The sequence below is a fragment of the Lissotriton vulgaris genome, chromosome 9 (assembly GCF_964263255.1).
Source record: "Lissotriton vulgaris chromosome 9, aLisVul1.2, whole genome shotgun sequence".
Classification (NCBI taxonomy): Eukaryota; Metazoa; Chordata; class Amphibia; order Caudata; family Salamandridae; genus Lissotriton; species Lissotriton vulgaris.
In genome coordinates, this window is record NC_141697.1 from 729,835,682 (window position 1) to 730,124,039 (window position 288,358).

The 288,358-nt window shown below is 46.5% G+C and overlaps 1 protein-coding gene across 2 annotated transcripts; it reads left to right on the plus strand.

Annotated features, from left to right (window-relative positions):
- Positions 1-64,835: 64,835 nt before the first annotated feature.
- On the plus strand, positions 64,836-223,371 carry POLR2I (RNA polymerase II subunit I). Of its 2 annotated transcripts, XM_086938470.1 has the most exons (6): positions 64,846-64,958; positions 76,166-76,220; positions 136,533-136,606; positions 142,208-142,282; positions 219,295-219,346; positions 223,088-223,371. In XM_086938470.1, the coding sequence occupies exons 1-6, from the start codon at positions 64,900-64,902 to the stop codon at positions 223,148-223,150; spliced, it is 378 nt and encodes a 125-aa protein (XP_086794596.1). In that variant the 5' UTR covers positions 64,846-64,899; the 3' UTR covers positions 223,151-223,371. The 2 variants fall into 2 exon arrangements, with proteins under 2 accessions (XP_086794597.1, XP_086794596.1); XM_086938471.1 differs by lacking the exon at positions 76,166-76,220 and having other exon boundaries at positions 64,836-64,958.
- Positions 223,372-288,358: the final 64,987 nt, after the last annotated feature.

A 288,358-nucleotide genomic window follows, 5' to 3' on the forward strand; every position in this document is an offset into this window, starting at 1 on the left:
AGGTGCAGCTGGGGAGGGCTATGTCAGCTGAGGCGAAGGATGCCTCTTCAAGAGGATATGGGGGGTTTGCGCGGGTCAAGCAGAAGGGTTGCTTTTCATAGCAGGGTCGCGCAGAGGGAGAGGGTTTCATGGTCTATGCATGAGAGAGGGGGTTTAAGATACGCGCAGGAGGGAAGCCGGGGATTCCAATGGGTAAAAGACCATGGTGCCTAGAATGGCTGTCATGTACATATGGGTACGGGCTCTTACTGGCAGAGTGATGCGGTCAATAATTTACGGTATTCATGGTGCTTACAGGGAGAGGAGTGGGAAAAAGGGAAATGAACGCTGTTTATGTACATCAATTTCTTCAATTTCCACACATGGACCTATTCTCTTCTTTCTGTATTGGGGCTAGGTCCCTATATCCCCAAATCCCAGCCCCGTATCTAGCCAGGGCCAGGGTTTTGGCTCTATACAGGGTGAGTATGGCTTCAGTAGGTTTCCCTCCCAATCTCTTAGCGAAGCACAATATGGCTGCAAATGACCTTCGTATAGACAACGCTTTATTTACAATCTGTGGGGTCCAAGTGCCCAAATCATCAAAAATAACACCAAGGTATGTAAATGTTTTAACTTTGGACAATATCACTCCATTACATCGCAGGGTTTTTGTAGTTTTCTTTCCTTTCCCAAGAGACATAACGTGCGACTTTTCCATATTTACAACCAGGTCTAGTTTTTGCATAAAAGCCCCAAAAGAGTCAAGGAGCAACTGTAGACCATTAGGGGTTCTGGCAATGAGGACCGTGTCATCGGCATACATCAGTATGGGCAGAGGGGACCCCCCCATGTTAGGTATATCTGGGGTAGCTGTTGATAAAACTGAATACAGAGAGTTGATATACAATGAAAATAACATGGGGGCCAAAATGCACCCCTGTCTAACCCCTCTCGCTGATCTAAACCCAGCGGTGCATTTACCATCCATTGTCATACGTACTGATGCAGTCAAGTCACTGTGCAGGTAGGCTAGAAAGTTTACCAATGCAGGGTCCAAGCCCAACTCTAAAAGAATCGTCCACAGCTTCGACCTATTTACTAGGTCGAACGCTGTGGACAAGTCCATAAAAGCCAGATGGACCGACCCCCTAGCAGCAACAGAATATTTACAAATAGTCATGTATAAATTAAGACACTGTTCCTCAGTACCCCTCCCCGTTCTGAACCCATATTGGGTATTGCATAAAATTTCATTTTCCTTTTCCCACTTGCTAATTTTATTTAGAATGACCTTGCCAAGAATCTTAAATGACGAATCAAGTAACGATATCGGTCTATAACACCTAGGATCACCCCTTTGCCCCTTCTTAAAAATTGGGATGATGACAGAGTGTGACCAAGAGATCGGTATGTCAGACGTATTCATACATGCTAGATTAAAAACATTTGCAAGTACTATGGACCACACATAGGGGTGTGCTTTATACATATCAGCGGGAACCCCATCCGGGCCGGGGGCTTTCCCGCCAGCTGTATTTTCTATGGCATTTAGTACTTCTTTCACCGTTATTCTTAGTGGAGTGTCTGTGATTAAGGAATCTATGGGGGTGAAAGGAGTAGTGGTGATCTTACTTCCATAGATGGTTTCAAAGTGGTCTAACCATTGTTTCTCGGTGATATTCACCTCTAGTGCTTCATTTTCTCTACCATTAAACAAAGGAGAGTTCACTATAGACCAGAACTTGGCACTATCCCTTAATGTTAGATTATCATATAATGCTTCCCAGGCCTTATCTTTTATTTCTCTTTTGCGAGCCTCGGTCGTTCTTTTATATTCTTTCCTTAATTTGGACAGTTCTGCTATATTACGCGGCTTGCATTTCAGGGCTTCTAGAAGGTTTTTATGTGCCTTGGTACATTCGGCATTGAACCATCCCTGTACTTTGCATAACTTATTAGTGGATTTGCACGTAAGTGTCAGTGCGACATTTTTACATATAGCTTCAAAGGCTTTAATGACATTCCCTCCTGTGGTCAATGGGTCCCTGCATATATTTAATTCAACACTTACTTTATCACACAAATCATTAAAAAAGTCATCGGCGATAATCCTAGACCATTTAATTCGTCTACCTTGGTCATGAGCCCGGATTGCAGTGGGGTAGATTGACTGCTGTCCACTATTTATTATGGTAGGATTAATATTAATTAATTCCATAATAACCGGATTATGGTCACTGAATGCCGTCAAAATAGCGTTATAAGAGATGACATCAGACAAAGATATCATTTAGGTATGCTGATCAAGATCGAGGACAGGGTGGTGCAATACCATACAAAACTTGGAAAACAGGGCCAAACTATGGGAGCATTTATCACTTTACAGTCACGGCTGCGCTTTAGTCAAAACAGGCATTGGCAAAGTCAATAGGTCTTGTTTCTTGGTACCTGATTGCTTGGTCACTGGCTTTTAGCGACGCTTTACAGTGTTGAAGAAGGAAGGAGAATGGGAAAAAGAATCCTTTTCCCAACTCAATGCTGTGCAACATTGGTTAAAGAAAGAAAGATAAGTAAACAGACAGATAGATAGATAGACAGAACAAGCATTGAAAATGCAATAGGTCTCGCATTAGAAAAGTTGGAGCTATTGGTCTTGTAAATTACAAATATTTTATTTATGTGTTGGTTTTTAAAATAGCTAAATGGATAGCTTTGTCATTTACAATGCCAATAGTTATAACTTTCGCGAATGTGACACCTATAGCATTTGGAATGCAACATGTTTTGTATTTAAGTGACTTAGATGGCAGCTCTGGTCGTTAGGCCACATCTCTAGAGAGCACGAGAGTGCAGCAGGGGAGAGAAGCACAGAGAGGGAGCAGAGAGTGCAGTAAGGAAAAGAAGCACGGAGAGGGAGCCCAAGAGTGAAGCAAGGGTGAGATGCACGGACAGGGAGCCTAAGAGTGCAGCAGGGGACAGAAGCATGGAGAGGGACACAGAGTGTATCAGAGGCGAGAAGTACGGACAGGGAGCCAAAGAGCGAAGCAAGAGAGAGAAGCAGGAGAGGGAGTCTGAGACTATAGAAAGCGAGAGAGATGAGTATAGAAAGGGAGAAGATGAGTTTGGGAGAGAGGCATGAGAGGTGGAAGGCAGAGCAATGGAGATAGACCTGGGAAAGGAGTAACCATGGGGGAGATGAAGATGAGAACAACAGGGAAAAACTAGTGGTGTTGACTAATGACAAAATGGTATAAATGATGCTGTGTTAGTGCTTATTGACAATCGTGTGTACCTTGAGGAGAGATGGGAAAGGGGAGGGAAGAGAAGGGAGAGTGAGGAAAGAGGGGAGAAAGGGAGGAGAGTGTGGAGAGAGAGGAGAGAGGGTAGAGGAGAGAGAAGGAAGAGTGTGGAGAGAGATGGTAGAGGGGAGGGGAGAGGAGAGTGAAGAGAGGGGGGAGAGAGAGAGGAGAGAGAGGAGACAGGAGAGAGGAGAGTTGTGAGAGGGGAGAGTGGTGAGAGTGAAGGACTGGGTTATTTAAGACCCAGCGGTGCCAGGGGACAACACCTGAAACCTTCGTGGGTAACCTGCTCCGGCGTACGAATGACAGAGACACGGGACACTTCCTTCGGCGTCAAAGATTCAAGGTTTATTTACTGCAGGGAACACAGAAGTCACAGGAAGTACAACGAATGTAGGTTCGAGGAGACTGCTTCAAATTGCTACTGTGGATCGCTCCTTTTATACAAATTTCTCCCATAAGGTTGCATGGTACACAAAGGTTTACAACTCGGTTCCCATAATTATCCCCGAGAGGGGTCACTTTGGTCGCTTTGATACATCCAAAGTCCGGGGCATAAGTGCGGAAACATTTGGCGGTTCCCAACTGTAAAAACCCATCTTCCCACCATTAGCACATTCCAATCGGCAGTAAAACAGATCGAAGAAGGAACAAGAACAGGTGCAGAGGAAGATGAAAACAGTGGGGAGATCGAAAAGGGTGTAAAAGGGGAGGTATCAGGAAACACGAGCTACAGGCATCAAGGGGACGTGCCTAATGAGATGCACGGCTGAGACAATAGACCAGCACGGCAAGATGAGCCTCGAGCGGGGCCATCTGCCTTACAGCATCATCCCCCTCGTCATAAAGACACTTTCAAAGAACACGTGTCTTCCGCGGATGTCTTGGGAATCCCAGGGTCGCGAAACGGACAACGTCCGTTCGCTGGCTACTTGAGGGCAAGAGACAAAATGGATGCCGTATCTAAGATGGAACCCGTGGGTACAGATGAATAACCCACGTAACAAACAAACGGTTTAAGTTAGCACAGCGAAACTGCGCACACTTACTAAACTCGTCATTTGCGGTTCGTAGATACCAGACTCGACCATATTCGTGCGAGTCGAAAACACCACTTACAATTGTCACGGAACCTCAGACGCTCCTTTTGCCCTCATGTAGGCAAGCACTAGTCGGAATCATACTCGATATTCATCAGACCATCTAGATGTTGCTGTAACATAGCTCTGTCCAACCGAGTCCCCTTGGTAACAGGTGGCTGTCTTATACACGTTGTAGCGCAAAGGCCACATAAGGCAGGACCACACTGCACACAAAGGCAACACGTGAACAGGAATGCCACAACAACTCCGATGATCATCAGAATCTTCCAACCCCAAGTCGACATCAGGCCCCAAAACCACCCAAGTAGCGTCCAATCCCCTACATCCACGTGTATGGATTCGGAGATCTTATGCAACTTTGAGATGGCTTGATAGACGGTCGGAGCATTATCTGGAATGAAAATACAGCAGCTCGAATGGATCACCTTACATACCCCACCTCGATCTGCTAAGATCACGTCTAAAACCATACGGTTTTGTAACGTCATAAGTCTATCCGCCTGAAGTTCTGTGGTGATATTACCAAGGGCACTGGCAGTAATATTAGCTGTCGATTCTACCACTCGAGTCAACTTTCTCAGGTTCCTACTATTAACCATAGGCCCCCAAAACGGGAGGAAACCCTTGAAAAAGTCTCCTGCCTCTTGACCGGCAGTATCCTCTTCGCTAATTACGCCTCTCACAACTCTAGTTTTGTGATAGTCTGCGTCTACAGTGAACGTCGGAGGCAACAAATTTGCAATAAAACATGAGCCCATAAAGTCAGAGGGCAACCATGCATACGCACGATCATGGCAGACAAAGTATGTACCCTTGGCAGCCAGAAACACAGGGGACGAGACCATCGGCAGAATGTAATTCTCAGTGCAAGCACTCTCTCCAAGTCGGGCTTTCGATCTTCGGCCACGACCCATTAGACAAAAATTACCAATGTGGGGTACGACCCATATCGGAGGCGAGCTTTTAAGCTGTTTTTTACTCGTGAGCGCACTGTACTCGACCTTACTCAGGACCCTATAGGCTTGTACCTCTTCCTCTGGGATGAGCGACGGCTCATAGATATCTCTATCTAAATCTTCTATCGCTATGGACAAAGGCTTATGATACGAGCCAAGGCCAAAGTAGGGAGAACGTGGCTCTCGACTGGGGTAAGAATCTAGTGCGCTTCGAAACATTGTTTGGAATGCTCGAGCTGAACCCTGGGAACTATACGGTAAAACCAGATATGGAATTCCCTTATCCGTGGTATGTGGCATCAGTCCACACACCCAACAATTAGTAGTATTAACCACTAACTGGTGCTGATGAAGGAGCTGAATAAAGGAATTATTTCGAAATTCTGCACGTCTAGCCTGCTCGTGTTCAGGTAGGATATGAAAAGAGTGAGGGGATGCAGTGGAGGTAAGTTTAGGGTCAGAAGTAGGAGTAGGTATGGCAGAAGGTAAGAAGTACGACATCATGTAATACACCCCACCGCCAATAGTGCAGAAACAATCAAGAGCAATACAAACATTTGAAACATAAAACATTTGGTACGAGTAAGTTGTTGTAGCTTGAACCTTTGCGCCTGAGCTTCTTCCAAGTCCATCAGCTTTGAAAACGCCATCCCCTATGACCGTCCGCAACGTTTCTTGACGCACTTCGTTCTGTGTAGCAGTAGTCAATCCCTAGGAGTTCCCAGGAACCGACGGTCTTTAACCTAGCGTCAAGACCTGCTAACCAGAAGGAAGTACACGCGCGGCCCTACGGCCTTTATTTATAATGTATACGTAAAATGTCTTTCAGCTGTGGAAGCAAAAATACATATGGATCGAAACTCAATATATACAAAATAATTACAATGATACGGGTGTTCAGACTGATCGTGGAAAACGGGATAATGCAATTGTCAAGGGACAGAACAGAATCTTTTATTTGTCCTTAGTGCTGGAACGCAAAAAGTATCGAGTTTTCCCAGGACGTGTATGTTCATCAAACAAAGGATCCGATGAGGGAACAGAATCCTGTTGATCAGTCGAATGTTCTGGTCTCGAATCTTTTGATGACAAATGTTCAACAGTGTCTTTCTGCTGCACTGAGGATTCTCCAACAGGTTGTGCGTCGCTAAAAGGTACAAACGCCGGCAATCCTTCGGATTCAGCTGAAGCAATGCCCCTCCTCACCCACGAGTCTGCCGGTAAAGGAATAGGAACTTTCTTCGTATGGGTGGCATGCACCCAATTTTTTCGGCCCTCTAAACGGACGGCAGTTCTCGTGGCAAGGAGGACCTGGTAGGGTACAGTAAACCGGGGTTCCAAGTTCTTCTTGCGGGCAAAATTTCTGGTTACCACCCAGTCTCCGGGCTGGAGCTGGTGGCCTGGACCCTCCGTCTGCTTCGGCAATGCTTCGTAAACCTGTTGGTGAATTAACCTCAGTTTAGCAGTCAGATCATGAAGATAGTCAATCAACATTGGGTATTCAAGACTGGAGAACACACCCGGTCTAGGGACCCCCCACACATTCGCAGGACGACCGAACACTATTTCATAGGGACTAAGCCCTACTCGGGAGTGTACGGTTGCCCTAGTTGACAATAAAGCTAAGGGTAAAGCATCAGGCCACGAAAGACCAGTCGTAGCCTGAATCTTTGCTAGTTTCAGTTTAAGGGTGCCATTATACCCTTCAACCAAACCAGCTGACTGGGGATGATTGGCGCTATGGAATTTTTGATTAATTCCAAGGCCCTTACACACACTCTTCATCACACTCCCCACAAACTCACTTCCGTTATCCGACCATACAATCCGAGGCATTCCGTACCGAGGAAAATATTCCTTCAGTAGGATTTTCGCAGTCGACAGGGCAGTATTGTCTTTAAGAGGGTAGGCTTCGATCCATCGGGAGAACGCGCAAACCACAACTAAAACGTATTTCAGGTTGTTGCATCTCTCCATATGGATGAAGTCTAATTGGATCACCTCAAAAGGACATGAAGGGGGAGCAAAGTGTCCAGGAGGAGTTGGGGTTCCCTTACCAGGATTGTACAACATACATACCATACAATTCTTAACCAATCGTTCAGCACATTTCGGGATACCATCATTCTTCCACACATGGGACAGCAACTTACAAATACCTTTCACACTAATATGTGCTAGCCCATGCGCCATGGTCACAACAGCTAGCACATACGCATCCGGTAACATCCATCTCTTATGTTCCGACAAATCAACCCAACAACCATTCGCATCCAACTTTCCCGTACTTTCTTTCCACTTCGTCTTTTCAGTCTCGGTGGCCTCATCTTGAATCGCTTTCACACTCTCGATAGTTTCCTCACACATACTAGTCTCCGTAGGCCACCTAACCAAACTCGTCACATACATCCTAGTGCTAAGGTTCCAGGCAGTCTCCTTAGCAATCTCATCTGCAAATGCATTACCACGACCAACATCATCCGTCACCTTACGATGTGCACTACATTTAACAATCGCTACCTGCTTAGGCAACGTAAGTGCATCCAAAAGATCATTCACAAGTTGTCCATGCTGAATCTTCGTACCATGCGACGTCATAAAACCTCTCTCTCTCCACAACCGTCCAAAGTTATGAGCGACGCCAAACGCATATTGGCTGTCGGTAAACACATTCACACGTTTCCCTTTCGCCAACACACACGCTCTAGTTAGAGCGATCAGCTCTGCAGCCTGGGCAGAGTTCTGATTCAATCTCGCAGTTTCCACAACAGTATTCAAAGTCACGACAGCATACGCAGTAGTCACATCACCATTCGGCAATTTAAAACATGAACCATCCACATACAAAGTTCCATCTGGATTTTCCAAAGGAGTGTTTTTAAGGTCCACTCGACCTTTTGTTTCCTCTTCAGTCCTCAGATAGCAGTCATGGGCTGCTATTTCATCTGACTCTGTGCTGATTGGTAACAAAGTCTCCGGATTCAGAACATTACAACGTTTTATCTGAATGTGACTTTCAACAACGTCAACTCATACCCAGACAACCTCGCACTCGTCAAGTGCTGAGTTTTCGTACGATTCAAAAGAGTATCGACTGCATGCGGAACCATCACCGTAAGCATATTATCCATGACCAATCCTGCTGATTGTCGGATGGACACCGCAGCTGCCTCTGTTGCTCTCAAGCAACTCGGCAATGCTCTAGCTACCGGGTCCAAGGTCGAGGAAAAATATGCACATGGACGTTGCTTACCACCAAAAGGTTGCGTTAAGACACTCAAAGCACAACCTTCCCTCTCGTGAACATATAGTGTAAATGGCTTACTGTAGTCAGGGGTACCTAACACAGGAGCCGAACACAATGAGTCACGTAATTCAGAAAAACTTTTCTGACAGTCTTCCGTCCATGGTAAAGGAGTTGAAACATCCTTGCACGTAAGAGCCACCAATGGTTTCGCTAGCAATGAAAAATTTGGAATCCATTGCCTGCAATACGACGTGATACCTAGAAAGGCACGCACATCTCGTTGGGTTGTTGGCACAGTCATTCGCGCAATTGCTGCAATTCTCTCTGGGGGCAACCGTCTTCCCTCCTTTGACAATAAGTGACCTAGATAGGTTACTTCTTGACAACAATATTGGAGTTTAGAAGGTGACACCTTGTGATGTAAGTCACAGAGATGTTGCAGCAATGACACTGTAGCAATTTTGCAAATGTCCTGAGTATCTGCAGCCACCAATAAGTCATCGACATATTGGATTAAGGCCGCACCAGCCGGCAACGAAAACGCATCCAGTTGACCCTTCAAGGCTTGACTGTAAATCGATGGACTCTCACAGTAGCCCTGAGGAGCGCGCTTAAACCGGAAGCTGCGACCACCAAGAGAGAAACCGAAAAGGTCTCTGCTTTCCTCGGCAATCGGAATGCTAAAGAAAGCATTCTTCAAATCGATCACCGAGAACCATGATGCAGAAGCTGGAATCAGAGTCAGTAGCGCCGTGATGTCAGGCACAACAGGGAACTGAGGAATCACAATTTTATTTACCTCCCGTAAATCGATAACAAAACGATAAACAGGTGGTTTTGAAGGATCAGTACGTTTTAAAATAGGCAGTACAGGGCTGTTGCACACGTTTCCCCGCGTCTCTTCAATAACGTCTTTCTCAATCAGATCATAAATGATCGCTAACAGTGCTCGTTCACCATCAAGGGATATGCGATACTGGGGAATACGTGGCAACCGTACATTAGATTTCAGCTGAACAACATAAGGGGAGATGTCAAGCAGGCCCACGTCGTTGGGACCTGTTGCCCACAAAGATGCAGGAAGAGAACTCAATTCCGGTGGAAGCTTATCGAGAGACAAGTACATAGGAGAGACAACCCTCTCTCCTAACGTAAGCTTTACACCCGCAGGAGAACAGTACAAAGTTGCATACAAACGTTTTAGCAAATCCAGGCCCAAAAGATTTTCACCACAACCAGTAGTTAAAATCAACGGAGCTTTCAGCTCACAAGGCCCAATTGTAAGGGGCAAAGGGCGTGAGACTGGATTGCTAACAGGGGCACCAGAGAATCCAACGGAAACATTAGTTAAGCCAGACAAAGGTGCGCCAGGGAGTTTCGAATGCATTATGGAACTTTTCGCTGCACCAGTGTCCAACAGAAAAGGCTCAACGACGCCGGATGTAGCAACTGCGACGTAAGGCCCTCTCTGATCAACCGGAACTGATACCACTCCCTCTCCTTGTCTATGGCTGTCCTAGTAATTACTGTCGTCAGCATCCTGATCGACGTAATAATCGTCCACATTGTACTGCGCAGATCGTCCTTGCGATGATCCACGTTGATCAAAACAGTTATTGGAATTGGATGAGTTATTTGAATGATCATTTTGAGCACCACGACCCCTACCACGTGATGTCTGCTGAGAACCACCACGACCTCCTCTAGACGAGTTACCACTGTTACGATCGTTTAGAATGGGACAGTTGAATTTTAGATGACCCTCCTGTCTACAATAGGCACACTGATTGTACCCTAACGAAGATCTTTGGGAAGAGGAGTCATTTCGAGGTTGTGACCTATTCGATTGCGACTGCGGTCTATTTTGCTGAGGAGCGTTCTGATTGGAACGCGGAGGATAGGCCTGCTGCAACAACACTTTAGTTTTAAGTTCTTTCGTCTTTTTATCAGCGCAATCGTTCTCCTCTTTTTCTCTGTTCTCATAATACTGTGCCGTAGCCAATATTTGAACAGAGGTAGAAACGGCCCACGCACTCTCAGAATTTTTTAATTTATTGCTCAAGTCGGGCAATAAGTTAGAGACAAATTTGTCCACGAACAACCGTTGACCACCCTCAGTGCCCATATCCTGACCACTATGATCGATGAATGCCTCCTCAAATCTCGTAAAGAAATCAGAGACACTCTCGTCTTTCTTCTGTCTACAAGCAGACAATTTGTCCCAGTTCACCCTCATAGCTGGCATAAGAGTTTTCATTAGCGTAATTATTCTCTGAGGGAGAGCAGCAATCAACTGTTCGGGTTTAGCACCACCAGTTTGCAACCCATCCGCCGCTACAATGGCAGCCCAATCACCACCTAATTCATTTGCGTGATTTTCCTGACGAATCTTAGCCCATACCGGTTGAGGTACGACATTGCCGAACAGCATGTCGATATCGGCAAGATTCATTATCGTAGCGTCTACGAGCTGCGGCAATTCTTTATAATACCCTGCAGGATTTTTGCGAGGGTCAGGCAAAGATTGCTTCACCTGTAACACTTCAGAGCGTTTCCATGGGAGATGTATCCATACTCTCTGGAAATGCGGCACGGTCGGTGGAGCAGTAGTAGCGTCGCCTGGCATCCACACTGGTGGAACTTCACGCATGGGAAACTGACCGGACGCATCTAACTGACTTTCAACATCCTCAACGAACAAGGCTTGAGGTATAGGAGTGGGACGGAAAGATAACAACCGCTCAACAGCACGTCGAACGTTAGTATCCACTATCAGTCTGTTCGAGAACTGAAGCTGTAGATCAGACAAAGCGGTCAACACATCATCAGGTGCATCGGCCGATATCTGATCGCGCAGAACCTTGCACATTTCCTCGAACACGTACCTTTGTGTCGGTACATTGAATTGACAGAACGTATTAAGTACAGCACGTGGAGGATTTCTAAGAGGGTGCGTCATCCAACCCATCGCCATATTATATAGCGCAGCACGTTCCCTGTTACCGGAAAGCTGACTACGTCTTTGAGGACCGTCCTAACCAGCAGACCCAAAAACAGGACCAAGAAAATGGAAAAAACTAGCCGCAACCGAAGGAGTACGACTTCGAGTAGACGGAGAAGTATAGCACAAAGGACTAACAAGAGAAGGGGTAGAAACAGAGGAAGCAACAGGAGTAAGTAAAGCAGGAGCAGTAGCGGGAGCAGGAGTATGTGGAAGCGGAGGAGCAGTAGGAATAGCAATAGGCAAAGGAGCGGGAACAGTCGGAAGAACGGGTGCAGGTTGAGGAACAGGATGAGGAACAGGTACAGGGGGAGCCACAGGAAGCGCGGTACCCTGTACATACGGAGGTGGCGACTTCATAAGATAAGACATTAGGGGATCCTCAACTGATTCTTCCTTCTTATCCGACTCCGTTGGCAAAGCAGGATAGCATTTGTCTATGGACATACGTTGTAACCTATCAAACACTTCCTTTTCCTTATCCTCCTTATCACGCTGAAACTGCTCTGCTTTCTTTACAATGGTAGCAACACCATCTCTCTGATTACGTTTAGTCTGTCTGATCTCTTTCTGTCGGGCTTCTTTACGCCACAACCGAAAGGCATCAAACATGGCCGGCCTTGACTTTTTCTCGAACAATTTAGCCTCAAGATTATCTAAAATCGTTGTCTCAAAACTACCATGAGGTGGCCAACTAAGGGCACCATCTTTTTTAGTATAACGAATCCAGTAATCGTTAAAAGTAATCGGGCCTAGCCCGTGTTTGCTGTAGAGCTCATAAGTGGGAGTTCCAACCGGAGGTATCGGACACGAGTCCTCCAGTCGGGAATCCGTACCACAACGTCTGAAACAACTAAACAAAGTACTGCGACCAGGCATCTTGCACACTAGCCGAGTTTCACAAACGTCAAGGGTTACGGGATTTACCAAGTCCCTGCAAAGAGCAACAACCCTCGGTCTTTGGCGGCTGCAGTCGTCAAATACCACAACAAAGTACCAAGAACCACAAATGCAATGGAACCATGCAACAACTAAGCAACCACAACCAAGAACTCTGGGAGCGACCCACAAATACTTAACTCAAAGATCGATGGCGTCACCAGGAAGGCCCGTCAGTCGTCTCACTATACCAAGGTCTACGCCAGGCGCCAAAACAGGTCTACAGTCAGGGCAGCAGTCCGTCGCAGCCGTCAGGAGGCGGGAATCTTCGCGGGAAAAGTCTTCGGGCCACTTGTTTCGACAACAGGATCGATGAAGCGGAGTGCACCTTCCCTCGGAGATTTCACACGAAGTTCCTCACGATCGTCGGGCTTGGACCGGTACCACTGATGCAGCCCCATGTTGGGCGCCAAATGAAGGACTGGGTTATTTAAGACCCAGCGGTGCCAGGGGACAACACCTGAAACCTTCGTGGGTAACCTGCTCCGGCGTACGAATGACAGAGACACGGGACACTTCCTTCGGCGTCAAAGATTCAAGGTTTATTTACTGCAGGGAACACAGAAGTCACAGGAAGTACAACGAATGTAGGTTCGAGGAGACTGCTTCAAATTGCTACTGTGGATCGCTCCTTTTATACAAATTTCTCCCATAAGGTTGCATGGTACACAAAGGTTTACAACTCGGTTCCCATAATTATCCCCGAGAGGGGTCACTTTGGTCGCTTTGATACATCCAAAGTCCGGGGCATAAGTGCGGAAACATTTGGCGGTTCCCAACTGTAAAAACCCATCTTCCCACCATTAGCACATTCCAATCTGCAGTAAAACAGATCGAAGAAGGAACAAGAACAGGTGCAGAGGAAGATGAAAACAGTGGGGAGATCGAAAAGGGTGTAAAAGGGGAGGTATCAGGAAACACGAGCTACAGGCATCAAGGGGACGTGCCTAATGAGATGCACGGCTGAGACAATAGATCAGCACGGCAAGATGAGCCTCGAGCGGGGCCATCTGCCTTACAGCATCATCCCCCTCGTCATAAAGACACTTTCAAAGAACACGTATCTTCTGCGGATGTCTTGGGAATCCCAGGGTCGCGAAACGGACAACGTCCGTTCGCTGGCTACTTGAGGGCAAGAGACAAAATGGATGCCGTATATAAGATGGAACCCGTGGGTACAGATGAATAACCCACGTAACAAACAAACGGTTTAAGTTAGCACAGCGAAACTGCGCACACTTACTAAACTCGTCATTTGCGGTTCGTAGATACCAGACTCGACCATATTCGTGCGAGTCGAAAACACCACTTACAATTGTCACGGAACCTCAAGAGGGTGGAGAGTGGTGAGAGGGAGGAGAGTGGTGAGAGGGAGGATAGAGGGTGAGGGGAAAGTGATGGGAGAGTGAGGAGTGAGGGGAAAAAGAGAAGGGAGGGGAGAGTGATGGTGACTAACAACGATTGACAAAGCCAATAGTCCTGACTTGATGTTACTTGTTGCATCATGTATCTGGATGTAATGACAGAAACTGCAAAATACAAGTCGGGCGGCACACTATGCTAAGCACAGATTTGTAGCTTACTTAATTACATTGCCCACGCCCCTTTGAGAGACACCTGCCCCCCCAGTTTTTACATCCCACTTAAAGCCCTGAGTGAGCTGGTAGCTTTGAGCAACTGGTGTAGTAGGGGTTCAGTGATTTGTAGCAGCAGCTATTTTTCTTGTATTCCTTAACCTTAAAATAACAACAACAAAAATGGAGTCGTAAAGTGGAGCTACTCTGACTCTCTGAGCATACGTTAGATAACGCTGCTCCTAGTTTGCTTGACAACACGCAGGTTGCATTGACCAATAGCAGAGTGCGGCACATCAAAGAGGCTCTCGGCCTCCTGAGCAGTAATTAGGGATGCAATGTTAACGAGCGCCGCTCAGATTCCAGGCAGCCTACGGGAGCCCGGGAGGTCTTGGGGGTCCGTGAAGACATGCCTACTGAGCGGGAGCTAATCGAACACAAGCTGGGCTGCTAATTGGCAGGTTTAGAGGGGTCAGCAGCAACGCTCGTTCATTTATCTCTGACAATGCGAGTAGTTTTTAAAAGAACAGCGAGCCAACACGGAGGGCATTGCTGTGGGGAGGGGGGAGGAGAAATTAAGCTTACACATGTATTGTAGTATTGTACCGAGTTTGAGGTGTCCAGTAAGGAGGGAACTGGTAAGCATCCATTTCCTGGTGGGCATGTGTAATACTACTGGTGTATGATGACGATGCATTCATATTACAAGATGTTCTGATCAGCACTGAAGTGCTACTTGTTGCCAGGACTGCTCCTGGTGGGACATCTATGAAACCTATATTTGAAGAAAGGAGTTTTCAGCTAATGAATGTTGGCACGTGCTGGCACTCAAATGTAAACACATGTCTTGCAATTTAAAAAGATAGAGCTTTGTACGTAAATATCACATATGATTTTATTCTTTTCATCAATTTTCCTTATGAGTAGTCATAAATCCTAAGACAGCCATGTGTTTCCCGTGTCCCTACATTATCGCTTTTTCAAGCCTAACACAGTTCTGTGAAAACGTCTCGGTATTCGGTTTCAGGCGTTAGACTGTATAAGTCTCCCCAGGTGATTTTATATTTCCCATAAAGTTGATCAGTTATGAAGTAGTCTTCACATTGACAAGATTTCAGATTGCTTGCTGTAGGTAAAGCATGATGTGGCATCATATTGATGATTTGATATTTATAGACTACACTTTGGAACTGCTCTCTGCTCACAAGATTGTTACAGGTGAGGGCCTCCAATACTGAATCTCTGCAAACGGAGATATCTGGCAATTTCCAGGATTGTACCAGTCCTTCCAATGACAATGCGAGTAGTTTTTAAAAGAACAGCGAGCCAAGACGGAGGGCATTGCTGTGGGGAGGGGGGAGGAGAAATGCGACACGGCAGGCAGGGGAGGGGGCGGAGCGGGGGTGTGGGAGGAGGGAGAGCGGATTAAGGAGTTTTTAAAAGAACAGCTAGCCAAGACGGAGGGCATTGCTGTGGGGAGGGGGGAGGAGAAATGCGACACCGCAGGCAGGGGAGGGGGCGGAGCGGGGGTGTGGGAGGAGGGAGAGCGGATTAAGGAATTTTTAAAAGAACAGCGAGCCAAGACGGAGGGCATTGCTGTGGGGAGGGGGAGGAGAAATGCGACACGGCAGGCAGGGGAGGGGGCGGAGCAGGGGTGTGGGAGGAGGGAGAGCGGATTAAGGAGTTTTTAAAAGAACAGCTCGCCAAGACGGAGGGCATTGCTGTGGGGAGGGGGGAGGAGAAATGCGACACAGCAGGCAGGGGAGGGGGCGGAGCGGGGGTGTGGGAGGAGGGAGAGCGGATTAAGGAGTTTTTAAAAGAACAGCGAGCCAAGACGGAGGGCATTGCTGTGGGGAGGGGGGAGGAGAAATGCGACACGGCAGGCAGGGGAGGGGCGGAGCAGGGGTGTGGGAGGAGTGCGGCTGAGGGAACAGATGGCGATTTGATGATGAGCACGCGCATTTTAGGTCAATGCGCTTGCGCATTGACCTAAAACCGCACGGGCACAGCACCAAATCGCCAGTTGGGTAAAGTCTGTTTAAAGCCCTATAGTCTCGCTTTGCTCAATGTGCATGCGCATTGAGAGGCGAGACCTAAAATAGGCGCAATGATGTGACATACCCAGTTGAAGCCTTCCGCTGACACGCGCATGTATCACAATGCATGCATGCACCAGCAGAATGACACTATTTTCTAACTTTTTTTTATTTACCATACCAACATGGCAGATGCCACTTGGATCTGTAAATAACAACAAGCATTACAAATCCTGAAGAAGTCAATTTGTTATTGGGAGTGTGACATGCACCGAGCTGCGACGTGTCTCCCAGCATGTGTCGATTGTCGATTTGCCTGAAGTGACAACAGCTTTCTAAGTACCTGCTTGCTATCCAGCATCTCTCCTGTAACCTGAGAACCTGGCACTCAGCTGTAGACAAAGGAGTCATCATTACAGTCGCTAGTGGACCAAGACCTCCACCCCCCACACACCCAGCAGGCTGCTATTTCCGAAGTTGGATGAACACTTAACCAGCCCGGTCATGCAGTTTTCTTCAGCAATGAGATCCAAGTGGTGGACCTCTGCCACAACTCTGCTCACACTAGTACGACTGCGAAAGGCACACAACACCCACCCACAACTTTGCTGAGGCATATTCGCACAGGCTTTCCAGAGTATCTTACGCTAGTACTGCACGTTGAAGGGAGTCAGAGTTTACTTTATCAGTGCTTTCACTTTAAAAGAAGTATTGGGTGCCGACAAGAACTCTATTGCAAGACACAAACTGACCTGACATGAGTTTACCTGCATAAACCGGGTAATAAACTCTCACCTTGCCAATTCTAGCCCTAGGTTTTCCTGCAGTAGGTTGGTAGCTGCAGCCACAGAGATAGATTGATGTAGAACTGCTAAGAAATACATTTGAAGCATGAAAATTAGGACACTTGCCTCAAATTTGAATAACGGCACTTTGGTAAATCTACCAAAGGTAGTGACAAGAGCCTGTGTTTTGGGGTGGGGAGCAAAGAGAAGATGCATGGTGAGTGCTACAACAATCTGACTCGGAAAACCGCTGTCGTCATATTGGAATAGATTGTATAGAGGCATTGGGCGCTCACCAACTCATGTGTTGGTAGACTGTGAGCTGCAATGTTAAAATCACATAGTGCACCAGACGTAGTGGCTGCAGTACTAGCTGGAAAAAACTCCTGTACAGTGAGGAGGTATTGTTGCAACAAAAGGGGAAGGATGGGACGGGGAGCAACATACAATAAAATATGGACAGGAAAGAAATATTCCTTCCTAGTTGTAGATTTGCTGTGAAACTGCAGCAGCCCATAATTGTGAAGCACACGCTCGAGGGAAACAAAGTGTCTACATTGTGAAGAAACCAAATATTCACAGCTTCATGTTGTTAAATAACTAAAAAAACTAAGATATCTGTGTTTGTTGTAGGAAAAATGGCCACATAAAATGCTGCAAAATTGCCGCTAAATTTCCATATTTGTGCCGCTAAAGTTCCATTTTTGTGCCGCTAAATTTGCTAATCCATGCCGCTGTATCCTGGGGGGTCTGTTTAAGGTCTTGTTTAATCTCTCAACTAGACCATTGCAATGCGGATGGAAGGGTGTGGTGAACTTGTAGTTCACTCCACACTCTTTCCACATAGCAGTCAAAGATCCAGACATAAAGTTTGCACCTCTGTCTGAGACAACCTCCTTTGGAAAACCCACTCTTGAGAAAACTCCCAGGAGTGTTCTTGCCACAACAGGTGCTGTTGTGGTCCTTAGGGGAATAGCTTCTGGGTATCTGGTGGCATGATCCACTACCACCAGAATAAACCTGTGCCCAGGGGCTGTTTGAGGATCCATTGGTCCAACAATGTCAATCCCTACACGTTCAAAGGGAACCCCCACCACAGGTAGTGGTATTAGGGGGGCCTTTGTGGTGCCACCTGATTTGCCACTGGCTTGGCAGGTGACACAGGAGCGACAAAACTCCTTGGTATCCTCTGAGATATGAGACCAGTGAAAGTGAGGGACAAGCCTGTCCCAAGTCTTGTTCTGGTCAAGATGTCCTGCAAGGGGAATATCATGGGCTAGTGTGAGAAGGAAGCCCATGAATGCCAAAGGTGTGACCACCCTCCTGGAAGCACCAGGCTTGGGGTCTCTAGCCTCTGAATACAGGAGCCCATCATCCCAATAGTCAAGTCAAGTCAATGCAAGCTTTATTCGATTAATTAAAATCATAAAAGCAATTCCATCACATATATATAAAACGACAATTCATGTGTTAAAAACAATTCATGTATAAAAACAGTTTTACATTTAAAAAGAGCATTTAGGAGAACAATTTTATATATTTACATAGGATAGAGCATTTCATCGGTAGAACTAATGGATAGTAATTATTAACACATATCAAAGAGCATTTAGCTTCAGTTTTTTAGACTAAATACGCATAGCAGCAACCCAAAAACTTGCGACCCCAAATATTACTCTGATGCTACTCAAGAGCTGTAGGTAACAGAGAGCGGGACGGACTTGTGTAAACCCTGCTTCTCTCAAAATAGGTAATAAAAACAGTTTCCTACATTCCTCATAATGGCCACAAAACATAATAAAGTGCATCAGTGTCTGTTCGGAGAAGTTATCACAGCTACAGGGGATAGATGGATCTGATTTTCTCCATGCTGGATAATTCCCCAAGGAATAGTGGATGATATTAAGTCTAAATCTCACAAGGAGGTTACGATGGAAGGGCCGGGTCACAATAATCAGGTAGGGTTCCAGTTTAGGGGTAGTCTGAAGTATGTAATTAGCTTTAACTCCCGGTTTTTGGACCTCTACTTCCTCCGGTTCCATCTCCACACGTCCCAAAAAGCTGTTCTTAATCCACAGTACGTCACCCTTCTTGATGGTACTCGGGGCGAAGTATAGTTCTGGCCTCCCCAGTTTACAAAAAGTGTTTTTAATGTAAACCAACCATGGGATATTGTTGACTTTATCCAGTGCCATACAGTCTTTGAGGATAGAATGGTTTAGACTAATTTCGGAATTCAGCCAGGTCTTGGCCCAACAGGTCAAAGGTGCCAGCTGTAATTGGTCAATGATAGAGCCAAGGCCCAGCTCTGTATGGACTGAGAGTACTGGGGTTGAGTGGGGGACCACTAGCAGGGATCTAAGGTACTTATTTTCCGCCACTTGGAGTTTGCCTTGTGGTAGATAACCCCATAGGGAAGCACCATACTTTGCTATTGAAAGGCTTTTTGACTTGTAAACTGTCAACAGTGCTTCTACTGGGCGCGATCCCAATCGTTTCGCAAAGCTCAGTAGAGCAGAAGTTGATCTGGTGACGGCTAAGCCTTTAGCATTTAATTGTGGCCTCCAAGTGCCCCTTTCATCAAATAAGACGCCCAAGTAGGTAAAAACCGGGACCCTGGAGATTTCTTCGCCGGTGCATAGAAACTTCTTAGGTTTACAGTTTTTGGGCGTTTCCCTGCAACCATGACGTGCGATTTTTTTGTTATTTATCTGTAGATCCAGGGAGGACATAAATACCCCAAAATCGTCCGAGAGTCTCTGCAGCCCTACCCCGGTGCGGGCCAGCAGTACTGCGTCATCCGCGTAGAGGAGTACCGGCACCGTGTACTCCCCCACGCGTGGGACGTCAGATGTGGGCCCCTTCAAGGTTGATTCAAGGGAATTTATATATAAGGTAAATAGGAGGGGTGCCAAGATGCACCCCTGCCTTACGCCTCGTTTTGATCTAAAAAAGCTAGTAGTTCCACCCTCTCTGTTGGTTCTAATAGAGGCACGCAGATCTTGATGCAGTGCCGCTAAATAGTTTACCAAAGGCGGGACTATCCCTATGTTGATTAAAATCGCCCAGAGTTTGGTGCGATTGACCAAATCAAAGGCCAATGATAAGTCCATAAAGGCCATATATAACAGACCCTCCTTAGCCAAGGTATATTTACTAATTAACATGTGGAGGTTGAGGCATTGGTCGAGAGTACCCCTTTTGGCCCTGAACCCGTATTGTAATTCAGAAAGGACCCTCCTCTCTTCCAGGTGTTCACCGAGTCTCTGCAGGATGACTCTGCCCACGATTTTGATGGCAGAGTCAATCAGAGAGATCGGCCTGTAGCAGGCAGGGTCAGTTCTTGAGCCTTTTTTAAAAACGGGTATTATAGATGATGTGGCCCAAGACGAAGGGAACCCCGAAGTAATTGTGGAGTTGAAGACATTTGTAAGTGTCTTAGTCCAAAACTCCAAGGGGGTCCTATAAAGGTCTGTGGGCACACCATCGTGGCCCGGAGCCTTATTTTTCATCATCTCTACAATAGCCCTTTGTACCTCCACCTCATTAAAACGCAAAACGGGGGCTACGCCATTTTCTGTGGGATCCACCATTGAAATATAACCCTCCGCACTATTGTATATTTTGCTGAAGTGGGCGACCCATGTCTCATCGGGGATCACAGAGTCCAACACCATGTTATTTGTACCGGAAAAATAGGGGTGGTTAATTACAGCCCAGAATTTAGAACTATCTCTAAGTACATCAGTTGACATAAGGTTTTCCCATGCCTCGTTTTTTATGCATTTTTTGTGATTAGCCATGGCAAGTTTGTAATTTTTTCTAAGTACAGCCACTAGCTCCCGATTTCTTGATTTTTGTTTTAGTGCATACATTAGTTCTTTATGGGCTTTTGAACACGTCTCATCGAACCACCTTGGTTGGTCTGGACCATCCCTCTTCTTGATACACATCAGGTCAAGTCTGACTTGAGCGCAGATATTGGTGAAGGAATTTATGACCTCTTTCCCATCCGCCAAGTTATCTAGGCATATTACCATGTCCTCTTTTACTTTGTGCTCTAGCTCCTGCATAAAAGTGTCTGGGACCACCTTGGCCCAATTAAGCCTCCTCCCCTGGTCTTTAGGAATAATTTTGTCAAAATTACATTCCTCATTTTCCTTCTGGTTATCTGCAACCCCCCCTTGTGTAAGGACAGAATCAGAGGGTTGTGGTCGCTGAAGGCCGAGATTGCGACCTCAAAGGAGGAACCCACATGAACTATGCCAGGGGAGACGAAAATATAATCAATTATAGTCTATGCCTCTCTACCTATAAAAGTCGGAGCCCTTTCCTCCCCTCCCTTCCCTCAGCTTCATATAAGTTAATATTTGCAAGAGTTCTTCCAGCAACTCACCTTGAGGCGAGTGTTCGAAGTGAGTGGAGATTGAGCCAGGTGGGCCTATGTGGTGTTTAACCAGACAATCCCAGGCACAGGGGTGTATGTTAAAGTCTCCCATTAGGATTATATCGAATAAAGCATTTTGTGTTGACTTATAATCTTCTAAAAAAGAAGCCAGTGTGTTCAGGTGTATATTTTGTGTATCCTTCTCTGGCGCGTTGTAAAAGTTCAAATTTAAAATCTTTGGATATTTAGGACGACTCCATTCTAATCCTTGTAAATTTGCTGAAGTAATCCCCAATTTGGTAAATGAGCCTGGGAGTCTAAGTGAAGTTAGAATACATAAGCCACCTTTAGGTCTCCCTCCCAGGCCAGGGTAGCCTTAACTTGGAAACTACAATAACCATCTAAATAAAAGAGATCACTTGTGTCCCAGGTCTCTTGTAGAGCAATAATCTCATGTTATGCCACAAAGTGCAACCATCTATCATCTTTTACCTTCTTACCCAGCCCCGCCACGTTCCAGCTAATTATTTTGTACGCGGAGTGGGATTGCAGTTGCTTATTCTGGACAATATTGGGCGTGTTAGCAATTTCAATGGGTAGTTGTCAATCATTAATGTCCAGACTCAATAAGGCAGAAAATCTATTTGTTAGTGTTAGTTCTGAATTGGATCCTACACCAATCTTGTCGGTTGTGACCGTTTTTACTGCCCTCAAGGAGGCCTGTTGAAATTGGTACGAGTAGCGTTTTGTGTTGTTAACATTCAGGGTAGAACAATGAGTCAGAGGAACTATAGGCAGACGTGCTATGGGTTGTGGGAAAGAGGGTGGAGGATAGAAGTAACTCAGAGGAAGTGGCCTAATGCCGTGACCATCAAGCTCTGAGCCATCCCATAACAAAGTGTCCACAATATTTGCTCTATTAAAATTAACAACCACACAATCTCCTGGAATGGTCTTTTTCCGTTTCCCCACCCACTCAACCCTTCTAGCCATAATAATACTCGAGGCAATATCAATACTCCCACTGCTAAACTGTGAACACCACCTTTTAGTTCTGTCCAGAATTTCATTCTCATTTTCCACGACACCATTTTTTAGGGATGGAATTCCAGACAGAATAACCCCTAAAGGAGCAGCTTGCGGGGGAAGATGTAATGTGGGTAATTTTGAGGTACGGAGATCAGGAGTGTGTCGATCTTTGCCTGGGGACCTTGATTGTATAACCTCAATGGGTAAGAGATGTCGTTGAACCCCCAGGGTTGAATTCATCCTCTTTTCTTGATGTCTAGATCTTCCTGAGTTAGTCTACATGTCCTCACCCAAGGGGGACTCCGTATCTATATCCTGACTAGACACCCTAGTTTGGTTTACACATATGGCGCTACCTTCATTGGGACCTGAAAGATGAGCCCTTAGATCCTTCAAGAATTTGTCAATGTTTTCGCATTTCTTAACAATGTTTGTGACACAAAGATTCAAAGAGTCCACTTTATCCTTGCCAATGTTCACAAGTACAGGCTCCAAATGAGATTCAATTAGTTCCTCCTTCAACTCCAAAACATTAGTTGGGAGGCCAAGGTTCGATGTTGTAGCCACACCCCCTTTGGTCTGATTAAGGGGTTTCTTCCTTTTGGTACCTTTACTATTTGTTTTGGCGTTTTCATTGTGTATCATTGTCACCCCCGAGCTGGCTCTCTGAGAAGTGTCTACAGAGACCGGGTTATCCTGGGCACCCTGAAGCGGGTTAACTACAATAATGTCAGGTTCAAGGGGAATGAGGGGTGCAATACTTGGAGATGTCTCAACATTCTGAGTGGACACTGCGTCTGTAAGTAAATCAAGTCCCAATTCCTTCTCTACGTTAGCAATTTGATTGTTTAATGCCCCCACAGCCGGAGTTAAATATGAAATAATAGTCTCCGATTTTCGGGGCACCTTGGCCTTCTTACCTTCCCCTGTCCAGCTGTGAGCCCCCAGAGCGCTCGGCGCGCCCTTCTCTTAATGCGCCGTCGGGCATGTTATTGACGTTGCTCCCGCTGCGCACGGCACGGTGCGCGATGATGGTGGATTCGCCGTTGCCCTCACGGCAGGGGAAGAAAGGAGAGTGCAGGTATGGCAGCCGTTCCCCTCACGGCGCAATGCAATGTCCAGCTGTGAGCCCCCAGAGCGCTCGGCGCCCCCTTCTCTTAATGCGCCGCCGGGCGCGTTGTTGACGTTGCTCCCGCTGCGCCTGACCCGGGGCTGCTGGGAGTTGTGGTTCGGCCCGTTAGTGGGACCGGTGTGTTTGTCTCTGGGCCGTTTCCCTCACGGCACAGTGCGCGATGATGGTGGATACGCCGTTGCCCTCACGGCAGGGGAGGAAAGGAGAGTGCAGGTATGGCAGCCGTTCCCCTCATGGCGTGATGCAATGTCCAGCTGTGAGCCCCCAGAGCGCGCCCTTCTCTTAATGTGCCGCCGGGCACGTTGTTGACGTTGCTCCTGCTGCGCCTGACCCGGGGCTGCTGGGAGTTGTGGTTCGGCCCGTTAGTGGGACCGGCGTGTTTGTCTCTGGGCCGTTTCCCTCACGGCACGGTGCGCGATGATGGTGGATACGCCGTTGCCCTCACAGCAGGGGAGGAAAGGAGAGTGTAGGTATGGCAGCCGTTCCCCTCACGGTGCGATGCAATGTCCAGCTGTGAGCCCCCAGAGAGCTCGGGGCGCCCTTCTCTTAATGCGCCGCCGGGCACGTTGTTGACGTTGCTCCCGCTGCGCCTGACCCGGGGCTGCTGGGAGTTGTGGTTCGGCCCGTTAGTGGGACCGGTGTGTTTGTCTCTGGGCCGTTTCCCTCACGGCACAGTGCGCGATGATGGTGGATACGCCGTTGCCCTCACGGCAGGGGAGGAAAGGAGAGTGCAGGTATGGCAGCCGTTCCCCTCATGGCGTGATGCAATGTCCAGCTGTGAGCCCCCAGAGCGCGCCCTTCTCTTAATGTGCCGCCGGGCACGTTGTTGACGTTGCTCCTGCTGCGCCTGACCCGGGGCTGCTGGGAGTTGTGGTTCGGCCCGTTAGTGGGACCGGCGTGTTTGTCTCTGGGCCGTTTCCCTCACGGCACGGTGCGCGATGATGGTGGATACGCCGTTGCCCTCACAGCAGGGGAGGAAAGGAGAGTGTAGGTATGGCAGCCGTTCCCCTCACGGTGCGATGCAATGTCCAGCTGTGAGCCCCCAGAGAGCTCGGGGCGCCCTTCTCTTAATGCGCCGCCGGGCACGTTGTTGACGTTGCTCCCGCTGCGCCTGACCCGGGGCTGTTGGGAGTTGTGGTTCGGCCCGTTAGTGGGACCGGCGTGTTTGTCTCTGGGCAGTTTCCCTCCCGGCACAGTGCGCGATGATGGTGGATACGCCGTTGCCCTCACGGCAGGGGAGGAAAGGAGAGTGCAGGTATGGCAGCCGTTCCCCTCACGGCGCGATGCAATGTCCAGCTGCATCCAAATAGACTTTGTGGGTCCCACTAGCATTCCCTGCAGCCTTATCAGCAGCTTGCTGTCTGAGGGGTTCAAGAGAAGGGCAGTCCAACTGCGCCTGCCTCAGATCTGCCCTGGTGGGTCCCCCTGTCCCAAGAAACTCAACCTGATCAGGCTCAAGCTCTTCCAGGACAGTTTCTTCCTGGGTCTCACAATCATCTTCCTGAGAAGTCTGATCCTCATTTTGAGGCAAGGGGGAAGGCACTTCCTCAACCCAACTGCTTCTCCTCCTGGTAGGCAACTAGTCCATTGTTCCAGAATCCAGTGCCTGTTCAGTGTTGCTATTTCTGACCTGTGACCTGGTCACAGCAAGGACATGTGCTGATATTCCTAACATTTCTGCATGGGTCCTATACTCCACTTCAGCCCAAGCTGAAGTCTCCAGGTCATTGCCAAGCAAACATTCAGCAGGGAGGTCTGAGCTAACCACAACCTTTTTAAGGCCAGTTACCCCTCCCCGAGAGAAATTAACAATTGCCATACTGTGAGTGGTAGTGACATTTCTAGCATTGGTCACTAGGTAATTTTATCCTGGTATGATCTGTCCAGGGCCCACAAAGCCAGGCGGCACCATTGTGACACTAGCACATGTGTCCCTGTAGGCCTGAGCCATTTTGTCATTATTTAAAGGAGTCTGTCTGCACTTGGCCAAGTTACTGGGACTCACAATAGAGGACATAGCTATGTACACATCACAGACAAGAACAGCTTGAGTTGGTATTCTGACTAGGTCAGAATCCATATCAGTTCCCAGGGTTAACCCTACTACACCCTTCTGTTGAGAACCACCACTATTAGCTGTACTATGGGGAACAGTTGCCTTAGGGGCAATGGTGGCTGGAGCTGCCTCCTTCTTGGTGCAATCACTGGTCCAGTGAGTATTTACCTTACATACTTTGCACCATGGTTTCTTAGGACCTTCTTTCTTTTTTGATTATTGGGGACCCCCACCATTGGAAGCTTTTTGGGGACCTTGAGAAGACTTCTGGTCTTTTGCTTTCTCCCCACCCTTTTGGTCTTGCTTCTTCTGATCACCACCTTGGTTCTGTACCTTCTGCTTCACCCTGGTTCTGACCCATTTGTCTGCCTTCATTCCCAATTCTTGGGGAGAGATCAGATCAGAGTCAACCAGGTGCTGATGCAATAACTGGTTCTGACAGTTGTTAAGAATTTGTTCTCGCATAATCAAATTATACAATCCTGTATAGTCATTGACCTTACTGCCCAGTAACCAGCCTTCCAGAGCCTTAGTAGCACAATCTACAAAGTCAGTCCAGTCCTGAGTATGTGTCTTCTGGATATCTCTGAACAGCAACCTGTACTGCTCAGTGGTTAAGCCAAACCCATCTATCAGAGCACTCTTCAGGACATTGTAGTTGTCAGCATCCTGTTCACTAACTGTCAGGCGCTTATCTCTGCCTTTGTCTGCAAAGGAGAGCCACAAAATTGCTGCCCACTGACTCTGGGGTACCTGCTGTACTTTGCAGGCCCTCTCCAAAGTAGGTATCCACTTGGGGATGTCACCCCCACACTTGTAGGGAGGGACAATTTCCGTTCAGGTTTTTATGCTCGTAAGACCTTTCCCTATCTCTAGGAATTATGCTGCCACAAGTGGGTTCTAACTCACTCAACTTTTTCTCTCTCTCAAGAGCTAGGGTCTCCTTTGCAAGGGCAACTTCTTGCCTATTGATCCTAAGCTTGGCTTCTCTCATCCTAGCTTTATGCTCCCTTCTCTGAGGTGAAGGCATTCTCCTCAGAGCAGAGGCATTGGACCCCACTGATGAATCAGAATGGTCAGATATACTGGAAAGTGATCTGGGTCTTCTGTACTCACCATTAGGCCTACTTGGGGGCATGAACCGGTCGCAGTATATGGCCATGCCGAGTGTGAGAGGTTAGCCTGGCATATGATGTCCACTAGTTCTAGTGGGCACCTTGCACTAGTCTAATCAACCCTTATTGATCGTGGTTGTAAAGTCAACCTTAAAGAAAGCTATCCTAGTGGTAGCACGGACCAGCAGCCAATAGGCTAAGACTTCAGAGAGCATGTGAAGCCAGTTGTTTTACCAATTATAATCCCTGGAATACCAAATGAAAGGACACCACACATGCTATATATCAAATATATATGTATTTATTCTAAACACAATCCCTCTGCACTCTTTATGAGGTCAGAGGTAAAAGTATATCACAAGTTACTCAATTAGCATACGATAAGTTGCACATATACAGTTATGCCCTAGGGGCCTCACGAACCATATACTAAGAAAGTGGTATAAGGACCACGTGAGAGTTAGAAAGCAGGCCTAGAGCATGTAGAATCGCTGGGGCTACACTAAGCAACCAAAGGTTAGGAAGGAGGAGACACGATCAAAAAGGTTGTCTATGCCGTTCTTCTTGTGGTGGAGTCACAAGAATAGCGAAGGCTGCTTCCTGCTACGTTCTGTTGAGTTTATAGTGGGAAATCCATTTGATGGATTGTAATGCCCTCACACACCCTTTCAGGTGTCATGCTTCATCATATGGGCTGCTCCTTGATGGGTCGGCGGTGCAATACCCAACGGGCTCACCTCAAAGAGGGGCACTTTATCGGAGATCTTTTTCCAACAGCCGTAAGGTGAAGTGCGGGTGTGTGGCCAGAACTGTGTAGATGTGTGGTGGTGAGTTTAAAATAGGATTGGGAGTACCTAGCAGGGGGCTCACTAGCCAGCAGGCAAGGAACTGGGAAGACTCGTCGAGCACAAATGTAAAGGGGGGGGCCACGGGACACTCGCGGAGTGTGGGGGCCTGAGCTTCAGTTCAAATGATGCTTGGGGCTGGGGCTTCTCGTACCCCAATGCACAACTTACTGAGGCTTCTGAAAAGGTGTGCAGGTAGCAAAATGCAGGATGTCCAAGATGTCCGGTCCCACGTCTCTAGTGTCTGCCACAGGTCTCAGCTTTGCTGTGGATGTGGGTCGGGTCAGAGAAGTCTGGAAGTCCAGTTTTTGAGTCGCCGAGTCTTTGGTTTCCGCGGGAGCCTTGAAACGGCAGATGGCAAAGTTGCTGATGGTGTGTGTTTGCACAGGGTGGTCACTCCTTGACCACAAGGGAGATGTCTTCTGTCTTCAAGTCAGAATAGAATGTCGAAGGTCCAAGAGTTCTGTATCAAAGTTTCTTTCCAGGATAATCTGAAGTCCTGGAGACACAGCTCCTATACTTATACTGAGGATGGGGGTTGGATTACCTGACTAGGTCCCTCCTATGGGTGGCCCTGAGAAGGTGGTGGTTACACCCCTTTCCCTTTGTCCAGTTTCACGCCAGAGCTGGGGCTGGAGTGCCCCAGCAACTGGTTAGAACGGGGTTATGCATGGAGCACCTTGTGTGCCCCATGCAGTGTCTAGATGCATTCACTGAATGCAGCCCTCCCTGCCCCAATACTTAAAACCCCTGTCTGGGAAGGAGCTGGCACCTCCCTGGACAGGAAACCTATTGCCCAGGCCGCCCTTGCTGGAGTTTCCCCCAGCAACAGGAGGTCAGACTTGTGTCTGTGGCAGCAGCATCCATTTTGTGATGCTGTGGCTCTGTTTAACTTTAACCGGGTAAAGCAGTAACATACATGTCTTCTCCCTCTAGAAGGGTGGAATGCTACCCCCGCCGCCAGAATTGGCGGGGGTAGTATTCCAAAGAGTTTGACACCTTACACGACATGTTTTGATAATGCCAAACCAAAGTTAGCATTAACTGCGAGCATAATAATGCACTTAAGAGCATATGGTATGGCTATATCATAGAACAGCTATAAGGAGATGGTTCCGAAAGCTGCAGAGTGGCTCAGCTCATGCCAGGGCACCCTCTCACATAAAACCTGGCACTCTGCCTCCAGGCTTGTCGAGGCCTACCATATGAGTGGCTTATAGGTGTATATATGTCTATATATAAAGTTAGATATAGGTATACTATATCTAAGTAAGGGGTGATTACACAACATTACCCAGGCTGTGTGAACAGACCTGTGGTGTCAGTATGGAAGGCAAACCAGGGGTGGCACAATACATGCTGCAGCCCCTGGTAGGCCTAGGGTGCATCTATGCCCTGGGTACCTAGTGTACACTATACAGGGGCTCACAAGGGTGACCCAGTAACCAATCTGGTATGTACCTAAAGTACATGGCCTCAATTTAGAGAGAGAACAGCTGGGCTATGGGTCTTATTAGCAGGCCCACAGCCACACTAAAGTCGAAAAACCAGAGAATCACAGCAAAAAGTGGGGGTGACCATAGGAAGCAGACCCTACTCTCCTACAACCGCAATACCTTGCACCTACGCCCGTTTGTCGGTGTAGATCTACAGTCACATGACCATCATTTGAGGTTCTGTCCGGCTCCACTAAATCAACTTCAAGTTCCTGAATGTTCACTGCGCCTGCATAATTATTTTTATCGTAATTTTAATTTGGCCAATCATTGTCAGGGGACTCTCACAACTTTGACAGGTAGGTTGAGAGCTCTGTCCCCGAAAACTCTGGCGGTACTATAGTGTGTTTATGATTCCAAAGAATGACACCGCTAGTGCGCAAGTGAAAACTTTGCACTGAACAAAAGTCAACACCACTGACTTATTAGTGTTTGGTGCTGGGCAAAACCCCACCCCACTTTCACTTCATACGGGTCGGTGCATTGAAGTAATCCTCAATATGGCTAGTAGGGCCCAACACTTCACACTGACATTTCAATTCCTACAATGCATTAGTTTTAAGGCAAGTTTACAAAATAGGTTGTTTAGAAGTGGGCTATAAAAGAAGCAGCGATATGTTAGGGCAAGAAAAGAGGAGTGCCATGTGGAGAGCAGGGAGACACCTTCTTTATAGAGAGGAACGGGGTCTACTGAAAAGGTACCCTGTGAACATGGACCTTTCTATGCTATTTGGATATGATCTTTTCGAGTCCTAGCCTTTTCTTTACAACTCATTGTAAATTACGTCATTAGCTCACTTTACCTGACCGAAGACTATAACTCACAAGGCCTTGACTAGTTTAACAGACGCACACAACTGGTGATGTTGAGTTACATGAAACCTTACACATTCCAACATATGATGTTCTCTTGTAGGTAGCAGGGTTGGCCTTCATGAACATAGGGCAGGGGAAGGCAGAGATCATAACAGATCAGTGTCTCCAAACGACTAGTGGAGAGTGTTGGAGAGCGTAACATATACTTCAGGTGCACTCTATACACATCGCTTGTGTTAGGGCCCTGTATTAATGGCACTAGGACCTTTTTGGGATAATGCCAAAAGCAGCAATTTTCAGAAATGTAACATTCCAGTTGCAGACAAGCACATGAAAAGGTTCCAGTTTATAGAGCACTAGCAGCCCGCCCCAGCGTTACCCGGGGCAGAAGGGGGCTGGGGGCAGCATTTCAGGCTTGCATGCACTCCCGCCCCGGTCCCCACCCTCCACAACATTGTCTGTGTCCCGGACAATGTGGTGGAGGTCGGGGGCCGGGGCGGGAGTGCACACAGCCTGAAATGCTGCCCCCAGACCCTGAGCCTTACCGCAGTTGTTCCGGGCCAACCTACCGCACTGGCTCCCTCCAGTCCCGTGTCCCAGAGCCTTACCTGAGCTGCCGCTCCTCCCCGAGCTCCTCACTTCACCGCCGCTCCTCCTCGTCATCACGTACGTTGCGGCCAGCGCTACGTCGTGGCCGTCAGCGTCGCGGCCGGCGCTACTTTCAGGGAACTACTTTTTTTTTTAAGTTATATTTTAAATTTACGTTTTTTAAAAATTTTCTACAGCCTATGTCCATCTGTTTTGTGTTCTCTCTTTATAATAGTAGTATAGATAACCAAAGACATGCCTAGTGGGAGGAGGCACCCTGCCAGGTCGGTGAGGACTATGTCCCCTTTAAAGGGTGCTGGCTTATATATACAAGCCATGGCGAGTGGGGCCCACCTTAACTCTGGCAGAATGGCTTCAGCTGAGCTGGTGAGAGCACGTCAGAAGGCAGGTGCACATTTGATTATAATTTACTTTATTGTACATTACTAGCACGCTGTACTTTTCAGGAGCCCTGCGCTTTGCGACATAGTTAAAGTTACACTTACAAACTCACCGGCGGCGGTTGGGTAACTCTGGTCAGTGGTGATGGAAATAGTGTCACGCATAGTCATTGAAATATCACTCATAATTGTAGTGACTGTGCCACCCGGCCTGCCCTTTACATTGTAGCACACAGGCACTCACCCAGAGGGCGGGCTCTCTCGAAGGCTTAAATAAATGAGCGCAAGACCGCTCGGGGTCTTTGGCTCACACTTATACTACTGTGTGTGTGTGTTTCCCTCAGTTGCTGCTGCTGCGATAACACCAGAGGCCTAGCCTCAGCACAGCACGTGTCCAGCCAGGCCTGGACACCACATTGGCATTGAGGTGGGTTTAACCCACGCCTCTGCCGCGCCTCACCTGTTCCAGGTGCTCACCCGCCGTCGAGGTGTGCAGTGTGGGCCTCCGCTGTTGGTTCTGCAGCTCTGTCGCACACGAAACGTGAAGCACAGGCACGTGCCACCCCGCTCTGAAGAACTGCTGAGAGGCATGTGCTGTCGAGCGGGTGCTCACCCCACACTGCGGAGGCCGCCAGAAGTTGCGTGCCGCCCAGCAGGTGCACATCCCGCACTGTGAGGCCGTCGCTGGACTTTGTCGGCTGTCGGGCCCTGCAGTACATGGAAGCGTCCGAGCAGCCTTGCCGACAGAGCAGTGTGACGCAGGTGAGACCTGGCCTGCTCAGCACGCGCAAGCACGCGCTTGCTGAAGGCATCCCTCCCACTGCCACGTGGTCGAGCCTATAGCCCCTGGGACAGGGCTCAAGTACACCCTCGTGCCCCGTGCGCAGAAGTAAAAGTGCACTGCGGTCAGGACGCCCTGGGGGGGGGGTAAAGCATCTGCAAAAGCAAGCGCATCGACTGACTTGACACCCTGCACTCTGCAGCTCACTCCCTCACCACCAGTAACAAGCCCTGGAAAGTGCAACTGGCCACCAGTCTGCTCCTGCTCACAACTGGAATAAGCAAAGTGCATTGATTGAATTGGACCAGCGCTCTGCAGCTTACTCCCTCACCACCAATAACAAGCACTGGCATGTGCAATTGGTCCCCTGCCAGTCCCTGCTCACAACCCACAACAGTCAAGACCCGAGCCCAGCCATCCACCACTACTGGAGGAGTGGTTTTGAAGGACTCACCAGGAGAGCATTACACTGGGTAATTGCCCAGCGAGCGCACTCGCAAGCGGACATGAGCGTGTCTAAAGCAGATGGAGCTGGTGCTCCTGAGGCGCAGCCGCCAGTCCCACAGCAGGCGCCCCTGTATGCACCACCAGTGCCACACCCAGGACATGCCATGGCGGCACCCCTGCCCCCTTTAAGTCAACTCACAGATTCGGCAACTGTGGCAGTATGATGGAAATCCTGGATTGGCCGCCTAGACCACTATTTTGTGAGCATGAGAGAGACAGACAGGAAGGTGAAAAGGTCGCTCCTCGTGTACTACAGAGGGGGAGAACTGTATGATTTGTTCAAAATGATGCCTAACAAAGGGGCAGATGACAACTATGACGAGGCAGTGGCGGCTTTAAACAGGCACTTTGACCCACAAATAAACCCTGAGTTTGAACGATTCAAGCTCCGCCAAGCAAGACAAGGGGAGGCCGAAACCATAGACATGTTCTATGCCCGTCTGAGAACGCTGGCTAGCTCCTGCATGCTGCATGACCAGAGGGAGGAAATCAGGGCGCAAGTCATACAAGGGTGCCTTTTTAGTGACGCTGCGACGCCTAATACTCAGGAAACCAGGCATCACCCTGGATGAGATCCTCGTGCTCGCCAGGTCACACAAGCTGTCCAGCGCTTGTGCGGACTAGATGGAGGCAGCTCTCAACCGGCCCGCTACGCAATCAGGGACCTCCCGACCTCCAGTGATAAAATAGGAGAGAGTGGACAGGATTCAGAGACGAATAGTGGCACCAAGAGGATCCGGAAGGCCACCACAGAAGAGTGCATGTGGTAACTGCGGTTTGGATCACTCGCCGGCTGGTAGATGCTTCGCAAGGGGGAAGATCTGCTCCCAATGCGGAAAGCTCAACTACATCGCAAAAGTTTGCTGAGGGGGTAGAGCGAGAATGAACACTGTGGGGCAGCGTGGACGTCAATGGCAGTGAGACAACTGACGCTAGAAGACCCGTTGGATCAAGTGGAAGCCACCCCGCCACGTTTTGGCTTAGGCGCAGATGATTGTAGTGTAGTTCCTATATTCCCAATAGGCTCTGCACATTGGAATAACATAAACAGCAGTGTAGACGCAGGACTGAGGTCATCTAGGTCTCTACTGACTATGTTAGACTTAATTAGTTTTGCCAGCCAGCTCAGTGGTCACTAGACACTTTCTCGAATGTTCATGAGAGGGTTACCCGTCCTGATTTAGACAAGAAGGGATTAGCTTCTGACAACCATATAAACATGACAACTTTGCTCCCCCAGAATAAAAAGTGTATCTCTAGAGTTGTATGAAACAATAGAAAGCTATTTCACTCAGTCAGTCGTGCATGCTTAGTTCCACCAGAGTGCAGAGAAATAGAGAGGCGGGCGTTTTCAATAAAAGGTGTTATTTTATTGAGCAGTCTTCTTTCTCATGCAAAAGAAATGAATTGCCACAATTGCAATACTTATTATGAAGTAAAGTGCGTACAGTAAAAGTAGTATTATGAAATAATACTGTAAAAGCATTGATATGGTTTCTTAGCCATATGATACTTTAAAATGGATAAAATATATACATACATAAAAACATTGACTAACGAACTCAACTGGTGCTTCTAAGATACGCCTACCCCAGTGTACCTGACCTTAGCCTAATACGTGGGAAGGAGGAAGGAAGTTGGAGTTTTAAGTTAAGTTAAGTTTTGCCAAGTATCGGAATCAAGAATTCTCTCTAAGGTTTCAATCAGCTCCATACCTTGGTTAAAGAATGAAGGAGGTCTTGTAACTCGCTTCTCAGGACTTGATCTCCCAGCAACCCACGAGGGTGACTTGGGAACACCGGAGCTGGATTTTCTCGGCTGGAGAAAAAGACAGATTATCTCTCAGTGCGTCAAGGGGAGGGGCGGTTTCTGTCGGCTCTCATTACAGCTGGGCTCCCGGGCAAATAGAACGTCGCTCTGCTCCCAACCACCGTGTGTTTGCTTAAGGCAACGATGGTATATTTATACCTGAAAGGTGCCCTGTTTGACGTAAGGTTGGACATAAGACGTCACTAAGAACTAACAGTTCTTTCTGGATGCTAGGAGTTCTTGTGCAAATCAAAACAAGAGCCGGGGGGTTTCCCGGGCTGCTGGAGGCTTGGTTTGTTTAAAGAACGCGTTGTGCATTCTAGGAGTCTATGGGAGTAGCCTTGCCGTGCTTTGGACTGCATGGGCTATTACTAAATATGGATATGATTCTTATGCCTTTATAAGGATATTATTAATTATAACCACATAAGGGCATGAATCGGGAATATCGAATTAGGGTCCTAGATAGAAATACAACATGATGATGACGTCTTCATAGTGTCGTTCGAGAGATTAGAGAAGGTCTGAGGCGTCAACCTCCACCCACGTGCACCATCACAGTGGCAGACTCCTCCGTAAAAGCGCTCATAGACATGGGGGCGTTAGTGAACGTGATGGACAGCCATCAATATGAGCAGCTATCACTGCGAACCCTGCTTGCACCCTTTAGGCCAAGAATATACACCTACGGTGGGACGGAGCCACTTCCCCTATGAGGAGTCATGGAGGTTGAAGTCACCAATGAAGGGCACTGACATCACATGTGGTTTCACGTTACTGAGGGAAAGTGAGGGATCCTCAGTTGCCACACAGCGGAAGACCTGGAGCTAGTCTTTTTCGCCAACCAGGTGCATGACCTGCACGCCTGAGATATCCTGAGAGACTTTCCATGTTATTTGAGGGGCTGGGATGCTTGAAAGGAAGCTATTCAAACTACACATTGATCCAACGGTCGAGCCCATGGCCCTGAGGCACAGGAGGGTGCCGTTCCAGCTACACCCTCAAGTGGAGGAGGAGCTACAAAAGTTGGAGCAGTTGGGGGTGAATGAGAAGGTGTCAGGCCCCACCCATGGGTATCGCCTTTGGTCATTGACCCCTAGCCAAAGCAGCCTAGAGCCATTCGACTATGCATCAACATGCGCCTTCCGGACAAAGCCGTGAAGCGGGAACAACATCTCACGCCCACCATGGATGACATAGTGGCCGACCTCAATGGTGTCAAGTGCTTTACAAAACTTGACCTCAACGCCGCTTACCACCGGCTGGAGCTTCATCCAGACAGCAGGAACTGATGTCTCCACCCATGTGGGGCTATGTCCTTACAAGTGACTGAACTTCGGGGTGTCCTCCGCAGTGGAAGTGTTTCAGAACACAATAAGGGAGACACTCACATCACGCTTCGACGGCTTGCAGAAAGTGGGCTCACCCTCCACCGAGCGAAGTGCTCGTTATACCAAGAGTCGGTGGAGTTCTTCGGTTACATCTTTTCCAGAGATAGCCTACGGGTCGATCCGAAGAAGGCCGCGGCCATATGCGCTGCCCGAGCCCTACGTCACCAACGGAAGTCTGCAGTTTCCTCGGTGTAGGAGAGTAGGGTCTGCTTCCTATGGTCGCCCCCATTTTTTGCTGTGATTCTCTTGTTTTTCGACTTTAGTGTGGCTGTGGGCCTGCTAATCAGACCCACAGCCCAGCTGTTCTCTCCCTAAATTGATACCATGCACTTTAGATACATACCAGATTGCTTACTGGGTCACCCTTGTGAGCCCCTGCATAGTGTACCCTAGGTGCACTAGGGTGCCCCCTAGGCCTACTAGGGACTGCAGCATGTATTGTGCCACCCCTGGTTTGCCTTCCATACTGACACCACAGGTCTGTTCACACAGCCTGGGTAAGGTGGTCTAATCACCCCTTACTTAAATATAGTATACCTATATCTACCTTATATATAGACACATATGCACCTATAAGTCACTCCTATGGTAGGCCTCGACAATCCTGGAAGCAGAGTGCTTGGTTTTGTGTGAGTGGGTGCTCTGGCATGAGCTGAGCCCTTCTGCAACAATCTCCTTATAGCTGTTCTATGATAAAGCCATACCATATACTCTTAAGTGCATTATAATCCTCGCGGTTAATGCTAACTTTGGTTTGGCTTTATCAAAACATATCGTGTAAGGTGTCAAACACTTTGGAATACTTCCCCCCGCCAACTCTGGCAGCAGGAGTAGCATTCCACCCTTCTAGAGGGAGAAGACATGTATGTTACTGCTTTACCTGATTGCAGTTAAACAGAGCCTCAGCATCACAAAATGGATGCTGCTGCCAAAGACACGAGTCTGACCTCCTGTTGCAGGGGGAAACTTCAGCAAGGGCAGCCTGGACAATACATTTCCTGACCAGGGAGGTGCCAGCACCTCCCCAGACAGGGGTTTTGTGACAAAGGGAATGGGGTGTAACCACCCCCTTCTCAGGTCCACCCATAGGAGGGACCTAGTCAGGTAATCCAGCCCCCATCCTTAGTATACATATAGGAGCTGTGTCCCCAGGACTTCAGATTATCCTGGAAAGAAACTTTGATACAGAACTCTTGGACCTTCGACATTCTATTCTGACTAGAAGACGGAAGACATCTTCGTTGTGGTCAAGGAGTGACCACCCTGTTCAAACAGGCACCATCAGCAACTTTGCCGGTCTGCAGTTTCAAGGCTCCCACCAGAACCCGAAGACTCTGCGACTCAAGAACTGGACTTCTAGACTTCATTGAACCCGACCCACATCCACAGCCAAGCTGAGACCCGTGGCGGACACGGAGATGGGGGACCGGACATCTTGGACACCTGCATTTTGCTACCTGCACTCCTTTTCTGAAGCCTCAGTAAGTTGTGCATTGGGGTACGAGAAGCCCCAGCCCTGAGCATCATTTGAACCAAAGATCAGGTCCCCACAATCCGCGAGTGTCCCGTGGGCCCCGCCATTACATTTGTGCTTCATGCGTCTTCCCAGTTCCTTGCCAGTTGGCTAGTGAGCCCCCTGAAGATGTCATCTTGAATCTAACTTGCAATCCTGGTTGCTTAAGGGTTGCTCCAGCTTTCCCACAAAGGAGAAGCTAGACAGACCTTGCTGTTCTGCAACAGAGCCAATCTTGACATCCTGCGTGGGTTGCGGTTGCCAAGGCTTGTTGGGTCCAATCTGGATACTGACATGGCAGTCGACTAGATCCTTCATGGGACAGCTCGAATCCAGTGCCTGGTCATCGTCGATGCCTCCTGGACCTCGTGGCTGAAGAGACAATCTCACCTTCTTCACCTTCAAGCACGCGACATCGCCTGGTTCCTTCCTGGTCACTGGCTAGTGACCCAGACTCTGTCCCCTCTGCTTTCAGGTTCTTTACATCACCGATCAACCCTAGGATCCACCCGGACACTTTTCCTCTGGTCGCCTGCAGCGCTTATTTGCAGATCTCCATAGAAAACGACGACGAAACCCGACACGAAAAGACACCTATGCACCCGGCTTCCCTGGGTGAGGTAACACGAGTACTCCGGTGCTCCCGTGGGTCTTAACTCTCAAAGTGTACTAGTTGAAAAGGGTTCCATCACAGTCCATCCGGAAGTGTCCTTAAACAGTAACTTTCTAACTTCTTCGTTTCCCATTATATGTCAATGGTAACTCGCAACTGTGTTTAGACACTGCACGCGTCTCCCGTGGGCCTCCTACTTCCTAACCTTTGCTTGTTTATTGTAGCCACAACAATTCTACAGGCCCTAGGCCTGCTTCCTAACTTTCATGTGGTTCTTATACCACTTTCTTAGTATATGGTTCGTGGGGCTCCTAGGGCATAACTGTATATGTGCAACTTATTGTATGCTAATTGAGTAACTTGTGATGTACTTTTACCTCTGACCTCATAAAGAGTGCAGAGGGGTTGTGTTTAGAATAAATACATATATATTTGATATATCCCTTGTGTGGTGTCCTTTCATTTGGTGTTCAAGGGATTATAATTGGTAAAACAACTGGCTTCACATGCTCTCTGAAGTCCTAGCCTATTGACTGCTGGTCCGTGCTACTACTAGGATAGCTTTCTTTAAGGTTGACTTTACAACCACGATCAAGAAGGGTTGATTAGACTGGTGCAAGGTGCCCACTAGAACTAGTGGACATCATATGCCAGGCTAACTTCTCACACTCGGCATAGCCATATACTGCGGCCGGTTCATGCCAAATTTGGCGTCCCTGTCAGAAACTCTTTGCAACATTATGAAGTCAGGACAGCAATGGGTGTGGACTGCGAAGGAAGACACGGCATTCCAGGCTGTGAAGGAGGCCCTCATCGACGACAAAGTCATGGCATACTTTCAACCCAACAGAAGCACTGAGGTGGTGGTGGATGCTAGCACCATGGGACTAGGAGCTGTTCTCATGCAGGAAACGGAAGCAAAGGAGTGGGTCCCAACTGTTTATGTTAGCAGAGCGTTAACAGGGACAGAGATGCGGTATGCCCAAAAAGAGCGTGTAGCCCTGGCAATCCAATGGGTTGGCCAACATTTTCACCTCTATTTCTACGGGCAGGAATTTTGTGTAGTCACCGACCACAAGCCTCTTGTTCCCCTCTTTGCAGGTTGGCTCCAACAAGGATCAAGAGATGGGCAGTTAAACTAAAAGTCTACCACTTTGATGTGACCTTTTGGCCTAGGGTCAACAACTTTCTGTTGCGTCACCCTGGCACGTCTGCTTCACCTGGGCAACTGGCTGATAAAGACAACATGGAGGAGTTTGTCCAAATGATCTCTCAAGAGGCCTGCCCAATTGCGCTCACACTTGAGGACATCAGAAGAGCCACTGAATCCGACAAATGTCTGGCCAAGGTCAAAGCAACGTTGGTGGACCGGAGCTGGCATCACTTTCTTGATGGAGTCAGTGCTTTGACAGAGGAAAAAAGACTGTTCCGTCAATGGCTTTGAAGGGCCCAAAGCGAACTCAGCGAAGGTCTTCATGGGATTGTCCTGCGCGGCACCACCCTAGTAATCCCCAGGAGCCTTCAAGAAAGTGGTCTGTCTGGCGCATCAAGGACACCAAGCGATAGCTAAAACTAAAGCCCATCTCAGAAGTAAGGTATGGTTCCCCGACATGGACACTATGGTCGAGGAAGCCATTGCACATGCCACGCATGCAACATCACCGGAAGTGACCCGGCACCGCATCCGGTCATCAGTGAAGCGCCATGTCCTGAGCCATGGACTCAAGTTAGCATTGACTTTAGGTCGTTCCCCGACGGGCCGAGTACTTTGGTCTTCATTGACTCCCACTCAAAATTCCCTGTGATAGAGTTAGTGTCATCAACGACTTTTCCCCAGGTCAAGGCTGCACTCGCCAGCGTCTTTGCAATGATGGGACTTTCGGAAGAAATCAAGTCTGATAATGGTCCACCCTTCCAAATGAGAGAGTTCCAGGAGTATCTGTCATCCTGAGTCCACCCTTCCAAAGGAGAGAGTTCCAGGAGTATCTATCATCCTGAGCCATTCGGCATCACAAGATCACTACACAGTGGCCGCAGGCGAATGGCGAGGTTGAACGCTTCATGCAAGCTCTTAACAGGGCTCTCAGGATTGGCGTTGAAAAATGCCTCCAGCAATTCTTAAGTGCATACCGTCAGACACCGCACTGTACAACACAGTGTGCCCGGCGCACCTGCTGTTCCAGAAAATGCCTTGGGACAGCATTCCTGCTGATGCGTCCTGGAGTCCACCTGAGCTGGATCAAGATGCTACACAAGCCAGAAGACGAGCCACCTACGACAAGGCAAGCCAAGCGCGCCGGGCGCAAATGGTGGACATTCAAGTTGGGGACAGGGTCATTGTGAAGGACCGATACCCGGAATGGAAGTATCGCACCCCATACAAGCCAGAGGTGTAGGAGGTCATCAATGTACAAGGAACCATGGTGTCGGCCAAGCACAGGACTCGAGTGGTCAGAAGGAACGTGTCCTAGTTTAAGAAAGTGAGAGTCAGACTCACAACGACAGGTGAGGAGACTGGAGTAGAAGACGGGGAAGAAGAAATGGTACCACAGAGCACCCCGCGAAGCAGTCAGGCAAAGGCGCTGTAACGTCCAGAAGGAGAGTCACCAGCTGGTGTAGAATAGATAGACCCAAGCGAAAGCTCACCGTCATCGTAGGGGGACGCTGGAGGGACAGGAGTGGAAAAACAACTCCTGGAGCCAGAGGTATGGTCTTCGGCAAAATCCTGCCCCCAACCAAAGACTAAGAGACTTTGTGTGCTGCATGTACAAAGACTAATATGTAATATTGAAAGATCTTAGCATCTAAAAGATTAGAGGGATGTAGTGATGGTGCCACCCGCCCGCTCTTTACATTGTAGCACACAGGCATGCTCCCGGGGGGCAGGCTCGCCCGAAGGCATAAATAAATGAGCACAAGACCCCTCGGGGTCTTTGGCTCACACTTATACTACTGTTTGTGTGTGTGTCTCTCAATTGCTGCTGCGATAACGCCAGAGGCTTAGCCTTAGTGCAACGCGTGTCCAGACAGTCCTGGACACCACAATAATTACACTGAAATTATGAAAATGTCACACATAGCAATCTGATACCTTGGCAGCTATGCATATGCATGCCTGCCAAGTATCATGCATCGTGTAAGACACTAACGCATTTCAGTGTGGTGTTACTTTCTTGGACTCCTGCCCAATTGAAACTTTTCTTAAAGCACTTTACTACAAGACTAAGATTTGACCTTGACTCTCAACATTGTCTTAAACTGTCTTTACATAAAAATATTACTGAAATAGTTGAATATAAGAAACCTCAACAATGTATAAATTTTAACCTGTATCATGGGGTTAGGAGATCGATTGTTCTGCTCCGACTCGGAATACTCCCTGTAAAAACCCTTACATCTAGATGGTATTTAGAAGAAAATCCTATTTGTAATCTATGTAATGGTGGAGAGCAGGACTTGAAACATTTATTGTCTACTTGCACAAATCTGTCAGTGGTAAAGGCAAGGAAAAGATTTTTACAACCAGTTTACTCAAAATGCAGAATTAACTCAATACAAGAATTGATTACTTTATGTAAAGTTACGCCAAACGAATTGGTATGTTACAATTTTTTCAAATTTTTAAAACCATTTTTAATCTTGTATTAGTATGAAAATTTTAACAAAACTGTTTAAATTATTATATTGTGTATTTAATATTTGTGGTTCTCAGTGGAGAACCAAATCAAATACAATAAACTTGAAGTGTGGTGTTCTGCATCACCGCACTGAAATGCATTGTCACGCATTGTTAATCATGCCAGTCAGAAACTGGGCGCCTGTAGTACCTTCTGTGCCCCATCTCTGCTGCTTCCCACAGGCGTGCGTTGCCAGCAACATTCTTGCTCAGTAAGTTAATAGTTAAAGAACTGTCTGCTCAGCTCTAAAGTCGCAGTGCTACAATGTTACAATCTGCCTCCCCTGCTACCTGGCTGCGTTTCTTGTCCTGCCCCGGTGTGGCTTTCAGACGCCACTGACTCGCACTCTCATCAGACCTGGGGGCAGCCGGGGCCTGGCCTCAGCAGTGGTTGCTACTGGCAGCTGTGTAGCACCGTGGGGGTGGAGGGCGATATTGGGACCTTGTGCCTCGTCACGTCCTGAAGGAGCCAAGTGAAAGTGAGGTAGGTGGTTGGCAGGTCATAGAAACGGCGGGGGATTCAAGAGTCGGCGAGTCCTGGTAGTGGTTGGCTGCTGTCTCCCCTATAAAACCTGCGTTGGACCGGCGGGAGACGGCCAGCATTGAGTGACTTTAGTAGTCACTCACTTGAGTTGAGTCTTTCATGACCGCCATCAACATCGGTAGTGATGATCGCCGCGGCGCAAACTAAGAAGTGCGGGCGGCTACAGTTCAATTAAACTCGTGGTAGGCTGTATGCAATGGCAGCGCTGCTCGCAGAATGACAAAGTTGTGCAATGGTTATTTATGAAACAGGCAACAGACCCGATCAGCAGCTCAGCAAAGACCCCCGGACAGACCGCCGGGCAACCATTGGAGTTACTGAGTCACTAGGGTGTGTGAGGGTAACTAAAAACAACTAGTGTTGCCCCCTCCCATTACATAGATATGGTTAGCATATCATACACATCCCTAGTGAGTTGGTGTTTAATCTCATCCCATCCATAGTTTTTTTTCCTAGTTGCGCTACCTACATTGATCTAGTGGGTCTCATAGTAGGTCTCCTAATGTTGTTATAAAGTTACTGAGTCACACCATCATGCCCTGGCCGGTGTTTGCTGTGGCAGGAGTTGTTAGGCAAGGTGCGGCCCGTATGAGGAATGATCATGTCCCAAAGTTAGTGAGTAGTGCCTTGTGATGTATCTCTCTATGCTGCAAATTGTTTTATTAATGGCACGCCGCCGTGCTGCTGGTCGACTAAATGCTTTTGCTTTAATGATTGAGCATGGATACAGGAAAAACTAGGCCAGTTTAAACTTGATCAACTGCAGAGTAGGGGCGGCACTGTAAGAGTGGCCGTTCGCCTTCTGCCTCCAGAATGCAGCAGTAGGGGGGTGCACGAAGGTCTGCATTGAGCAGGGCTTGCTGAAGTCAGACAGCAGCAGAGAAGGTATTGAATATACTGATGATCAGATGAACGGAATGTACACTTCCTGACGTTCAGTGAATGGTGGAATTTTTGAAATGGAGATTTTTTTCTGTTTAAACCATGTAGGGCCAGATGCATCAAAGTGTTTTGCCCATTCAGTATCTATGGAAAAATATGTTCATGCATATGGCCCGTAATCTTTTGTGAAGGGACTAAGCACAGGTGTAATAAAGCCCAAACATAACTGATGTGGGAGGGTGCAGCACTGATAAATGGTTGGTACCTGCCCTTCATGAAGACAAAGGAGAACCACATGGTTGGAGAGGATATATATATATATCCCATGATACTTCTGAAAACAAATGTGTGTAGGGGCCTGAGCCTCTCTGTTCATCTGGGCAGCTTGCAGGCTCTGTATTCACATCACGTTATGCTAGAATTGCAAGTTATCTCATAACGTGTTGCAGAGGCATCATAGGGACTTGTTGAGCAACTCGTTTTCTGAGAAGTTTTCAAGGAATGCAAGTTTCAGCTTTGCGCCAAATTAAACTGCTCATTTTTATTTTTCTTGGTTTTGTTCATGTGCGCAGGCCTGCTTGGCAATACCCCTGATAGTTAATTTTTTTTCTTGTGCCACAGCCATGATTTTCTTCTGAGCTGGCACCTGTCTGCCCTTTTACAGCTGGGAACTGACTGTACATCAAATAGCAGTCTGTCTTCTCACTGACTGTAAGCTGTGTTAGTAGTCACTCGCACCTGAGTCGGGTGATTGTGAGAGCCACTGGTGCTTTCCAATGTAACTTCTCAGTGCGCCAAGCATCACTGAGTCAGCAGAGCCTGTAGTGTAGCTCTGCGTGACAAACTGCGAGTGGGGTGATGGTGCCACCAGCAGAGTTTGGCAGGTAGTGGCCGGCATGCAGGTCGAGGACGCACTGCTCAGTAATAAAGCTTGTGGATTATGATGTGACTCGTCTTAGAGTTCCTTGTTGCTCAAATGGGTGTAATTTCTGAAATGTATATGTTTCTCTTGTCTTCATTGTTAGATTTTGCTCGCGGGAAAGTGTCCCTCATAGCCGGTGAAATGTCACTCATAATTACACTGAAATTAAGAAAATGTCACACATAGCAATCTGAAACGTTGGCAGCTATGCATGCGGCACCAAGAGGGGTAATGTCTAATCTTTATCTTTACAGGCATTTTTTGCATAGTTTTAATCGCAACTAGGTTTCACACATAAAGCATGGAATGTCTCACATAAACAATGGTAACATAGGGTGACCAGACGTCCCCGTTTTCTCAGGACAATCCCCGTTTTTGGAGAAATGTCCCCATGTCCCGACATTTTTCTCCAAGTGACTCAAATGTCACTGTTTTCAAACAGTGTCCTGGTTAAACACAGAAATGTCCCTGTATTTCATTGTTCCAGTTGAGCTTGCACACGCATCCTCTCTTTGCACTGTTTACGGTGTGTGTCGTCACCTAGGTGAGCGCTGTAGCAGGAAGGGACATCCTTTGAAGAGAGACATTTTCTCTGAGGATTTCCCTTCTCTTTTTACACTCTGCGCCACCTACGTCATCATGCCAACCATATTTGAACAATTGCATATCATCAAAACTGAATCTTCGCTAGAGGAGGAAATAGTGATATTAAGGTGCAACCCCAGTTTATGAACTTTCTGAACTTCTAGGATCTGTTAAGGCTGTGTGTTTGCTGCTTCCCCGATGTCCCACCTAGAAGTACAAAAAACAGAAACTTTAAAGTATTTCTTGAATGTTAGGATGAGTGTCCGTTAACACATGCGGTGATGACATCCCCAACGTCCTTCTCAAGCTCCAACCATTCATTTCTACCAGTTCCAAGATCAGAACAGAAATTCTGTGTTCTCCGTATCAAAGCTTTCACTTTTTTTTTTCAAGTCAAAACAGCTTTATTCGATTAATTAAAATCATAAAAGCAATCACATGACATTTTAGATAAAATCAAACAATTCATATATAAAAAATTGAAGCTATGACTTGACCTTTTGACTGACCTTTCAGATCACGGCAAACTGTTTAGCTGGAAAGGACTTAAAGGAGCAGTATTAACGCCTGTGGAAGAGGTGAGCAGCGCTGCTCGAGCTTTTTGCTCAGGTCTTCACACTATTGCGCTATGAGATTATACCAATGGCTAGAGTGCACTATACATACCCCAATAAGGTAACACGACATCCCAGCTGTGACCACGCAAATGTGGGAGGACGGTGTGGTCGGCCAGCCTTTGCGTCCCTTAAGATCTTAAGGCAGTAGTACCTGGAGAAAAGTGTTTTTCTTACATTGGTCCATGGCTGCCCTTTGGTAATTTAGCATTCTGCAGTTTACCTCCCATGCTTTTCTGTTATGAGCAACAAAACAACATTAGTGAGTTGTACTTTACGTGGTGCTGATGCGCAGCTATAGAAACAAGCATTGATAAAGCTAGTAAATCTGGCGTTTGCTCGCCTGTGATGTTTTCTTGATTTTTGGCAAATATATGCTACAGTCCTTAAAAGTGTAAATGTATTAAAAAGTACTAATGCTTCTGCGTAAAGGAGAGGGGTGCCAATTCAAAATTTGCAAACATACGTGACAAGAATTTTCCAATTCTATTACGGACAAGGAGGCGAGGATTATGCTTTTTTCTCATTTCTTTAATGAAATGCTCAGCAGCCAATATAAAAACAAAAACTACATTTCCCATGAACACTAGGGAATAACCATAGAGTATGCAGTATAAAAGGGCACAACACTAGTCCTTCTTCCTCTTTCTTTGTTTAGGAAACAGTTCAAGTTCAAAAGGCAATCCAATGTAGACCAAAAGGAACAAGGCCAAGCACGCCGCAGAAATCCAAAGGAACTGGACGCAGGCAGTAGAAGAACGGAGAGACGGATGAGACCGGCAAACTCTACTTCTGGTCGGAACCTGAAAAGAGACATAGAGCCGTAATACCCAAATAGTGCAAGTAAGAATGCAAAATCGGGGGGGTAAAAAACAAGAGGAGAGACAATTGTGCAACATCATCAATACATATTACAGCAAATAACAATGCAAATCAATAACAATGGGTGGGATAATCCTCGCCTCCTTGTCCTTAATAGAATTGAAAATTCTTGGCACGTATGTTTGCAAATTTTGAATTCTATGTCATGACAGGAGGCTCCGATTATGCTTGTTCAAAGCTGATCCACCACCACAGAAGCAATATAATCAATGGGTTTATAATAAAACGTTTTAAAAACTGAGTCAGATGACCAATCCGCTGCTTTCATAATGTCAAGAAGAGTGACACCCATGTTACCGGTCCCCGGCTTGTGCGTATGGGCTTCTCGCCTGATGGCCTTTGTCGTCGTGGCTGCGGAGCCCTTGCTACTTTCATGCATATACTGTGGGAGTGCCCCGTTATTGCCCCTTATTGGGAGAGAGTGCATCGAGTGATGAGGGAGGTGACTGGGGTTGAGTTGGCAGCAGAGGCGCGTAGGTGCCTCCTCAATGTTTGGGAGCCGAATGACTACAGCACGGCACAGACTCGTTGGGCTACATTGGGCAACATGGTCGCTCAGAGGGATATAGCGCAGAAATGGGGATCCAATATGGCCCCCCTGGTGGTACAATGGAAGGCCAACATGGATTGGTGTATGCTACGTGAGAAGACTGTGTATACTGCCAGGGGGCGGCCGCAGACATGGAATAAGGTGTGGGGGGAATGGAATGCATACAGAGGTGACCTGTGCCTGCCATCAGAGCCGATTCCCCGCGACGAACACTTGTCGCCATAGCCGATGACACCAGCTACGCTACTCGTGTTGTAATTCTCCTGTTCCTTCCTCCCCCCCCTTCATACATCCTACTTACGTTCTTTTCTAAATCTTACCTGACCTCTGACGCCTCCTACTGACTCATCGACCTTTCTCCTTCTCCATTGCCTTTCTTCTGCGCCCTAGGGCGCCTCTGTTTAGGTTCTTATTTGTATATAAAATAAAAAACAAACCTGCATTGTCCTGATGTGAATCGCTTTGCACACTACTTCTTCTGACACCATGCTGCCTTGCCTCCGGGATGTTAGGCTGAATAGCTGTGTACTTTATTACAATAAAGGTTTTAAAAAATTTAAAAAAAAAAAAAAAAGAAGAGTGACACCCAAGGAGAAAGCTTTAGAAGCCATCGCCCCACGAGCAGAATGTGCACCAAACACAGACACATCAATGCCAGCCTCTGACATGAGCCATCTTACCCAGCGTGCCAAAGTAGCTGGAGTTACAGGGCAAAAAGGTTTCTGTAAAGCAATCAACAATTGACCCTGCATATCTGAACGTAAAGAAGCAGTACTTACTTCATAATCCTTGAGACACTGCACAACGCAAAGGTTGGGATGAGCGGGAAAAGAGGGATACGTAATCACCTCAGTGTTAGATTTTGTACGCCTGGAAAGACGAAATGTAACGCCTTCCGGCGTAAAACAGCAACCCTCAAGGTCCAACACACGGACATCCGACACACGTTTACAAGAGACAAGACACAACAACATGGTCAACTTTGCAGACAACTGCTTACGGGATAACAACGGGTTAGAAGGCCATGCCTCCAAGAACCTCAAAACGATGGAAACATCCCATAAAGAGACATCCTTAGGAGTTGGTGGTTTCGAGAGACGAATACCCTTAAGTAATTTGGAAATGAAAGGGTGTTCACCAGCAGGCTTTCCATCAATCTGGATATGGCCAGCCGAGATAGCGGAACAAAAATTGTTGACTGTCCTATAAGCTAGACCTGAAGAGGCTAGGGATGCCAGAAAGTTAATTATCAAAGAGACATCTGCTGAAACAGGATCAACTTCCCGTTGAACACACCAATGACACCAGCGCTTCCAAGCACCCTTGTATCGTTTGTGAGTATTGGGAGACCAGGCCTCACTAATGAACTTGGAAGTGTCGCTAGAAATGCCTGGAATCATCCAGCGGTCCCCGAGATCCGCCACGCCAGCAACTGGAGGGATCCGGACAGAATCAGGGGATGCGGACCTTCTAGAGGATTCAGCAAAAGATTCCACTTCTGGGGAAGAAGGAGAGGAGCCTCGCAACACATTTCCAGGAGAACCGGGAACCATGCTTGAGCCCTCCAGAGCGGAGTAATCAGAATCAGATCCGCTCGAAATCGTGTGCCGTAAGCTAGAACCCTGGGGATCATCATGAATGGGGGAAACGCATAGCACAGAGTCGAGGGCCAAGCTTGGAGAAAGGCATCCGTGGCTAGGGCTAGCAGATCCGGTCTCCAACTGTAAAATAGCGGAAGCTGTGTGTTGAGGCGAGAAGCAAACAGGTCTATGTGACACTGGCCCCAACGCCGAAGAAGAGAGCGGAACACGCGAGGGTGAAGCCTCCAGTCGCTGAAGTCCCGAAGATGCCTTGAATGCCAATCCACAATTTGATTCTGGTGACCCGGAAGATACTCTGCTATAACAGTGATCTTCCGCTGCAGGCAAGAATGCCAAAAGTCCTTGGCGATCTCCGCAAGTACTTTGGACCGAGTCCCGCCCAGCTTGTTGACATAACGGACTGCAGACACGTTGTCCATCCGGAGAAGAATGCAGCAGTTGGACTGATGGGGAGTAAAGCACTTGATCGCAAAAGAACCCGCCAGGAGTTCCAGACAGTTTATGTGGAGAGATAACTCGTGAGGAGACCTGCGACCCCCGTCGATACTGGGCCGCAGCGGGCTCCCCAACCCCAGCGACTGGCATCGGATTCGATCACTAGTTCCGGCGATGACCATTCCAGGCCTCCATGTGGTCCAGGCACCATTGCATCTCCCACCTCACCTCCTCCGACAGAGGAATCTGATCCGAGTACCTGAGGCCTTTGCGGAGATGTTGGATTTTGAGACGCTGCATTGCTCGGTAATGCAGCGGTCCGGGAAGATCACCTGAATGGAAGATGCTAACAGACCTACTACACGTGCCAACGATCTCAATGACACAGTCTGTCTGGAAATAACAGACGTCAACTCCCTCTTGATGTAACGAATTTTCTGAGCGGGTAAGAGAAGCTGACAGGCAACTGAATCTATCTTGAAACCCAGAAAATCTATCGATTGCGTTGGAGTCAAAATCGATTTCGGAACGCTGATCAGAAAACCGAGAGATTGCAAAAGATCGATGGACCACTCCAGATGAATCAGGAGCCTGAGTGGGTAATCTGCCATTAGGAGAATATCGTCCAAGTAAATAATCAGACGTATACCTCGAGCGCGGAGATGTTCCACAACCGGCTTCAGAAGTTTCGTGAAGCACCACAGTGCTGAGGAAAGGCCGAACGGGAGAACCTGATATTCGTACCAAACCCCCTTCCATTGAAAATGGAGGAACCGACGATGAGGCTTGAAGATGGGAATCGACAGATACGCGTCTTTGAGATCCAGACGGACCATCCAGTCTCCTTCGCGAAGGAGATCCCGCAAGAGATGGATTCCCTCCATCTTGAAGTGCCGGTACACAACCCCTCCGTTGAATTCTTTCAGGTTAATAACCAGGCGAGACCCACCTCCTTTCTTCACGACCAGAAAGACTGAGCTGGCAAAATCCTTCGGATGACGGGCGGTTGGAAGAATCGCCCCCTTTTGTAGTAGCATGTTGATTTCCTCTGAAAGGCAAGCTTGATCTTGAAGGGAAAAACTTAAAGGAAGGGGAGGACGGGTCTGATGCAGAGGGTGATAGAACTCTATCTTGAACCCTTGAACAGTTTCTAGCACCCATGCATCGTTGGAGATCATGCGCCAGTTGTCTGCAACTCTGCCCCCCAAAATCACATCGCAAGCATGAATCAGGCTCACCTGCAGAGTTGGAATCCTGGTAATGACCTTGCTGTCCTCCGGAACGGCCTTTTCCATATTGTCCTTACCCCTTGCGGGAGGGATAGAAGTTCGCTCTGGTGGAGTATCCGGAGTTGTGTCCCCCACCACATTGAGAGGAGGTACCTCGCTGGGACTGTTGGTGTGACCCTCAGCTGAACGAGTGTCCACGATGTCGTCCGGCCTTGGCAAAAACCGGACACATAGCCCGGTGCAAGGAAGCCTGCGCTTTGTCGATGCCACTGAAGGTGGAGACAAATTTGTTAAGCTCCTTCAAGAAAGGCTGCCCAAACAAAAGGCCTTGCGCTTCCGGACCCGACTCAGAGGTCGACAGCTCCGCTAGTTTCGGGTCCAACTTCAACAGAATTGACCGGCGCCGCTCAGAGGAAATAGCACAATTGGTGTTACCCAAATGACAGACAGCCCTCTGTGCCCATTCTATCAGTTCATCAGGGTCCACAAGAGCCGAGGCGTCCTTTGCTTGAAATCCAAGATCCAGAATCTTGGTCAGAGGACCAAGTATATCAAGTAATTTGTCTTGGCAAGACCTCCAAGACCGGTCAAGGCCCTTTTTTGGGTCCTTAGCATACTTTTTCAAATAGGTGACCATCATGGGGTCTACCTCTGGCGGATCCGCTAGATGATCCGCGAGATCAGGTCTCGGGTATTCAGAACGGAGTCTGGCTCCAACAGAGGCATCAAATGGTTGACGAATGTGAGCCTGAACATAAGCTGCAACTGCTGGTGAGGGCAACCAAGAGGAAGAATTAGGATAGACGATATCTGCGGGTTCAAAGTTCAACACCGATGGACGCTCAGGAGCGCCAACAAAATGTTCCTTGCGGACACGCTTTCTGGGCGGGGTCGAATCATGTTCAGAAGCTGAAGTATGAACATTATCAGAGTCGTCTGTGTCCTGAGGCGCAGAAGACTTGGAAGCCTCAGCCGCCAAAGTTTTAGCCAGTTTCTGGAAATCAGACTTGTGGGGATTGACAGGAGACTGGAGGACTTTTTAGACGTAGGCAACCAACCCTGTTGCTGCGCATATTGATTTAAATGACGCTTAAGAGGATTAATGGGTTGTACGAGTGCCTTATTGACAGACTGCTGGACACCTTTATCCAGTTCCTCCACCAAATTATGTTCCAGAGAATCATCATCCTCATCCCCATAATAATAGTCATCTTCTGCGTCATAATAATCCGCCATGATACACTAGTGTAACAATTCAAAGCCCACAAGATGACTGTAATAAATTTGGAGTATCAAAGATACAATTCAGGGGGAGTGTGAAAAACCCCACAGCAGGCCAAAAAGAGCAGGCACAAACCTGACTCTAAATTCAGTTAAAGCGTGGAGGGAGATAAGCCTGCCGACTAAAGCACACTCTAGGCAGAGCCTACGCAACAAAATAACAACTGAAGTCCTTTCCTGAACTCCAGCGTCGAACGGGGTAAAAATTCCACAGGCTGTGGGCATGGGCGTTCGAGTAAACGACCTTTCACTCAACCGGCGCTGTGAGGAAGCACAGAAGCCGGAAATATGGCAATGCGCGTGCGCGACACCGCCGCCCGTGGAAACACAGCTCGAGAGCGCTCGCGCTCTCTGCGCGAGCTGGCAACCCCTTCTCCCGCTCCACAATAGCAACAGGGCAACACACCGGCGCCCAGGCACAGGGAGGTGAACTCATGCTCCCAATCGAACACGCCGCCAAACGGGTGAAAATACGAATGAAAGCGGTAGCAATGGCAACCGGAGCCGGAGCGCTCCAAGAAAGCGCAAACACAGTGTGCTGAAAACGCCAAAGCAGTAATACAAAGTAAGTGACACAGTCAATAATGAAGCATATAAACAGCAAAGAAGCATGTAAATACAGATAAAGTCACTTAACTGGCTGCGGAGCAGCAAAGAAAGAGGAAGAAGGACTAGTGTTGTACGCTTTTATACTGCATACTCTATAGTTATTCCCTTGTGTTCATGGGAAATGTAGTTTTTAGGTCTCGCCTTTACCATTCCGCAGGAATGGGAAATGGGGAGAATTCAAGTCGGCTATTTTCTCTTCAAACTAAGGGCTTTCAGCCGCGGTTTTCTTTCAGTTCACGTGAATCACGTGAGCAAACATGCACGAGCATTCACGGCCAGGGCTTCTTCTCCCCTAGCAGCACTCCTCCCACACCAGCAACTCCCCCCTCCCACACCAGCACCTCCCCTCTCTCTCCACACAATCACAGCCTTTCCCTAGCAGCACTCCTCCCACACCAGCACCTCCCCCTCCCACACCAGCACCTCCCCTCTCTCTCCACGCAATCACAGCCTTGCCCTAGCAGCACTCCTCCCCCCTCCCACACCAGCACCTCCCCTCTCTCTCCACGCAATCACAGCCTTGCCGTCTGGTATCTGCCTCATTCTTGTCCTCTAGTTCCAACTCTCCATTGAGGTGCGGAGGTTCTTCAAGCAGCGATTGATGCTGTTTCACTGCCGCCATGTTCAAGAGAGAGAGCATAGGTCTGACCGGAACACTGTGGATCCTAAAACAACTCTGATTCAGGGGGCCCGGGTTTCCGCTCTAACATCACTCTATGATTCAGCCATCACCAGTCAAAGGGGATGCCGGGACAGCTGCACACAACATTACGGAGCGCTCATCTGTAAACATACAAAACGGACTTCACCACTTTTTTGCCACCGAGGGCTCCTTATAGAAACACGTTAAAAATACCCAATTAAAAACAAATGACATCATATTTTTAACTGCAGCTCGTGAGAACCCATTTCAAAATGAGCTTTAAGTTTTCACGAGCAGCTGAGCTATACTATTTTCGATATGACAATCACATTGGAATATAGAGGCAAAATAGCTCAGATCGTAATAACCATGCACGTATTCTGACGCTTTTAGCTAGTTAGGAATAAATTTTCACAAACACTTGGAAAGCTCAGAGTATTCGGTTCTCACAAACACATTCGGTTCACATTTTCAAAATGGCCGACAGATTCGAAGACGGGATTGTCAAGAAGGCTGGTTCTTACTGTGCCTGGATTCTAGATCAAAGATGTAAACAAATTTAACCTCTTGATTGCTAGGGCTTATTTCAACAAAATGTATCCATACCAAATATATGTCCTTGTTTGTTGAGGCGTTGACTCTATCGGATGCACCTATGCGGCCTGATTCTGGACCCGGTTGGCTTTTACATGGCGTTCGCTTGGCACTGAAATCCAGTGTCGTCAAGACGGGAGAGCTTTCCTGCCTCGCCATCCTTAGCGAGTTCTGTGTTTTTCGATCCGTTCCGGATCCTGTATGCAGAATCCATTCCAGATTTTGTTTGCGACCACCCTCTTACCTTATTATCTGGTCGATGCGCTGATATGTTGCAGAGCTATTTCGAGACCTTTAAATGAATCTGAAACTGTTAGGACTCCCTCGTCTGCGCTTGGCTGTGCGGACACCCGGCCGGGTATGTTCTCCTAGAGCTTCACTCAGTATCTCTTTCTTTCTATACTCCTGCACTTTATTTTTTTTTTTTATTCAACCCTGGATCTGTTCTGCCCCGTTTGCACTCTCACCGTCAGTGCATGGGTGTAGCCGTTTGTTCGCATTAGTTTTCACCTTTAACCTTGTGAGAGGAGTTTTATATGACCTGATTTCCCTCCACTCGTGGTGTTTGTTTTTCGTCACCCTAACCTCCGAAGACACCTGGTCCCCCGACTTTAGATCCCCTAACCGTCATACTAGTCTCGGTTATTTGCTATTTGGATATATATTTTTTTGTATTTACAGCCTCCTGAATTAATACCGAATCCTTTCGCTGATTCTACAAATCCGATTGCCTGGTGTGGGTGGCGCTAAACCATTGAGGTAATTAGATTGCGGCAAGGCATAAAACCTCAATTATAATTGTTTGCTCTAAATGTAATGACATGAAACTATGGTCATGACTGCTTCAGGTTGGCATACTTCAGACCCCGTGCTCCATTTTAGGACTATCCGATAATATGACTGAGACTACGGCCGAATATATTTCAGGTTTCAAAACCCAGGGATTACGAGAACCGTCGCCCCCCCCAACCCCCCTTCTGCCGGATAGCTCCTTATCTGAGGTCTTTGCTTGTGATTATCCCCACAGAACCCGAGTGTACAATGCGCTTGAAATGGGTCCGTGATCCTTGACGACACGCTTTCCCCATGCACGGAGATATTTCCTACTCCTGAATTGCTTGCAATCAGCATACGTGAGTATACAGTCTCTCCGATGATTTCCCCCCGACGTGATAGGGATACCAAAAACAAGCACTGGTTTGTTGTTTCCAAGTGCCCCATGCGGTTCAGACAAAAAACACAGACCGAAAGTCTGCAAGAGTGTGAAACATCACTTTTTTTCACCAGTTGGAAACGAAACAAGAACAGGATACTTTAGTGCTTTAAGCTGCGTCATAAAGATTGTAATCTGTTGCCTGGCAGCATCTGTGAGATGCAAATCAACTAACAGCAGGAAGCTAAGCTCCGGAAAAAAATAGAAGTCACTGCTGAAGTAAGGGGTAAAAACACAATTCCCCCTTCGCATACGTTTAAATGCACGGAAAATGCTATTACTTTGTAGTCGTCAAGATAAATAAAAATGTCATCTTTGCCTATATTTTACAAAGAGAACGGACCCAGGAAACTCTGTCAAAAGCCGTAAATTACATCACCAAGAAAAGATATAAATTAAAACATTAGCTTTACTTAAAATACTGTTGGCCAAGCCCCTTGCCCCTATGCGTCTTAGTGTCACTGCGCCTGCAGCACCACTAATGCATACATGTAAATCGTCAGTGTGAACTATGCCCATGCTATTAATAGGATCTCTGCTAATATTACAAGGAACAATTTAATAACAGCCCCAGCAACACTAACAATACATATTAAGTCCAGTAAACTCAGCTGTCAAACAGCAAGTATTACATCGTAATTAAAGCACTAGTCCGGCCCATTACTACAGTTTCTGTGTTAAATATTAAGGGACACCACCACATCACTCAGGGACACCATCACACCACTCAGCAACACCACTACACCACTCAGGGACATCACCACACCACTCGGGGACACCACCACACCACTCAGGGACACCACCACACCACTCAGGGACACCACCACACCACTCAGGGACACCACCACACCACTCAGCGACACCACCACACCACTCAGGGACACAACCACATCACTCAGGGACACCACCACATCACTCAGGGACACCACCACATCACTCAGGGACACCACCACACTACTCAGGGACACCACCACACTACTCAGGGACACCACCACACCACTCGGGGACACCACCACACCACTCAGGGACACCACCACACCACTCAGGGACACCACCACACCACTCAGGGACACCACCACACCACTCAGGGACACCACCACACCACTCAGGGACACCTTCACACCACTCAGGGACACCACCACATAACTCAGGGACACCACCACATCACTCAGGGACACCACCACATCACTCAGGGACACCACCACACCACTCGGGGACACCACCACACCACTCGGGGACATCACCACACCACTCGGGGACACCACCACACCACTCAGGGACACCACCACACCACTCAGGGACACCACCACACCACTCAGGGACACCATCACACCACTCAGCGACACCACCACACCACTCAGGGACACCACCACATCACTCAGGGACACCACCACATCACTCAGGGACACCACCACATCACTCAGGGACACCACCACACTACTCAGGGACACCACCACACTACTCGGGGACACCACCACACCACTCGGGGACACCACCACACCACTCGGGGACACCACCACACCACTCGGGGACACCACCACACCACTCAGGGACACCACCACACCACTCAGGGACACCACTCAGGGACACCACCACAGCCCTCAGGGACACCACCACAGCCCTCAGGGACACCACCACAGCCCTCAGGGACACCAACACAGCACTCAGGGACACCACCACAGCCCTTAGGGACACCAACACAGCACTCAGGGACACCACCACATCACTGATGTACACCACAAAATCAATCAGGGACACCACCACACCACTCTGGGACACCACCACATCACTCTGGGACACCACCACATCACTCTGGGACACCACCACATCACTCTGGGACACCACCACATCACTCTGGGACACCACCACATCACTCTGGGACTCCACCACATCACTCTGGGACTCCACCACATCACTTTAATACACCACCACATCATTGAGCACCATAACAGCATCACTCAGCACCACAACAGCACTGTCATTGCTGGCTAACAACAAGCATTCCCATAGCCAATAGGACTCGCATTAGGAAAGTGTAAGCTATTGGCTTTGTAAATAACAATGCTATTAATTTATATATTTTAAATGCCAACACATATTAAAAAATAATTGTCATTTACAATACCAATAGCTCACACTTTCCTAATGCGAGACCTATTGGCAATGCCAGTGCTTGTTGTTTTTATATTGGCTGCTGAGCATTTCATTAAAGAAATGAGAAAAAAGCATAATCGGAGCCTCCTGTCCTGACATAGAATAAAAGACCTCAGATCTGTTGTCTGTTGAGGGAGCTGCCATTGTAGTCCTTTTTCTATGTCTATGACAGCTGTCAAATAGTCCTACTTTTATTTCGATGGTTACTGCAAACCTTAGTCCTTTTTTTGGAGAATCTGGTCACCCTATGGCAGAGTTCTTCAAACTGTGGGGCCCGCCCCCCCAGGGGAACGCGACACCATCCCAGGGGGGGCACGCACTCGACCCTAGCATCTTACTTTTGTTGTCCCTAACACTGATCTCCGCGTGGCAAGTATTTACCCATTTCAAATGGGAATTTCTTTTCATTAACGAACTCCGGTGACCGAGGGTGTGGAAGGGGAGGGAGGGGAAATCACTGGGCGCGCTGTGCCGTGCTTTTGTCTGCTAAGTGCTAAGAGTTCACCTCCCAGGAGGGGGTTAATTGCTGGAGCTGAAATGCTTCAGCTGCAGTGGGAGGCAGGAAGTCTCCTCTGGTAACAAGCACTGGCAAAGCCAGCAGGTTACACCTTTATAAAATCTATTGGCTTTCAATTGTTTTACATATTACACAGCACTAGAGCTGCTGCACAACATAGCTTATGATTAAAAAAAACACTATGACACAGTCAATGGTGCATATATGTGAAGTAACAACCTAGGCAATCAACAGTTTTAAATGTATGCTTGATAAGGAATAATAAACAGGTAACTACAGCTGGCTAAAAAGACATAACATTTTATTCATTTAATTAAAACAGAAAACATTTCGTTTAGTATGACACAAGGTTAAAAATCATGCAGTATTGTTTTGCAGGTGAATACAATTTTTTAAAACAATACAATGAACAATAAATTCATAAATTAAACAAGACGAGTGGCGAAATTATTTGACTCTACGCGCGTTTCGGCGGCCAGCGCCTTCTTCCTGGAGTAGCCACGTGATATCTACAAATATAAAAACGTACATCAAACTCATATAATCATGTATACATAAAAATTACAGTCTGACATTTATCAGTTTGTCTTTTAGCAGCCGTTTTTAAGACAATGCTACAATTTAAAAATACATCATTCTATTCAACATATAAGTATATATATTTCCTCAAATGTTGTCATTTCCTTACGGTTATTTTTCTCAATAGAGAGACTGAATGATTAGAGATGTGATAGTTGGGGAAGATAGTGTGGATGTCTATCACGTAAGTTAGAAAAATTGAGAATATCTCGGTTCATGCGCATGATTTAAATGTATACTCAGATATGTTGATCCAACCCAAGAAATATATTTATATATTTCTTCTTACCTTCATTTGCTATTTAATAAAGAATAACTTTACTCCTTTTAGTTACATAAAGCTTATTGTATTTTGCAGTGTTTGTACTACCCATTCTCTTGATGGAGGGTACTTACTCTTAAATACAAATCCCTTTTCAAAAAGCAATCAAATGCAGTATAGTTGTCTGCTTCTTTTTGATAGTTATTAGCTGTCAAGATTCACCTAAATTTTCAGAGAAAAAAGCGGAGAAGAAGGGTGCTATTTAATAATTTGTTTTAGACTTAGTTCCGCTATCTTTAATGATTTAAATATTTCATTCCTTGTATATTACCTAAATAGGGATGACAGAGGATATTAAGCATCCGCCACCGGAGCCCTTGGTTTGATTTCGTGGTCTGTAGTTTCCAACTTTGCTATTTTCACACAATTTCCTGGGATGCGACTTTTTCTAGGATATGTCTGAAGAGGAAAGATAAAACGATATTCCTTTTCAGAAGGAGATAGAGCGCCAATTATTACTGGGTATTAGGCGTCTGGGCTTCTGTAGTTGAACTTCGTTTCACTCTTACCTATTTGTTAAAGTACTGTTCTTAAAAGCTCGAATTGATCTTCATTGTTTGGCTTGGTGATCAATCAGCAGGATTTTGTGTTTTTGATTATATCTTCCTTGCCTAACAAAAAAGGGGGCAATGTGGTAGTTAATTATTTAATTTTCTTGGCTCTAAAAGTCTAAGTTTCCCATTTTAATATTCAGTCATCTTACCTATAGCGGTGGATTCCTCTATTTCTGAAGCTTCAATGAGTTAATATAGAGGTGCTGGATTAGATGATGAAAGTTAAAAGATCTCCCTGTCTGGAAGACAAATATAGAGACAATAGGGTAGAATAATATACTATCTAAATAGTGGTTTAATTTTTGGTGAGATTTGTCTCGGACGTTTTACTCTATTTTAGAAACTTACCTGATGATAGTCAGCAGGGCTCGATATGTCCGGTGGCGAGATGATTCGAAAAACGGCAGCTGCAAACGCGGGAAAATGATGAACCTGCGTTTGTTTTAAGTACTGGTATATATACCTAACTTGATTGGTTCTAATTGTCCACACCTGATCTGTTTGTTGTTTAGGGGGTGGCGATGTCTTCGCGGAGTTCGCGTAGTGCTAGCGGAGTTTTCTATTGGCCTCGTTGATTGGTTGGATATATCTCCACAGTTTCATATGAGGTTGGGCAATTGGTTTTTGAAACGTAGTGCTAGCGGAGTTTTCTATTTGCCTCATTGATTGGTTGGATATATCTCCACGGTTTCCTATGTGGTTGGACGATTGGTTTTTAAAGCTGCCAATATTTTCTTACTATTGGATGGATCGTCTTTCTATTAATTTTCAATGTATTACTCTCTGTAAATGTCGGGTGTAAAACAAAAATATGTTTTTTTGTTTAAACGATTCATACGCCCTTTAACTGACATTATTCGCCGGGTTTTTTCAGACATAATAATATGCGCCTTTTTTGAAAATTACATGCGATTATTTTTCAATCGCGTAGTGTTATGGTTATTTATAATTGCGGGCGTTCTAATATATTTTATAAGGCAACAATTAACTTTTTTTTACGTGTTTGGCAATGGGATTGCTGGATTGTGCGTAGACCTTCTTGAGTGGTTGCTTTCATATGTACTGTCAAGTAAACGATACATGATTGGATGGAACTTTTACATTCAATATTATGTGAATCTTAATGTAGAGGTAGTATTTCTAGTATATAAGGTTAAATATTTTATTCCACTGATGTTATTTAAATAAATTAAAAGACCTTTGAGAATGCATATGGGTAGCATCACACCCCCTTTTCATCCGACAAGTGTTTAATCATCAACCATTAGAGAGTTTGATATGCTCTAATAAATAAATAAATAAATACCCTCACTCTGAGAACTTGTTCCACATCTCAACCTTTATAATATAAAACATCAGTGGAATAAAATATTTAACCTTATATACTAGAAATACTACCTCTACATTAAGATTCACATAATATTGAATGTAAAAGTTCCATCCAATCATGTATCGTTTACTTAACAGTACATATGAAAGCAACCACTCAAGAAGGTCTACGCACAATCCAGCAATCCCATTGCCAAACACGTAAAAAAAAGTTAATTGTTGCCTTATAAAATATATTAGAACGCCCGCAATTATAAATAACCATAACACTACGCGATTGAAAAATAATCGCATGTAATTTTCAAAAAAGGCGCATATTATTATGTCTGAAAAAACCCGGCGAATAATGTCAGTTAAAGGGCGTATGAATCGTTTAAACAAAAAAACATATTTTTGTTTTACACCCGACATTTACAGAGAGTAATACATTGAATATTAATAGAAAGACGATCCATCCAATAGTAAGAAAATATTGGCAGCTTTAAAAACCAATCGTCCAACCACATAGGAAACCGTGGAGATATATCCAACCAATCAATGAGGCAAATAGAAAACTCCGCTAGCACTACGCTTCAAAAACCAATTGCCCAACCTCATATGAAACTGTGGAGATATATCCAACCAATCAACGAGGCCAATAGAAAACTCCGCTAGCACTACGCGAACTCCGCGAAGACATCGCCACCCCCTAAACAACAAACAGATCAGGTGTGGACAATTAGAACCAATCAAGTTAGGTATATATACCAGTACTTAAAACAAACGCAGGTTCATCATTTTCCCGCGTTTGCAGCTGCCGTTTTTCGAATCATCTCGCCACCGGACATATCGAGCCCTGCTGACTATCATCAGGTAAGTTTCTAAAATAGAGTAAAACATCCGAGACAAATCTCTCCAAAAATTAAACCACTATTTAGATAGTATATTATTCTACCCTATTGTCTCTATATTTGTCTTCCAGACAGGGAGATCTTTTAACTTTCATCATCTAATCCAGCACCTCTATATTAACTCATTGAAGCTTCAGAAATAGAGGAATCCACCGCTATAGGTAAGATGACTGAATATTAAAATGGGAAACTTAGACTTTTAGAGCCAAGAAAATTAAATAATTAACTACCACATTGCCCCCTTTTTGTTAGGCAAGGAAGATATAATCAAAAACACAAAATCCTGCTGATTGATCACCAAGCCAAACAATGAAGATCAATTCGAGCTTTTAAGAACAGTACTTTAACAAATAGGTAAGAGTGAAACGAAGTTCAACTACAGAAGCCCAGACGCCTAATACCCAGTAATAATTGGCGCTCTATCTCCTTCTGAAAAGGAATATCGTTTTATCTTTCCTCTTCAGACATATCCTAGAAAAAGTCGCATCCCAGGAAATTGTGTGAAAATAGCAAAGTTGGAAACTACAGACCACGAAATCAAACCAAGGGCTCCGGTGGCGGATGCTTAATATCCTCTGTCATCCCTATTTAGGTAATATACAAGGAATGAAATATTTAAATCATTAAAGATAGCGGAACTAAGTCTAAAACAAATTATTAAATAGCACCCTTCTTCTCCGCTTTTTTCTCTGAAAATTTAGGTGAATCTTGACAGCTAATAACTATCAAAAAGAAGCAGACAACTATACTGCATTTGATTGCTTTTTGAAAAGGGATTTGTATTTAAGAGTAAGTACCCTCCATCAAGAGAATGGGTAGTACAAACACTGCAAAATACAATAAGCTTTATGTAACTAAAAGGAGTAAAGTTATTCTTTATTAAATAGCAAATGAAGGTAAGAAGAAATATATAAATATATTTCTTGGGTTGGATCAACATATCTGAGTATACATTTAAATCATGCGCATGAACCGAGATATTCTCAATTTTTCTAACTTACGTGATAGACATCCACACTATCTTCCCCAACTATCACATCTCTAATCATTCAGTCTCTCTATTGAGAAAAATAACCGTAAGGAAATGACAACATTTGAGGAAATATATATACTTATATGTTGAATAGAATGATGTATTTTTAAATTGTAGCATTGTCTTAAAAACGGCTGCTAAAAGACAAACTGATAAATGTCAGACTGTAATTTTTATGTATACATGATTATATGAGTTTGATGTACGTTTTTATATTTGTAGATATCACGTGGCTACTCCAGGAAGAAGGCGCTGGCCGCCGAAACGCGCGTAGAGTCAAATAATTTCGCCACTCGTCTTGTTTAATTTATGAATTTATTGTTCATTGTATTGTTTTAAAAAATTGTATTCACCTGCAAAACAATACTGCATGATTTTTAACCTTGTGTCATACTAAACGAAATGTTTTCTGTTTTAATTAAATGAATAAAATGTTATGTCTTTTTAGCCAGCTGTAGTTACCTGTTTATTATTCCTTATCAAGCATACATTTAAAACTGTTGATTGCCTAGGTTGTTACTTCACATATATATTGTTTTCCCTGACCTAGGAATCAGATGATTCAAATTCTCAGGGGGTCCTTGATAAATATACACAAAACAGTCAATGGTGCACGCATCATAGCACTTTTTTTTTATATTAAGCCAGGTTTCACAGAAGCTCGACTGCTATGCAATATGTAAATAAAAAAAATTGCCAAACCCAATAGATTTCATATAGTCGAAACCTATTGCCTTTTGCCGATGCAGGTTGTTCACGTTGGCAGTTATGATGGCCTGAGTGAACTTGTTCTCCCTGTTCAGCAGGAAGTCACCATACCGGAGGACGGGCTTTAAGTCGAATGAAAAAACTTGTGGGGGCTCCCAGAGGGGCATGGTCGATGTAATGAAGGGCGTGACTTAAAACCCCTAACTGAAAATCCATGCCCGGTATAGTGTGTCGCCCCACTGGTATTTTGCTGCTTCATCATTCCATCCATATACATGTAACATTACATCTACTACAAGCCAGGACTATTGTCTTTGTCAATGGTTGTTAGTTGCATAAGATAAATATGCATCAGCGATGGCTTTGAAGCTTGAGAGGGGTGCTGCTAAGGGTGAGAGTGCGCTGCGAGGGGTGAGAGCACTGTAGCTGGTGTGAGAGCGGCGCTGCGATGGTCTGATGGGCGCTGCGAGGGTGTGAGGGGCGCTGGAAGGGTGTGAGGAGCGCTTCGGGGAGTGAAAGGGCACTGTGAGGGGTGCTGCTGGGGATGAAAGTGGCGCTTCTAAAGGGTGAGAGGGGCTCTACTGGAGGTGAGAAAGAACTTCAGGTGGTGTGAAAGCTGCACTGCTATAGCGAGAGAGGCCTTGGTGGGGGTAACAGATGTGCTGAAGAGGGAGCGAAAGGGCACTGTAGTAGACAAGCAGTATTTAGGGGTGAGAAGGGTACTAAGGGGTTCGGAGACGGAGGATGCAGGGGGCAAGGGATGCGCTGCAAGGGTGGAGAGAGGACATTGCTGGAGTGAGAAGGGCACTGACGTGTGTCTGGGAGCTGTGCACGACAGGTGATCGCTGCAGACTTCATCGAGGGCATTGATGAGGGTGAGGCTGGGGGCACACCCAGAGTGAGAAGTGCCATGGCAGTGGCTAACAACAAAAGGAGTGTGATAAGTGTGTAAACGGGGGCACGTTGAGTGTGAGATTGGATGCCCCACGGAGGGAGGCCGGGCAGCGTGCAACTGTTTGAAGATGTAACTTGGGGAGTGATAAGAGGTGCGCATCTGGTAGTGAGCCGTCACAGTGAGATCTTGAAAGGAGTGAGTTTGTATGGGAGGAAGTCCCTATCTACCGGGTCTGTGTGTGCGCGCATGCGGCTGAGGTGTGAATAGGGCGCACACTGCAACAAGTCACTGTGGGGTGAGTGGATGTGTGCATCGGTGATAGTGAGTGTATGGAATCACAGTGTAAAGAAGGTTGCATCCGTGCAGGTGGTGGGGAAGCAAAGAGAGGGTGAACCAGTGTTGTAATGACTGTCTGCTGGCGGACTGTGTGCAGCGATGAGGGGCTGCTCGGTGAAGGTGTGTGCAGCGTGATTGTGAGTGAACAGTGAGTGCAGGTAGTGTCTGAGAACAACTGTCTGCCAGCAGTGCATGATACGTCACCGGGGGCCCTGAAAACGCGCTAGCGGTACATATAGCGCTGTGACACCCCCTCATGGAAAGTGCGTGTAAGGCGCGTGTCTTCAGAGAAATATGTGCACCGGGAACCATTGTGCAGACGTTGTATCAGAGGGAGTGTGTCAGTGAGATTGTGCATAGAGAGGCTTCTTGCAGAAAGTCACTGCAACAATGTGTGTGCAGGGGGAGTGCGTGTATTGGGGTCACCAGCTAGGAAGTTGATGTAAAGGAAGTTAGGAGGCCAATGAAGAGTTATAAGGCATTTATTATGCACTACAGAGAAAAGCTGGTGATCCCATCAGGAAGCAGAGAGCTAACTGACTGGGCAGAGCACAGTGGAAAATGACATCAGGAAAATGGAATGTTAAGCTTAAAGAGATAGGGCAAAACATAAGTGGAGAGAATACAACAGAAGTCACCACAGCCGATTAGGAAGTCACTGCAAGAAAAGTTTGTGCAGACGGGGTCACCAACTAAGTACCGTAGCCACAAACCACTGCAGGGGTGGTGTGTGCAGGGTGAGTGCGTGCATGGTGAATACCAGCTAGGAAGTCACCACAAGGAAAGTGTGTGCAGGGTAAATTCGTGCATGGGGGGTCACTGGCTACGTGTGTCAGCCCGGCCTGGAAGTGTGTCTAACTTGAATACTACAATTACATTGTAGCAGAACTAACGCGCAAGCCTCAGAGCTGCAAACAGATTTAGCAACATTATTTGTCGGATATGACCCGTGATATGCACATGGCGGTCGATTCCAGAAATTTCTGTCAGGTCGTGGGGATGGCCCAACATCTAAAAAAATTGAGATGGTGGGGCTCAACCTACAAAAGTTTGAAGACCTCTGCCCTATGGTAACGTCACATATTAATTAGTGATCTGAAACTTGGCAGCTACGTGTAGTATAGTTACTAATGCAGTCAGAACAAGTTTACAGAGAAATCAGCTTTTCAGAAAATTACATTTTACCATTTCTGTGTGAATTTGTCATCACTCTGTTCTTATGAAAACACTTGTAAATATGGCGACCAACTCGGTAAAGTTTCCTGTCTTTAAAAGAAACTAACTTTTTTTGTTCTCCAAAAAAGCATCACTGCAACAACTTTGCGAAATGAATGGCCAAAGTAAAACAAGAAATCATGTCTACTCGCTATTTTGTTAAATACATACAACGCATCCTTTTACTGTCATAAATGTTACACGACCAATTAAAGCATCGCCCTTCCAATATGTCTGTCGCAATTGAGCTTATATCTCTAGTTAAAAGGGAAAAAGGACTACGGATGTAAACTAAACACGGAAGTCTCAAACTGAGAAAACATTTTAGAGTGGTCTTTTTAATATTTACTAACGGTACTCGTACAAAAGTTCGGCGTTGAACATTGTTCTTTATATTTTGAAACACAATCATGAAAACGTGGATAGTTTGTACAAGAGTAGTACAGTCCAGTTTTCACAATGTGTTACTAAATTGCAAACCGTGCTTAACTATTTTAAATTGGATAGGCGTGCTAAATGAAATTCTTAAAAACAAGTCGGATTTTGTGAATCTCCTTGTACCAGGAACATAAATTGCGCATCTCCAAGATGGCCGCTTTGCTATAGTCTCTCGGGCGAATCTCATGAAACGCCTGCTTCCCGAAACCTCTATTACGAATGCAGTTTCTAGTTGCTAACTTCCGGTGCTCTGTAAAAACTCGAAAAGATGGAAGTCGAAGGTACTTACGAACCTGGCTTCGTGGGCATCCGCTTCTGTCAGGAGTGGTGAGTGTTACTGGTGTGCTCATGCCCTCCGATTTTAAATCTGAAACACAGTTTTAATATTGGTGGGTTTCTACAGCTGTACTCGCAAATTGTTTTATGTCAGGCGTGAAAATATATCCTTCGTTCCATTCCTGTCCCTACGGTTCGCCTTTTACGCATTTAAGAAGCTGACTTCAAATCTGTTCTGGCAGACTTTGTGGATAATAGACATGCTGCATTTATAATATATTTTGGACTTAGGGAAGCTGCTGTGGAGATCTTTGATTACGCAGCAATTTCCAGAGTATGGTAACCTAAAGAGAACCATGGTGGAGACTGCACTTGATTGAGACCTCTGCAAGCTTTCTTTCTTATGACGGGTGTGACTCCTGAAATAGCATAGCGGACTTAGCGGTGATAGCATAACGTGTAACCTGCAAATCACTTATGTGTATTCTATATTGGGTTTAGTGGGTTACATACTGCTTTTGTCACAGAGACACCATGATACCTGCAGCTCATACATTGTAACACTTGTTGTCATAACACAGCGTGTTATAAACCGCTATCTAACAACTGCCTGCAAATTTATAATACAACATAGCCGTTCAGCATTTCAAAACAGCGTCTCTGTAGTTGAACAATTGGACATCGCGTGTTTCAAGTATCAACCAACCTCCGTACCCCATGAGTATTTTTTTAAGACGAATAAAAAAAATGTAATCTTGAAAACATGAGTCTTTTGGTCGTTTGTAGTATGGACCTATCTGGTAGCATCCAACAACAAGCAATGGCTGAGCCAATGTATATCACCTTTGGGACATTATAAGTGTTTAGCCAGAGTAGCGTGCAGCATGTTGTAGAGAAGCGTGGCTGCTGTGCAGCATGTTTGAAAGTTATAATAAAAAATTGTCAGAAGTATTTTTGTTACTATATATATATATATATATATATATATATATATAGTAACAGAGAAGACATTCTGTTCAACTGAATAACCCTATTCATTTAAAAAAAAAAATGTAATCCTATTTTGGCAACTTCTTCCTGCCTGTTCTAATGCTTGTTTGTTATAACTTTTTTTATGTGGGGGGGGGGGGGATATAAACAATTCAAAATTTGCAAACATTTGTGACAAGAATTTTCAATTCTATTAAGGACTAGGAGGCGAGGATTATGCTATCTCATTTCTTTAATGAAATGCCCAGCAGCCATAGAAACAAATAAACTACAATACCCAGAAACACATGGGTAATCCTCGCCTCCTAGTCCTTAATAGAATTGAAAATTCTTGTCACGAATGTTTGCAAATTTTGAATTCTATTGCAGGATAGGAGGGTCCGATTATGCTTGTTTAAAGCTGATCCGCCACCACAGAAGCAACAGTAGCAATAGGTTTAAAATAAAACGTCTTGAAAACAGAGTCAGAGAACCAATCGGCGGCCTTCATAATGTCAAACAAAGTGACCCCCATAGAGTAAGCCTTAGAAGCCATGGCTCCACGAGCTGTGTGCCCCAAACACAGAAACATCAATCCCAGCCTCAGCCATGAGCCAACGAACCCATCTAGCCAGAGTAGCAGGGGTGACAGGGCGGAAAGGCTTTTGTAAAGCAATTAACAATTGACCCTGCATATCTGTACGAAAAGAAGCATTACTTACTTCATAATCCTTGAGGCATTGGACGACACACAGATTAGGACGAGCAGGGAAAGCGGGGTAAGAAATATCTGTAGTGTTTGTCTTAGTACGCCTGGTAAGGTGAAAGGTAACGCCATCCGGCATGAACCGGCGGCCGGCCAGATCTAAAGCACGGACATCAGACACTCGCTTGCAAGAGATCAGACACAGCAACATAGTCAATTTGGCCGACAGTTGCTTACGGGACAGCAAAGAATTCACAGGCCAGGCCTCCAGAAAACGGAGCACAACCGACACGTCCCATAATGAGACGTATTTAGGCCGCGGAGTGTTCGCAAGACGAATACCCTTGAGCAGCTTAGAAACCAGCGGGTGTTCACCTGCAGGCTTACCGTCCACTGGGAGGTGGCCCGCTGAGATGGCAGAACGAAAATTGCTCACTATGCGATACGCCAAACCAGAGGAAGCCAGGGAAGCCAAAAAATGTACTATGACAGAGACATCCGCTGAAGCGGGATCAACTTGCCGTTGAACACACCAGTCACACCAACGCTTCCAGGATCCCCTGTAACGTTTGTGGGTGCTGGAAGACCAGGCGTCAGTAATGAATCTGGAAGCGTCTGCAGAAAGGCCTGGGACCGACCAGCGTTCCCCGAAATCCGCCACGCTAGCAGGAGGAGAGAGCCTGAGAGAATCAGGGGATGCGGATTCCGAAGAGGATCTAACATGAGATTCCACTTCTGGGGAAGAAGGAGCGGCACTGCACAACTCATCTACAAGAGAACCGGGAACCACGGTTGAGCCCGCCACAGAGGAGCAATCAAAATGATCTCCGACTGGAACCGTTTCGTGTAAGCCAGAACCCTGGGTATCATCATGAAAGGGGGAAAGGCATAATACAGAGTCGACAGCCACTGCTGTAGAAAAGCATCCATGGCCAGGGCCTCCGGATCCGGTCTCCAACTGAAAAACAGAGGGAGTTGAGTATTGAGCCGAGAGGCAAACAGATCCATGTGACACGGACCCCAAGTCCGGAGAAGAGCGCGAAAGGCGCGGGGATGCAACCTTCAGTCGCTGAAGTCTTTCAGGTGTCTGGAGTGCCAATCCGCAAATCTGATTGTCGCTGCCGGGAAGATATTCCGCATTAACTGTGATCCTGTGTTGCAGACAAAAATGCCAAAAGTCCTTGGCAATATCCGCCAGAAGCTTCGAGCGAGTACCGCCAAGCTTGTTGATGTAATGGACTGCTGACACGTTGTCCATGCGGAGAAGGATGCAGCATTGGGACTGAAGGGGTGAGAAACACTTGATCGCAAAGGACCCCGCCCGGAGTTCCAGACAATTGATGTGCAGAGAAAGCTCCTGAGGAGACCAATGACCCCCCCCCCCCCCCTGTCGAGACTGAACCGCACCGGGCTCCCCAGCCCCACTGACTGGCATCTGACTCGATCACTAACTCCGGAGAGGCACCGAAGAGGGCTCGATCATTCCAGGCCTCCATGTGATCCAACCACCACTGCATCTCCCATTTCGCTTCCTCTGAAAGAGGAATTTGGTCCGAGTAACGAAGACCTTTCCGGAGATGACAGATCTTCAGGCGTTGCAATGCCCTGTCATGCAGAGGCGCCGGGAAGATCGCCTGAATGGAGGAGGCCAACAGACCGACAACACGTGCTAACGACCTCAACGACACAGTCGGTTTGGAAATAACAGTAGTCAGCTCTCTCTCTTGATATAATGTACTTTCTGAGCGGGTAAGAGAAGTTGACGGGTAAGAGAATTGACCTGGAAACCCAAAAAGTCCAACACCTGAGTCGGGACCAAAACAGACTTCTGGACGTTCACAAGGAATCCCAGAGACTGCAAGAGATCTATGGCTCAGTTCAGATGGGTCATCACTCGAAACGGAGAGTCCGCCAGAATGAGGATATAGTCTAGATAAATTATTAGACGTACACCCCTCGTACGGAGAGACTCCACCACCGGCCTCAGAAGCTTCGTAAAGCACCAGGGTGCCGACGATAGGCGGAACGGGAGAACCCTGTACTCGTACCATTTCCCCAGCCATTGAAACTGAAGGAGGCGCCGATGAGGGGGAAAGATCGGGACCGACAAGTAAGCGTCTTTGAGGTCCAGACGAACCATCCAATCCTTCTCCCGCAGAAGATCCCTCAACAGATGGATGCCCTCTGCCCTCTATCCTGAAATGCCTGTAAACCACTCCCCCGTTGAAATCCTTTAGGTTGAGAACCAAGCGGGATCCCCCGCCTTTCTTTTCCACCAGGAAAACCGTGCTGGCGAACCCTTGAGGATGACACACGGTCGGAACTATGGCTTCTTTCAACAGAAGAGCTTTCAAGTTCAGCGGAAATGAATTTCTGGTCCTGCGTTGAAAAGGAAAGAGGAGAGGGAGGGAGGGACTGATGCTGGCGATGATAGAATTGTATTCGGAAACCCTTACAGTCTCCAGAACCCAAGCATCGTTGGAGATTAATCGCCAATTGTCTAGGAAATACTGTGTCCTGCCCCCAAGAATCACACTGCATGCAGGAATTAGGCTCACCTGATGTGTTGGAATCCTGGTATCCACCATAGGATCCTCCAGAACGGCCTTTCTGGTACTGGCCCGTCCTGTCTTTGAAGGGTAGAACTTAGATCTGTTTGAATAACTGGAATCCTGCTGATTGCCTCTGTGGGACTGGGTTCCCCTTTGGGTGGTCTGACCATGGCCGGACGGACGTCCCCTACTACGTCCGGCCATGCCGAAAACCGAACGAAAGGCCCGGCGTAAAGAGGCTTGAGCCTTGTCCAAGCCACTAAAGGTGTTGACAAATTTTGTGAGTTCTTTTAAGAACGGTTGGCCAAAGAGCAAACCTGGAGCCTCCGGACCTGCCTCTGAAGTGCAAAGCTCAGCAAGCTTGGGATCAAGTTTCAACAGTATCGAATGACGACGTTTGCTAGAAATGGCACAATTTGCATTGCCGAGTTGGCAAATGGCCCTCTGAGCCCATTCGTTTAAGTCGTCAGGATCCACCATGGTGGAGGACTCTTTCGCCACAAAGCCAAGGTCAAGGATCTTAGTTAGGAGACCTATAAGGTCTAACACCTTATCCTGGCAAGAGCGCCAAGAACGGTCCAGTCCTTTCTTAGGGTCTTTCGCAAATTTGCGAAGGTAGGTAAGCATTGTGGGATCCACTTCAGGAGTATCTGCAAGGTGATCCGCTAGGTCTGGACGTGGACACTCAGAACGGAGAGGAGCTCTCACATCTTTATCAAAAGGCTGGCGTATGTGAGCCTGCACGTATTCCGCCACTGCAGGGGATGGAATCCAGGCAGAAGAGTTAGGGTGGACAATGTCCGAAGGCTCAAAAGACAGGACAGGAGGGTGCGTGGGCGCATCCACAAAATGTTCCTTACAGACCTTCTTTTTGGGAGGTGGACCTGCATGGTCAGAGGAGAAGGAAGAATCCTGATCATCTGTATCCGCAGGAGAAGCAGCCGTAGATGCCTCAACTCTGGGCACTGGTTTGGCAGTTTGTAGTGCCTTAGCTAACTTCTTAAAGTCCGAAGAATGAGGGTTGTTAGGGGAGGTAGCAGACTTGCGCGAAGCAGGAACCCATCCCTGCTATTGCGCAAACTGGGTCAAATGCCGCTTTAAAGGCGTAATGGCTCTCACCAAGGCTTTATTGACCGAATGCTGGACCCCTTGGTCAAGCACCTCTACCAAATCGTACTCCAAGGAATCAGAGACGTCGTCCTCCTCATAATAGTCATCCCCATAAGAAGCACTCATTGTCCCACTGAGTGAGAAAGTAATTACAGCCCACTGGATGACAAGAATCCTGTATGCCAAAGGCAAAATGCAGGGGGAGTGCAAAAACCCCAACGGCAAGCCAATAAGCAGGAAAAATACTGCCAATTTCGAATTTTTTACGTGGAGGGAGGGCTTGCTGTGCACCAAAAAATACACTATTCAAAACAGATGCACAAAGTTCCCTAAGGGGGTAGTATTGGTATAGAGGAGTGGTCTTCCTTCCTCTCTCCAGGTGTGGTTGTATGTGGAAGTCAGGGGCAAGTGTCCCTTGTCAGAATTAGGGAAACCTCACACAACAGGCTGGTTTTACGGCTGCTGTCATATCACCAACCGATTGTTTCGTGTCATCATCGGCTTCCTGCTCCTGCGTCAAGCCGGCGCTGCAATGCCTGACGGGTAGCACAGGGTGCTACACTTTTGTGGAGATCTTTTATTCCTGTCCGATGATTGAGTGAGTGTGAGGGGCCCAAGTGATAAAGTAGTGGGCGTGGAGTGTGGTGAATTTAAAAAAGGTTAGTGTAGTCTACTCTGGGCATTTTATTCCTGTAGCTAACTACCTTGTTAAAAATGGGAGGGGTATGGGGATTCAACCAGGCTATGTGTGGGAGACCCGTTCAACCCTCATTAGTGATCAGGTCAACATGTTTCATGCCATCACGGCAATTCGTCAGGACCTAAAGTGCTCATAAACTTGAATAAGAGCCCAAGGTGGGCTGGGGATTTTAACTAATACAACCTGAGGGGTCAGGAACTGGAACAGGAGGAGTTCCTGTGTCGTAGTCCGCCCTATGGGAAGATGAGAGAAAAACATATAGTAATGACTGTTCTCCAAGGGGTTATCATACAATCCTAGATTCAAATTAAGAACCGCTGTTTTAGCGTTCACCCGGAATGTGAATAACTAGAAAAGTGGAGAGAGGTGGAACTTTGTTTAAAAATTTAGTGAGTTTTGATCGGGTATAGTATACCATGTGGGATTGCCAACACACATAATCCCAAAATACCCTCTAGGCAGAGCCTATGCCAATTTTACAACCCAAAGCGTCTAGGCAACAATGGGCGTCTGAGGGGTTAACACACCGGCCGTGGGCGTCGACGCTGACAAGAGGCGTCTCTCAGGAGGCTCCGTGAGTCGGAAGAGCCAAGGAACCAGGAAATAACTACCGCGCATGCGCGGGGTTCCAGGAAGCCAGACGTGTGTTTGAAAAGAGCTTGCGAGGCTCTCAAAACCCCGGTCTCCCGCTCCACAAACAAACACGCAGGCGCCGAGCGCCAGAGTCACCAGGACGGCGAACAGGCGCTTCCAGACAAAAACGCCGAGAAATGGGCAAAACCGAAGCGCCGGTAGAACGGGCAATTACACAACAAGCGCGTGCAGCATAAACAACAAAGCGCTAAGTAGCACAAAGAACAAGCATGCGATAGCGATTAACAGTATGGCAATACCAGCAAAAGCGATAAGGTAAGTCAAAATGCTCTTAACTGGCTGCGGAGCAGCAAAGAAAGAGGAAGAGTGAATCTCTCTATGACCTTTTATACCACATACTCTATGGTTGTTACCCATGTGTTTCTTGGTATTGTAGTTTATTTGTTTCTATGGCTGCTGGGCATTTCATTAAATAAATGAGATAGCATAATCGGAGCCTCCTGTCCTGCAATAGAATTGGAGGGTGGGGATTGGTAAATAGTACCTGAATTACAACATGAGCAGCTAGGGGAGAAACAACAGATGCCCGATTCCGAGGGCAGGCTGAGGTGGACCTAAGTGATTCTGAGGTAGTGGTGTGCTGGTGATGCTGAGTGATACTGAGGTGGTGCTGTGCTAGTGCAGAGGTGATGCTCAGTAATACTGAGGCAGTGCTGAGTGATGCTGTGGTGCTGCTGAGCTGGTGCTGTGGTGGTACTGAGTTGCTGAGGTGGGGCTGCGCTGATGCAGTGTGTGGTGCTGTGCTTTATGTAGAGGTGATGCTGAGGTGGTTCTGTACTGGTGGTGGTGCCCTTATGTGGAGGTGGTGCTGTGCTGATGCTGAGGTGGTTGTGCTGCGCTGATGCTGAGGTGGTGGTGCTGCGCTGATGCTGAGGTGGTGGTGCTGCGCTGATGCTGAGGTGGTGGTGCTGCGCTGAGTTGATGCTGCAGTTGTGCGGATTGGCAATGAGGTGGTACTGAGGTGGTAGTGTGCTTGTGCGGAGATGGTGCTGAGTGATACTGAGTTGCTGCTGAGGGGCTGCTGAGTGATGTTTTGGTGGTGCTGTGCTTGTGCTCAGCTGGTGTTGAGTGGGGATGTGCTGGTGCAGAGGTGATGCACTGGTGCTGGGCTAATGCTGAAGTGGTGCTTCCCTGATGCTATGGTGGGGCTGCGCTGGTGTGGGCACACTTATGAGGAGGTGGTGCTGTTCTGATATTGAGATGGTGCTGTGCTGTGCTGTGGGAGGGACTGGGCCAACACAGAGGGATGGAGGGTAGTAGTATGATTGAAATACTAAAACTGTAGCAGTGGGAAATCGGTTTTAGATTACATGTACTTTACAGTAAAATATATGAAATTCCACGATCTAAAATAAAATATGACACAATCCCACACTTTGATTTTCAATGCACATCTAACCCAGCAATTCATGTGCTTTTTCCTTCCTTGTGACTTTAATGATTAGATGTGTGACCAAACAATCTCATTCTTTTAAGATTTTTCACAGAAATAATCCTTCCTCACCTCCCGCCCTCCACTGCCCTCTCTCGTGTCTTAAAATTACAGACCGCTAAACAAATGTTACTCAGCCTTCATAATTACTTATCAAAAACTCTGATGTATAGCATCCTGGGTTAAATTGACTAATACAAAGTTAGCAAGGAGTATGTTATTACATGGGTAAAGTACAGAGAGTGCTTATATTTATATCATCAGAAGCATGTGTACAAAATTTCGATTCAGCCAAAAGGCAAACTGTTCGTGGCGACATTCAGAGTCTATAAAAATATCCCTGCTCTAAAACTATGGGAAGGAAATGGCTAGAATTCTTTAAAAATGCAGCAGTTTCTCAAGACAAAAAAGAAAAGAACAGAAATAGCTATTCCTGTAATCGTCTTTAAGTAGCAGAGAACAGCATAGAGGAGAAATCAGCAGCTAATGACAGTGAGTAAAGTTGAGAGATACACGAGTTGCATCTAGTGGTGTGACTCTGGGGGGGAACATTTCCACCCACACTAATGTCCATGTGTGTACTTGATTACACTCTGAGCAATATGACAGTGCTCACAACTTACGGAGTCTGAGGGGCTTCATCATTTAGATACCTGTTTACTCTATGGCTGGGGCTCCATGCGAGCGGCAGGGTACCTGGGGCCGGATGTAGGTCGGTCGGTAACGGCCAAAAATCGGTATTTTCGGCCGTTACCGACCGAGATTCACAAAATGGTATGTAGGGCCACATATTTTACAGATTCGGTAAATTTACCGATCGGTAAATTTACTGAATCTGTAAAATACCGAATCAGTATTTTTACCGATTCGGTAACAATGAGATGTAGGTGGGACTCTTCTGAGTCCCACAAGCCTTACAGAATCGGTATTTTACCATGAAATCCAACTTCATGGTAAAATACCGATTCCGGTGTGCATGCACATGTGTGCATGCACACCTGTGCCATATGACAGGCAGACCTGCCCTTAGGGCAGGTATGCCTGCCACATGGCCCCCAAATCTTTTTTGGGGGTGCTAGGGGGTGTCAAAGTGACACCCCCTGCACCCTTGTCAAAATCGGTATTTACCGATTCGGTAAATACCGACCGGTAATGCCCCATTCATTCCTATGGGCTTCAAAGCCCATAGGAATGAATGGGGCATTACCGGTCGGTATTTACCGAATCGGTAAATGCAGATATTTACCGATTCGGTAAAAGGAACATCTGGATGTTCCTACATATCCACCCCTTAGATTTACCGATTTTTAATTACCGAATCGGTAGAATTCGGTAATTAAAAATCGGTAAATCTATTTTACCTACATCTGGGCCCTGGAGGCGCTGTACTCTTTGCCTACCTACGTTGGGAAGTTGCGGCCTAGAAGGGGAGTCAACACTGGGTGAACCCCCAACCCCTAAGCTCACAGCATCTAACGATGGACTGATGTCGGAGCAGGGACGAGTAGCGGGAGCAATAAAAACAAGCACAATACAGGACTCTCCATCTCGAATCGGGAAAGGAAACTCCAGGGAATATAGTTAACACACACGCTAAGTGAGCTTTTGCGAGAACACACGCTTGTTTTACAAATGATTCACATTTTGCTGCAGTTTAATTCAAAAGATTCTCTGACAGGGCTTGAAACTAAAAGTTTCATTTCCTTCTGTTAATGAGAACATTTCCAACGACAATGTACTATTCGGTTCCAGAAATATTTGTATACAATGTAAGAAACCGACACTAAAACTCGGACCACACCGCTTATTTGCAGGGCCAAAATTAATAGGCAGGTCACATAATGTTTGTGCACAAGTGTCGGGGACATCCCTTTTAGAGAGGGGGAGGTGGGGGCTGTTCAGTGACGTGTGTTAATGAACACCCCAAGAAACAACCCCTAAAAGGAACGTGTAATTTTGATTGTCTCGGGCCTGAGCTTCAGTACGACACGAAATTGGAAAGTTCATAAAAAGGAGGTGGAGTGGCTGACAGCGCTTGAAACACGCGTTGGGGCAGCAACACGAAGAATGCCACGGGTGTGATCCCTGTAGAGTGTGGCAGGGATTGCCAGATGGCATGTCCGTAAATCTCCACTCCAGGGTTACTGTACACGCCCCCCAAAATAAACAATACTATGGCCATCGAGTGAAAAGCGGGGCGGGATACTAAAACAACAATAATAAAAATGGGACAGGCGCATCAGGCACAAGGGTGGGGCATGCAGTGTTATGGAATGAGTTGGGAGGGACAACTGCAGCTGAATAACACGACAGCTGAGGCAAAAGAATCAAATAGTCCTCCAAAACAAACATAGATGGACAGAGGTGAAAGCCTACAAGTAATAGGGCCAATAGCCATGTGCATCAACAACATACCAAGAGGTGGGACAAATGTAAACTATGCACCTTGGAAAACCAAGGAGTTCCAAATGGCACATAAAAGAACCAATGACAGACGGTGGGTGTGCTTGAACTGCATAGAGCACATTCAGCATGACTCGTAAGAGAGCGCATGCGCTGCCTATGCTCGACCTAAAAAGGAGAGAAAATACGTGTTCCCAGTCTGAAGTTAAATTGGTATTCGCAATGAAAATGTAATTCGCCTGAACGTTGAACCACCCCCTTTTCTGAATCGTTTTTGGCCACTATAGGTGTGGCAGGGTATACTCAGACATGAGTCCCTTTCTCACTGCACCATCAGGATTCAAGCAAGCCGGGCCGAAGACGGCTGAAATGCCAGAAACCGGTCCCCGGTAGCTTGTCTCCTTTCTGGTGAAGAATTGGCTTGGTAGTTTAGTCTGCCCTGTTCCCATGATGCACTGGGCCAGGGACAGACTGATTTGCATATAGCCAGGTTCTGAGCTGGGATGGTGCAGTGAGATAAATAACGGTGATGGATCAAGCCCTGATCTTTGGACTGGGTAAGAGTGGTCTGCTTAATTCAGACACTCTGTTCATCACCACCCCCTTTTCTGAATCGGGTTTTCCAGTATGGCGTGCCACTTTTCACAGACTCATGTTTGATCGTTTATTCTCTTTTAACCTGTGTATTGGCTTAACCAGTAGCATATTAATAAACTTCACTTTTAATTTCAGTAACAACATGTTGTATCCTAAAGAAGATAAAGAAAACCGAATTCTACTTTATGCAGTAAGTAGTTCCTCTATTTCTTCGTACAGTTTTCAGTGTTTTAGATTGGAAAGCCTCTGAAACAAAACGTTCTGCTGATACCACATTTAACAAAAACTGTTCAAAGAGAATATTTGATTAATACTTTAAAAAAAAAAGTATTTTTGCTTTTGTAATCTTAACACGGTTAAATGACCAGATCAAAAAGAAATTTTGTAATTTGTGAAAATGCAGTTAACATCTTTATTATATTTTATTGCTTTGAATATTTAAACCAAGGATAGTAGTCTTTTCTGCTCTTTTTTCATTACATGTGCACCGAAAGTTATAGGTGGTTTAAAAATGATTACATTGTTTGCCTTTATAGTGCCTCCAGTGTTAAGGCTTTAACTGCACATTTAATTTCATAGTTTCATGTTTAATTAAATTAATCAACATGCAAAGAACACCAACAAAGGACACAAGAATTAACTCTTTTTTTATACTATTTTTCATTTAAAAAAATGAAGTCATGTCCATAAGCCAATGTCATATACGTAAACACAAAGAATATTAATATATCCATGCATCACACACATTTCACAGGGCGATATATACAACCTACCAGAAGTACAGGGAAAGGAAACATGTAGCACATCATAGCGATGACATCCCATTATGGTGTTCCCGTCTGCTGGAGTGATGGCTCCTCCCTTGTTTGCCCATCCGGGTCGGGGTCTAACATGAGAAGATAGGATTGTAGTGGCTGCCAGATATCTCAGGGTCTAGAAGTGGGAGTTGTAGAGCTGGGTATATCTCGCTATTGGTGTTAAAGTGGATCAGGCTTTTGACCCATGTTTGTTTGTTGGGTGGGTGCTTACTGCCCCAGTGTATGGCACTTCCCTTAATGCCAGGAGCATTCCTACTTATCTGCGGGAGGTTTTTGGGGATAGTCTGAACATAGCCCAAGAGTGCCTGCAGTGGGGATGGTTCAACAGTGAGTTGTCATACGGGATATGGTTGTGAATATGTCCGCTAGTACAATGCTATTTTATTGAATGTTCAGGTCAAATGGGCAAAATCTGCCATGGGCGCATGGCATCTGGGACGGGCGGCTGGGGTAGTGCCGATTTAGTTTATTGGGGGTGGCATATGCGTGCCAGAGAACTTAAAGTGTAGTAATTTATGTTGGTGGTTCAAGGACACTAGTTTCATTTGCGCACATTATGCATACCATTTCTGGTCTGGCAGAGGGTATCCCAAATCCTACTAACATCCGTACCTTGGTATTGTGGGTGGGGGTAATGCTAGGCTTGCATGATGTAGTTTAGAGATGAGATGGTTCCAACTTGTGTCAGTTATAAGCATGGTCAATGGTGGGAACGCTTCTGGTTCTAATGGGTACGTTTGCATCTGACCCCTGATCGCTTCTTGTAGTCTTCTGAGGACGAAATGGTCTATTGGGGGGTGGAGAAGGCATTTTGGAAGTGCGCGTCTTCAACACACGAGAATATATATCTTTCTGAAAAAAGGTCCCCAAACATTTTCAAGGAGTACGGTACGTTAGACCAATGCTTCCTGTGCAATGGGCACTCGGGGGTTGACTGCTAGTGGAAGTGCCAGGGAGTACCGCAGGTGTGCTCCAATCATGCGCCACAGTCTCATCCATGCCAAGCTACTTGTAGATACTGTTTGGATATCTTGTGAGTCATGTCACAGGCCCGCCAGCAGTATAGCATCCAGCGCTAAGGCGAAGCTAGATCTCCCTCCGTTTTGGTGTAAGGTATACGAATATCCGGGTGCTACCAGTGTCTCGCGAAGCAGCACTGGGCCACTAAGTAACAAAGTTGCAAGTTTGGCACGTTGCAGCCTCTATAATCATATGGGAGGGTCAGAGTGGCCCATCCTATGCGTGGCTGCTTGTCTCCACCACCCCCCCCTATACCTGTCTCGTGAGAGTAGTACAAAGCGTTGCGAAGAATATGTTTGTTAATAGTATGGGAATATTGTGCCAAAGGTATAGAAATTGGGGCAAATCCACCAGTTTGATAATGGCTATGCAGCCTGCCATCAACCGGGGGGGGGGGGGGGGGGGGGGGGATGTCTGATCCAACGTTCTACTTGTTCCACCAGCTTATCCATCGGGACATAGTTAAGCCGCAGTATCTGCTCTTTCTTCGTAGAGCGTGTTTTCTTCCGCAGTATTGGTGCCAAGTTACCTTTTGGGTGTCTGATATAAAAGATTACATCATCTGCGTTTAATGTGATCAGTTGTGGGCTGGGCTTGAATTGCAGTCCCCTGTGTATAGGTTTCATCTGCAATTGTCGTATTAATGGATCTAGCGCTATGATGAATAACAGGGGCAACAATGGACACATTTGCCTGGTTCCCTGCAACAGAGGAAATGGTGGTGTAATCGTGCCATTTTGCCGGATTTGAGAAGCTGGTCAGGTATTTAATTATCAGATAAGTAAGGAGAATCCTAGGGGGGAGTCCCAATTTATTTTGATGTGGCATGTAGAAAGGGCCGCTCTAGCAAGTCCGATGCCTTTTTGGCATCTAAAAGCGCTGAAACCGCATGCACTGAGGGGTCCCCTTTGTGCAGCACCGCAAAAAGGGAGCACAGATTCAGAGCTGTAGAGGTGTGTGGGATGAACCCGAATTGGCCAGGCAATATTATTTGCTCCATGAGGAGCGCGTGGCGGGTGGCCAGCATTTTCTGCTGAGATTTTGTTATCAAGATTAGGCAGTGAGCCACACCATTGCAGTCTCCTCCAAGTATTGGGTCCAGTTCTCCGCATCTGGGGATATCTTGGACATATAAAGATCGGTCTAATATGCAAGCACTGCAGACTGGATTCCGATTATGTCAGTGATAACTTTACCATCAGGACGCCTAATAGCGGAGGTGTAGGATTGCCCTCAAGGGGGGCGTAGCAGTTTAGCCAGTGTGCATCCAGGTCTCTCCCCCTCCCCATATCGTCTAGCTTCTCAAAAATCAGCAAGCAGAGCCGCATGTGACTGTGGATAGTTAGTTTGGAATCAGGTGGCTGCGTTGCTCGCAGTCCAGTCCAGTTCAGTCAGTTCATCCTCAATCCCGGCTAAGGTGTTATGTAGGTCATGTGTTTGTTTAGAGATGCAGCCCCCTCTGGTGTACGCCTTAAAGGCTTCCCATAGTGTAGCCCACGATTGTACAGTTCCCTCATTAATTTCAAGGTATTCCACTATTGCGGTTCGGAGTTCCGAGCGGACCACCGCATCCTGTAGGGCCATACCTAGGAATCTCCATGGCCTCTCGAACGCCTCCGCCCTGGGGACATTACAGGGGAGTGGTCCGATAACGTACACAGGAGGTATGCTATGGAGGATAGGCATGGAAGAAGGACAGGGGTTAGCGGCCAGTAATCAAGACGGGTCCATGTGTCTAACTGTGCTGAGTGGTATCTGAATGCTGTTTGGAGGGGGTTATGCTGACGCTAGGCGCCCACCAGTGTGAATGTATCACAGAGCTCCTGGAGTGGTTGTCTCACGCGGAGCTTAGTTGAGGGGCCACGTGCAGTCCTATTGAGATCGGGTACAAGTAATATGTTACGGTCCCCTCCCATGCAAATGTATTCTGCTTCAAACTTGGACATTTGTGTCTGTAGATAAGTATAGAATTCAGGGCTATCCATGCTCAGAGAGTATACATTCAGTAGTAGGACACAGTGGCTTGGAGATGTCCCAGTACTAGTAAGTACTGTCCTTCAGCATCTGTGTGGTGCTCCAGCAGCTGTAAGGGTAGTCGTTTACGAATCCGTATAGAAATCCCTCTGGCATATGAGCTATAATTAGAGAAGAAGCGGTGTTGGCCCCATGCTGAAGCAAATGTGTGCGATGATCTTAGGGGGTAAGTGTGCCTCCTGTTGGAATACTGTGTCAACCTGGTGGCGTTGCAAATAGCGCATCACCTGTTTGTCGTTAAGTTGGTAATTAAGCTCCTGAATAACCCAGGTTGCCAGTGTGATGTCTGCAAATCTGGTTGTGTTATCGCTCCTCGACATGGTGTAATAAGTGGTGTGAGAGATGTAGTTGTGGCTGAAGACTCTGCTCCAGTAACATTAATGTAATTGAAAAAGGGTTCCAACAAAGGACAACAACCCATTACCCCATCCCATCCCCAGATTCCGTATTCCGAGGACAACACCCCCAAAATAGAAGCAATACAAACATGGTCATTCATAATAAAGCAAACGTTTCCACTCTGGTTCTGTATGTAACTACACTTAGGGGTGGCAACATCGTGCCGGCCCCCCTCCATGTGATGGAGTTGTGTTCTAAGGAGAAGCATCTTGTTACGCTACATCCTGAGTCCATTACTGTGTTCCTTAGTATTTTCACGACTCCTGCATGGTACCCCAGGTATCCAGGCATCTGACCTGGTTCGTTCTCTCTGCAGGGCAGTCCATTATGTAATTTAGACAAAGTCAACACCAGCATCAGACTGAGCAGCTGGTAGCGTGCCCCTAGGTGATCTACACCCCGGCAGGGGACGTTCCAAAGAATACAAGCAGCAGAATTCCGTCATCTCTGTGGAGTTGTCAAAGATGGGTGGTTTGCCATTCACATCCAGCCGGGCCGGGTATATCATGCCGTCTCTTAGCCCCAGGTTCCGAAGCGTAGCCTTAACTCCTGTGTGTATACGTCGGGCCTCCTGGACCAATGCCGTGACGTCAAGGAAGATGGTTTGTGTGAAACCCTGTCAGTTGAGTGGTCCCTTTTCTTGCGCCTGGCTTAAGGCTGTGTCCTTGTGCTGAAGTTCAGTAGGCAGGTGATGAGTGCTCTCTGTGGGCAACTGGGGTTTATTCTCGGTCCTAAAAAGCAGTGGGCCATCTCCACCACAAATGTAAATGTGAAGGATTCTCTTCCGAAGGGGTCTGCCAGCAGATTCTCAGTGAACTGGTCCAGCCAGTGTTTGTAGTCTCGGGGAATCCAAGAATTTGGGTATTATTCCGTCTGTCCCTTGCTTCTAAGTCTTCGTTTAGAGCCATTGTTTTTAAGACTTTTTCTAGACTTTCCGTATTCATCATGGCTTGTGTTACCTCGTCCTCCAGATATGTTATCCTGCCCTCAGCAGTGTCCAGTCTGTACACATGGTGGTCTATGTGCTCACCCTTTGCATCTATTCTCCTGTCTAAGATGTGGAAGTAGCCCTCCATTGCTCGGAATCCTGATCGCAGTTCATCCCTATGGGTATCAGGTCCATTCGGCTGCACCATGGAGGCCTCTGGCTCCCACCCTCCTACAGCCATTGTGGGTGGCAGTATGGTACTTGAGGCTTTAATTTTATCGAAGGTCAGGCAACGTTGTTTGTGGCCTTTGTGCACAGTAGTTAGAGCCCATGGGGGTGTGGGGGGCGGCAATGGGGGCAGTATTTTGTAAGGCAGTTTATGCAGCTCAGATACACAGAGATGATATTTGCAGCGCCACCAATACCCTAGTCTCTTTCCAGTGCGACCACAGTAGGTTTCCCCCTTGTATCCCAGCAAGTCAGATTCCCTGATATCACTTTTCCCAGGGGGTATTTTCGTCAACATCCTGTGCAGTGATCTCTCCGCCTGTCTGCCACTAATAGTTATTTGTCACCAGTCTACGCCTCACTGTCTGGCTGCACCATCGATCATTAGGCAAAATGACAGGGTAATGATCCCAAGCGGGCAGAGGGTATGTGGGCCAGTAGTCCAAGGTATGTGTGTCTTGATTGCTTGGGGGGGTGGGTGCCCATTAAAGTGCACACCAACGCTTCAGTAAATGTGGTGGATGGCACAGGTGCATTAAGTAAAGGAGATATCACAGGGCTAGGGGTATCACAGTCTAGCCGATGTGCTCTATCAAGGCAGCACCGGTTCACGGCGCCACAGGCCCAGGGCATTCCTCTGTGGAGAATACCGGCCTGACTCTTCTCTGTCCTCGGCAGTCTTCAATAGTTTTGTGCTGCTGGCAGATTTCGCAGCTCCCTCCTTTCGGCAGCAGGCCCTCTGTAAACCCAACCTCCATCTCCTCACTGCCTGCAGCCCTCAGCCACTGCAGGGCACTGAGCCCACTTCCTCTCCCTCGGCGGGGCTCCGATGAGGCCCAGCATCCCGGCCCCTCGTAGAGTGCACTTCCCCACAGCACTGCCTTAGGTGGGCCCGCTCAACAGCACCTCAGCAGCAGGCCCCAGGCACACCTTGTCGGGTTTCCGAGGGTGCACCGCATGATGGCGGTGCAGGGGCTGTAAAGATGGCTTTTTGGTCTCATCCGCCTCAGCAGTCTGCTTCCTGCTAGGGTCAGCAATACTCTTCGGGACTATATATCGTGAGGATAATAGACATGTGAGAGCTCAGGAGGGGTTAGGAATACGGGGGATGCCGGCGGAGCTGCAAGCCTACGTGGCCATTTTGGTTGACCGCTTGGCCAGGCCCCCAACTCTTAAATCCTTAATAGAGAAAGCGTTATGAAAATGTGCCCAACATAGCATCTTTGGGGGAAATATAGCACCCATGTAGTGATGATGAGCAATTATTATTTGCAACTAAAGATTTATAAACATCTGATGTAGCAAGTTAAGCATATGGCATAATCAGTGATGGCACTGATTCCCGAAAAGAGAGCGACATTTTTTGAAGAATTCTTTTCTCCTGAAAAATTCCCATTACATTTTGCTGTTTAGAAGGTGCGCCCTAAACTCACCCCTTCTAGATAGAGATTTGGTATGTACTCTAAAACACAAATTGAGATTCAGTAATGTGCTACCGAATCGCGATAGGGGTTTTGTACATGCAAAAAGGCTGTTTTGTGGTCACAAAGGCACATTCTTTGACATTATGAGCCATTGCAATTGCAAAACCCCTTTGTACTTCTGTCCCCAGGTATGGCCAGGTCAATTGGGTAGCTAGATCTTGTGCTGCGTTTGCCGCCCACCAGCCGCAAGGAAGAGGGTGGGGTACTGGTGATTCCCGCAACGATCGCAGGTGAGAGCGGGGGGAAGGAAGCCACAAGCAAAACTCTGGGCCGGGTAGCCGAGTTTGTTCTCAAAGCTTTGACCAGTGATCTTCAGCATTTGATTGATAACACTGGGTTGCAACACATTGTCTTCAAACATTTCACTGCCAAGAGAGAAATCCTGATCTGTGGTAACATGCAGCTTTATGCTGTGATTTCTGGCCCAAATTTTTGAGGCCCTGTCCTGTTCCATCAAGACTTTTGAGTAATTTTGTAATTCCTATCACTGATGATGTGTGTTAGGCCAAACAAATGGGGCCATTGTTAAAACCGGTGACTTTCAGCTGCTGATTGTGTGCAGAGATTTTCCTTTTTTAACAGTCTCAAAGAGCTATTTCAGTGCAGGAGATATTACTGCCTCCCGGTGGATTGGTGTAATGTCTCCTCTACAGAGCTTACAGAATACATTAGCCCTCTCACCACCAACACTTGCCATGTTTAACACATTCCCTTATTTGTGTTGGATCCCGTATGGCCCTTGCATCATAATCAAGATGCATTGATTGTGCAGGCCTTATTTAGTAGTTGTAAGGAAGTGCCTCTTTTTGTTGCATGGTTACTCCTAACTTGACTTGAGTGTGTGCTGGGACCCTGCTAACTAAGCCACAGCTACTGCATTCCTTTCCAAAAAATGTACCTTTGTTTCCACAATTGGCACACCTCTGGGCATCATGTAAGTCCCTTGTAAAAGTTACCCTGGTACCAAGGGCATTGTAACCACAAAGGGCCTCTGATGGCTGCAGCATGATTATGCCACCCTCTGTGACCCCCTCACCTTAACACACACAAACTGCCACTGCAGTCTGAGTGTTTTGGTGCAGACCAATGTGAAGAGTCGACATGGCACACGTGTGCCATGCTCACCAACACTGCCTATGGCTTGAGTAAGTCACCCCTCTAGCAGGCCTCACAGCCCTAAGGCAGGGTGCACCATACCACAGGTGAGGGCATAGCTGCATGAGCAATATGCCCCCTACAGTGTCTGAGCCATTCACAGAAATTGTAAGTGCAGTGAAGTCATTTTGAGTACATGGCTTGGGAGTTTGTCAACCCAAACTCCACAGCTCCATGATGGCTTTACCGAAGACTGAGAAGTTTGATATCTAACTTCTCAGCATATGAAACCCACCCTCGCCCTGAAACCACCCACCGACCCAGACACCGCCGCAATCAACCTCAAACGGTGGATCAATGACTGCGCCGACACCCTCGCACCCCTCAAGCCCTCCACAACCAACCACACCAACAAGAAAGCCGCTTGGTTCACCGAAGACCTCCGGATCTCCAGGCGCACATGTCGGAGGCTGGAGAAGAAATGGCTCTACGACCGAACATCTGACAACCGGACCGCCCACAAAAACGCCACCCGCAGACACCACCAACTCATCAGGACCGCCAAGAGGACCACCTTCAAGGACCGCTTAGACAACAACGCGCACAACACCAAAGAGCTCTTCAGCATCGTAAAAGAACTCTCCAACCCCAGCTCGAACACCAACGACATCCCACCATCACAAGACCTGTGCGACTCCCTGGCCGCCTTCTTCCACCGCAAGATCGCTGACATCCACGACAGCTTCAACTCCGAAACCCCTGTACCCACCACCGAACTCACCACCCCTACGACCACAAGCCGGCTGACCGCCTGGTCCAACATCAGCGACGAAGACACCATCAAAATCATGAACTCCATCCACTCCGGATCCCCATCCGACCCATGCCCTCACCACATCTTCAATAAAGCCAGCACAACCAAACGCACCCCACCTCCGAAAAACAATCAACAGCTCCTTCGAGTCAGCAACCTTCCCGTAAAGCTGGAAACACGCAGAGATCAACGCCCCTCTGAAGAAACCCAAGGCAGACCCCAAGGACCTCCAGAACGTCCGACCCATCTCCCTGCTCCCATTCCCTGCAAAAGTGACAGAGAAAATTGTCAACCAACAACTAACCAGCTACTTCGAAGACAACATCATCCTGGACCCCTCCCAATCCGGTTTTCGCAGCAACCACAGCACCGAGACCGCCCTCATCGCCGCCACCGACGACATCAGGATCCTGATTGACAAAAGAGAAACAGCCGCCCTCATCCTCCTGGACCTCTCAGCAGCCTTTGATACAGTCTGCCACCGCACCCTATCAACACGCCTCCATGACGCCGAAATCCAAGAGAAGGCCCTGGCCTGGACGACATCCTTCCTCTCCGGCAGAACCCAGAGCGTCCGCCTCCCACCCTTCCGCTCGAAATCCACCAAGATCATCTGTGGCGTCCCACAGGGGTCCTCCCTCAGCCCGACGCTGTTCAATATCTACATGGCACCGCTCGCCCACGTCGCTCGACAACATAACCTCAACATCATCTCCTATGCCGACGACATCCAGCTGATCATATCCCTCACCGAAGACCCCCACACCGCCAAAGCCAACCTCCACAGAGGAATGAAGGCCGTAGCCTACTGGATGAAGGACCATTACATGTAATGGGGTGACCCTGTAACCTACAGAACCTGGGTGGGTAATAAAATAAATAATAATGGTTCTGTCGCACAGAAATAAACAATAATATAGTATTCCAATTGTATTATTTGTATACTTCGTCCCTAATCAGGATACAAAGACAGTGGTACATATACCAGTACAATCAACCACACTGACCACAAAGCAAAAATGAAAGTGAATTTTTACTCATGCACTTTCATATTTTCTGAATTTGAATCAAAAGTATTCAAGTTGCTGTCCATAAAACACACATAAAACATACAAAACACATACATTCTGTGCAAGACTGGTACACAATTAAAACAACAAGTAAAATTGTCAATTCATATACTTATTGGCAACAACAACTATATTTACAATAATCCAGTAGGTACATCAATTAATTCTTGGGTCCTAAAAGATTTTTGATAGTTGGTTCGTGCAAGAAGGGAATGCGTCGACATTTCGACCCTGGGGAGCGATGCGTTGATTTGGCGCATCAAAGACGGGTCTTCATCAGGACTGTATATATGTAGGACAGCCTATTAGATATAATAGACATGCATCAGGGATTGGCCAGTGGTATAATGTATAGGAAGTGAGGACATAGTCATTGCTCACCTTTTGCAGACCTTGCTCTACTCGGAGTCCTGGTCTTTTTTCTGAAATGTACGGCTGGTCAGCCGACTCAGACAATATATTGAAGTTTCTTAGACCTACAATTGAGGATGTGATGATTATTCCAACCCCTAGCCAATAATCTCTTTAAGACTAAGTAGATGCACAAGATTTCTTGCTATAATACATACCTCTGTAATAATTAATTATACAGGAGGTGGAAAGAGGCGTTGTTTCCTTGATCTGAAATGAAGGGAGTGATGTATTCCATTAGTCAAGGGTTTTAATGTAGAAGGTGGCTACATTCTACTATAAGTGACCCTAACACCCCTTGTGTGGTCGGACATATTGTGGCCGTGACTTTAACGTGATTTAACTGGCGTTGATATGTGGGTACATTAGTGCCTAACCTCCAACCTCGTGAATCATGCCAAGTGAAAGTGGCGTAATTTCCTAGTTACTGTCCCAACACGGGTGTCTCCTAAGTAAACCTCATAGTTACTTGGTAAAGAGCGGTTTTACCGCGTTCTCATGCATTACTTCTACAGTCATCCTGTCTCATACAGCTATTTCAATCCGGGAGTTCTGGCCGTGTGTTTAAAATCAAACCAGAATGGGCATGGTGCTACACCATAAACTTTCGCTCCGTTTACACTTACTTTTTTCAAAGTCGTTATCCGTGTCCGCCACCTTCTTACTCTCACTGGGGAATGCCAATTTCCTCCGTCTACTCTTTAGCCTACGTTTCAAACGTACATCACATGTGTACGTATCCCTAAGTCTGCACTCTACTGCTAATACTGCTAGGTACCTATCGCCATCTAGTGGTGGACTGCTGTAGTCTTATTTTTGGACAACTTAAAGTTGATATAATGAACTTGATATCACGTTTGCTCCCTGCAAAGTATTACATCATTCTTTTGTCGATTTTATCATTTACAAATGGCGATTAACCTTACTGCATGGCAGATAGTTCATAATATATTCAGAAAAACGATTTCACCAAACATATCATTTCATCCCTGTGGTGATGTGTCACTCTTTAGATGATTCTATCATTAACAATTGGAAAATATGATAAATCTCTGGCAATTAGTTCACCAGTATGTTTCACAAGTAATTTCAGCAAATCTACAATCGTTTCCATATGTATACCTGTATTACATTTTTCTAGATATTAATCATGTATTAGTACCTAATGTATACGCAAATTTATACATAGGCTAGCAACGTTCTACGATCAACAGAGATAATTTAGTCCTTCATGCATACATGCTTTTTAAAAAGAATGCTCCTCTACGTATTCTTCAGAAGTGGTTACATTATCAGTTAATGCACCTCTTACTTCATTAACAAAAACAAGTTTATACATAAATGTTGCGATTCTTGTTATCAAACAGCCAATTAGATTTGTTTGTAATTCTACCCTATGTAATGTCTTTTTGGATACAACCAAATCTAGGATATTACACTAATGTATGGTATCGGACTGATGTATGACGTTTCTCAGTCTAGATTGTACCCATACATTCAGTGAAACTCTAAGGGTGTGTTTATAGGCGGCTCATTTGTACATAAGTCTCTTCCTGTTCATTCAGGCCCTGAGTTGTTGCTTCCATAGTATGTATCCATCTACATTCTTTGTACCCCTAGGGTGTAAGACCATCTTTTCGAGTACTGTCCACTCTATCTCCTCAGGTGTATGTCCCAGTAGTTAATAGTGCTCCACAAGTGGTGCTCCCACCACTTTACATTTAATTTTTCTTTGATGTTGGAGAATACGACTTTTCACCTTTTGTGTTGTTTGACCTATATATATCAGCTGATATGGACATCTAATAGCGTACACCACATTTCGGCTATTGCAATTAGTGAACTGATTCAAGCTATAGGTCTTTCCTTGATGTACAATTTTAGTACCAGTTATGGAGTATTTACAAGCCTTACAGGCACCACATCTTTGATGTCCTGTGATGGGTTGCAGGCCAAGTTGCGCCCGAATGTCTGCTGGTGGAGTAGTTTCTCGAAAGGAAGACACCACATGATCTTTAATGTTTTTAGCTCTTTTAAAAGCAAACATTGGTACTTCAGGAGTGCCAATTTCTGGGCCAACCAAATCCCAGTATTTTCGTATAATGTTATTTATTTCGTGGCTCTTCGTGTTGAATGTTGCGACACATATCAGGCGGTCACTTTTCACGTCCCTTTGTTGGATTTCCAATAGCGTCTCCCTAGGTCTATACCATGCACGTTTTCTCGAACGGTTAAGGAGTCCTTTTGGGTATCCTCTCTCTCTTAGTTTGCTGATAAGTTGATTGCTCTTACTGAAATAATCCCTCCTTCTAGTGCAGTTCCTGCGTATTCTTAAAAACTGGCCAAAAGGTAGGTTATCCCTTAGATTCCTGGGATGGTGTGAGTTGTATTTGAGCAGAGTATTCCTATCAGTCGTTTTTTTTAATAGGATTGTGAAGATTCTACCCTCTTCTACTTCCAACTTCAGGTCAAGGAATGAAATAGATTTGTTGTTATTCGTCATGGTGAACTATATATCTTCTGAAAGTACGTTAAGCCATCCAAAAACAGAGTTAGTTGGCAGAACTAACTTTGTTTTTTGGATGGCTTAAGTTGGAAGTAGAATAGGGTAGAATCGTCACAAACCTATTCAAAAAACCGACTGATAGGAATACTCTGCTCAAATACAACTCACACCATCCCAGGAATCGAAGGCCCAGAAATTGGCACTCCTGAAGTACCAATGTTTGCTTTTAAAAGAGCTAAATACATTAAAGATCATGTGGTGTCTTCCTTTCTATAAACTACTCCAATAGCGGACATTCGGGCGCAACTTGGCCTGCAACCCATCACAGGACATCAAAGATGTGGTGCCTGTAACGCTTGTAAATACTCCATAACTGGTACTAAAATTGTACATCAAGGAAAGACCTATAGTTTGAATCAGTTCACTAATTGCAATAGCCGAAATGTGGTGTACGCTATTAGATGTCCATGTCCGCTGATATATATAGGTCAAACAACACGAAAGGTGAAAAGTCGTATTCTCCAACATCAGAGTTCTGGTTCTGACGGGCGGGGTCGCAAATCCATGGTCACCTCTTTTTTGGCCCCCATCCTTAGGCACCCCTCCCATTCCTTCCCCTTCAGTTAAAACGCTGGGCATTACTCTTAATCACCAACTCACCTTACATTCACATATTAGTTCAGTTGTCTCCTCTTGTTTCTTTTCCCTACGGACTATTAGGAAAATTTCCTGTTTTTTTTCTGTGTCAGCACTTAAACTGATCGTCATGGCCATGGTACTGTCAAAAATTGATTATGGGAACATCGTCTTCAATGGTGCCCCCGCATATGCCCTTCACCGTTTACAGCTGGTCCAGAACCAGGCAGCCCGCCTGGTTTATGGCCTGGCTAAGTCACACCATTCCACCCCCCTTTTAAAAAACCTTCACTGGCTCCCTATCAAGCAACGGGCTCTGTTCAAATTAGGATGCCTTACATTTCAAGCCCGAGCGGGCACAGCTCCGGCATTTATCAACTCTGCCGTTACAAACTATTGCCCGCCGAGAGCCCTTCGTTCCTCTTCTTTGGGCCTGCTAGTAGTACCCCGTTTTAAAAAGAAAAGAGCCGGTGGTCAGAAATTCACAGTTCTGGCCCCCACTTTTTGGAACGCCCTTCCCCCTTCAATTAGACTCCTACCATCCTATATGGAATATCGTAGGGCCTTAAAAACCCTCTTGTTCCAGCAAGCATTTACTGGTTAGCCGCGTCCCCCGTTTGTTTGTTTTTACCACTGTAGCTCCCAGCGCCAAGAAACTGCTTTAGTATACGAGCGCTCTATAATTTTTTTAAATTCCAAATTCCAAATTCCAGAGCAGATTTAAATGTAAAGTGGTGGGAGCACCACTTGTGGAGCACTATTCACTACTGGAACATACACCTGAGGAGATAGTGGACAGTACTCGAAAAGATTGTCTTACACCCTAGGGGTGAAGACATTTCCAACCAATTAAACTACAAAGAATGTAGATGGATACATACTATGGAAGCAACAACTCAGGGGCTGAATGAACTGGAAGAGACTTATGTACAAATGAGCCGCCTATAAACACACCCTTAGAGTTTCACTGAATGTATGAGTACAATCTAGACTGAGAAACGTCATACATCAGTCGGATACCATACATTAGTGTAATATCCTAGATTTGGTTGTATCCAGAAAGACATTACATAGGGTAGAATTACAAACACAAATCTAATTGGCTGTTTGATAACAAGGATCGCAACATTTATGTATAAACTTGTTTTTGTTAATGAAGTAAGAGGTGCATTAACTGATAATGTAACCACTTCTGAAGAATAAGTAGAGGAGCATTCTTTTCAAAAAGCATGTATGCATGAAGGACTAAATTATCTGTTAATCATAGAACGTTGCTAGCCTATGTATAAATTTGCGTATACATTAGGTACTAATAGATGATTAATATCTAGAAAAATTAAATATACGGGTATTCATATGGAAACGATTGTAGATTTCCTGAAATTACTTGTTAAACATACTGGTGAACTAATTGCCAGAGATTTATCATATTTTCCAATTGTTAATAATAGAATCATCTAAAGAGTGAGACATCCCCACAGGGATGAAATGATTATATGTTTGGTTAAATCGTTTTTTTGAATATATTATGAACTATCTGCCATGCAGTAAGGTTAATCGCTATTTGTAAATGATAAAATCGTCAAAAGAATGATGTAATACTTTGCAGGGAGCAAACGTGATATCAAGTTCATTATATCAACTTTAAGTTGTCCAAAAATAAGACTACAGCAGTCCACCACTAGATGGCGATAGGTACCTAGCAGTATTAGCAGTAGAGTGCAGACTTAGGGATACGTACACATGTGATGTACGTTTGAAACGTAGGCTAAAGAGTAGACGGAGGAAATCGGCATTCCCCAGTGAGAGTAAGAAGGTGACGGACACGGATAACGACTTTTAAAAAAGTAAGTGTAAACGGAGCGGAAGTTTATGGTGTAGCACCATGCCCATTCTGGTTTGATTTTAAACACACGGCCAGAACTCCCGGATTGAAATAGCTGTATGAGACAGGATGACTGTAGAAGTAATGCATGAGAACGCGGTAAAACCGCTCTTTACCATGTAACTATGAGGTTTACTTAGGAGACACCCGTGTTGGGACAGTAACTATGAAATTACGCCACTTTCACTTGGCATGATTCACGAGGTTGGAGGTTAGGCACTAATGTACCCACATATCAACGCCAGTTAAGTCACGTTAAAGTCACGGCCACAATATGTCCGACCACACAAGGGGTGTTAGGGTCACTTATAGTAGAATGTAGCCACCTTCTACATTAAAACCCTTGACTAATGGAATACATCACTCCCTTCATTTCAGATCAAGGAAACAACGCCTCTTTCCACCTCCTGTATAATTAATTATTACAGAGGTATGTATTATAGCAAGAAATCTTGCACATCTACTTAGTCTTAAAGAGATTATTGGCTAGGGGTTGGAATAATCATCACATCCTTAATTGTAGGTCTAAGGAACTTCAATATATTGTCTGAGTTGGCTGACCAGCAGTACATTTCAGAAAAAGACCAGGACTCCGAGTGGAGCAAGGTCTGCAAAAGGTGAGCAATGACTGTCCTCACTTCCTATAAATTATACCACTGACCAATCCCTGATACATGTCTATTATATCTAATAGGCTGTCCTACATGTATACAGTCCTGATGAAGACCCGTCTTTGATGCGCCAAATCAACGCATCGCTCCCCAGGGTCGAAATGTCGACGCATTCCCTTCTTGCACGAACCAACTATCAAAAATCTTTTAGGACCCAATAATTAATTGATGTACCTATTGGATTATTGTATATATAGTTGTCGTTGCCAATAAGTAAATAAATTGACAACTTTACTTGCTGTTTTAATTGTGTACCAGTCTTGCACAGAATTTGTGTTTTGTATGTTCTATGTGTGTTTTATGCACAGCAACTTGAATACTTTTGATTCAAATTCAGAGAATATGAAAGTGTATGAGTAAAAATTCACTTTCATTTTTGCTTTGTGATCAGTGTGGTTGATTGTACTGGTATATATACCACTGTCTTTGTATCCTGATTAGGGACGAAGTATACAAATAAAACAATTGGCATACTATATCATTGTGTATTTCTGTCCGACAGAACCATTATTATTTATTTTTTTACTGGATGAAGGACAGCAGACTGAAGCTGAACTCGGACAAGACGTAAGTCCTCATTCTCGGACCCACCCCATCAGCCTGGGACGACTCCTTGTGGCCCACATCGCTAGGCGCAGCGCCGGAGCCCACAGACCACGCACGCAACCTGGGGTCATCCTCTACTCCACCCTCTCCATGACCAGGCAAGTCAACGCCGTCTCCGCGTCCTGTTTTAACACCCTCTGCACGCTCTGCAAGATCTTCAAATGGATCCCTCCCGACACAAGGAAAACCGTCACCCATGCCCTCATCACCAGCAGACTCGACTACGGGAACGCCCTCTACTCAGGAACAACAATCAAACTCCTTAGATGTCTTCAACGAATCCAGAACGCCGCGGCACGCTGATCCTCAACATCCCCCGACGCAGCCACATCACACTCCACCTGAGAGGCCTGCACTGGCTCCCCGTCAACAAGAGGATCACCTTCAAACTCCTGATCCACGCACACAAAGCCCTACACAACACCAGACCCACTTACCTCAACAACCGCCTCAGCTTCCACACCCCCACCCGAAACCTCCGCTCAGCCAACCTCGCCCTCGCAACAGTTCCTCACATACGGAAAACCACAGCCGGCGGCAGATCCTTCTCCCACCTCGCCGCCAAGACCTGGAACACCCTCCCCACCAGCCTACGACAAACTCAGGACCTACCGGCCTTCAGAAGACTCCTCAAGACCTGGCTCTTCGACCAGTAGCGCCCCCCCCCCCCCCCCCGCGCCTATAGACCCTCACAGGTGGGTAAGGCGCTCTATAAATGTACTGATTGATTGATTGACACTGATGTCAGTATTGGATTTACTATAAAACGCACTGCGTGGTCATCTAAGAGATACCCCCTGAAAAACGACTGACCTCTAGTGTATTGGCTGATTGGTTCCCTGCAGCCAGCCACCACCAGTAAGGTTTCTCACGTCATGGAGTGAGAGCCATTGTGCTCTCGGAGGTCAGAAATACACCCTGCTCTGGGTGGAGGTGCTTCACACTTCCCTCTGGCAGGAACAGCAATACTTAGCGCTGAGCCTTAAAGGCTCTCACCTTGTGATGTACTGATTTGGGCAGCTCCAACTAGTGCCTGCCCCCCTGTCCAGACCACTCTTTGTTGGAAGGACATGTGGCAACATTAGTAGGCAGATTAGGAGTGTCCATATTAGCCTGGCAAACCCCTAGGGTTGCCAGGAGTTGAGGTGAACCCCTCTTAGAAATTCTCCCTATTGAATTGGAGAATTACGCCCAATAGGAACAGGGATGTGCCCCTCTCCCTAAAAGGAGGGGGCACCCAAAGGATGTAGTCCCCCTGGGGATGGTAGCCATTGGCTACTGCCTCTGACCTCAGTAACGCCCTTAAATATAGTATTTAAGGGCTCTCCTGAACCTTGTTCCTCAGATTTGACGACCTAAGAGAAGGACTGAAGAGCCATGCAGGAGTGGAGTGTGAGAAGTTGGCTTATTATGTGAAGTTTCACTATTCTAGTGGGCACCCTGTATCAGTCCAAACAACCCTTATGGTGATGGTTGTAAAGTCAACCTTATAGACCAGCTATCCTAGTGGTAGCATGGACAAAGCAGTCTTAGGCTAATACTTCAGAGAGCATGTGAAGCCAATAGTTTTTATTTGTATTTATTTATTATTGCTATTTATTAAGCGTGAACGAATGCCCGTAGGCGTCTCGGCGCTGAACTGACTACGTAATTCTCCAGATGTATCGCTTTGAAATTATTGGTTAAACATGCCAGGTCTTCAGCCGTTTGCGGAAGAGAAGGAGTGAAGGGCTTGTCTTAATTGATTGTGGCAGAGTATTCCATAGCTTGGGAGCAGAGACCAAGAATCGACGATCACCCCAGGAAACTATTTTTGTCCGCGGGACCACTAGTTGATTCAGAGTGGTGGAACGGAGTTGTCTAGCGGGAGAGTATGGAATTAGTTGGTCCTTAAGGAACTAAGGACCTTGATTGTGAAGTACTTTATAGACTATACATAAAGTCTTGAACTTGATTTGATTACGATAATAACCCCTTGAATACCAAATGAAAGGACACCACACAAGGTATATATCAAATATATATGTATTTATTACTAACACAACCCCTCTGCACTCTTTATGAGGTCAGAGTTCGAGATACAGCACAAGTGACTCAATAAGCATACTATAAGTTGCACAAATACAATTCTGCCCTAGGGGCCTCACGAACCATATACTAAATAAGTGGTATAAGAACCACTTCAGGAAAAGTGAATAGGCCTAGGGCCTAGGGAATCGCTGGAACTACACTGAGTAACCAAAGGTTAGGAAGCAGCAGTCCTGCAGGATGCGTCTGCAGTGTCTAAACACACACGCAGGTTCTCATAGACTTATAATGGGAACATACAGTTAACAAAGTAGTTGATTTCGGACACTTCCGGGTGGACTACGGGAAGACCCAGTTAAAGTAGGACACTTGGATAGTTATTACCCACGGGAGCACCGAAGTACTCGAGTTACCTCACCCAGGGAAGCCGGGTGCATAGGTGTACTTTTGTGTCGGGTTTCGTCATCTAATCCTATGGAGAGCTGCACAAAGATGCTGCAGGCGACCAGGAGGAAGATGTCGGGTTGGATCGGAGCAGTGAAGAACCTGAAAGCAGAGGGGACAGAGTCTGGGTCACTAGCCTGTGACCAGGAAGGAACCAGGCGATGTCGAGCTGCTAACAGGTGAAGAAGTGAAGCTTGTCTCTGCAGCCACGTGGACCAGGAGGCGTCAACGACGACCTGGAGCTGGATACGGACTGTCCCACGAAGGATCTCGCTGTTGGCGGTGTCTGCTTCCGGATTGGAGTCAACAAGCCTTGGCAAAGGCAATCCATGCAGGAAGGGAAGATCGGCTTCTGTTCAGACCCGCAAGGTCTGGGGAGCTTCCCCTTTACAGGAAAGCAGGAACAAGCCCAGAGCAACCAGGCAAGTGGTGTTGATTGGTAAAGATGTCTTCAGGAGAGCCACTAGCCAGCGGGCTAGCAACCGCGAAGACGCGTCAAGAGGACATGCAGGAGCAGGCCCCACGCGGCACTCGTGGAGTGTGGAGGGCTGAGCTTCAGTGCACTTACGGCTCATGGTTGGGGCTTCTCAAGTCCCAATCCACAACTTCGAGGACGCCTCAGAAGCTGTACAGTTAGAAAAAAGCAGGTACTGCAGGTAGTCCGGTCCCACGTCTCTCATGTCCGTCACGGGTCTCAGCTTTGCTGTGGATGTGGGTTTGGGGTCAGAGAAGTCTGGAAGTCCAGAGGCTGCGTCGCTAAGTCTTCGGGCTCCGGCGGGAGCGTCGACAAAGCAAACCGGCAAGTCACTGATGGTGCCTGTTTGCACAGGGTGGTCACTCCTTGACCACAAGGGAGATTCTTCAGTCTTCTAGTTGCAGTAGAATGTCGAAGGTCCAGAGTTTCGTTTCAGAGTTTCAGTTCAGGATAATCTAAAGTCTCTAGACACAGCTCCTAGCTTTATACCAATCTAAGGGGCTGGATTACCTGCTAGGTCCCTCCTATGGGTGGAACCTGGCAAGGGGGTGGTTACACCCCTTTCCCTTTGTCCAGTTTTGAGCCAGAGCTGAGGCTGGAGTGCCCCAGCAACTGGTTTTAACCGGGCTATGCATGGAGCACCTTGTGTGCCCCAGGCAGTGTCTCATTTCTTTCAACCCACCCTGCCCCAATACACTATAGCCTGTCTGGGGAGGTGACCTATTGTCCAGGCCTCCCCTGCCGGAGTTTCGCCCAGCAGCAGGAGGTCAGACTCGTGTCTGTGGCAGCAGCATCCATTATGTGATGCTGAGGCTCTGTTTAACTTTAACCGGGTAAAGCTACAACTACATGTCTTCTCCCTCTAGAAGGGTGGAATGCTAACCCCGCCACCAGGACTAGGGGGGTGGGGGGGTAGGATTCCAAAGCGTATGACACCTTACACGACATGTTTTGATAAAGCCAAACCAAAGTTAGCATTAACTCCGAGGATTATAATGCACCTAAGAGTATATGGTGTGGCTATTTCATAGAACAGCTATAAGGACATGGTTCCGAAAGCTGCAGACAGGCTCAGCTCATGCTAGAGCACCATCTCACATAAAACCAAGCACTCTGAATTCAGGATTGTCCAGGCCTGCCATAGGAGTGACTTATAGATATACATGTGTCTATATATAAGGGTAGGTATAGGAATACTATACCTAAGCAAGGGGTGATTACACGACCTTGCCCCAGCTGGGTGATCAGCCAGTTGTGTCGATTTGGATGGCTAGCCAGGTGTGGCATAATACATGCTGCAGCCACTGGTAGGCCTTGGATGCACCTATGCCCTGGGTACCTATGGTACACTATACAGGGGCTCATAAGGTGACCCAATATCCAATTGGAGATGTACCTAAAGTGCATGGAGTCCATTTTACAGTGAGAGCAGATAGCCTGGGGCCCTCTTTAGCAGGATCCCAGGCCAACTAAGTCGAAAACTAGCTAAACACTAGGCAAAAAGTTGGGGTAACCATATAGTCGAATATCCACCTTCCCACACCTGACTCAGCCCCAGCCCCACTGGCCTGACTACTCCTCCAGCCACCCTGCTTCCAAAAACTGGCATGGCCCGCAGCCAGCAACCTCAGATCCTTGTTGGACCTCTGCTTTCTTTGACAGACCCTTGTCTCCTGTGGACACTGGATATGTCCAGCAAAGAAACCAACTTCAAGCCACCGTATCCAGGCAGATCGACAACACTTGTACCACTCTGCACCCGACTCCCACGGCCCGAGTCCAGGTGGCCCACCGACCAAGTGAAGCCTCCCCAGCAATCCTGACCCGAGATCCAGTGCTAGACAACCTCTCCTGACCTCCCCCTCAACGCATGCAGCCTCAACCTGAAGGGTCCCGCAACCGTAGCCGGTGAGAATACCTAATGCCAAAAGACATCCCTGCACCTCCAGTCCCCTGGCCTTAGTGTACCCAACCAATGGTGTCCTAGCATCTCCCACTATCCAACTTACCTCTCCAGTTGTGGGATTCCCTGAGGCCAACCTTCGGAAGCAAGCTTCCAGCCCTTTTGCGCGACCGAAGATCTCTATTGGTTCCAACAGGGCTCCCAACGTCTCCTATGCACTCTGCAACCGGCTGCCCCTGTGCCGCTGGTGGTGCAGTCTCCGTTACCTTTGGTAGCCCCTCCAGTGCTGATCTTCACCCCCGCAAGTACTTACCTGTAACCGGTGCCTTTTTGAGGTGTCCGCCTCCCACCGCCCACCGCCATAGGATAACATTTAGCACGGTGACCTCTGCACCCGGCGGCCCCAGTGCCGCTCGTGCTGCAATACCTACCTTGGTCAGACCGTGGCGGAGTGTTGATCCAAATACCCGGAGACTGAACTCGAGAACCTCTTACTTACCTGTAAGTTACGGACCTGTCTTTTCCCTATAGGATTACATTGGTCTCTCACTGTACTGTACAAAGTGTGATCCTGAAAACAAAGTATATTTTTCTGTACTGAAAAACATTTCATGCACATGCAAGTATTGATTGATGCTATATACATCTATTGCTAATGTTTGAAAGTATTGCCATTGGAAAGTTCTTTCTTGCAACTGAGTTCCACTTGGTTCATAGAAATAAAAGTAAACAAACATTGGCCTGAAGTCAGTCCTTGAGTGTGTGTTCCTGTCTTGTATGTACACCAAATGCATTCACACTTCCCTCTGATGAGCCTAACTGCTTTGCCAAGCTACCACTAAATTGAAAGTTATGTATTACCTGCTTTAACCGCTTCATATTTTTGATAAATAGCATACAAATTCATCATACTTTGTGGAAAAATAAATCCAGTTCCACTAGATTGGTTTAATTCAATATAATTTCAAAATAATTATGATTACTATTTTTTATTAGAACAATATAGTTCTTAAAAATAATAACAATAAAACTTAATTGTATTCCTCATGTATTGATATAGATAATATGCAAAATTTTCACTTACAATTTTAAATAATAGTTGGAACATCGTACATAGGCAATGTATGTCATGAGTGAACATAAACACAATTTTATCATTTATATTCATCATCTTCATCTGAATAGGTGTCATCATTCTCTTTGTCTGTTTGATTTTCACAGAAGTCTGCACGTCAGTGCACTTGAGGTCATTTAGACAGCAGACACATGTTGACAGTTTGCAGTTCCAAGCTAGTAGATCGAACACAGCCTGAGGTGCTGACTGCCCCTCCATCCAGTCTGATACCAGTTCTGCTCCCTTGTGTTTTTCCAAATTCGTCCTCCCTCAATTGGACTAGGATTCTGTGGATCATTTAGAAGACATCTCTTGCTTATAGCGGCTTGATTATTTGCACATTTGGCATGTTTCTTCAGACAGTTCCTGCAAGGTGGAAGTTGATGACTGTCTATCTCACCCTTCTTTGGGCAGAATAGGTGATATCTACCCTACCAGGTAGGTTGCTCCCCCTCCGCACAACACCACCTGTGTCTCCCTGCCCTAGCTGCCGCTGCCGAGGGAGTTCGAGGCCCTCCACCACCCGCAGGCTACCACCTGCGCCTCATCCCTGGTGGCCAGTGGTAGACCATAGGTAGGTTTGTTTATCCTCTGCTTTTTTGTATAGCCTGTATTTTCATTGTTGTGTCTGTGACTGCTGTTGTCTGTCGTCACCTTGTGCTTGTCCGTGCCCCTTTTTCTTCCCTCTGTTCTCCTCGCTGTCCCCAAACCCCCTCTTCCGGTTTTTCCTTCTGTACCCCGTGTCCCTGTCCGGTTTTCCCTCCTGTTCTCCTCGCTGCCCCCGTGCCTCTCTGCCCGTTCTGACTTCTGTTCTTAGCTGCCCCAATATTTCTTTTTTCTGTATTTTTCCTCTGTGCCACTCGTTTTCCCAGTATTTCTGTGCCCTTTTTGCCTTCTGTGCCACTAGTTTTTGTGCCCCTTTTGCCTTCTGTTCCACTCGTTTTTTGTGCCCGTCTGCCTTCTGTGCCACTTGTTTTTCAATCGTTTTTGTGCCTCTTTTGCCTTCAGTTCCACTCGTTTTTTGTGCCCTTCTGCCCTCTGTGCCACTCGTTTTTCCCTTGTTTCTGTGCCCCTTTTTCCTGTTACCTTTGTTATTACTCGCCGCTGCATCCCCTGCGGCCCGCCCCCCTGACTGCCCACTGCTCATTCGCTGCCCCGCCTCCAGCTGCTTCTCCCTCCCACCTCCCCATATATGCCATAAGGCAAGCCCGTCTGGACCGCACCCAGCATCAGAACCCCAGGCCCCCGCACCCGCCACGACGACCGCTGCCACTACGATGCCAGCACTCTGCACGCTCTCAACTCCGGACAGAGCCACACCTGCTTCAAGGCCGCCCCGAAACGCACACATGGCCCCTTCACCTGCTTAAACTGCCGCTACACCAGCCTCAGAGCTGACGAACCACCCGCCAAGAAAGACCCCAACCACCTCCGATGCATACTACTGAACACTCTCTCCGCACGCAAGCATGCCATCGAGCTCTGGGACCTGCTCGACACAACATCCCCGGACGTCGCCTTCCTGACAGAGACCTGGTTTAATGACTCCTCCGCACCCGATACCGCCATAGCCATCCCAGAAGGCTACAAGATCACCCTCCGAGACCGCATCAACGGAGTCTGAGGAGGAATCGCCATCGTCCACAAGAACAGCATCAGAGTCTCGAATAGCACCGAAGAGGCGCTCAGCACCGCTGAACACATGCATTTCCAGATCCACAAAGACCCTAACTCCACCCTCAGAGGCACCCTAGTCTACCGCCCCCCCGGACCCCGCCCCCTGTTCAGCGACTCCATCGCCGACTTGATCAGCATGCACGCCCTGACCTCCCCCGCCTACATCCTCCTCGGAGACCTAAACTTTCACCTTGACGACGACAACTCCACAACTCTGATCGCCAACCTCGGACTGAAGCAACTTGTGACAACGCCCACCCACTCCGCCGGCCACACGCTCAACCCCGTCTTCTCCTCAAGCCTGCATGTCTCCGTCATCCACTTTGCCTTCCAGATACCCACCGCACACCACTGCACCCAACAAATCCCCCGCCGCTGTTGGAGCAAAATCACAGAAGACCAACTACACGTAAACCTCGCTCTCAGCCCACCCACAGAACCCTCCAACACCAATGACGCTGCTCACAGCCTCAGCCGCTGTATAGAGGACTGCGCCAACACCCTTGCCCCGCTGAAGAAACCCCCCCCCACAGAGACACCAGCAAGAGGACCAGCTGGTTCACCCCAGAACTCCTAGCCTCCAAGCAAGCCTGCCGAAAACTAGAGAAGAAATGGCACAGTGAACAAACTCCCGACAGCCACACAGCACACAAGGACGCCATCCGCAACCACCACCACCACCTCATCAGGGTGGCCAAGAGGACCTCCTTCAAAGACCGCCTCAACAACAATGCACACAATAGCAAGGAGCTCTTCAACATCGTGAAGGAACTCTCCAACCCCAGCTCCAACACCAATGACATCCCGCCGTCGCAAGCCCTGTGCGACTCCCTCGCCACCTTCTTAAGATAGCAGACCTCTACAACAGCTTCAACACTCAGACAGCCCCAACAGGCAGCAACACAATAGACCCTCCGCACACCATCAACCACAACCCCCTGCTAGCCTGGGCCAGCATGAGCATCGATGACACCATCAAGACCATGCGCACAATCCACTCCGGCTCTCCGTCAGGCCCATTCACGCACCTTGTCTTCAACAGAGCAAGCAGCTCCATCGCACCCTACCTGCGCAACGTCATCAATCTCTCCCTCGAAACCGCGACCTTCCCGGAGATCTGGAAACACGCTGAGATCAACGCCCTACTCAAAAAAACTAAGGCAGACCCAAGAGACCTCAAGAACTTCCGGCCCATCTCTCTGCTCCCCTTTCTCGGCCAGGGTCATCAAGAAAACCGTCAACAGACAGCTAACCCGATACCTCGTAGAAAACAGAATCCTGGACCCTTCCCAGTCAGGGTTCCGCAGAAACCACAGTACCAAGACTGCCTTCATAGTCGCTACCGACAACATCAGGATCCTGCTGGACAACGACGAGACTGCAGCACTCCTCCTACACCTCTCTGCTGCCTTCAACACCGTCTGCCACCGCACACTACGCGCATGCCTCCAAGCCGCAGGGATCCGAGACAAGGCTCTGGATTGGACCACCTCCTTCCTCTCCGGCAGAACCCAGAGTGTCCGCCTGACCCCCATTCCGTTCCAAAGACCCCCATTCCGTTCCAAAGCCTCAAGAAAACCACAGAACGACACATCAAGAAAGCAAGCTGGTTCACACCTGCACTCAAGAATCCAAACTCTGCTCCAGACAACTCGAAAAGACATGGAGGAACAACAAAACCTCAGAAATATGCGCCGCCTACAGAGCAGCCACCACAGCACACCATCAACTCCTCAAATCCACAAAGAAGAAATTCCTTGGAGACTGAATCCCCACCAACTCTCATAATACCAAAGAACTCTGCTCCATCATCAAGGTATTTGCCAAACCCTGCGGCGTACTCAAAGGATCCTCCCTCAGCCTGACGCTGTTCAACATTTACATGGCCCCGCTCGGACACGTAGCCTGACTGCACAACCTCAACATAATCTCCTACGCCAACGACTCAGCTGATCCTTTCCCTCACCAAGGACCCCATCACCGCCAAAGTCAACCTCCACGAAGGAATGAAGGCCGTCGCCGACTGGATGAAGACCAGCCATCTGAAGCTGAAGTCGGACAAGACGGAGGTCCTCATCCTCGGCTCCAACCCTTCAGCCTGGGACGACTCCTGGTGGCCGATGGCACTTGGGGCAGCCCGACACCCACTGACCACGCACGCAACCTGGGAATCATCCTCGACTCAACGCTCTCAATGACCAAGCAAGTCAACGCTGTCTCCTCTTCCCGCTTCAACACCCTCCGCATGCTCCGCAAGATCTACAGTTGGATCCAGACAGATACAAGAAAGACAGTCACCCAGGCCCTGGTCGGCAGCAGACTCGACTATGGAAACGCCCTCTACGCAGGAAACCCGACCAAGCTCATCAAACGACTACAGCACATCCAAAACGCCTCAGCATGACTGATCCTCGACGTACCACGCCACGGCCACATCACCCCCACCTGAGAAACCTGCACTGGCTCCCCGTCAACAAGAGTATATCCTTCAAGCTCCTCACCCACGCACACAAGGCACTCCACAAGACTGGCCCAGCCTACCTCAACAGACTGCTCTCCTTCTACATCCCCAACCTCCAATTACGCTCTGCCGACCTCTCACTCGCCACTGTCCCGCGCATCCGAATAACAACCACCAGTGGTAATCCTTCTCCCACCTCACCACCAAGACATGGAACACCCTCCCACTGAGCCTACGACAGACCCAAGACCTGCTGACCTTCTGGAGGATACTGAAGACCTGGCTGTTCGATCAGTAGCGCCCGCCCGTTGAAGTAATGACGGCAACTGCACGCCAAAGGTGCGCCAATGGCAAGCCCTTCTTGGCCCCTCAGCGACCAGCGCCAGGTACCCTGGTCCGCCGACCCTCCTCCACTACATCTCCAGCATCCTCCACGATTTAAACCCAGGACTCAACCACATCTGCCCGCTTTCGACACCAACCAACACCCACGGCCTGATCTATGGTCTACACTGCATCTGCACCCTCACCCACCTCTGTACCCCGGCAGCAGCTCCCATCCTTCAGAACTTCACCACTCACAAAAAACTCAACCGTATTCGCCTCAACGTGTGCTCCATACACCAGCACCCAATAGAAATCTGGGACATCCTCAACACCTAAGCGCCCTATGTTGCCTTCCTCACAGAAACTTGGCCCAACGCAAATTTCGTGTCTGACTTTGCCAACGCCATTCCTGATGGATAGAAGATCTTGCGGAAGGACGGCCCCAGCCGCACAGAGGGAGGCATCGCCCAGGAGAAGAAAGCACCCACTGCACGATGATCACCGACCTGGACGGCACTACGACCCTCATGGAGCATCTTCACTTCCAGATCCAGACCAACCCTCAAACGACTCTCCGCGGAACCCTCATCTACAGGACGCCCCTCCCCCACGCTCCTTTCACCGACTCCATCACCGACCTTATCGCACTCCACGCCTCCACAGACTGTCCTACTCTGAGTCCTAAACTTCCACCTGGGCAACCATGACGACCCTAACACCACCCCCCTCCTAGAGAGCCTTACCAACATAGAACTAAAGCAACTAGTCACCGTCACAACGCACAAAGCAGGATATACACTCGACCCCAGCTTCTCAGAAGGAAACGCAAAAAGAACAATTGATGGACAGAATGCAGAATAATGTCAAACATTCATCACCTTCAAAAATCCTCAGTACATAAACATGCCCACCTCCTCCCCCTTAGAAGCTGGAACAAAGTCACCGAAGAAGAGCTCACCTCCACCCTCATCAGCACCTAACCACGACTACGCCAGACGCTTACACCGCAGCACGCAGCCTCCACTGCTGGATCACGAACTGCGACCCTCATGGAGCAAGCCAGAAGGAAACGCAAAAAGAACAATTGATGGACAGAATGCAGAATAATGTCAAACATTCATCACCTTCAAAAATCCTCAGTACATAAACATGCCCACCTCCTCCCCCTTAGAAGCTGGAACAAAGTCACCGAAGAAGAGCTCACCTCCACCCTCATCAGCACCTAACCACGACTACGCCAGACGCTTACACCGCAGCACGCAGCCTCCACTGCTGGATCACGAACTGCGTCAAAACACTCACCACCCTCAAGAAAGCCACAGAACGACACATCAAGAAAGCAAGCTGGTTCACACCTGCACTCAAGAATCCAAACTCTGCTCCAGACAACTCGAAAAGACATGGAGGAACAACAAAACCTCAGAAATATGCGCCGCCTACAGAGCAGCCACCACAGCACACCATCAACTCCTCAAATCCACAAAGAAGAAATTCCTTGGAGACTGAATCCCCACCAACTCTCATAATACCAAAGAACTCTGCTCCATCATCAAGGTATTTACCAAACCCTACAGCAAAATAAGACATCCCACCCTCCCAAGACCTCTGCAACAGACGAAGCACCTTTTTTGACCTCAAGATTAAGGTGATCTACGACAACTTCAATAACCAAGACCTCCGCACTGATCCAGCTCACCCCCTAGTGATGCCACCCAACAGACCTTGCTCAATTGGACCCCACTCATGACAGAATACACCTTAAAGACCATGAAGTGCATCCACTCTGGAGCACCCTCCGACCCCTGCCCACCCCACATCTTCCACAGAGCCTCCACAGCCATTGCACCCGAACTACGCTGGATGATCAACTGCTCCTTCGAGACAGCCACATTCCTCAAAAACTGGTAACACGCCAAAGTCAGCCCCCTCCTGAAAAAACCCTGAACAGACCATTCGGATCTCAAAAACCGCAGACTCATCTCCCTGCTTCAATTCACAGCCAAAGTAATTGAAAAGGCAGTCAACACTCAGCTAGCAAACTTCATCGAAGCTAACAACATCCTGGACATCTCCCAATCTGGATTCTGCAGCAACCGGGCAGCGAGACCGCCCTTCTTGCTGCCACCGAAGACATTGGTTCCCTCCTCAACCAGGGCCGAACAGCAGCTCTTATCCTCCTGGACCTCTCAGCTGCCTTCTTCACTGTCTCCCACCCCACACTAGCCACTAGCCACCAGGCTCCACTACACTAAATCCGCAGAAAGACCCTCAACTGGAAATGCTCATTTCTCAGTGGCAGAACTCCTGCTTTACATCTCATAACTAACAGAGGCCACTGCGGAGTGCCCCTGGGATCCACCCCCAGTCCCACCTTCTTCAACATCTACATGGCTCCCCCTCACGTCTTCGTTGGAAAACACGGGATCAACATCGTCTCCTACGTCGACGACACCCAGCTTATCCTCTCCCTCATCAACAAACCCAAAATCACCAAACAGAAATTCCAAGAAGGGATGAAAGTTGCTGCCACCTGGATGAAGAAGAGCTGCCTGAAACTCAACTCGGAGAAAACAGAAGTCCTCATCCTTGGTTCCACTCTCCTCGCATGGGACGACTCCTGGGGCTCACTGCCCTCGGAAAACACCCACCCGACGGGTCACGCACAAACCTTCGGCATCTTACTAGACCCATCGCTCACAAAGAACCACCAGATCAACGCCTTATCCTTAGCTAGCTTCAACAGTCTCTGCATACTCCGAAAGACGTTCAGATGGAACCCACCTGAATTCAGAAAAACTGTCCCTCACCCTGTCATTAGTAGCAGACTGGAAAACGGCTGCGCTCTCTACCCCGGAATCATCAAGAAACTACTTTGCAAACTCGAGACCGTCCAAAATTCCTCTGCCAGACTGATCCTAGACATCCCCCGTCGCAGCCACATCACCCAACACCCTTGCGATCTCCACGGCTCCCTATGGTAAGAAGAATAACCTTCAAACGCCTCACTCTCGCATACAAGGCCCTCCACAACACCGGACCAACATACCTGATCAACCGCCCCTCCTTCCACACACCCAAAAGACCACTCCGGTCAGCTGACCTCTCTCTGGGCATCGTTCCACACATCTACAAAACCAGACTGGAGGAAAGTACTTCTCCTACCTCTCAGCCAAGGCCTCCCCCTCCACCTCCGGCAAGCTCCCACCATGCTCCAGTTCAGGAAGGACCTCAAGACCTGGCTCTTTGGATGACCCCAAAACTCAACGGAGCCGCCACCCCTCCCCCCTAGCGCCTTGAGACCTCGCGGGTGAAAATGTGCACTTTACCAACCCCTGATTGATTGATTGAAATATCTGTCCGTTTAATCAAGCTATATTCCCAAACACCCCACCAGGAGTATGAAGGAAGCTGGAAATAACTTTTTTTAATGGAATGTAACAATGGAGAATGAGGAGGAGCTCCAACGACTGCTGTAGTAGTATGGTTAGCTCATAAATCTTGTAATGTTCACAAAACAGGTTGAAAAACAGGATGGAAACATAAGTAAAAGTTATTTTCTGGTTGTGCCACTTTTGTCGAAAAATACCTTCTGAAGCGACTGCTTGTGACTGATGTCCCATTATTTGCAGGGTTGTGCCGCATTTGGATGGTCTAAACCCATTGCCCACACTTATCTAGGAGGGATGCCAAACAACCCCCTTTTACCTTCTCAAAAATTGCTGATCGGCACGGTGTCCCATCTCACTATATCAGTCCTACTTGAGCTGAAAGAGTTAACTGTCTGTTGCTTGGAGGTAGGAGCTACAGCATGCAGGGTCCTACACAATGCATCGTCCAGGACATGGGTACTCACAAACTTTCTCTAAGGGGCCAAATTTACAGTGTAGTTTGTGGCCGAGGGCCGCACCGGTGGGGGCGTGGTCAGTGAGAGAGGGGGCGGGGCTAGAGACAAAAAAAAACTGTGACCATGAGGTTGAACACAGGCCCTGGCAGCGGATGTCTTTGTCCACTGAGCCACCAGACCGAGCATACACACATATCTCTCTCTCTGTCTCCCTCCCTCTCTCTCTTTCTCTTCCTCCCTCCCACTCTCTATTACTCTACCTCCCTCTCACTCTCTCTCTCCGTCCCTCCCTCTCTCGCCTCCCTCACTCCCTCTGTCTCCCTCACTCTCTCTGTCTCCCTCACTCTGTCTCCCTCACTCTCTCTGTCTCCCTCACTCTCTCTGTCTCCCTCACTCTCTCTGTCTCCCTCCCTCCCTCTCTGTCTCCCTCCCTCCCTGTCTCCCTCCCTCTCTCTGTCTCCCTCCTTCTCTCTGTCTCCTTCCCTCTCTCTGTCTTCCTCCCTCTCTCTGTCTCCCTCCCTCCCTCTGTCTTCCTCCCTCTCTCTTTCTCTACCTCCCCTCTCTGTCTCTTTCCCTCTCTTTCTCTCCATCCCTCTCTTTTTCTCCCTCCCTCTCTTTTTCTCTCCCTCTCTCTTTCTCTACCTCCCCTCTCTGTCTCTTTCCCTCTCTTTCTCTCCATCCCTCTCTTTTTCTCCCTCCCTCTCTTTTTCTCTCCCTCTCTCTCTGTCTCCCTCACTCCCTCCCACTTCCTCCCTCCCTCCCTCCATCTCCCTCCCTCTCTCTGTCTCCCTCCCTCTCTTTGTATCCCTCCCTCTCTTGGTCTCCCACCCTTTCTTTGTCTCCCTCCCTCTCTTTGTCTCCCTTTCTCTCCCTTTCTCTAACTGTCTCCCTCCCTTTCTCTAACTGTCTCCCTCCCTCTCTCTCCCTGTCTTCCTCTCTCGCTCCCTCTCACCCTCTTTCTCCCTCCCTCCCTCCCTCCCTTTGTCTCCCTCCCTCCTTATGCCTCTGCCTCCCTCCCCTCCCCTGTCTCTCCCTCTCTCTCCCTCCCTGACTCTCTTTCCCTCCCTCGCCTTCCCCTGACTCACCCTCTCTCCCTCTCTCCCTCGCCCTCACCTGACTCTCTCTCTCTCCCTCCCTCTCCCTCCCCTGACTCTCTTCCTCCCTCCCCTCACACTCCTTCCCTCCCCTTACACTCCCTCCCTCTGTCTCTCCCTCCCTCGCCCTCCCATCACACTCCCTCCCTCTGTCTCTCCCTCCCTCGCCCTCCCCTGACTCTCACTCTCCCTCTCCCTCACCCTGCCCTGGCTCTCCCTCCCTCCCTCCCTCTCCCCTGACTCTCCCTCTCTCTCCCTCCCCTGACTATCCCTCTCTCTACCTCCCTCCCCTCACTCTCCCTCCCTCCCTCTGTCTCTCCCTCTCCCTCCCTCGCCCTCGCCCTCCCCTCACTCTCCCTCCCTCTGTCTCTCCCTCCCTCGCCCTCCCCTCACTCTCCCTCCCTCTGTCTCTCCCTCCCTCGCCCTCCCCCGACTCTCACTCTCCCTCTCCCTCACCCTGCCCTGGCTCTCCCTCCCACCCTCCCTCTCCCCTGACTCTCCCTCTCTCTCCCTCCCCTGACTCTCCCTCTCTCTACCTCCCTCCCCTCACTCTCCCTCCCTCCCCTCACACTCCCTCCCTCTGTCTCTCCCTCTCCCTCCCTCGCCCTCCCCTCACTCTCCCTCCGTCTCTCCCTCCCTCGCCCTCCCCTCACTCTCCCTCCCTCTGTCTCTCCCTCCCTCGCCCTCCTCTGACTCTCACTCTCCCTCTCCCTCACCCTGTCCTGGCTCTCCCTCCCTCCCTCCCTCTCCCCTGACTCTCCCTCTCTCTCCCTCCCCTGACTGTCCCTCTCTCTACCTCCCTCCCCTCACTCTCCCTCCCTCCCTCCCCTCACACTCCCTCCCTCTGTCTCTCCCTCCCTCGCCCTCCCCTGACTCTCACTCTCCCTCTCCCTCACCCTGCCCTGGCTCTCCCTCCCTCCCTCCCTCCCTCTCCCCTGACTCTCCCTCTCTCTCCCTCCCCTGACTCTCCCTCTCTCTACCTCCCTCACCCCCCTGGCTCTCCCTCTGTCTCCCTTCCCCTGACTCACCCTCTCTCCCTCTCTCCCTCGCCCTCACCTGACTCTCTCTCTCTCCCTCCCTCTCCCTCCCCTGACTCTCTTCCTCCCTCCCCTCACACTCCTTCCCTCCCCTTACACTCCCTCCCTCTGTCTCTCCCTCCCTCGCCCTCCCCTCACACTCCCTCCCTCTGTCTCTCCCTCCCTCGCCCTCCCCTGACTCTCACTCTCCCTCTCCCTCACCCTGCCCTGGCTCTCCCTCCCTCCCTCCCTCTCCCCTGACTCTCCCTCTCTCTCCCTCCCCTGACTATCCCTCTCTCTACCTCCCTCCCCTCACTCTCCCTCCCTCCCTCTGTCTCTCCCTCTCCCTCCCTCGCCCTCCCCTCACTCTCCCTCCCTCTGTCTCTCCCTCCCTCGCCCTCCCCCGACTCTCACTCTCCCTCTCCCTCACCCTGCCCTGGCTCTCCCTCCCACCCTCCCTCTCCCCTGACTCTCCCTCTCTCTCCCTCCCTCTCCCCTGACTCTCCCTCTCTCTCCCTCCCCTGACTCTCCCTCTCTCTACCTCCCTCCCCTCACTCTCCCTCCCTCCCCTCACACTCCCTCCCTCTGTCTCTCCCTCTCCCTCCCTCGCCCTCCCCTCACTCTCCCTCCCTCTGTCTCTCCCTCCCTCGCCCTCCCCTCATTCTCCCTCCCTCGCCCTCCCCCGACTCTCACTCTCCCTCTCCCTCACCCTGCCCTGGCTCTCCCTCCCACCCTCCCTCTCCCCTGACTCTCCCTCTCTCTCCCTCCCCTGACTCTCCCTCTCTCTACCTCCCTCACCCCCCTGGCTCTCCCTCTGTCTCCCTTCCCTGACTCTCCCTCTCTCGCCCTCACTCTCCCTTCCTCAACCTCCCCTGTCTCTCCCTCCGTCTCTCCCTCCCTCTGTCTCACCCTCCCCTGACTCTCCCCCTCCCTCTCTCACTCCCTCCCTCGCCCTCCCTCGCCCTCCCCTGACTCTCTCACTCCCTCAACCTCCCCTGACTCTCCCTCCCTCTGTCTCACCCTCCCCTGACTCTCCCCCTCCCTCTCTCACTCCCTCCCTCGCCCTCCCCTGACTCTCTCACTCCCTCAACCTCCCCTGACTCTCCCTCCCTCTGTCTCTCCCTCTCTCTCCATCTCTGTCTCCCTATCTCTGTCTAGGCAAGGTGTATTAATTCTATTAGAAATATCACGAAAAGCAAGAGCTATTTGCTGCACACATCGAACCACCTTCCCCAGCCTTCCCAAAATCTGCAGCACATTATTAGTGACTCCCTAATGTAGAGGGTGCACGAGAGCTGTCTGGACCACTGCAGCAGAGATCAGGTGTAATCCGGAGGGCAGAGATTCCAAATAAGGCTGGGCTGATTCAGACTTTCATCCCTTCAGTGTCGATAAAACAAATGCTACTCGAGGCTGCGCAGAGTGATCTCCAAGTGGCTCGGTTCAATCAGTCACGGGGTTTGTCCTGATCACTGTAATTGTCCAACAATCCCCCCCCTCGCCCCCCCTCCTCTGTGGCAGCCTGGGATGAGTCAGCTTGCCTGGCGCGCACACAGCCGGAGCACTACACAGGTCTTTAAAAGACCATTAAATCGTTAATGAGGTTTTGTTCTGTTTCACCTCTTCTGAGGCCCCTGCAGCTCCACTCTATGGCTGGAATTTCCCAGGCCCGTAGAGCAGAGCCTCTCCGAGTCAGGCTGCATCAACCGCCGGTGTTTACTAAAACTCTTGATTTTTTTTTTTTTAATTGGTACATGTCTGCAAGGTCCGGCGGGCCGCCAAGGAAGGCTTGCCGGGCCGCCACCGGCCCGCGGGCCGTACTATGAGTACCCCTGGTCCAGGACATGGTTCCTTTAGAGATGCCAGTAGGGAATGTGGAGACCTGCAGTTAAACAACCTATAATGTGTGATTGGCAACTTCCCTGGGGGCACCTCCTACGAATAGGATCTCGATGTTTATTTTTTCCATTAAGCTTCCATAATGGTGCACACACATTAGATCAGTGGACAAAGCCATAGAGAGATTATTATTTGCCCAGGATCAGCCAGTTTGGTATAATTGAAGACCTGTAATTGTAATGCAGTACTGCTTGTTCCAACGGCTATTACTTTACCACCAGAGTACATTTCGGTGAATAGACTGTGAAGGGCCACTGTTAATCCACCATCCCGAGGTACATCAAGTCCGAGTTTCTCTTATTTGTTTTTAACACTTTAAACTTACTAAAAGCTTTAAAATTAATTCTGAACCCTCCCAGTATTGAATAAAAATGAGGACAGGAGGATAACTTAAAAAGGTCATTGGCCAAGAGCACATAGTTTAACCAAAGGGTGGTTAGGATTAAAACCATGCCATCTGGTTCCAAAGTTTCCAACTAGACCACTATGCTACAACTCGGATGGCGGCAATTCTGATGCAAAGGCAAAGGAACTACCTTCCCAGGGAAACATCACGGTATGGTGCCTGGGTGTGTAATTCAGCGTTGATTTTCAGAATATTTAGGCCAAGTACTAAATCTGCAAATACATTTTCAGTGTAATGGTGGTACTTATCGACTCCAGTGAATTCCCCACTGTGTTAGGGTCGTTGTTCAAAACTTTCTACCAGCCCTAATTGAATAACATAACTACTTAACTAATCTTTTATGGTCAGTGAAATGGATTTGTACAAACATTTTGCTGTCCACATCTAGAGTTCTTTAATTTGATTTGTCTGTGCTAGTGAAGTTGCTTCCTCTATTGTCCTGATGTAGATCCAGTTACAATTAGCCTAATAGGTCCAGACGTCAGCGTACTAACTTATTGACTGTTACCTCAGTGCAAAATCAAACTGTAATTTGGAGTCCTTTTTCATTTAAATTGTAACACGACTCAATCAACATAGTGCCTATTTTTTAAGTCACACTAGCTCACTCGTATTAACTCTTGTTACTGGTCACTCTCACTATGTCGCTTATTGGAGCACCTATTGTATATATTCTGTCTGCTTAGCGTGATTCTGCAGTAATTAGATACTGTCTAACTGTATTCAGATTGATTGATATATTTGTTCTGCAGTAGAAGCCCATGCTCTTAAGCTTCTCCCAAGGGAACCTTTGCTCCTTAAAAGTGGTAGTCAGTCTCATGCTTACAATTAAAATGTTAAATAAATAATATAACTATTCTGTATAATTTAATGGAAACCATATGTTGCTTCTGAGTAGGCAAGTGTTCTTAATGCAGGGATAAGATGCCTTACTAGTTTTAATGCACATTTGAGGACAATATAATTCTTCTTTACTATAAGAAAATGTACTGTTGTCGTTCAGTTACTGTAACTTGAAGTCCTAGTTTAAGCAACAGGAGGATGACTTAGAATAACATGGAATAAGCATTTGCAGTGCTAATTGGTCTTGCATTGGTTGCCAGCCTATTGTTTTTTAAATCTTTATGTTAAATCTTTAAGACTGCCTTAAGCAAGCATGCTTAGGCAAGGATGCCCATCTTAGAATGGTTTAAAACCATTTGCAAAGATGACTAACGTATGCTGTGCACGCGTGGGTTGCGGCACACCGCAAGTGGCAGCATTGGCACACTTACAGTGGTTGTGGAGCTGTTGAGCTCTCATAAAATGTTAATACATTATTAGAAAATGTAAATTCAAATTATGTTCAGAATAAAGGACACAATGGTCTACCAGGCCCTGGAATTAACGGTGAGTACTTTCTGTCTGAATGACCACATTGTGCTTTGAAAGAATTCAGTCACTAACACCATACGCATTTACAGTGAAATAGGTCTCGCATTTGTGAGAGTTTAAGCTATTGACATTGTAAATGACAATGCCTTTCATTTATCTGTTTTCATAATTAACACATACATAAAGGCATTTTCATTTACAATGCCAATAGCTCAAACTCTTGTAAATGCTAGACCTGTTTCATTTCAAAGAAGCAGCTGACATATTCCCTGGCTACATGGAAAGTGAAAGCGCGCATGGTGTACTGAATGTTGCAGGAAAGCATGTTGTGCCTGAGGTAGGAGAAACTCTTTAAAGAAAATAGTGCTTACAGACTAAATAAGACATACCTTGTAAAAACAAAAGTAAAAGGGCCAGTCATCATGGGAGGTTACAAACCAACATAAGGTGGTACTAAGAAGGGACTAACAAGCCTATTAACGAATCTGAAGCCAGCATTTACAAAGGACAATGACACAAGCCAATGAAAAATATGGGAAGATTGTGGGCGGAGCTTCAGGTCCATACTCTTATTACAGCATGCCTCGCAGCGCAGCTCATGCGCTGCCCAGGCTTGACTTAAAAAGGAATCAATGACTGAAGTGAGCTGATCACTGCCTCATGCTGTTGGATATTGTGGGCAGAAACTAAACTGACACTACAGCAGACAAATGGATGAACAGGGCTAGCTGAAAACTCTTATAGGTATATATATTTTCAGTAAAATCAAAATGTATTTGCCGAAGTCGGACCTGAAAAGGAGAACTGGAAAATAAAACTACATTTTCAAAGTAAAGTATTGGAGTTACAAAGACAAATGATGGAGTTAAAGATAAATGAGCAGCCCACGTTACATCCTATGAACAACTTGATGGCCCTAATGAGAGCACTAAAAACGTAGGTTTCTCAATTTTTGTGATCCCTGGACTTCCGTTTATTAGGTACTTTTAAAAAGCATTCTGATCACCAATCCACTCAGCATGGCATACTTTATCCTTGTGGGCCAGTCCGTGCTTGTATCAACTTTCATTGGGCTCACCATCCACTCTTTTTGGGAGGAGGTGAGTGTGGAACATATTCAAGGCTCTGCTGCATTATAACAAGGCAAAGTGAAATAAGACATGTGATTTGTATAAATAAAAGTAAGCTTGTTTCGCGGCCAGTGGGTAACCTAAAATGTTTTTTGTTGAATGCCCGGTATTTCATGGATTTAATTTTCCAGAGAATGATCCCAATAAAAGGTGCTCACCTCCATGCTTCTCTGGTAGGGTTCAAGTAGTTTATTCTTCGCAGAAAGGATTGTGCCTCTCTCAAAAGGGGCCAGATGACAACTGCTGTGTCTGGAATACCATGGTGACGGCCAGGCATTCCATGACATACCTGCATTATTACACATCACCACACTTCTCTCCCTTTTACGAAGTATTGCAATTACAAAAGCTAAAGAGTAAAAATAGAAGAAAACATCCTACCAACATCACTATTCTATTGTTAAAAAGAAAACTATATGCATTAGCAAAGCACCAATAAAATATAAAACAAAAGTACAATACTGTATAGTAGTGCGATTTACTTGCGAACAAAATCTTTCAGTTTCCCTGTAATACACTTATGACAAACACTTCTTCTCGCTGAACCATCTATGTTCCCTTTGAGACTTTTCCACACAAGTTTTCACATGAAGCACTACCCCCAAAATGGCTGGGATCTACAGCAACGCGAGCCATTGTACTCCACCAATTCCCATATGCCAATTTGACTGAGTTTTTCCATACGTCACATACTTGTTTTGGCTCTTTAAATTTCAAAAAAACCTTTGCCCACAAAATTGGATTTTTAACACTCACCCAGTCTCCTACCTTCACTGTACTTAATTATTCTTGTTCACCAATCTTTTTGCTAATGTTTATCAAATCAGAAGTTATTTCAAACCTTCGGGTAAACTCTTCTCCTTAGGCCAACCTTACTCAAGCCAGTGTATGACTTCTTTCAGATCCACATCTTCGTCAACAGCCTTAATCCAATCCTCATCACTCTTGCAAATGCTGATATCACCAATGTGTGCTATAAAGCATTCATCAATTTCCGACTCCCATTCATACTCACTGGGATCCTCAACAGGGAGTCTCGAAAGGCAATCAGCCCTGCTGAAAACGTAAATTCGAACAATCTGGCAGACAATCTGGCAGTGGATCACTTCAACTTCCTACCTGATAAAATGTTAACCAGAGGATGATGATCAGTCCTCAGCACAAAAGGCCTCCCTTACCGGTATGCTTGGAACTTTGCCAAACTCCACACACACGACAATAACTCCTTTTCTATAACCGAATATTTACCTTCTGGTTGGCGCAGTGTTCTCAAAGCCTATGGTGCTCTCACGATTGGCATTCAATTGTGTTAGGACCGCCCCCAAACCATAATCGAACGCATCCACTGTGAGAATTGTTTGCCTGCCTTCTACAAAGGATTGTAAGGCTTGTGCTGAAGTTATTAGCTATTTGGTACTTTCAAATGTATTCTGACGTTGTTCAAACCAAACAAACTCTATTCCTTTTTTTAATAGTACTTTGAAACATTCTGTGATATTTGCAAAATTACACATACATTTGGCGTATCTATTCACACAGTCCTTAGAATGACAATAATTGATCTTTGTTTTTCGGTGCTGGGGCATCAACAATACTTTTGACCAAACTAGGTTTGGGTTTGACACCACATTCAGAAAACACATGCCCAGGGTACTCAATTTCTTTGGTTTTCAGAATACATTGGTCTTCCCGCAAGGTTGCACCTCTTCTCTCTAGAGCACAAAGAACATCATTTAAAATGCAGTCATGTTCCTCTTCAGTGTCTGAGAAAATTAAAATGTCTTGAAAAATTGCAGCATTTGTTATGCCCTCAAACATGTCAGACATCAACCTTTGAAAAACTGCAGCAGGGCATCCTTCAAAAGCGTAACACCCCATCCAGAGTCACAAACGTAGTTAAGTGACGAGAAGATTCTTGTGCTTGGGGCAGGTTGCTTCATAAATCTACTAGTCCTGTAACAAAATCCACTTGTCCCTTTTGTGCCATGTAATGCAGCAACAAATTATGGCAGTAATCTCTTTCTCTAAGAGCTCTGACATTTCTTCTCTGATTATGCCAGAGCTAAAACCATTGTAGGGTTTTAATATTAACCATTCCCTCATGTTGTTACGTTTCCGCAGATCCACATACTGGGACTTATGGCAGTGTTAAGCAATAGTTCCACGGTGGGAATGCCCTATTGAGTCTGTGCAAACCTACTAACTTGCATGTTTGAAGGGTTTTCACCAACTCTTCTCTAATCTTTTCTTATACTGAGAAAGGTTGAAACTTTACTCCTGATAATGGCAGAAGTGAAACTTCTTCCAGGGTTGACAAAAAAGTGGTTAGAGGGAGAGTAAATTTGCAAACACTGGTATGAGCAAATGAACACATGCATATTTGTTCATGCTAAAATGCAGTTCACAAATATGTTCTAGGAGTACTATTTCTTGTTCTACTTTTACAAATTATTCTGAATTCACGAAAGTTTTATATCTGGCGTTAACCATGACCTCTTGTAATTCTGTCTCTCTCACTATATCGGCTGACTTCACATTTAATGAAAGTATTCAGGTCTTTCACAAGGAGCATATCGACACACAAAGTAGTTTTGCTCAGTGCCAGAAACTAATAGAGTAATGTGTACTTTTTGAGACCAAAACACTTTTTGCTTTTGCCAAAGTTTATGTAAATTGGTATTTATAATGCGCGTAATCACCAGTGGGTCTCTTAGCGCTTAGTATAATGGCGATGGCCCGGCAGCTCCCACACCATTGAGGATTTACAAAAACCATGCCAAAACAAGACCACCAATTTCAGACCTGCGGACTTTGCCAACGCTTGTTTATTTTTAGGTTTCCCATAATTCTGTTGAAACTGGTTGCACTGATTTTCCAATATTGAATATCTTTGGGAAATACTAGCATATATCAACACATTTTACCAAATGATACCTCAAATAAATGGTACCTAAAATGTTGCGGTAGTATAGCTAAATGTTTTTTTTTCAACTGGTATTTTTTTGTGAACATATTATTTTGAAGGCAAAGAGTCATCAATCGTGCTTTGAAGCTTCAGCAAATATTTGCACCTAATCAGAGAGCATTTTGGGACCATTATATATAGCCTCATATTGCTAAACTTTGAAAGCGTTTTTACATATTTTGGTACTGGATCCACTCTGGTGCAGTTCGAGCTTACAACATTTAATAAGCGCGCTCACTCTAAAAATAAATGATTTGCATTATTGAACAATAAATTCGTTTGAACAGCATTAACAGATGGACACAAATGATAGCTTAACTGCTGACAATGCCCTTCCCTGGTCCATAATTTGTTACTGTAAACTGGCAGTCAAATGATTTGTGCTGTATGGGTTTGGGTCTACTTGCCCCAAGGACAAAATACACATTAAAACTTGTTGCCCTTGATCCCAAATAATATGTTCGGGCCTTGGGCTATAGGAATTCTACATCCCCTGCTGAATCAACTGTCTTGGCCAATTTTTGTGATCAAATCCTCAGTCCTAGGTAGAGGATAATTGTCCAGCCATATAGCGCTGCTGACACTACTTAAATCTACACACATGTGAAGTTCTCCTGACTTCTTCTTCGCTAAAACGATGGGAGACAACCACAAAGTAGTCTCAGTGATACCCTGGGGAGACATATCTCTTAACATTATAGAGAGATCTTCTCTCACACGAAGGGGAATATGGCATCATTTGTGATTTACTGGGGATGCGTCTTGCTTCACCTTAATCGTGTAGATGAAATCCGAGACTTTGCCCTACTTATCTGTGAACACATTACTAAACCACATACAGACCCTACCCTACTTTTATCAATTGTAACTGGTTTATCTCTTCCTGGTCACGGATGATACCAAGTATTGCTTGGTGGCCCCTTCCAAGAACATTGATGCCTTTCTGAGCCACATAAACTTTCCTTTGATTGATTCACCCAAAACACTGATGGCGGCTGTTGGACCTGTCAGCCCTAGAGTAGTCTTTCCCTTTTTTTTTCGCCCTTGCCTAATTTTTCCCACCTTCTTTTTTGTTGGCCTTAGGTCTCAGAGCACTTTCCCATTGCTAATCAATGCTACGGTGCAGGTGCTCTCTACTTCAAACATGGCTGCCACTGGCCCCTGCTACTGCAGCGTAGTCTTTTTGTGTAGCACCCTAGTTGCCAGGAGCTGGCTGGAACCCCTAAAACATTGTTGCCATTCCAACCTGCCTTGCCTGCCCATAGTTGGAGTAGGGAAGCTCCTGGAACCTTCTCGGATAGGGGCGGAGTCAGTTTTTGCCGCCTTAGAGAGTGGTCACCTGACCTGGGCATATAAAAAGAAAGGAGGGAAAGTTTTCAGTCAGTTGGGGCATCACTGACCTGGCGGACCCTACGCAGGAGAATTAGGCGGTTGGGCCTAGTCAGAAACCTATGCCACTGGGGGTGACAGGGTTTAGGCGCTGCCCACCAAGCTGTGTGAGCAACACTGAACTAGCCCACTGATCTGGACCGGCGGAGGGGAACCCATGGACAACCTGCAGTGACCTGCTGAGAAATCCTGTCAGCAGCCCTCAACTCAACCCCCCCCCCCGCCCCTTCAAGGAACCAAGTATCTACTTCAGAAGGGCGCAGGAACCACCAAAGCCAAGAAGACCTTCTAACTACCACAGGACTGCTGGGGGATCAACTAGGTATTGGCGCTGTCACCCCCCACACCCCCTGACTCCACCTGGGCCCCCTTTTGCTGATCTGCTACTGTTGTGTGGCCTGTCCTGCCTTGACTGAACTGAGCTGGGCTGCTCCAAGCGCTCCTCTGCTGAAACTGACTGGGCTGCTAAGCTGTCTGCCCTACCTACCCAGCGCTCTCCCACTGAGCCCTGAGAAGCACTGTCCTTTTCCCCCGAGTGCTGTGACCGCCTGCTGAAGCGCTACTGCCATAAAGCGCTGTGACCGCCTGCTGAAGGGCTACTGCCATAGAGCGCTGTGACCCCTGAGGCGCTTTCCTCATCCCGCGCCATCCTGCCTGTCATCGGTGTGCCCCAAAGCGCTGTGACCGTGAAGCACTGCCGGGAAATCTCACCTCTGCGGCCCGGGAGTCCGTGGGTCCGCCGCAACGTCATCTCGACGCGCCGCCCCTTCAGCGGAGCCAGCACCGACATCCTTGCCCCCCCCCTCTGAGCCAGGAGAGGACCGCCGCATCGCAAACTTCCAGTAGGCCGCACTCTGCCCCAGTAGCCCTGACAAAGCCTGAAATCCTGCCTCACGTGACGGGGGAGCGCCTTGGTCTCCGCCCCCGCCGCACACTCATTGGCCCGTGGGTGACGCGCCCGCAGGCCGCACTGCTACTGGCGGCTACGGGCGCACCTCCTCCCTTCCGCCGCCTGATTGGTCCTGGGCCCGGGGAAGCCTTGGGAGGCCCGGAACCAGGAGGAGAGCCAGCGCGGACGCCCCGGAGGAGCCCTAAAGCCCCCACCTGCCAGCGCAGGCCCCCGGAGGGCCTGCAATCGATTGAGAGGCCGCTTGAGGCCTTTCACAGGTCCTACTCCTCCCGAGGCCGGAGTAGTCCGTCGCAAGGGCCCTGGAAGGGCTGAGGCCAGAGGTAACCCCTGGGGAGGAGGGCGGAAGGCCGGAGGAGGCCCTGAGTTCGCCCCTCCCATGGGGAAAACTGTTGTTGTGCCCCGTTGGCCCTAAACGGCCTAGTACAGTACCGTAACTGGGCCAGAGCCCTGCTAGACACCGTTGGGGCCTGAGCTTGCTGAGAATAGCTCCTGTTAGGGGGAACTGGTTGCTTCCACTCACCCTAGGCTGGCCCAGAGGTTATGTATATGGGCTTGAGGAATTGTTTGCTGTTGCCTGGTGCAGTGTTTGACCTACCTAAGGGAGAGGTTATTTTCGGCAGAGAGGAACTGTTTAGTCTTACGTGATGAAATGCTCATTCTTACTACCTGAAATGCCTATGCTTGCCTGTTGAGATGTTTTACTCTTACCTAAAGAGATGGTTATACTTTCCATAATGAAATGTTGCCTAATTTCCCAAGGTTTTATTCCTGCCTAATGAAATGTTCATACCTGCTAGTTTGATTAGGGAAACGTTTATCCTGACTTACTGATCTGGGGATTGAAAAGCCCTCAGTTAGCTCCTAAGTTGCTCCTTGAATGAAATGTTTATGGAGACCTGCTGTAGTGATTAAGGCAAAAAACAAAAGGTGATGGACAGAATGCAGAACAATGTCATGCATTCACCCAAGTACAGAGATCTGGGCCTAAATCCATTGTTTTTTTGCTCACCATGCCATTCCAGTTTGAACCCAGCCATATGCAAATCAGTCTTGACCCTGTGCCCCATGGGAACAGTCCAGCCCGAACTGCCAAGCCAGGTCCTCCCTGGACTGGAAACAAGCATCCAAGGACCGGTTTAGGGCTTTCAGCCCTCATCATCCTGGATAGCTTGATTCCAGTGGCATGGAGAGCACGGGACTCACGTCTAAGCATACCCGTCTCACTCGGGGTGACAAATGCAAAAAACAACAGGTGATGGACAGAATGCAGAACAATGTCATACATTCACCCCAGTACAGAGATCTGGGCCTAAATCCATCGTTTTTTTGCTCACCATGCCATTCCAGTTTGAACCCAGCCATATGCAAATCAGTCTTGACCCTGTGCCCCATGGGAACAGTCCAGCCCGAACTGCCAAGCCAGGTCCACCCTGGACTGGAACCAAGCATCCAAGGACCGGTTTCGGGCTTTCAGCCCTCATCAGCCTGGATAGCTTGATTGCAGTGGCATGGAGAGCACGGGACTCACGTCCTGAGCATACCCGTCTCACTCGGGGTGACGAAATGCAAAAAACAACAGGCGATGGACAGATTAAGGCATCACCCCTTTTACTCCTGCAAGGAGATGGTTATAGACACATAATGCATTGTTGATTGAAGTGTTCCCTCTGCTCCCTTAATGAAATGCACTAATGAGTTCTTGATACCTTGAATATTGATTGCCCTGATTCTAATCTTATATAAAAGCTAATTGATTTGAATCAAACTTACTGTTGTGGTCTCAGTCATTGTGTGCGCTCAGTGGATGGGTGTGCTGTGTGGTCGCTTTACACCTGAGCTTTCGGGTGCCTACCTCCTCGTGCCAGGCTACCCCCGGGGAACTGGTGACCCCGGCTCCTACATTGATGGCGGTGGGATCAGGACCTGTGACTATACAGCACCCTCCGGTGAGACAGGGAGCGCCGCAATTAGACTAGACAACTATTGTGCATGCATGCCTAAGCAATTGACCCCCCACTGACTAACCTGAGTGTGTAGAGTCCTGTTTTGACCCAATCCTGTAACCTACGTCCTAGTATCTCTCCCTTGATTTATCTGGGTCCCCACCTGTCAAAATGGAGTTCCAGCTAGCCGACCTGGAAGAGTACACAGTGGTGCAGCTAAGGGAATTTTGTCAGGGGATGGGGGTGCTGGTTGGGGGGAGAGCCGCAAAGGAGGAGCTCCGTACCGCTTTGAGGGCATGGGTAAGGGCCCACCCAGAGGGGAGAGGGGATGGGAAACATGAGGGGCAGGTCACACAAAAGGAGGCGGAGCTTCAGGAGAACTAGACCTACTGAATATTGATGTTACTGAAAATGTATTGCCAGAAAGACGTTCCAGGACAGGCAGTAGTGGGTCTAGGAGTACGTTGTCGCAGGAGTACAAGGACAGGAGGGAGGAGAGGCAATTAAAATGTGAGCTTGCTAAGCTAGAGCACGAGAGGGAGAGAGAAAGGGAGGATAAAAAGTTTACCATGGAAGAAAAGAAGCTGGCGCACGAGCTTCAGCTTAAGGAGGTGGAGCTGAGAGCATTGCAATTAAGTGCGCCAGGAAGTCATAATGGTGGCAGCGTACCAGGGGCTCAACATGAGCCTAAGTTTTGGTTGCCCAAAGAGGTGAAAGCGAGTTACACTCAGGGGGATGACATCGCCAAGTGGTTGGAGGCGTATGAAGGAGGCGCTACCTAAAAGGTTTGGCCTGAAACCCCAAAGTTATCGCCAGAAGTTCCGTGGCAGCCATAAGCTATCCACGCAGAATTGGGTGGATTTTTTCGATAATGCCGTAAGGCTCTGGATGGTTGGATGCGTGGCAGCGAGGTGCATGATTATGAGGGCCTGTACAACTTGTTTTTGAGTGAGCACCTCTTGGATAAATGTTTTCCGGAGCTGCGCCAACATCAGGTGGACCACAAGCTGACTGATCCCGTGAGCTTGCGGAGGAGGCGGATACTTGGGTTAGCACCCGGGTGTCTCACAAGGGCCCCGGGGGAGATGGCCCGAAAGGCGGACAGGGTTCCCCCCAGAAGAAAGCGGGGGGAGATAAAAAGGAGTTCTCACGAGTCCTACAAAACAGTCAGTTTGGGAGAGGAGTAGGTACCCCACCTCAGTCCAGTTCCCCAATGCCCACTTACCCTGACAAGAGTCAGCAGCCAAAAATTGTCCGGTGCTACGAATGCGGGGAGGTTGGACACTACAAGGTTCCCTCCAGTGTTGCAAGAGACCCCCAGCCCCCACAGGAGGCAAGAGTCCCGGGTGGCTAGTGTAGCGCTTGGGATGGAGCTGCCCCTAGATAGGGAAGGGGAGTGGACAGGCTTGACCCTGGTTTCACTCGGGGACAGAGAGATGGTCCCAGTGACGTCCTTACCATCGAACACTGCTAAATACCAGAAGAGGGTGAAGGTTAACAGGGAGGAGGTGGAGGCTCTGAGGGACACAGGTGCCAGCATGACCACCGTAGTGAGGCGGCTGGTGTCCCCTGAGCAAGTAGTACCTGATGTGTTCCATCCGGCCGTTTTGGCTGACTGCAGTCTGAGCTACTATCCCGTGGCTCAGGTTCCCTTTGAGTGCGGAGGAGTGAAAGGCCCGTTGAGAGTTGCTATAAGCCCTGCCTTGCCTGTGGACTGTCTGCTAGGAAACCACCTGGAACATACCGCCTGAAAGGAAGTGGAGTTTAAGGCCCATACGGAGATGCTGGGGTTACCAGGCTGGACTTGGGTGGTCACGAGGTCCATGGCTGCCCGGCAAGGAACTCAACCCGGGTTGGAGCCTGAAACTACTGCCCAACCCAATGCCGGTCCAGAGAAGAATGGAGTGGAGGACACACCCCGTGTGATGGATGGGGAGCCCGTGGAGGTAACCCCGGAGTCCGTGGAGGAGGAGATTGTTCCAGTGGGGGACTTGCCGACCCTTGCCGAATGGCATGTGGAAGGAGGGCCTACTCGGGAGGAATTCTGTCGGGCGCAGAAAGAGTGCCCCACGCTTGAAGGCATGCGGTGGCAGGCCGAAGCCCAAGCGACCAATCAAGAGACCGGCAGTTATCACGTGTATTGGGAGGATAGCCTCCTTTACAGTGAGCCTAAGGTTCCGGCGCATGGATCCTCAAGGGCCTTAGTGGCCCCCCAATGCTACCGGGCCTTCCTATTGGAATTGGCGCACGAAATACCTTTGGCTGGACACCTGGGCCAGGACAAGACCTTTGCGCGGCTACTCCCACATTTTTATTGGCCCAGGATGAGAATTGCCTCTGACACCTACTGCATGACCTGCAAGACTTGCCAGGCGAGCGGCAAGACTGGGACTAAGGTGAAGGTCCCTTTGGAACTGCTCCCAGTGGTCGGGACCCCTTTTGAGCGGGTCGGAATTGACATCGTTGGGCCGTTGGACCCTCCGACCTCTGCGGGACACCAGTTCATCTTGGTGTTAGTGGACCACGCCACTCGGTACCCGGAGGCTATTCCTCTGAGGACCGTCACAGCACCTGTGGTGGCGCGGGCCCTGATGGGGATATTTATCAGAGTGGGATTCCCCAAGGTCGTGGTGTCCGATAGGGGCACGAACTTCATGTCGGCCTACATGCAGGCCATGTGGAAGGAGTGCGGAGTAACCTACCGGTTCTCCACTCCTTACCACCCCCAGACTAACGGGCTCGTAGAGTGCTCTAATAAGACTCTGAAGGGGATGATCCGGAGCTTGCCAGAGGACTTGAGGCAGAAGTGGGACGTCCTCCTCCCTTGCCTGCTGTTTTCATACCGCGAGGTGCCACAGAAGGGAGTCGGGTTCAGCCCCTTTGAGCTGCTCTATGGCCATCCCGTTACGGGGCCCTTCAGCCTTGTCAAGGAGGGGTGGGAGAAGACTTCAAAGAAGCTTCCCCGTGATGTCGTCAGGTACATGCTGGCATTCCGCAGCCAGATGGCCAAGCTGTGGAAGGAAGCCTCAGACAACTTGGAGGCTAGCCAAGCCGTCATGAAGGAGTGGTATGACCGCAACGCTCGGACGGTGGAGTTGGACTCTGGACAGAAGGTCTGGGTCATGGAGCCTGGGGAGCTTAGTGCACTGCAGGACCAGTGGACTGGTCCGTACGAAATTGTGGAGCATCGAGGCCAGACCACCTATGTCGTGGATTTGAAGACCCCCGACAGCCCCATCGTGTGCTCCACGTCAACCGCCTGAAGCCTCACCATGAGCGATCTGAGCTTGCTCTCCTCATGGTGACGGATTGGAGCGAGGAGGAGGAGAGTGAGCCTCTACCTGACCTTCTGACGGCCCAGGAGAAGGATGGATCGGTGGAGGGAGTTGTCCTCTCCCATCCTTGACCCCAGAGCAACAGAGGGACTACTGCCAGGTGTTGGAGCAATATGCCTCGTTGTTCTCCCTCACGCCTGGAATTACACGCCTCGTTGTTCTCCCTCACGCCTGGAATTACACATCTGTGTACCCATGATGTGGACACAGTGGACAGTCCGCCTGTAAAAACCAAGTCTTACCAGCTGTCTGATAAAGTTAAGAACAGCGTCCAGGGTGAGGTGGCCAAAATGCTGGAGCTGGGGGTGATCGAACCTTCCAGCAGCCCTTGGGCTAGTCCGGTCGTGTTGGTGCCGAAAGCGGCCCCACTGGTCACCACACCAGAAATTCGGTTCTGTGTGGACTATCGGGGATTGAACTCTGTCACCAAGACAGACGCTAACCCAATCCCACGGGCAGATGAGCTGATTGACCGGCTGGGAGCCGCCCGGTACCTCAGCACCATTGACTTAACATCAGGGTACTGGCAGATTGCCATGGCCGATGGAGCAAAGGAGAAAACCGCGTTCTCCACCCCACTCCGGCCACTTTCCAGCGGTTGGTGAACCAGGTGCTGTCTGGCCTGGACTCCTTCTCAGCGGCGTACCTGGACGACATAGCTGTCTTCAGTAGCACCTGGGAGGACCATCTGCAGCATCTCCAGGATGTGCTACAGGCTCTTTCCTCGGCCTCACGGGATACTACCGCAGGTTTTTCAAGGGGTATGGTACCATCGTGGCCCCCTTGACTGAGTTGATGTCCAAGAAGCATCCACGAAAAGTGATCTGGATGGCCGCTTGCCAAGAGGCATTCGAGACACTGAAGCGCGCGATGTGCACCGCTCCTGTGCTTGCAACACCTGACTTCACGAAAGAGTTCATCGTGCAGACGGACGCCTCTGAGCACGGCATAGGCGCTGTGCTCTCGCAACTCAACAATGACGGCCAAGACCAACCTGTGGCCTTTATCTCTAGAAGGCTCCTCCCCAGGGAACGGCGATGGAGTACCATCGAGCTGAAGCCATCGTTGTGGTCTGGGCCTTGAAGAAGTTGAGGCCATACCTTTTAAGCTCTCACTTCCTGATTCAAAACGACCACCAACTCCTTCGCTAGCTCATGCAGATGAGAGGCGAAAATCCCAAGTTGCCAAGGTAGTCCATTTCCCTACAGGGGATGGACTTTAGGGTGGAACATCGGCCCGGAGTTGACCACGCCAATGCGGACGGTCTCTCCCGGTTTTTTCCGCCTTAGTGACGAGAACTCCCTAGAGGTCTGGTAGCTCTCCCCTCTTTCGGCTGGGGGGGACGCAATGTTAGACCTGTCAGCCCTAGGGTGGACTTTCCCTATTTTTTTCGCCCTTGCCTCATTTTTCCCACCTTCTTTTTTGTTGGCATTGCTAATCAATGCTAAGGTGCAGGTGCTCTCTACTTCAAACATGGCTGCCACTGGCCCCTGCTTCTGCAGCGTGGTCTTTTTGTGTAGCACCCTAGTCGCCAGGAGCTGGCTGGAACCCGTAAAACATTGTTGCCATTCCAGCCTGCCTTGCCTGCCCATAGGAGTGGGGAAGCTCCTGGACCCTTCTAGAATAGGGGCAGAGTTTTTTTTGCCACCTTAGAGGGTGGTCACCTGACCTGGGCATATAAAAAGGAAAGGAGGGAAAGTTTTCAGTCAGTTTTGGCATCACTGACCTGGGGGACCCTATTAGCCCACTGATCTGGACCGGCGGAGGGGAACCCAGGGACAACCTGCAGTGACCTGCTGAGAAATCCTGTCAGCAGCCCTCAACTCAACCCTCCCCCCTTCAAGGAACCAAGTATCTACTTCAGAAGGGCGCAGGAACCACCAAGCACCAAGAAGACATTCTAACTACCACAGGACTGCTGGAGGATCAACCAGGTATTGGCGCTGTGTCACCCCCGCGCCCCCTGACTCCACCTGGGCCCCCTTTGCTGATCTGCCACTGTCGTGTGGCCAGTCCTGCCTTGACTGAACTGAGCTGGGCGGCTCCTCAGCGCTGCTAAGGTGTCTGCCCTACCTACCCAGCGCTCTCCCACTGTGCGCTGAGAAGCGCTGTCCTTTTCCCCCGAGCGCTGTGACCGCCTGCTGAAGCACTACTGCCATAGAGTGCAGTGACCGCCTGCTGAAACGCTACTGCCATAGTAGGAACAAAACTGGGTCTTGGCTCCTCAACAGTAAGGCTAAGCCTAATTGAACTCAAAAAACAACACTAGTGCCAGTACTGGATAAAGTTTTTAAGGGGATTATAACCTCACAGAAAGCTGCTATGAATGAAACATGGCCGTCTCATATAACTTTTTGTTACTGATTTATTATAATCATTTTTTTCTTTTTTTCGTCAGAAAGCTTTATCATTTTTTCAAAGACATTTCTGTGCATGTGCAAATATAAATAAACAGAATATGAAAATATATACAACAAATACAAAAAACAAATGAAGGACAACTCCTTATTACATTGACAACACACCCATACTAAACCTTTCTCACTACAGTCGCTCTATTCACATTCACACTATATAACAAAAACCAAAATGATTTTTAAATTATACCACTGAGGTATAGGTCAGTGTCAACGCAAATTGTTTGAAATACAAACTATTTGCAAAATCAAATGAATTTCAGGTTTGCAAAAACATTCTACAAAATTAGACACAATGTAATCAGTTTGAATCCAGTCTTTACAGTGCATTCATGTTGTTGACACTTGACCCTAAAGATCGATGCGTTTCGAACACCCTGATTAGCGGGGTTCTCCTCAGGATCAATACAATTTCTTTAGCCTCCTAGATAGGGACACTTTCGTAATCTGTTTAAAAGGGTTCATGTGTGGACACTCGCAAGCTCAGAAGAATGCTTGGAGTGTCCGTTGTAGAGTCTAGGAATACAGCACCGGGAGGCGCTTCACAACTCGCATATGTCAATTGGTAGAGTCGTTCGGGTTGTTTGGGTTGCCGTGAAGTCAGGATACCTTTTTTAGCTTGATTGTGACCGCGCAAACACACGGTGTCTCCGGTCTGTCCTTCCGCACTGATCAGAGCTCTGTGACCCCTGAGGCGTTTTCCTCATCCCGTGCCAGTGCGAATGCCCCGGAGGAGCCCGAAAGCTCCCACCTGCCAGCGAAGGCCCCCGGAGTGCCTGCAATTGATTGAGCGGCTGTGCGAGGCCTTTCAGAGGGCTTACTCCTCCCCGAGGTCGGAGGAGTCCATCGCAGGGGCCCGGGAAGGGTTGAGGCCAGAGGTAACCCCCGGGGAGGAGGCCCTGAGTTCGTCCTTCCCCTGGGGAAAACTGTTGTTGTGCCCCGTTGGCCCTAAACGGCCTATTACAGTACCAGAACTGGGCCAGAGCCCTGCTAGACACCGTTGGGGCCTGAGCTTGCTGAGAATATCTCCTGTTAGGGGGAACTGGTTGCTTCCACTCACCCTAGGCTGGCCCAGAGGTTATGTATATGGGCTTGAGGAATTGTTTACTGTTGCCTGGTGCAGTGTTTGACCTACCTAAGGGAGAGGTTATTTTCGGCTGAGAGGAACTATTTATTCTTACGTGATGAAATGCACATTCTTACTACCTGAAATATCTATGCTTGCCTGTTGAGATGTTTTACTCTTAACTAAAGAGATGGTTATAGTTTCCAGAATGAGATGTTGCCTGATTTCCCATGGTTTTATTCCTGCCTAATGAAATGTTAATGCCTGCTAGTGTGATTAGTGAAACGTTTATCCTGACTTACTGATCAGGGGATTTAAATGCCCTAGTTAGTTCCTAAGTTGCTCCTTGAATGAAATGTTTATGGAGACCTGCTGTAGTGATTAAGGCATCACCTCCTTTACCCTTGCAAGTAGATGGTTATAGACACATACTGCATTGTTGATTGAAGTGTTCCCTCTGCTCCCTTAATGAAATGCACTAATGAGTTCTTGATACCTTGAATATTGATTGCCTTGATTCTAATCCTATATAAAAGCTTATTGATTTGAATCAAACTTACTGTTGTGGTCTCAGTCATTGTGTGCGCTTACTAGCTCAGTGGATGTGTGTGCTGTGTGGTCGCTTTAAATATGACCTTTCGGGTGCCTACCTGCTCGTGCCAGGCTACCCCCGGGGAACTGGTCACCCCAGTTCCTACAGCGGCCCAAACAAAAACCTAATATGTCCACTCTACTACCTTTAAAGGCCACTGTCAAAATATCTGGAGGAAGTAAAATTCTACCAACACTTATCACATTTTTCCTAAGAAATTATGGTGATGCGAGCACCTGTATCAAATAAGTGTTTGATGCCATGCCCATCAATGATGACATCTACATCCAGGTCTGCACAGTGTATGCCATCATCAAAATGAACATTCCTCGCAACCAAAACTAGTTGTTCACAGAATTCACAACTTTCCAATGCACGAACATCACTCTCTTCACTAAGAACACAACAAACACTGTTGTTCTTACCACCTCTGCAAATTCTGGAGAAATGGCCCATTTTCCCACACTTCTTACATTGTTCACCCAGTGCAGGTCCAAACCTAAAAGATGACACATGGGATGAGGAGCCACATCTGAAACAATATCCAGTGACATTTTGTGTATAGATGTTATATTTGAATGATGTTTTGGGTTTATTGTAACAAGAAACTCCCCTAGAAATAGGTTTACTGACCACAGCTCCCGAAATGGAAGTTTTGGCTAAGGATTCCTTTAAAAGTTTTGCTTCCCTGGATGAACCTTCAATGCTCTTAGCTATCTCTAGTGCTTCGTCTAACAAAGGATTTTTATTCGCTAATAGACGTCCTTGAATTTTTGTTTTTAACAACACCTTGCTACCAATTGATCCTGGATCAATTCTGCTGTAAAAGTGTCAAATTCACTCTTGGCTGCTAACATTTTAAATGCAGTAATTGGGTTGTTGAGTCCTAGTGAAAAAATAAATCTGTGAACTACCATAGTTTTTGTCTTTGAAAAATACTTATTGAGTTGTGTAGGAAGGTACCTCCTGACTATGGTTGCCCCCAACTTTTTGCCCTGTGTTTTAGCTGGTTTTTGACATAGTCGACCTGGGACCCTGCCAATCAGGACCCAAGGCCTACTGCTCTCTGTAAAATGGATTCCATGTACCTTAGGTACATTTCCAATTGGTACTGGGCCACCTTATCAGACCCTGTAACTCAGGGCATAGGTGTACCCAGGGCCTACCAGGGGCTGAAGCATGTATTATGCCACCCCTGGCTGGCCTCCTAAATTTGACACAACTGGCTGCATGACAGCTGGGGCAAAGTCGTGTAATCACCCTTTGCTGTAGATATAGTATACCTATATCTAACCCTAAAAATGGACACACAGATTCCTATCAGTCACTCCTATGGCAGGCCTTGACAATCCTGAAGGCAGAGTGCTTGGAATCGTGTGAGATGGTGCTCTGGCATGAGCTGAGCCTGTCTGCAGCTTGCGGAACCAAGTCCTAATAGCTGTTCAATGATAATGCATACCATATACTCTTAAGTGCATTATAATCCTCGCGGTTAAATGCTATCTTTGGTATTGCTTTATCAAAACATGTCGAGTAAGGTGTCATACGAATTGGAATACTAACCCCTCGCCAATTCTGGCGACGGGGTTAGCATTCCACCCTTCTAGAGGGACACGACATGTATGTAACTGTAAACCCCGGTTAAAGTTAAACGAAGCCTCAGCTTCACAAAATGGATGCTGCCACCACAGACACGAGTCTGACCCCCTGCAGCTGGGAGTCCTTCCAGCGAGGGGAGCCTGGACAAAGGGTTTCCTTTCAAGGGCGGTGCTAGCACCGTCCCAGACAGGGTTTTGTGTATCCTGGGTAGGCAGGGCTTTACAGGAAGGTGACTGCTGAGTGGCACCCCGGTGCTCACTACGCATAGGCCAGTCAGAACCAGTTCCAGGGGCACACCAGCCCCTGGCCTGGGGGAAGTCCGGCATGGGAGAGGGGTGTAACCACCCCCCTCCTAGTCCCACCCATAGGCAGGACCTAGTCACCGGGTCAGTCCCTTTTCTTAGTATAAAGATAGGAGCGGGCCCCCTGTTCAAATTAGATCATCTTTGGAATCAAGACACGACTTTCTGCGAAAGGACATCAAGATTTCTTCTTCAAGATTCTCCCTTGTGGCTAAGGAGTAGTCACCCTGCATCCGCAGGCACCATCTTAAGAACACTGCGGTCTGCTGCAAGTCCTTCCTCAGGAATTCGACGACCCAGCACGACGAGACCCGGCTTCCCTGGCACCTCTGACCTCTACTCACCTCTACAGCCAAGCTGAGAACCGTGAGTGCGACGAGACCTCGAGGGACCGACGATCGCCAAGACTGCACGACTTCTTCACAACAAGCCCGCCGAGTGTCCCTCTGGTGAGTGCTTTGGGGTCCGAGAAGCCCAACCCTGAGCAGCTCCAGCACCGAAGTTCAGCCTCCCAGCATCTCCACGATCGGCGTGGGGCCCTTCTGCTTTTTGCTGCTCACCGCGTTGTTTGGCTACTAGCCCGCTGGCTTGCGGCCTTCTTAACGACGCCCGACGACATCACTGCTGCTGGTCTGGTTGCTCCAGACTGGCCCTTGCTTCCTTCCACAAGAGAAGCACCCCGGACCCTCCTGGTCCACTCCAGACGCCATTTTGAGTCCACCGCATGGGCTTGAATTTTCCAAGGCTTTGTTGCCCAATCCTGGGTCCAGCGACGCCGACAGCTTCATCCATCGTGAGACAGCTCGCTCCTCCATCCTGGTCGCCGACAACGCCTCCTGGTCCGTGAGATCTGCAGAGCACAGCGTCACCCACTCACCTAGTCGAGGTGACTACCATCCGGTGCCCTCCTGGTGCCACCTGACTACTGGCTAGTAGTCACAAACTTGGTCCCCTCTGCTTTCAGGTGTCATCACTCTTCAAGTTCCAGGCTTGGATCACTTCGAACTCTCTTCGCTGGTCGCCTGCCAGCATCTTTCTTCCAGGCTCCTGGTCCGTCTACGAGGATTCCCGACGTCTTTTGAGACATATGCAGCTGCAGCCCCTGAGCTAGGTAACTTCGGCATTTCGGTGCCCCAGCATAGCCTCACTATCCAAGGGTCAGAATCCACTTTCGTTTTCCTCCTACCAGGTCGGGTTCGCCCGAGAACACTAACTTTGTCTTTACTAGCTACCATAGACTTTGTCCCGCATCACGCGTGAGAGTGCACACTCCGCACCCGAGTCCCCTGGGTCTCCTAGAAGTAATCTAACGATTCTATAGTCAAGTCCTAGCGATTCCAAAGCCTATTAGTACTGTACTTAACTGCTAGTAATTTCGCATTCCACTTTCAGAGTATATGGTTTTCCGTGCCCCTCGGGCATTTGTATATACTGTGCTAACTTAAGTATTTTCGTAAGAGTTTTGTTTTGTGCTTAGTACCCTGTCCTCATAAAGAGTACAGGGCTGTTGTGATTTTAATAAATACACTGTTTATTTTCATAACACTTGTGTGGTGTCCTTTCACTGGGTGTTCAAGGGGTATATGTGTGGTATAACAGCTGGCTTAACACGCCCTATCGAGTCTTTAGCCTTAGACTGCTCGTATCCATGCTACTAGGATAGCTGGTCTATAAGGTTGACTTACAACCAACCATCAATAAGGGTTGCTGGACTGATACATAGTGTTCACTAGAATAGTGAGCACTGCATATCAGGCCACCTTCTCACAAGTTGTGCCACTGCTTTATCAAACTCATCTAAGTCTTTGTCTTCGGCCGAAACCTGTTCAGGTAAGTGATGGAAAGCATTTTGTCCTTCAACCCCTAGATAGTAATACATTAAACTCTTCCTTCTTTCAGCTCTGAATTTTTGAGCATCAATTGCGCCAAGATAAGCTTTAAAAGAATGTAGCCACCAATTCCATTCTAGGGGTGGCTCACAGTGATCTTATAGAAAAGGTGGAGGTGGTTGCACACTTTGCATAGTGACGATAATATAAAACAAAGAATAGAATGAATGCAAGTCTACTCATCAGTACTACTAATAGCTGTGCACATCAGCAGGAAATGCGATGAGCACTTACTTTACTGAATACAGCCAGTGGTGACTGTGCATATCTGCAAACAATGGATACTAGAGTATAGGAAAAAGCAGAGGAAGTTTGCTTTTAAACAACTGGGCGCATCAGTGGTGAACACGATGTACACTTGTAAAGTAAAATGATGAGCAATTATTGCATATGCCAAGGATAGCTGTGTGCAACAGCAGAAGACCGGATGTGCACAAATAAAAATCAGAGACGGTTTGCTTTTAAACAGATGTGTGCATCCGGAAATAATGCGAAGGGCACTTCAGTGCAGCAGCCCAATCCAGAATGGCTTTTATTAAATATGCCAAAGATAGATAGCTGTGTGCATCAGCGTAAACCAAAATGTGCACACATGAATGACTGAAAACAAACTCTTGAGTAGTCGTGCGCATCAGCGAAGATTGCGCTCCGCACTTCAGTGCCATGTCCCAATCCAAAATGGCGATGAATGCTTACCTTCAGAAAGCTTCAGAACAGCAAGACAATAGCAGTGATGCGCAGAACAGGACGTGAAAGACATGCCGCGTGAAGAACGACCTCCGCGCAGAAACATGATTGTCTGGGTGTGCAAGTCAGGCAAGCGCGAAACAATACATCCGGCTGCCCTCATGTAGTGCCTCAGCAGATACGCGCAAGCGAAACAAAACCAGCCAAGTGGACCAAATCTGACCTGAATTGGCTAGAAACAAGAAAACTCAGACAGCGCGGAGCCTCCTCCGTCCCTCCGCTCTTGAGGCGAATGTCCAAGGAGAAAATAGTGATGAGTCTTCACTGGTTGTGCTGATCCCTGTTGCTGTTTTAAATGCGCTTGCAGAATTCGACAACACACATCAGGGTGGATCTTGGATCCAGCTTGTCGCTATAATCTTGAGGTGACCACTGATGTCAAGGTGGTGTTGAAGTTGTTTATTCTTCGTGGAAAGGATCCTGCCTTTCTCAACAGGGGCCAAATGACAACTGCTCTGTCTGGAATACCATGGTGACGACCAGACATAGCTGCATTCTATATTACATGTCACCACACATTCTAAACCATACTTTTGATTTTGCATCCCTTTTCTTCTTTCACATAATGCTGCTTTACTCCCGCTCACTCTGCTCTCTTTGTATATGGATGGGCCTTATGCAAAGGAGGAACAGGCCATTGCAGTGTAATGACGAGCTGAGTACGCTTGTTGAAAAATATCACGACTGCAAAAATGTAGGACCAAAAGTATATATCACAGTGATTTGCCAGCAATTTGTTATGCTGTAATGTAAAACATGCACCACAGGAAATATATCACCATCTAAACTTTATAGCAAAGTATAAGTTTGGCTGAAGTCATGCTTTGATTTAAAGCATTTTCTGCAAACCTAAGAATCTTAACGTTCTCCACTCGTTGTCAGCATAATTATTTGTTGGGATGGGAATGTTCCCTGCTTGTTTCTGGACTTTTTGCTTGACCATGACATGACTAATCTATCGCCTAAGCTGGTCCTTGAGAATGAGAAGGCGGTCCAGAACTTGTTATGTGATCTGAAGGGTAACGCCAAGCTTTCTCTCATAGTGGTCATTGAACTACTTACCGTACCCTGGGTCAATCAGATAAAGTGGTGGTGGCAGGGTACTGTGTATTGGGAATCAGTAGTATGACCAGACCTTTTTCTTTGTGTCAAGGGGAGGCAAGCCTGCTGACTCCTCCGAGGTAAAGTTCCACTGTTAAGTGAAACCCAGATCTTTGCACCACTGTTCCGTGTGCTTCTTGAGTGGTTGTATGTGGAGTGGGTGTGCAGTACACCTATATGGTAGTGATAGTGGAAGTGAACTGCATGTATTCCTGTGACTGGAGTGTGGAAATCCTGAAACTCAAGTGAGGAGAATAAAGAAAGGGCAAGATTTAGAAATTAAACGAGGAACTACTTGTTAGCAAAGGACCATGGATCTTTTCTTTCTGAGCAAAGCCATTGGTAGATGGTAGGGGTGAAGAGTAAAAGTGCAGTTTCTGTACAATATGAAGAGGTTTTCTAGGGAGGCCCTTCCATTTTGTCTGTCCCTGATTACGTCTTCAAGAAGGCTGATAAAAGCTAGGTGCAGAGATTTCATCTACAATATGCCATTGTTTTAGACAATCCTGCTTGGAGCCAGTTCCATTGCTACCTGCTGTGGGAGCTATCACCTTGTGCAAAAACGGTGTCTAAGGAACAGCTCAAAAATGAAATTTTATAAGAAAACCACCACAATCCGGTTTTGAAGCCTTACACAACAGATCCACATCTGCCTGCCTGCAAATGGATATCAAATTGGAATCCAAACCATTCCAATTTATGACCAAGAAAGTGGGTGCTCTCAAGAATAATTGAAGGATTACTGTGTGACAAGGGCAGGTGCATGCCTTACAACCAGTCCCCTAGGGGGTCAGACGATATCACCTGTAGTCTGCACTATCTTGAGCCGAGCTGCGCCCCTCAGCTAGAACAAACTTCGAACAGGTACAGCGAAATAGCAGGTACGGCAGCACTTAGCCTGCAATTGGAACGAGGGACTAAAAGTACTCAAAGGAATCTGCTATGAGGCCTTGCTACTTTTTGACCATGTCGGTGTTTGCTGCGAGAACTATTTTACTGACTAGATCATCTATCCAGTGCGGTAAGTAGTATTGATCTTTATCTATGCCTAATCAATGCCAATGGCCATTTAATCCTGGGAAGCTGTAGACTTTAGAGATCTCCTAGTACAGGGAGAGGGTGCAGAGAATTTGTTGTATTGAAGAACATAACCAATTACCACTATGTAACTTAGATTCTCATGGAATTGTGTAGTATTTTTTTTGCAGTGAGATTACAATACTTACTTTTATAAAAACATAAAGATTGCCCTGAACAATACCTTGTTGTCTATTGGTTGACTGTTGAGTTCTTCTCCCCCGACACTACAACCCAGAGAAGCCTATGACTGCTCACCCTCACTTACTTGATAGTCAAGTTTGCAGAGCCACAGATTAGTGGGACCCAGGTCTGCAGTGGCAAATGACCTTAACAATATGTTTGTGGTCCAGTGTCTGACACTTGTTTTTCAAGAATGTATGTCCGGCTTGTGATAAATGCCTACCAGCTACCTAATCTTCTGTATAGCAACACATGCAGTTCTGGCAAGTGAAAGACCATCCTAGGGGGAAAAAAGAATCTGTACGATTGTAACTGCTATTAATATAAAATGAACATGCTAGGGCAGAACAGTCTGCAGGGAAACAAACACATATGACTTGTAGAAAGACATCATAATGTGCATGGTTGCCTACAGACAAATAGAAACATATAAGGTATTCCTCTTTCAGGAGAGACCTGGGAATACTTGTGGGCTCCCCTAAAAAGAGCCACCAATGTATGATGCTTGGGCTGAAATCCTGTTCATATTTCTTCTAGATTGTAATAGTTTTACCTCCTTATGGTCAAGGTAGGAAATAACCAGGAAGAGATACCAACTCCATAGGATGACTGTACCCTTTTTGCATGTATGTTTACTTCCAGGCCCAGTCTGAGGGTCATATGGGGCACCAGAGATCCCCTTCAGTTCCTTATAGCATCTGTAACGTTGCTGGCATCCTTGTGGCCTATTGGGGGAGAAACTGCCAAGTAAGGATTTTAAAATGATCCTGCTCGGTGCTTGGCAGAACTGCTAGGGAGATCCCAGTCTCGGATGTCCCACATCGCTTAACTTGTCTCAAATAAGAGAAAAAACGCAAGACTCGCAAAGTGGCGCTTGGAGGGTCTACATCAGTCAGATTGCCATATCTGGGTCTTAAATAGTTGAAGGGTTCTGTAATCCCCATGGGCATGCCCGAGAGAGGCCCATGGGCAGCTAATGTTAGCATGTCTGCTAAACTAATCTAGTGCTCTGTTCATATAAGTTTTAGGTTAATATTAAAATGGGCTCATAGAATCACAATGTGCTGCTCAAACACAGTAAATAAACGTAGCATTAAACTTGTCATTGCTTAGTTTTAGAAATCAAGATTAGTTAAAATAAATGTTCTTATAAATATGAGTGCTTAACATACTGAACCTTTCTTTTTTAGTGTAGAAACTGTGACTACCAGCAAGAAGCCGACAACAGTTGCATATATGTCAACAAGATCACGCATGAAGTAGAGTAAGTAAAAGCTGTCACTACATTCACACATACTTTTAAGGGTACAGTAGCTTTGAGCTTTTGTGAGTTTTTTAGGTCTCGCCTGAGCCAGCGCATGCGCTCATCTGGCGTGACATTTAGTGAGTGGGCTTTAGAAATCCGACCACATGTGTTTGCTTGTAGCCTAAAGCTTGCGGGTACGCTCGCTGGCATGCGCACAGCCGCCATTTGGCTTTCCTCGCAGCACTGCATCACTCTGGACACCCCCGCATCACTCCGGACACCCCCGCATCACTCCGGACACCCCCGCATTACTCCGGACACCCCCGCATCACTCCAGACACCCCCGCATCACTCCGGACACCCCCGCATCACTCGGGAACACCGCTGTATCACTCGGGAACACCGCTGTATCACTCGGGAACACCGCTGTATCACTCGGGAACACCGCTGTATCACTCGGGAACACCGCTGTATCACTCGGGAACACCGCTGTATCACTCGGGAACACCTCTGTATCACTCGGTACGACCACAGCATCACTCGGGAACACCGCTGTATCACTCGGGAACACCGCTGTATCACTCGGGAACACCGCTGTATCACTCGGGAACACCGCTGTATCACTCGGGAACACCGCTGTATCACTCGGTACGACCACAGCATCACTCGGGAACACCGCTGTATCACTCGGGAACACCGCTGTATCACTCGGGAACACCGCTGTATCACTCGGGAACACCGCTGTATCACTCGGGAACACCGCTGTATCACTCGGGAACACCTCTGTATCACTCGGTACGACCACAGCATCACTCGGGAACACCGCTGTATCACTCGGGAACACCTCTGTATCACTCGGTACGACCACAGCATCACTCGGGAACACCGCTGTATCATTCGGGAACACCGCTGTATCACTCGGGAACACCGCTGTATCACTCGGGAACACCGCTGTATCACTCGGGAACACCGCTGTATCACTCGGGAACACCGCTGTATCACTCGGGAACACCGCTGTATCACTCGGGAACACCGCTGTATCACTCGGGAACACCGCTGTATCACTCGGGAACACCGCTGTATCACTCGGGAACACCTCTGTATCACTCGGTACGACCACAGCATCACTCGGGAACACCGCTGTATCACTCGGGAACACCGCTGTATCACTCGGGAACACCGCTGTATCACTCGGGAACACCGCTGTATCACTCGGGAACACCGCTGTATCACTCGGGAACACCGCTGTATCACTCGGTACGACCACAGCATCACTCGGGAACACCGCTGTATCACTCGGGAACACCGCTGTATCACTCGGGAACACCGCTGTATCACTCGGGAACACCGCTGTATCACTCGGGAACACCGCTGTATCACTCGGGAACACCTCTGTATCACTCGGTACGACCACAGCATCACTCGGGAACACCGCTGTATCACTCGGGAACACCGCTGTATCACTCGGGAACACCGCTGTATCACTCGGGAACACCGCTGTATCACTCGGGAACACCGCTGTATCACTCGGGAACACCGCTGTATCACTCGGGAACACCTCTCTATCACTCGGGAACACCGCTGTATCACTCGGTACGACCACAGCATCACTCGGGAACACCGCTGTATCACTCGGGAACACCGCTGTATCACTCAGGAACACCGCTGTATCACTCGGGAACACCGCTGTATCACTCGGGAACACCGCTGTATCACTCGGTACGACCACAGCATCACTCGGGAACACCGCTGTATCACTCGGGAACACCGCTGTATCACTCGGGAACACCGCTGTATCACTCGGGAACACCGCTGTATCACTCGGGAACACCGCTGTATCACTCGGGAACACCTCTGTATCACTCGGTACGACCACAGCATCACTCGGGAACACCGCTGTATCATTCGGGAACACCGCTGTATCACTCGGGAACACCGCTGTATCACTCGGGAACACCGCTGTATCACTCGGGAACACCGCTGTATCACTCGGGAACACCGCTGTATCACTCGGGAACACCTCTCTATCACTCGGGAACACCGCTGTATCACTCGGTACGACCACAGCATCACTCGGGAACACCGCTGTATCACTCGGGAACACCACTGTATCACTCGGGAACACCGCTGTATCACTCGGGAACACCGCTGTATCACTCGGGAACACCGCTGTATCACTCGGGAACACCGCTGTATCACTCGGGAACACCGCTGTATCACTCGGGAACACCGCTGTATCACTCGGGAACACCGCTGTATCACTCGGGAACACCGCTGTATCACTCGGGAACACCGCTGTATCACTCAGGAACACCGCTGAGCCACCATAGCATAACTCCGGGCCAGCACAGCATCACTCAGTGCTTCTTAAACTTTTTAATTACGACTTCTCACCATGCTGCACAGCAGCCACACTTCTCTACTGCACAGCTTAGAAACATTAGCAAAGTCAATAGCTCTATCTAAACACTTATAAGCCCCCCCCCCACGCCGCCCCAATGCATAGCCGATATGTCTCGCTTGTGGGACATTATTAGTGTTTAGTTATCCAGTACAATATCCTTGATTAAAAAACATAAAGTGTTGCATGGCTAAACACTTATAAGGTCCCAAAAGCGAGACCTATTGGCCATGCCAATGCTTGTTACATTTGGTTGCAGACAGTTTTATTTATTTTTCAGATGCCTTGTCGTAGGCTTTGGGTTCTCCCTCTCGAACCACAAGTTTCTGTGAACCATTAGCCTTTGCCAGGATGGCATGCTATCATGTCGTGGATCATTCCATTCCATTTTGGCGATGTTCACAATTAACAAATGATATTTTATAAAAGTGGAATGGTCACAGTGTAAGCCTGAGTCATCATAGCACCTCCTGCTTGCAGTCAATGAAGTCGGCGAGTCAACGGTCTGCCTGCGGCAATGCCCAGCTTAGATGGGTAGATTTCCCTTGTCTGCTTCTCATTCTAACAGCTCAGATGGCAAACTGTTTCTGGGAGAATCCCCTCCTTTAAGATGGATGCCATATCAATGTCATAACGCAGCTGCAATTTTATATGAGGGGGTATCCCAAGTCTGCTGTCTCACTATAAGCTGACCTATCAAATTAGAGTTGGTGTATGCTTTTTCACCAGGGCACCTGGTTATGGGCATCATATACAAACCTGCCTTCTCTGCCACAGCCCACACTATTTAACCCTCTCCCATTCTAATGTAGAGAGGCCAGGCTAAAGAACTGGCACTACAGGAGAGGGGCAGCCCTTGAGTGGCTGATCTCAGTGATACTTGGGTATCTGCTTTCTCCCAGCACCTTGCATTGCCTCTGTAACTTGCGCTAACCATGTGCTCCTCTCTGCATGACTTTCACATTACATCCTTCTCTCTGGAAATCTTATTCCTTGCCTCGTTCAATTTTGTTAAAATGTGTAGTTTTAATTTTCGGAAGATTTGTTTGCTAAACGTATCCAGTTATTTTAGTTATCTGAATTCAATAAGGATAAAAGATTCTCTAGCTATAAGATCCTCGGGACTAGAAAATGTAGTGTCCGTGGGATCCCATTCCCAGGGACATTGCTGTTGCCTGGCGAGGAGAGCATTCCCTTCTCGCATTCTCCCAGGCATGGAACATGGAACACATCTTTGCTGCCGTCCAGTGGGAGAACAAATAATGCTGCTGCTGCCCAGGATGGAGCAAAGGAATAGAGCTGGCTGGGGAACTGGCAGGGGCCTTTGTGCCAACCTTAGCCATTTTGGGCCTGCAGCCTGTCTCTGGATCACATGACTGGGTATAACTTTGGTATTCCTCATAAACAGCCACACACAATAGAGAGCTTAGGTGTGCCTGGATGGGCCATCCCTGGCAGGATGGGAGGGCAGAGCTGGGCCCATCCCTCCTTATACTTGAATAGGTTGTGTCCTGCCTTCACACAAAGGGCTGTCTACCCCCTGTAGTTAGTCTGGAGCCAGGGCAGGTAAGGCAGAAACACCTTGCACTTCAGAGAAACCTCTAGATGCTTCTCCCATTTCAAAGGAGGTACCTGGAATAAATATTTGACCTCAGACACCTTATTTTCAGTACACGTCTGGATCTTCTGAAACTCTGCCAGGAAGGAGGACTGCAGTGCTGCTGAAAGGAATGTGGCCCTGCTGTATTACTGCCAGAGTCTGAGGGATTTGTTGTGCACCTGAACCCAGGACTCCCAGAGTGACTCCAAGGGGTAGTCTGCTGGCCGCCAGTAAAGAGACGCCACAGGGGCATAACAGGCACACAACCACTTGAACCAGCACCCAGATCCAGCTGAAGCAGGCCTCTACCCCCAAGTGATGACCCTCAGATCCTGGAACCATGGTTTGGCCTCAGAGCTGAATTAACATTTATGGGCAAGCAGCCCCAATGGAGCCAAAAAATTGTCGCTGGCACAGCCTGCAAGGTTCAGTCTACCCGATTCTTCGGGCTGCAGCATAGACTCTTCTCGTAGAGTGCCACTGCGAAATTCCAGCCCACACGCTTGTGACGGCAAAATGATCTTTGCGCTTCAGCAGTGACCATCCGCCAGGCCTGCTCTTCATGCTAATTCATGCTATATCGACTACCATCTGCGATGCTCCTCTGATCCTCGCTTCCCCTCCACTGCAGACGAGACTCTTTATACTGGACTGTGAAGGTGCATTTTCAGAAAAACAGTGGAAAAGGCTAAACGTTTGGGGGAAGGCCACCCTACGTCTGACAGGTCAAACAGTGGGCCTATTAGTTTAGTTTATTTGAGATTTAATTGTTAATTTCACACACACAAGCTGCCACACCTACTCCTAAGGTGGAAGAATACAAATCTCTTCTGTGTAGTCTGCATACTAATGCAATGAGCGTTTAAGCTGCATAGACATGTCATTCTCGAATTTGAAACTTAAATCTCGTGATAAACAATATGTAATATTCCAAACCCAGCATTGGATGCAGAATAGTGCAACTCGTGTAATCTACAGCACAACCATCTCAAACAGTTGGTTCAGCTAAGTAATATTTTCCTTTTGTTGGCCTGTATTACTGGGGCTATTACACTGTCTGAAATTTAGAAAGCGGACACATTGAAATGGGCTTATTCCTTCTAATATTATAGCCTGATGAATTTTTGACCAATGCTTAAGGACAATTACAGACAGTCGCTTTTTTTTGTGTGGTTACATTTTTATACTGAAAATCAAATGCGAGAGAAGTTAACCTTTTTGTTAGTTTTTTCCCAAATATTTGTTGTTAATGGATTCAAGTGAAACATTACTTTCTTCAAAGCTAACAAATGTTAACAATACCCTCCTTCCAGTGTTTTTGAAGGAGGTGCCATATTATCAGATTCATGCTCCAAATGTAACTCTGTATGTGGCAATAGGAAAATGACATGGCACTTTTCTACTCTTGGGCCCTTCCTAATGATGTGGGAAAACTAATATAAATGTACTGAATCTTTTTGCTGTCCACCCCTAAATGTGGTAAATGTAGAGTATAATATTTTCTTCAATGGAAAGATGCTATGCTGGTGTTATATTGTTGTACATATTCAAATTGTTCTAGGGTTCATTACCTTCATCAGGTATTTTAATATGTGGATGCTGCTTTATTGCTTTGCAGTGAGTTGACACAAATCATCGCTGATGTCTCTCAAGATCCAACGTTGCCAAGGACAGAAGATCATCCATGCGCAAAGTAGGTAGCAGCATATACATTCACATCCAGTATAGCTTTAATTGTAAGTTCAACATGTCTTTTGAGTTTAAAGACCGAAAAATAGGAAAAAATATCAAATGTAAGCTTCTGAATAAAGTAGAGTGGCATGGATGGACTAATGATTTCAAAGGCCTCTATTACCATGCACTGTGACAAATCTCATAACGCCGCTTTTGATACCTTACAGGAGTGGGGAGAAAGAGCAACCCTGCTGAGTACTCTAACCCAGATAGTATGCCATTTCTTCCAGCCCTTGTCCATGAGCAGGCATAAAGATAGCTGGAATATGAGTGTCTTGCGGTGCACCCCTCCCACAGGCAGTGAACCCTTTTATGGTGGCCCCTCGCCCAGACTTTCTCAGAATGCTGCTGTATTTGTGAAAGTAAACTAGGCTGACTGAATGTGCTGCACTTGACATCTTTGACCTGTGAGAAGGACCTGAGGAAGTTGGGCTCATGAAATCCAAGCACCAAACTTTCTTCAGATAGCCCCTGATTGGTTTCAGGAACATAAAAAAAGATGGAGGTAATTCCTGTGAAGAATTCCAGTGGCAACTGGACTAGGACTTGATTTTGCTGTTAGCATCTGTCTGATACCCTTGAGAGTGTTTAAAGCGCTTTCTAGGAGGTTCTGGAGGCTTTAGAAGTGTACTTCTGTGATTGTGTACTAGAAGAGAGTTTAGAAACTTTTGAAAATATTTCCTCTAGAGGTACCCGCTGGATAAAGTATCTGCAATTCCACAGTGTCGGAAACGATTTCTGCCTTGCCGCGCAAGGAGATCTCCACACCCCTGAAAGAAAAAAAACGAGTCGCTTTGTGATGCCCCTGTTTGTCGACGACGACCCACCCGGCACGGAAGCCAGGGGTTGAGACAACAGATTTCCCACTGCTCCGCCACCCACCCCCATGCCTCTCTGGGGTCTCAAAAAAATATGATGTGAATTGTGGGCCACCTTCAATTTTGATGGGAAGATGAGCGTGTACCGCAAAAACATTCCTCTCACTTTTGCTTTAACTGCATCGAAAGATCTGTACTACTTCTGGATCATCTTCGTGTATTTGGAAAATACATTGATGCTTATTATTATAAGTGTATGGCCCCATATGTGCGTGCCGCACGCAGTATGTGGTCACGGTCCCCGTAATTCAATAGCCTGGCAGTTATGGCTAGGGACTGGTGAGCATGCTCCACCATGAACCACTGAGACAGCGATATACCCTTTGCCTGGTTGACTCTCCAGGCTACATTTCAGAGGTCCTGGCAAAGGAAGGATACATCCACTCCCACCTCCAAATTTTTTGTTTTGGCTGCTTCACGAGAGGTCTGGTTGTCTTGCAGGATTGTGGCCACATCTGTGTAGTCTGGGCCCTCCTGCAGTTATGGATGTGCAACAGCTGATCATACTGGCTCCATGGAGGGGGTTGTGTGCGTCTATCTTGGACTTGGCATGTAACTGCAGCCCCTTATCCTTGCTCATAGTGGCCCAAGGATGAGTGACCCTCCGACTGGCGCGGCACCAGATCCTCCCATTGCCCTCGGGTTTCCAAATTCAGCGATTCCTTCAATGCGGTTCCTAGCAGCTGCCGCCGTCACCCAACATAGGCTCATCATGGACGGTGTATGTTTGATGTCAGAAAGTCGACAGAAGGTGTGCCCCACAATAACCGCACCCTCTAAGAATAGAGTGACGATGACAGCCACCAGTCTTCTTCCCCTAAAGTGGTAAAAAAAACAGCATGAGTAGCCATGGTCCCAAATGTCCAGTACTGGACTTTCCTTGGTGACCTGAAGGATGCATGGTGCTCATCACACGGGGCCTCCTCCCTTACTGACACATTCCCTGCTCAAAGAGTCACTCCTGCTGCCAAGGCCCAGGGACCTGAAAATGGAGTGAGCCGGGCTGGCTACACACCCCTCTGGGAGCGTGTATGGCAAGGTCGACGGTGTTGGGCAGGCAGGAGAGGCTGTGATTACATCCAGCTTTACCTGAAAATGCCTACCCAATCACAGTGAATCTATGGTTGTATTACTTGAGGACATTCAAACATGAATGTCACATCACAACCCGAAGCCTAACTCACTAGTTCCTCCTGCTTTTCCCGTATCCCAATTGAAATTTAACTTAACTTACTTATGGTATTAACACTTCAATCGGGCAATCTCAAAAATCTCTTGACCTCTATTTTGACAAAGCTTTAGCTTTAAAGGGCCCATCATTATAATGGCAAAGCAAGCACTGTGAGACTCCTCTGCATAATCAAACATTTTATCCCTGATACAACTTATATATTGTCGTTTATATAGCGTGCAGCTAGCTTCCTAGCATTGAAACAACGGAGCGCTACATATTAAATAATGGGTTTGGAGACGATCTGCTAGATCCTGTACATCAAGTAAGGATTACACTGATCTATGTTGGTAAGTCAGTGCCAAACCCGGGTCAGGTTGGTTAGTTTACTAAGGCATCCAGTGCATGAATGTTCAACACCATCATGACCTGTGCAAACCCTAGCAGATCACTCTCAGCTTTATATCACCCTGGGATTCATATAATAAATACTATTATCTGGGGTAACAATAATTTTTCAGCTGCTAGATACTGGTTTGGAACTAGTGCTTTACTAGTAAGTAAGTAAATCTTTATTCGGTTTTCAAGGTACATAAAAAACCATAAAAGAATTTCAGCAAATATATCATTACATATACAGTCAACACGTTATTATTCTTTGCAGCATAAAACTATCAGCTTTCCCCTAAGTCAATTTTAATATAAAAAGTTTTTAAAAGAAATTTTAGACCTATCAAGCGATTTTCCAAATTATCTCATTTTTCATAAAGTTTGCGATATGGTTTGGTCAAAGATTTACTCTGTGTTTAAAAATACATTTAAAAAAAGTCGCTATATATTTACAGACTGTTTCTGATTCAATAAATTGCAAACGTAACATGGCGGGGCGACATCTTCTTAAACCCATTTTTCTTAATAGTGGGATTAGCCAAAGTTTACGGTGTGCAGAGTAAAATTTACAAAACAAAAAGGTGTGCATGGTGGATTGTTCTGATGTGTCGACACATGGGCACACTGTTAAACACTCTTCCCAACTATTTTTTATCGGAAATGCCACCAGTCTATGAAAGATATTAATTCTAAACCTTGTCAAAAGGAAGCGCTCAAATTGTGACTCGACGTATGTCAGGTACGGCTCAATCTCCAGGGTGGTCATAACTGCCATGGAGTGTTGGACCGAAGATTTTCTTGCCTCAGTGCAAAATCGTAACTCTTCCACGTGGCTCAGTGCCCTTTTTTTTAATCTTTTCTGGATATTTCACCAATTAGTTCCGGGGCAGAATAATATTTACTAAGTCCCAAATCTGTGAGGAAGTTCTTAACGTACATGAGCCACTCAATTTTCCCCATGTAGTCCAGTGACATACAATCTGTTACTATCTGTTTATATAGGGTATTTGTTGTCGTGGTCCAGATACGTCGCCAGAGCAAGAGCGGTTGTATTTTTGGCAGGTCCGTAATATGCGAAATGCCTAGCTCCATATGAGAGGCATAGGTAGATGTACGTCTGGGGACTGCAAACCGGAATCTTAGAAAGGTATTCTGTGCAACCTGTAGGGAGTTAGTTTTTTTGTGTCCCCAAAGTCCTGCCCCATAAAGTGCAGTAGATTGACATTTTGCTTTATAGATATGGAGCAGTTCTACTGGTGGTCTCTTTCCTAGTTTTTGTGAGCATTTTTTGAGAGCAGCAATTGCTCGTAGAAACTGGTGCTTTCAGGCTTCTATGGCTGGTTTCCAATTTATCTTTTCATCCATCATAATGCCAAGTTATGGATATTGGGCAGTTGTTTCAATCCTTTCGTTATCAAGGAAGATACCTTTCCCCCCTTTTTTTCTTAGTTCCTGCCACCATGACGTAGGTCTTTTTTATGTTTATGCGCAGATCCAAACTTCCCATAAACCTTGCGTACCTGTCTAGTGCCTTCTGTAATTCGCGCGGTGTTCTTGCGAGAATCACGGCGTCATCCGCATATAATAGAGCGGGAATTAGGCGGTTTCTTACTCGAGGAAGATCCTGATCCCCCTCATCATCTCAACCTCAAGGCCATTTGTGTAGAGGGAGAAGAGAAAGGGGGCCAGGACACAACCCTGCCTAACCCCACGCTCTACCTCGAATGAATCCGATAGTTCGCCGTTTACTCCAAAACGTACTCTAGCAGAGGCGTTTGAGTAAAGTTCTCTCAGGAAGGTTACGAGGGCCTGCTCCATCCCCATCTCAGTGAGGATAGATCATAATTTCGAATGGGAAACTCAGTCAAACGCTGCAGACAGGTCGACATAGACCATATATAGCATGCCCCGCTTAGCTGAGACATATTTCCCCATGATTAATGACAGATTTAGGGCTTGCTCCGTTGTTCCGAAACCCTCTCGGAAGCCAAACTGGATGTCCGAAAGAATCTCCCTGTCCTCAACCCACTCCTGTAAACGCTGGAGAACCACTCTGCCCAGGACTTTCCCCTGCGAATCCAGGAGTGAGATTAACCGGTAACAAGTGACGTCCTGTCTTTCACCCTTTTTAAAGATGGGGACCATAATAGATTGGGTCCAGGATTTAAGTAGCCCACACTTCATAGTGGAATCAAATACCTTTTTTAAGATTGGGGCCCACAAATCTAATTTGTATTTAAAAAAGTCAACCGGTACCCCATCTGGGCCAGGGGCTTTCCCACTTTTACTAGCTGTTACTGCGTCAATAACTTCAGTTAGTGTAAATACTAATGGAATTGGAAGAGGGTTTAGGTGTTGGGTGTTACTATTGCTATTTGTCCCCCCTATAAGGTCTGATTCTGGGTTTTTACCAAAGATTTTTGAAAAGTGATTTACCCATGCAGATCCATCTATAGCCACCTCTATTGATGGTTGGTTTTTTTTGTCTGCAAGAAACGGGGATCTTATCACTTTCCAAAATGTCTCGCTGTTTATATTTAGGGAACTTTCGTGTAGTTGGTTCCACAGGGCTTGTTTCAGTTCTAATTTTCTTTCCTTACAGGCTAATCTATAGGACCTTCTAAGCATTTTTATTTCTTCCTGATTTCTAGGTCTATTAGAAAGTGCTCTTTTTAGGTTTTTGTGGGCCAATGTACATTTATGGTTAAACCAACCTTTTTTTGTATCCCTGTTCCCTTTCTTATTTACAGTTAACGTTTTTTTCACATTTTCCAGAATAAAATCGTAGTTTTGGAAAAACTCCTCTTCCCCTATGTCAACATCTAGGCATTTCAATATAGTCGGGTAAACCGTACATACCACCTTGGCTGTTAATTCTGCTGGATCTATCTTTTCCCAGGCCAGAGCGTAACCATTCATTTTGGAAAGATGTAAGGTATTCTGGGCAAGAGCAGTCATTATGAGCTGGGGTGAGAGCTGGCCCTGTTCTAGGGATAGATTCACACCAAGAGCCGCATGGTCACTTAGGGAGTTTACTAATATTCTAAATTCATTAATTTTGCTTACTGATGTAACGCTGGCTAGGATGTAATCTATGGTTGACTCACATCCTCTCCCTAAATAAGTTGGGTCCAATCCTCCCTGTGAATTTTTTGCCTCATTTATGGTCACTAGGTCTAGTTCGGAGAGAGTTTCGTTTAGATCGTCTCCTACCAAAGAGTGGTTAAAGTGAACAATTTGCTCATCTTGATTTTCCGCTAAGCCACAGAAATTGGTATTAATTTTAGGACAAGGGTGCTGATTAAATCCCCTCCCCCTCCCCCCCAGGATAATACTCGGTATGCCCGTGAGTTTTATTTGATTTATCAGTTTACCGAGTTTTTGACGGAGCTCACCATTTAATTTTACCACCTCAGTGCCAATTAAATTATCGTAAAAAATTACCAGGAGAATAGTCTCCTTCTTCCCAAAAGAGAGGCTTAGTAGTTGATAATTAGGTTCTATTTGGAGGACCGTAACTTTCAGACCAGATGTGGTATTTGCTATAAAAGTGATCAGACCGCCCTTTGCCCTTCCATGAGTGGCTGCTATTGCTGGGGAAAAATACGTTTTATAGCCCGTCAGATGTTGTTCCGAGGTAGCCCAAGTCTCCTGTAAGCAGATAACCCTGTGTTCTTTAACAAAATTTAGGGCACTATCATCCTCAATCTTTGCGCGAAGTCCTGCTATATTCCAAAACAAGAGTAATACCGTTCCAGCTTTATGTGCATACGGTACCTCACTTGTGGGAGCCTCCTCTAGGGGAGAACTATCTACTATCAGTTGCGTCTTCTCCCTTGGGAAGCCTATAATTGTGCCTAATGTGTTCTCTAGATTCAGGGTTTCTCCCAGTTCCAGGGGTGCCAGATTAAGAGCTGCATGTTGGGGATCATATGCTATCATTTCCTCATTTGTCTCATCCTCCATTATGTCAGCACCTCTTATATTAGTAGTCTCTGGGGGAATACGTTTTGGTAAAGAGCTCTCACCCCCATTTGTGGTCGGGATGAGTCAGTCCACTTCATCTAACCCATAAAGCATTGAGAAGTGATTGAAGGTGGGGAGATTAAATCCCTGTGGTGCTGGGTAGTTGTTGTTATTAAACCCCCTATACGACAATGGCCAGCTTGGGTGATTGGGAGAGTTTTGGAAAAGAGGTTGGTGGCCCACTTCTTTCCATTGAAAGGGGTTCCTTCTTACAGGGTTAGCTTTTTGAAAGGATGATGGGTCTCTTGGATAGAAATAGCTAACATAGTGGGTGGAGATGGAGTCCCCCCCCCCCCCCCCCTCTTGCCTCATACCAATCTCCGATGCATCTCACGGTTCTGTGGTCCTTAAAATTTACAATTACTACGTCCCCTTTCCTGTCCTTTGGTCTCGATCCCACCCAGTTTGCACGCCTCACGGTTAGGATTTCTCCATCTACATGGGCAGGGAGTGGTCTATTTTGTTCTAGCCAATGGATTATTTTATTTTTAAGGGCGTAATGGTTTTCCCTCACCCCTTCTGCTAATTCGGGTACTCGTGTCATAATAATAGTAAAAGGGGCAGATTCAGGTGGTAGGTCTACTTTTCTGAGCGTGTGCCTATAGGATCGCTGTGTGGGCTGTTCCCCATTCTCTTTCTCTAGTGTTTTTTTTGTTAGTTGTGGTGTTGTTCTCAGATACCCTTTTCTCTTCAGTGGTTGCAGACTCCCTTTGTTTCGGATGGCCTTTTGGTGGTTGGGTGAATTGTTCTTTAGTGGGCAAAGTTTTTGAGCATTTAGCCACCACTTTTTTTTCCCGTTATGGGAAAACCTTTATTGATACTTCAACCAGTTACAAGTATGGGCCTACAACCACCAGGGCTGGCCGCTAATCAATATCATTGCAACCAAGCAATTAGAACCAGACATGGCCTCCCGGGAGGCGAACACAGTATGACTACAATTAAAACTGGCAGCATGGCATACTATACGGATAACAGGATAATAAATGTTCCATTTTATAATATAAAGATAGAAGGATCAGGTGCCGTACAATATCACAGAGGTGCATAAAGGGCAAGCAAAACAGTAGGAGGTCCACAGTTAATTCGATATTATTCAAAACCATGGCGCTGAGGAATACGAATCAGGATAAACAAGCATACAATTAATGTGCGCGCCAGTGGAGCGCCCGCCCGATGGTACTGAAGTACCGTGAAAGTATAGGCACAGATAAAAGGACGACAGTTGACAGAGAATAGACCCACTACCCTGACCCGAAAAAGAGGAAACAAAAGAAAAGGCAGAAGAAAGATAAGAAGAAAATAAAGGCCATAGAAACAAATAATAAAAACAACCCCCCCCCCCTCCAACCCCCCACCCTGCACCCCTGCAGATGACTACGGCCTACCCCCTAGCAGCGTGCCTGTCGCCCCGTAAATGAACCTGAAATATAGAAGAACAAATGGAAAGAAAGAAAAGAGAAAGAAAGAAGGGACTAAACCCCTACCCAAAAAGGAGTAATGGAGGAGGGCTATGTCCAACGCACTCCCGGACTCTTCCCCCCCCCGTCACAACAAAGAAACCCCCGCCATAATAATACAATCAAGCAGACCACAATGAAACAGTACAGCAGAGGAAACTAGAAATCACGCCCCGGACTCCGCTAGCCAAATAAAGCAGTCCCGTTATCAAAAAATCAAAATTGTCAAACCTCAAACAACAGTCTCAACCTTGGCCCCGTCGAGCAAATTCGCTGATCCCCTTCGATAGTGAGAGCCCCACCGTAAGATTGTCAAAGGTCAAACAGAAGTTGTCGAACCATAGTCTATAAGTCGAAGTAAGGATAGCAAGTTCCAAAGTAGACGCTAGAGTCCAACGATGCCCCTTCCCGACTGTAAGACCAGGCACTATCCCATCCGCCATCTTGACGGACCCGTTGGGAAGGGGGTTCGACACAGTCCCACATGGATCACAATTACGAGCAAGCGTCTCCAAATCGGGAAAAGCAGTGAAAAGTTCCGCCAATTGCAGTTCCAAAGAGTCTAACGTTGTAGGTGTATCTCCACATGTTCGAACCGTTCCACTTCCGCAGGAGCATGGAAAGCTACGAGCACCGGGTCAAATTGCATCGATGGGGTAGCAATAGGGGAAGGAACTGGCCACCGGGTCTCGGGCAGCAAATCAGAGTCCGGTCCCGATCCTCTAATTCTGTCCGCCACCGACATCAGATTCCAGGCCTGGGTCTTCATAGTCGCCTGAAGTGACTCAAGGGCCGCCATCACTGACCGCAATGACGGGCCGCACTGAACCCGCTCCGCCGGGCTTCGCATAGCATCAAGCATATTGATCCCCACGGAGAGGCGCCTTCCCCGGGGTAAGATTAGGCGGAGCAGGAATGAGCCGTGAGGGACCGATCATCGATGAGCGTTAGTGCGCACCAAGTCTCCGATCCGACGGCACCTGCGCTACGTACGCCAGGCCCCTGGATCTCGGACCCCCACACACACCACCTCGGGCGTCACTCGTCACCTCACCCCCGATACAGTTCCAGGCAGCAGATCGGCAGCAAAGCAATCAGAAAGATGTCGGAAGTTCCACGGACCGGACCCTGCCGCTCTCTCCGGTCCGCTGTTGTTCAACTCGGACCCGGCTAGACCAACACTGGAGACCCCGGCTTCCAGACTGGGCTAGGCATCAAATTAAACCTCGACATAACTCCTCTCCACCATGTCGGAAAATTCTCGGGATTGCACCATCAGTCCGCAGAATAGTTCATGCACCCGGATATGGGGCGAGAAATCAGGATATACGACAGGATCTTCGAGCGAAGGGCGGGGGTCAGCGGAGCCGGGAGGCTATGCGGCCATCTTGCTTGCTGTCGTAGCTCCTCCTCCTGGGGGTACTAGTTGAGGGTTGTTCTGTAATTAGGTTGGAAGTCACAGCGAGACCTCCAGTACTCGTTGTGACCTGTGTTTTTACTAGTTCCGCTAGAATCGCTTTATTTCCTTCTAATTGGTCACCTAGTTTATCTAGCTTTGCACTGATCAACCTCGTTCTCTCAAATAAAGGGCGTAGAAGAGACCTAACCATGACCTCTAATTTAGATAAGAGTTCCCCCTCTATATTGGGGCCTCGTGGCATCGCTAGGGGGTTAGAGGAGAAACAGAATTACCAATCTCTATTGGCTGCGAGGGTACTTGGACTAAAGGAATTGAAATGTTTATACGCTTAACCCGACCTTTCTTTTAGGTTTAAAGCATTTTTATTAAGACAAAAGAACATGGGGAAAGGGGATAGGAGGTTAGGGTCACATACAGTACAAAAAGAAAGAAGCATGATATCAGGAGTGCGATCATGGAACAGTTCTCTAAGCAAGAGGAGAAGCAGCAGCAAGCGAAAAGTGAAATACAAGCATATCTCCACTCTGCGTATATCCAACACCCCCAGTCTGATCAAGGAAAACAATAAAATTGACACAAAGAGCTCAGCCCACCCCCCCCCCCCCAGGACCCCCTCCCCAAAAAATACAACTCCCCAACTCCCCCCAACACCCCCGTCCAATGGGCCACTATCAATATTACCTGCCCCCCAACCGCGTCCCCTCCCCCCAGAAACCAGCCCCCCACTCTTCCTAGTCTGCCGGAATCACCGGCGGCGTCAGCCTCAGAAGCCTGAGATATCGCGGGCAAGTGAGCTCCCTAAATTCGGTAGTTAACAGCGCACGGAAGGGTTGCCACAGCTCATCAAATTGATCTATCTCTCCCGCCACCGTAAGCGACAGTTTTTCCATTCCCAACACGTGCCAGAGTCTGTGTAGCCAACCCGTGATGGAGGGGATTGTGGTAGTGCGCCAGTGGATGAGGATATTCTGAACCGCAGACCCCAGCGCAATCGCAATTTGCCTGCCCCTGCGGGACTTCAGTGGGTACATTAGGCCATTAGGGAGGCCCAGCAATACATACGCCGGAAAGCGCGGCAGCTCAATTTCAAAGTGCACATCCACCTCATCGAGAACTTCCTTCCAATAGGCGGCCAGCAAGGGACAATCCCAGAGAATATGTGAGAGGGTCCCCACCTGCCCGCAACCCCTCCAGCACCCCTTATCAATGTGCCTATTCATCTCATGCAGTCGCTCTGGGGTGTAGTACCAGTACGTGGACACCTTGGTAAATGTTTCGGTGAGGCCAGTATGGTACGCAGAGTGTCGTGCCCGGTGTGCAATCTGGTCCCACTCCTTGTGGCTAAGTGTCCTGCCCAGTTCCCTGTGCCATCGTTCCCTCCCCGGGTTATAATAGTGAAGCGGAGGAGGCTGTAAGTGCTTATAAAGGTCAGTAATCAATTTGGCATCAGACGTACGAGTCACCAGCCACCGTTCATATGGTGTAATTTGACGGTCAGCGGCGTCTCGCACCGGAGGCTGGAGGACCCAGTGTCGGACCTGCATGTAACGCACTCTGTCCAACTCCGTCAGGCCGAACTCCTGCTGAAGCTGCTGAAAGGGGACCACTCCCTCCGGCCCATAGATCTGAAAGAGCGCTCGGCAGCCCGAAGTCCTCCAATGGGAGAAAGCGCCCGGCTCCATTCCCGGGGAGAAGTCAGGATTATCCACAATGGGCGTAAATGGTGAAGGGAACGAGGTAAGGTCCCGGACCTCGCAGACCGCGTCCCACACCCTCAAGGGAACCCTCGTAACGAAGGAAGCGTAAAGGTTAGGGGGGCGGTGAGCACGGCGCAAGAATGGAACTTCCTGGAGGGTGCGGCCCGCAACCGCTTGATCCTGAAAGAGCCAGTGCTTATCGGACTCCCACCTACTCCACTCCACAAGGTATCGTAGCTGTGCCGCTTGAAAGTATTTACGGAGGTCCGGAATGCCCAGGCCCCCCGCCTCCGGGGCAAGTGTGGAGAGAACCCTCTTCATTCGAGGCTTGCGACCCTGCCAGACAAAGCGAGAAATGCCAGCCTGCGTTTGTCTGATCCAGCCCACTGGAGGCTGGAGAGGTAAAGCTCGGAAAAGATATAGTATCTGGGGCAGTACCGTCATTTTGACCGCCGCGATCCTGCCTAGCCAGGATAGCAGGCCCTTACCCCAGCGGCCGAGCTCCTCCTTGATCTTTTTACTGAGAGAAGCGTAATTGGCCGTCACCATCGCTGGCAACGTGGGCGCCAGTAGAATCCCTAAGTATGGTACTAGGGACGATGATCACTGCATGGGGAAGAGTCGCTGAAGGTCCCGCCTAGTGTCCGTAGCCAAGGACACATCTAAAGCCACCGACTTGCTCATGTTCATTTTGAAGCCGGCCACGCGCGAAAAGGCATCCAACTCGTGGATGCAGGCGGGTAGGGACCTCCTGGGGTCATCCAGGGTCAGCAGGACATCGTCCGCATAGAGGCTGACCGTATGGACATACTGTCCCATCTTGATCCCGATAGCATCCGGATTGTGGCGGATCCTCTGGGCGAATGGCTCCATGTAGAGAGCGAAGAGGAGCGGAGAGAGGGGGCGCCCCTGCCTCGTGCCGCGCTCAATTGCAAAACTGCGGGAGCTGCACCCGTTGACTCGAACCGACGCTGAGGGATACTTATAGCAGTTGAAAACCATCGAGCGAAATTCATCACCGATACCCAGTTTCCTGAGACCCAGCTCGAGATACGGCCAATGAACCCTATCGAAGGCTTTCTCAGCGTCCACCGCTAGCAACATCCGCTCGCTCGGGATCCGCGAGGCCTTCTCCAAAATGTGCGTCACCCGCTTGGTGTTGTCGACAGTTTGCCTGCCGGGTACAAAATCAGCCTGGTCCGCCTCAACCAGACCGGGGAGGTGCAGGGCCAGCCTGGACGCCAGAATCCCCGTGTACAGCTTGAGGTCGACATTTAGGAGCGAGATGGGCCTATACGAGCCACATAAGGCCCGGTCCTTCCCGGGTTTCGGAATCACCGAGACCGTCGCCCTTAGGAGATCCGGCGGGATGGCTCCCGGGTCGGAGAAGGAGTTAAATAGCCGAGCTAGGACAGGGGCCACAACCGGGCAAAAGGTTTTATAAAACAGGGACGTGTAACCGTCCGGGCACGGGGCCTTCCCGTGCTTAAGTCTAGCTATAGCGGAAACCACCGCCTCAACTTGAATATCACGCTCAAGATATTCCGCCTGAGCGGGGTCCAACGCCGGAAGGGCCACCGACTCTAGATATTCCGCGGTTTCCCGCGATGAGGAGGGCTTCCCAGCGTACAGCGCCTCGTAGAAACTGCAGAAGGTTTCCGCCACCTCCGCATCCCCGGAAACGGCCACTCCATCCGCACCCAAAAGTTCCTTCACGACGTTGCGCTACTGCGCAACTCGGAGCCTATGCGCCAGGAGCTTGCCGCATCTGTCCCCCCCTGTATAAAAGGCATGTTTCAAGCGTAATGCAGCGTATTCCGCCCTGTCCAGGTCCAGCGCAGATAGGAGCTTCCTTGTCGCCTTCAGCTGCCTCCAAACCCTCGGGGCGCCCGTACGGCGGTGGACCTGCTCGAGCTCCCGAACCTGAGTAGTCAGCTCATCCCTCTTCCGTTGCCGCTCCCTATTTTCAGCCGAGGAGATAGAGATGAACTCCCCCCTAAGAACAGCCTTCAATGCAGCCCACTGTGTCGCTAGTGAAGTGTCCGAATTACTATTATGTGTCTGGTAGTCACGTATGACCTCCTCAATATGTTTCACCACAGTTTTCTTGTGCAGAAGGGTGTCCCATAGCGCCACACCCCCCGAGAGGGGGAGGCCGCCGGCCACGCAAACGCACCAATAACCGGCGCATGATCAGAAAGAGTCAGGACCCCAACGTCCGCCGCCGTAGCAGCGGCGCGCATCGGCCCACTAACCAAAAGATAGTCCAACCGTGCGTAGGTTCGGTGCGCATGCGAAAAATAGGAGTAGTCCCTATCTGTAGGGTGCATTGAGCGCCAAAGGTCGTGTAAATCCATGTCTGCGATCCGGGCTTTCACAGCCTGGGAAAGTTCTCCAGTCTGCGGAAACCGCTGTGCCGACCTATCCACTGTTGAATCAAAGACGATATTAAGGTCACCCCCTAGAATAACATGTCTATCTGGAGAGGCAGTGACATCCACCAGTACTGAATCCAAGAAGCGTTCCTGGTGGTCATTCGGGCTATAGACAGAACCAACTGTAAACGATATGCCCCCCAGGCGGAGGCGGTATGCCAGAAGCCTCCCCCTCTGTTCAGCATATTTATACAGCACCTCCCCCCTGAAGGAGCTCGCTATGAGGATGGCCACTCCCGCGGTTTTGGTCGCCGCAGAGGAGAAAAACTGGGTGGGGAACTTAGCAGAGCGCAACCTATGGCAGTCACGGGACAATAAGTGGGTCTCCTGCAGGAGGCAGATGTCAGCCTGCGTCCCCTCAAGCAGAGACAAAATCGCCCTGCGCTTAACAGGATTATTCAGGCCCTTAACATTAAGGGTCGCCACCTTCAGGGACGACATGTCGCCCAGGGACCAGGAACGCTATGCTGCGGGTAGGGGACCAGCGGGGGGGGGGGGGGGGGGGGGGGGCAGCAGCGCGGGACAGGCCAGATTAGGCCAAGCATGAGCAAGGGCAACATCGGACGGGACTTTCCCAACTCTAGAACAACACCCAACCCCAACCCGAACAAACCAGTGGCAACCAGGCAAATGCCAACTCGAACAACCCATTGTCTCAGTCAAGCCCCAAAACGGACAAGTCTGTAGTAAATAGTGAAAGTGGACGTCCGGCCACTCACTCCCTCCCGCTCCCCCCCGACCCCACCCAGCCCCAAACCTGGCATCGAAGAAGCTATGTCCATCTCCCCCCGGAGTGAATCTAGGCCGTCAAGGCCACGCCGTTGGAGTCGGCTGAGTCCCTGGCCGCTTCTCTCAGGGCACTGGCCATGTCCGCCCTGATGGTAGGTGAATCAGGACGCCCCGCGCTCACCGCCGATCGTCTTCTCGCTGATCTCCGTCGGCCCCCTCTCTCCGAGCGCCTCCAGGTCGGCGTCGCTCCATCCTCCTCTGTAGCCGTGAGCCCCAGGACACCGCAAATGTCTTGCAAGGAGCGTAGCTGATGAAGCACCCCGTTCCAGCAAAAAATCAAGCGGAAGGGGTGCCCCCAGGAGTACGGTGTCTCATGTTCGCGCAGGAAGTCTGTAGCAATCCTGAAGGACCTGCGCTTCTGCAGCGTGATGGCGGACAAATCCTGGTAGAGTGCCACATGCCTCTTTCGGAAAGTCAGTGGTTGTTTCCTAAGGGGTTCAAGCATGATGCGCTCCTTCAGTGGAAAGTCAGGCAGGAAGGCTAAAATATCGGGCGGGGGCGCCGATGACTGGCGCTGTCGGCCAACCCTGTGGGCTCGATCAATGCGGATAGGAAAGTCTGCTGCCTCTCCCAGGATCTCCCGGAACAAATCCTACAAATAGCCCACCAGGTCAGCCCCTTCGTCCGCAGACGGTACACCCCGTACTCTAATGTTATTCCTCCTTGACCTGTTCTCCAGGTCCTCGGAGTGGGCCTGGAGTTCAACGCATTGCTCCCGGAGACGGAGAACGTCCTGTTGTAAATGGACAATCTTGTCGTCCCGGCGTTGGGCCGCCGTCTCCACCGTCTCAACCCGTTCACCGAGGCCCTCCACCTCCCTGCGGACCTCCCGGACTTCACTGGCCACCTCCCGCTTCAGCGTCTGGAAGTCAACCTTGAGTGAGCTGAACAGTTCTTCCATGAAAGATCTCGTGACAGGGGGTTCTCCCCCGGGCGCGTCCGCCGAGGCCCGGGAGGACCCCGGCGACGGCTGTGCTCTGTCCTGCTGCTGCTGGGCCCTGCCAAGCATGTCCGGCAGGGTGCGGTCCCCCTTCCTGACCAATGCACAAATGAATAAACAAGTGAACTAAAGTCTGAAAACAGTGCATTGGTTCATTCATTCGTTCAGTAAACACACTGGCCAGCAATCAGCATGCTCGTTTATTCGTTCTTTCATTCACTGGCCAGCAGTGTGTGTGCTAGTGTGCAGTGTGTGTGCTAGCTTATTCATTCATTCAATGCTCTTGTCAGCAAGATGTCGTTAATTCATTCATTCATTCTTTCATCCACTCATCCAACCATACACTGGCCAGCAATGTGTGTGCTAGTTCATTAATCCATTCATTTTTCAGCATTGTGCGCGTATTTATTCATTTATTCATTCGTTGATTCATTCATTCATCGATGCTCTGAGCAAAATACGCGTCTCGGTGTTTTTACACATTTTTTTTCGAATACATACAAACAGCTGGGGGTGGGTTGTATTATTGCATGCATGAATGAATGTATGAATGAACTGAGGAGGGAGAGAATGCTGAAAATAGAATGAGTGAGTAAATGAACCACCGGGTGTAGGCTGATGACTGATTGGGACTGACAAACCCACGCGCTCATTAAATAAGTCGACCTTGGAAATGTACCGGGCAGCCCAGACCTTAGCGCAGGTGCTCTGGGTGACCAATCTCTTGCACGTGCTCCCTACAATGTGTTTATTGTTTCCAAAGGACATTGGCTTTATCATGTGTTATTAGCCAGTCGAAAGTCGCAGGCACTGCCGGGCATATGGCCTGAAGCCAAGGGAATCCACCAAATACAACATACCTGAACGTGACCCACTTTGACTAACAAGCTCATACGTCATACAGTTACATTTTAAGAGAATAACACCCTAAAGTGGTAAACGCAAAAGTCCCTAAGTGCAAACAGATCGTCGTTGGGTGAGGCGCCAAGTGTCTGTCTGCTTTGTGGGAGAGTTAAAATGGCGCTTCACAAATGGCAAGGTGTGTGAAGAGGCACTTTATTACCTGTGCTAACTCACTTATCTCCGCCTGGCTGCACTCGCTCCCGCTGGCCTGCCCTTTTATCTTGTGTTTTTGTGCGGTTCCCTTCATGCCAGCGGCGCTTAGCTGTCGGCCTTCCCCTGAGGTGAGATTTATCACAGCGCAAGCCTGACACCAAGGCTCCTCTGTCTGCGCCATATCCTCCTGAGTAACGCTGGCTTCACATCCCTACATGGCTAAGAATTTGTTTAGAACCCCCCCACTGCCCCCTCCGCCGTCTCGGTAAATAACATTCACGCAGCGCTCTTGCAACAAGTGTCTGAGAGACGTGTATGTTTTTTGCCAGTCATCTTGGAGACGTGACTTATAACAAGGCGCACAATGCCCTGTGACCGCAGCTCTGTAGTAATGCTGACTTCAGCATTTTACAGCCATCGCGCGAAGGGAAGCCGGATGGGGGCGGGAGAGCCTGGGGCGGGAATGCGAGCGAGGGGAGGCAGGCGGATTAGGAGGGAAGCCGGATGGGGGCAGGAGAGCCTGGGGCGGGAATGCGAGCGAGGGGAGGCAGGCGGATTAGGGAGATGTGCGTGCTTGTGTGGCCACGTGACCCGCTTTTGTGGTCACGTGACCTCACATGCACTTTGAAGAAACCGCAGTGGTTTCACTAGTCGATCAAGCCCTTGAATTTTCGCCTATTACATTCGCAAGCAAATGATAATAGTCGAAACCTAAAAAAATATGCGTCAAAAAGAAGTGAAAAGCTTCGAAACGCATCAGGCGGTAAGAATCCTGGAAAGCATTTGCCGGTTTGGAAAATAAAGGTCTTGGGAACCATCTGTTTGTCAAGTGCGTCCTTGCCTCTGAGCATCTTGTTGGATAAATATATATATATTTATATATCCAATTACCGCTCCGGCGCCTGAAAACCACCAAACGGAGAAAGACACGGACTCCAGAATCAGCTTACACTGCTGGCTGCAGTGACTTTATTTATTTATAAATAGTGCGAGATGTCGGGCAGGATGACGCGTTTCGGCTAACGTGTAGCCTTGCTCACATAACCCCGCTGCTCAGACAACTGATTTTAAATACATTGGTGACTGTGCTCAGGTGATTGTTTGAACTACACAAAAGGGTAGAAAGTGAAAACATACTGCGATATGAACTACAAATCTGTTTTCCAGAATATAATACCAGCACAAATGCATATATATACAACATAACATCCTGTTAAATGATGATATTTTTCAGTTAATTTGAAAATATTACCGGTCCTAATAAAATTGTGACAATTTGGAAAACAACAGCTTTTATCTAATTAATGGAGTCAAGCGTGATTCTTTGTACCAATACAATTAAACATATAGTTGTAAGGTTAACCGATTCAAAAGCATAAATGCTATGGTGTAAGTTCTGGGTGTAAAGCCTTCTTCAACAACCTCAAAGCATAAATGGCCAAATATTGATGCTCTATCAAAGCATTTAATCGTAAGTTGGAAAATTATTGGTACTGATGTCATTGGATTATGCACTTATGGTCAAACAATATAATTTCTTAACGCTTTATGAAGAAATCTAGATACATGACATTATTCACAAATTCAATTCCTGAATGTATAAATATGATTATCATGTAACGAAGAGCCTGTTGCAGCTTAAGGCAAAATTATCTAAACGGACCTTACAAATTATCAGTTGAGAACGCCTATGACCCCACACTATATTCGCAGCAATAAAAAACAATAAGTGAAAAGTGATTGTAAAGTGCAAATAAAGTTTCGTTTTGTAAAAAGGTTTTTCTTGTGGTCATCATACTGAACCAGTAAGTGTTTAACCACATCGCTGCTGTGCATTTTCCCCCACTGTGCTGGCTTTTCATTTACTCCATGTTTCATGACGAGCTCAGCTCGTCATCAGCACAGCTCCACTGTGCCTCATGACGAGCTGAGCTCGTCATGAGCATGGAAGGGGTTAACAGACACTGAGTTAAACTGGTTGAGAAGGATCGGCATGAATTAAGTCTTTTTAAAGGACTGCAGATATCACCCATTACCTTTATATATGGTCATTTTTTCTTGGGCGAATGTCTTATCTATCCATTGAAAAACTTAATATGTCTTCTTATAGCGGAGGATTTCAAATTCGGACAAAAGCTAACAAGATGGGCAGCACTTATCAAACTATTTCCAACTAATACAGTTTAAGAAAAAGTCAGGCATCAGGAAATAGATCGGGCATAAGAAAAACTATGGTCAATCTTACCATATATGTAGAGAAAATATATATATATATATATATATATATATATATATTATATATACGGTGAACAGGGACCTACTGCAGTATGTTGACAAACACCGAAAAGTCTTGAGAGGTACAGCACAATTGATGGAGTTAATAACAATGGTTCTACAAGAAATGGTGGATGTCCTCACAAATATTCAACCTATTAGGTGTCTTACAGTTGAATTTAAGGATTTATTTGGTCTCCAATTGTCGCAGCCTTTTCTCGCGATCACCACCTTGTTTACTGAGGGGCACAATATGTTACAATAACCAAATATTGTAACATATTGAGGTTGCCACCGTGATCATCATTAATGTGGCGTGCCACTGGATATGTGCTGTCTGAATTTACAATCGCCCGCAGATGTTGCAGTATTCGTTGATGGACTCGAAGCTTCGTGATCCCTACGTAGCGGAGACCGCAGCCACATTGCAACACGTAAACCGCGTAGTCCGTGCGGCATGTATAGTGTACCTTTAGTTTCACTAGTGTATTGGAGAAGCCATCAATGTATGTTTTGGTGTTGACACCAAACTTACACGCTCGGCATGTATTGCATTTGAAAAAGCCTAAGCTAGCAGTGAGCCAATTTTTGTTAATCTCCAGTTCTGGGCTTGTTCTAACCAAGTCACTGCGCATAGATCTAGCTTTGCGATAGGTGTAGTTTGGCCTGATAGGTAATGTTTGAGCCAGGACGCTGTCAGTCAAAATGATTGGCCATTGTGCATTCATAATGCTTTTTATCGCTTTTGCCTGTCTACTAAATGTAGATATGAACCTACATTGCGACATGTTGCTTTTTGTAGTAACTGCAACAGGGGTATTACCTGCCGATTGCGATGTTAATGGGAGGCTTTTCTCCTTTTGTGTAAAAAGCAATTCATTTCTGTCCTTAGCATTGGCTTTAGCTAATGCAGAGTCCAACAATTTGGCTGAATAGCCGCGTTGTAACATTCTGCTTTTGGCTGCTTGTTGTGCTGTAGTCATGGCCATGGTGGTGCTACATGCTCTACGTATTCTTAAAACTTCTCCATACGGTAAGCCAGTGATGGTATGTTGTGGGTGAAAGCTAGATGCATGCAGCAAGGAATTCCCTGCTGTGGGTTTGCGATACAATTGCATGGTAATCTGATTGTTCTCAATAATTACTGCAATGTCCAAAAAATTCGCTTGATGTTGATCAATATATGCTGTAAACTGCAAGTTTAAATCATTTTCATTGATGGTATTTACAAAGGCTTTTGCTTCAGATACACTCCCCTTCCAAACAATAAATATATTGTCAATATATCTCCAAATGTACATCAGATGCTTGTCAGATAAATACTTGTGTTGACCCCTGAGTACATGCTCCTCCCACCAGCCCACGTGTAAACACGCGTAGCTGGGGGGAGAAGCATGCACCCATGGCATCACCTTGTAGCTGCTTAAACACCTTTCCATCAAACAAAAATAAGTTGTTATTTAAACATAGACAGATCATACTAAGTAACATTTTATTATGATTGTAGAATACTATGTTTCTATTCTGCAAAAAATGTTCAACTGCATTTAGACCGTCTACATGTCTGATACTCGTGTATAAGGAACACACATCAAGAGTCATGAGGAGATAAGTTTCTGACCAAGTGATAGAATCCAATTTACAAAGAAAGTCTTTGGTATCCCTAAGATACGTAGGCCGGGAAATAACGTGTTCCTGAAGATAGTGATCCACATACTTGGATGTGTTTTCAAAAACACTGTCTCTAGCAGAAATAATGGGACGTCCGGGAACTGGTGTGGTTAATTTGTGGACTTTTGGTATAAGATAGAAGGTTGGTAGGGTAGGAAACTCCTTGCTTAAAAAACAAAGTTCATCTTAAGTTATTAATCCTTCTCTCTTCCAAGCCATCAATTGTGATTTATACTCCTTGTTAACCCTGTTGACTGTCATACCATTAGATTGCTCATAACACTCTGCATTGTTCAGATGTCGATAAGCCTCTGCTTTATATTCAGTTTTATCCCAGAGTACCAGATTTCCCCCCTTGTCGGAGTTTTTCACTACCACTGAATTATTGGTTTTTAACTTCTACATTAGTTGAAAATATTGTTTGGATTTTGAGTCTTACATCCTTGATCTGCCCTTATTGTCCTGATGTGTAATTTCTTCAATTCATCCGTGACCCGATCATGGAAAATGTCTAGAGCGTCACGCGGCATTATCGGGACAAACGAGCATGGTGCCTGAAACGGACTCCCGCCATCTGCAGAAATTATTATTCCTTCCTCATTAGCTATATCTTGAGTTCTGGTCGGTTGTGAATTATCCGTTACATCTCTACCCAGGGAGAACAAAGTTTTAAGAAGGGGAATTTGCTTTGCATTTAGTCTGTTAGGGGCAGGGGCATCAGTAGGGTTAACAGTTGTTGTTTGATTTTTGATCTTAAAGAATTTAGCTAATTTAAGTTTGCGTATAAACTTATAAACATCAACTCTTGTGTCCACGCAATAGCTCAGCCCCAGACTCATAATTGCAGTTCCGCAGTATTTATTTCAACATTGGTCAGATTAATGATCCGTGTTCTGAGCACTTAAGTCTACTTGTTCTGTTGTTTCTTTCTGTAGAATCGTCCTCGCCCTCTGCTTTGTACATTTCTGTCGTTGCCGCCTTTAGTAGTTCCTGCGTTGTTTGTAGGAGGGTTGGCATTCCTTGATCGCAGGGTTGATTTTCTTTGCTGATGAATGTAATTCATATCTTCAGCGTATGTCAGGGGCCCCAGAGCTGCATTACTACTCGTTTCTGAACCGCTGCCTTCTGTTTGTGTATCGGATATTGTGATGCTAGCATCAGACGACGAAGCGGTAACATTGCTGGTGCCCGCTTTTGGTTCTTTGTTTAATTTAGGTTGCAACCCCGCACTTCCTTGTTTTTTAATGAGGTCATACTTGCGGGCAAAGGTAAAGACTTGGCCTCGCTCGTAATCGTTCTGGTCACAAGTGAATTTGTATGCTTTTCTGGCTTTTATCGTATCTTCCTGTTTCTTAATACGTGCTGCAATGTCTTGTAAACTTTTGTCTATGTAGTCTTTGTTTGCTGGAGTTGTTAGGAGCAATTCTTGCTTAATGCGACTTGTTTCTTTGACATTCTCCTCCCTGTCAATCACTGCATACTTAATTAGCAGGCATACAAGTCGCATAGAAGCTTCTAAATTGCTCTCCGCCCAGTCTTTTAGGAGGAGTGGGTTAGGATTTTCAAAGTTTGGGGCTAACATTATTCTCAGACCTCGAGGAATTCTATTCACTTTGTGATATTTTTGTAGTGATTTAATTTCCCACCACTTCGTTAGTTTGTTGCAGGTGTTTTTCTCTAGCGCCTTGAGTAATGATTTAACATCCACACTTTGCTCTGCCTCCGGCGTTTGTTGATTACTAGACTCCGGGATAGTTGGCAAATTATCAAATAACTCTTCAGCCGCCTTCTCACGTTCGAGCAGCGCCTCGTCCGACATTCTCTCGCACTTATGAATTGCACTTTTTGAATAGTCCCCGGGAGTTACACCCCCGTTTCTCAGCAGTGTAAAAGCACCTCTTCACCTGCTTCCGTAGATTACGTAACGTGTAGCCTTGCTCACATAACCACGCTGCTCAAACAACTGATTTTAAATACATTGGTGACTGTGCTCATGTGATTGTTTGAACTACACAAAATGGTAGAAAGTGAAAACATACTGCGATATGAACTACAAATCTGTTTTCCAGAATATAATACCAGCACAAATGCATATATATACAACATAACATCCTGTTAAATTATGATATTTTTCAGTTAATTTAAAAATATTACTGGTCCTAATACAATTGTGACAATTTGGAAAACAGCTTTTATCTAATTAATGGAGTCAAGTGTGATTCTTTGTATATATATATATATATATATATATATATATATATATATATATCCGCTCACTCCTTACAGGTCTCAGGAAAGCACCCCACAGGGACTCGTTTTGGCGATGCCTTAGTCGTATGTTTGCATACGACTAAGGCATCGCCGAAACGCTTCATGTTATGCTTGTTCCTGCAAAGTATGGAATAAAGTAATTTATGACTATTGGAGTCCCTGTGGAGTGCTTTCCTGAGACCTAGGTGTAAGGAGCAATTGGAGCTTATAATATATCCCGCCCCAGTGGGCGTATGCTCGAAGTATTCTGGTACATGTTGTCGGCTCTATATTAAACCACAGTGGGCGCCGTTCAGTCCCGCAAAATGTTAATATTACCCCAGTGGGTATTTTGCAGGACTGAACGGCGCCCACTGTGGTTTAATATAGAGCTGACTACATGTACCAGAATACTATGAGCATACGCCCACAGGGACGGGATATTTATTTGCTCAGGTGGTTGGCTCGTGCTGTTGAGTTCCTGCGCCAGTGATCAAGGGTGTGCAACACCCAAAACGCTTCTGGCATTTCATTTGTGTGCTGAGCCAGGCTGTTGGGAATCCTTGGAATAAATTGTTTAAACACGCTGTGAGCAGGCTTCGTCATTTGGAGACAACTCTTTGATTGATATATATATATATATCTCTCCTTCCTGCTTCTCCAGGCACGGCACGCAGGACACAAAGACCACCACACAGTTCATCCAGTACCACAGGTCAGTTTATTATCGCCCTAGTTCTCCCTCTGGCATGACGCGTTTCGGGTATGGACTACCCTTGATCACATAACGCAACACTGATTAAAGAGACCTTTAAATACTCATTTTTTTCTCTTTGCTAAGCGCACCACGTGATTCATAAAAAGTGAAGATATACTTAAAGTGTAAAGCGAGTGGCTCTCCCATTTTTGTCAACACAGCACATATGGATGATTAAATATTACGATCAAATGCACAGCCACTGTTTACATATAGTTATAACTGCATTAATGCATATGCGACAAAACAAGGAAGGGAATTGTGCAAGTTTACAAATACAAATTACTGCGGCATAAGTTCTATCAATCTATACACTTGGAATAATTAAATAGTTCTCAATAAGTTATACATTTATCCATATTAACACATACCCTCATTCAGGGGCGGATTGGCAAGGCGGGCATTCGGGAATGGGCCGAAGGGCCGGTGCCTCAGTGGGCCGTTTTTTTTCTCCCCTGTCCCAGTCCACAGAGAGTGGACTAGGAAAGGGGAGAAAAAAAACGGCCCACAGAGTGCACGGAGACAGAGACTGAGAAAATGAAAGCAGCCTCGCTGTGCGGCCAGACAGCGATTGTCAGCTGTGGCCTCTCCTTCACCCCTACCCTGCCAAGCAATCAAGCTGAGGCTGGGCTGGGGAGGGGTGATTGTTTGCAAGAATCGGCCTCCCTGGGGGCCAGGTGTTTCTCAGGCCTTTGAGCCATTTGCACCTCGGCCCCCTGGCGCCCATGCAGCCCAGAAACGGGGTTAGTCTTAACACCTCGCCCACAGCCCTTCACATTCAGGGCATAGTGGGCGAGGAAGAATGGGTCTTGCTGTGGGGGCCTGGTGATGTTTGGAATTTTTTTGTTTTATTTATTTATTTATTTATGCGATTTTATATAGCGCGGACTTTACCCGAAGGTGTCAGAGCGCTTCACACTAGGAACAGCAATAATACATGAGGAGAAAATTATAAGTGGACAAATTACAAAAGCAAACGTTAAGTAACATGAATCAAAAGTGACAATAGTGAGCAACCAAAATACAAGAGGAGCAAACAGTGCATTACAGGAGGAAAAAGAGATATGTGTGCAGGTTACAAAAGCGTACAAAATACACGTAGAGGTATAATACTGCAATTAATGGCAGACACTCCAGCACAAGAACAAACGTTACGTAGGCAATGGTGGCACTTGTGCAAGTAACTAACGCAAACAAAAGTGAGAGGTAGCAAACAGTGTGTTACAAGAGAAAAGTGACTTGAGCAAGTTACAAAGGGGTACCATACACAGGTACAAGGGTAATACTACAGTAAATGGAAAATACTCAAACTGCCAGAACACACTGGGAAGGCACTTCCCATGCACCAGCTTCACCTCAGCCTCCCCCCTGGCTACCTGGCTACCTGGCTACCGTGGATGACCCAGAAAGCTGTGTTTTGTGCTCCCCTGCCAGGATATTTTCCCAAGGCCTGGAGGGTTGATTAATTTAATAATTGCAGGGGCCTTACCTCTGTTCATGTGCTCCTGAGCTGAAGGTCTGGGGAGGGCTGAGTAGGTTAGTAATAGCAGGGGCTTTGCTGCTTTTCAGGTGCTCCTGTGCTGGAGGGCTGGAATAATTTTGTGACAAAAAGGGGCCTTGCTATTTTTTTTAGTTGCTCAGCATGTAGGCCATTGTCACCTTGACCCTGTGTCGTGTGCAAGAACAGTATCCTCCCACTTTCATTCCTTGTCTGTGCAAATGGTGTTTCATGAAAGGGCACGCACCTTGAATGTGGGCCACGCCCCTTAAATATGGGCCACGCCTCTTGAATGTGGGCCACTTTTTTCGTCAGTGCCCGGGCTGAATTATGATCCCAATCCGACCCTGCCCTCATTGTACAAAAAATATATCTATGTACATATATATGTATATATAACTCCATTTCCTATATTTTGTAATGTATATATTAACATATAATACAAATAAGAATAAAAACATGTTCTTGCAGCTTGAATGCTGTCATTATGTGCAAAATTATGCCATTATGTAAACCATGAATATTATCACTTTAACAGCTCCTATGTTACCAAGTATATAAATAAAGCCATTGTGCAAATTATCTGCCTGAATGCAGACGCATATGTGCAACTTCGCTTACTGTGCAAAATTGATCTTATACTATAAGTCCAAGTGCTGTAAACATTACTGAATAGAATTCATATTGTACCTCTGACAACTGAGCCCAGTTGTCAAGAGGAGCTCACTCAAGATATTATATATAAACAAAGTGCTAAGTGCTTAATGAATAAAAAATGAGAAAATGCAAAAAAAAGATTTTTTTGCATTCAATAATGTGATTATATTTACAGTGAAGCTATATGCAGAGTTAGTAGTCTCATTGTGATAATAGTCCTTTCTCAATAAAAACGGTATAAGACAATGTCATATGTAAATCATTTACAATATTCATAGAGAGTATATTTCTTCTGTTCCATTTACTTTTATATGGACGGTGTCATCATTCTATTCAAGTCCATCAAGTACACCACATTTAACAGGTATATCCATTCAGTTGCAGGGCATTGTATACATCTTTTTCTTTTTATTCAGATCCTATTTCCTATTTTGTTCAGATCTTCAGAAGTTTCTAAAGAAAGAGGGAAACAGAAATGAATAGGTTGATCTAAAGAAATGTATGTAAGTCCTCCGTGTTGTTCAGACCATGGGGAAACTTACAGTTGAGATTTAAGATGTATTTGGTCTCTAACTGTCTCAAAAGGGTTTCCCTGTTGCCTCCCTTTTTAGGCATCGGAACATGATCAATCACGAAATACTTTAAGCAGTTGATGTCCTTATTGTGCACGGACTTGAAATGTCGTGCCACCGGGTAATTTGGGTCACAGTTAATGATAGCTCTTATATACTGCAATATTCTCACGTGTACCTGTTTCTTAGTGCTGCCCACATATCTGAGTCCACAAGTACACGTGAGAACATATACAGCATACTCCGTGCGACAATTAAAATTGCCCCTGATGGTTAATTCATTTTCCCTGAACGGGGTACTGTATTTCGAGGTGTTAATTCCAAAGTTGCAAGCCCGGCAGGTTGCACATTTAAAAAACCCTTGTTTCGCCGGTAACCATGTTTTAAGTGAGGTCCCTTCCATCATAGATTTTGATATATATATATATATATTGAAAAAACCATAGGTTTCACTCCTGTTATAGTTATCTGGAAATTTTACTCGCATAAAACCATTGAAATTCCCACGTTATAGTTAGTTGGACTCTCTGTAACTTGCGCCTGTAATGCACTGCTGATGACGTCACATATTACATCACTCATGACATGGTCAGTGACATCACTCATGACACCATCCAGTGAATGTGTGTCTTTCTGAAAAATAAATATTAGTGAGTAATGTTTAAATATTTAAATATATGTATATGTGTGAGTATGTGTGTGAGTAACTTATGGATGACTGCCGGTGTGTAACAGGATGTATAGGTGTATCACTACATATGATGAGTGAGTATACGTATGAGTGATTATATAGAACTGTTGGTGAATGAGTGGATGTGTATATAGATGGTGGAATTACTGAATTGGTTGTTGTTACTGATATGGGTATGTCCATTTTTTTTGTAAGTTTAAGTTTCTATTTTTGAATATGTGTTTCAAGAGTTACATTACAGTGAAAGGAGGTATGTCACTCTGTCACAAGGATGGTGTCATCAGTGACGTCATGAGTGATGTCACTGACCATGTCATGAGTGATGTAATATGTGACGTCATCAGCAGTGCATTGCACGTGCAAGTTATAGTGAGTCCAACTAACTATAACGTGGGAATTTCAATGGTTTTATGCAAGTAAAATTTCCAGATAACTATAACTGGTGTGAAACCTATGTTTTTTTCAGTGAATTGCAATGGTTTTTTAATAGCAAATCTCTATAGGTATGAAAAGTAATATTTTTTATAACGAAATTTATATTGTATAATTATGTAATAATATTTTTTATATTTTGACTTTTTTTATTTTATTATTTTTTTTGCCCCAGAGCGCTCCCGGGGCGCGTACCGGGGAGCGCCCCGGTCAGCGCAATTTTGCCGCGCGCCCCGGGGCGCATACCAGGGAGCATCCCGTTAGCGCTATTGCCGCGAACGAAAACAACATTGTGACGTTTCGCGCAGGCGCGTGATGCGTCATATGACGAACTGCGTAAGCGCACCCGGAAGCACGCGATCGCATACGATCACACAATGTCTCGACGCGCTTACACCCCGGGGCGCGTAGCGTAAGCGCCTCAGGTCATGTGATCTGAAAATAACACTTTTCATTGGTGCAGATCAGTTTTGGTTTCCAAATGATGAAAGCCTGGATCATGTGACTTGAAAATAACACTTTTCATTGGTCCAGAACAGTTTTCTTTTCCAAATGATGAAAGCCCCCACCTTTTTTCCTTATTCTGACTTTGTCATTTGACTAAGGAAGACCTTTTTTGGAGTTCTATCTCTACTCTTTACTAGTTTCAAATGACTACATTAGCAGCAGCAACTGGAGGATCTGCCCCACCACCACCATCTAAAAGACTACCAGAAGATTACATTGGTGGACAAGAGGATGAGGAGGAGAATGATGAAGAGGAGGAACAGAGAAGGGAATTCCTGCCTGAAAATAAACAGCCCTACCAACCAAAAGAGCACTTTATTTGGGAGTTCTACAAAATCCCAAGGGGTTTTAAAAAAGTCAACGCTGCAAAGGTGACTTGTTTAATTTGTGGTGGTGAGTTGTCCAGGGGGAACCCTAACAAAAAGTATTCCTTCGGGAATCATACAATGATTCGCCACATGATGCGTTTGCATCCAAACAATTATTCTAAGGCAGAGTTAAGGGACCTCTGCAATAAGCTACCCCCATCAACGTCTAGACCCTCAACATCGAAACAACCCACTCCATCGGCTCCGGGGGCAAGAGACACATTGGCAACTATTCAACCTAAGTTTACAGATTACAAAATCGTGTGCAAATATTGTAACAAGACACTTTGCTATGGTGAGCAAAGTATCGAACTTATCATCGTTGCTGGTGTTAACCATAAGTGTCCAAGAAAACCCTAAATGTTCCTGATTTTTTTTTTTGTCTAGTTGAGCCATTTACAATTCCCTGTTATTTGTTTCACCCCATAAAAAATACAAAAAAAATATAAGTGTTCAGAAAAACCAAAAAAAGTTAAAATTTTTAAAAAAAACAATAAAAAAAATATAAAACAACAAAAAGAAAAAAGTTATTTTCAGAACTACCTCCAATTTATACAAAAATGCTACATTTTTTGAAAACTCTATCATTCTTTTTTTCCCATGGTACGCTCCCCGGTGCGCGTACCGAGCGCTCCCCCCACGCAAATCGAAAAAAAATATATATTTTTTTGCCCCGCTGTGCCCTTTTATGGCACCCACATCAAACCTAGGGGGTCGGGGGGGGTCTACTCTGCCCCCCTATGGTCATTTCCCCCTTTGTTTTTGCCACCTCTTGTGTCTCGATTTTACCGAGACACAAGATGGCGGCCGCTCCGGACTGTTTGGAATGTTTACAGACACCCGAGAGCCAATCAGCTTTCCGTGCGCAAGTCGCGTGGCGCGCCCGGTGCGCTCCCCGGGGCGCGCTTATAGATATATATATTTTCCTGAACCTAAATTACTCAAAATCCACTGGAGCACATATCTTGAGACATAGCAAAGGCACATCGAGCTACCAGTCCCTACAATTTTGCCAAGTTTGGTGAAAATCCATTCAGCCATTCGGGCTAAAAGTGAGGCCAACCGCCCTATGGAAATTAACATGGGGAAAACACATTTTGGGAACCCCCTTTTATCTCGGCCCCCGCTTGACGAATCCCCCCACATTTTCAGGGAAGGAGCGGAGCGGGCCACGAACTTTGAGAAATTCGCAAAGATTCGTCCACCGGCGCCAAAGTTATTCCCAATAGAATGTTGCGGATTTCCTATAGAAAGTAGATCCTAACTATAACTACCTACTGGTAGTTAATATATAGAATCCTGCATGTCCAACAGTACCTAAGAATTCCTGTACTTTAGAACAGATTACAGTAATAAGTCTAGAAATATTTTTGGGCTTGTTGATAAAAGTAAAATCTGGCTCAACTAGGGATTGCTGCCCCCCTTTGATCCTAAGGGAAGCCTTTGCTATGTCCCTTCTAAACGAGTCCCTGTCTTAGGGTTATGTACCTGACACCTTTAAGGAGGCTATTGTCTTCCCCTTCCTGAAGAAGCCAGGGGTGGACCCTAAAACTCTGACCAACTACCGCCCTATTTCCTTGTTACCTTACCTGGTCAATTACTCAAAGCCCATGTGGCCAGAAGATTATCTGCCTTTCTGGAGCCCAATCAAGCAGCGTTCCATGCAGCCCATTCCACAGAGTCAGTTATACTGACAGTATTAGACACTCTTCGGGAGGAGGCTGATAGGGGCTCTCCGCAGACCCTGGTGCTGCTGGACCTCTCTGCAGCATTTGACATGGTCGACCATAATATACTGGTCTGCCATGTCAAGGAAGCAGGAATCCAAGGCTCAGCCCTTAAATGGATCCGCTCCTTTCTAGGAAACTGATCTCAGGCGGTCCGCCTAGGCCAGTTCACAACCCCCCAAGAGTACTACGTGTGGTGTTCCACATGGCTCCTCACTTTTCTCTCCCTTGTTCAACCTATACCTTCTTCCTTTTATCTATTCCCTGAAAGAAAGGAAAGTTCACACTTTTAATTACGCGGACGATTTCTAACTTGTGTTTTCCATCAATTTCAGACTAGGATGCTGTTCATCCACGACTGGATGAACAGCAACCATCTGAAGTTAAATCCAGATAAGACGGAAGTGATTTTAACAGGAGGTCTATTAAATCTTTGGAGTCCCTGTTTCTGGGCTAAAGAGCTGGGACAGGCCCCTACCCCTTCAATCTCGGCCAAATCACTGGGGGTCATAATTAATAATGACCTCACAGTGAAGACTCAAGGGTTGCAATAAAATTGTAGAACTGGAGACTACTGATCTGAAGCAGTCTGACCCAGTATCATGTCAGAAACCACATAACTTTATCAACCTCTGCCACGAACACACAGGATGCCTGTTTCGAGCACTTTTAAATGTTATTACTTATCTTTGTTTTATTTATTTCTGTTTTTGCACTTTAACTACTTCAGTTTTCCTTTTTTGGGCTTACTTTACAATACAATAATGATTGTGAGCAAATTGGAAAATTGTTGGGCATAGAGATTTCTCCATGTAAATATGTACATCATTTCATAATTGATAAATTAGTTTGATTAGACATGCCCCTTGGGAAAGGACCACAGAGTCCCGAAATGCATCGGGCTTCATGTTAATGGGAAGACAAAAGCATTTTTTGCAAAGATTGTAACATTTTTATAAATTTTGTTTTGATTGAAAATTCAGCTTTAATTCAATGTTCAACATGTAACTTCATTGATAAAAGTACACTGTATGGCGTGTTTATCATCATTAGTTTAACCCCTTCGCTGCGGCGGCTATTCCGCCGCAGCGCTAAAGGGGCGGGGCGGCCGCCGCATGCTGGTGACAGAACCGCTCCGTCACCAGCTACAGTTGAGCTGTGCTGGTGACGGAGCGGTTCCGTCATGACCCGCCCCGCTCTTTAGAACGCCCGCGCAGGCGCGAAATCAGCGCCGCGCAGGCGCGGCGGCCGGGCCATGACGGAACCGCTCCGTCATCAGCACAGCTCAACTGTAGCTGATGACGGAGCGATTCCGTCATCAGCATGGAAGGGGTTAAGAATAATAATTGGATTATGATGCATAAAAACAGACACATTTTTCACAATTTGATGGAGTTTATTTAATTTGCATTACATATATGGAAATTGTTATAGGCAAATTCAGAAGAGTATAGAACGTTCAGTTCATAGTGAACAGTGCTCACGACATCCAGACCTTTGTTCCTGTTAGACTTTTGGCTTCTTTATAAGGCCACAAGAATCTTCGAGATGGACGCCCGATAGTCACACATTCAACAAAGGTTTTCACCTGCAAAATACCTAAATCAATGTCTCTAAGCTCTGGATACCAACACTTGATTAACAAAAGGTGTGCAGCAGAATTATTATTAATACATGGTTACTTTTGTGCTATTATTATTAGGGTGTTGGGTCATTCACCCTGATGAAAGCCATTTGGTCTTTTTTGGAGATCTAGAATATATGGCTGAGACATGTAAACCTTTCTGGATGCTGTAGTCCTATTAGTTACTCCACAAGCATCATCTGTTTTGTTTTAATCTTGCCATGTGATACCACTATATCATTTTCTTTTGGGGTATTCTTAGAGGCAATTTATTTCACAAACCTACCCTACCCTCCCTATCACAAAAGAACTACCTTGTGGTTCAAGGTTGAGCCCACCCAGATGCAGGCAGTATCTAGTTGAGGACTCAATGATGAAGCATGCCAATGGAATTTCTAGTGATTGAGAGAGTCCTTTTTAGGTTTCGCCTGCCCAGCGTTTGCGCTATGCTTGTGAAGTTTTTTTTTTTTTTTTTTTTAAGTAAAATGATTTCTTCAAAGGGGCTTACGGCATGCATCAAACTTTCTATTTGTTTTCCGGCTCGCCACTCTGTTTATCTTGCTTTTTATTGTTTTGGGCATTTTATTTCCTGAACGTTTCTGGTTGATTTCTTTTGTTTTCATGTGTTTTGGATTCTGTGGAGCGTTTCCCAAGTACTCGTTCCTGTTGCAGATTTCATCCGCCATACTCGAGCTACTTTTTTCTTTGTCATCCAGCTCTATTGTCGGCTCTGCGTCTTTTTGGGAGCTGAAGCTAGTAATCTAGTTTGTTCATCCACTGCGTCTAATTTGCTTGTACGTTTCACGTTTTTTTGCAAGACATCCCTTCTGTTAAATTGCATATGGAATTTTTGGGCTGCAAATTCAGTTTATTAATGCACTTGTTCGTCCACTGGGAGCTGTGTATGTTGAGCCTCCCATTGAAATTCAAGCCCTGTTCCCCAGCCTCAAAGAGGACTACTCCAGCTGTTACGCCACATCCTTTGACTTTGTGCACACACTCCATACGAGTGCGTGCGTTTAAACTCTGTCTCCTCTTTTTAAATGGTTTTTTTTTGCACTTTATTATATAGCTCAAACTCGACCTGAAGGTTTCGGAGTGCTTTACATGAGGAGCCAGTTGCATTACAGATGGGCACATTCATTTTTAGGTACGGAGAAAATAAGTGATTTGCCCAAAATAAAAGGATGTTGGCCCGCCAAGACTCGAAACCGGTTTGAAGAATAGGGTCTGTGTGTGTACCAGGAGCGGGAGGAAGGGGCTGCCACATTGTTTATTTTGTAAGCAGAAGCTGCATCAGTCATGGCAAAAATACCATCTTTTGCAAAAACATTTTTGCGCTCTACAGTTTGTTTGACCCTAGCTTGAATTATGCGCAAATGTAAATTGGTTGATGGCTGCGCAAACTCGCTTGTAGTGGCAATTACTACTTGTGTGTTCACTTAAAATCATCAAGACATCCCTCTAATCAAGGTTGGTTTTTGGGTCTCGCGACCTACCAATGCGCACAAGCGCATTGAGCGGTGCGAGAATTCATGTCCTCAAAATCCTCGTCAAACCAAGGGCTTTTTACTGCGGTTTTCTTTAAGTTCACGTGAATCACGTGACCAAACAAGCACGCGCATCAGCCTCCCTTCCTCCTAATTGCATTTTTTTTAACGCCTGCACAGCACATCAAAGGGCTTCGCCCAGCGTGCGCTCTGCGGCTTCTCCTCCCCTAATTAATCATGGCTGGCCGGCCGTACTTTCAGTTTCCCGGCCGCTCTTGTTTTTTATTGATTCTATTGGTAATGCACATACTTTTATAAACGCATGAATTTTGCACGCACTCGACCCGAACTCACACACATTAAAAAAACGGCTAGATTGTAATAATGAGTTACCAACAGGCATCTACCTTCTCTCGGGAGTAGAGGCTTTAAATTCCGATTTCTATCGCTCGGCATCGCCGTGCTCCACTCGCTTCACCCCATGGACAGCAAAATGGTAATTCAACTGGAGAGGAAGGCTTCGAAAACAAACCCCCACCCCACACCATGACGTCAGGGGTTGCTGAAAATAAACTGCCCACCTCTGATGCACGGAGCCCTGCTTCTGTACGGCTCTTCGCTCACTTCACCTGCTGCTGGGCCCCATAACTTCATTTTGCACTCGGGCCACTCAAGGGATCCGAGCAGGACTCGCGAGACAGCCTGTAATGCCGACAGTCACTCTCGGTCTCTGCCCCCTACAGCGCCCCCTGGGACTTTTGCATAAACATTGGCCCTAAGTGGAGGCAAGCTGCAGCCCTGCGGGGAGCCTCAACAAAGGGTGAGTGAGTGCCAATTACCCCTCATCATCCATCAGAAACCCATCCATCCAACACCCATCAGACTCCACCTCCCACTGCAGCCTCTCTTATCAAGGTGCCGACATCAAAACGGGGCCAATTGTTGTGCAAACTACTGGCGGGGAGTTTTGCATCTGCAGACCGAGCTCTGCTTTGATGGCACCCAGACACATTCACCGATGCCCATGCAGCCAGGCCTGCCTTGTTCAGTCCGAGGCTTAAGTGGGGTGAATGGCGGTGAGAGTGCTCAGTCTGCCCTGTCCCACAGTCGGTGTCCACCTCTGGAAATGGACCATTTAAATATTATTACCACTTCTGAAAGGCTTCCCCATCTGTTTCTGGCCACAGTTATCCCAACATCCTTCTTAATGGTGGAACAGACATACGTCAGAGTACCGCACCTTCTTTGTTTCAAGGTGCAGCGTTGATAGCCACTGATAACATCACAAAGCATATTCACTGATAGACAACCAAACCAGCAGACAGATTTGAGAAAACACACACACCCCTCACCCGCCCCCCAACACACACACTCTCTCTCTCGATGCAGTGGGCACAATTTCTCTTGTAAATATGCAATTAAATGCTGGTGTAAAATTACACCTACAAAGAACCGACTCAAATAATACATTGTGCCTACGTCAATGACAAATACACACCTTGGACATTCCACTGCGATTCGACGTCAATGCGCACCGTGGGAACTGAACTGTTTAACCTTTCTTTAACCCTTTCTTTCCTACTACGAGAGGACGTTTATAAACACTGTCATTTCACTACTAAGCATCTAAGGCACAGGGACATCATCTTATCTCATGGTTTGAAACTGTTATGCCAGTGCTGAAACTAGAAGTGTTTTTTCACAAACATTCAAATCATGATTTTAAACGGAAATTCACCTCACACACACCGTCACCATAACACCCTCTACATCATACAAAGGCACACGCACACACCTTCATCCTCACAACACCACACACCATCGGAATACACACACCCTCCCCCTCACACCACCTCACACACACTCACCCTCACACACAATTCACTCAAAGACCCTTACACACCCTCAATAACATTCTCAAAAATCACACACACTAACACACTCACACACCTTATCAGCATCACACATATCACAATCAATCACCCTTTTCAAACTCACTCACTCACACTCTCTCACATTACACAAATGTCACAAAAAGACGTTAATATTTCACTTCTGTTCTTTTATTTTCCTCACAATAAAATACACTGAACATAATCTTCACAAAAGGTATTTACAACAGTTTAAGCTATTGCCATTATAAATTACAATAACGTTTATTTAAGTATTAATTATTTAAAAAATGTTATAATCATTGTTATTTGTAATATCAATACATCTAAGTCACGTAAATACAAAACATTTGCATTACAAATACTATGAGTGTCACATTTGCAAAAGTTAAAAGTATTGGCATTGTAAATGACAAAACTATTAATTTCGCGATTTTCAAAACCAACACATAAATATAAAATGTGTCATTTACAAAACCAATAGCTCCAACTTTCCTACTGCGAGACCTATTGGCAACGCCAGTGCTTGTTTAAATATCCACGTTCTTATGCTTTGACACAGAACATTTTAACCTTGTTCTGGTAACATGTTGCGGTTTGAAAACCTGCTGTGAAAATGCAATTACTAGATTTTTTCTTCAAGAGTGTCTTCACATGCTGGTAAATATAAAATGCCACGCATGCTTTAAATTGAACATGCAACCCCTAAGGTGGTCCCCGTCAGATAAGCGGCATGACCTGGTCTTTCTAACACCAACCAGGAACATCATGGCGATTCGCTATTGATTTTCAAAACAGCAAGAGTCTGAGGGCTCCCAAGGGGTGGGATCACACACACCTTAACATTTCAGTTAACTACCGTGGCACTGGGAAAACATCAAGTCTAGAAAGATAGCTATGACAAATCACAGTGGACTCATTATAGCTTGAAGAATGCAAGCACACTAAAATTACTTAGAAAGATCCTTCCATTTATTCCTGTGAATTTGTGGAAGTTAGTGGTCTCGGCTCTCATCCTATCCAGAGCTGACTACTGCAGCAGTCTTTTCATCAACCTACAGAAGAAATGTCTGACTAAGTGGCAGATTGTGCAGAATGCTGCAACATGTTCTTTGCTGAACATTCCTAAACATAAATCTGCCTTTGCGGCGCCTAAAGAGTTACACTGGTTACCAGTGAAGAGACTGATCGTATTTAAGGCTCTCTGTATAGCATTTGAAGCAACTCACGACATAACAGAATTTTTAGCTATAAACTCCTACTCGCCATCTTTGCTTAGCTCTCAATCTGGTAATCACCAGGTTAAGAAAAAGCTCCTGGGGTGGAAGAAGCTTTCTGGTCGGTACGACCAGACTCTGGAACTCGCTACCAGAGAATTTAAAAGATTAAACTCACTTGTTGGCCTTCAGAAAGGCGTTAAAGACGTGGCTTTTCAATCTCTGATTTTGTATGAAGACCATCCAGCCTTTTTCACCTGATGAGCTAGCGCCTTGACACCTTCGGGTAACTGTACCGCTCTTTATAAATTTATTTTAATTTCATTCATTTCAATAGTTTTCACTTTAGTATGCTTGTATTGTGAGGGGCTAGCATGCCACCATTTCAGAAAGGAAACTCCTGCTGCCTGATAATTCATGCACTATTGCAGGACAATTAGGACATTTAGAGGTGCTTGCTGTTCAGGTTGGAAGAAGCTGGACACTAAGTTAAACAGAATGATAACATTATTACCAGCTGTTTTATTTATTTTCGGCATATAGTGCGTTTAAATGCAAGCATCAGGAGCTTTAGTTATGCACATACGTTTTTGTCCTTATTTAAAGATCTCCAAATAATTAGTTGTATGTATTAACATGCCCTGCAACTTTTCAGCCCCAGGACCTATAAGCCATCCCGGATAGTAAGTTTTCCCCTTTTCCTTTTACATCCTCCCCTCCCCTTTGCTCCCCCCTCCTCCCTCTTTCCTTAGTCTTTTCTCCCCCACTTCTCTCTCCCCTTTCTTTTTCCACCTTCCCCCCCTTTTCTTTTCCTTGCCCTTCCACCGGCCTTCTTCCTCTCTTCCCATCTTCTCTACGCCCCCCTTTTTTGTCCCTTCCTTCTCCTTTGTCGCCCCCTTTCTCTCTCCCCCCCCCTTTTTTCCTCCCACCAATCCACACCCTTTCTTGCCCCCCCTTTTTTGTTCCTTCCTTCGTCTTTGTCTCCCCCTTCCTTCATCCCGCCCACCGACACTCCTTCTTACTCAGTTCCATCCGTTCCTTTTAGACCCAGCCCGGGCGCGCATAGATTCCACTGAGTACCAGGTACATAACACAGGCCCACGCATCCCCCGCAGTGCGGGGGGGCCCTCAAGCGGGCTCCCTCAGCACTGCACTTCGGCCTGAGAGCTCCTAAAAGAGTCCAGAGGGGGCCCCTCCACGTACCTGGCAGGGGGCCCCCCTCAATTATTGTTACACCACTGCTGAGTACCGACGCCCCTCCACCCCTGACTATTGACGGTGTGGCCTCAGACTAAGTGGTCCACTTGGCAAGACCATTAGCGCTTTTCTCACCTTCTCCTTGAGTCTAGACATGTGGTATTATTTTCTGCGGCGCTTTTTTCCTCTGTCCCCTTTTGACTCAATTCTCCACCCTATACTCCTTGTTCTTTCACCTTGGTCCACTCCTGAGTGCTCAAATGTATACCCTTACATGTGAATATATCCCTTAATTCCCAGCACTGCGATATGAATCAATGTAACCTGGTCCTGATGATGGCCTAACGTTCCTACAGGCCGAAACGCCGTCGACTTCACAGCGAAATTCCCAGCGCTCCCTTCATGGATACCTACACAAATTGCTTGTATATTACCCTTTCATTGACTGTTTGGGTATCCTGAATTTATACAATTTTAAGTTCACTTGTTTGCCGTTACGTCCTCCACAGTCGCTGTACATACCACCTCACTTTGTCACTTGCACCGTCACAATCCTTCACGAACACTTGTGCACAGTATTCAACAGTTTACATGCCATTTAATGTAACGCAGCACAACTTTTCTGTTTGACCATATGGAATAGAATATGTCAAATATGTGAATATACTATTTTTGTTTGCAAAACTTTTGGTATCTTCCCTTTCAGGATTTATCCTTCAGTATCTGTTAGTACAAATTTTATTGTCCCTCTATTGACACCCCTTTGAGACATTGTCGTATGTTTCAAATGTTTGCCCTAGTCTCATTAGGGTTTATGGGCTACCTCCTGTAGTCAAATATTATTTATTTAGTCTGTAAGCACTATTTTCTTTGAGTTTCTCTTACTGCAGTCTGGACTTTCCTTACATTCAGCTCGCCATGCGCTCTTTCACTTCCAAGCAGCCCCGGACAATGGTGTCCGCTTCTTTGAAGTGAAATAGGTCTCGCATTTACAAGAGTTTGACCTATTGCCATTGTAAATGACAATAGCTTAAACTATCGTAAATGTGAGACCTATTGCATTGCAAATGCTTAATTTAATTGTTTATATAACACAAACTTGACCCAAGCATTTTATAGTACTTTACATGAGCGCCACTTACATTTCACAAGGACACATACATTTTTTTATAGGCACAGGGAGATTCAGTGACTTGCCCAGTGACACAGGATGTTGAGCAGATGCCAAGACTCGGACCTGGTTCCATAGTTCAAAATTGGGCAGCGTTGGCCCTCACTCCAAATTCATAACCCCCCGTCCCCCCACATACACCCCCCCCCCCCCCCCCCCCACACCCACCCACCCGGTTTCAAATGAGATTACGAACTGACTTGCACAACAAAAGATCTGGCTTGATGATTATAAATTGCTATATGGTTTTATTTTGCACTGCTTGTTCCGTAATATAAAGATGTTAGACTGTGATGTTAATTATTGAATTGGAGCTTTTCCGGGTTGTGTGGTCATTGAAATTGTCGTAAACAGATGTTTTGGTTGATGGTCCTTCTTATACTATGCTGTTTAGTAACAGGGTTATTTCCACTAGGCAGCACCATTTATTTATAGCAATAAGTATTTATTTTTCCTACGTGTGTGTTCTTTCCTGGTCGATATTAGAATCGTTTGCCCTACCTCATTTATCAAATTTACAGAACTGCAGGACCGAAACATTTTAATTAGATGATTCTTGTGACTACACTTCATTGACGAACTGGCATTTCAAACTTTTTTGAATTTTTTCAGTTGGTTGTTTGTAGAGGATGATAGTCCTTTTCAAAAGAGTGTTTGATTTGGCACACACAGAAAACCATGCCAATTCGTAATGAAGTAGCTGACGGGTTCACCTGTTCCTTAATGCATAACTAGTATAATGTTGCCTGTGTATTCAGTTGGCACACTGTTAGTTATGCCTTTAGTTTTCACACTACAGGCCATTCGTGCTCTCGCTTAATACTTTTTACCTTTTATGTAGGATGCTGAGAAAGTAAACCGCTAAAGTGAACTTTGGCCGCATCATAGCACTTTTTATAGTTACTTTAAGCCAAGTTGCACAGCAACGTATGCGGCTGTGCGACACATCTAAAAAACAGTTGACGAAGCCAAAAACATCTTGAATAGACTGCTTGTTTAGTAGTAAAATATAGCAATAATCTGTGTCCAGTGGGTTTTCTAGACCTTTTAACCTCTGTGCCACTGCACCTACTGCACCATTCAAATCAAGACCCTAGTGCATGCTGGGTAATTACACCTGTGACTGCTAGTTTAGTAGTAAATTATAGCAATAATTGGTGTTCAGTTGGTTTCCTAGACCTTTTGGACCCGTGCCACTGACCCTGAACTCTTCTTTACTGCCCTCTACACAACACTACTCTGTGCCACTCCAATATATGCCAATCTACTCTGCAACACTGCACTCTGCCTCTACACTAATGCACTCTACTCTGTACCACTCCACTCAAGTGCACTCTATACTAATCCACTCTAACAAATCTAATGCACTTTTGCCAATCTACTCTCCCAGCACCACTCCACTCTAAAACAATCTACTCTGCGCCACTGCACTTTGTGCCACTGCTCCACACTCTGCTTTGCACCTGCACTCTACCCCGCAACACTGTACGCAACTGCACTCTGTCATTGTACTCCGTGTCACTGCAGCCTGTGTCTTTGTTCCACTCTGCACTCTATGACAGTTTAGTCTGCAACAATGCACTTTCTGCCACTGAACTCTACACCACTGGACTCTACTCTGCACCACTCTACGCCATTCTGTCAATGCACTCTACAACACTCCACTCTGCACCACTATACTCTGCACCACTCTTCTCTACACCTCTCTACTCCACACCACTCTTCTCTGCACTACTGCACTCTATGCCACTACACTCTATTTTGCACCACTGTACCCCACTTTTCTGCACTGCACGCCAATGCACTGTATTCCACTAGACTACACCATTTTACTGTGCATCACTCCACTCTACACCTCTCCACTATGCACCACTGCACTTTATGCCTCTGCTCTCTACGCCACTTCACTATGCACCACTCTACACCATTGCACTCCATCCCAGTGCAATCTATGCAACTCTGCTATACAATACTGCACTCTTGGACAGTCTACTCAGCAACACTGCACTCTACACCCCTACACTTTACTCTGCACCACTCTCTGTCAATGCACTCTAAGCCACTACACTCTGCATCCTTCCACTGTATGCCTCCGCACTCTTATCCTGCACCGCTCCACTCTATGCCTCGCCACTCTACTCTGCACCACTGCACTCTATGCCACTTCACTCTGCAACACTGCATTCTCCACCACTGAATTCTACGTCATTCTTCTCTGCATCATTGCACTTTAGTCCACTGGACTATACTCTGCACCACTCTATGCCACTCTGCCGCACTCCATACTAATGCACTGAACACCACTACGCCATTCTACGCTGCATCGCTCCACTCTACAGCAATCCACTCTACAAGCTACTGTAATCTTCACTGCACTCTACTCTAATCTACTCTACACAACTCTAGCCCACTGTACCATTGGACTCTGTGCCACTGCAGTCTACACCACTTTAGTCAGAACCAGTACAGTCTACGCCACTGCACTCTACATCAGTGTACTCTGCACCACTACAATCTAGGCCACTCTACACCGTTGCACGTTGTCACTTTACTCTACATCACTCTACGGCACTGCACTCTACAACACCACTCTGTAATACTGCACGCTCAGCCACTGAACTCGGTGCCACTCTACTCTGCGCCACTGCACTCTATGCCACTGCACTCTTCTCTGCACCACTCTACTGCACTCTCCACCAATACACTCTACGCCAATGCATTCTACACCACTCTACTGTGCACCACTGCTGCCCCTCCACTCTGCGCCACATCACTCCACTCCACTCTACCCTACCATGCACCACTCCACTCTGTGCCACTTAACTCTACTCCGAAACAATCCGCGATGCCACTGCACTGTAAACCACTCAACGCCGCTCTACTCTGCACCACTCTACGCCGCTGCGCAGTATGGCACTCTCCAATAATGCACTTAACACCACTCTACTCAAAACAAATGCACTCTGCGCCAGCTACTCTGCACCACTACACTCCAAGCAACTATACTCTACAACACTGTACGCCTCTCTATTCTGCTCTGCTCTACTGTACTCTACTTCAATCTGCAACACTGCACTCTACAACACTCAAGGTACATAATTGTGCTCTAAGTCACTGCACTCTGACACTCTGTTCTACTCTGCACCTCTGTACGCTAAATCACTGCCCTCTGCAGCACGCCACTCTACGCCACTATCCTCTGCATCACTCCACACCACTCTAATCTATTCTGCACCACTGCTCTCTACACCATTCTACTCTGCACCTCTGCACTTACCCTGCACCACTCCACTCTACTGTGAAACCATCTACTCTACGCCACAGTACTATACACCAATGCAGTCTACTCTGCTCCACTCTAAGCCACTGCACTCCATGCCAATGCACTCTACACCACTTTAATACAATCAATGCACTCTGCGCCAATCTACTCTGCCCCACTGTACTTTACGCCACTTCACTCAAAGCCACTCTACTCCACTCTACAAATTTACTCTTCTACTCCACTTTGTGGCGCTCTATTCCATTAAACTCACCTCCACACTATAACACGCTACTCCACTCTATTACACTCCGCCACTCGACTCTACAACACTCCACCCTGCCCGTCCACTCTCCTACTTTACTCCACCCCCCTCCACTGTACGACTATATACTCCGCTCTATGCCTCTCTACTCTCCGCAACACCCTCTGCGCCACTCCTTTATGCTCTCCACCACTCCATGGCACTCTATGCCACACCACTCTTCGACACTCTACTCCACTCTAGGCCCTTCCACTCTGACTCTACTCGCTTCTCATCACTCCACGACACTTCACTCTACGCCACTCAACTCTACTGTAAACCTCTGTGTACTACTCCAGAACACTCCACTATACTCCATAACTCTCCACTTCACTACTCGACACTTCACACCACTCTCCTTTCCCCGACTGACATTTACTCATGCTGAACAGCAGCCACGCTGGTGAGTAACATGACAAAAACACATATTGGCAAAGCCAATAGCTCTTTCATATGTGAGACCTTTTGGCTTTGCCATTGCATGCCTCTTTCTGCTTCTTTCAGTCATCTCTCTTCCTCCTTGCCTCTCCCCCTAAGGGATGTGGAATCCCTATAGCCCAACGCCCAGGACATGTTTGTTGGGGTCAAGGGCAACAGGTTTTTATTAGGGTAAGCGCTTTAAGTACATTTTGTACGTTCCGACTGCACTACGGACATTGGTTCCAGTGTAAAAATGTGTGCACACATTTTCAAAGTTCAGCAATATGAGGCTATGTATAATGCTCCCAGAATGCTCTCTGATTTGATGCAAATATTTGCAGAAGCGTGAAAGCAAGATTGATGATTCTTTGCTTTCAAAATAAAATGTTCACAAAAAATGAAAGTATGGAAAAAAAATGTTTTGCTAAACTACTGTAAAATTTTAGGTACCATTTCTTTGCGACAAATTTAGTAAAATGTGTTGATGTAGGTTAGTGTTTCCCAAAAATATTCTAAATGGAAAATCAGTCTAATCAGTTTCAATAAGGTTATAGGAAACAAAAGTAACCAAGCATTGGCAAAGCCAATAGGTCTGAAATTGGTTCAGCCTTTTGATTTTGTCAATGCGTGACTTGCTTTGGCATGGTGTTTGTAAAACCATATTAGCGTGGGAGCTGCCTGGCTCTCACCATTATAACAAACATTGGCACAAGCAAAAATAGTTTTAGGTCTCAAAAAGCACACATTGCCACAATAGAGCATGGCACTGAACAAAACTACTGTGTGTGCTTTTATGCTGCTTGTGAAAGAGCAGAATGCTGATACAGTGAAGCCAGCAGATAGACAGAGACAGAAATGTTATAAACACATAAGGTCATGCTTAATGCCAGACCTAATTAGGGGCCTAATTGTTAAGGAAAGTGTCAAAAGTGCACCCATGATATATGCAGTACAAATATATGGCTTTCATAAATTCACAAAAATTTACAGAAGCAGCCCAAGAAATAGTACTCCTAGACAATATCTGTGTACTGCATTTTTAGCATGAGTAAATATGCATGTGTAAATTTGCTCATGCGAAAATCTGAATGTTTGCAAGGTCACTTCCCCCCCAACTACTTTTTTCCCCAACCCTGGAAGAAGTTTTACATCTGCCATTATCAGGAGAAAAAATGTTCTACATTTCTCAGTATGGGAAAAGATTGAGAAGAGTTTGTGAAAACCCTTAAACATGCAAGTTAGTACGTTTGCTCAGACTCAAAAGGTTATTCCAACCCTGGAACTATTGCTTACCACCACCTTCATTCAGCCCCAGTATGTAGATCTGCGAAATGTGGCAGCATAAGGGAATTACTAGTATTCAAACCCTAGTATGAAATGAGCAATGGCATAATCAGAGAGGCTATTTCAGAGCTCTTATAACATGAGTTTTCTGCCATAATTTGTCGCCGAATTACATGTCACAACAGGACAAGTAGATTTTTTTCCAGGATAAGTGGATTTATGAAACAACCTGCCCCATGGACAAGTAGATGTTTTATTAAATTCCACACCCCTTCTCCCTCCTTGCCTCTCCCTCTCTTCTAAGCACCCTTGCCTCTTCTGTCTCCGGTGTCGCACCTCGCTCCTCTTCCTCAAGATCTGTCTCTCTGAATCTCCCAGCTTTTTCCCTCCTTCCTCTTGCTTTCTTCTCATCGCCCACCCTCCCACCCTTTCTTCTTGCTCGTCTCATTCTCTCAGTGTCTGGTTGACAGAACATGTTTACCCATATCATGACTGACCAGCTTCCAGAGTTAGGAAGAGTGGTGCGTTGAACAACCCAGGTGGTACATTCTCTGCCATGACAGGGAGGTCTATGCAGTAGTAACCTGCACAGCACAATATGCTGCAGGAGACCTACACCCCAGTGAGAAGCCTCTTGACAACTATCACATTTTGTTCTTAAATAAACTATATTTGTAATAGAGAGAGAAAGACATGATGGTTATTTGCCAGGGAATGCACTCATAGCTACAGTTCACCAAGGACACTTGACCAACCACCTTGAGCCAAAGTCAGGGACGTGCTTTACGAGTGATGTGAATAAACGGCTCTATTTTACACAGGCAAGAACATGTGTTCCGAAACAAACCGCAGACTAAATATGTATGTACACCTACCCAGTCAGTCACTGTTCTTTTCAAAACACTTTCATGTTTCAAATGAAGCATATTTCAACACTTTTACCCCATTGCCAGACCCATAATAGCCAAGCTCTTAGATTTCCATGTGTGTTTCACTTATCCAGTCCTGTGGAAAGGTTAAGCCTTCTAGACAGCACAAGCTATCTCATCCTGTCTTGGACTTACCAAGAGGTTGCAGAGATTTACAGCCTGTCTATTGCTTACCAGTGGTTGGCTTTATTGTCCCTCCCGTTTACTTTCTTATTATTTGATGACTTTCCTTTCCATCTTGTGTTTGTCCCTCCCCTGGAGCATAACCTCATTACTATCCACTTGGTTGGCTGACATGTTCTTCCATTGCTCACCTTTAGGGAGCTGCTTTTTTTTTAAGTACTCCATGAGAGAGCATATGTTTTCATGCTCACTCTTGTGTGCTGCTTCCCCGAATTCTAGTTCGTGAAAGTGGATAGTAAGACTTTGGTTATTTATATCATTTTTTATTTGTTATTTCTTGGGCAGAAGGGAGTATTTTACACTTGCATATTTAACAGTGTTTCTAAGTTTTTTTGCAACATTTCTGTTTGAGATACTGCAATATCTATAAATGCCTATGTTGGAGAAGAGTTTGCCCGTTTGTTTTGAAATACATTCCCTTGCATTAGTATAGCTGATGTGAATTCGAATGCCTCGGTGCGTTCATCACCATAATGTTGTATTTGCTGAAAAACAAGTTGTGTTGTATTTTCTAAGTCTAATGCAGCTCAGAGTTGCCTTTTTTATGCATAGTTCTCAGATAATTCAGAAATCACATCTTGGCCTATAGGGCGGTCGGGCGAGTTAGGTTGGTGCGGGGTGGGCAGTGCCTGCTCCGCAGGCACTGCAGAATACGTAGTCCTCAGCTAGCATCGCACTGGCCCCCCCTTGGTGAAGTCTTGCTGGGTTAGCGGGGATTTGTTGGGGCCGTGGGTCTGGCGAGGTCGCAGCGTGACTGGGGTGGGAGGGAGAAGGGACGTGCAAGCGGTGGCGGGGTCACTGCCTTGGGCGCCTAGGGAAGAGGCAGCGTTGGGTTTGGTGACTGGGTAAGAGGAGCTGCAAGACACCCTGGAAGGAAGGGGGCAGGGTGGGGGCATCAGCAGGAGGGGGCTGGAGTGTCATCGCCCGGCTGGGGGGCACCGGACCCCCTGGAGACAGACAGCCCCTTGCAACATCTGCGCCATTTGCATTGGAGGTGGCCAGTGCGCAGTGATTAAGCCATGAGGTACCGGAGTCACTCCATCACGTGACAAAAACCAGTACTATCACAAAAGTGTACGTGAAAGTGAAACCACAACAACGCTCCTAAGCTTCAAGTTCTGTTTATTGTGACGATACCCTCGGAGCACGAAACTCTCTCACTGTTGTAAACTCGACTCTCCTTGGCTCCACCCCGTCCCGCTTTTCCCATTGCGCTGTCCTCCCTCCACTCCTGCACCCTGCTGGCGCCCACATGGCACACCGAGGCAGGCCTGGTGGTGCTGCAATGGCCTGGACCCGGCCGCCCGTCACACAGCAGATTCAAAGGGAGCCCTGTAGAGTCGCGTTCTAGTTCTCACGCTACGTCACAGCGTAGCGTGAGCGGCAGCCATTTTGGATCGCGCGATTAGAGTGCTGGAACCCGTGCAGCGTGGCTAGCTCGGAGCTCTCTGTGGAGTGTATAAGTTATAATAAATAGTGTTACCAGCATACCCCACAGTGTCCTGTCGTCCTTGCAGGAAGCAGCAACATTACAGTGGTGACGAGGGTGGGACCTGCAATAAGAAAAGAAAAGAATACAAAGGTCAAGGGAGAAGAACCAGCACCAAGAAGCAAGACAGGCCCTATGTGAGAGGGGACAGGAACACCACAGAGAGAGTGGCAGAAGCAATAGGAGGCGCACCAGAGCAGGGTGCAGACCGGCACGACCAGGTACGAGGACAGCCACCCCCCCCCCCCCCCCCCCAAGGTACAGAGAGAGGAACAGCCCCTAGTAACACTACGCAGGGCAAGGAAAGGACGCAGAATAGCAGAAAGATAAGTGCCTACAGCCACCCAACAAACAAGGATACAGGATGTACAGCAAAGGGTGAGCCTCGAACCGGCCAGGGGCCCTGGCGGAGTCAAGGAGAAGAGGAGCAGGAGGCGCAGAGAGTCCCCAATTTCAAACAGAGCAGGAGGAGGAGACTAGCACGCCAGGCAGTCCCAAGACCCAGGAAACAGCGGCACAAAAGTGCAAAGAAATGAGCGCACAAACGTCCTCAATGACAACTCCAATCCCATTCCTACCAAAACCGTGGGAACCCCTGATGAAATGGGAAGACTGGAGAAAATACATCCTCAATTATATAGAAGCTCTGGAAGATGAGAATGAAGAGGCATTCACGAGTAAAAGGAAAAAGAGAATATTACTACACAGCCTGGGCCCAGAAGGGATTGGGTTATTCCAAAACCTGGTACCCAAGCCCCGACAAGCTGCAGATGACTAAGTCTTCGCGCATGCCATAGGGGAACTTAATGAGCATTACAGGCAAGCAGTATGCACATCCATAGATCGGTATAATTTCCAGCAGCACAAGCAAGAAATAGGCGAGTCAATTGACGAGTACGTGGCGGCATTGAAGAAATTAGCGATGATGTGCAAATTCGGCGCGCTACACGACAAGTTCATCAAGGACCACATAGTGATGCACACCACTAACAAAACAGTGCAGGACAAGTTGTGGGCGAGCGGAGATTCCACGCTAAAGGAAGTGATTGAGATTGTGAAAAAGGCTGAGCTAACGAAGAGATGTGCGGATGCAGCCAAGAGAGAATCAGTCGTGAGCCCTATGGTGAACAAGGTCGACGACTAAGAACCTACGGGAAGGAATAAAGGCGCAGTGACAAATAGCAGAGGGCCCAACAAATGGCAAGGGAAACCGGTGCAGCAAGGGAAGCAAACAGAGGAGCCAGAAACTCGTGCTATCGATGCGGCAGCCAGACCCACGAGGCCTATGCCAAGCGATGCCCTGCGTTCCGAGCAAAGTGCATGTTCTGCGGCATAACAGGGCACTACGAAAAGGTATGTCGTCGGAAAGCAGGCCGCAACACGGTGAAGTACATGGATCAAGACCCGTAAGATGCAGAGGAGAGAAGGCAAGAGGAAGAAGACACGGTGCTGTGTATCGAGGATCAAGTACTGGGTGTAGATCTCCGAAGATCGAACAAACCACAGTGCGACATGCTAATAGGAGGTGTACAGATAAGCATTGTGGTAGACTCGGGATCACCCTATACAATAGTCCAAAGGGTAGTATGGAACGAGAAGTTCAAGCCCCACTTGGGACCACGATTGGAACCTCTGGATATAAGACCGGTCTCGTACACGGGAGAACGAATCCCTATGGTAGGATATCGAGCATTAAAATTCTAATTCAGTGGACGGAGTGCGGGTGCAAACTGTATGTAGCGGAAAGGGGGCCGTCGGTCCTAGGCTGGATGGATCAAGGAGATCTGGGCATAAAACTAGACCCAGGAGAAGACATACAAGTGCTGATGACAACACCGGAACAATGGCCAGACCTAGAAAAATTGAAGAGGGACTTCCCCCAAGGTGTTTGGCGGTAAAGTCGGAGGGCTGGAAAAGTTCACGCACAGGATAGAACTCCAGGGCAATGCCATACCAGTATCGCATAAAGTATGAAACGTCCCCATTGTAGTGAGAGAAGCAGTGCGACAGGAATTGCGAGGGCTGGAGAAGAATGGGATAATGAAGCCCATAAATTGTGCAGAGTGGCTGGTGCCCCTGGTGGTGGTAATGAAGCCCAACGGCAACGTCCGGCTGTGTGTGGACCTGAGAGAACTGAACAAGTGCATTGTGGTGGAAAAGTTTCCATTACCCCGCATCGAGGAAATGTTGGCCAAGACCAAGGGAATAAAATGGTATTCCACCATTGATCTGACGTCGGCATATCACCAAATAGCACTACACCCGGAAAGCAGGAAGTTGACATTGTTCATAATACCCTTTGGGTGTTCTCAATTCCGCAGAATGCCATTTGGACTTGCGGCGGCAGTCTTCAACAAACTCATGCACCGTCTCTTCAAGGACATGGAAGGTGTACAATACTTCCAGGACGACATCTTGGTGATGGGGAGAGACCACAACACTAAATTAGCCGGGGTACTGAATGTTCTGGAAGAAAAAGGCCTGACAGCATTGTGGGAGAAGTGCCGTCTAGGGATGGCTTCAGTCACCTACCTTGGACATGAAATAGGAGAGCAAGGCATCACACCAAAAAGGGATAACGTGAAAGCCATCTGCGACGCCCCGCCTCCCTCCAGCAAGGAAGAAGTCAGCTCCTTTCTAGGGATGGCTGAGTACTACAGCAAATTCGTACAGCACTTTGCCACCAAGACACATCCTATGAGGCAACTCACAAGGGAAAAGACGGCGTTCATATGGACGGAAGAAACGCAGGAAGAATTTGAGGGTATTAAGAAGGATGTCAGCCAAGCCATACCCCTGCAAGGGTATGACCCACAGGGACAAACTGTGTTGACGACCGACGCCAGTGACAAGGGACTGGGAGCAGTCCTTATGCAAGAAAGGAGAAATGGAACAACGGAAACAGTAAGCTTTGCTTCCAGAGCCCTATCAGATACAGAAAATAAGTTCAGTGTCATAGAGAAGGAGATGATGGCAGTAGTATGGGCCATGGGCAAATTTCGCCAGTTCCTGTGGGGCACGAGATTCCAACTGAAGACTGACCACAAACCACTCGTAAGAGTACTCCCGTCCAGCAGACATGCAAGTGCTACCCCCAGGATAGCCAAGATGACGCTGAAATTACTAGAATACCGATATGATGTGGAGTACATTCTGGAAACCAAGAACAAGGTAGCTGACTACCTTAGCAAAGCTGCAGCGAAGGAGGAAGTAATAGAGGGAACGGAATCGAGCGAAGAGATGGTGGCTTTGATAGAAGACCTGGAGAAAGTAATCAGTAATCAAGAGTGGATGGAAGCATACAGAGAGGACAGGGACATCCAAGAAGTGAAGGAACACATAGTTGGCGGGTCGCCTGAAAAAAGACACCTACGGACAACCCTCAGGAAATTCTATGAAGCGAGAGAAGAATTGTCCTTAGACGATAAAGGAGCCTTCCTGTACAGAGGAGACAAAATTGTACCCACTGCGGTGTTAATTCCTCGGTTGTTGACGATACCGCATGAAGGTCACCTGGGTATCGTGAAAACCAAGATGAGGGCCAAGCAGGGATATTGGTGGCCAGGCACGGACATACAAACAGAGAGACATGTGAGAGAGTGCGACCAATGCCAACAAGCAGATAAGACGATGACGCAGTTGAGGCCACCCTTAGGGAAATTCAACAACCCGAAGAACCCGTGGGAGGAGCTATCTATAGACATATTAGGACCTATTCTGGATGACCAAGGGACCCCAAAATATCTATGTGCCGTAGTGGACAGATACTCGAAATGGCCTGAGGTGCACAATCAAGAGGAAATGGACACTGAGACGATACTCAAGTTCCTCCCGGCGACTTCCTCAGGGAAGGTATTCCCAAGTCAATATTAAGTGACAATGGTCCCCAGTTTACCTCAGAGAAATGGCTTAAATATATGGAGAGAAATGGGATCACATCCAAACATACTTCCATTTATCATCCGGCTGGAAATGGACAAGTGGAACGCTTTAACCGAGTGCTAATGGGGTCCATCCAGGCAGCCATCATGATGGGAAAGGACTGGGAAAAGGAGGTCTTAAACCTGATATGGACCTACAGCATCACCCCGATGAGCACGGGGTACAGCCCCTTCCAAATTCTAAGGGGTAGAGATCGCTTCACAAAAGATAACTTGGCGTGGAAGGAGAAGATGGTAACCAGTAAATGGTCCCCCGCTGTGGTGCAGTACAATCTGGAGAGAGCCCAAACAATTTATACAGGACATTATAATAGGAGGAATAATGTGAAGGACACCTCTCTGGAGGAAGGAGAATGAGTCAGGGTCAAGTTGGCAGTGTTACAGAAGAAAGGTGACAGCAAATACAGCCGACCCTTACAAGTAAAAGATGTATATGACCGAGCAGTGCTGCTCAGTGATGGGAACGTGTGGTCCCAGGATCGCATTTCCCGGTGCAATAAGATCTTACAATGGCTCCCTGAAGACCGGGAGCAAGTGGCGACAGATCGGAGGACACTGGAGAATGACAGCGTGAGCCAGGAAGGCGAAGGAGGCATGGGAATGGCAGAAATGGAAACTGATCAAATGGGCAGTGAAAGCCCAAGCGCAGAGGAACAACCCCGAGAAGAGAGAGAAACTCCCCACAGAGTGAAACCGTGTACACAAGAAGGTAGAGAGATGGGGTCTACAATGACCAGCGCAAGAGAAGTGACTTCCACCCCGGTAAGACGCACAAGGTGGGGGGCAGATTGATTGCGAGGCCTTCTAGGTATCGAGACTTTGAGTTCGGAGAAGAAAAGTAAGCCAACACAGAGACTGCCAATTCCTTGTTTGATATAAAAGGGGGAGATATGTAGAGTCGCGTTCTAGTGCTCAAGCTACGTCACAGCGTAGCGTGAGCGGCGGACATTTTGGATCACGCGAGAAACGCGCGATTAGAGTGCTGGAGCCCGGGCAGAGAGGCTGCTAGCTCGGCGCTCTCTGTGGAGTGTATAAGTTATCATAAATAGTGTTATCAGCATACCCCACAGTGTCCTGTCGTCCTTGCAGGATGCAGCAACATTACAACCCCGACGGCAGAGGGGGCTTCCAGCGCTCACCTGCCCTGCGAGCCACAGTTGGCCGAGGCGGCTCTCTGCCCAGTGGTAGACCGGACCAGACCCACCTGTCTGTCAAATAGTTGCAGGGAATACATCAGCCTAGAAACAAACCTTTTGATAGGGCAGAGGGATTATTTGTAGAATTTTCGCTAGGTAAAACCTGATGGCAAGGGACAAAAAAAAAAAGAAAAGAGAAATAACCCCGAAACCATGGAAAAAACTCCAACGGCACCTGACAATCGTTCCTCCCTCCCCCCCCCCCCCCCCCCCCCCCCCCCCCCCACATCTCGCGGGGCTAGGGGCGCATGTTGGGGTCACGGGGGTACTGCGTGCATTCGTAGAGGCTGAATCCTGTGACTCGAAAAGATTATTGGTGCTCAGATACAGGGGCGCAAGCACCCTCACACATCCTGCACCCTCAAAGTACCACGAGTACGTAAAACTATGCATTGAGATGGCTCAGTGGTTATTGCCTCTACGCCAGCAGCAACTTTAGCTCACAGGATTGAATCTCAGTAGGGCTGGCTCAGACTTTCATCCTCTCCCGGGAATTGGCCTAAGGCTAACGGCTAGGGCGCTCGACCTCGGACCTGCGGATCTGAGTTCGAGCCTCGGTAACGACGCCAAACATCCTGTGATTCTGGGCAAATCACTTAAACCGTGCCTGACAAAAATGAATGTGTCCTCATGTAACGTAACTGGTGCTATGTAAAGCGCTCTGATACCCGATCCGCTTCGGGTCAAGTTTGCGCTATATAAAACTCTGCAAAAAAAAAAAAATGAGAACCGTACTGTTTCTGACTTTCCGGCGCTGCTGGAAATCTGGTCACAATAGACTTTGAAAATGTTAAGAGCAGATTCAGGAGCAGGGCTGGGCCTGGATTAGGATTACAGAACTGCCTTTCAATTAAACATTTTCAACAAATACATTTTTCAATCAAATCGCCGAATCCTTGCAAAATGCAGTAAAATAGGACTTTCTCACGGAATTAGTTTCAAATAAAAACTTGTCAGTGAAATGTGATGGTGGAATGGCCATTGATGATGTGTCCCAGTCTTGTGGGGTCCGCGCTTACTTCCGCTGTCCATGCTCCTCTGCCAGTGGACTTTAGGGATCTCTTCTCAGCAGAGTCCCCAAGACACGCTCCGGGGGGGGGGGGGGGGGGGGGGGGGGCAGAGAGCTGTGCGGCTCACCTCGCCCTCGGCCTGAAAGGGTGCACTCACCCGTGCACCGGGCCGGGCTCCCGACTGCAGACCCCCGGGGGTGTTTAAGGAAAGGAGGTGCTAACCTCGTGCTCTGCATGGCTGTCCCCCCCCCCCCCTCCTCCCCGAGGTTAAAAGTGGTCTTTACATGCCCCCATTTCCCCCAACCTGAGCTATTGTTGGCTTAATTATTCAGATAGGAGCCTGGGGGGGGGGGGTCAATGCTTGTTAAATCAGTGCCAACACAGATGAAAAACAATGTATTTCAAATACAGATGCATGATGGAAAATAGGTGGCTGATAACGGGCCGCCTGTCCTTGGGAGCGCAGTGTAAGGGGGGTGCGCCCAGGGGTCAGGGAGGGCCGTACGGGGAGCCCGAGGCAGCCCAGGGGAATGCTGCCATTTAGACCGGGTCCAAGCTGGCACCCTCGCTGTGACTCTCACGGTCAGTGCTTCATTGAATTCAGCACTGGCACTTTAATGTCAACACCGGCATTCATGACAGTCTGTCACATTGAGCACAACAACAGTTATTTATTAATTAAATACACCTGAAAAATGACTTATGTTTGCCCCCCAAGCCATTCTCCTAGCCTTGGGGGCCTGGAATAGTCTGAATTGTCACACTTGGAGGAGTAGGATATTTGCTAGTTGGGTTGGTACTGTCATTAGAGCGCTGGCAGGGGCATTGGATGCTGTAAAATACAGTGGCCTCCTGATGAGGGCCCTGGCACTTATTTTTTCTCAAATTAAACACTGCTCCTGGGGTCTCTTTGAGGTTCCACACAATCCCACCTCCCGCTGTAGCGTGTGCGCCCTGAAGCTGGCATCCTGGTAGTGTCAAATGTCAACGCTATATAAAGCAAATTAAATAACATTAAATAGAGTGGTTAAGGCTGTGTCGTGGGTACGTTACTTCCCCTTCACATCCCTCTCATGGGACACAACAATAGCAGTCAAGTCAGCTGCCCTGGTCGCCAGAGGGCTTTTCAGAAGTGGCGCAGATCCAACTTTTTCGAATTTTAAACCATCTTTTCGTGCAGGATAATTCTCTGCGTCAAGTAAGCCTATTTGTTCTTGTCCAAATTGCCCCTCAAATGATGAAATATCTGTTTAAAACTACCGTGTCCCCTTCCAGTACCCCCCTTTAATAGTAATTTTGGGGAGGGAAGGTAGCCTTATGGCTAGAGCTGTCGCCCTCGAATCTGTGGAACCGGGTTCGAGTCTTAGCAACGACGCTCAACGTCCTGTGATTCTGGGCAAATCACTTAATCTCCCCCCTAACCAAAAACAAGCATTTACAATGCAATGGTCGCGGCATTCTTAAAGTTAGAGCTATTGGCATTGCTCATGACATTATTTTTATTTATGTTTTTTTTTAAACATCAATAAATGGCATTGTCATTTACAATGCCAATAGCTTAATCGCTTGCGAATGCGAGACCTATTGCATTTGCCCCACACACAGACAGCCACACACACACACACACACAGACAGCCACACACACACAGACAGCCACACACACAGACAGCCACACACACAGGGAACAGAGGCCAGAAAAAACTTTCAGAATGAGGGAACAGGGGGCAGGAAAGCAAACACAGCGAGGGGGCAGGGGAGCAAGCACAGCGAGGGGGCAGGGGAGCACGCACAACCAGGGGAGCAAGCACAGCCAGGGGCCCGGGGAGCAAGCACAGCCAGGGGAGCAAGCACAGCCAGCGGGCAGGGGAGCAAGCACATGGAAGGTTAGTTTAGCAGAACTTTACTTTGCAAATCGGATCACAGCCAAATACCTCTTTCCAACTGAGAAAGGAAGAATCCTTCACTCTGGCAGCGGAACCACTTTATTAAACTCACTGTGACTTTAACCTTTCCAGATTGGATTACTACAGTATCTAAGTCAGGGCACCTCTGGGATAACCTCCATGCTCCAAATGTTATAGCAGCGAAAAATCCCAATTAGCACAATCAATAACATCAGCCCTGTCAAATACCCGTAGAGACAAATAACATCACAGTAAGTGTAGCCTCACAAAATACAATAACGTACATTAAATGGAAAAGGAGTATCCAAATGATGTGTAAACTATCAAACATTAACAACGGTTACATTGCAATAAATCACACTGGGTCGATAACCAAGTCAAAATAAATATCCTAACGATCACCTCAATGCCATGGGCAAGAATTGTACATTAGTTAATATAAAATGAATGCTGGAGCTAATGGTTAATATGTATATAGCTGTATATGTGTGTATGTAATTTTTATATAGCACAAACTTAGCCAAAAGACAGTGAACACTGTAGAGCGGCCAAGGTAAAGATGCAGTCAACATGTGATTTTATTTGAAACTCCTTAGCACACGTTCAGTAAATTATGTTCAATCTTATACATGTGTTTTCACCATACAATTCACATATAATTAAATTCTCAATCCTTTTGTTCAGGTTTGTAGCTTTATTTTCAGGAGACGTCAAAGCCAACACGTGTTTCGTCGGTTTGGGGAATGTAACCCCCGACTTTCTCAAGGCTATTCTCCACTCTTTCCGTAGATATAGTTTGAGGTGATACTTCCAACCCTCAGTGGGGTTCTTGTAAAGATGAGAAAATACAAATGAATTTTCTTTCCAGCGTTGACCAAGATGTTGGTTCAATCTCGGATAAGCTTGTTGCCGTGTTCTCAAGCGGGAGAAAATACGTCCCGTCTGCTCCGTATATGTTGCAACATATACGGAGCAGACGGGACGTATTTTCTCCCGCTTGGTCTTGGTCAACGCTGGAAAGAAAATTCATTTGTATTTTCTCATCTTTACAAGAACCCCACTGAGGGTTGGAAGTATCACCTCAAACTATATCTACGGAAAGAGTGGAGAATAGCCTTGAGAAAGTCGGGGGTTACATTCCCCAAACCGACGAAACACGTGTTGGCTGTGACGTCTCCTGAAAATAAAGCTACAAACCTGAACAAAAGGATTGAGAATTTAATTATATGTGAATTGTATGGTGAAAACACATGTATAAGATTGAACATAATTTACTGAACGTGTGCTAAGGAGTTTCAAACAATTTTGTGGCTTTGCCTAAACCAGAAGAGGGTAGTGGTTCTCTTCTCCTTGTAGCACCGTATAACCATTACAATTGAGTATCCAAATCTTGGACAGGTGCACACCCCCTATTGGCGCCAATACCTAGCAAACTACCACTATTCCAGGAATTAAACAACATGTGATTTTAGTGTAGCTGGTTTCTGAACTGTTAGTGCAGTATTATGTAGTGATCTTTAAAAGAAATGTATTGACAACTTTTTCCTAAATTACGTCAGGATTTGGGCATCTCGGATGGCTACAGAGATGTAGTTCAAGATTCTTTACGAATAGATACAGAAGGCCGGAAAACATTTTTTGCTTTTCTTCATAAACAGTCTGATGGTGTCCTGGCTTCGGTATGTGGAGAGTCACCAGAGATTGTTAACTTATCAGTCAGTTGGGAAGTGGTATGTTTGTGACTGCTTTGTATCTATATGATGCAGCTGGTTTTAAAGCTGGTTCAGGGTGGCACGGTCATACGAGGTGGTGTGATGGAAGTCCTTGATGGGGTGTGCTGCATGTGTGGAGTCTACAAGGATGCAGAGTCGTGCACTACCCCCATCCAAATACATACATATCAAACATACCTGTAGATTAATAAAAAGTGCTTAAAATCATGCTCTACTTCGGTGATACCTTAAACATCAAAGTATTAATGTTCTATTACCGTTATCGCTTCACTAAAATGTTCATTTTGCCATTACCACAAGGATGAGGCAAGTGCATCTGCTTGTATAATGGGTGCTCTTGATACGATATCTGCCTTCACTGGGATCAGGCGTGTTGCGTTTCCCGTAACATCAGGAAGCCCTGCTTAATAAGAACTATAGAAACATTACGACGCCACTCAATAGAGGCCTCCAGAAACATTAGGTGTTGTTCAATGTGTGATTTCAGAAATATAAAGGCTAAGTAGGTTTACCGGGAAACTTTGGGGTGCTGTCAAAAACATCAGATGGTTGGGGCTGCCTGAAAAGGGCTCCCAGAACCATTTCGGGGCTGCAGTATTCTGGTGTTTCTGCTCAGTGAGCAGAGTTATCAAGCCAATGTTGCTCGATGAGTGCTACCACGGACTGTGGATGCTATAAGTACCACTACACCAAGATGGGGAATTCGATCTATCACTTTAACAAGTGCAGCTGCCGTCTGGGTAATGTCCCAAACAGCTGCTAGCAATGAGTGATGCGCTTCTGTGGTGTTGCGACTAAAACAGACAGCCTCCTAACGTCAGCGCATTGCTCTATGGCTGCTAGTAATATGTTGTAGGAGCATTTTTTTCGCCCAGTAAGAAGCACTACAAATCAGCAGCCTGGTGTAACAATATTGCTGGCAGCTATTGATACGTGACGAAAAAGGATTTAAAAAATACCCCGACTGCACCAAGATGTTAAAGGGAGTCCAGGGCTGAAAAACTCATTTTAAACCCAGTCACTGCTTCAAATAATTCACAGCAACCAGTCTGTGCTGCCCAGAAACTAGCAAAACACTATCTAACCTGCTCTTGCCGCATTGTTGTTCCTCATGAAAACTACTGCCACCACATTCCCCTGAGCGTGCCCCAGCACTCTAGCTCGCCACCCTGTCACGGGCACCCTCACCGGCTCTGATGTCCTCGGATTCCCGGATCACCCAGTAATAGCGTCGCCGGCAGCAGAGATAGGAAAGAACGCAGGTGTGCTGCCCAAGAACTAGCAAAACACTATCTAACCCGCTCTTGCCGCGGTGTTGTTCCTCGTGAAAACTACTGCCACCACATTCCCCTGAGCGTGCCCCAGCACTCTAGCACGCCACCCTGTCCCGGGCACCCTCACCGGCTCCGATGTCCTCGGATTAACGGATCACCCAGTGATGGCGTCGCCGGCAGCAGAGATAGGAAGGAACGCGGGCCGGGTGCGTAATGGTGACGTAACCAAAGAGCGCCACCGGCTTAAACTTCTTCCACCACACTCTTCCTGAAACGATGCTTGGTTTGGCACGCTAGACAAGAAACCATGTCAGTACATTGGAAACCGCTTTTTGACCTGCTACGCCGGAAATTATCTTGAAGCCGGGTTTTTCAAATGTGATACGTGGAAGTAGTCGGACGCCTCAGAGTTTTGACAAGTAATAAAGCCGGCTCCTGTCTGGTGGGTGACCAGAACAAGCATGAGCAATGAGGGGGCAGGACAGCAAGAACTCACCTGAGGACGACTTCTTCCGGCGGCGGTCGGGTTGAAATGGCTTCAGCAAAGCGCCGACATTTTCCGATTCAGGGGCGTGGTTCTCGTTCTCTCCTCTTCCCATTGGCTGGAAGGCAAAATTCCAGCCAATGGGAAGAGGCGAGGACGAAAACAAGAAAGAGAAAAAACACGCCCTGAATCTGGAAAAGACTGGGCTTGAACCGAGCGGCGCCCCTCTCCTCCATTGGCTGGCCTCTGTTTAGAAAGCCAGCCAATGGAGAAGAGGGGCGGGTTCAAGCCCCTTACTAAGAGACATTAAATCTCGGCTGCGCGTGCACTGCTGCGCATGCACTGCTGCGCAGTGCAACGCTAATCCGAGACCTAATGAATGTGTCTTTCTGTAATTAAACTGGTGCCATGTAAAGCTCTCTGATACCCGATGTCTCTGGTCTAATTCGGGCTATATAAAACTAAAAAAAAAAAACCTTTTCTTTAGCATGTACCCCCAGACCATTCTTTAATCCCCCACCCCCATATTTTAAACTCTGCCTTTCATTATCGTCTTGGAGACGGCGAGCTTGATACCCTCAAGGCGTATTCTTCAATCCGTTTCCAGAGGAGAGCTCCTGCGATTACACACGTCCGGTGCAGCTGCACCTGGCGCGGATTTTAATGGGGGCGCTGTGATTAAAAATAACTTATGAATTTAAAGGCACTGAACTTGTTTGGGCGTCCAGTAATTTCATTAAGAAAAAGGGGTCCCAGTGAACAAGAGCACGTAATTACATAGATTATTTAGAATAAAACTAGTCAACAAATAAACAATACCTCTATAATGTTTTAATCACATTATAGGAAAAAGAGCATTATTGTACATTCCAAAAGCATACACAATTGTAATGGTATAGGTGCCCCTGGGGGTGGGGGGGGAAGTGATATAGTGGAGGTAAGGTGGGGGGAAGGATTAGTGACAATAAAAACGCGATATTGATCAGGTAGTAGTAGTAAGGTTTCAAATATTCAGTAGTAGACAAAATAAACGGTTATTCAATGTCACAATTTCAAAAAACACATGCCCCAATGTCCAATTTATGCAGGAATGGTGGGTTGAGTAGGGCTGTTAAAGGGTAGGGATGGATGTCGACGTTTCGACCCTGGGAAAGCAGGATTGATTGAATTCCTTGCGCACGGGTCTTCTTCAGGACAGGCGGTGAACTAGGGGCAGCCAACCTAGTATTAAAAAGGGCGGTTTAATTAATAATTATATACTGGATAAGTATTCCGTCTAGTCTAGGTGGGTAGGGTATTAGACGTACCTGGGTACATCCGATAGGGGATGGAGTTATTCCAAAGAAAGGTCCATGACATTAGTTCAAAACCTTGAAAGAAATCATAATAGTACTTATTAGAATTATAATTATCTGAGTGAATCAACCAACTTAGTAAAGGAAAAATACCAGAGGACTTACTAACAAGGTAAAGTCCGAATTTCTGTTAGGTCCTCGTGCTGGACGAAGAGCCACTCGAACAATCTATCCAAAAGGGAAAAACACCACTTAGGATTGGACCCTGTATAGCCAAGACTAGATTACGAGTTAAAAAAAACCCGGGCGGAACTTACCGAATGGTTAGAAAGTCCGCCGGTGTATATTAGTATTGGAGCAGGATTGCTGAGTAAATCAGTTGCGGTATCTATGGAGCAAGGAGAACACAATGAAGCGTCAATGTATTCAGTTAACGCGGGAGGCTAACTACTAATGTGCAAGCGCCGGTGGGTTAGTGAGCTTACCAGTCGGCTTGAAGCTCGGCGTCTGACTCGGGTTCCTCGCGGACGGGGAACTTCCTGATACTCTGGTCGTTATAGAAACCGGTGTCACGTGGGATGACCAGTGAGGAAAGACTACCGGGAGTCGTCCGTTACCATGGTAACGCGATCGAGTAAACTAGCGTAGTTATAAAAATGGCTAGTGATCGAGAAAATCAGCCTTGGCCCCAGGGGTGGTAACATATCCAACATACTTAACCCGATAAGTTCCGCCCGGGTTTTTTTAACTCGTAATCTAGTCTTGGCTATACAGGGTCCAATCCTAAGGGGTGTTTTTCCCTTTTGGATAGATTGTTCGAGTGGCTCTTCGTCCAGCACGAGGACCTAACAGAAATTCGGACTTTACCTTGTTAGTAAGTCCTCCGGTATTTTTCCTTTACTAAGTTGGTTGATTCACTCAGATAATTATAATTCTAATAAGTACTATTATGATTTCTTTCAAGGTTTTGAACTAATGTCATGGACCTTTCTTTGGAATAACTCCATCCCCTATCGGAATGCCCAGGTACGTCTAATACCCTACCCACCTAGACTAGACGGAATACTTATCCAGTATATAATTATTAATTAAACCGCCCTTTTTAATACTAGGTTGGCTGCCCCTAGTTCACCGCCTGTCCTGAAGAAGACCCGTGCGCAAGGAATGCACTCAATCCTGCTTTCCCAGGGTCGAAACGTCGACATCCATCCCTACCCTTTAACAGCCCTACTCAACCCACCATTCCTGCATAAATTGGACATTGGGGCATGTGTTTTTTGAAATTGTGACATTGAATAACCGTTTATTTTGTCTACTACTGAATATTTGAAACCTTACTACTACTACCTGATCAATATCGCGTTTTTATTGTCACTAATCCTTCCCCCCACCTTACCTCCACTATATCACTTCCGCCCCCACCCCCAGGGGCACCTATACCATTACAATTATGTATGCTTTTGGAATGTACAATAATGCTCTTTTTCCTATAATGTGATTAAAACATTATGGAGGTATTGTTTATTTGTTGACTAGTTTTATTCTAAATAATCTATGTAATTACGTGCTCTTGTTCACTGGGACCCCTTTTTCTTAACGTTAGCTACCCAGGTCCCAGCGACTCTTTGGGTTAACCCTGTCCTTGCTTAACGTCCAGTAATTTCAGGCAACAATACAAATGTGAAGATAAGTCTGGTGTTTAATGTTACTGCTGATGAGAGATCGGAATGTTGTCTAATGGCAGTTTTGACTCATCATACATTAAGTAGCGCAGAAGGTTAATGTGCCTGCTGCGAAGAACGTGTGCACCTAGCAGACCAAAGAAATTAGTGTGAGTGAACTGTGACAAGCGCTTTAAAAAATGAAATGCATTTCAGCGAGGTTGTATAGAGATATCCGGGCACTGCTGGAGGGTGGCAGTGACTGAATTCGTGGAGAGGGTGCTCACGGGGAGGGCGTCAATAAAGACTGTCACCCCAGCACCCTCAGCGCTACAGCCTGCCCTGCTTACAAGACACAAGTAGTGGAATGCACATCATTGCGCAGAATTAACCCCTTGTCTTCGGATTGCACACCTTCTCCCTCTGTGAAACTTCTGCTCGTGGAAAACACGCGTGGCATAAAACTGAATGAGATACAGCCCCATGGAGCGCAATAAATGTGACAACTGCTGAAGGAAGGGCGGGGCCTCGTGAACCACACCCCCTCCCCACACCCAGCATTTGTAATAAATAGCATATTGCACTTCTGTATCTATAGCTATAGTTATGTTACTTTAATAACTTTAAATACATCAGCTTTGAGGGTTGTCAGCGGCGCTGGACGAGGATGAGGAAAAGGTCACGTGCGAAAGACGAAGAGACAGAAATGAGAAGCAAAGCACACAAGGCACACACAAAGTGCACACAAAGCGTACAAAGCACACACACTCACTGCACGCAAAGCGTGCACAAAGTGTAGAGTACATAAAGTGCACACAAAGCGTACAAAGCACACACAAAGTGCACGCAAAGTGTGCACAGTGCACACAGAGTACATAAAGTGTACACAAAGTGCACATAAAGCGTACAGAGCGCACACACACTGCACGCGAAGCGTCACAAAGTGCACACAAAGCGTGCAGTGTTCAGAGTACATGCAGTGCGCACAACGTGCACACAAAGCGTACAAATCACACACACACTGCACGCAAAGCGTACACAAAGTGTAGAGTACATAAAGTGCACACAAAGCGTACAAAGCACACAAAGTGCACGCAGAGTGTGCACAGTGCACACAGAGTACATAAAGTGTACACAAAGTGCACACAAAGCGTACAAAGCACACACACTGCACGCAAAGCGTCACAAATTGCACACAAAGCGTGCACAGTTTTCACAGAGTACATACAGTGCACACAACGTGCACAAAACACGTACAAAGCTCTCACACACTGCACGCAAAGCGTGCACAAAGTGTAGAGTACATAAAGCGCACGCAAAGTGTGCACAGTGCACACAAAGTACATAAAGTGTACACAAAGTGCACACAAAGCGTACACAAAGTGGGTGTGTACTCAAGCTTTAACTGTCCTCTGCATCATATCTCCCCTGCAGCGTCCTTCCTCCACCATGCATGCACTAATTTATTTATTTTTGCGATATATGTACACAAATGAAACTTACAGGCCGGTTATGTGTGTTTTCATCTCATATAGCCATTAAGCACTTTCAACTGAACTGCAAGCAGAAGAGTGCCAGGGCAGGGCCCGTCTGTACTTCATGGGGCCTTAACTTAAATTAACTTACCTGACCCGTCCGAAGACTTTCTCAAAGCCGACAGCGTGCTCAAGTGGCAGTAAGGTGGCACCTGCTACTTTCTAAAAATACACGAACAAAAAAGGAATCTAAAATACCAAATAAACAAAACAAATAACTGTGGTGCCTTCAATTGTATATTAAGTATCTCATTGTATTCACCAAAAATAAGAAGGGGCCTAAAGGCAGTTTCTTTCACAGAACAGCAGAATTTAAGTCAGGCCCCCGCTTAGTTCGTCCGTCCATCTGTCTGTCGGCCCACGTACCCATCCTGATCACCAACCCATCACCACAGGAGTCAGTGTAATTTATTTACTTTATTTGTAAACCTCTGTAAGGCGCATACAGGCCTCAAGGCGCCTCGGTGCGGGACGAACACTACGCGCCATAGACTGTCCGAAGCCGGAAGTTTCGTGGCTCACCTGGCATCCCGAACACGGACATGACGGGGTAGAAGAGGCGCAGCACGTCCCGTATCCAGGGTTCCTCCATCTCCAGAGCCTTTCCCCGCAGTTGGTGTACCGGAGGAGGCGAGCCGTGTCCCGCAGCCAGGCTGTCGGTACTCGGAGCTCCCAAAACTCATAAACAGGCAGGAATGTGTTTGTTTACTGCTCTCACCCCCTCCCTCTCCCGCTGCATTCCTGTGGTAACTGCGGGGCCTCGGGCGGCACAGACCGGGAGCGCAGGTGAGGCCCCTTTCTTCTTTTAACAACTTTGTTTGATTTTACCGTCTCTGGCGGGTGCTTTTCAGTCCCCGTATCCTGCAAAACAGAACTGCGCATTGCGTTGTCTTATAGCTATCGACACACAATTTCTCGTGCGAATACCATACATGCCACTTAACTTTCTTAAATACTTTCAGGTGTAGAGGACAGTTCGCCCCGTGTTGAACTTTTAAGTTTATCCAGCCTTCTTGTTGTACCTTTACTCTGAAGACGTTTACCACATTTCTCCTTTAGCCCCGTCCTTTTCAGACGTGCTCGGCATGACTTACTGCTGCAGTAAAAGGCTCCTTATCTTCTTTATGGGGCAAAATAGATGGCCCCATAAAGAAGATAAGAAACCTTTTACGCCACCAGTAAGTAAAGGAGCCGAGTCTGAAAAGGACGGGGCTAAAAGAGAAAGAAGAACGTCACTGGGACCTCTTCTCCAATGGCTGGCCACCGTTTAGGACGCCAGCCAATAGAAAAGAGGGGCGGGCTTAACCTCGCTAGAGAAACTCACTCTATCCTATTAAGTCTCGCCAGCTCGACTGCGCATGCTTGCAGTCTTTCGCAGGCTGAGACTTAAAAAAAATGTATTGACCCCAGTGGGACCCACCCACATGTTTGTGGGGAGACGGACCTGAATTCTAACTTTTTTTTTTATATGTATTGCCCCTAGCGAGTCCTGCTGCATGCCCATGTGCGGCAATCCAGAATTTTCTTTTCTTTGAGAAAAAAAAATGAAAAAGGAAGAAACACATGTTGCCCCCTTAGGTCCGCCACGTTGTGTTTCCTACATCTCCTTCAGCAGTCATACTATCTGCTTTCAGCCCATGGATGGTGGTGAGTGCTTAGAGCAGGGTAGAAGGAGCTGAGAAACTGATTCTTGCCGGACCGGGACAAAACTCACCTGCTCTTCGGTGTCCCAGTCCAAGCAGCAGCAGTTCTTTCTTTATTTTTCTTCTTCTGTCTTCCCTTCTATCTTCCTTTCTGTCTTCTATCTTCTATCTTCCTTTCTGTCTTCTATCTTCTTCTGTCTTCAGCAGCAGGCTTGCCCTAGGCACCTCCAGGCAGGGTTTGCGACGCAGCAGCAGGCAGATGAGTAAACAAACACATTATCTGCCTGCTGATCCCCTCCTTTTATTTGGCTCATCGGTCAACGTTAGACCAATGAAAGGTGTTGCATTCTTTGAATTTCCTGGGCACGTTTGTAAAAAATGCAGGCTATGACAAAACTACCAATTTAGTGATTTTTTTTTGCAAATCGCAAAATCCTGGATGGCCCGAGAAAAGGAGCATTCCTCCACAGCCTAACATCAAGAAAGTTCACACACTAGCAGAGGCTCTGGTATTTTTTGCAGGCAGTTTGTTTTCTAATGCACTTTGCAGAGGATTTTATACTAATTTTATACATACGTTTTTATTTATGTTGTTTTGTAATATTTAAAATGGCACTGCTAGTATGGTATGGCCGATGCAAGGATATGCTGATTTCCTTTCACTCCTGGCCCATTTTTCTGAGAGAGGAAAGGTGGGGATGAGAAGAGTGCAGCAATAATGCACTCCTCCCTCCTCAATTTAACACACAAAAGTCGGCTCTGTCTAGTACAACTCCAGCTACACACACGGAGACCAGTTGAAAGCACCTTCCTCAAGATTGTGTTTTTCAACACTTTGTTGAACTTGTATTCTTCCTCCTAAGTGCCTGGATACCCTCTCGGGTGATTAGTGTGCTATGCAAATCAATATAACATAACATGCATGCACACTTCACAATAAAATCAAGCCAGGAATTGACCAGGAAAGAAACACATTTCATTTTATTGGCTTTGTGAATGATTTTTACTCATTGTTGTGAAGGAAATATGATACCCCAGTGCAGAGGTCAAATATGTGCCTTAGGACTCTGGATCCTATCTTACGTGCAGCATGCATTTGATTCTCTTTCAGGTGAAAGGTGAGAGTACCACTAAACACCAGGGAGGAACGGGTGGGGGCAGCCCACTTAGGCATTGGTCCTAACCCCACCCATCAAATGACCCATTACAGTCTTTCTGCCCCCCACCACCCCCCAGGGGGCCGATAAGAAATCTTTAGCTCCAATCTTCCCCGATGGGAGGGGAAGAAAGCCCTCTAGATACCAGGGAGCTTTTTTTATTGCTACAAAGTTTGGGGATGGCCTTCCCCCAGCCCACACATTGGACCTAGCCTCCACCTAAAATATGACCTCAACAGTTTTTCTGCCGCCCCCTCTGGAGACTAATGCATCTCCATCTTTTTGGCAAGAAGGACATTTTGGTTTTGGATGCTTTTAGAAAACAATTGTAATACATAGGGGTAGTAGAGTTGATCTATGTCTCATTATCATCCTACTTGTATGTTGAATGGCTGCACTTTTTGGGCTCGTTCAGCTGCCACCTGAGGAAATCATCCAAACCCAGACATTCCCGAAAACAAGACATTCTGGGAAATCCAAGGTGGTATGCCTTGCGGGATCACATAATGTTTTCTTACCCGCAGTGTCCTGCATACCTCAAATTTTGCCTAAAATTGCACATTTACCTTGGATTTCTGTTACGTACAATTCCTGAATCAGCAGCAAATTCACAAAATTCCTACCACCCAGCGGTTCCTCACTTGTCCCTATAAAAATGCTACCCCTCTTGTGTGACTGGGCCTACAAATCAGGGCCAATGAGAGTCACTCTGGCTGAATCCCATTAACCTTGCTTTGTTGCTTGCCTGTCCTATGCACTAGCCCCACGCACACATGCATGCCCGAACAGCCAACTTGAAATGCTCGGTAACCCCTAGGATTACCCCAGGTGTTTAGTTTTCAAAATGTCAGGTTTGCTAAGTTTTCCACGTTTCCATATGTACCGGCAGAACTAGGGCCCAAAATCCACAGCGACCCACTCTGCTAAAGATTTGGCCGTTTTGAGTGGAAATAAGTGATGTATCCGTTCTGCGTTGTTGACTGTCACATGCACTAGGCCTACCCATACAAGTGAGGTACTCTTTGAATCAGAATACCTGTGGGAGCATAGGATAGTAGTATATGTATTATTGCTAGTTGCATTTTGCTGCATTTGTGCCTTAAAAATCTAAGACCGGGTGTAAAAAAGAAGACATTTTGAAAATAACTTCTAAATCATATGCTCGTACAGTTACCCACTAATTCAGAATTTTTCAAATAACCCCTCCTAATAAGCTCCAAATCTTGTACCCATTTCAGAATCACATAGGTTACCTTAATACCTATTTTTCACTCAACGTAATATTGGACCCTATGAATTAGCCGATACTCCGTACACAATGGAAAACCATTGTACAATGCAGCTCAGTTGTTGGCTTGGGGTACCTCTGGTTCTTGGAGAACCTACAAATCCTATATTTCCCTTCAACCAAAAGGGTCTAGCGAATGTAATGGTACATTGCTTTTGTAAATCAGCCATTGTGACTAAAAGTTACATATGAAAACACTGTAGTTGTGTTTTCCTACTTGTATTCAATATTTCTTTATTTCAACTGTTGATTTATCTGTAAAAACCTTGAGCGATGTACAAATAAACCCCTTTCTGATTTCAGAATGTTGTCTAGTTTTCAGAAATATATAGCTTTCCTGAATCACCCATGAGTTTCACACTGGTTTGCACCACAAACTGGAAGAAGGCTAAAGGCACAAAAAGTAGGAAAAATTGGCTACCACTTTGAAAAATGGCAAAACTGTGGTAAACAAAATTGTTTTTTTTTATTCAGCTCTGCATGTTCCTGAAAGCTGGGAAGATGGTGATTTTTTCACATCAAACCATTCGTTGATGCCATTTTTATGAAAAAACACACTTTTATCCAAAGCACTTTTTCAATGTTTTCCCTCAAAACATTTTCCAGTCTCCTCCAGGGGAATCCACAAACCCTGGGTACCTTTAGACTACCCAGGATTTTTTATTTAAAAAGGGCGCAAATTTAGCGTGGGTAGCTTATGGGCAAAATGTTATGGAAGCCTAAGCACTAACTAACCCATATAGCCCAAATAAGTCTTAGCGCAGTGTGGGAGGGGGTCAGCGTAGCTGCAAACAGATTAAAGGCAAGACCTATTGACTTTGCCAATACTTGTTTTACTTTACAACCGTGGGACTTATAGTTCTGATTTTACAGTTGGACAGACAGGACTTTAAGTCTGTTAATAATTATTTATTTATTTAAATTTGTGTAGCAGCGCACAGCTACCCCCAAGGGTTTCCCGACGCAGACAGAGAACAGCAGAGGGAGGAGAGGCCTATTAGCTAAAGAACCAGTGGCGTAACGAAACTTGAGGGGGCCCCCCTGCAAAGTACATGAAGGGGGCCCCCCATTGTCCACGCCAGTCAAGAGTTCTCAGGCCAGCGACCTGCCATACTGCAGGGGCTCACCCCAGCCATAAAAAAACGATTCTGGTTTCTCCATTGGTCACATCCGCCCTCTCATCGGGCAATTTACATACATCAGTAAATACTGCTGCTTCGCCCTCCAGCAAAGTTACATAACACTGCATCCAGTCGGCCCACCAAACACATCCTCCTACTTGATGACCAACCTTCAAGCGAAGCCCGCTCAGTTAACCGCATTCAAACGCCTACCACATCCGTCATGCCTGCTACTAACGCATCCATTACACTCTACTCTCACCCCTACGAAACACGCAATTATGCTTTCTGCCCACCTTTAAAACGACCCCTCGTATATCCCTACGATCCCATGACTGGCGTGCACTGCTCCCCTGTCTATCACCAACGGCAAAGACAGGAAGACTGATGACAGGTCCCCATCTAACTGCCGTCCTTCTCAATGCCACTGTGGAAGTTTAAAACATGTTAAACAATCTCTTCAACTAACCACTCCAAAACAGTTCTTGCTGCTAGCCTCTACAGCATCAAAGACATTCCTGCTACTTTTCATCCTCTGCATGATGCACACAATGATATTAAATGTACAAAGGGTCCGATTTTTGTTTTCACACGCCAACATTAGTTTACACTATGTACCCCACTAAACCGTACCTCCTGTCAAAGGCAACCCTGATTCCATGTGTAGCACCAGTCAGCAACTACCCCACGGACAAACACCAGAGAGAATGCGTGATTCATGTAATTAAACCTATAGTGACAGAATAGCATTTCCCACCCACTGTCAGCCCAGCAAAGTCTGCAACCGCACAGCAGCCATCAATACCGGCAACATCTAAAGCACATTTCCACTTCCTTTCAATGGCAGCCCCTGATACATATACCTATGACTTCTGGGCGGCATCTACCACAGACCACAGCATTCTTTGTCTCCCTAAGACTAACCGAATGCTGTAGGTGAACACTTCTCTTCCCCCTTCTTTACTAATAACTAATGGAGGATAACGAAAAAAATATATAGTATTTTCTTATGCAAATAGCGTATCAAGCATTTGCTGCCCGCAGTCCTCACCAGATCCATACATATCAATAGTCTGCTATCGCACCATCCTGTCAACCCTATTATTATCTGGAGATGTTTTTATCTCTTCGGTGAACTGGAAAAAGCAATACCGTGCACGGAAACTAGTCCCTTTAAAAACCTTGCTACATATACAGGCTTGCAAAGCACTTACTTGTTTTACTAACTATCGTAAAGCAAACAGGTAACTCATTGTTATATTAAATAGATTGTAGAACGCGCAGCTACCCCAGCAGTGGGGCATCCAGACGCTCAAATGGAGACCACTAAAAAGGGCACTAGAAGCTAAGGTGACGGGAAAAGATACGTTTTTATTGCCGTACGGAACGCCAAGTAGTTTTTCAAACTGCGAATAGACAAAGGGAGGGAATTCCATAATTTGGCTGTCCGAGTGCGGAAAGTGCGCCCACCGCCCTGTACTCTCCTCACCCTCGTAACTACCGCCAAATGTTGGTCCGTAGAACGGAGTCGGAGGGAGGGAATGTAGGGTGCGATGAAGGTGGCTAGAATGCCAGGTGAAGATGAATTCAAGATTTTAAACGCGAGGCACAGGGACTTGAACTCCAGAGGTCTGGGCACTGGCAGCCAATGTAGCTGGTGGATGGCAGCAGAAGTGGAGCAGGTTCTCGGGATCCCATTCTCAGATTAGAATTACTGCTTAGAAGTGTTTTAGTTAATACTGAGACCTAGGATTATTTTTTTGCACGTCTGCCAGACATTTGTTCTTCCCTGCATGGGCACACTATTAAACAATACAATTTAGCTTAACAAATTGTTCAGAAATGTACCAGAAGGTAAAGAAACAGCCCATATTATTTTTCCAAAGAAAAATGGACAATCGTCAACTTTATACCCCATGATATAAAAGCCATAGCTGGTCCAAATCCATGCCACCTAAATCTACCACACACAGCACATTTGAACAGCTCGATAAAACTCATATTTCCACTTCTCTCCATACTACATAATACCAGGTCACATAATAACATTCCACACAACTTAATACCACTCCAAACCACATAATTACACTCCTCACAACATATTTACACTCTGCTCCAAAACACATAATTACTCTCCACAAAATACAACTCTGCAACATGCTGCATAATGCCACTATGCACAAATATACACCACAACATACCACATAATTCCACACATCACACAATTTCAAAATTCATACCCACACAATTCATCACAGAACATAATTACACGCCACATAATACCACTTAGCACCACATAATTAACCTCCACATAATTAAGCTCTACTTCATATTGGATAAATACAGTCCACATAAATCCAGTCTATGCCACGTAGCAACAATCCACATAACTACACTTCACACCATGCCTCATAATACCACTCAACATAATTTTCACTCAACACCACACACTTCCACCTCGTTACAATTCAACTCTACAAATTTCCATTCCATACCACATAATTCAACAACAAACTACATAATTCAAACCAACAACACAATTTCTCAACATACCACATGCATCCAATCTACTCCACAAAAATCCACATCATGCTCCAATATTTAATAGTAAAATGATGAGGAAGGTGCACAGCACTGGTGATACCAATCTTGTAAGTAAGTATTTAATCAGGATGGGTGCTCTCAGGGGTGGTGTTGCCGTCAAACACCATATGAAAATAGATGAAGAAGTGTAAGCACACAGGTTGCGATTACATCCCCCGGAAGAGGCACTCCAGAATGTTCATGGCAATGATTCAAAAAGTTGATTTGTAAAGGGTTTATTCAGCATTGTACCCTTGTTTATAAGGCAAAGTTCAATAGTTCATATGATATTATCGACATATCATTGAATGCAAGCAAAAGGACACTCCAATGCATTTCGGGCTTCACGCCCTTTATCAAGGAGAGGCTGGAGAAAAAAGAAGAGAAGAGCCCGGGTCAGGGGGGACTATATAAGGGATTGAGGCCATTAAAACAACAAGTGGGTGAGTTTGGTGAAGCATGCCATAGGAATGTGAAAAGGCAACTCCGTGTGACTTCAAGATAGTGAAGGTTAGATATTAATAAACGAAAAGGTGGTGCAAAGAAAACATGCTCGGAAGTAAGTACAAAACGAGGTATAATGCCGAGATAGTGAAGGTCAGATATTTATAAACGACAAGGTGGTGCAGAGAAAAACATGCTCAGGAGTAAATACAAAACGAGGTATAATGCCGAGACAGTGCAACCAAGTGAATAAGGAAGTGTCAAAAATGAGTGTTGAGAACACGCGATGTCAAGCTTTAACGTGCTTCCTTAGATATGAAGCGTGAGCGTGTAGGAATCATGCCGTTAGAAAATGCTAATGCGTTACGCGATAATGTCGGGTCCATGCGGTGGACTACCCAGTGCGTGACTATGATGACACGAGTGAGCTAAACAAACAATAGAATGTAGTGAGGAACTTACTCATAACGGCACCGTGGCGGTCACAGACGGAAGGCTTGGCAATCAGTGAAGTGGCCAGAGTGAGGTCGGAGAAAACTAGTATAACATAGAAGACGGACTAAAAAAGAAAGTAAACCGGTGGGGGCCATGATGGGACAGGAAAGTAAGATGGAAGACATAGATGAGGGGTTGTGTAGATACAACAGGCAAGTGTGGAATAAACATGATTATTAAAGAAAAATAAAGAAAAATAAACGGTAGTTGCACACAATAAGACATATAATGGAAAATGTGACATAAGCAGGATGATTAAAGGAAAATGAACAATTGTTGCACACAAAAAAACATAAAATGAAGTAAAGAGCAATGCATAAGGGCTAAAGGTAACAGCTATATTCTACTCGGTCGTTAAGTCCATATGGCTTAAGTGTTTGTAAACGAAAGGTCCATTCTAGTTCTTTCTGCAAGAGTAGTTTGCGATTGTCTACCCCTTCTCTACGGGTGACACATTCCAAAACAGTGAATTGCAGCTGTGCGATGGTATGATGAGATTCCTGGAAGTGCATGGCAACATTGGATTTTGCCTGTTTAGTGCGGATGTTAGATTTGTGTTCGTTAATGCGAACTTTAATCTTTCTTTCAGTTTTTCCGACATAAAGTTTTCCGCATGGACACTTCAAAGCATAGATAAGGTTCATGCTGTCACAAGTAGCATTGACACAAAGGTTTATGGCATTGCCTTTCATGGGATGTGTTATTTGGTTGCCTCTGATGATGCAATTGCAATTGTTGCAGTTTGGTATCTTCAGCTTACGGGAATGGCGATGGGCAATTGTGCGGCTCCCTCGTACGCCAATATATATATGGAACAATTCGAAAAAACCTACATTTATGACAATCCCGGACTCTACCAAAACATCAAAATGTATGTAAGGTACATAGACGACCTTTTTTTCCTCTGGAATAACACACATGACCAACTGATTGCAGCCCTAACGGACCTCAACTCTAAGGATCCACGCATCCAACTTACATGGCAGACTAGCCCATCAGAAATATCATTCCTCGATGTGCAGGTGAAAATCCAAGACAACAAGTTCGTTACCGACTTACATCGCAAAGCTACCGATCGCAACAACACGTTGCATTTCCAGAGTTTTCACCAAGGATCTCTAAAAAACATTTACCCTATTCACAAATGCTGCGCATAAAAAGGATTGTATCTGAACAGGACACTTACAACTACCGCATCAAAGAGATGCATCAACGCTTCATAGACAGAGGTTATCCCACTGAAGTTCTTAAAACTGCTGAAACACGCTTGACTAACATCACCAGACAACAAAGCCTAACTCAAACCGTTAAACCACCATCCCAACGCATGGTCCTTGTTTCTAAATTTTCCTCGGCAACCCAACAGTTCAAAAGAATTATATTGAACCATTGGTCAATTTTGCGAATTGAACCAGACTTTCGGAATATCTTCAACGATCTTCCTTTATTCGCACACACACGAGGGAAAAACATCAAAGAAATCTTGTCTACAGAAGCTTTGACTCCACTAAAATATAAGGGAACACAACCATGCTTAAACTGCAACAATTGCAATTGCATCATCAGAGGCAACCAAATAACACATCCCATGAAAGGCAATGCCATAAAACTTTGTGTCAATGCTACTTGTGACAGCATGAACCTTATCTATGCTTTGAAGTGTCCATGCGGAAAACTTTATGTCGGAAAAACTGAAAGAAAGATTAAAGTTCGCATTAACGAACACAAATCTAACATCCGCACTAAACAGGCAAAATCCAATGTTGCCATGCACTTCCAGGAATCTCATCATACCATCGCACAGCTGCAATTCACTGTTTTGGAATGTGTCACCCGTAGAGAAGGGGTAGACAATCGCAAACTACTCTTGCAGAAAGAACTAGAATGGACCTTTCGTTTACAAACACTTAAGCCATATGGACTTAACGACAGAGTAGAATATAGCTGTTACCTTTAGCCCTTATGCATTGCTCTTTACTTCATTTTATGTTTTTTTGTGTGCAACAATTGTTCATTTTCCTTTAATCATCCTGCTTATGTCACATTTTCCATTATATGTCTTATTGTGTGCAACTACCGTTTATTTTTCTTTATTTTTCTTTAATAATCGTGTTTATTCCACACTTGCCTGTTGTATCTACACAACCCCTCATCTAGGTCTTCCATCTTACTTTCCTGTCCCATCATGGCCCCCACCGGTTTACTTTCTTTTTTAGTCCGTCTTCTATGTTATACTAGTTTTCTCCGACCTCACTCTGGCCACTTCACTGATTGCCAAGCCTTCCGTCTGTGACCGCCACGGTGCCGTTATGAGTAAGTTCCTCACTACATTCTATTGTTTGTTTAGCTCACTCGTGTCATCATAGTCACGCACTGGGTAGTCCACCGCATGGACCCGACATTATCGCGTAACGCATTAGCATTTTCTAACGGCATGATTCCTACACGCTCACGCTTCATATCTAAGGAAGCACGTTAAAGCTTGACATCGCGTGTTCTCAACACTCATTTTTGACACTTCCTTATTCACTTGGTTGCACTGTCTCGGCATTATACCTCGTTTTGTATTTACTCCTGAGCATGTTTTTCTCTGCACCACCTTGTCGTTTATAAATATCTGACCTTCACTATCTCGGCATTATACCTTGTTTTGTACTTACTTCCGAGCATGTTTTCTTTGCACCACCTTTTCGTTTATTAATATCTGACCTTCACTATCTTGAAGTCACACGGAGTTGCCTTTTCACATTCCTATGGCATGCTTCACCAAACTCACCAACTTGTTGTTTTAATGGCCTCAATCCCTTATATAGTCCCCCCTGACCCGGGCTCTTCTCTTCTTTTTTCTCCAGCCTCTCCTTGATAAAGGGCGTGAAGCCCGAAATGCATTGGAGTGTCCTTTTGCTTGCATTCAATGATATGTCGATAATATCATATGAACTATTGAACTTTGCCTTATAAACAAGGGTACAATGCTGAATAAACCCTTTACAAATCAACTTTTTGAATCATTGCCAATATTTAATAGCACACCACATAAGTCAACTCCACTACATACCACTCCACAACACAAAATACCATTCCAGATAATCCCACTCCAGGACACACAATCCCAAACAGAAAATGCATAGGTAAAATACAGTGTCCTTTGCAACGTCAATAGCTCTAACTCTCACAAATGCGAGACCAATTGCATTGCAAATGCTTACTTATCTTCCAATGTGTCCCAGCAGATCCTGTTCCAGGAGCTGCAAACATTCGCCTGTCCCTGTCAGCATTTTGCTGCCTCGTGGGAACACCCACAGCAACACCCATGGAACGCCCATTCAACGCAAAGTGCTGCGTGTGAAGGGGCCGTATTTACAAGGAGAGGAAAAGTCACGCAGGGTGGCTTTTCCTCTCCTTGTAAATATGGAGGAGCCCCCTGCGCCACCAGTACATCACGAAAAGTGACGTAGTGGTGGCGCAGGGGGCTTGTAAATCTGCCCCTTGGACTCTTCCCTCTTAATTTGTTGGTGTGCCACTGCCCACCTCTACTAAGACTCTGGAACGCCGAAGACGGACCCACTGGCTCTAACACACATCATCCACAGGCATAGAAACATCATTTTAAGGTCTGGAAACACCCTCCCATCCCATGAGCTTGTTAACTTTATTTATTGATTTATTTAATGCGATTTTATATAGCGCGAACATTACCCGAAGGTGTCAGGGCTCTTTACATAAAAACCAGTTGATCATAAGCTCATAAACTCATAAGCATTGATACAGGATAAGTGTATTTAGCATTGATACAGGATAACTGTATTGTCCTTTTGATGTATGTACGTTTATTGAAACCATCAAGGGAATAAATCAATCCATTGAATAAACAAGAATAAGGATTCCCTGATGTCTCTTTGCTTGACGTTTGGAATGAGAGAGCCACTGGGACAGCAGGTATTTTTGTTAGTTCTGCAGTATGCTTTCCCGTGATGCCCCATTTGAAGCAAGCAGTCAGTGCAAATGACAAGTTAAATTTCACAAGACTTTTGAAGTATCTGAAATGCTGTCGTGATATGATACCAAAATGGACATCTGGGGTTGATAAAGAGAGTTTTCTAATTTGGGAGGAGATGGTACCCTAGCCTGTTCCAACTGAGAGTAAATAGATTAACAGACAATAGATCTGTCTGCAGCAAATTCTTACGTAGGCACGTGTTTCCCGCCACAAAAGGTGGCCACCAGTCACCGTGCCTTAGTGCCCTTCCACAGCTTTCATTTTTTATAAACTAATGTATTCACTGTTTCTTCTTTTGTCACCTTTCAGTTGATGTCTCAACATTTCAATCCTTGCAAGAACTCCTAACAATTAATAAAAATGTTCCAAATTTTGAAATAAAACAAGCATTGGCATTGACAATGGGTCTGGTGTATGAAGGAAGGCGCCTTAACTGCACTGTACATGAAACCATCTGGTGGGGCCTTAGTCGGGATCCCCCGGCCTCACAAAAGCTCATCAGTTCTGACAAAATCTAAACACCTCGTGGCAGCAGCATGTGGCAGTTCACCACTGTTGACCGAGAGGATAAGGGCAGAGCGTGTTTCAGTCACTCACCAAAAGAACAGCTTGGAGCAGAAGTTAGCGTCTGTAGGGGGTGAGTTTCTCGTCCCTGGCCGTGGCTTCCATACTTCATGCTCCTTTAGCAAGAGCAGGCAGCCGGGTCTGCTGTAGTGCACCAAGCAGCGAAGGTTCACTTTACACACAACTAGCCCGGGCAGAGGCCGTGCCTCTGATGAAAGCTCATTCTGTGGCCCCCACCCCCTTCCTCCTTCCGGGCCTGGCTCTGACTGAAGAGAAACAATGTCAGTTGAAACATTGTTGCTCTTCAGGCAGAGGGAGGGGGCGAGGGGCTCCTAGCAGACTGCAGACAGCCGACAGCCTGCACCTGCTTCAGAGCCTCACAGAGCTGATCTCCACCGAGGAGCTGGGGGGCCCCCTTCACCTACTCAAGGCTGAGGGGGCCCCCCGCACTGCGGGGTCTGCAGGGGTGTTTGTTACGCCCCTGTAAAGAACCATGTTTTGTGGGATCTGCGGAAAGACAGAAGGTCAGGTTGTAGGCGGAGGGGAAGTGCAAGAGCATTCCAAAGAGTGGGGCCAAGGTAAGAGAAGGGGCGCCCTCCCATACGATAAAGTCTCACTCTCGGAACTCGGAATTTCTCTTGAGTAGAAGATCTGAGATTACGTGGGGGGACCTAGGGGCAGGCTAGCTGTTGCACATAGTCAGGGGCCTTAGCATGCTTAATGCTGAACATGTACGTAAGGATCTTGAACTTGAACCGTTTCTCCACTGAAAGCCAGTAATACGGAGTAAAACCCCGGATTTACCATTTACTTCCCCAATACGCACATTCAACCTTATCCCATGACCCCCTATACTTACTGGTTTTGTGTTTTGTTGTTGTTTTTGTTTTCTTCGATAGCTGCATTTAAGTTCTCCTGCTCTTCATCCTCAGTCTGTTTTGACTGACAGCCACCTAACTGCATAGTGTTGTGGTTTTAAGATCGTATTTTGAAATTAGGGCTTGATATAAACTTGGTAAACAAAGTACTATGTTTCTCAAATGTCACATGTTTGAATAGTGTTCGTAGAAAACAGTGGCTTACAAATAGCCCCGCCATAACTTAAGTGCTTTTGAAAGCAGTGTTGAGAAAATAACAGCACTATCTACTAAGGTAGAGGAGGGACATATATTCTAATCATCATAACTGGATTACATTCATCGCATTACTATTCACGCTCAAAATGCTTACAAAAGAAGTTTATTTGGTTGCACAAGCTTTCCTTAAAACATGTTTCTGTGTTTTCATTTGACAAAAACCCACACACATTTCCCCCAAAGAGCGTATGCTTATTTCTATATGCAAAATGGTAAAATAATACATTTTATAGATCAATCGGTTTGTGAACAAATACCTTTCAGTCACCTGAACAATGTTGATGCAAAAATGTTCAACAGTTGTCTCGTATTGATCGATGAGCACTGTGGTTTGTTGCTTTGTTCTGACTCAGGTGGTCTGTGCCTTGTGTTGTTGCAGGTGCGGGCACAAAGAAGCGGTGTTTTTCCAGTCACACAGCGCGAAGGCTGAGGTAAAGAAAACAGCGGCGTCCTATTGTTTGACTTCATTGTTCCTCTCTTTCTGTCAAGTCAGTCTTGTTTACAGCACAAAATAAATGCTTTCACATCTCATTGTAGATTTACTTGGGTTTTTGCTGACAATAGGCAGGTATGTAAATGCTAGGGAAAGTTACTGAACGAAGGACAGATTGGTTTTTTAAACATTTGAATAGTTTGTCGTTTCCTCAGTTTATCACTCGTCTTTCCTGTAGAACTGGATGGTTCAGTGGTGCTGCAAAGGATCACTTTCAGTTTCCCTGCTAGTTCGCTCATTTGAAACGTACCTTGGGCTGAAGTTGTAACACATTACCCTTTTAAATTATTTTCCAGCCCATTACTGACTTTTACAAATCAGCGCTAGATTTAGCATGTGGTGTTAATTTACTGAAATGGCAGGTTTTTTTTTGTGAAGGGTGGGAAACATATTAAGCAAAACTCAATTTTAGGTCTCTACTTTTAACATGCGCCGTCTGTTGCCAGACGAATTGTCAGCTTGCAGTGGACATAAAGCCCTCCTTTGGTTGGCTTACTAACCTCTCAAATTTACTGCCTTCTTATTCGGATTACATATAGTGTGGTAAGATATCACAATGACTATTTGAAGGGGTCCAATTCTTACTGCACAGTTGAATAGAATGTGCCCTGTAGGTGTTTTGACTGAAAAGGCTAGTTTTTCTTTGGCCTATGTTATGCTATGTTGTGGTTTTGTAAAGTGCATGGTTCCCTATAAGGTATCTGACTTTAGGAACTTAGGTTGATGGCAAATCATTTGAAAATAGTTCAGTACTAAACTTTTGGAAGCCAACAGGAACCAGCAAATTTGAGCAGTTTCCGCTTTTGAAGTAGCGAGCAAGACATTTCCAGAGTTTAGCTAAGGTGCCAGAGAAAGCCCACCCAGCCTGATGCATCAAAATCTGGCAACCACCAGCAGTCTGGAAGTAGAGGACCTTTGGGCACTCTCAAGAGAGGTATAAAGCCTAAACATCTTGAAAAGGTAACTAGGAGCTTAGGTTTGAATAGCTTTGAACACTGTATAGAAGGTTTTGAATGCAATTCTTTGAGATGAAGTAACCAACCAATGTGTACTTTGTAATGCCATTGTGGCAGGAGATCAAATTGGAAGGTTGGGAGCCAGTTATTCTGTAGGCATTGCAGGTGTATGATGATACAATCAGAAGAGCCTAGGTAGTGTTCTACCTAGACCATTGATCGACGTGACAGATGAAGGTGATAGGGCAATGACATTTGCAGTAATCTGTCCATAAGAAAATAGGGGTCAACTGTTTTGTTTACCTGCGCCATGATCAAACATTATGCCTGAATTTCTTACGGAGGAGCGAGGAACAGTGATTGGGCCTAAATTGGAGGACCAAAGGTTAGGAGTCAGAAGGCCAAGAGAGTTCCCAATAGAGAGAAACATTATCTCAATCTTCTCTGTATTGAGTTTTAATTAATTTTGTTACAACTTCTTTACAACCACAGTCATGCTGTCCCTAAAATTGGGGGAGCCCTGCTTGAAATTGCCTTCAGGATACAACAGAATCTGTGTATCAGCTGCATAAATCAAAGGTTGTAGCCCAAATGATCTGATAATAGTGCCAGTAGTATTAAAAAGGGTGGGGCTGCGAGAGGAGTGACAAAAAGACAGCTTAGCAACAGATGGTGTTTAGATTTTAACCAGGCCAAAGCAGGGCCCTGGATCCCGACTTCAGAGAGGCTACACAGCAGGAAAGTATGGGAGACTGCATCAAAAACCCTAGACCGGTGAAGAAAGACAAGGACAGAAGATTTGCCATGGTCTATCAGCATTTAAAGATCATCAAGGACTAAGATCAACGCTGTTTCAGTGCTATGGGTCAAAAGCCAGATTTAGTTTTGTCAAGTTTGTTGCTCGGGGAAATGAGTAATCTGTCTGTTGATAACTTTCTCCAAAATATTTATGGGGGTAGGGTTGAAGCAGAGTAGGGTGAAAAATGTTCAAGACTGCTTGATCTATAGTCAGATTTTTCAGTAGGGAAACAAACGACTAATGCATTTTCCTGACTTCAGGAACAAATGCTGTGTCAATGGACTGGTTCCAAAGATTTGGAATATTATAAGTGAGGATTGGTTTGACAGATTGAAAGGCCACTATGTACTAAGGTCGGTTGGGGTTTCAGATTTATGGCCAATAGGATTCTGGGAAATTTATCGAGGGAAATAAAGTTTAACCCTTATTCTTCATTAAAATGTGTAGCCAAAAAATCTATTAATAGAATGATTACTCAGAAAAGGAGTATAAGAAATGTTGTGGGTGCTAGAATTGTTCAGTAAGGGAAAGGCCATACAGTAGAATTTATTTTATCTGCGAAAACGTTTGATAAATTATAGCACAGTTGTTGAGAAGGCTTTAGATGGACAGTCCAACTGTATTGAGTTAAATAGCACTTGAACCAAGGTCCTTGAGGATACCAAAAATAGTCTTGTTTGTTTTTTATTATCATGACTTTGTAAGCGCAAAGGGCTTCTCTTAGTTTGGAGTCCTCAGAGTAATGGCGTCTCCACATGCACTCAATATTTTGCAGTATTGTTAATTAACACCTTGGCTGCTGTGACTTTTCCCCTCCTGTGCTTAACTTGTTTGAATACTATAGTTTCATGACGAGCTCAGCTAGTCATAAGCACAGCTCAACCGTGCCTCATGACAAGCTGAGCTCGTCATGAGCATCGAAAGGGTTAAGAGCTGTTCAAATGGGCTGAGGGTCAGAGTCAATGTGAGGAGGAAATGCTCATTGTAAGAAAGTGTTGAGTGCTGCAGTTCTCCAGTTATTGAAGTTCTGCATACAAGAGTCTGATGAAGTGGAAGTTTTAGGAGAGGGGAAACTGAGTTTTAAGGCCTGCTCAAAGGCTACAGGAGTAAGTTTATTCCATATGCGCTTTGACGTCATTTAAAGTGCAATGTTCAACCAGTCAAGTCAGGGTGTGGTTGGGAGAAAAGATCTTAAATGGCACCAAAGAGTTGTCCTTCAGACTTGGGGAATGGTGAACCGCAAGTCATAAGTGCATTGGGGGCAAAAACCTGGTCCACAGTGTGTCCTCCCATGCAAGTGGAACTAGACACCAGCGGCTCTAAAGTCATATTCAGGGGAGAGTGATTAAAGTTCTTGCCTCAGCTTCCTCAAGAGCTTCTGCCCAGATCCTCAAATTATCAAGAATGGGCCAAATAATGGATTAAGATTTAGGTTAATGAGCAGATCTGTAGCGTTGGTGGTATGTCTTACGAATGAGCGGACATTAATGAGAGAGCAGGAAAGAGCTTTGAGGGAAGTTGTAAATTCACCAAGTAATTTTAGGAAGGGTTGAAAAGTAGTAAGTATGAAACGCATCCTGGAGTGGCTTATGCAGTGGAGGAGAGGCAAATACCGTCTTACCGTGTTGAGGAAGTTTTTCTTGTTGGAAATGATCCGAGTGTCGAAAGGCAGTTGAGTTTCTCTGGTGCAAAAGAGACGAAGATGTCTTACTGAGTGCAGGCGCAGGCAGGCGTAAGTGTTGTGTGGCTTTTTCTTATATCTTGCACGAGCATTTATGTTCTCTCATCCATTATTGGTGCTCACCTTGAAATCTAAATTTGATAGGTTAAAATATATTAAATGTACTTTGGTGGGGAGAGAAGGATTGAAATATGTTTTCGCTAAAGTAATTTGAAACAATAATTGTCCTATTTTGTTTTCCAGGATGCCATGCGGCTATATTATGTGTGCACAGCTCCACACTGTGGGCATCGCTGGACAGAATAAACCCTCTCACTATTGCTACCTTGTTCTGTTTTAGTACACCCGTTTACCACTTGTTCATTACTCTGTTCGCTTGCCTACATTGTTATATACATTTTTGGGTTTAAAATCACAAATGTTTATTTTTGTAAGTAGCCTTGAAAAGTTTGATTCCATTGGTGTCTGCTTTTCTTTTTAAATGTCTGACTTTTTAAAATGTTTTGCAAATAAAAATGTGCATCAGAGTTATTTTCTAGGTTGGTCCCTTTTTAATGTGAAATGTAATAATTGTGTACTGAATTGTCAGAGGCAGGCTTATGCGAAGTATCATGTTGACACTGTTAAAACAACTGCACAGAATTATGGCCAAGGAGCTGTGTTCGAATGGTGCTGAACATTCCTGTAGTAGGCAGAAATGTATTCATTTAATTGCGAACAAAATTTTAAAACAGGATTGCTGGCTACTAGACTTTTTAAACAGAATTTCAAAAAAGCTAGCAAGTTCAAAGTATAACGTAGTCCAGTATTCTATACGGGATCTTCTCTGATAAATAAGAACATAGAGGGCCCGAATTATGTGCAATTTCAGCTGTAAATAAAACTCCTTCCGAAAATGCCTCAATATACCCCTGTTTGGTATTCCTATCCACCAAAGAATAACGAGCAAAAGTAAATGGGTTTACTACTGTGCAATTGTATGCCAGTACTACGGACAACTATATATTAATAAACCCCGCCCAAGGAGTGCTGGGTGGGCAGAATAAGGCATGCTTTACCTTAATCATTCATAAATGTTTACAAAATGGAGAGTTGGTGGGGCTGATGTAAATCCTATACCACAGTCTCAAGGGGAAGGAAACTTCTCCAAATCTGAGAGCTAGCCAAACCTGCACATATAAAACGGCTGCTTGGACATATTATTTGTTTAGCGACACTAAGGCCAGCAGAAAAGAGGATAACAAAACCACCCAGCTGCAAACGTATAATCACAGTTTCCATTATCCTCTACTATAGTGCTCCCAAAACTGTGACCAATTTTTTGTAGTGCAACAAGCTTTTGCGGCCCAACTAGTTTTTTGTTTTATTTTATAACCAATTGTATTGTACTTTCCACAAGTAACAGTATACACAGTCGCTGCTTCTCTAGTCATCCCTCGGCCCCCAGACATTATAATCAGAACAGTTTCCATCCATTGTCAGCTATCCATCCCATTCATCCAAACCATGGTATTCCCATAATTTGCCCTATGTCTTCACATGCTTTTGTGGGCAACCCCACCCTTTATAAACAGGCTTTTCCAGATGGAGGCACCAGCCCACCCCCGCCCGCCACTCAACAATCGTAGGGGGTCTCACTGATTTTCACTTCCATGCACTATCCCTCTTAGTGACCAATGTTGCTATCTCAAGGAACAGACCTTCCGCACTCGGTCCACCCAAGTCCTCCCATCAGGCTCCCCACCTTGGACGTGAGTTCCAGTTGTCAATTCAGGATGAGTGAGAGCTCTCGCTAAACCCTCCCGCAGTATTGGACTGACACTGGGCAAGACCACACCCCATGAAAGAAGATTGCATCTGGTGAGCGACACCGGAAGCAGGCTGCCTGTGAAATCATGCCCGCCCGGTGTAGCCTCTGAGTGGTCATGTATGTGAGATGCAGGCAATTGAGCTGACCCAGTCTTAGGCTTGTGGATATGGCCAACTCTCAGGGAGCCATCCTGGCCTCTTGCCACTTTCTCTCTTCCATCTCGCCACCCACGTATGCCACTTCTGACTTAGTGTGCTGAAATGGTCCATCCGGTGCTTTGAAGTCTAGGGTGCGGTAAATCTGGGATATAGTTCCCCTATGGAGCTTCCAGTTTAGAAATTTAGCCTTACACTCTGGAATGTCCATACTCGGTGGAATCTTGGCCAAGAGGGCGTGTCTCAACTAAGTATTTGTGAAACTGAGTGTGTGACAGTGGAATTGCTGTTGGATTTCTTGGAGCATTTGTATGTGGCCACCCGTCTATACAGAGAAAAACCAAAGGAAATGATGGACGGAGCGTTGATAATACAAACACTCCCCCCCCAGTCAACTAATCTGGGTTTAATCAATCACCGTTCTTTAGCCCAATTTGCCACCCCAGTTCAGACATGGCCATATGCAAACCATGTCTGAACTCGGGTGGCGGAGTGAGCTAAAGAACGGTGAAGGATTAAACCCAGATCAGTTGACTGGGGGTGAGTGTTTGTATTGTCAACGCTCCGTCCATAATCACCTTTGGTTTTTTCTTGGTTCGCCCTAAGTTGGCAGGGTATGCTCAGACATGAGTCCCTTGCTCACTTTGCCACTGGAGTCAAGCAAGCCCGGCTGAAGACTGCTGTAATGCCAGAAACTGGTCCTGGGAAGCTTGATTCCGGTCCAGGGAAGACATGGCTTGGCAGTTCGGGCTGGACTGTTCCCATGAGGCACAGGGTCAGACTGATTTGCATATGACCATGTCTGAACTGGGATGGCGGAGTGAGCTAAAGAACGGTGATGGATTAAACCCAGATCAGTTGACTGGGGGTGAGTGTTTGTATTGTCAACGCTCCGTCCATCATCACCTTTGGTATTTTCCTCACCCGTCTATACATCCTTGAGATACGTGATGCCTATGGCGTCCCACTTTGAGAACCCCTCTAACCCTGCTGTGTGATGTAGCCATTTCCCCCTGCAGAGGGTGGTCATCCTCGTCCGTCTACCAACCCAGCCTAAGAGACGAAGTGCCACTCTCCAACTGAGGAATATCATCTGAGTAATTTCTAACTGGACTTGCCTGAACAGGGCACCATACAGTTTGGCCATCGTATCCATGCCCAGTAACTTTAGTTTCACTTGATACGTCGGATCCCCCAAGCCCCTGTTAAACCAGTCATTTATTACGATAAGTTTTGATGCTACATGGTAGTACTGGAGATCTACCATTCTCAGTCTGCCATCATAGGGGTACTCCCTACAGTTGGCCATCGCTACGCGAGTGCATCAGCCCACCCACAAAAAATTCCAGAGCATGGAGTTGAGTTGCTGGAACTACTGCCTAGAGATTGGAAGGGGAAAATTCTGGAAGACATAAAAGAAGCATGGCGCCACAATGATCTTAAAGAGGGCTATCTGTCCCATCACATGTAGTGGGAATTGTTTCCACTTCTGTAGATCCCTCCTCATATTAATTACAAGAGGAGTCAGGTTAAGACTCCATGTCAATTCTGGAAGGAGGAATGTATGGATGCCTAGATACTGGAACGACAAACAGGGTTCGCAACCACCAGTCCTATGAGCTCAAGTACCCCTACAATCTGGACCAGCAGGGATTTTGCTTTATTCACTCGGAGGCCCACAGCCTCTTTGTAGATTTTGGGGAGTTCTAGGCAACACAGGCCGAATGTTTGTGGGTCCACATAAAAAAGGAGTATGACAGCCATGCATAATGCTGTCCCTTCCTTGGAGCCCATGCTGATCCCTGTATCTTCTAATCGCAACGTATAAGTGAAGCCAAGAAGTCGATTGCCAGCACATATAGTAGGGGAGAAAATAGGCAACTTTGCTGGGTGCTCCTATGGGTAGGGAAGAAAAGAGGAGTCGTTGATCAGTTCTTGAGCAGACTGGTAAGAATAGGAGAGTTTGGCGAGGCTATGGAGATAACACCCTAGTCTGACCCTTTCCAGTAGAGCATCAAGAAAAGACCAGGCAAGCGTATCAAAGGCCTTCTCAAAATCAGGAGCAGGGTGCGCCGGGTGTTGGAGGGTATGTGCTTGAGAAAGAGCCACTTGGAGTCTTCAAATATAGTGGCGGGTGCTCAGAGGTGGCATAAAGCCACATTGGGCTGGGTGAATTAAATAGTGTATGGTGCGTCACAGACTTTTGGCCAAAATCTTGGCGAATACTTTGATCTCCACATTAATGATGGAAATTGACTGATAGGAGGCACAATGTTCAGGTGGATGACCTATTTGGTGGATCATCACAATGGTGGCCTTGCCTAGCTCTAGGGGAAAGGCTGCAACCATAGCTGCTTCCATATAGAAAGCTAGCAGGTGTGATAACAGGAGGGCGCACAATTTCCAGTATTACTGAACTGGAAAACCATTGGGGCCCAGGGTTTTACCTGGGGACATATTAGATAATGCTTCCTCAATGTCTTCAGCTGTGATTGGTTGATCTATTTCCCTGGCTAGGGACTTGGGAATTGAGGTCAACTAGATCACCCTCAAAATGGGGCAGGTGACTGAGCAGGGTCGCCTTGGCATATACTTGTACAATGTCCAGTAGTAGTCCGTGAACATTCCCACAATTTCAGAGGTGTGGGTCCGTGTTCATCATCCCAAAGGGCTCTTCACTCAATCCCACACTGTTTAACTTGTATGTACGCCCTCTAGCAGAAATTGTTTAATCATATGGGCTTGCATTAGTGTCATATGCTGATGACACTGAGATCATCCTAGCCTTTCCTCTAATACCACCCAAATCACCACCTAATTAAACTGCTGTCTTAAGGCGGTTACATCCTGGATGACTAGCAGTAGGTAAAAGCTCAATGGCGAGAAAGCTGGGGTTCTAGTAGTAGGCAAGACTAGTCCTAGGTGGCTGAAACTCTCATGGCCAGAGCACTTGGGCGATCGTCCAAAACCAGCACAAGCCGTAAAAAGCTTGGGAGTCTGGATTGATGACAAGCTTACTATGGAGACTCAAGTAAAGAAACTAGCAGTCTCATGCTTTGGAATTCTGCAATCTTTAAGGAAAATATTGCAGATGTTACCATCTCCCACTTGAAGAAAAATGGTGCACAGTCTGATAAACTCTTGCCTTGATTATGGCAACTCACTGTATCTTTGGGAGCCCAAAATACATGATCAAAAGGCTCCCAAGTGGTATAAAATGCTGCCGCAAAAGAATCCTTAAAAAAATACCAAAGCATCAGTCAGCCACTCCTGCTCTGGTTGCCTTGCATTGGCTGCCATTTCAGAAAAGAATGCCAGTTTAAGGCTCACTGCATGGTGTACCGGGCCATTCATGGAATAGGCCCACCTATTATTCGCTCTCTGCTTAATCCCTATGCTCCAGGACGGGCCCTTTGCTCTAGCAATCAAGGACTTCTGGCTGTGTGCAAGATCAAAAAAGCAAGAAGTGGAGGCCTCTCCTTTGCATTTCTCATCTCCAGGCTCTGGAATGCTCTTCTGGCTTTCTTAGAAATCAGCCTCCTGAAGCTTGCTTTAGGAAAATTCTGAAGGCACCACACCTATTCCAAAGTTGTTAAGAAAATGCTCAGTTGGATTGAGTGGAATGGTTGTCTGTCACCTAACGTTGGGAGGCCCATTGGGGTAGCTATGCACGATACAAATACAACTACATTGTATAGAATCCTGCATCACTGTTCCAAGGGACCACTCTAAGTGAACTCTCTGGTGGCCAGCCAGTAGAGAAACTTCCCAGATTCATCCATGTGCTCATAAACCCACTAAGTTGATGCTCTCCAGCCTTGGAGTGCATCCTCTAGCGACAGGTGCCTTTCCTTTGCCCTCGCCAATTTCAATTGCCGGTCGAGCTCGGCAGATGAATCCCTCCGCATCTGGCGCTCCAGGTGAAGGATTTGGCCTCCAGGGCTGTAATCCTCTCTAGCTTCCTTTTCTCCCTACCTCAGATATGCCCATTTAGTAGATCTATTAGTGCTGGTTTGCTAGCTGCCCACAAAGTGCTAGCAGACTCCACTGTCCCTTTATTAATCTCAAAGTAGGAACGCATCTCAGAACCTGAGGGGAGTCGATGATTTTTTTGCAGTTTTTCCTTTTCTTGCTCGGCGGAAGCGAATGAGAGAGTATGGAGGATCTCGTACTGGATTCAGTTCCCCCAGTGGTCTCCACACGTCGGAGGTCCTTTCACTCCACTCCCAGACCTGCTCTTGCGTCTCAAAAAAGTGAGTTAAAGAAATGAAGATCACCTTCTGTTTCGAAGGAAAGAGCATCATGTACTGATGATTGAAAGGACAAAGCTTCTTTTTAACCTCATCACAGGAGCACCTTGGTTGCTGAGCCACCTGCATGTAGTCTGTGAAGATCAGGATGTGCGAGTTCTGAAATGAAAGATTTTTTCTCAGCCTGGCCTCTTCAAGAATGGTGTCTCTGTCACGGTGGTTGATTATCTGGGGAGGCCAGAGGCTCAGCCCAGGGGTACTGAGCCAAAGACCTTTGGGCTCTAGCCACCGAAAACCATGGCGACAATTTATCAGCCTGGACGCAGGACCTTATCCAACCTTCTAGAAAGTTTTTTTCACTGGAACCTACACTTCCTCTGGAAATCCCACAAACCGAAGTTTGCCGTCCGATCGATTCTGGCACACAGTCTCTTCCGCCGCCACAGGTCCACCACCAAGCGCGGGCCTCCATGTTGGAAAGGCAGTCTGGGGCATCGCTTCCTAACATTGTCCGATCTGGCGGCAGCCCTGCTCTACAGTGTGTCCACAGAATCTCACTGGCAAGGCTGGGGGTCTCTGTGGCAGCCAACTGCTATAGATGATGATTGATTAATGAGTGGGTCGGAAGCAGCTCTAAACTGCAATCACCATCTTGTCCGCCTGAGCCACACCCCGCAACCCACCTAGCTTTAATGGACATGAGGTGGGTGTTTCTTTTTAATGTAACTAAAGTATCATGTTGGTAGTGCACTGTCATTTACATACAACACATTTTCCATTGAAATGGGCACTACATTTGCACAGACATACAGTTTTACTGATAAAACAATATTGCACATAAATGATGTGTTGAAATCGGGTTTCAGTGAATATTTATCATTTTGTGCACCACCAAGTAAAGTGTCTTGGTTTGTTTTGAACATAGTACAACTTTCGTTTCCATCACACTTCTGGATTTCAAAAAAAGTGGTTAATTTATGCTTTCCTAACTGCTGAATGTTTACAGTTCATTTGCGGGTTTTTTATATTTTGTTGTGTGTTACAAAAACAGGACATCATACGTCCTTTCTTCTCACACACCTGTACCTTAGCAAGATTGTCGGATAATTCAATTTACTTTTATTTCTCGGACTGCAAAATGAGAGGAATCTGGAAACAAAATCCCATGTTTAAATTATAAAAAAACTTTTTCAGTAAACATAACCTGATATTTGACCTCTGACTTTGAAGCAGCAATGTGACAAGAAAAATATAGCATTTAAAGGGATCTTTATTTATTGCTAGGCTTTTGCGACCCACCAAAAATCAGCTCACAACTCACCAGTTGGTCACGACCCACAGTTTCGGACGCACAGCTCTACTAGTTACCAGTGGAAATAGAAAAACACATCACAGCCATGTCTACACCACATAAAGAGGTTACATAAAGCTGGCCCAGTATTGATTACAGTTTCTTTGGTAAAAATATCCCTAAGCACCTCCTTCTTTATGCTCGCAGTTTTATTTCAAAATATTGTGTACTGAAAAGCCAGACTAGGAGTCGGTGTTCTCTTGATACAGGCAACTGTGCTATGGAGTACTTACAGGGAAAATACTCTACGCAAAATCCAGCAATATGTGTTTTAGTATCTCCAACTACGGCAGGTACTATGAAAGTGTGAAAATGTTGCTCTTAAACTACAGGTGGAGTGTCCTGCAATGGTCTGGAACACTTTTTTTTACCCACAAAATTCCCATAGCATGTGTTTCTGTAAAACCTATAATCCTGATAATTTATTATTAATATTCACAATGATTAACTAATGAAGTTTTTCCTGTTGGCTACACCTAACCGTGGATTTCTCACCCCTAGAATAGTTTCCAGACACTAGACTAGATTTGAAGATTTTCAAGCAATAGATCTCACATACTGACAAGTGGCCCTACAGGTTTCCACTGCAACCGAGTGGAAATGATGAAGCCGAGCCGTATATAATCGCCACCCTTGCATGCTGATGTCCATTGCTTTCTGCATCTCTCAACTATGCCGAGGCTGCAGGAGAAGATGTTGGTTTCGGGCTACCAGCGACATGTGTCTATGACTCCTGGACTCAGGTGCCACATAAAGTCATTTACAAATGTGCAATGTCATGCACCATGAGATAGTGGGAAGTGAACCGGTGTCACTGAACGTACAAAGAGGTCACATTCGAACCAGTGGTCCCACTCCCAGTAACAGCGCCTCTACTGATCGCGAGGCCAGTAATGCTCTAAATCTTGACCCCACTCAAAGTCCCAAGGTAAGTCAAAATCCAAAGCGTGTCATAAGTGCAAGGATGTAAAGTGGGATTCAACCTCTTCTCGCCCGTCAAAGGCTAGAGAGGCACTACACAGCTGTCACTCCAAGGGCCTTTTGTCTCCAAGGTGTACAGACTCCAAGCCTGTCCACAGTTGGTCTGGCACACCCCGAATTCCCCCGGCCATTGTCAACCCTGCAGCAGATAGGGGCCTTCAAGGACGCTGTACAGCATGATTTTTAAGATACTACTGGCTTACTCTGAAGTGTCTTTGTGCCCCATGGAGCCGCAGGGGTTTCAAGTTGCACTTCAGCTGGTGAGTCCTTTCCTGGCACTGATAGTTCCCATAGGACCTGCCACCAGGCCCTTTGTGAACTCTGGCCTGACTGCCACCTCAAACCTGGATCCACGCCTTTCCTTTCGCTACTGGCACTGTTGCCAATTCCACCGGCATCTGTACCAGACACGGTGCAAATTCCGAACTCCAAGAACCAGCGACGGACGGCACCAGACCTATGTCATAGTACTAATTCAGCCAACCATGATTGAACCTGACTCCCTGCCTCATTTAAGCCATCAATATTACCAGGGCCAAGAACCCATATTCTGCTCCGATTCGGATGCAGTTCATTGCGTTACAACATGTACCCCACAATGGTGATAATGAGGGTGACACACTGCTCCTACCTCACTACACTGATAAAGGGCCGTTTTTAGAACTGGCAGAATGCAATTGGGATTGGTCTTCTCTCCAGAGACTAAGCCTGACTCACCACCTGGTCCAACAATGGAGAAAAGTTCTTCCTGCGCAATTGTGATGTGCTGAGCAGCAGATAAGCTTGCCTACAGCTACCTACTGTTGAAATTACATCACATTTACTGACAGAAATCCTCCATTAAGGGCCAGCCTGGCTGAGACCATGTTGACCTTTAATGAGGCACTTACGTACACCCTTTTGGGCCACTTGGACAAAATCATGCTCAGTCCCATCAGTCAGTAGGCCTGTTGCCAGAATACACATACTGACCCAAATTTCCTCACACAACACCCAAAACTGGAAAGTCTAGTTATACAGCCATTGGCCACTAAGGTGAATTGCAACACCTTTTCTACCAGTTCTTGCCATAGATAATCGTATTCTCTATGGGGAGATCTGTTAAGCACCTATCGACGCCTTTGGGGAAAAAGATGTCTATTTTGGTCAGCCTATCCTTGCGCTTGATAAATGCATTTCACCTGCTGATCGGGTACACTCACTTTGTAGGACCTGGTCCGCAAATCTTGCCAGCCGTTCCAGAGGACCTCAAGGCAAATGGTTCCCAAATGTTCAGGATGGACGGGATTCTGTGAAGTGCTTGCTGTCCTTGATGCTGCTACTATTGTGTTGCACCATGGGCACCAGCTTAGTGCTCAGGCTGCATGCATTGGGGGCTATACACGCATACCTGATGGCTCAAGAGTTTTCCGGAAGAAGGCCATCTCAACAGAGAGATTCAAGAAGAACCATGTCTCAGCCCATACCCTAGGATTGCTTTTACCAGTCATTTGATTTCACCAGCAACACAAAAAATTAATGGACTTCTTGAGGTCTGTCATACAGGAAGTGACAACCTTCCCGGCCTGTACAGTAGCAGGATCTAAATCTTCTGCCTGGCTTAGTCCATCAAAACAGATCAATGAGTATTGCAAATCATTTAGAGGGGCTGTACCCTACCGTTCATTTCATCCTACCTCATATTCCCCTGTAACAGGTCAAGTCTCATTGGACCATGCCACAACTTTGATACAGGAGGTCAAACGTCTCCTGGCCGAGGGTGCCATCAAGAGGGTGCTGGAAACAGAGAGGCAAAGGCTGATCTCTCTACTAATGTATGATATTGTCACTTCCTAGTACGTTAGATTGATGGGGTTCTAAGCCCCATTCTAGACTTTTGACCAATTAATTTATTTTCGTGGCAGGACATATTCAAGATGCTTATTATGGCTCGTCCTTTCTGCTCTGGACACAGGAGATTGCCTAATATCGGTGGACATGTTTCATATGTGTTTTCCTTTACCCATTGTGCAGTACAATTTACTGGTCTACATTTGGGCCTCACCTTGTAATCTCTAGGGTGCACGCATATGTGATTGGGGTGGCTGTAGCTCTTCTACAGAGGTTGTGGATACATGTCTTTCTTTACCCTGATGACTAGATACTTAAGGCGGGCTTGCTACAATCAGTCAAGGACCATCTCTAAACCTTTTTAGGCTATCGTGGACGCGATGGCAACTAAGACTTTCCCACCACAGCAGCGATTCAGGATATAGTCCCAATCTTTAAAAATCAATCCTGGGTCTTGGGAAGGATGGTTCTGAGGCTCCTTGGACTACTAGCATCACACATTCTCCTTGTCTCGTGGTGTAGAGGGCGCATGGAGGCCGTTTTAGAAGTCTATTTGGTTTCAAAGGACTTAGTACCAGGGTGATATGTCCGACCTCATCCACATCTCAGAGGAGGTGCCTGAGACCTTCGATGGTGGCAAACGGGCACCAACCTACTCTGCGCAGGCCCCTTTTGCTCCCTCAACTAATGTTCATAGTAGCGATGGATACAAAGTGCTTGTACATGGGGGGCCATCTGGGAGAGGTGAAATCAGAGGTCTGGGGTAACAGGCAGAGCACAGGCTCCACGTTAACCTATTGGAGCTTCAGGCCATCCAACTCTCTTCCAAGGCCTTCCTGCCAACCATCAAAGGGGGGCTTGTACAAGTTCTCATGGACAGCACAACCCCCAAGTAGCACTGCAATAAACCGGGTGGAGGCAAGTACTGGATCCTGTGGCAGGAAACTCTATGCCTTTGGAGTTGGTTGAATTGCCAGGGAATCTTCCTCATGGCCAATCACTTAGCATGGTCTCTTAAAGCGATAGTGGAGAAGTTGAGCAGGCGTTTGCTGGTGTATCACCAATGGCGTCTCCATCCTGAGGTGGCTGAAAACATCTTCCACGAGTGGCTTGTGCCCTGGTTGGATCTTTTCAACAATTTTGAGATTGTGTAGTGTTGAGAGTACTGCCCGCTGGAGTTCCCACCAAGGAAGTCATTAGAAGATACGTTCCACCTGCAGTGAAACACAGGTCTCTTATGTTTATTCCTGCAATTTTCTCTTCTGCCTCTTGTTCCTAAAACAGTCTGGGCACACAAGGCCCAAGTCAAGAATTCTGGGTGCCAAACGCTGCTGGCCCAATCCGATCTCTTAAGCTTGAACATTTGCCATCCGATTGGCCCAATCCGATCTCTTAAGCCTGAGCATTTGCCATCCGATTCAGCTACCCCTTTTGGAGGACCTTCTGTCTCAGCAATAGGAAAGTGCCCTTCACCTGAAACTCCAAAACCTACCCCACCATGCATGCTGAATGAACGGCGGCATCTGAACAGTTTTGATTAAGTAGTGAAGGTAATCCTCACAGCCAGAAGTCCTTCAACTAAGTTCTATTCTAGATGCTGGGAAAGTTTGTGTCCGGATGTAGGGACTGCAAATATTGATCCTCTACTAGCAAAACTTTCAGATGACATACTTAAAATTTACATGCCGGCCCGTTTGAATATGTTTTTTGCCAGATCACCCTCCCCTTTTTAAATCGTTATGTTTTTACTGAAAGACCTAACACACGTTCTCTCAAATCCTTCATAACATGTCAGTGAAACCTTAATTTGGTTCTGCCATTCCTCATATGCCCAACATTTGAGCCTATGCACAAATCTTTCAGCTTTTGACTAATAAGACTGTTACTCATTGCCACAACCTCTACGCAGAAGTGGTGGTAAGCGCTATAAGTTCAGCCTCCATACACCACCTTCTTTCCAAACAAATTGATGCCCAGTACCTGGGCCACTTTTCTACCTAAATGGTTATCGCCCTTTCACGTAGGACAATTAATTGCTCTTCTGGATTTCTGTTCTCCACCTCCCCTCGAAAGAGGTAGAGAGACTTCATTGGCTTGACCCAAAGAGAGCCTTACGCTTTTACTTTGAACACACAAGTGAGTATTGTGTGGATGTTCAGCTCTTCCTGGGGTTAGCTGGTCTAAAAAAAGGAAATGTGGCACAGAAGAGAACTCTTTCAAGATGGATCATCCTGAGTATGAAAATGTTACGCCCGGGCCTAAAAGGAATCCCATGTAGCCTGCATGCTCATTCCACTAGAGCAAAAAGTTGCCACAATTTCATTAGCTAGGTGTGCTCCTGCGGTAGACTACTGCCATGCTGCAACATGGGAGTCAGTGCACAAATTGACCAAACGCTTGTCTCGCCAGCCAGATCCGCAGAAAGGGCTATTTTGCCCACTCGGTCCTGCTGGACTTTTTAATTTGCGTTCCCAAACCCTCCTCATTGTGAGAGGTACTGCTTGTTTATCTATACTTCGACTGAGAAATCTGTAGTTGGAAGTATCCATCATATGAGCAAGTTTCTTTCCTTTGGTAATGTTCCTTTTGGGAGAAACCCTAAATGCAGGTTCTCATCCAGGGGATACTCGTCAATAGTCATAATCTATGAATAATCCCCGCCCATGTGCGGGATCCGGGAGCATATAGAAAATACATATATATATATATTCACTGAAAAAAACATAGGTTTCACACCAGTTATAGTTAGCTGGATATTTTACTGACATAAAACCATTGAAATTCCACGTTATAGTTAGTTGGACTCACTATAACTTGCGCGCCTGCAATGCACTGCTGATGACGTCACATATTACATCACTCATGACATGGTCAGTGACATCACTCATGACATAACTGATGACACCATCCTTGTGACAGAGTGACAGACCTCCTTTCAGTGTAATGTAACCCTTGAAACACATATTCAAAAATAGAAACTAACATTTTCCAAAAAATGGACATACCCATACCAGTTACAACAACCAATTCAGTAATACCACCATCTATATACACATCTACTCATTCACCAACAGTTCTATATAGTCACTCATACATATATTCACTCATCATATGTAGTGAAACACCTATACATCCTGTTACACACAGACAGTCATCCAAAAATTACTGACACACATACTCACACATGCAAAAAACGATTGAATATCCATTTATTCACATATACAGTTATACACACACTACCACCTTACTTCTAAGGAAACTTACACATACTTACTCTCTTAAACAATCACTTATAGAAACACATATATAGTTAAAAAGGAACTCTTACAATCTCTCACTCTCACATATACTCACTTATATACATCAATATTCACATATACTAGAATAAAACGTGTAGTTATTGATAAAGATACTAGTGAGACAGTCATTCACTTAATAACACACACATATACAGACTCATCCAACCATACAGTCTTGCACATATGTTGTTTTCAAAACATATACAAACAGAGAATCAGTCATTGATGCATCTATGTGCTAAGTCATACCCCCACCAAACCATACAGACACTGATACTAAAGACATCTAATAACCCATATACACACACATATAGGTACTCACAAACCCATGCAGCCACTTATACACAAAGTAAAACAGTAATGCATATATTTTACACTTAATAAGCCAGTTAACCAATCAATTTATTAAAAAAAAAACATCCATTAAGACACTTATTTAAACATTTATTCTTCCATCGAGCTTTACATATACATATATAAAACATATTTATTTTTCAGAAAGACACACATTCACTGGATGGTGTCATCAGTGATGTCATGAGTGATGTCACTGACCATGTCATGAGTGATGTAATATGTGACGTCATCAGCAGTGCATTGCAGGCGCGCAAGTTATAGTGAGTCCAACTAACTATAACGTGGAATTTCAATGGTTTTATGTCAGTAAAATTTCCCAGCTAACTACAACTGGTGTGAAACCTATGGTTTTTTCAGTGAATTTAATAGGTTTTTTAAATGCTAATTCCTAACTATAACTGGTGTGAAACCTATGGTTTTTTCAGTGAATTTCATAGGTTTTTTAAATGCTAATTCCTAACTATATATAGGGCCTCACACCTATGTATTTTTTAGTGTATTTCTAAGGTTATTTAATAGCAAATGTCTATAGCTAAGAAAGGTAATTTTTTTAGAAATCCTATATTGTATATTAATATAATACTTTTTTGTTTTAAAGTATATTCATATATTTATTGTTTTTATTTTTCACCCTGGAGCGCTCCCGGTGCGCTTACCGATGCGCTCACCGGTGAGCGCAATGTTACGGCGCGCCCCGGGGAGCGTCCCGTTAGCGCTATTGCCGCGAACGAAAACAACATCGTGACTATCGCGTAGCCGCGTGATGCGTCATATGACGCACGGCGTAACTGCACCCGGAAGCACCCGAGCGCATACGATCGCGCAACGTAAGCGCCGCCGAGCGCGCACCGGGACGCGTAGCGTAAGCGCGTCGGGTCATGTGATCTGAAAATAACACTTTTTATTGGTTCAGATCAGTTTTGGTTTCCAAATGATGAAAGCCCGGATCATGTGACTTGAAAATAACACTTTTCATTGGTTCAGAACTGTTTTGTTTTCCAAATGATGAAAGCCCCCACCTTTTTTCCTCATTTTCACTTTATTTGAGTGAGTAAGACCTGCTTTTTCCTTACAGAGATGGCTACAGTCATATCAGCAGCTGGAGCATCTGCCCCACCACCACCATCAAAAGGACCACCAGAAGATCACATTGGTGGTCCAGAAGAAGAGCAGGAGGATGATGAAGAGGAGCAACAGACAAGGGAGTACCTGTCTGAAGATAATCCTCCATACAAACCAAAAGAGCACTTCATATGGGAGTTTTTCAAAATCCCAAGGGGATTCAAAAAAGTCAACGCTGCAAAGGTGACTTGTCTGATCTGTGGTGCTGAGCTGTTCAGGGGGAACCCTAACAAAAAATATTCCTTTGGGAATCATACTATGATTCGGCACATGATGCGTTTGCACCCTAACAACTATTCTTCAGCAGAGCTAAGGGACCTCTGCAGTAAGCTACCCCAATCAACATCCAGAGCCTCAACATCCAAAGAACCCACTCCATCGGGTCCAGAGGCAAGGGAGACAGTCCCAAATATACAAAGTTAAAGGATTACAAAATTGTTTGTATATATTGCAACAAAACAATTAGTTACAGTCAGCAAAGCATCACACTAATTAATGTTGCTATTGATAACCACAAATGCCAGAGGAAACCATAATTTTTCCTGATTTTTTTTGTGCTCCAGTTGAGCCATTTTCTAGTCCCTGTTTTTTGTTTCTCCCCAAAGAAAATACAAAAAAAATATAAAACTGTTCAAAAAAGCCAAAAAAAGTAAAAAATGTTCAAAAAACAATAAAAAAATATAAAACAAAAAAGAAAAAAACCTGTTCTTTTTAGAACTACCTCAAATTTATAAAAAAAAGGCTACATTTTAAAAAAATTCTGTCATTCTTTTTCCCCATGGTACGCTCCACGGTACGCTCCCCGGTGCGCGTAAAGGGCGCTCCCCCCGCGTTAATCGATTTTTTTTTTTTTTTTTTTGCCCCGTGGGGCCCATTTATAGCCCCCACATCAAACCTAGGGGGTCAGGGGGGTCTACTCTGCCCCCTTATGGTCTTTTCCCCCTTTGTTTTTGCCACCTCTTGTGTCTCGATCCTACCGAGACACAAGATGGCGGCCGCTCCGGACTGTTTGGAATGTTTACAAACACCCGAGAGCCATTCAGCTTTCCGCGTGCGAACTCGCGTAGTGCGCCCGGTGCACTCCCCGGTGCGCGTAACGGGGCGCGCTTCTAGATATATATATTTTTTTTAACCTAAATTACTCAAAATTCACTGGAGCACATATCTTGAGACATAAGAAAGGCACATCGGGCTACCAGTCCCTACAATTTTGCCAAGTTTGGTGGAAATCCATTCAGCCGTTCGGGCTAAAAGTGAGGTCGACTGCCCTATGGAAATTAACATGGGGAAAACACGTTTTGGGACCCCCCATTTATCTCTGTCCCCGCTTGATAAATCCCCCCCAAACGTTCAGGGATGGACCGGGGCGCCGCGAGGCAAATTTGAGGAAATTTTCAGGCAGATTCCTCAACCAGCGCCAAAGTTATTCACAATAGAATGTTGAGATTTTGCATTGAAAATAATCCTAACTATAACTACCTACTGGCGACTGCCAGTAGGTAATACATTAATATATATATATGCATATGTGAAACATATAACTGCAGCCTAAAATGTTTCCAACCTGGCAGAAAAAAGTTCTGAAATTACATAGGTTTGTATTGTAGACACCATGCCTTCCCAACCCATAAGGAAAAGCAGGAGCAGTAAACATTTGTCATACAAACAATGCTTTATTGCCATAGAGAAAACCTGTAATTGCAAGCATTTGCCAGTAGGCTGCAGCAGTAGGAAACCAAGAAAAACTGGCACCTTGCCTTTAAGGCATTAGAGTAAGGGTACCGTGCCTTTAAGAACTGCAGGAGACCCCTTGCTCCCATGATGCACCACAGGTGACAGTTGGGTCAGTTCTTTTTTCCGGCTCCTTCTAAGAGCATCCTGGAGCTTGAGCTCTTCAGTTTTTGTGACTAAAACTGATTTTGAAAAGATTTTTTCAGAAAATTCGACGTTTTCCGATTTCTAAAGGCTCTTTCTACTGGTTTTGTGGTCTTCCATAAATATTTTCCCGTCAGAATGCCAGCCTTATTCAGGAAATGTCCTTCCTGTGACAAGAAGATGGCACTGGCAGATTCACACTCTGTGTGTATTGTGTGTCTTCCATCCTCACACAATCCTGACCAGTGCCACCACTGCCAGAAGTTCTCCAGGCGGACCCTGCATGACAGGGAACGCATAAAACTACATGCACTGCTGGAAAAGAACAAAAGCCATCAGGGTAGTGGCCATGGAGGCCTCAGACCAACATCTTCCAGCAAACAACATCGGAAGCGGCGACATTCCGCCTCGCCTGACCCAAAAAAGAAGGGAACAGGAGATTCGAAGTCGCCGTCGAAGAGGCCCAGATACTCTTCAGTGCAGAGGGACAGAACACCATCTTGACATCGAGAGTCTCCGCCGCATGCAAGTAAGTCGGCGTCAAGGCACCACACCTCGGGCTCGAAGGCTGTGGGTACTGAGAGACCTGAGAAGTCTCCGTCGACGTTGAGGCTTCCGTCGACGTCGAGACACACTCCACCGCCCTTGAGGGGGTCGGCGTCAAGAGTCGCGACGGCGAACATCTCGCCACCAGTGGGCATTCAGTCGTCGAGAGTCGTCGAGGTCCCACCACTCTACGTCAAGAAGATCGACGTCGACCCAATGCCATTAAAAAAAGATTGCCGTCGACATGACGCCCTGGAAGATCGAAGTCGAGATATCCAAGACAATGCCGAAGGCCGACGTAGAGGTCTCTTCATCGCCGTAGGAGATCGTCTTCAAGACCACTGTCGAGACCTCACTCAACGCCGATGGTTACTCAGACCTCATCGACGTCGTGGCACTTGACGTCGAGAGAAAAGATTGTAGAAATCCGAGGGAGTCCCGGCTGCAGTCGGTTTCAAGGTCCAGATAATCATCTGGAGACCGCTCATTATCTCCAGGACTGCATATTGTGCAGGTATCACCCGAGGTATCCCCCAGACCTGCAGAGGAGAGGGCCTAAAGTCTGTCGCCTCGCCGTCCGCAAGGTGCTGGGACAGGTGACCCCAGTAGTCCGGGCTCAGATTACTCACGCACGTACTCGCCATCCAGGATTACTCCTTGGAGAAGCGCTCCTGCTGGACCCTCGAAGTCTTCCCCTAGGAGAGAAAGATCGCCTTCCAGACCAAGATCACCCTCTACACGTCGGTCTCGGTCCAGGGGTCGTCACAGCTATCATCACGACCGACCCCATAAGAGGAGGCGCACAAGATCACCCACATGGTCTTTCTCTACGAGATCTTCGGTCCGGGACTACTCTCCGACCTTCTCCTCAACTCCTCCATCGTGGTTGTCTCCCATCGATGACATCACGACTTTCACAGATGTTCTGGGTAGTAGTGCAAAGAAACTCAACATCACTTTGCATACCCCGGTGGTTCCCACGCCTGTCTTCTTTGATACCTTACATTACCGTACAGCTCCTAGAACGCTGCTACCGCTGGTGCCAGGATTTGTGGAACCGGCTATGGCAACCTTCCTCACCCCTGCAACGGTGGGTTCTGTTCCATCCAGAATTGCGCAGAAATACAAGGCTTCAGCAGATGATCCCTTGCTTCTCCGGGCTGACCCACCAGCGGACTCGGTCATTGTGGCTGCAGCCATGAAGGCTCACTCAGCTTCTACGTCATCCTCTGTCCCCCCTAAGAAGGACAGTAAGCAGATGGACTCATATGGCAGGAAAATGTGCAATACTGCAGCGTCATCAATGAAGATTGCGAGTGCCTTAGCCCTTCTTGGGAGATATGACAGATCTCCTTGGGACTCCATGGCACGATTCACCGAGAAGCTTCCCAAAGAGGACCGGCAGGATTTCATGGAAATTCTGCAAGAAGGGGGGCTAGTAGCCAATCAAGTGATAAGTGCTGCAGCGGACGCTTCAGATCTTGCCGCTCATGGCTACTCCCATGGAGTCTGTTCACGGCGTTCAGCTTGGCTGCACCTCACAGGCCTTAAGCCTGATGCCCAGAAAAAGATTCTGAACCTTCCATTTAATGGCTCGTCTTTGTTTGGGGCTCACGCTGACGACGAGATGAACAAAATTAAGGCAGAGCTGGACACTGTCAAGGCTGTTGGCCTGGAAAAGTGCAAGGAGTTATGGAAACGTTTCCGTCAGGGCGACGTTCCTTTCAACAGAGGGTCCAAACCCCTCAATGGTCCTCTCAGAACCAACAGAGATCCCAGTTCCAACAAAGGTGCCCTGGAAGAGGAAGAGGCAATAACAAACAACAGTCCACCTCTAAGCAACCTCCCAAGCAATGAGGCGTTGCTTCCTCCGCACCTGTTCGCTACTCCAGTAGGAGGGAGTATAACTTTTCACCCGGAAGAGTGGGAAACCGTAACAAGAGACAAATGGGTGCTGAATATTGTGCAGCATGGCTACTTGCTGAGGTTAAAATCTCCTCCCCCGCAATTGAAGCACCTTCCCCGACTTCAAAACCGGCTGTTACAAGACGAAGTATCTATCTTTCTCTCCAAGAGGGCCATAGAGGAGGTCCCACCTCACCAAAGAAATCCAGGGGTATACTCTTGTTACTTCCTGGTCCAAAAGCGAGGCGTAGTCAGATAGTACACCTATCCTCGACCTGCGTCTGTTGAACAGGTTTATCAAAAAGGAGAAATTTCGTATGCTAGCCCTGCGTCAGATCTTCCGGCTCATTCACCAGATAGACTGGATGTGTGCCATCGACCTGCAGGGCGCCTACTTCCACATACCTGTTTCAGTGAAACATCGCAAATTTCTCAGATTTCGGGTCTCTCGTCACCACTACCAGTATCGAGTGCTTCTGTTCGGCCTCAAATAAGCCCCTCGGGCATTCTCCAAGTGCATGGCGGTGGTGGCTGACTTCCTCGGCAGGTGGAAGATCTTCGTCTATCCATATCAAGACGATTGGCTCCTGAAAGCTCCACACCTGCTCTGCTTCAGAGCCATATCTCATACTGCCTCATCCTGCTGCATTCCTTGGGGTTGCAAGTCAACTGCAAGAAGTCGGTCCTCAACCCCACCCAACAAATTCATTACCTGGGCACCTCCCTGGACTCGTCACTGGCAAGCGTGTGTCCTTCGGAGAAGAGGTTGTCATCAATGCTTATCAAAACACCCTTCTCGACACCGCAAGTCCCACAGCCAGACAAGTGTCCTCACTACTGGGGTCGATGGCCTCGTGCATCTACATTGTGCCCAATGCGCGCCTTCGCATGCGGCCTCTTCAGCAAGCACTTGAGGATCAATGGTCTCAGAGGTCGGGTCACTGGGAAGATAGTGTCTCTCTCCACCAAGTTGGCAGGGACTCCATCAAATGGTGGATGAAACGCTCCCACCTGTTGCGAGGGGTACCCTTTCATCAGATGCCTTCAACGTAGACAGTGATCACAGATGCCTCAATGCATTGCTGGGGAGCTCATATGGGCCAGATTCAGGTACAAGGTCTCTGGTCCGAGACAGAGAGAAGTTATCACATCAACTTCTTGGAGCTACAGGCGGTGCATCTGGCTCCAAAGTCCTTGTATCCGTCTCTTCAATCCAGCCACATTCAAGTTCAGACAGACAACACAACAACAATGTTCTATCTGAACAAGCAAGGGGCACCAGATCACGAGTACTGTCTCTGGAAGCTCAATCCATTTGGCAGTGGCTACTGGTGAGGGGCCTCAATCGTTGCAGTCCACCTTCCAGGAACCCTGAATGTTCAGACAGACTGCCTCAGCAGAAACTTCGTAGAAGCCCACGACTGAGTGCTCAACGAAGACGTAGCTCAAAAAATCTTTCAGCAATGGGTGCCAGACATCCATCTATTCGCAGACGCGGCAAACACGAAATGCCCCGTCTTCGCGCCAAGACACCACTAGCAGGGATCACGGGGGAATGCACTTTTAATCAGCTGGTCGCAGACATTGCTGTACGCTTTTCCTCCGCTCCCTCTGATCCCAGCGGTGATACAGAAGTTCTACAGGACCAACACCAGAATGATCGCGCCAGAGTGGCCACGCCAGTGGGGGTACCCAATCTCCTCTAATTGTCAGAGGTTTCTCACCGGAGGCTGCCCTGCCGCGCGGACTTACTGACCAAGGACGAGTGGAGGGTGTTTCATCCCAATCTCCCTTCCCTTCGATTGACTGCATGGGTCCTGAGGTCATCCAGTATGGCCACCTAGATCTTTCGACTGACTGTATGGACATTTTTAGAAAAACGAAGAGACCCTCCAGCAGAAAGTCTTCTGCTTTTAAGTGGAAGAGGTTTTACCTTTGGTGTAAGGACAATGCTTTTGATCTGATTCAAGGTCAGGAGCAGGTGATTCTCCCATACTTATTACACTTGGCAAGGTCAGGCCTGAAGTACCCCTCCATCAGGGTTCACTTAGCTGCTATCACAGCGTATATAAAGTCTCCTTCCCAGACCTCATTCTTCTTAATGCCTGTGGTCAGAGATTTCCTAGAGGGGCTTAAGAAAGTGTTTCCACCAGTAAGGTCCCCCTCTCCTCCGCGGGAGCTTAACATCATACTTACCAAATTGATGGGTGCTCCTTTCGTTCCTATTCATAAGGCGACTTTGAAGGACTTGATCTGGAAAGCTTCTTTCTTGGCAGCCATCACCTCAGCCCGCAGGGTGAGTGAAATTCAGGCCCTGTGCTGCAAGGAGCCGTACAGGGTCTTTCATGCTAATAGAGTGGTGCTGCGAACTCATCCAAGCTTCCTGCCCAAGGTGGTCTCTGATTTCTACATCAATCAGACTATCACACTGCCTACTTTCTTCCCTCAGCCATCCACTCCCCTGGAGAGATCTTTACACTCCTTAGATATCCGGAGGGTTTTGAAATTTTACCTAGCTAAGACTTTTCCACTTAGGAAGTCTGACCGGCGCTTTGTCAATTATGGTTCAACTAATACCGGTATGGCAGCTTCAAAATGTCTATCTCTGGATGGACCGTCTCCTGTATAGCTCTGTCTTATCAATTAGCTAACAAAGCTTGACGGGGCAGACCACCAGCACATTCCACTAGAGGGAAAGCTTCTACCACAGCTCTCCTTTGCAACATTCCGATATCTGAGATTTGCAAGGCGGCTACATGGCACTCAGTGCATACCTTTACCCGCCATTACTGCCTAGTTTCAGATGCCTGACCAGCGCGGCCCAACCAGTCCTACCCAAAGGGACAAACACAATTTCTATTTTTGGGGAGCACTTGACCATGCCACAAACAAATTCCTAGATGACTAGTGGATGGATGCTTGCTTGGGGATCCCCCTCTGTGGTGATCCTCAATCAAACATTGTTCACTATCACACTATACCTCTCCTGCTTTAAACTGTGCTGGCAGAGCTGAAAAATGCCCTCGAGCGAATGATTAAAGAGAAAGCAGTCTGAGCCTCATGGTGTCTTAGGCTCCGAACTGCTTTCACTTAGTGACATCCACTCACTGCATACTGATGGTCACATAGCAGGAAAAAATAAATAAACCCATATTGCAAGGGAAGCTCTTAAATTGCATCTCAAATTTATGTAAATTCTGTGTGTGTGGAGAGCGAGTCGTTCACGCAATCCACACTACAAATGTAATACGGAGAACATGAACATTTCGTCCTCTGCACACAAGAGAATATTGAAACAAGTGTGTATGGGAAATGTAGAGTTTGGATCAAAAAATATTGATAGAAATACATAAAAACTAAAGAAAGAAAATCGTTATGTTAATTTAATATATGAATCATTTTAATATGTTAAATTTCATTATTTTAGTATTATATTTTGGTCTATTCTCGAGGTTTGATGTAAAAGCTGAACAGAATGTGTCTCGGCTTTTTTGATCCTGATTAGACCGTGTGAGCCACCATCAATGTGGAAACAGTGGAAACACCTATTTGCAAAGCCAATAGGTCTGTCCTTTGCAAGTCAGCGATTTATTTTGGAAACATATGCACTAATCATTGAAAGCTTAATAGTAATTAAAGGGAAATTATGGCTTTTTACAGGTGGTGTGCACATTGGCAAAAAAAGTGAAAAAATAACCAATTGCAAAACAACAAATAAATAAAACAAAAACAGAACCAAAAGCAGTGTTTTCGGATGGGAATATTTACGACATGTTGTACAGTCGTGTTCTGTCCTCAGTGACCAACTGCGTATCTGCTGTCCTGTTTTTCTTCATGCTAATCTGGTGTGTGTACACACATGCGTAGGCCTGTCCCTTGACATGAGTGAGGACTTTTGACTGGAGTGACACACCAAATGTACCCTCATTTAACTGACAGTAGACTACTGTTTCTGTCATTGGTTTTGTATGCGGAGTGGTGGTGGAAGCATGCCATATTTTGTGAATCAGTAGTTGTAAATAGATTTTGTTGGTCTCGAACTGAAGTGGCGGCCTGCTGACCCACTCGTGAAAAGTTTTGCTTCTATTCATTAACTCAGATCCTTGCCCTATCATCCAAAGTGCATCTTATGAGTGTGTATGTTATTTGCCTGTGTAGTGCGTATAGTGTGTTTATGAGTGAGCTAGAGGAAAGGAGACCTGCATGTTCCAGTTCTGAATCCCCTAGCCTGCACCTGTGTATAAGATGGAGTTTAGGTTGTTTCCCCAGGCCGTGTAAGTGTTTCTAAATGAGACTTCTAGCAGTAGATTCCTTGTCTTTTGAATATTCCCCAGGTGTCAGACTGGATCAAGGAACTTTTCAGCAGTACCTATGTGTGACGGCAAGTGGCACAGTGCAGCTTTACACTCACACAGGACCACTCTGGAAATGAATTGTGAAGCCCATATAGGCACCACTCCCATACATTAATGTCAGCTTCTTTTTTTCCATGCCACCAGACATGGACCCGGATCTTCCTCTTGCCTTTAGACCCTTACCTGATTCAAATTTTCCTGTGTGCAAGGAAAGTGTCACCTCCCAAAACAACAGACTTTAAACCCTGTAAGGACTGTAACACACACATTTCTGTGATAGATGCTCATCAGGTTTGATTGCCCATTGATAGACCCGAAGGTCATACAAAACCACAAGGTGCATCACTATACTGCCAAACGTCAAAAGATTCTGTGGCAAGATCGTTCCCAGTTGAAGGTCCTTTCCCAGTCCTGTTCCAGATACCAAAGTCACAGGAGTCGCTCAAGAGGTTGTTCTTCAACTCTTTCAAAGTCGTCAGGTTAACCGAAGACAAAAACAAGAAATCTAAGCGGAATACTGCTACTTCCAGTCACTCACATTCTCCTTCAAAGGAATGAGAGCGGTACCATACACCTTGAACTCGCTCCCAAATTCACTGATGTTAGAGCCGATCTCACAACTTGTTCTGAGATTCCAGGGCCATCTGCAAACAGGGCCAGACTGGCTGCAAAATCGGCCCTGTAACAAAATCGGCCGAAAACCGGTCCCGGCAAAGAGCTCGGTGACACCCCAACCTCTCCCGGGGGGCTGGGCAAGCGCTTTGCCAGGGCCAGTTTTGGTTCCCAGTCCGGCCCTGTCTGCAACTCACAAAACAGATTGAAAAGTCCTGCAACACCGTGCTCTGACTTGTTGAATCTTTTCTGACTCCCTCTGTTCCGTTTAAGACCCCTCGGACTCGAGAGGCCTTCAATTTAGGATGCTGCTGGCAGGTGAGCCATCAGCACCAGTTGGACCCTATGCGCCTATCACAGCTCTGCCCTCTGGCTCCAGTTCTGACTCCGGCACCATTGTCCATGTTGGTTCTCGAAAATCTGATACCGACTCCGTAAATAGAGGCACTATTGTACTCTTCGACTCAGAGTTGTGCAGGTTTGATCTCGACTGACACCACACCCAGCTGCTGTCAAGGCACCACTTCCTCCTCTAAACCTACCGCCTTCACAAGGGAGATGGCATACCCTCCTTTCCAAGTTTGGCACAGATTCAAGGAATGATTACGATGTGGGTGATGAGATTGCCAGCCATACCACAGAGAACTGGTATGATAACCTACAAGATGGTAGAAGCCTTACTACTCCCACCACACCTGAGTCTGGTCCCCCTGACCCCCTGGTCCTACCACTGAAGAGAGCACTTCTTACACCATGGTGATTCCTAGGGTGGCAGAAGTCCTTGACCTCCAGTACCCCACATTGAAAGTCGAGACCAATGTCCTGACAGAAGTCCTCCAGCTCAGGCAAACATCCACTGAGCCCGTCTTACCTTTCAACAAGGCACTTTTTGGAGGCTTGGGTGTAGGAAGCTGGCTCTGTATCTACTATACCAAAGAGAGGTACATTGTGCATAGAGTCCAATTAGGCCTCAAAGGTATGGCAGAGGTTAAAGTAGATAGTAGCTTGCTCTCAATTTAGTGGTATCTGGGCTGAACAGTTAGGCTTATCAGAGGGTAGAGTGAATGCACTTGATGTCCATACTCAATGGCTGACTCCAGGCCAATGTTTTAAAAAAAATATTACTTTAGTTACTTTTATTTCTTGGAACCAAGTTGAACTCCGTTACAGACGATTTAACTTTCATGCTATACTTTCAACATGTAATAGAAATGCTCTTGTGCTTGTCAAACAGAAACCGTAACACTGGGTATTTGAAACAGGTAGACAGTTGGATGCAACAGATAGAATGCATTGCAATCTTAAGGAAGGAAAATCGGTGTTCTGCATCAGCAGGTAAGTACATATCTTACTTTTCCAGGCTTCAGGGGTTTAGACCGGCCCTGGGCAAGGGTCAGTTTACGGTAGGTACTGCACCACCAGCTGCACTGGGGCAGCTGGTTGCAGGACAACCCGAGCCCAAGGGTCGTCAATGGAGACTGGAGACACCTGAAGAGGTGCAGGGTTTAGTATCTATGTCACGGCAGTTGATACTGAGGGTCGCTCTCAGGGTCAGCGGAGAGCAATGGATGTGAATGAGATTCAGTAGCTGCCAACACTGGTACCGTTGCAGTCGTCGTCAGTGGGTCAATGTAGATCAAAGGGAGGCACTACAAGGTCAGCGGTTTTGGTCTGTTGGATGGAGATGCGCATGGGATGGAGGAGTTCTGCCGATGTTGGACCATCTCGGAGAGGCTGCAGTCAAGCAGGCAGGGCAGGAGGGGCCCAACAGGACCACTTGTTAATGTTATGGGTGTCTTATATAGCGCTCGGCTACTCCAAGGAGTGTCCCTGCGCTTTCTGACCCATAGCTGAAACAGAAAGGAAAATGGAAAGGAAGCAGACCTCTCATTAACTATAGAGCCAAGTTTTCAAACCTTTTCTAAAGGCCAGCAGGTTTGGAGTACAGCGGAGTGACAGGGGGAGGGTGTTCCACAGCTTGGGAGCGAGATGCTTGAAAGAATCAGGGACCCAGGGCACACTCAGTCAAGTTCACATTAGCTATTTGGCAAAATGTTAGGGGGTAACCACTTGGAGGAGGGTACAGGCTCTCAGGAATGGGGCTGTGAACAGCTTGGGTTGTTGAGCCAAGAGGATCCCTCTGGGTCGTAGAGGACGTCCAACTACGGTGCTTTCTTCCGGCAGGGATGAGTTGCTTCGACACAAGTGTTGGACCTCTTCTGCTGCAGTTTTGGAGTTCTTTTGCAGGAGTGAGTCACGTTAACACAAGTGTCAGTACTCCGCTACTACAGTTTGTGTGCTGACCTGGTGCTGGGGACTACAGCCTTTAGCCCAAAAAGAGGTTCTTGGAAATTGGTTGGAGGCTGGAAGGTCTCCGGGGTTTCGTGAAAGCCTTGCAGTGTTTTTGGAAGGGCTGCAGGTCCAGTTGTCGAGCCAGCTACAGGTGCCAGAGTTCTTGATGAGTTCTATCTGCAGTGGTTCAGTTACTGGTCCAGCAGAGGCCTTCTTCCGTTTCCTTCTCTGGTCTGTCGAATCTCAGGGAGAATGTTCAGGGGAGCCCTTAAATTCTAAATTTAAGGGTGTTACTGAGGTCGGGAGGCAGTAGCCAATAGCTACTGTACCCTAGGGTGACTATTCCCTTTGTGGAGAGAGACACATCCCTGTTCCTATTGGGCCTAATTCTCCAATTCAAGATGGAGAATTGTTGAGAGGGGTTCACCTCAGCTCCTGAGGACCCTAGGGTTGGCCAAGCAAAGGTGGATACTCCTAATTTTCCCGCCTGTCCTGCTGCCAAAAGTGGGGGCTGGGCAGGGGGGGGGGCATCTTCACTAGTTAGAGCTGCCCAAATCAACACATCACAATGTGAGAGTCTTCGAGGTTCACTGCCAAATGTTTCTGTGTCTGCCAGGGGGAGGTGTGAGGCACCCCCCCCAGAGCAGGCTTTGTTTCTGACCTCCGAGAGCACCTAGGCTCCGAGAACACATAGGCTCTCACCCCATTAGGTCAGCAACCTGTCTGCGCTAAGATGCCCTCTGAGTGCATATTATGATAAATCCATCACTGGCATCAGTGTGGGTTTATTGTGCTGAGAAGGTTGATACCAAAGTTCTCAGTCTTCAGTAAAGTCATCATGGAGCTGCGGAGTTTGCGTTGACAAACTCACAGCCCATGTACTCAAAATGGCTTCACTGCACTTACAATGTCTGAGAATGGCACAGACACAGTAGGGGCAAAGTGATCATGCAGCTATGCCCTCACTTTTGTTATGGTGCACCCTGCCTCAGGACTTTTGGCAGTGTTTGTGGGCATGGCACATAGTGATGTGTGTCATGTCGATTCTTCACTTTGGTCTGTACCAAAACACATAGCCTGCAATGGCAGTGATTAGGGTGAAGGGTCTCTGAGGGTGGCCTAACACATGCTGCACCCCTCGGAGGCCTTCTCTGGTCACAAGGCCCTTTGGTATCAGGGGTACCTTTTACAAGGGACTTATGTGTGGCCCAGAGGTGTGCCAATTGTGGAAACAAAGATACAGTTTTGGGAAAGAACACATGCCCTGGGAACTTGATTGGCAGGGACCCAGGGCACACACAGTCAAGTTACCATTAGCTATTTGGCAAAATGTTAGGGGGTAACCATGCAAAAAGGGCACTGTCCTACATTGGGCCAATCCTCGTTCTGCCCATCCCACAGCCAACCACCAGATTGCAAACGGCATTGCCGTTTCCCAGGTGATCATGCATTTTTATCTCAGCACCTTACCACTGAAAGCTTTTCAGTGCATGTGTCAATAAGCAGGACGAACCTGAACACATTCCCAACTTCTCTCCCGGATAGGGAGTCAAAACGGGTGGAGATATTTGGTGAGAGAGTCTTCTCATCCACGAGCTTAGCTCTTAGATCAGAACATTAATATCCTGAGCAAAGAATTGTCCATGCTAATCAAAACAGTTCACTCAAGTCAATCTCCACAGAATTCTTCTTCTGTTCATTATTTTCATGTACAAATGTTCAACGGGAATTTGACTCCTAGCCAACACATGTTTCGTCTATGTGGAGGGAACCACAGACTTATTCAGGGCAAACCAAGTAAGAAACTCGGTAACAAACGTGGAATATACTTTGTTTGAAGGGTACGTAATCCAATACAAATCCGGTATTGTATGCCGCAATACAGTTCAAGTAAAGGGTCAGTCTCCAAATAGCAAAGTGTACGAGTTCTCCAAGGTAGTTCGCAATTCACCAGGCAATATTCATGAAAAATACATTTCATTCTGCAAACTTTCGCTGAGTGTACTCCTCATTAGTAAGGAGTACACTCCACGTTTGTCACTCATTTTCTTACTTAGTTTTCCCTGAAGCAGTCTGTGGTTCACTCGACACAGACAAAACACCAAGTCAAATTCCTGTTGCACATTTGTACATGGAAGAAAAGAACAGAAGAAGAATTTTGTGGAGATTAACTTGAGTGGACTGTTTTGATTAGCAGGGACAATTTTTTGCTCACCTCAAACGGCACCACGCTGTGTGGAGGGGTGCAGCCATTTTATTTTCCCTTCGTCTGATGTCCAGCTTCTCCTGCCTGCTCTTTACCAACTTTTCACTCTGACCTAATCCAGCCCCAACTGGTCACCCACTTCGCAAGCTCACTTTTTATTTATTTATTTTATTACTGTCACTCTTTCTCTGTGTGTATTTACGTTTCTGTGTGTGTTTTTTCATGATATTTCTATCTTAGTTTTTTTGTTTTCCTTTCCTGACCTGTTCTTTGTCCTTCTCAATTTTCTTTCCTAAGTTTCCCATCCCAGTTCGACTCAAACCCATCCTATGCCGCGGCAGAAGCAGGCAGTACCAGTGCCACCGGCACCCTCTATGTGTGATGCAGGCATGAAGGGGTCAGCCCCTCCATTTTCAGTGAGGCAGATGTTGCTCCACTAATATTTTGGGTGCAGCCCCTCTCCCCTGAATGTTAGGAGCAGGTGGCAGGCCCAGTAAGAAATAAGCCATGCAGGAACATTGGCTGCTCTGGAGGCAAATACAGCTGTGTGTGCACCACAGCACAGGTGTCCAGCACACCCAGCAGCAGCAGATGCACCGCTGGGCTTACTTCTAAGACCGAGAGCAGGACCTGATTGACCTCTTGGGTGTCGAGGTTGCGGAGCTCGGAGAGTTATATTTTTATTTTCTAAAAATTTCTAATTGGTTTTTCATGCAGTATGATAACACTCGCAAGTAAATTAAGTGATGATTGTGTGTGTGTATATATATATATATATATATGTACTCACGAATGCCCTGTAGCATTTGGGAAGGCACACTCGGTATTTTCCAGCTTGAAAATGCAATCTTCCTGCTTACTCCGTTTTTGTATGTTGCTGCCAACGCGTTTCAAGGCTCACAGCCTCCTCATCATGGGCACAGAAATTGCTCTCACACACTGCGTTCGTGTTTGCACCGTGTTTTAATCACAACCAGCCCCACCCTTTCATGACGTGTATTCCATACCTTCGTCACTGGCGCAAAAGTGCATTCTGGGGCAGGCAGTCATTTGTGCACTGGTAATTTTCTTAAAGGTGAGTCAGAGTTTCATTTCATGTATTTAAAGTTCATTAATCGCCTTAAGTAGGCACGGCGCTGTCAGGATGATTTGTTTTGGCATATGGAAATACCGTGCCTTTTGTCTCCAATTAGTTCAGGACGTGGCCTCATTCCAGCTAGGGGAGCTTGATCCCTGGCTGACGATGGTACTCTTCCCTGCGGCCAGGCTGCCGCATTGCAAAATGTACTCACGAATGCCCTGTAGCATTTGGGAAGGCACACTCGGTATTTCAGCTTCCAGCTTGAAAATGCAATCTTCCTGCTTACTCCGTTTTTGTATGTTGCTGCCAACGCGTTTCAAGGCTCACAGCCTCCTCATCATGGGCACAGAAATTGCTCTCACACACTGCGTTCGTGTTTGCACCGTGTTTTAATCACAACCAGCCCCACCCTTTCATGACGTGTATTCCATACCTTCGTCACTGGCGCAAAAGTGCATTCTGGGGCAGGCAGTCATTTGTGCACTGGTAATTTTCTTAAAGGTGAGTCAGAGTTTCATTTCATGTATTTAAAGTTCATTAATCGCCTTAAGTAGGCACGGCGCTGTCAGGATGATTTGTTTTGGCATATGGAAATACCGTGCCTTTTGTCTCCAATTAGTTCAGGACGTGGCCTCATTCCAGCTAGGGGAGCTTGATCCCTGGCTGACGATGGTGCTCTTCCCTGCGGCCAGGCTGCCGCATTGCAAAATGTACTCACGAATGCCCTGTAGCATTTGGGAAGGCACACTCGGTATTTCAGCTTCCAGCTTGAAAATGCAATCTTCCTGCTTACTCCGTTTTTGTATGTTGCTGCCAACGCGTTTCAAGGCTCACAGCCTCCTCATCATGGGCACAGAAATTGCTCTCACACACTGCGTTCGTGTTTGCACCGTGTTTTAATCACAACCAGCCCCACCCTTTCATGACGTGTATTCCATACCTTCGTCACTGGCGCAAAAGTGCATTCTGGGGCAGGCAGTCATTTGTGCACTGGTAATTTTCTTAAAGGTGAGTCAGAGTTTCATTTCATGTATTTAAAGTTCATTAATCGCCTTAAGTAGGCACGGCGCTGTCAGGATGATTTGTTTTGGCATATGGAAATACCGTGCCTTTTGTCTCCAATTAGTTCAGGACGTGGCCTCATTCCAGCTAGGGGAGCTTGATCCCTGGCTGACGATGGTGCTCTTCCCTGCGGCCAGGCTGCCGCATTGCAAAATGTACTCACGAATGCCCTGTAGCATTTGGGAAGGCACACTCGGTATTTCAGCTTCCAGCTTGAAAATGCAATCTTCCTGCTTACTCCGTTTTTGTATGTTGCTGCCAACGCGTTTCAAGGCTCACAGCCTCCTCATCATGGGCACAGAAATTGCTCTCACACACTGCGTTCGTGTTTGCACCGTGTTTTAATCACAACCAGCCCCACCCTTTCATGACGTGTATTCCATACCTTCGTCACTGGCGCAAAAGTGCATTCTGGGGCAGGCAGTCATTTGTGCACTGGTAATTTTCTTAAAGGTGAGTCAGAGTTTCATTTCATGTATTTAAAGTTCATTAATCGCCTTAAGTAGGCATGGCGCTGTCAGGATGATTTGTTTTGGCATATGGAAATACCGTGCCTTTTGTCTCCAATTAGTTCAGGACGTGGCCTCATTCCAGCTAGGGGAGCTTGATCCCTGGCTGACGATGGTGCTCTTCCCTGCGGCCAGGCTGCCGCATTGCAAAATGTACTCACGAATGCCCTGTAGCATTTGGGAAGGCACACTCGGTATTTCAGCTTCCAGCTTGAAAATGCAATCTTCCTGCTTACTCCGTTTTTGTATGTTGCTGCCAACGCGTTTCAAGGCTCACAGCCTCCTCATCATGGGCACAGAAATTGCTCTCACACACTGCGTTCGTGTTTGCACCGTGTTTTAATCACAACCAGCCCCACCCTTTCATGACGTGTATTCCATACCTTCGTCACTGGCGCAAAAGTGCATTCTGGGGCAGGCAGTCATTTGTGCACTGGTAATTTTCTTAAAGGTGAGTCAGAGTTTCATTTCATGTATTTAAAGTTCATTAATCGCCTTAAGTAGGCACGGCGCTGTCAGGATGATTTGTTTTGGCATATGGAAATACCGTGCCTTTTGTCTCCAATTAGTTCAGGACGTGGCCTCATTCCAGCTAGGGGAGCTTGATCCCTGGCTGACGATGGTGCTCTTCCCTGCGGCCAGGCTGCCGCATTGCAAAATGTACTCACGAATGCCCTGTAGCATTTGGGAAGGCACACTCGGTATTTCAGCTTCCAGCTTGAAAATGCAATCTTCCTGCTTACTCCGTTTTTGTATGTTGCTGCCAACGCGTTTCAAGGCTCACAGCCTCCTCATCATGGGCACAGAAATTGCTCTCACACACTGCGTTCGTGTTTGCACCGTGTTTTAATCACAACCAGCCCCACCCTTTCATGACGTGTATTCCATACCTTCGTCACTGGCGCAAAAGTGCATTCTGGGGCAGGCAGTCATTTGTGCACTTGTAATTTTCTTAAAGGTGAGTCAGAGTTTCATTTCATGTATTTAAAGTTCATTAATCGCCTTAAGTAGGCACGGCGCTGTCAGGATGATTTGTTTTGGCATATGGAAATACCGTGCCTTTTGTCTCCAATTAGTTCAGGACGTGGCCTCATTCCAGCTAGGGGAGCTTGATCCCTGGCTGACGATGGTGCTCTTCCCTGCGGCCAGGCTGCCGCATTGCAAAATGTACTCACGAATGCCCTGTAGCATTTGGGAAGGCACACTCGGTATTTCAGCTTCCAGCTTGAAAATGCAATCTTCCTGCTTACTCCGTTTTTGTATGTTGCTGCCAACGCGTTTCAAGGCTCACAGCCTCCTCATCATGGGCACAGAAATTGCTCTCACACACTGCGTTCGTGTTTGCACCGTGTTTTAATCACAACCAGCCCCACCCTTTCATGACGTGTATTCCATACCTTCGTCACTGGCGCAAAAGTGCATTCTGGGGCAGGCAGTCATTTGTGCACTGGTAATTTTCTTAAAGGTGAGTCAGAGTTTCATTTCATGTATTTAAAGTTCATTAATCGCCTTAAGTAGGCACGGCGGTGATTAAAACACGGTGCAAACACGAACGCAGTGTGTGAGAGCAATTTCTGTGCCCATGATGAGGAGGCTGTGAGCCTTGAAACGCGTTGGCAGCAACATACAAAAACGGAGTAAGCAGGAAGATTGCATTTTCAAGCTGGAAGCTGAAATACCGAGTGTGCCTTCCCAAATGCTACAGGGCATTCGTGAGTACATTTTGCAATGCGGCAGCCTGGCCGCAGGGAAGAGCACGATCGTCAGCCAGGGATCAAGCTCCCCTAGCTGGAATGAGGCCACGTCCTGAACTAATTGGAGACAAAAGGCACGGTATTTCCATATGCCAAAACAAATCATCCTGACAGCGCCGTGCCTACTTAAGGCGATTAATGAACTTTAAATACATGAAATGAAACTCTGACTCACCTTTAAGAAAATTACCAGTGCACAAATGACTGCCTGCCCCAGAATGCACTTTTGCGCCAGTGACGAAGGTATGGAATACACGTCATGAAAGGGTGGGGCTGGTTGTGATTAGAACACGGTGCAAACACGAACGCAGTGTGTGAGAGCAATTTCTGTGCCCATGATGAGGAGGCTGTGAGCCTTGAAACGCGTTGGCAGCAACATACAAAAACGGAGTAAGCAGGAAGATTGCATTTTCAAGCTGGAAGCTGAAATACCGAGTGTGCCTTCCCAAATGCTACAGGGCATTCGTGAGTACATTTTGCAATGCGGCAGCCTGGCCGCAGGGAAGAGCACCATCGTCAGCCAGGGATCAAGCTCCCCTAGCTGGAATGAGGCCACGTCCTGAACTAATTGGAGACAAAAGGCACGGTATTTCCATATGCCAAAACAAATCATCCTGACAGCGCCGTGCCTACTTAAGGCGATTAATGAACTTTAAATACATGAAATGAAACTCTGACTCACCTTTAAGAAAATTACCAGTGCACAAATGACTGCCTGCCCCAGAATGCACTTTTGCGCCAGTGACGAAGGTATGGAATACACGTCATGAAAGGGTGGGGCTGGTTGTGATTAAAACACGGTGCAAACACGAACGCAGTGTGTGAGAGCAATTTCTGTGCCCATGATGAGGAGGCTGTGAGCCTTGAAACGCGTTGGCAGCAACATACAAAAACGGAGTAAGCAGGAAGATTGCATTTTCAAGCTGGAAGCTGAAATACCGAGTGTGCCTTCCCAAATGCTACAGGGCATTCGTGAGTACATTTTGCAATGCGGCAGCCTGGCCGCAGGGAAGAGCACCATCGTCAGCCAGGGATCAAGCTCCCCTAGCTGGAATGAGGCCACGTCCTGAACTAATTGGAGACAAAAGGCACGGTATTTCCATATGCCAAAACAAATCATCCTGACAGCGCCGTGCCTACTTAAGGCGATTAATGAACTTTAAATACATGAAATGAAACTCTGACTCACCTTTAAGAAAATTACCAGTGCACAAATGACTGCCTGCCCCAGAATGCACTTTTGCGCCAGTGACGAAGGTATGGAATACACGTCATGAAAGGGTGGGGCTGGTTGTGATTAAAACACGGTGCAAACACGAACGCAGTGTGTGAGAGCAATTTCTGTGCCCATGATGAGGAGGCTGTGAGCCTTGAAACGCGTTGGCAGCAACATACAAAAACGGAGTAAGCAGGAAGATTGCATTTTCAAGCTGGAAGCTGAAATACCGAGTGTGCCTTCCCAAATGCTACAGGGCATTCGTGAGTACATTTTGCAATGCGGCAGCCTGGCCGCAGGGAAGAGCACCATCGTCAGCCAGGGATCAAGCTCCCCTAGCTGGAATGAGGCCACGTCCTGAACTAATTGGAGACAAAAGGCACGGTATTTCCATATGCCAAAACAAATCATCCTGACAGCGCCGTGCCTACTTAAGGCGATTAATGAACTTTAAATACATGAAATGAAACTCTGACTCACCTTTAAGAAAATTACCAGTGCACAAATGACTGCCTGCCCCAGAATGCACTTTTGCGCCAGTGACGAAGGTATGGAATACACGTCATGAAAGGGTGGGGCTGGTTGTGATTAAAACACGGTGCAAACACGAACGCAGTGTGTGAGAGCAATTTCTGTGCCCATGATGAGGAGGCTGTGAGCCTTGAAACGCGTTGGCAGCAACATACAAAAACGGAGTAAGCAGGAAGATTGCATTTTCAAGCTGGAAGCTGAAATACCGAGTGTGCCTTCCCAAATGCTACAGGGCATTCGTGAGTACATTTTGCAATGCGGCAGCCTGGCCGCAGGGAAGAGCACCATCGTCAGCCAGGGATCAAGCTCCCCTAGCTGGAATGAGGCCACGTCCTGAACTAATTGGAGACAAAAGGCACGGTATTTCCATATGCCAAAACAAATCATCCTGACAGCGCCGTGCCTACTTAAGGCGATTAATGAACTTTAAATACATGAAATGAAACTCTGACTCACCTTTAAGAAAATTACCAGTGCACAAATGACTGCCTGCCCCAGAATGCACTTTTGCGCCAGTGACGAAGGTATGGAATACACGTCATGAAAGGGTGGGGCTGGTTGTGATTAAAACACGGTGCAAACACGAACGCAGTGTGTGAGAGCAATTTCTGTGCCCATGATGAGGAGGCTGTGAGCCTTGAAACGCGTTGGCAGCAACATACAAAAACGGAGTAAGCAGGAAGATTGCATTTTCAAGCTGGAAGCTGAAATACCGAGTGTGCCTTCCCAAATGCTACAGGGCATTCGTGAGTACATTTTGCAATGCGGCAGCCTGGCCGCAGGGAAGAGCACCATCGTCAGCCAGGGATCAAGCTCCCCTAGCTGGAATGAGGCCACGTCCTGAACTAATTGGAGACAAAAGGCACGGTATTTCCATATGCCAAAACAAATCATCCTGACAGCGCCGTGCCTACTTAAGGCGATTAATGAACTTTAAATACATGAAATGAAACTCTGACTCACCTTTAAGAAAATTACCAGTGCACAAATGACTGCCTGCCCCAGAATGCACTTTTGCGCCAGTGACGAAGGTATGGAATACACGTCATGAAAGGGTGGGGCTGGTTGTGATTAAAACACGGTGCAAACACGAACGCAGTGTGTGAGAGCAATTTCTGTGCCCATGATGAGGAGGCTGTGAGCCTTGAAACGCGTTGGCAGCAACATACAAAAACGGAGTAAGCAGGAAGATTGCATTTTCAAGCTGGAAGCTGAAATACCGAGTGTGCCTTCCCAAATGCTACAGGGCATTCGTGAGTACATTTTGCAATGCGGCAGCCTGGCCGCAGGGAAGAGCACCATCGTCAGCCAGGGATCAAGCTCCCCTAGCTGGAATGAGGCCACGTCCTGAACTAATTGGAGACAAAAGGCACGGTATTTCCATATGCCAAAACAAATCATCCTGACAGCGCCGTGCCTACTTAAGGCGATTAATGAACTTTAAATACATGAAATGAAACTCTGACTCACCTTTAAGAAAATTACCAGTGCACAAATGACTGCCTGCCCCAGAATGCACTTTTGCGCCAGTGACGAAGGTATGGAATACACGTCATGAAAGGGTGGGGCTGGTTGTGATTAAAACACGGTGCAAACACGAACGCAGTGTGTGAGAGCAATTTCTGTGCCCATGATGAGGAGGCTGTGAGCCTTGAAACGCGTTGGCAGCAACATACAAAAACGGAGTAAGCAGGAAGATTGCATTTTCAAGCTGGAAGCTGAAATACCGAGTGTGCCTTCCCAAATGCTACAGGGCATTCGTGAGTACATTTTGCAATGCGGCAGCCTGGCCGCAGGGAAGAGCACCATCGTCAGCCAGGGATCAAGCTCCCCTAGCTGGAATGAGGCCACGTCCTGAACTAATTGGAGACAAAAGGCACGGTATTTCCATATGCCAAAACAAATCATCCTGACAGCGCCGTGCCTACTTAAGGCGATTAATGAACTTTAAATACATGAAATGAAACTCTGACTCACCTTTAAGAAAATTACCAGTGCACAAATGACTGCCTGCCCCAGAATGCACTTTTGCGCCAGTGACGAAGGTATGGAATACACGTCATGAAAGGGTGGGGCTGGTTGTGATTAAAACACGGTGCAAACACGAACGCAGTGTGTGAGAGCAATTTCTGTGCCCATGATGAGGAGGCTGTGAGCCTTGAAACGCGTTGGCAGCAACATACAAAAACGGAGTAAGCAGGAAGATTGCATTTTCAAGCTGGAAGCTGAAATACCGAGTGTGCCTTCCCAAATGCTACAGGGCATTCGTGAGTACATTTTGCAATGCGGCAGCCTGGCCGCAGGGAAGAGCACCATCGTCAGCCAGGGATCAAGCTCCCCTAGCTGGAATGAGGCCACGTCCTGAACTAATTGGAGACAAAAGGCACGGTATTTCCATATGCCAAAACAAATCATCCTGACAGCGCCGTGCCTACTTAAGGCGATTAATGAACTTTAAATACATGAAATGAAACTCTGACTCACCTTTAAGAAAATTACCAGTGCACAAATGACTGCCTGCCCCAGAATGCACTTTTGCGCCAGTGACGAAGGTATGGAATACACGTCATGAAAGGGTGGGGCTGGTTGTGATTAAAACACGGTGCAAACACGAACGCAGTGTGTGAGAGCAATTTCTGTGCCCATGATGAGGAGGCTGTGAGCCTTGAAACGCGTTGGCAGCAACATACAAAAACGGAGTAAGCAGGAAGATTGCATTTTCAAGCTGGAAGCTGAAATACCGAGTGTGCCTTCCCAAATGCTACAGGGCATTCGTGAGTACATTTTGCAATGCGGCAGCCTGGCCGCAGGGAAGAGCACCATCGTCAGCCAGGGATCAAGCTCCCCTAGCTGGAATGAGGCCACGTCCTGAACTAATTGGAGACAAAAGGCACGGTATTTCCATATGCCAAAACAAATCATCCTGACAGCGCCGTGCCTACTTAAGGCGATTAATGAACTTTAAATACATGAAATGAAACTCTGACTCACCTTTAAGAAAATTACCAGTGCACAAATGACTGCCTGCCCCAGAATGCACTTTTGCGCCAGTGACGAAGGTATGGAATACACGTCATGAAAGGGTGGGGCTGGTTGTGATTAAAACACGGTGCAAACACGAACGCAGTGTGTGAGAGCAATTTCTGTGCCCATGATGAGGAGGCTGTGAGCCTTGAAACGCGTTGGCAGCAACATACAAAAACGGAGTAAGCAGGAAGATTGCATTTTCAAGCTGGAAGCTGAAATACCGAGTGTGCCTTCCCAAATGCTACAGGGCATTCGTGAGTACATTTTGCAATGCGGCAGCCTGGCCGCAGGGAAGAGCACCATCGTCAGCCAGGGATCAAGCTCCCCTAGCTGGAATGAGGCCACGTCCTGAACTAATTGGAGACAAAAGGCACGGTATTTCCATATGCCAAAACAAATCATCCTGACAGCGCCGTGCCTACTTAAGGCGATTAATGAACTTTAAATACATGAAATGAAACTCTGACTCACCTTTAAGAAAATTACCAGTGCACAAATGACTGCCTGCCCCAGAATGCACTTTTGCGCCAGTGACGAAGGTATGGAATACACGTCATGAAAGGGTGGGGCTGGTTGTGATTAAAACACGGTGCAAACACGAACGCAGTGTGTGAGAGCAATTTCTGTGCCCATGATGAGGAGGCTGTGAGCCTTGAAACGCGTTGGCAGCAACATACAAAAACGGAGTAAGCAGGAAGATTGCATTTTCAAGCTGGAAGCTGAAATACCGAGTGTGCCTTCCCAAATGCTACAGGGCATTCGTGAGTACATTTTGCAATGCGGCAGCCTGGCCGCAGGGAAGAGCACCATCGTCAGCCAGGGATCAAGCTCCCCTAGCTGGAATGAGGCCACGTCCTGAACTAATTGGAGACAAAAGGCACGGTATTTCCATATGCCAAAACAAATCATCCTGACAGCGCCGTGCCTACTTAAGGCGATTAATGAACTTTAAATACATGAAATGAAACTCTGACTCACCTTTAAGAAAATTACCAGTGCACAAATGACTGCCTGCCCCAGAATGCACTTTTGCGCCAGTGACGAAGGTATGGAATACACGTCATGAAAGGGTGGGGCTGGTTGTGATTAAAACACGGTGCAAACACGAACGCAGTGTGTGAGAGCAATTTCTGTGCCCATGATGAGGAGGCTGTGAGCCTTGAAACGCGTTGGCAGCAACATACAAAAACAGAGTAAGCAGGAAGATTGCATTTTCAAGCTGGAAGCTGAAATACCGAGTGTGCCTTCCCAAATGCTACAGGGCATTCGTGAGTACATTTTGCAATGCGGCAGCCTGGCCGCAGGGAAGAGCACCATCGTCAGCCAGGGATCAAGCTCCCCTAGCTGGAATGAGGCCACGTCCTGAACTAATTGGAGACAAAAGGCACGGTATTTCCATATGCCAAAACAAATCATCCTGACAGCGCCGTGCCTACTTAAGGCGATTAATGAACTTTAAATACATGAAATGAAACTCTGACTCACCTTTAAGAAAATTACCAGTGCACAAATGACTGCCTGCCCCAGAATGCACTTTTGCGCCAGTGACGAAGGTATGGAATACACGTCATGAAAGGGTGGGGCTGGTTGTGATTAAAACACGGTGCAAACACGAACGCAGTGTGTGAGAGCAATTTCTGTGCCCATGATGAGGAGGCTGTGAGCCTTGAAACGCGTTGGCAGCAACATACAAAAACGGAGTAAGCAGGAAGATTGCATTTTCAAGCTGGAAGCTGAAATACCGAGTGTGCCTTCCCAAATGCTACAGGGCATTCGTGAGTACATTTTGCAATGCGGCAGCCTGGCCGCAGGGAAGAGCACCATCGTCAGCCAGGGATCAAGCTCCCCTAGCTGGAATGAGGCCACGTCCTGAACTAATTGGAGACAAAAGGCACGGTATTTCCATATGCCAAAACAAATCATCCTGACAGCGCCGTGCCTACTTAAGGCGATTAATGAACTTTAAATACATGAAATGAAACTCTGACTCACCTTTAAGAAAATTACCAGTGCACAAATGACTGCCTGCCCCAGAATGCACTTTTGCGCCAGTGACGAAGGTATGGAATACACGTCATGAAAGGGTGGGCCTGGTTGTGATTAAAACACGGTGCAAACACGAACGCAGTGTGTGAGAGCAATTTCTGTGCCCATGATGAGGAGGCTGTGAGCCTTGAAACGCGTTGGCAGCAACATACAAAAACGGAGTAAGCAGGAAGATTGCATTTTCAAGCTGGAAGCTGAAATACCGAGTGTGCCTTCCCAAATGCTACAGGGCATTCGTGAGTACATTTTGCAATGCGGCAGCCTGGCCGCAGGGAAGAGCACCATCGTCAGCCAGGGATCAAGCTCCCCTAGCTGGAATGAGGCCACGTCCTGAACTAATTGGAGACAAAAGGCACGGTATTTCCATATGCCAAAACAAATCATCCTGACAGCGCCGTGCCTACTTAAGGCGATTAATGAACTTTAAATACATGAAATGAAACTCTGACTCACCTTTAAGAAAATTACCAGTGCACAAATGACTGCCTGCCCCAGAATGCACTTTTGCGCCAGTGACGAAGGTATGGAATACACGTCATGAAAGGGTGGGGCTGGTTGTGATTAAAACACGGTGCAAACACGAACGCAGTGTGTGAGAGCAATTTCTGTGCCCATGATGAGGAGGCTGTGAGCCTTGAAACGCGTTGGCAGCAACATACAAAAACGGAGTAAGCAGGAAGATTGCATTTTCAAGCTGGAAGCTGAAATACCGAGTGTGCCTTCCCAAATGCTACAGGGCATTCGTGAGTACATTTTGCAATGCGGCAGCCTGGCCGCAGGGAAGAGCACCATCGTCAGCCAGGGATCAAGCTCCCCTAGCTGGAATGAGGCCACGTCCTGAACTAATTGGAGACAAAAGGCACGGTATTTCCATATGCCAAAACAAATCATCCTGACAGCGCCGTGCCTACTTAAGGCGATTAATGAACTTTAAATACATGAAATGAAACTCTGACTCACCTTTAAGAAAATTACCAGTGCACAAATGACTGCCTGCCCCAGAATGCACTTTTGCGCCAGTGACGAAGGTATGGAATACACGTCATGAAAGGGTGGGGCTGGTTGTGATTAAAACACGGTGCAAACACGAACGCAGTGTGTGAGAGCAATTTCTGTGCCCATGATGAGGAGGCTGTGAGCCTTGAAACGCGTTGGCAGCAACATACAAAAACGGAGTAAGCAGGAAGATTGCATTTTCAAGCTGGAAGCTGAAATACCGAGTGTGCCTTCCCAAATGCTACAGGGCATTCGTGAGTACATTTTGCAATGCGGCAGCCTGGCCGCAGGGAAGAGCACCATCGTCAGCCAGGGATCAAGCTCCCCTAGCTGGAATGAGGCCACGTCCTGAACTAATTGGAGACAAAAGGCACGGTATTTCCATATGCCAAAACAAATCATCCTGACAGCGCCGTGCCTACTTAAGGCGATTAATGAACTTTAAATACATGAAATGAAACTCTGACTCACCTTTAAGAAAATTACCAGTGCACAAATGACTGCCTGCCCCAGAATGCACTTTTGCGCCAGTGACGAAGGTATGGAATACACGTCATGAAAGGGTGGGGCTGGTTGTGATTAAAACACGGTGCAAACACGAACGCAGTGTGTGAGAGCAATTTCTGTGCCCATGATGAGGAGGCTGTGAGCCTTGAAACGCGTTGGCAGCAACATACAAAAACGGAGTAAGCAGGAAGATTGCATTTTCAAGCTGGAAGCTGAAATACCGAGTGTGCCTTCCCAAATGCTACAGGGCATTCGTGAGTACATTTTGCAATGCGGCAGCCTGGCCGCAGGGAAGAGCACCATCGTCAGCCAGGGATCAAGCTCCCCTAGCTGGAATGAGGCCACGTCCTGAACTAATTGGAGACAAAAGGCACGGTATTTCCATATGCCAAAACAAATCATCCTGACAGCGCCGTGCCTACTTAAGGCGATTAATGAACTTTAAATACATGAAATGAAACTCTGACTCACCTTTAAGAAAATTACCAGTGCACAAATGACTGCCTGCCCCAGAATGCACTTTTGCGCCAGTGACGAAGGTATGGAATACACGTCATGAAAGGGTGGGGCTGGTTGTGATTAAAACACGGTGCAAACACGAACGCAGTGTGTGAGAGCAATTTCTGTGCCCATGATGAGGAGGCTGTGAGCCTTGAAACGCGTTGGCAGCAACATACAAAAACGGAGTAAGCAGGAAGATTGCATTTTCAAGCTGGAAGCTGAAATACCGAGTGTGCCTTCCCAAATGCTACAGGGCATTCGTGAGTACATTTTGCAATGCGGCAGCCTGGCCGCAGGGAAGAGCACCATCGTCAGCCAGGGATCAAGCTCCCCTAGCTGGAATGAGGCCACGTCCTGAACTAATTGGAGACAAAAGGCACGGTATTTCCATATGCCAAAACAAATCATCCTGACAGCGCCGTGCCTACTTAAGGCGATTAATGAACTTTAAATACATGAAATGAAACTCTGACTCACCTTTAAGAAAATTACCAGTGCACAAATGACTGCCTGCCCCAGAATGCACTTTTGCGCCAGTGACGAAGGTATGGAATACACGTCATGAAAGGGTGGGGCTGGTTGTGATTAAAACACGGTGCAAACACGAACGCAGTGTGTGAGAGCAATTTCTGTGCCCATGATGAGGAGGCTGTGAGCCTTGAAACGCGTTGGCAGCAACATACAAAAACGGAGTAAGCAGGAAGATTGCATTTTCAAGCTGGAAGCTGAAATACCGAGTGTGCCTTCCCAAATGCTACAGGGCATTCGTGAGTACATTTTGCAATGCGGCAGCCTGGCCGCAGGGAAGAGCACCATCGTCAGCCAGGGATCAAGCTCCCCTAGCTGGAATGAGGCCACGTCCTGAACTAATTGGAGACAAAAGGCACGGTATTTCCATATGCCAAAACAAATCATCCTGACAGCGCCGTGCCTACTTAAGGCGATTAATGAACTTTAAATACATGAAATGAAACTCTGACTCACCTTTAAGAAAATTACCAGTGCACAAATTACTGCCTGCCCCAGAATGCACTTTTGCGCCAGTGACGAAGGTATGGAATACACGTCATGAAAGGGTGGGGCTGGTTGTGATTAAAACACGGTGCAAACACGAACGCAGTGTGTGAGAGCAATTTCTGTGCCCATGATGAGGAGGCTGTGAGCCTTGAAACGCGTTGGCAGCAACATACAAAAACGGAGTAAGCAGGAAGATTGCATTTTCAAGCTGGAAGCTGAAATACCGAGTGTGCCTTCCCAAATGCTACAGGGCATTCGTGAGTACATTTTGCAATGCGGCAGCCTGGCCGCAGGGAAGAGCACCATCGTCAGCCAGGGATCAAGCTCCCCTAGCTGGAATGAGGCCACGTCCTGAACTAATTGGAGACAAAAGGCACGGTATTTCCATATGCCAAAACAAATCATCCTGACAGCGCCGTGCCTACTTAAGGCGATTAATGAACTTTAAATACATGAAATGAAACTCTGACTCACCTTTAAGAAAATTACCAGTGCACAAATGACTGCCTGCCCCAGAATGCACTTTTGCGCCAGTGACGAAGGTATGGAATACACGTCATGAAAGGGTGGGGCTGGTTGTGATTAAAACACGGTGCAAACACGAACGCAGTGTGTGAGAGCAATTTCTGTGCCCATGATGAGGAGGCTGTGAGCCTTGAAACGCGTTGGCAGCAACATACAAAAACGGAGTAAGCAGGAAGATTGCATTTTCAAGCTGGAAGCTGAAATACCGAGTGTGCCTTCCCAAATGCTACAGGGCATTCGTGAGTACATTTTGCAATGCGGCAGCCTGGCCGCAGGGAAGAGCACCATCGTCAGCCAGGGATCAAGCTCCCCTAGCTGGAATGAGGCCACGTCCTGAACTAATTGGAGACAAAAGGCACGGTATTTCCATATGCCAAAACAAATCATCCTGACAGCGCCGTGCCTACTTAAGGCGATTAATGAACTTTAAATACATGAAATGAAACTCTGACTCACCTTTAAGAAAATTACCAGTGCACAAATGACTGCCTGCCCCAGAATGCACTTTTGCGCCAGTGACGAAGGTATGGAATACACGTCATGAAAGGGTGGGGCTGGTTGTGATTAAAACACGGTGCAAACACGAACGCAGTGTGTGAGAGCAATTTCTGTGCCCATGATGAGGAGGCTGTGAGCCTTGAAACGCGTTGGCAGCAACATACAAAAACGGAGTAAGCAGGAAGATTGCATTTTCAAGCTGGAAGCTGAAATACCGAGTGTGCCTTCCCAAATGCTACAGGGCATTCGTGAGTACATTTTGCAATGCGGCAGCCTGGCCGCAGGGAAGAGCACCATCGTCAGCCAGGGATCAAGCTCCCCTAGCTGGAATGAGGCCACGTCCTGAACTAATTGGAGACAAAAGGCACGGTATTTCCATATGCCAAAACAAATCATCCTGACAGCGCCGTGCCTACTTAAGGCGATTAATGAACTTTAAATACATGAAATGAAACTCTGACTCACCTTTAAGAAAATTACCAGTGCACAAATGACTGCCTGCCCCAGAATGCACTTTTGCGCCAGTGACGAAGGTATGGAATACACGTCATGAAAGGGTGGGGCTGGTTGTGATTAAAACACGGTGCAAACACGAACGCAGTGTGTGAGAGCAATTTCTGTGCCCATGATGAGGAGGCTGTGAGCCTTGAAACGCGTTGGCAGCAACATACAAAAACGGAGTAAGCAGGAAGATTGCATTTTCAAGCTGGAAGCTGAAATACCGAGTGTGCCTTCCCAAATGCTACAGGGCATTCGTGAGTACATTTTGCAATGCGGCAGCCTGGCCGCAGGGAAGAGCACCATCGTCAGCCAGGGATCAAGCTCCCCTAGCTGGAATGAGGCCACGTCCTGAACTAATTGGAGACAAAAGGCACGGTATTTCCATATGCCAAAACAAATCATCCTGACAGCGCCGTGCCTACTTAAGGCGATTAATGAACTTTAAATACATGAAATGAAACTCTGACTCACCTTTAAGAAAATTACCAGTGCACAAATGACTGCCTGCCCCAGAATGCACTTTTGCGCCAGTGACGAAGGTATGGAATACACGTCATGAAAGGGTGGGGCTGGTTGTGATTAAAACACGGTGCAAACACGAACGCAGTGTGTGAGAGCAATTTCTGTGCCCATGATGAGGAGGCTGTGAGCCTTGAAACGCGTTGGCAGCAACATACAAAAACGGAGTAAGCAGGAAGATTGCATTTTCAAGCTGGAAGCTGAAATACCGAGTGTGCCTTCCCAAATGCTACAGGGCATTCGTGAGTACATTTTGCAATGCGGCAGCCTGGCCGCAGGGAAGAGCACCATCGTCAGCCAGGGATCAAGCTCCCCTAGCTGGAATGAGGCCACGTCCTGAACTAATTGGAGACAAAAGGCACGGTATTTCCATATGCCAAAACAAATCATCCTGACAGCGCCGTGCCTACTTAAGGCGATTAATGAACTTTAAATACATGAAATGAAACTCTGACTCACCTTTAAGAAAATTACCAGTGCACAAATGACTGCCTGCCCCAGAATGCACTTTTGCGCCAGTGACGAAGGTATGGAATACACGTCATGAAAGGGTGGGGCTGGTTGTGATTAAAACACGGTGCAAACACGAACGCAGTGTGTGAGAGCAATTTCTGTGCCCATGATGAGGAGGCTGTGAGCCTTGAAACGCGTTGGCAGCAACATACAAAAACGGAGTAAGCAGGAAGATTGCATTTTCAAGCTGGAAGCTGAAATACCGAGTGTGCCTTCCCAAATGCTACAGGGCATTCGTGAGTACATTTTGCAATGCGGCAGCCTGGCCGCAGGGAAGAGCACCATCGTCAGCCAGGGATCAAGCTCCCCTAGCTGGAATGAGGCCACGTCCTGAACTAATTGGAGACAAAAGGCACGGTATTTCCATATGCCAAAACAAATCATCCTGACAGCGCCGTGCCTACTTAAGGCGATTAATGAACTTTAAATACATGAAATGAAACTCTGACTCACCTTTAAGAAAATTACCAGTGCACAAATGACTGCCTGCCCCAGAATGCACTTTTGCGCCAGTGACGAAGGTATGGAATACACGTCATGAAAGGGTGGGGCTGGTTGTGATTAAAACACGGTGCAAACACGAACGCAGTGTGTGAGAGCAATTTCTGTGCCCATGATGAGGAGGCTGTGAGCCTTGAAACGCGTTGGCAGCAACATACAAAAACGGAGTAAGCAGGAAGATTGCATTTTCAAGCTGGAAGCTGAAATACCGAGTGTGCCTTCCCAAATGCTACAGGGCATTCGTGAGTACATTTTGCAATGCGGCAGCCTGGCCGCAGGGAAGAGCACCATCGTCAGCCAGGGATCAAGCTCCCCTAGCTGGAATGAGGCCACGTCCTGAACTAATTGGAGACAAAAGGCACGGTATTTCCATATGCCAAAACAAATCATCCTGACAGCGCCGTGCCTACTTAAGGCGATTAATGAACTTTAAATACATGAAATGAAACTCTGACTCACCTTTAAGAAAATTACCAGTGCACAAATGACTGCCTGCCCCAGAATGCACTTTTGCGCCAGTGACGAAGGTATGGAATACACGTCATGAAAGGGTGGGGCTGGTTGTGATTAAAACACGGTGCAAACACGAACGCAGTGTGTGAGAGCAATTTCTGTGCCCATGATGAGGAGGCTGTGAGCCTTGAAACGCGTTGGCAGCAACATACAAAAACGGAGTAAGCAGGAAGATTGCATTTTCAAGCTGGAAGCTGAAATACCGAGTGTGCCTTCCCAAATGCTACAGGGCATTCGTGAGTACATTTTGCAATGCGGCAGCCTGGCCGCAGGGAAGAGCACCATCGTCAGCCAGGGATCAAGCTCCCCTAGCTGGAATGAGGCCACGTCCTGAACTAATTGGAGACAAAAGGCACGGTATTTCCATATGCCAAAACAAATCATCCTGACAGCGCCGTGCCTACTTAAGGCGATTAATGAACTTTAAATACATGAAATGAAACTCTGACTCACCTTTAAGAAAATTACCAGTGCACAAATGACTGCCTGCCCCAGAATGCACTTTTGCGCCAGTGACGAAGGTATGGAATACACGTCATGAAAGGGTGGGGCTGGTTGTGATTAAAACACGGTGCAAACACGAACGCAGTGTGTGAGAGCAATTTCTGTGCCCATGATGAGGAGGCTGTGAGCCTTGAAACGCGTTGGCAGCAACATACAAAAACGGAGTAAGCAGGAAGATTGCATTTTCAAGCTGGAAGCTGAAATACCGAGTGTGCCTTCCCAAATGCTACAGGGCATTCGTGAGTACATTTTGCAATGCGGCAGCCTGGCCGCAGGGAAGAGCACCATCGTCAGCCAGGGATCAAGCTCCCCTAGCTGGAATGAGGCCACGTCCTGAACTAATTGGAGACAAAAGGCACGGTATTTCCATATGCCAAAACAAATCATCCTGACAGCGCCGTGCCTACTTAAGGCGATTAATGAACTTTAAATACATGAAATGAAACTCTGACTCACCTTTAAGAAAATTACCAGTGCACAAATGACTGCCTGCCCCAGAATGCACTTTTGCGCCAGTGACGAAGGTATGGAATACACGTCATGAAAGGGTGGGGCTGGTTGTGATTAAAACACGGTGCAAACACGAACGCAGTGTGTGAGAGCAATTTCTGTGCCCATGATGAGGAGGCTGTGAGCCTTGAAACGCGTTGGCAGCAACATACAAAAACGGAGTAAGCAGGAAGATTGCATTTTCAAGCTGGAAGCTGAAATACCGAGTGTGCCTTCCCAAATGCTACAGGGCATTCGTGAGTACATATATATATATATATATATATATATATATATATATATATATATCCGCACTGCACTTTTCACTGCGACAGGCTCCAGTAATCGACCACCACACAGGAAAGAACACGGAAGACCCAGAGTGCAGGTCAGTTTCTTTTATTCATCAGCACACCACGGCAGCATAACGTTTCGGCCTACACAGAGGCCTTGGTCACATATATATATATAATTATGTTTATTTTGTCTATTTATAAAAATAAATGTTTCTCACTGGTCAATAAGTGTGGATGTTAATTTTTCAAAATATGAGTATGTATATATAAATGTATTTATAAATAATGTGAATGTGTTCATTCATTATAAAATGTAAATTACATGTGTATTGTTTATGTATATCTATTAAAAAAATAATATGCACATATATATGTATAAATATATAGAATAGATATATTTATCTTTGCATCAATTATCGTGTGCACATGTGCCCTCTGATGCAAAAAGGACATTTTATTTTTTAGCTTGGTACCATGTGTAGCTCTGGCACACCTGTTTTTTTAATTGTAGTGTGTGTGCCGCTCGTATAAGTAAATGCACTTTTTAGGATCAGAGAGTGCTTGCAGTTGCGTCCACTGTCTTTCTTCTAAAAGAAGTGGGCATGTAATGCAATACGGCAGGGTTTATCTATGATTTTTTCTGAGTGCATCTGGCCCAGACATATCAAAATATCACAGTGTGCAGGGCAGGACAACTTGCAGTGCTCCCTCAAAGGGTGACGGCAGTAATGCAACATATTTATTCATTTATCAAGATATGTCACATTCCTGCTGGCTCCCTATGCTGGTGCACTGAGTGCTGCCCAATGCACCAATGCAGGCACCCTTGCACCATGGTACAAGGGGGCCACAATGCACAGCACCCTTGATTATTTTTGTGCAGGAAGGGGACACCTCCCTGCACACAAACAATACTTATAGGAAGGAAAATTCAACCTCTTGATAAATCTGGTTCCTAGGACTGGAGTAGTGGTGCATGGTGTCAGCCTGACAGGGAAGGTGTTGCACCATAGGAGTGGAGTGGACATCAAGTGGATGATACTGCCTGTATTCTATTCCAGGGTGAGCTAGCCAGGTGCTCACCGCTCACCTGGGCTGATTTCAGAAGGGATGCCGACTCCTGTCCTGTCACTATTAAGATATTATTATATCAGGGTGTTAAAGTTCTTCTTTGTGCCCTTACGTAGCCGTTACAGTCCCAATCTCCCTGATGTGTAGTATATATTTCAAAGGGAGACTGACTTGATCCTTCAAAGGGAGCGGAGAAGCAAAGCACATTTGATGCAAGGCTCAACCCCGCCTCTGTACCTGACATCGCCGTAGCAACACCGAATGGCTACAAAATTGCACACAAAGACCACATCAACAAATACAGAGGTGGGATCGCTGAGACTGCATCAACAAACACAGAGGTGGGATCACCGTCATTCACAAGGAAACCCTCCCGCTGCACCACCTCCTTAGACAATGCCACACCGGTCATGGAACATCTCAACTTCCATCTCCAAACCAATGGCAATTCCACCGTCGGAGGCACCCTCCCCTACCGACCTCCAGGACCTCACCCCAGTTTCTGCGATGTCATCTCCAAACTCATCTACCTTCTTGCCATCGATTCCAAACACTACATTCTGCTAGAAGACCTCAACTTTCAACTCCACGACCCCAAAGACACGAATACTGTAAACCTCTTGGAGAGCATGAACAACATCGGCCTCACCCAGATTGTCACCATCCCTACATGCATCGCAGGACACACTTTAGACCCCATCTTCAACGACAGAGATAAGTACAGCCACGTCACCAAGCTCACCGGTTCAGACCACACTATTGCATACTTCACCATCACAGGAACCCACTGTGCCACTACCCTGCACCCATCACTGAAGTTATAGCAAAGTATCCGAGGCCCAGTGGACCAATGCCCTCACTGCTTCCCACCCCAACACCTCCACCAAACTAGAACAAGCAGTCAGGAACCTCTCTACATGGATCACCAACTGCACTGACCAAAATAAAGAAACACTCCAAACAAGCCAGCTGGGCAACTATAGAACTAAGAAACATCAAACGTACATGCAAGCGCCTTGACATGAGATTGTCGTGTTCATATCTAGGACCCTAATTCTATATTCCCGATATATGCCCTTGTGAGGTTATAATCAATAATATCCTGATAAAGGCATAAGAATCAGATCCATATTCAGTAATAGCCCATGCAGTCCAAAGCACAGCATGGCTACTCCCATAGACTCCTAGAAAGCACAATGTGTTCTTTAAACAAACCAAGCCTCCAGCAGCCCGGGAAAACTCCCCTGCTTCTGTTTTGATTTGAACAAGAACTCCTGAAGTCCAGAAAGAACTGTTAGTTCTTAGTGACGTCTTATGTCCAACCTTACGTCAAACCCGGCACCTTCCAGGTATAAAATACCAACAGTTGCCTTAAGCAAACACATGGTGGTTTGGAGCAGAGCAGCAGTCTACTTGCCCGAGAGCCCAGCTGATGCGATTGCCCACGGAAGCCACCCCTCCTGTTTGACGCACTGAGAGAGACGCTGTCTTTTTCTCCAGCCAAGAAAATACAGCTCCGGTAATTCCAGCCTACCCTTGCGGGTTGGAATATCGAGTCCTGAGGAACGAGATACCAGACCTCCCACATTCTATTACCAAGGTACGGAGCTGACTAAACCCTTAAGAGAATTCTTGATGCAGATTCTTGGCAAAATAATCTTAACTAACTTAACTTAAACTGCTACTCACTCATCCCTTCCCATGTATTAGGCTTAGGTCAGGTACACCGGGGTAGGCTTAGTTAGAAGCACCAGTTGAGTACGTTAGTCAATGTATTTATGTATGTATATATTTTATCCATTTTAAAGTATCATATGGCTAAGAAACCATATCAATGCTTTTACAGTATTATTTCATAATACTACTTTTACTGTACGCACTTTACTTTACTTTAAGTATTGCAATTGTGGCAATTCATTTCTCTTGCATGAGAAAGAAGACTGCTAAATAAATAACACCTTTTTATTGAAAACGCCCGTCTCTCTATTTCTCTGCACTCTGGTGAAACTAAGTGTGCACTGCTGACTGAGTGAAATAGCTGTCTATTGTTTTCACACGACTCTAGAGATATACTCTTATTCTGAGGGAGCAAAGTTGTCATGTTTATGCGGTTGTCGGAAACTGAATCCCTTCTTGTCTGAGCCAGGGGAGCTTGTCCCTCCCTATTTATTCAAGAAAGTTTCCAGTGACCTCTGAGCTAGCTGGCACAAACCTAAATTAAGTTTAACATAGTCAGTAGAGACCTAGATGACCTCAGTCCTACGTCTATACTGCTGTTTATGTTATTCCAATGCGCAGAGCCTATTGGGAAAATAGAAACTACACTAGATGGCGCCCAACGTTTGGTAAGGCGATAATCTAACGCAAGACACTAGAGTAACTCAGTCGTGCTTTTACACACAGAACCCTTTCCCCTTAAAAACTCCAATAGACGTCTGTAGTGGGTGAAAGGTTAATATCCGCCGGAACTTAGTAGGATGAGAATCCTATGTATTAGTTTTTGGTTTGATCAACGTTGAAGGATACAGTGTTCCAAAATATTGTGCACCTGATCTTTGTTTCCTTGAAACTCGACCTGCAACAGAAAACTTTCAGTCAGTTAACTGGCAGAAAGTGACGAAGAGAGGGAGCGAGCAAGAATAGCAGCTCAACTCTTCGAGGAAGACGCAAGTCTCCAAGAAACCGACCCGGATGCAAAAATCATTCCGGTCAATGTAAGAAGAACTATAACTCTAAAACTTATAGAAAATGGACTGACAGCACGAGGTGGTACACTCATATTCGTGATAGAGGCACATGAATATCGGCAGACAGAGGTATTCTATTCATGGATACATTTTCCAACAGCCCACGTTACGACAAAAGACTTCCACTATTACAAAATAGAGGAACCTCCGGATGAATACACTCCTTTCGAGGAGGTTGAAATCCCACTAAAATACCAAGAGCACCTGCTCTGGTTTAAAGGCGCCCTAAAACATAATGATCACATCACCAGGCTCGGTCCACTAAGTAGAGAAGAAGCAACGGGGCCGGTCCTATGCAATTATGCAACACACCCAGACTATGAAATAATATCAAGCGAAGAACTCCTAGTTAAACTAAAAGAAGTAACAAAGGCATATAAAGAATAAGTTCAAGTGGCAAGGGATGATATAAAAAAAACCTCCAGAAATTGAAGGAAACAGATATAGCAGAACAACCATTTGAACTCGCCAGAATCATAGAAAAATCCCATGAAGAACTAGGAAGAGATAGTTTGGATGGGAAACCCCAACTAACTGAAAATCCTGAAAAAACATTTATTAAAAATAATATAAAAACTCCAAAAAAGAGTTGGGAAGGTAATAAACTAACCATTCCCAGGTAAAAACGTTTCCAGTCCAGAGGAAGGTCTCCTCAGCGTAGAGAGAGATCTCCAGGCCGAGAAGACAAGTCTCCCCAAAGGGAACCCTCTGAAAAAAGATACAACCTTAGAGATAAAGATAAAATAAGAAAACCAGACAGATATCAAGATGTTGATACACGTCCCTCTCGATCCTTCTCACTCAATCTTTCTCTATCTTCCTCAAAGAAATCGGAAAGAAGAGGACGGTCAGAACACAGAGAAGAGCACGTCAAGTCCAAAGACAAGGAACCTGCTCATCAAAGTAAAAAATTACAATTTCCCAGAAAGAAGGTAGCAAGTATTAAGATTAAACATGCAGAGAATTCTGAGGACGCAGCTCAAAAACGGAGAGTGGGCTAAGACAATGCTAGACAGCGCAGCAGAAGTGAGCAGAAGTGAGCAAGATCCTGATGAATCTTCTGGAGACAGTGGACAAGAATGAGTACATTCCAGGTGGAAACTGCAGACACACGAGTTAGTGTGCCCCATAAACTATATGAAATAACATTACGTATAGAGGGAGATAAAACTAGAAAAATAAAAGGTCTCTTTTGGGAAAAAATCTCAAAAGGCTATGACATTCTGTTAGCTGAGAAAGACTGGCCACCAGAGTTTGTCAGGGAATGCCCTCATGGCAAAGAAATGATTATGCCTGCCTTCTCGAATCACATCCCGATTCATAAAAAATACACATTGGCAAGAAAATGGGCAGTAGCCCAAGCTCCTGCTTTATACAAAAATCATGTAGGATGGGATGAGGACTCACCTCACCACAAGATCCAGTTAAAAAATCAGCCCACTGCACAAAGGCAGTATCCAGTTAAGCAAGAAGCTAAAAAAACAAGTCAGGGAGATCTTAGATCAACTTGAATACCAAGGGGTGATCGAAACATGCACCTCTCAAATGAACAATCTTTTGTTTCCTTTCTCCAAGCCAGATGATTCATATCGTCTAGTTTTGGACTACAGACACAATAACTCCTGTTGTAAAACATTTGCAGTACAAAACTCACATAGTGCAGCACTAATGAATAACATTGTGCGCAAAAAATATAAAACAACATTAGTCATCTCTAATGGATTCTTCAGTCAAAACATTGCACCTGAAAGCAGGTATTTGACCGCTTTCTCAATATTTGGATCGCAAAAACAATTTTGCCGACTCCCACAGGGATTCAAGAATAGCCCAAGATTATTCTCAGCGAGGGTAACAGAGTTACTACAAATATATGATGATGAAGCTTTATCATATGTCGATGACATCTATCTCACAGATGATGACCTGGAGACTCACTTAAAAAGGGTGAACACCATAATACTTGGGTTCGCGTCAGAGGGTTACAAATTAAACTTTAAAAAGTCACGAATTGCCCATTTTACAGTCCTATTTTTAGGATATGAATTATCAAGTGAAGGCAAAAGCCTGGCAGACGATTTCTTAGAGAAATGTGCTGTATTCCAAGCACCAAAAACGCTGAAGAATTTACAATCACTACTAGGTTTCCTGAATTTCGGAAGAACATACATTCTAAATTATGCTGAGAGGGTTAAACCTCTCTATGAATTAATAGGACCAGATTTCAAACAAACCAATTGGACTCAGAAACACACAGAGATTTTGAGATCATTGAAAAAAGACATGTTAACTAAAACAAAATTACAAACTCGCGAAAATACACGCAATCTTGTAATCCGAGTAATCCCAGGAAAATACGGATTCACATACCTGACCTCTAATGAGGGAGAAACGGTACCTATAGCTTACAAATCACATTTGTACACTGAAGCTGAAATGAAATTCAGCTCCACAGAAAAAATTCTGACAGCGGTTAGAACTGCTGTAGCTAAAGAAAGAGCCCTAGCCCAAGGCAGGAGAATATCTGTTTTTTCAGCAGAATCAGTCCTTGAGGCATTAACAATTCCACGTAATCTGATTAAAGTGGCCTTAGATCCAAAATGGATAGAATTGAAAAAATCTTTAGCTACAGAAGACGTGAAATACTATTTTGACCCAAAACTGAAAAAACTAAATGATCTAGTATATGAACGCGAATATCCTCTGCCAGCTGAAATTCTGCCTCTAGAAAAATATACCTGCGTAATGTATATGGACAGATTCGCACAACACTATGATGTGGAAAATAAATCCTTTGATGCAGCGTGCGCGATTGTTAAAGGTCGCTGGCGCTCTGGTTAATTCAAACCAATGATTACCAAAACTGAATCACTCAGGAAATGTTCAGCTCAGCGAGCTGAAATAAGAACTTTAAAGATGGCGCTTGAAAATGCTGATCGCGAATTCCCCACACTAATAGTGTGCGATTCGTATTTCTGCGTCAAATCATACAACAGTGACATGCAGACATGGATCAAAAAACGGTTACAAAGATGACACAGGTGCTACAATAAAGCATAAAAGGCTTTGGGAACAGGTAGTTCTTTTACAGAAAGAACTACGAAGGACTCACGTGATACACGCATTGAGTCACCAACGTGATGGCGTTCACGTTGCGGGGAATTCATTGGCTAACACAGCCACAGCGGAAGCGGTTCAACCGGCTTCCGTAGCCACTGAAAAGCGTTCAGAAAAACACATAGATGGGGAAACCATGCTGGCGGTAAAAGCCTCATTAAAAGGCGATTATGCAGAATTACCTCTAAACTATCCACTCAGTAATACATACATAATTGATGCAAACTCCGTTCCATTTGCTAGAATCCCTGGAGTGGGGGATAGGGTAATTCCAAACACGAACCGGAGAATCTTCTTACTACAAGAAGCACATATGGGGTTGGGTCTGAGACACCAAGAGATCCTGAAATCTCTGATGGAACTACAATCGGAGTACTGGTGGCCGGGAATGAGCGTAGATATCTACTATTTTGCAAAAAATTGCAAGGACTGCAACAGAGATCGCAGTTCTGAACCGGACCAGCCTGTAGCCCAGATACCACTATTAGATAGCATCAGGCTATCTATAGCGCAGAAATCCAGTCATAGAAAGGCGTCCCCACAATAATTAAGACTGAATTCACTTAAAAATGTAGACCCCAGCACTCGGCTGATGCCAGAACTGTTATAAAAGATTTGCGAGTCTTTAATGGCACATATGCAATTGGCATGCTACATTCTGATCAGGGTCCTGCGTTTAGCTCTCGAGCTTACAAAGAGGCCATGAACAGTATGGGCATCGCATTGCGGTACTCTTCTTCCTTCTATCCTGAGGGAAATGCGGTTGTGGAAAGAAAAAACCGGGACATAAAGCAATCTATAACGGCGAGGGTATTAGGTTCGGGTGATGGGTGGGTCAAACATTTAACAAGTGTCCAACTTAGTCTTAACAATCTGCCAAGAAACTCTCTAAAAGGTCTCACTCCATACGAACTATTGTTCGGAACTAGAATGCATATTCTGGACCTTGATAGTCACACTTCAGTGGTAGAAGAGAAAACCTTTGATATCAAAGATCGTTTGGCTGTTTTACAAGATTTAAATGAAACAGGAAAAAACCTGAGTAACATAAAGTTGAAACAGCCGACAGCCACTGAAGAAAAACCACCTGTCCCAGAAAGACCTGTCTGGATTCCAAAGATTGGGGATCTGGTCAGAGAGATGATCGCGGTAAAGAAGGAATTTGGGCCTTCTTACAGAAAAGCAGTACCTGTCTTAGCTATCAACGGAACAAGATCAGTTGTACTACCGCCACTTGCTGGTAAAAAGGAGAACCGAGTTGTATCCATCGACCTGGTAAAACCAAAATCATGTGGCCGATAATAAGTAGTAGGCCCAGTGGACTCCCAAGAAATAGCAGAATACCAAAATTTGCAACAATCCAAGAGGTTCAAACTGAGAGACTAATCACATTTGATAAACCTACAGGGCATAAAAAAGGACTATGCAACAAAGCAATGGAACTTGTGCCTCTTGAAACACAAATATCACCAGTTCGTCAAGAAACACCTGTCTACAACGATGTAGCCTCGGACTATGCAAATGAAACAAATAAAAATGCCAAAGCAAATGAAAATCCGAAAGCAATTCCAACAATTGACAGAACTGCATCAGGCTACTTCATCAATTTCGACAATTTCTCTGAAGATCCAAGCGAGCATGAAGAAACGCCTCCGACAAAAAGTTTTAAAAACAAAGTAATTGAACTTTTTCACCAACTAAAAGAAACATATCTAATTTCACCATGGATTGAATTTTGGATTGTGTTAGGTGTACTTTTCCTCCTGCTTTGGCTCATCATGGTTCTATGTTTGGGAAAATTGATTGAGGGGAAATATAGTACAATGGACACAGCAAGTCGGAACATCAACTTGGTCCTAAAGCCACACACATCCTCTCACATCGAGAAAAGAGAACTGTCATCAGTGAACATCACAGCCAATCCAATACCCGGTGGGGTAGCATGGGACAGAACTGATTATGACATTTTTGGCCCGTTCGAGCTCTTGAAGTATCCTCACCAGCTCAAGATTTCATTAAGTGACTTTGTGACACCAAGTACCTTCTCTGATGACTGGGACTTTGAAAACATTAATAATATGATGTCAGATTTAGTAATGTCAGACAAATTTACAGAACATGATTACTTACAGGGTTCATCCAATTATGAAGAGCTATACTGCTACAACCATTATGGTGATCACTATTTGCATAAAACTGCTCAGCCTAGAAATGTTTTATCTTTTAACCAGTGGGAACACTGTCCAACTCCACCAAAAGGCAGTTCGAAAACATTTTTTGAGAAATTCCAATGCTTCTCAGGGTTTAATAACAGTGATCCAGGAACGTTTTATTTTAAAATGTTGAATAGAACAGGAATGAAAACAATGTTGACAAATACTAAATTGATTTATTCAGAAAGATTTTATGACAAAATGTCTACATTAGGTTTCAAATTTTGGAAAAACACAATTGAAACAAAAAAATATGGGGTTCCAAAGATTGGCAAGTACAAGGCCTAGAAACACTATTTAGGGCCTTCATGATCCCAGAACAAATGATATTCTTGAATGACACAATTCAACAAACTACTTGTCTTGGCCTAGCTAAGATGAAAGACTTGAATACACCGTCTATTCCGAAACCCATACCTGATAGTGACAGCACTACTGATGTGGAGATAGACATATCTAATATTTTACACCAAAACAGAACACATACTGATTGGAAAAGTGGTTGATCTGGCCAACAGACATGAATAACTGTCAAGATAGATGACCAGACCAGACCCTAGATATTCCCAGAGACAACATCCAGGGATAGTTACAACATACAGTGTAAGGAAACTATGCCTTGAGTGGCTACAGAAATCCACACTGGCTGAAATTAAGCAACACTTGACTTTACTTAAAGACGGTGCTGACTTACGTGATTTCATAATGGGACCACGCAAACAGCGTCAAAAACGTTTCATAGCGGCCGGTATATACGCTGCGTACAAAGAACCTGGAAAGTAATGCAAATTGAAACAGCAGAAAAAATACGAGAAATTGATCGTATAAATTTGGAAAAATCACTTTCTGTTGTGGACAATGGGTTAACGAATATATTCACTGGACAGCATTGTATCACCTGCTTCTGATATAATAGAGCAGGACTTACTAATGTTACAACATGGTCAGTCTCAATTACGTTCTATTGTACAGTTTGCCTGGACATTGCAAAATCTGTGTTCTGGCTACGTACCATGGCGTTTAATCAACACAACGTCATTATTCGGTATCTTTAACCTTACTGATAAACAAACAGTTTGGCACAAAAAGGAGCAGACTATACGATTCTGAGCATTGAAAAACTCGAGAGATTACCATTGACAATGTCAGAGAGACCTGTCATTGAATGGATAATACATGGAACGATTACAATTCCGATTACAACTTTCCAGTTTAAATACTGCCAAGAGTATATACCAGCAGGCCAGTATGAAAGGTTGGGTAAAGAATACATCAAATCAACCTGGGATTTACCTTATACACACAGATGTTATAGTGAAGGAAACAAGGAGGTATTTCTTAGTGGTAAAAATTGTAAAAAATCACTAAGCGGTACACTTCTGTGTCAGGGAAATAATTTGCATGGAGCCTGCGAAGGGTCTTCAAACAACCTTTCATGTCACCTGCATGGCACGCCTGCAAAACAGATAGAGCCATTTTTTAGACCACTTTCTAACGGTAGTTACATTTTAATAAGTGACCACAGCTGTTGTGGCATGCTGCCAGGAAAAGCCTATCTGACAACTGTAACTTCCAGGGCCATTTGCTGTATGCAAGTATTGTATCCACACAGCAATCCAGATATGGGGGCTGCGTTAAGGCCTCGGTTGAATATCTCTTCTATTCGAATTGATACTTTAAGCAGAATGAAGTCTATTCTTTTACAAACAACTGTGCCTTTAACGTCATCAAAAGAAACATATGATCTGCAAGTTGCAAGGACAGCAGCAGAGATACATACCCTTTTAACAACAAATTGCCCCAAACATTTCGTAGAAGTGTTAAGCCAAATCTTAAACATGTCTGATACCAGTGGCATCGCACATGTATTTAAGACAATTTTTTCGGGACTGTTAGCACCCTTTGAAATAGTTCTGGGCATCCTCACGAATTTTGTCCAATCTGGCTTCGGCGGGCTACCCTTAATCTTGGGACTCTTGGCAGGAGTTTTATTTTTGCTCCTTCTGCTCCGATATGGCAAGCCAATCCACAGACAAGTCTCTAGCAACGATGGAAGAAACGATCCTAGCAATACGATACAGAGACCGTATCACTAAGGTCCTCGGAGAGAGATCTAAGTACAACCTGGTTTCTTTCATTCAGACCGATCTGGCAAGATTGCATCATACCTGTGCTTCGATGTCTGCTATGCGGAGAAGAATGCGTGTTGGACGTCTGTCTTACACTACAATCAGCAGTACCAATGGAAATCGATACTTTGCTAGGTCCAGTAACGACTCATGCATCGTGTTGTCCCCAGTGGCTACCGATTCTGATGACCGCATTCGTTGAGACTTCACCACTACGAGTAGGTGGCGGTGAGGTACGAGAGGAAAGCAGCACCGAACAGGTACAGCCTTCTGTGAGCATTGCTGATCCAACCATCGATGATAGCACTCACACAGAGAACTGCGCAGTAGCAATATTTTCAAACTTAGCCGAACTTTCACCTGATGTGGTAGACCAATTATTTTCAGTAATGTTCTCTCCAGTCAACGAGAATAACTCTTATTAAAAACAAAGAGCACACAGCGTTCCCTGAACTCTGTATTTGGCCTTCAGTATTTTGATAAACAAAGCTACAAAAAATATTTGGAACTTTTTCCCCTGAAAGCGAAATTATTTTTGCCCATTTTTCAAAATATTTACCTTTTATTTTGGCACATGGTACTCTGCTTAAAGTAGAACTATTCTTAGAGAACAGAGCTTCTATTTTAGGATACTAGAGACAATATTTTACCTCAGCCTCTAGCACATATACAGCAATTTGTATAATCATGTGATGAAATGGTCTCAACCTTCTTTTCTGTATTTAGAGCCATTTCATGTGTCATTTTCGCAATTCATTCAGCTGATATATATATGCATTTATCTGAATGATGACACTGCTTGAAAAGCGTACAGTACAAACACTCATTTTTTCGTGCATTTACCTTATACCATTTCAAATGCGAAATATGTATTTTGGGGTGGGTCGGAAAACACACATGCATCATTGAATGTTTACTATTGCTTAGTTTTTTAGTAATGATGGACATCGATCCGTGGAGTGGGTGTCGTGTTCATATCTAGGACCCTAATTCTATATTCCCGATTTATGCCCTTGTGAGGTTATAATCAATAATATCCTGATAAAGGCATAAGAATCAGATCCATATTCAGTAATAGCCCATGCAGTCCAAAGCACAGCACGGCTACTCCCATCGACTCCTAGAAAGCACAACGCGTTCTTTAAACAAACCAAGCCTCCAGCAACCCGGGAAAATCCCCCTGCTTTTGTTTTGATTTGAACAAGAACTCCTGAAGTCCAGAAAGAACTGTTAGTTCTTAGTGACGTCTTATGTCCAACCTTACGTCAAACCCGGCACCTTCCAGGTATAAAATACCAACAGTTGGCTTAAACAAACACACAATGGTTTGGAGCAGAGCGGCCATCTACTTGCCCGAGAACCCAGCTGATGCGAGTGCCCACGGAAGCCGCCCCTCCTGTTTGACGCACTGAGAGAGACGCTGTCTTTTTCTCCAGCCAAGAAAATCCAGCTCCGGTGTTTCCAGCCAACCCTCGTGGGTTGCTGGAATATCGAGTCCTGAGGAAAGAGATACCAGACCTCCCACATTCTATTACCAAGGTACGAAGCTGACTAAACCCTTAGGAGAATTCTTGATGCAGATTCTTGGCAAAATAATCTTAACTAACTCAACTTAAACTGCTACTCACTCATCCCTTCCCATGTATTAGGCTTAGGTCAGGTGCACCGGGGTAGGCTTAGTTAGAAGCACCAGTTGAGTACGTTAGTCAATGTATTTATTTATGTATGTATATATTTTATCCATTTTAAAGTATCATATGGCTAAGAAACCATATCAATGCTTTTACAGTATTATTTCATAATACTACTTTTACTGTACGCACTTTACTTTACTTTAAGTATTGCAATTGTGGCAATTCATTTCTCTTGCATGAGAAAGAAGACTGCTCAATAAATAACACCTTTTTATTGAAAACGCCCGTCTCTCTATTTCTCTGCACTCTGGTGAAACTAAGTATGCACTGCTGACTGAGTGAAATAGCTGTCTATTGTTTTCACACGACTCTAGAGATATACTCTTATTCTGAGGGAGCAAAGTTGTCATGTTTATGCGGTTGTCGGAAACTGAAACCCTTCTTGTCTGAGCCTGGGGAGCTTGTCCCTCCCTATTCATTCAAGAAAGTTTCCAGTGACCTCTGAGCTAGCTGGCGCAAACCTAAATTAAGTTTAACATAGTCAGTAGAGACCTAGATGACCTCAGTCCTACGCCTACACTGCTGTTTGTTATTCCAATGCGCAGAGCCTATTGGGAAAATAGGAACTACACTACAAGATGGTGCACACCAAAGAGCCTATGGACCGAGCCACCTCAAGAAATCCCTCGACCTTTACCACCATCTCCTGAAAAGGACGAAAAGCTATTCCCTTGCTGATCGCACTGAAGCCAGCCCCAACCACAGCAAAGAACTCTTCAACATCATTAGAAAGTTTCCCAACCCATCAGCCACCGTAAATATTGGCACTCCCTCACAGGAACTCTGTGACACCCTAGGAAACTTCTTCCATGGCAAAATCTCCACCATCTACAAAAACGTCATACCCCAGCCTACTGCTGTCGACACCATCAACTGCCTCCCAACCTCCAGTAACTTCCCCACCCACCTACTCACTACCTGGGACCAGCTTACCACTCAAGACACCATTACCAACATGATCTCCACCCACTCTGGAGCACCCTCGGATCCTTGTTCCCAAAACATTTCCATCTCTGGGAGCAAGATAATCAACAATGAGCTCACCACCATTTTCAATGCATCCATCTCTACTGCCATCTTCCCATGGAAACATGCAGAAGTCAAACCCCTACTCAAGAAGCCTATAGCCAATTTAAGCAAGTTCAAGAACTACCATTCCATCTCTCTGCTCCCGTTTCCAGCCAAAACCCTCGAAAAGCCTTAAACCACCAACTCACGGAACACCTGGAGAACTTCAGTCTTCTGGACACCTCCCAATCGGGATTCCGCACCAACCACAGTACCAAAACTGCCCTGGTCACTGCAACCGACAACATCAGTAACTTCCTGGACTGGGGAGAAACGGCAGAAGTGATCCACCTCGACCTCTCAGCTCCATTTAACACCATATCCCACCACATCCTCATCAAGAAACTTCAAACATCTGTACCAGAGGAAACACCCTCAAATAGTTAGCCTCCTTCCTTAGAGAAAGAACTCAGAGAGTCTGCCTACCTCCATTCACCTCAGAACCTAAGAACATTATCTGCAGCGTCCCTCAAAGCTCATCCCTCAGCTCTAGACTATTCAATGTGTACATAACCTCACTGGCCAAGATTGCTAGAAAACTTGCACTCCACATCATATTCTACCCCGACGACACCCAGTTCATCCTCGCGCTATCTGAAAACCCATCCTCCACCATGGCCAACTTCCGCAGTTGCATGACATGCATCGCCACCTAGATGAAAGACAACTGCCTCAAACTTAACACAGACAAGACTGAAATACTGATCTTCTGGAACAATGCCTCCTCATAGAACGACTCCTGGTGGCCTTGGGCCATCGCCGACGCCGTCCGGCTATGCACAAAACCTTGGCAACATCCTTGACAGCAAGCTTTCCATGAAAATCCAAATCAATGCAGTCTCCACCATCTGCTTCCACACCCTTTGCATGCTCCAGAAGATTTTAAATGCCTTCCCATCGGAACCAGGAGAACCATTGCCCTAGTCACCAGCTGGCTCAAGTACAGAGACACCCTCTATGTAGGAATCACCACACACACCTCCTGAAAAGGCTGCAGACCATACAGAACACAGAGGCCCGACTCATCTTCGACCTCCCCAGATGAACGCACATCACCCCCTACCTCATGAAACTTCACTAGCTCCATAAGATATGCCAATTTATGATGCTGATCTACACTTGCAAAATCCTTCACAAGCAAGGACCAGCATACATCAGCCACTGTATCAATTTCCACCAACGCACCAGAAATCTCCGCTCCACCTCCCTCTCCCTAGCTCACACCCCAGCATCCACTGAAGCAACAACAGAGGTTGATCCTTCTAACTTGCGGGAAAGTCTCAGACCAACCTCCCCCTTCACCTCCGAATATCATCCTCTCTGCATTCAGGAAAGGACTCAAGACCTGGCTGTTCAACGGCACCCCTTCCACCGCAGGGTTCTCAGTGCCTGGAGACACTCACAGGTGATTATCTACGCTTTGCAAATCCTATCTAATTGATTTATTGATGAGTAGTTCAAAATGTCATTTTTGGTTTAGGAAACTAGGAATATGCTATCTGATTTAAAAACTACAATGCCGTGCCTCTCAAAAAGTTTTGTAGAGACTACCACTAATAATTTTTTTTATCTTCTTTATTCCTCTCATAAGCACCTAAGGGCAAGAGGGCAATGGCATCGGAAGGCCAAGAGGCTGCCACCACCAGTGCCGTAGCTGGTGGTACTATCATCAGTACTGCATCTGATGGTTCTGCCTGTCCCAGTAAGTCATGTTTATTACTATTTCTTACTTTTACCTCTCCTCACTAGTACAATTATGGCCTTGTGTATTCATACTATCTATTACATCTTTGGGCTCCCCTCAATCTCAACACGGTTGCGGCTATTCCATGTCAAAAGCACTTGGCCCATCTGCACAAATGAGGTACCATTTTTATTGGGAGACCTGGGGGAACCCTGGGTGGTAGGAAATTTGAGGCGGCCCGGTGATCCCACAACGTTTCCAAGCAGAAAAGTGACAAAAAATGTGATTTGCTTAGCTAAATTTGAGGTTTACAGGGGATTCTGGGTAGGAAAATGTTAGATCAACACAAGCCACATCTTCCTGGACTCCCCTGGGTGTCTAGTTTCCAGAAATGTTTGGGTCTGGTAGGTTTCCCTAGATGGCCGCTGAGCCCAGAAACAAAAACACCAATGTCCCCCTTGAAAAACCAGGTCGTTTTGTGATAGATAGGTGGGCACCTGTGTTTATGGTCCAGGGCTTGCAGACATCTAGGGGAACCTGAAAAACCCAGACAATTCTGAAAACTCCTGTCGTAGTCAAGGAAGGTGTGGCTTGCGTTGATCCTCCAGCATTTTCCTTCCCATATTCAACTGCAAACCCAGAATTTAGCTAAAAAGTCACATTTTCCTCTAATTTCTATGTGGGAAAGTTGTGGGATCACCGCACAGCATAAATTTCCTTACACTCAGCGTTCCCCATCAGTCTACCGATAAAAATGATGCCTTACTTGTGTGGATGGGCCAAGTGCATATGAACATGGAAGAGCCGAAAACGTGTAAAGATTGAGTGGGGCCCAAAGTGGGTCCAAAAGGGCAGTTTGTTTATATGTTTTTAGGTTGCTGCTACTTTGGGCACCCACACAAGTGAGGTATCATTTTTCTCGTGAGACCAAGGGGAATGCCTGTGCAGTGATCCTACAACTTACCCACACAGAAATGTGAGGGAAATTTTGACTTTGTAAGTAAATTTGAGGATTGCTGGGGATTGTGGATAAGAAAATGGTGGGGGATTCATGAAAGTCACACCGCCAGCCAAAAGTCAGTACACACACCACAATCCACACACCCCGCCAGTCAAGTGCCATCCACACAAACCCCCAGCCAAGCACTATCCATGCACACCTCCAGCCAAGCGCCACCCACACACTCCGCCAGCTCAGCCAAGCCCCACCCTGCACACAGCCATCCAAGCAGGGCTGGGCTGGGAACAGCAACCAGTCCTGGCAGACTGCGGCTCGACAGGCCTTGGGAGGGGCAGGGCGTGCTAGTAAAAAGCACCACTCCCTTTTCTGTTACTGAGGGCCGATATTGCAGCACTGCTGTAAAACCAGTCCCCACTGCCAGAAAACTGCCCCCCACGGCCGGGACACCAGCCCCCACCCCTCTGGCCAACTGGAGAAACACCTGGTGCCAGCTATGGCCAGTCCGGCCCGCAGCCAAGCACCATCCATGCATACAGTCAGCCAAGTGCCAGTCCACTTACACTGCCTGCCAAGCACCACTCCACGCACACCACCAGGCAATCGGCAACCTACACACACCGCCATCAAGAGCAAGTCCACAGACACAGTTAGCCAAGTGCAGGTCCACACACACCACCAGCAAAATGCCAGCCAAAGGTCAGTACACGCAGACAGTCAGCCAAACTCCAGTTCACACACACACAAACTCTCCCTGGTTTCTAGTGGTTTTCTGCCTGCCACC

Excerpts from the sequence above, each read along its gene's own strand:
- POLR2I (XM_086938470.1), top strand. The coding sequence starts at position 64,900 with ATGGAAGTCGAAGGTACTTACGAACCTGGCTTCGTGGGCATCCGCTTC. Across the intron at positions 76,221-136,532 it reads ACCGAATTCTACTTTATGCA|TGTAGAAACTGTGACTACCA; the intron begins GTAAGTAGTTCC and ends TTTCTTTTTTAG. Across the intron at positions 136,607-142,207 it reads AAGATCACGCATGAAGTAGA|TGAGTTGACACAAATCATCG; the intron begins GTAAGTAAAAGC and ends ATTGCTTTGCAG.